The following is a 284839-nucleotide window of genomic DNA, read 5'->3' as shown; positions in this document are numbered from 1 at the left end:
TGATAGCTGATATTAGGATAGCTGATTAGACTCGTACATTCAGTAGTCAATACTTTTGGGATGTCAACTATGCAGACCAGTGGAAAAAACAGCTAAACAGACAGTAATGAAATGCAGGGCAATATCACTTAGTTTTCACTTCGATATCACTTTGTATGAAATGTACTTCACTCATCAGTTTTTGCCTTAACTGTGGAAAAGACACCTAGTAGAGTGTGTTGTTTAGAGTGTGAATTCTAGATAGGGTGAGACTGTTGAGACTGCTGTGGGCTGTTTCAATATTCATTTTTTCTCATTCTCATGGGCTGAAAGAAACGAGGCAGTTAAGTTTAAACATGTAGTAGGCCTATAGATGTTGCACATCTTGGCATTTGCAGATCATAAGTTTCATATATGTTTCTTAGGATTCGTTGAATAAATCAGTTGTTTTCTTCTACTTTCATAGACGTTGTACAATTATTACAGTTTAGCCATTCTTAAAAAGACGTTAAATCCTGCGTTCAAAGGTTTTTCGATTTTTTCACAAAAATCCCAAACAAACAAACAAAAAAACCCCAGATCTTAAAACCACCTCAACTCAAAATGTGTCTATAATTACCTGTAATATTTTTGAAAATGCATCAAATAGCACCGGTTAGCTGAATGAGAAATGGCAATATAATATAATAATCAAAACAAGATGAAATCGTGTTACTGTCCTGTAGACTTGCACTTGTTTGATGAATAAGTACTTACTCTTTTATTGTACAACTGTATCCCCCCCCCCCCCTTTTGTGGCAAGTCAAATGAGGCCTCAAACCCACACTGTCTGCTCCAAACTGTCCAACATTACACTAGCTCTATTGTTAATGAGGAATGTTTTACTTTTCCTCCAGACATTGTTTGGATTTCTGTGATTGCACACTAACTAGAAGAACAGTAGAAATGTTACAGGTCCATCTACATTTTGATATTGCCACTCATTGGTTTAGGCCTTTAGCCACGTTTCAGATTAATATCCAAATTTCACACGTTCTATCCATGTAGTAGAGATGTGTCTTCTGCCTTGACCTGTGATGACCTGCACAAATTCTATCTGAAGATCAGTGTTGACAGTGGATTGGGCTATGAACACTCAGTGCAAGTGGGAGGATGAGTGTGGGACGTCACACAGAGAGGAGAGAGCCATAAACTCAGTCTGTCCCAATCATATTTCCTAACAGTGTTAGCAACAGCAAAGTTGATGAGTTGAATCAGACTACCCACACACGTTTCTATCTTAAGAAGTGCTTTATATTGCAAAGCAACTTTACTCCCTGTGGGAAGCATTCATCAGACGTTTCAGGATAAGAGCGATGACACATAATTAGTAGAGAAAATTTGTGGACCGGACACCATAAATAAACATGGTTCACTGTGCGCGCGCGCGTGTGTGTATGTGTGTGTGTGTGTGTGACAGAGAGAGAGAGAGAAAGAGAGAGAGAGAGAGAGAGAGAGAGAGTGTGTGTGCGTCACACAGAACTAGTGTCTGTGTTTGCCTCAGCACATTGACTGGGAGTGTGTAAGGGGCTTCCAGGAGAGCTGTCTCGGCCAATGGTGATGCGGTATGTGGAGAGGCTCCGCCCACTCACTAACAGCATAAGACTGATAGTTAGTGTGGAGGCCCAGCTGCTGGCAGGGAGACCCACCTACACACACAACACAGACATAGATAAATCAAAAGCACTGCGTATGGCTGTTCAGGTGTATCTCTGACTAGTAAATACACACAGTGTACTCACATTTGCCAGCACATTGCTCAAGGCGATGTGTGCATAGGAAGAGAGGAAGGCTGTAGAGAATGGAGAGAGAGTTTTAATTAACAGGCACAAGTGTCAATAAATAAAAACAAATGTGCATTCTTACCCTGGATCTGCTGTGTTTACTGAAATAAGAATTATTCAATTATTATTTATTTAATTAAGCACTACAGTGTTTAAAACAAAGAACATCATTAACAATACTAATTACAGGAAAGCAAGAAGAGGAAAGGCTGATTATAGAAGGAGAATAGAAAGCAAAAGAGAGTAAATTGGATAGGCAGAGCACAGGGTACGGAAGGTATGGAACAGAGCAGAATTTGGCCTGACTGGGTAATAGGGTAATATTTGAGCATTATCACAGGAGGAGGAGTGTGAGTGTCTCACCACAAATAATGGAGAAGACATGAGTTCTCCAGCTTAATGTGAATAAACGCCCTCCAACAGCCATGCAGCCCAGTGCGCCATTAAAACCAGCCAGCCCTTTGTATAAAACATCCTGCTGCACTGCAACAGAAAGACCTGCAGAGAGACAGACAGAGAGAGATTGACTGAGTGAAAGGCTAATCATATTTCCAATCAATATTGCTATCATTTGAATGTTTTTCATAGTCTCTTCCTCAGAGATTTCTCAGCTATTTTCATTTATTTTCATTTATTTACTAATAGATTCTTATTTTTTGTCTTATGACAAAATGTCTGCATGGAAACACAACAACAACAACAACAACAACAACAACAACAACACAAACACACACACACACACACACACACACACACACACACACACACACACACACTGGAATTGGATGATTAAACATTTATGCATGTTGAATGAGAAAGGAAAGAAGCAGGAAAGGAACGAAGAAACAATAGAGGGGAGGAAGAGGGACAAATAGTAAAAAAGAAAGAAAGAAAGAAGAAGGATGAATGTAAGGAAGGAAGAATAAAAGGAGGGGAGGGAAGAAAGGAGGAAGAAGCAAAGAAATTGAGGGATAAAATAAAGGAAGAGTTGTTATTCTCCTTTCCCAGCTTCAAATGTTTTCATGTTTTCTTCACATTGACACTCTTGATACGCAGTAGCCATGTATCATATGTAAAAATGTAATTGTATTAAAAGGTTTTTTACACATGGCTGCTATCGTGCTGATTGCCTGGAGGAGGCACTGCAGACTTAGGCATGATTTCCTCTCTCTTTACTATTTTCCATTGCTTGTGCTTGTGTCCAAAATGGTTCCCTATTCCCTACTGAGAGCAAACCGTGGGCATTCTTTACTCACCAGAGTACAGAGATTGGACACTAGCCTTTGTGGGATTTCACAAGCCCACTGTGTAGTCTCCACTGTGCCTTTACGTGACTAAAATACCAAAACTCTCAAAATACTATACTATAAAGTGAATAGGGTGTGGTTTCGTACATGCAGAAGATCCTCTTTCTCTCTCTTTCTCCCTCTCTCTCTTCCTTCTGATCACCTCACTCATTTTTGTCTTCTTCCTTTTCTTTTTTTACTCTTTCCTAGTCTGTGTCCTCTGAAGCGCAGTGAAGGTGTGAACGGCGAGAGACTGCCTTCAGTAACCACAGTGTAGCTTTTGAGCATTCACGCTAGATTAGCTCTTATAACTAGACATTAAGCCTGGGGGCTTTTCACTCCACGGTGTCAGACTAGTGTGTGAGAGTGTGAATGCACACTTTGCCCCTTCAGACCAGGGGAAGTGTATGTACTGCTCTCTCTCTCTCTCTCTCTCTCTCTCTCTCTCTCTCACACACACACACACACACACACACACACACACACACACACACACACACACACACACACACACACACACACACACACACACACACACACACGCCTCTCGCACACAGCAGAACATTAGCTCATGTCTACAAAATGCCAAATGACAACACATAGGATATGAAGCCTGTAGCTTTGAACTGCAAACTTCCAGCTCTGGTGTGATTGAAGACCACACGCTGTGTGTCTGTGTAAGTGCATCTTATTCTGTGTAAGTGCATCTTTTTCTGTGTAAGTGCATCTTTTTCTATGCAAGTGCATATTTTGAACACCAGCATGTTTGTTTTTAAAAATGTTGTTTTAAAAAAAAATAAAAATATTATTATTATTTTGCATGGAGAAATACTATGTAGGCCTTAGGCCTCTCTCACCTCAGCCTTGATGACTAGTTACTATGGAAACGGAAATGTGAAAATAAAGTTCTTGCAGGTTATAAGAATAAGCTTCCATATCTTAGAGGTTTTTGATTGTAGAGATTATTTGAGTTACAGAACCTTGGTGCCTGAGGGACACACAATAAGTTAGAAGATGGTTTGGGTCTTGGTGCAAAATTTCAGTAAAATAAACATAATTTCCTTCTCTGCTTTTGTCCCTGTATTTGGTTGGATTTAAAAAAAACAAATCCAAAATCTCATGCAATAATGAGGTGAATTTTTTGACCTGAGATGATTGGAGATGATGATAGAAGGACACGCCCAATCCTTTCTCCCTTTTTCTAGCTCATTATTTCTGTCTTACATGCCCCCCCCCCCCCCCCCCCATTTCTTTCTGTCCTCTTGTGTCTCTTTTTGTCTATACTGCGTTTCTGCCACACCTGACCACAGGACTGCTGCAGTAACACAATGACTTTTCTTTCCTTTTCTTTATCTGACAAAAATGTGGTTAAACCCATTCATATGTTAAAATGTAGTAATGCTCCAGTGTGTAATCATGTTCTGTTTTTCTGTTGCAATCAGTGCTGTATTTTTACTGCCAATACAACCTGCTCTGTCTTTTCACATCATTTATGCATATCTGTAAATGGCATTGAAACTTTTATGGATAGATTATTTGTATGTATCTGTATGGTTAGTATACATATCCTTTTTAAAGCTATTGATCTTGATAGCAACTGTTTATTTACTTGAAACAATGTCATATATCATTACACTAACTAGAAATAAACAAAAATAGAAGAATTTTTTTTTTCATTTTAAATATGTGAACTCTGTTGGGAAGCACAACTGAAACAGTGCTATGATAAATTCAGCCATGCTGTGTATAAGACTTGACTTACTTGCCTGTCCATACAAATTAAGTTATTTTGATATCGAGAGGTCGAGGTGGCTGATTTAATACTGCATGTCTTTCCCCAGCCCCCTGTTTATCATCAACTTGATGAAATCTCTTTATATTCCTTGGCATTCATCATTCCGTTGGTTTTTGGCCAGATGCCCTATATCATTGGTTAAAACTGCACCCCAGACACAGAGAAACCGGTGTCATTATTATTAATAGGTGGAGCTTTGACTTTGGGAACAAATGATCTGCCAGATGCTAAGCAACAATGTCACTGGATTTCTTTCTGTCCCTTAAAGAAATGACCTTTAAGAAGCTGTTTCTTTAATGACCTTTAAAAAGACAGTTGTTTGGGTGTTTCAACACATTTTCTCATGCCCTCAATTACTGTGGAAGAGACCACGCCCATCAGGACAGACATGTCAAGATATAGGTGGTCAGTTTGTATTAATGTACAGTGACCTTTCTCTATAAATGAACCTGTGGATAAACACAACTTTTGTTTTTGTTTTTTTGCTCTCACACAGACACACACACACACACACACACACACACACACACACACACACACACACACACACACACACACACACAGTGCCAGTGGACAGTAATAATGACTCAGCGTGTACCACATCACTTCCCATGCAAATGCTATGACTCATTCATCTCTTATTCTACTAGACTTAATGCCCTCTTCTGCATCTTTTTCATGTTTCACTCAGTCTCTCTCTCTCTCTCTCTCTCTCTCTCTCTCTCTCTCTCTCTCACTCTCTCTCTCTCTCACTCTCTCTCTCTCTCACTCTCTCTCTCTCTCCCCCCGAACCGCTTTACTGTGTACTGCAATATTTCATGGAGTAAAACACTGTAGCAATGGCTGCATTAGAAAAAGCATCCCACATATGTCATATGAAGTCAGTAACCTAAATTCTGCATCTGTGCCTTTATACAGATTGATCCCTTTCCTATTTTCAGCATCACCATGGTGACTGTGCATACGCCTGAGTTTATCTCTTTGCCCTGAAACTGCTTCCAGCGCTAGAGTGTGTTATATTTATTCTAAGCCTAGCACCTCCCGAACTGTCCGACACGGATCTGATTGTGAATCTCTTGCATTTTTAGCTTCAGAGTACTAGACAGTTCAAAATGACTAGTATTTTCTTTTCTTGCCCTTAAGGTGATCGAACATTGTTTTTTATATCATCTCTGTGAAGTCAATCAGCCTGTACTGCATTGTAATCCTGACGGACATGCTCTTCTCAGAGAGGATGATGGTATATGAAGGTGACAGATGATAGCCTCACTCTTGTCCACTGCATTTAGTTTCACATGTCATTCCAAATGTTTGTTATAACTGACACCTGTGTCATTTCACAGCAAAGGAGAAGAAAAGGCGTAAGCTATTTTATAGACAAAAGTGTCCCATCTGCCTTTTAAAGCTTCCATAACATCGTGGTGTCTTGGTAGTGTTATAACACAAAAAGGATAAAGAGTGAAGCTAAAACCTGCAAAATCATTGATAACACCCCCCCCCCCCCCCCCCACCACCACCACCACCACCTTCTGCCCCTGCCCCACAACAGTCTTATAAACCAGCGTAGCAGTCCCAGTAAATGATATGGAAATAAAAGAGCAGCATGGTTCCAGCACTACAGTGGAAGGAAATATATCATTATATGCATTGAGTGTGAATGACACAATGTTGTTGTTTAAGTGTCCGATTTTATCTAGAAAACAGTGATCATCCTGTCACCATTCCCCATTTCATAGTGATTAGTAATTAGTACTTTTCATCCATTGTTTCAGACGCACATATAGATGCACATATATATTAAATCTGCTGTTCAAACAGCATCAAAATGGGCTTTTTATATCATATCTCAGAGTAGATGCTCCTGCTGAGTATGATATTTGACTGGGCTGACTGACAGTGTGGTGTTTCACATTTTTCCCCACATTATTTGACATTTCATTGTTATGAAGGATTTCACTCCCCTGTTAAAACTTATCAGCTACCCTGTCTGAGGTGCATATAATCCTATAATTAGTTACATTTGCTAAGCTAGGATTGGTCAGGTACTGCTTAGAGGAGGTCTGTTAGCAAGATAAGAGCATAATTTAATCCTTTATAAATGTGCACTGGTTTGCATGTAGGTTTTCTCATCGCCTATATGGAGCGTGTTTTTTTTTTTTTCTTTTCAGAAGAAGAATACAGTAGGCCTCTGTTCGGAATATCGGTGACATTATTCTACTTTAGATTTCACTCTGTTTAATGATCACAAGAGCTTTTCTTACAGGAAATGAAACTGAATATCTGAGGAGGGAGTGGAGATAGAGTGCAGAAGGGAAAATGATACAGACTGGTTCTCTTTTCAGAGATGAAATCCTTCTGGCCAGAGCTCTCAGCCTATTGATCCAACTTGCATTTAGCAGAGGCTAAGGCTAATGCTAATCTAGGGAAAAATCTATCTGCCAGTGTATTCATTCTTAAGGTTACAAAATACTGATCCTGGATCAGTACTTTACTCTCTGTTTACACCACTATATGATAGCAAAGACAAGAATCGATGTGGCTAATCGATAAATGTTAGAACTGAGCAGATACTCCGTGGCTCTCTCTCTCTAGGCTGGGCAGCACTCTGTAGCTGGCTTTAGAGGAAAACAGTTTGCATGTTTCTGATTTTGTTAAATTGGCTTTCTAGCTGGCATCAGACACCTACGCCTACGAGGCCAAGCATGCATGGCTGCTGCTTGATGATTAGGCACAGCTTGTGGCTATGCTTTCTGCATCAGCTGTGCTTTATCAAGCCCCTAGAGTGTGTATGAATGACTCTCTCACACACATACACAACCTCAAACAATGTCTTTACATACAAATATATTAGACACACACAAAACACACACACACACACACACACACACACACACACACACACACACACACACACACACACACACACCATTACTGTCTAGTATGACTCATACGGTAACAGATAGAGAGGTGCTATTGAGGTGGGGTTTGTGTGTGTGTGTGTGTGTGTGTGTGTGTTTGTGCATAATGTGGGGTTGAGTGAGTGGGAAGAGAAAAGAGAAGCACACTGTTGGAATATTAACCTCTCTATGTCTCCCCTAAAAGCATCAGGTATATATATGAGCTTGATTCATCTTCAGTGCCTTTATTCAAAGTATAATGTTACACAAAAAACGACTGATTTCTCATGAGAAATCAAACCAACACATACAACTCATGGAATGGAGAATAAGTACGAGTTAACACCCACTGAACTTCCTTGGTGAAGGAAAAACCTCTGGGGGAGGATATTATCTCAGTAATACCATGGCCACTTACCAGCTAGTAAAAATAGATGCTTTGTATATGTGTTGCGTCCTCATAATGCAAACTGCTATGTTTATAGTCTACCATTATACTTTTATTTTTTACCTGTAGGAGGGTGTTATCTCATGCTATTCCTGTCTGATTTAATTAAACCATTTCCATGCACTGTTGCGCATAAATAATTCCTTGCATATACATCACATGAATCATTTTTATTTTCTTTGTTTATCAAAACAATGATGAAAGTAAGAGATGTGTGAGTATAAACCTAGTAAAAGCTATTATTTACGCTTGATGATTACATTCCAATAGGTCTACATCGTATCAGGAGCTTTGTTCTAAAACATTTAATTACATTTTTGAGAAATAATGAACACCTTCCAGCCATCAGTAGTGACTCTGGTATAATAAAGAAAGTCTTCTAGTTCACTAAAAATGTTAATATGGAATAAAATTTTACCTGCCAGTACCCCGAAACTTGATCCCAGCAGTGCATGAAAGGCCTGGACTGGAGAGTATAACAGCACAGCTGCAAGAATGATTAGGGAGGACCCCAGAGCATCACAAGCATAGATCTGCCCCACTCCCAACACTGTACCCTGTGTGAGCTAACAGAAAACACCGATATGCACAGTACATACACCAAAATCTAAACCTAACAAATTTACAACTAACAACTTTAAATAAATAAATAAATAAAAAACCCTACTCATTTTTAGTTCCTGTTCAACAGCATTTGATCGCAAACATGGAGGAAGAACAGCTGTATCATCATTTGCTGAGTTTTATTACAGCAGTAAAATGCTTAAAAAAAGAATAAATCAGTGATATGTATAAATGACACAGTAGATGTTAAAACAGTTGGATGCTACATGTCTACAAGAGACGAACTGCGAGTGACATCATTGCTTACTAGTGTGAATGCAGGGGACGCGTAGAACATCTGTAAGGGGTAATAAAACTGAGCCGCATACTGTATCACATAAGGTGTATTTAATTAGGGTTTCCCAGTTTCTTGCCACCTCCCAGTAGGTGAACTGACCACACCCGTTGGTGTGAATGTGTGTGTGGATGGTGCACTGTGATGGACTGGTATCCCTTCCTGTGTGTATTTGCGTCCTGTACCCGGTGTTCCAGGAATAGGCTCCTGATCCACCAGGACCCGGACCAGGATAAAGCAGTTACTAAACCTGATGATGAAGATGGTGAATATTGTGTTTGCATAGCATTAATTCAAAATATTCTAATGCATTGCTGTATATTCTATTGGCAACACATATTCGCTCCGAACATGTTCAGTGTTCACTGTTGTCATGTCTGATAAACAGCTGATATCAAATATCGTAGTATGGGCTTCTATGCATTATGAGTTTAATCGGCGGTAGAGTTTTCAACTGATACATACATACACACATCCATTTTCCATACTGTTTATCCTACACAGGGTCACAGGGAGCCTGTAGCCTATCCCAGGGAACTCAAGGCACAAGGCAGGGGACACATTCACATAGTATGGACACTTTGGAAATGCCAATCAGCCTACAATGCATGTCTTTGGACTGGGGGAGGAAACCTGAGTACATGGAGGAAAACAGGTACTCAAAGCACGAGGAGAATATATAAAATCCACACACACAGGTTTGAGTCAGTACCCCCAACCATGAAGATGTGAGGCAAACCTGCTAACTATTTAGCTTTTACTGTTGCCCCACTTGAGAACAGTTGATGCATAAATAATGAAGAAGAAGAGGAAGTAGAAGAAGCCTTATTTGTCACTTATACAATACAGCACAGTGAAATTCTTTTTTCTGCATATCCCAGCTTGTTAGGAAGTTGGGGTCAAAGTGCAGGGTCAGCCATGATACCTGGAGCAGATAAGGTCCCTGTACACTGTACAACTACAGTATACAATTTTCATTGAAATCTGTCTGGTAAATAAGTGTAATTATTTTTCTTTTCTTTTCTTTTCTTATTCTTTTTTTCCCCACAGATGTCCCAATATATTATCTATATCTACTAACTCTCTACTAGTCTGAAATGAAAAAATGAAAGAATCTTGCTAAACGAACAGAATGTTGGGACCTTTTTTCATTTACGAGTTTAAACACATTTTCTAACATTGCGCCTTAAAAAAAGAAGTTTTGTGCTAATGTTTTATATATGTTTTGCAAGTCCTAACAGATTAATGAATAATATAGAAAAGAAATAATGTGAGGCCATAGCTGGATTTACAATGTACTTAATGAGAAATGCATTTCACTGCCAGTGAGAGCTCTGGAAATTTCCATTCACCCAGTAGGCTATTCATGACACAGGGCAGTAAAAGAGCTATAGCTGTATAAAACTTACGATTCCTTCTTGCTCCCTCTCTCCTCACACCATTCCTTCACTTCTCGCTCTCTCTTAGCTCAAGCTGTCTCCATGGAGATGTACCGGATGCACTGGATGCTCTTAAGCTGTATATTGATGGGGCCTGAAAGGACCGCCACGGGGTGCAACTGCATTGAGGGGGCAAAAGGCAAATCACAGAGACTTCCTGACACAGCACAGGTTAGCATGGAGGCTATGTGGATATAGATTATCTGAAAGTCAGACTAGCACGGAGGAGGTAGAATACTGGAACACTATGAATTATAAATAGGCTCTCTTTTTTTTCTTTCACACCCATACATGCTGAGACTTGTGCACTTCTGAATAGAGAGAGCAGCAGATAGAAGGTATGAAAAAGTAAAGAGAGGACACTAGCAGTGTGAAAATAGCGGTATGAATATATATTTATGTTACAATATATTATGATTATTGTGCGTATTATAGTTGCAGGCAGCACATGGTACAGTGGGTAGCATTGCTGCTTCACGGCTCCACAATTCCTGGTTTGATCCTGAGTTTGCATTTCTGTGTAGTTTCACCATGTTCTCACCATGTCTGTGTGAGATTCCTCGAGGCTCTCTGGTTTCCCTCCTCCTCCAAAAAACATGCCAGTATGTGGGTTGGTTATTTTAAACTGCACCTAGGTGTGAATGTGTGTGCATAGACCGGAGTCCAGTGTACTCCTGCCTTGCACACAGTGTTCACAGGACAGGCTCTAGATCCACCGTAACTCTGACCAGGACAAAGCAGTGACTGAAGATTTTGGGTACAGAAAATTCCAGATGTCACGTCATCCATCCATTTTCTGTACCGCGTATCTTACACAGTGTCATGAGGAGCCTGGAGCCTATCCCTGGGGACACCCCATGAGGGCACGAGGTGGGGGACACCCTGGACGGGGTGCCAACCCATCACAGGGCACAATCAGTCGTGATACACAAACAGTTTTGTTATGGAGACAAAAGCAGTTCTGCAGACAAATTTCTTACTGTCATCACTGATAGCCATGTTGTTTCAGTTTGTTATCTGCTAAAAGCTGTTCATGGAAAGGTTAGAGTAGAAAAGTGTCCATTGCTCCACACTTGTTTTTGTGGCAAATCCCTAAATAGTGAGTCATCAGTGTCTGCACTACATTTCTGAGCATGAACAACATTATGTATACTCAAAAATGGTCTGAAATAGTACAGAAGCATGCACAGCTCTAGTATCCCCTTATGAGTGCATTGATGTCCTGACCTGAGTTATGTTGAGGTGTGTGCTGTTGATGCTCAGTGTTGTCCCCTGAGGCAGGGTTGGATGGTTGGGGTAGTATGGGTTCTCAATACCGGTGCAGGCCAAATACAGCAGCAAGACAGTGTTGAAGGGGAACACACTTACAGGCAAATCCCATCTGTCAAACACAGCAGCCAGGCCACTGTGTACAAATGTACTGAGAGAGAGAGAGAGAGAGAGAGAGAGAGAGAGAGAGAGAGACAGAGAGAGCGAGAGAGATAGGGTGGTATAGGTCCATCACAAACTCTGTGTATGTGTGTACATATGTGGGCATGTGAGGGTCTTACGTTATGGCTCCAGCAAGACATGCAGGCAGCAATAGCCACCAATACCAGTCCCCTGCGTTGCTGGACACACCGATCAATAAGGCCACCAGCATTCCGTTATAACCGTGTTCACCTTTGGAAACCTCTACTCTGTGGCACATAAACACACCCACACAAAGAAAATGTCCCACTATTGCGTACAGTATACATGAGTACGTGTGTGTGTGTGTGTGTGTGTGTGTGTGTGTGTGTGTGTGTGTGTGTGTGTGTGTGTGTGTGTATGTGTGTGTGTGTAATCTGTGGTTTTCTCTCACCGTTCCTCTCCGATGAGGATTGCCATGACTGTGGAGGAGATTAGTCCCAGGCTTCCCAGTAGGGCCTGCCAGGGACTGGCAATTGACAGAGCAGTAAGAATCAGAGCTCCACTCAAAGGGTTATTCACCATGATCACACCAGAGACACCCCGCAATAACCACTCCAGCAGCTGCAAGAGGAAGGCCTGGTCTGACAGAGAGAGAGAGAGCGAGAGAGAGAGAGAGAGAGAGAGAGAGAGAGAGAGAGAGAGAGAGAGAGAGAGAGAGAGAGAGAAGCAGTTCAGTGGTGGGGAAAATGGAAATGTATATCTATTTTACAATCTACTGTATCTACAGGCATGTTCTCCCCGTGCTGTGGGGGTTTCCTCCGGGTACTCCGGTTTCCTCCCTCAGTCCAAAGACATGCATGGTAGGCGGATTGGCCTTTCCAAAGTGTCCATAGTGTATGAATGGGTGTGTGAATGTGTATGTGATTGTGCCCTGCGATTAATTGGCACCCTGTCCAGGATGTACTGTATCTACAGTATCACTTAAAATTATTCTGAGATGTTAGGGAATAAAAGGTAAGAAAACCTTTCTTGGTTGTGCTATGACATTCTTCATCTCCAAACCTCATATGAAGAAAGCCGGAAAACGGTGGGGACATGCTGTACAATTTATTGGAGAATATTTGCATCACTGACTTTCTATAGTAATATCTTATCATACACTTTTTGACATTTGATTCCTGGAATCAAAGGGCATCTGTGAAACATACAGTAACACACTAAATGTCTGTGTACACCCGCTTTTGGGTCACAAATCACTATTTAATCTGCTCTAACAAAGCAGAAAGGAAGAGTTAGATAGAAAAAGAGACTGCGAGACAGTGGGAGACTCCCTCATCTTGCCCAGTCATCAATATCAAATGTCTTCTCCACATATTTCTTTATATTAATAATATCTTTGTGATATGAAATCTGACATTCTGTTGCTGTTATTGCATTCACCTTTATTGTTTTGGCTGTTACTGCTCATATTTTCCTTATGCTCCAGCTTTTCCAGTAATTTCCCTCATGCAGTTCTGCCAATAAAGTGCCAATCAAATGACTTGAGAGAGAAAGCGCGATATAGAGTGTTTACCGCACTTATAAATACTATGATCCTCAAAGTCTTAGCACATTGGCAAGGCTAAAGCAAACAGTTGAATAACCAGACTAATTAACCCAGTTTCTATCGTATCAGTGAAAGTGTATCATTGTGTTATGGAACCTTCTGTCATGACATTGTTTTTTTTTTTGCTTTTTTTTTTTCAGAGCTAACAGCAAAATCGGGTAATTTTCCTTTATATTTGAGATAAATGTAAACATTTTTAAAGTTAAATTTTTTTCTCCTAGTAAAAACACTTTTGTATTTTTTTTTGTGCTAGCAGTAGCAATCAGCAGTAAACAATGGGTATATCTCAACCACCTCCCTAGTTCAGTAGTCAGGGCATCAGGGATTAGGGAGTCGGCTATTTTAAGTCTTGCAAAATCCTTCCAGTGCACTAAAAAAATCCCACAATGCACAGCAAAATCCATGGGGCATCAGTGCTCACTATGATTCATGACCTAGGGAGCTGATCGAGAAGACAATAAAGAGAAGACAACCTTAACTAACAAATTAGTACCAGCATCACTAAACATAAAAATATTTCAGTGGAAACATATTCAATGTGTTACTTTGTGAACATTTCCTTTAATCTTCGACAGTTTATGTCACAGAACATTTGATATGTATGGGTGTAATGTCGACTCTTACCCTGCATGTACGTGTGGAAGTGCTCCATTTCTCCTGTGCAGTACAGCAGCTTCTGGATCAGGTGCTGCGTGAGGCCCTTTGGCTGCTCACATGTTTTTTTAGTCTTAAACATCACTAACAGAGACCTACAACAATCAAGCAACTGAGTCTTTCTCTCTCTGTCTCGCTTTCCCTCTGTTATGGACAGGTTTACTTTTGTCTCTCACTCTTTCAAACTCACATGCACTCCCTCTCTTTGTCACTCTCTCGCTCTGACGGTCTCCTCTCCACTCTGATGGTTAATGTGAACGCTAAAACTAGTAATCTTTTGCGTAATGTATTGGGCTTTTGAGGACAGTAATGGACAAAGTCCAGTCCAAGGGGACAACAATTAGCTTTCTTCCCTTGCTATCACACACTGTTCTGTTAATCTCTCATCCGGCATCCTGTTTTAGAAAATATTTCTTTTCTCTGTGTACTCCATATTGAGAGACTGTATTTAGATCAAATAACACAAAAGTTTTTACTGGCAAACGTTCAGGAAAAGGAACACTAGTTGATCTGTGAAGTAAATCATGCTAAACATAAAACATGCTTAAATATTTTATAAAATATAAAATATATTCTTATTTGTTAGTTACATCAGTGTTGTCACCTAAAGAAGAAACCTTCTTTAGTGATCAGATTTTTTTTGTTTTGCCTGAACTGGAACAGATTTGCTTTCTGTGCAAATACAGGCACCTGAGGTGAATTGGGATGAACTACATGCTGAGGTCTTGAGGAGACAGCTCACTATGGTACTGTTTATGTAATACACAGTTTGGGGGGGTGCACTTTCTTATATAATGGCAATTACTGGTGTTAGGTCAGAACACAGTGAGAGAGAGAGAGAGAGAGAGAGAGAGAGAGAGAGAGAGAGAGAGAGAGAGAGAGAGAGAGAGAGAGAGAGAGAGAAACAGAGACAGAGAGAGAATCATTAAACATTGGTATTCCCTTGCTGTCACTACCTACAACATTCCAACAGTAGATCTGTTGTTGTGTTCTGGTATTCATTTTAAAAAAGCAGCAGAGATAAATACTTTGTGTTTCTCCATGTCTTGACCTTTTAAATTTTTGTGCTATGAGTTATACATTTCATCTTCATCAATTATAAGCCTGACTGAATGCCTCATGACTAACTCACATGTGACAGAAAATAATTTAATTGAGTAGCAGCCTGCTGTGTGTGTGTGTGTGTGTGTGTGTATTTGTGTGTATTTGTGTGTGTGTGTGTGTGTGTGTGTGTGTGTGTGGACAGCACCAGATGAGTCTGCCTGGTGACAGCTAGGTCATCTGCACTCTGTGCTCAACTAAAGATCTTATAATCAGATCAGCCTCTGGCACCCCCCCCCCCCCTCTCTCTCTCTCTCACTGTGTGATTGTGTGTGTGTGTGTGTGTGTGTGTGTGTGTGTGTGTGTGTGTGTGTGTGTGTGTGAGAGAGAGAGAGATAGCGAGAGATAGCGAGAGAGAGAGAGAGAGAGAGAGAGAGAGAGAGAGAGAGAGAGAGAGAGAGAGAGGGGTGATGTATGAGCGTTGGACGTTTTAGGACAGGGTCTGCATTGATATTCTGTTCTCGGCTTGACCTTAATCAGTAACAAGTTGTAGTCTTGGTCACTTTGGAGCACAAAGCCACTAACATTTAAAGGACACAAACATGAATAAATACATACAAAGAGGTTTATGTGTGAAAGTCTGAGTTAGAGAGGGTTAATGAGAAGGTGATTAAGAAGATGAAGGTGATTATTCAAAAACCACAACTAAAGATTTTTGAAACACCCTTATACACCTTACACACACTGCTGCACTGTATCAGATGTGTGTCTCATGTGTGTGTAAAAGACTAAGAAAACTAAAGTTGTGATCCCTTTATATGTTTGTGCATGTTTTTGTGTTTGATACTCTTGAGATGTATGAATACAGAGATATTCCGACACTGTGTGTGTGTGTGTGTGTGTGTGTGTGTGTGTGTGTGTGTGTGTGTGTGTGTGTGTGTGTGTGTGTGTGTGTGTGTGTGTGTGTGTGCATTGTGTGTACAGTACAGTGGTATGCTAACCAGAAGCATGTTCTCTAAAACATCACCTGTTAGTGTGTCCATATGCACACTGCCACATCCAGATCCACTGCCGATCTGGCTCAGACATCACAACACTCACACTCATCTAATTTCGAACACACCTTTGTCCTGTTTTCCCCAATCACTGTCTACTTAAACAGCTCAGCCATGAACATTATGAGACCAATAATGAACCTGCGTCCTGAATAAACCTTCAGCATTTTAGATGGTCACTACTTGATTTGAATAGATAACGAGTGTATTCTTTAGCCAATGTGAATGTGAACGGGTAACCAATATGATGGTGGATAAAACGTCAGACTTCTTTGTTCTAGTAACGATATTTCATGCTGTGTTTTGTACAAACCTTAAGCTTATTTAGTTTAGTGCTTCATGTGATTAGACAAACACAATAATTCTTTACAGAACTGAATGACAGCCTCCTTGGCTGTACAGAACTGGCTGATAGCTGCTCATTTACACCACCTACACACATATACAGTACATGCAAGCATCCACGTACACATTAATTATGCACAGGCTCTGTTGCTTGTTGCCAATTGTTAGCTCTGCATGTGTCTGGATATAATTACTTGCCTGTTTATTGCTTTTGCTAAACCCTTGGAACAAGGAAATGTCTATCAGCAGTGTGTGTGTGTGTGTGTGTGTGTGTGTGTGTGTGTGCGTGTGTGTGTGTGTGAGAGAGAGAGAGAGAGAGAGAGCGAGAGAAAGAAAAAAGAGAGAGAGAGAGAGGAGTGCGGTGTAGTGCAGTGGGTGCACATGTGTGAATATGTGCACGTGTAGGCACTGATGGTGACACATACCATGAACATTTCTCATCGCTGTCACTTTGCATTGAACAGACTGCACCTCTCAGTGCCACTGATTGTAAAACTAGTGAGTGTGTGAGAGTGTGTGTGTGCATGTGTGTGTGTGTGTGTCTGTGTGTGTGTGTGAGTGTGCGTATGTGTGCATGTGTGTGTGTCTGTCTGTGTGTTTGTGTGTTTCTGTCTGTCTTTAAAGGTTATTCAGATAAATGAGCCAGGAGGCAGTCTGCAGTTTGATTAGTGCTCACTGCTTTTACTGCTTTTCCAATTGAAACATTTCCTCTGCTTCCCACTCTAGCACTAAATCTTCTCCCAGAATGCATCATATCCAACACAGTAATCCACTGCTTTCACCTGATCTGTTTGGCAGTGGATTGCCTCATTTGTCCCTCATCACTTCAAACTAAAATCGAGCTTTCATGTATGATAATTAAGGACAGAAATTCATTCAAGAGATTCATAGTTTTCTGTACAGATGCAAAGTGTGTGGTTTGTGGTAGATAACTGGTGGTTTTTGTAGATGGGTGTTTGTAGGAAGTTGGATGTTGTGGCTGGGTTAAGGATAGACTGTGTATGGATGGAAGCAGGTAATAAGTAGTAATCTGTAATAATATTTTCTTTGGGCAGTTATTGAGTAAGAATTGGATGGGATAGATATTGTATAGTGTTTGTGGTGGATGATAAGGGATAAATGGTGAGAGGTTAATGGATACTCCTGGGTGCTTAGGGTTTAGCATTAAGATTTCCCTTCATTGTAATTAACATGTCCAAACATGTTCCAGCCTGACAGTGCTTCTGGCATAAAATGAGATCCATGAAGACATGGTTTGCCACACGAGGTTGGTGTAGAAGAATGCCCTGCAGAGAGCCCTGACTCCAACCCCACTGAATACCTTTCAAACTATAATGCCAACTGTGCACAAGACCTCCTCACCCAACATCAATGCCTAAACTCAATAATGCTCTTGTGGCTGAATAGGTAGACATTCCCATAGCAACGTTCCAAAATCTAGCGGAAAGCCTTCCCAATGGATGTTATAGCTACACAGGGGACCAGATTAGGGATGTGGCGTTCAACAAGCATTTATGGGCATGGTGGTCAAGTGTCCAAATACCTTTGGCCATATAGTGTATATGGTTGATAATTGGTGGTTGGTGCAAAAAAAAATTGTTGATTGTTAGTTAAATAGTGGGTGGTTGGTGCGTGTGTGTATGTGTGTGTCTTAGACAGAGGGTGTGAGAGAGGGTGCAAATGCATCTCTCTTAGTGGTTGACTAAAGATTCTTTGGTAAGATCTTACAGAATCTTAGCTGATTGAAGGGAAGAGGAAAATAAATTGATGTGGAGAGAGAGAGGGAGAGAGAGAGAGAAAATTAATTTTAGCAGTTAGATGTGTCACCAAAGAAGAACTATTTGAAGAAAGTTCTCTCTCTCTCTCTCTCTATCTTACATACACACCCGTGCAGTTCGTCTGTCGATTTTGACGAAGACCGAAGTTTCCATTTCCGCCTCCATTATGGGGAACAACAACTGGGACTCGACTTGCGCATGAATTGGATTATAGTGAGGAAGACTTGCGCAGCATTGGCCTCACTCTCAGTTCCCAGTGACCACCATGATCCAGTTGCAGGACTGAATCAAGACGACTGAAGATGGCCCCCAGGCGTAGTAACTCATACACCCATTCATACGCTACGGACACTTTTGGAAACGCCAATCCACCTACCATGCATGTCTTTCCACCGGAGTACCCGAAGGAAACCCCCACAGCATGGGGAGAACATCGAACCCCCGACCCTGGAGGTGTGAGGCGAACGTGCTAACCACTAAGACACCGTGCACCCCTCACACACCCACACACGCGCATGCACACACACAACCACACACACACACTCACTCTCAGATATGTGTGTGTGTGCGCTGTATACTGTACACACTCTCTGTGTTTTTACTCTGAGCAGAAAAAAAAACATTTCTGAACAATAGCACTTTTTGATAGTCCACCTATGTGTTGTGTCTGTAGTGAGAAAAGGACACAAAGTGTGTGTGTGTGTGTGTGTGTGTGTGTGTGTGTGTGTGTGTGTGTGTGTTTGTGTGTGTGTGTGTATCTCTGCAGGCTCTCTTAGTCATGCCGAGAGGAGGCATCTGCCATGCTGCACACTGCTAATGGTTCTCCTGGGCAATGGCAAAATTCACAGTAATGCTTGTGCATTCCCATGTGTGTGTCTGTATGTGGTGTGTGTTCAGCGAGATCACATAGCAGAACAGCATAGCAACTCAACTGTGGAGCACAGGCACCTGTCTTTAAGTGAAGTATAAGAAATAAACTTTCTCTCTGTCACAACCTCCATCCTTCTCCATCCTTCCTCTTTCACTCACTTCCCTCCCTCCATCACCATGACAACCAGGACCATCTGAAGGTTGAGTAGGATTGCACATGTCTACTGCACAGTGTAAGATCCATAAGAATCACACATTCCTGCATCTTTACTTTCTCTAGCTCTTCTTTGTTTAAATCAACTACTTAATATAAACACTGTACATTCAACTATGTTTGGATTGGATGGCTGTGATGGAGAGGAAGTGGTGATGTCTGTGATTAAGTGAAGTCAGGCAGCAGTAAACCAGTCCAGACTGGATAAGGCTCTGATGTGTAAAGTATTATGGATATCAGTGAATCAGTTACCTCAACCACAGTGTGCCCTAGAATAAACCAAGCACATTGAAGAAAAAAAAAAACTACCTGAGGAATAGACATGGAATAATATTTGTTCTATGAAGATTGAAGCTAGAACTAAAATGAATTGTGATGATTTTAAGTAGTCAATGAAAACATAATTAACACAAACACAGAAGAACAATTTAACAGATTTCATCCTCTGTACTGTTTTATATGTATGATCCCTTTGAGCATTATACTCAGAAAACAGATGTTTCACTCACAACACAGAAATGTCTGCTTCATTCACTTCGATTCACATGTACTGATGAATGCAGGAAAATTGCTTGCATTGCATATTTTTCCATAAAGCATCACTGTGAGTAGGAAAAAATGATATTATGTTGATATATGTAACATGCAGGTACAGGAGTGAAGCGCCAGGCGCAAAGTGTTTTATGGTTCGTATTGGATACTCCACAGCTTGGGACAAAACACAGTCACTAAGAACTAGAGAACTAATGTAACTAGAGAACTAAAGTAACTAGAGAACCTTAAGTGATAAACAGTTTAGCAGTGTGATAAATACCCATGTTGTATGTCATCAACCAAACAGGGACACAAAGAGATTATAAATATACACACTCACTAGAAACAAGTGATTCCATTTAACAACCTTAGCAACAGAATAAGAAGAACAGGAAGCAATGACCATAAAAGGACAATGAAATTAACGATGTACATAGCACGGATCAGTGGAGACAGAATTGGAGTGGAGGTGAATCTGAAAGTGTCTGCGAAACTGATGTCCGTGGTTAAATTGAACACTTAATGAGCCAAAAGTCTCACTTGTTATTTTGTTCATTAATCTTCAGTAACCTCATTATCCTGATCAGGATCACACTGGATAGGTTGCTTATCCTGGGAACACTTGGCAAGAGGCAAACATGGGACTTTCAGTCCACTGAACTGTGATACAGCATGCTACCCACTGTGCCACTCATGTGCAAGTAAGAGTGATTACCATTCAAAGACTGGAAAAGTATTTTGCTTGAAAACTCATTTATGATGAAATTCTACTGGCAAGTGTTGATCTGTCAACACATTAAAAATACATTACAATCACAGGTAATGTGAATATAAAACTACAATTTAGATCATAGGGCAAAACAGGACCGAAAGAGAGAAAGAGAAAGGAAATAGAGAAAGCTTTACCAAAACTGTTATTGTATATTTTTTATAGACTTTTTTGCAACAATGTGATAAGTAATAAGTAATATTAATAAATAAGTAAATAGTAATAGTAATAAGTAAAGAGTAATAAGTAATTTTGGGTAATCTCAACTTCCTGAAGCTATTGTTGTCCCGAAGTTTTTGTTGTGACCAGACACAGAACCAGGGACGTAACCTGGCCTGGGCATTCAACCTGAAACTCCAAAGATTTTTTCTTTAACCCCGTATAATTCTCCACTTGGAGCCATTTGCCACTACGTGGAATGTCAGTATAAGTAAAAGTAGTGTTGTAATTTTATATCTTCAGTGAATGGTGTGTTGTATTTTATCTTCAGTGAACGGAGACAAGACCAATAAGACAGGGTTTACAGGAAAAAACATGGAAATACTCATGTCTTATTGGCTGACTGCTCTCAATTCTGCCAAACGCTAGTCCGTTAGTGTAAGGGGAAAATGAATATATGCTTTTTAAAATTTTTATTTTTATTTTTATACCAGTAAAAGGGTTTAAACTGAAACATTAACATCCTCTCATGCTGAGCAGGAAAACAAGGTGTGTACATGTCTAGATGAGTGAACAGGATGTGAGCAGAGCAGAGGACAGCTAACGTACTCAACATGGCACTGTAGCAGCTAAACCCATACAACGATAGCTTGGTTGAGACTCCCCGTGGCAAGCGACACCAAACTAGCCTAGTCTTGTGTCAGATTGCCAAAAAGTTCTGTATTTTAATCGTTCTGATAGTCCCACAAACAGTAATAACACCCAGAATAAGCTTTATGATAAATCCAACTTTTTGTCTGATCATGTCATAAAATTATTACACATTGGCAATTAGCCCTAACATGCAAGAAAAACAATGCACGGAAACAGTCCACTTAGGTGTATTTTAAAAAGTTTTTTGATGGAGAGGAATCTGTGTTCATCCTGAATCATTAACAGTCCAGCTAACACCCCTACACACAACTATATTGATAACACATATTCCCATTTTCTTCTCTGTGAAAATATATTCCCATCTCTGAAAAAATAAATAATACAGATTTAGAGTTTGATTTACAAATACCCTTGAGTGTGGAGTTCTACAAAAGTGCATGCCCTGGATAAACATTTATAGAGGCCCAAATTTAGCTATGGCTTCCATTATAACTTAATGTGACCTCCTTTGCCTCAGAGACACAGTGAAAAACAACCCCAGAGGAGCAGAGAAAATGGCCTCCTGACACACAGCTAAGACACATACTGTAATAAAGTCTTGTTATTACAGCTGTGCATTAATAGTTCTCAGCACTTGGGGAGCTCTGCATGGCACCCTGTGGTGCTTTACCTGGACTAGCACACCCGATTCATCTCAACATTTCAGTACAAGACCTTGTGGTGTGAGGCAGCCATAGTAGAATTATGCAGTGCAGAGATATTACTATAGTTTTACTATTTCAACTTTTTTTTACTGTCATGATCTGTCACCTTTAGTATTAACAGAGATATCAAAAATATACAATGCTTCAATCTTATGCTTTCTTGCCTTCTGTACGTGCACTGAAGTACTATACAAAGTACTAAGTACTATACAAATAAAATTTAAATTGACCATAATTATCACACTGGCGGTTTTGTAATAATAATAATAATAACAACAATAATAGCAGTGTAACTGGTGTGAATTTAGTAATCATTTGCAAATATTTCTCCTGAACTTTAGTGTAGTGTGTATCTATTCTGTATATTAGGGGTGGGCGATATGACTTATCACAAATAGCAAAGGCAGTTCCATGATACACAATCTGTATCATGATATAACCAAAACAGTAGTGTTGCATTTTAAATATATATATATATTTCATACCATTTTAAAGATTAAGTAGGAAATGTTAGCATGAAATCAACTCCTTTTGGTCAGTTTTTAATGATTAACATTTGTAGTAAATGTATTCCAATATTTCAGAAAAACATTTATCATGATTATTTATCAATGTATCATGATATCAATATGATTTTGTCATACTGCTCAGCGCTACTATTTATATAGCATATGTCCGAGTGTACAGAATGGGTTCTTTTCAGACATGAGGGAGTGTTTTTCTTTTCCTTTTTTTTGTGTCTGGGACCTTATTTCATCTCACAGTGTTCCTCTTTTTCCCTCCTGAAGTCTAGTCATCTCCATTTATTCAACGTTTTACTATCAAGACAGCCTTTTCTGAATACCAAGTAGTCAAACGTCTCTTGGTCTTTCCTCACCGTCTTCATTCTTTCTCTCTCTCTATTCTCTTTCTAACAGTTTCCTTATCTTTTCTCTCAGTATCCTTTACCTTTTCCTGTCTAATCCCAGCTTCCAACAGAGGCAATGTTTTCTGATATTTTCTCTTTTCTGCATCCCGCTGTACCTCCCTTTGCTGTCCTTTTTATATTTCTCCTCATCTCCAGCCCAGACATTCCCACCATCTGCTTAGGAATCATCCATTGTTATAATTAGAGGTTTCCCCCACCTATTTTTCTATTTCAGCTCATCTCTGGTCTCATAGTCCATGATTTGATTTGTCTCCCCCCACACACTTCATACTCTCTCACTTCTCTTTGTTCTCTCATTCTCTGCATCCTCTCATGGATTACCTCTCATGTGCCCAGTTTATTTCATATATTCCTTTATCATTCTCTCTGATCACGTTTTTTTTGTTTCCTCTCATGCCACACCCAAGTGCTTCATCGTGTCTATGGCCAGCCTCTCTCTCTCTCTCTGTATCTCACTCTTGTCACTGTGCACTATGTTAGCCCCAAGTGAAGTGAGAAATGCCCAGGCTCCACTGGCCATGCTGTAAAATATGGCTTCCTCTAAATTGCATTTGGATGCTCAAGCCATAAAAATCTTTCTCGTTTCCGCTCGCTATATCTTCCCCGTCTCTCTATCGCCCAATAGGTTATTCTCCATGGCATTTGTCTGCAGCACAAATGGGTCCTTGGCTAGATATTCTGAAAACTCAGGAGTACTGCTAAAAATACAATTCTAACAGACACATACACACATGTCCTAAAAAAAGGATGATGTATTTTCTAGCCCTGAAATAAGTATTTAATAATGGTTTATTAAACACTGTCAGGGCCTCGGTCAGGGTCCATTTCTCATTGTTTTTCTTATTTCACTCTCTGTAACATGATCTATGCAGTTATATGAAATGTTTACATCTCCTTTGGTTCTGGATGACAAAAAAGAATCAAATAAATTTTCCTGTTTTTTTCATGATGTTTAAATGTGGTGTTATTATTTGTTTTAATGATTTAATGTGCCCCTGTAAGATGTCTAATAACAAAAAGCCTGTAAGTCTCAACTATGCTTCAAACAAAAAAGACATTTTGAAGTAAAAATATGTATTTGGAGCAAAAAAAAAAAAAAAAGACAGTGGTTTGTGTTTGTAATGTGCACACAACCCCAAACAGAACTCAGAAACACTGCATATATTCTCTGCAACCTACTCTGTTTACACGCATCCACATCCAACAAGATTGTGTCACTGCAAGAACTGTGCATTCTCCACTGTATCCTAACCTTCTTTTTCTTTCATTCTGTTATTTATTTACACTCCATAACCGCGCAGAGACTTAGAAAGACATTGTAAAATATATTTTTGATTGTATGTATAAAAAAACCTCTTTTTTTTCTCTTTCATTGTTTGAAGTACACTATGGTCTTTAAACACATTGTGTAAGCTGTGTGAGCTGCATGCTGCAGTGTTCCTCTCTGGTGAATGCTCATGAATATATCATGTGATGGGAACTTTAAATAAAACAGACTGGGGATAAATTTGGCTGTGTGATAATACGTGTTTGTGAGCTGGCACTTATAAAAGTTTGTGTAGTTGTAAAACCTCATCACACATGAAGGGATGATGAGTAGGATTTTAGCTCCTCTTGGTCTGCAGAACACAACGTGCTAACAGGGCCTGAGTTCTCTCAGATAAACAACTTGGCTACAGAGTCTAAAGAATGAGAGAGAGAGAGAGAGAGAGAGAGAGAGAGAGAGAGAGAGAGAGAGAGAGAGAGCATTGGCAGGCCATCCAGACAGATTACATCATCCCTCGGTAGCCCTCCCTGTCCCTTTCTATCACTGTTAAAAATCGTAAATTCCTTTGCAGTAAATTCAGCAATGTCCATCCATCCATCTTCAACTGCTTACTCCTTTTCAGGGTCACAGGGAACCTGGAGACTATCCCAGGGAGCATCGGGCACAATGCGGGTACACCCTGGTCAGGGTACCAGTCCATCGCAGGGCACAATCACATACACACTCACACACCCATTCATACACTACGGACACTTTAGACACGCCAATCAGCCTGCCATGCATGTCTTTGGACTGGGGGAGGAAACCGGAGCACCCGGAGGAAACCCCCGCAGCACACACAGAGCCGCGGGAATCGAATCCCGACCCAAATACAGCAATGTGTCAAACATTATTATTGTGACATTAATATTTAATAGTAGTCAGTGATTTTTAAGTCAGAACACTTTATTTACTGTTCATTTACAACTTTATCATGTTGCCTCTGAATTCAGAAAGCTTCCTCGCTTGCACTAGCGTTATACTAATTTCCAGCCTAGGCAGTGCATGGAAGGGTTTTGGCAGCTAAACATTAAACAATGGGTCTGTATGTGTTTAGATTTTCAAAACAATTACGGCAACTAACTTCTGACAAAAAATAAAAATACAACAAAAAAACCTGACAATATGTTTACTGTAACAGGTTCATTGTGCTAAGAATGAAATAATAAGGCGGCACAGTGTTTTTCTTTGAACTTGCAACATTTTATATTAAGGTACATGTACATTACATTCTGCCATTGTGCTCACTGTAAAGAGAGCTCTCTCTCCAATCAGAAGTGAATACACACACATATACACACACATACACACACTCACATACATACTGTACACTCACACACACTCACACACATATAGACAGAGGGCTCCCATACAAACAGGTGTCTTTAGTTCATGCAGTCCATCATTCATAAAGGTTGGCCTAATTTAGGCTACCTCCACATAGCTGAAATATGAGATATGACCGGCCACTTTAACTTACAAAAACACAGGCAAAATACCCTGAACCAAAATCAATAAATGGAGTACAAAAAAAGAGAATAATTCTGTTAAAAGAGAATGAAATTTGATCAAATAAAAGGCCTTTACAAAATATAAGGTTCATCCACATATATTTACATATATATTCAGAATGACTGTTTTGTGTTTTTTTTTTTTCACTTTTTTTCCATACATTGATATTGATATTGAGCAGCGAACAGCGATAGAGACATGACAATTGGAACTGCACAATGTGGTGACCAATTAGATATCGTATGAAGTATGAAGAGAAGCATTGTCACAGACTGTCTTTGGAATCATTGATTGGCTGGACACAGTTGGCTCCTCCCCTTTGGAGGAAGCCCCATCTTAATTACATAGCCAACAGACGACATCGCTCATAATAAGTCCCCTAAACCCCTGAAGTCCCACTTCAATTCCTTAGCATTCTGACAGTTCTTGAGCATGTCATGTGTCATGAGCTAGTCTTCGGCCAGCGCATGCCACTTGGCAATCTGTCGCCGTGGGTGATCACAGATCTCACGCCAATGCTCGCCAGCGGTGCCCGGGGAGGACGTGCCCAGGAGGAGGCGGCCGATGACAGGTGTGCGTGCCGTCCTATCAGAATCAAGAAGCAGAAGCTCCACGCTGGTGTCCCGCAATCCCTCTTCTGAAGGCACGTCGAAGACGAAGAGCTCGTTGAAGACAGGATTTGGTGTGCACTTTTTTACATGAGTCTTCTTCTTGCAGACACGTTTCTTGCCCTGGTACAGGTTCACTTTCACGTAGGGGTCTAGAAAGATACAAAGGGTAAGAGAATAAAAGAAAGTGAGGCATGGTTGGATTTTACAGGGCAGAGATCGATAGCTGGGTCGATGGAGAGGAAATACTGAGTGCTGTTGAGAAGCACTGCTTGCTATGACAATAGATTTTTGAGCTATTTTGGTCTAAAGCATGAGCAGGAGTACAAAGATTTACTCAATATACAAATGCAGTCTGGATTTGAGATACACTGAACATGTCAAATGTGATAGTATATAATTAATAAGCTTCTATATTTAGCTCATTTGCTCTTCAGATTTTGGAACATCTAGATAATCAATATGGGTTTCAGTATGCTTTGTATCATAAAGCTCTCTCTAATGAGAATACTGATGATAATTATAGATTTTTTTCTATTTCTGAAATACTCTAAGTTCCTTCTGTTTGATTTCAGATATGTTTCTATCATTTACCAATGAAAATTAAAATATTGTATACTATTAGACACTGCTGTAATGAAACTACGTAGTCTTGATAACTGGCCATACAGTCATGTGCTGACAAAACGTCTTTGATTTTCTCTGAATACCTCTTCTATAATCCTTCTCATTTACTCACCTGAGGGTCCGTTGTGGTCCGTCTTGGGCAGGTGGCGAGCCTTAAGAACCACCACAGTGAGGGTGCTGGTAGTCGACTGATAACATAGAGACAGTAGCAGCTCTCCCCTTCCTGCACTCCTCTACAGAGAAAAGAAGTGGAAAGAAAAACGACACATTCATATTCAATCCACAACACTATTCCAGACATATTTCCCTTAGTCGGTCTGCATTTGCACAACTCAGCACAACTCCTGGCACCTAAATCTACAACTGTTCCAGACACAACGTGACCCAGCATCTCACTGAGTTTTCTTTACATGGCCTATCCAATACAATAAATACTGTCTCTATTCAACGCATACAAAGTGTGAATCTGATTACATATTACCATGGCAACCAACGAGTGGCAATGATTCAGGATGTGTCTCGACATCTGTGTGTGCTTACAGTCAAACAGAGTGGTTACCCCTGACCGCTTTGAGCTGTTTTCATCTGTGGAGGATAATGACTTCTCCTACCGCTCCAAGTTCATTATCCATGCACGATGCTGAAATCATGTTGTTGAAATCATGACATATCTCTGGCAGTGCCAATTGTTTTGTGTTTTGACAAAGTATTACAGGCATCACTGTGTGAGTCAGCCAGACATGGAAATCAGCATGATCTAAATCAGTAGCCAACTGGGCGGTAGGACAGTCCATCAGTTCATAAATCATCCAGCGGTGAAAAGAAAATCATTAATCTTTCCCCCTGGAAAGAAACTTTTGTGTAATTTCATAGATTGTTTGTCTATTGAGAAGAGATAAAGGTGCACTACTGAGCTAACATTACTAAATAAACCACAATCATATTTTGAATGAATGTTTAAAAATCCACAACTTCTAGACTTTGAGTATGTTATAGATTATTCATTCCAACTGTATTTATAAAGATTCTTCAAATAAGTCAAGGGTCACCCTTTAATATATGACACATAGTTTGTTCTATTAGACTTATGATTAAATATTTAGAGCTTGTGGTTCATCATTGCCTCAATATAGAGGACATATAAACCTCTTTATTGATCCTCGCACACAGGCTTAGAGTATTAAGTGTCTTTAGGCTCATGTTATGTAGACTTAATATTGAGCTATTATAATGGTGCATTATTGAATAGCAGAAATGGGAGATCAGATAGACACTCATTCACCTTTGCAATCCATATCAGGCACCATCACAGACGCGCACACTATCAAATCACTCTCGTTCATTTAGAAATTAGATTATTGTATAGATGTATTTATTGTTTTACCATCAGTAATAATATATTAGACAACTTTTTACAAGCTGATACAAATTTCCAAAGATTAAAGAACATTTATGTTTAGTTATTAAGTACTGTGTTTTTCAATAATAAAAAGCCTGTTGTAATTTATAAAAACTTTATAATAATTAGGCCTTACCCTCACATTCCTCTTGATGATGTCACGGCTCATTAGGACCCTCCCCTCGGCGAGGTCAACATCAGCCAATGGAACGAGCGTTTCTCCAATGACCTCATCACGAGAAAACCGGTCAAAGCTCAGTACCATGAAGTGCAAAGCCAGCTGAGGGACACGAGCATATGGAATGCCGTAAAAGCTGAAGGTCTCATCAAATGCCGGATCGAGGGTCTTCCTGAGCACCCGCGTCTTCACCTTGTGCTTCTTCTCAGGGAGCAGAGTGAGCTTGATGTAAGGGTCAGAGGTCAGGGACTGCTCATCAGTGGCAGACAGGCCATGCGCCTCCTTGATATGCACAACAAAGGCCTTCTTCTCAAAGTTGTACTCGAGCGAGAAGGAGAGTGTGCCTACGCCACTATCCTTGTCCTGGGCCTTGTCCACAGCTGGTGTAGGCGTCTGGCTGGAGACATTGCTCTCTGAGGTTTCCTCCTCCTGTTTGAAGCCAGGGTGTGGGGAAGGGATGTCCAAATCTGGGGAGCTTTGCACTTTGGGATGGGCAACAGGTGGTACAAATGTGAAGTTCCCATTCAGGTCTCGTTTTTCCAGGTCGAGGTGAAGTGCTGGGCGCCCGCTGGTGGGACTTGGGCTTGCCTTTCCTTGTGCTGGGTCTGGTGTCTTCTCTCCAGCAAATTTTTTCTTGTCATTTAAGCTCTCGGGGTAGATGTCCACACCCTTGAGCATGTGGACAAATTTGTATGGTGGGGTCTTGGCGCTGCTCTTGTTTGTCTTGCGCTGACAGCAAATCCAGGTGAAGGCAGAAACACTGAAGACAAGACCAAAGACGCTGACTACGGCCACACTCATTGGGACCTCTGCTGGGGGAGACAAGACAGCAAACACACACATTAATGTCAGCTAGTTTATCTTAATAAACTCCTGCCGGCATAAATCGGTATGGTTTAGAAGCATGTTTAATGAAATTACCCTATTGTTCCCACTTTTATTCAGTCAGTATAGTCTGCTTTGTGTCCAATTGAATCCAAAACATTCACATGATGTGAAAAAGACTAGATTTAGGACTGTATGAACGTTTTAAATATATCTTTACAAGGAAGTAAAAAAGATTACTATTATTATTATATGCAAGACATCAAACTTACCATGACCTGATTAATGTAGGCCGGAACTCACCAAAAAATAACGTCTCTGTATTGACTAAATGAAGTCAGACTTCCTCAGTCATGGACCTATGTTGGTGCTCATTTGAAATTGATTACACCTTCTATTTCTCTCTTTCATAATATACGACACATTTAGAACAAACTGTTATGTTGCATCAAAGTCAGCAGATAAATAGAGACACCGTGACTGACGTAGTTGAGCATGACTCAGAAAAACCATAACACTCTGAGAATAACAATCGATTCATACCTAGGCAAAAACCTCTCAAGAGATTTATACTGTTTGTATATTATAGACTGTGCATGACTAAAGTCCACTCTGGTGATCATACTGTAATGTGGGAATCCTCAGCATTAATTACACATAGGCGAGTCGATAATAATAGTGGTCTGGAAATTTCCTACTGCATGGTGGGTGTCTCTCCCAGTGGAATTTCACCTCCACACACACACACACACACACACACACACACACAGAGAGAGAGAGAGAGAGAGAGTATTCTTGCAAATCTAAATGTTCCTATGAAAGTGAGGACATGTGTAACCTACCAAAATATAAAAATGTACCACCCAACACCTCCACCTCCACCCCCACCCCCACACGCGTACACACACACACACACACACACACACACACACACACACACACACACACACGCAAATATACATCCAAATTCACGTATTTTACACCGCAATTAAGTAAGCTCCAACCATTACGTCATTATCTACTTATAGCCATCTCGCGCGTCACAGAAACGCAGCGTTTCATCGGCACATCACAATCACGCACATGAACAGCGCCCCACACCCTGTAATTAACTTACAGTTACACATCATTCAGAAACAAAAAAACTCTCTCTGATTTCCCAGTTTACGCTTCAGATTTACTCAACATCTATAATGAACACATGTATATCTGTTCTTTTTGGGTACTCACCGACGTGCCCTTGTTCCGCGCTTACAGGAGCCATTGTGTGCGCTGTTCGAGGTGCTGAAACGGCCGGTTAAATCTCTAACACGGCCAGATCGAGAGCAGCTGTGCTTAAAATTCTTCTTTTCCCCACAAAAAAACACTTCTGATATTTTTCTCTTCCGCTAGCTACAGGTTTTGTAGCAGCCGCCCTGTGGAGATGCTCACCGAGCTGAGACTGAGGAACGATACACACTCTCTCTGTCTCTCTCTCTCTCACTCTCTCTCTCTCACTCTCTCTCTCTCAGTGTGCGTGTGTGTGTCTCAGCTGAATTGGGCTCTGACGCAGTTCTGACGAACACTAGTACTGAAATCACCTCCTTCTGCACAACAAGGCCAGTCAATCATTAAGATTGCACAAGGTTTCAAAGGTGTGTGTGTGTGTGTGTGTGTGTGTGTGTGTGTGTGTGTGTGTGTGAGTCCGAGTGAAGAGGACACAGGTTTGAGTTGGAGGTTTACTATTATACTGAGACAGATAACATAAGGATGTAATAATTTCCTCCAATAAACATTACTGAAGAACAAAACTGAGATCAGTTTTAGTGAAGGTAATCAGTAATTAAAAAATTATGAATGTGTAGAATTGATCGGATTATTGCACACTTACTTTTTGGATGAAATGATGCTATTATGTATTATTATGCCACGTGATCATTCCACTCTTCACACTCTTGCACTCTTTATAATCTGTAAAATTACAGATTGCAAAATCAGCATAGACAATGGTCATTTTCAATGACAACAGTCTGCAGTACAATTCTAACATCAACTGTACAAGGAATGTTACTGTTTAAAACAAGAAATATTAACTTTTAATTTTTTATGTTGCACAATTTCTAGGTCCCTATTTAAATGTCAGCAAATTTTTTACTTCTTTGCACAAAATTTGTGTTAAATTTTCCACGGATCTTAGCTCTTCAATCAAAGCATGTGTTAAGACAACACTCCGATGGATTTGATTTAACATGGATCATCAGTTTTTACACAAATGTGTGGGGTCCATGCCAACTTGAGTGCACACTGTCATTAAAGCAAAACACGGGAAGTACTCAAGTAGAAAATCCAGATTCAGTTTAATCAAACAGTCTTTGCATCAGCACATCCATCCTCCTGAATACCACTATGATTATCAGATGCTCTGGTGGTGGGTTATAAACACTCTCCACCAACATGGCTCTCAAGCTTAGAGAATTAAACACACCCACTGAAAGCATCTGTCTCTGTATGGGAAACAGCTATAGGCTACTAGGCTTGCCTGAGCACTGCACTTCACTGTGCTGTTGCACTTCCACAAAAAACTCATGCATTTGGCCCATGTGTGCTGCCATCTCCTGTACTCTGTGTGCCAGCATGGCAAAGGCACTTGCTTTTCTTGAGTATGACTGATTAGAGTTTTTTTTCTGCCTGCTTGTGTTCCTGTCACTAACCCTTTTTTAATAAATGATCCTTTGTTTTTCATTGATATGATCGAACAATTTTATAAAGTATTTTTTTGGAGCCGCAATATTAATAAAATTATTAAACAACTAGCCACAGGGTACGTTTATTTAATTAAACAACTTTGTTTCCAAACAAGATCAGTTATTTTGCAGAAGCTATTATATTAGCACATGTCATAACACAAATGTGGAGCAAACACAAAAATCAGATTAGCAATACAGATGAAAGAATTATGCACAGTGGTGTTTTGTATGTTCTTCCAGTGTCTGTGTGGGTTTCCTCCAGGGAAGTGGTGAACTAGTCATGTATATCCAGAATCCAGCACAGTTGATCTAATGCACAGCTGATGAAAGTTTAAGACTGCGTTAGGAATGCAAAAAGAATGGGAACATCCATCCATCTATCTATTTTCTATACTGCTTATCCTATAGGCACACGGGGAACCTGGAGCCTATCCCAGGGGGCATCGTGGACAAGGTGGGGTACACCCTGGACGGGGTGCCAATCCATCACAGGACACAATCACACACCCATTCATACACTATGGACACTTTGGACATGCCAAACAGCCTACTATGCATGTCTTTGGACTGGGGGAGGAAACCGGAGCACCAGGAAGAAACCCCCTTGGAGAACACAGGGAGAACATGCAAACTCCACACACACAGGGCAGTGGCAGGAATCTAACCTCCAACCCTGAAGGTGTGAGGCAAACGTGCTAACCACGATGCCACAGTTAATGATTTAATGGGAGCTGTAAATCAATAAATATTTTCATATAAATTTTGGAATTATCGTTATATTGTAGTTAAATATGAAAGCAGAGTGTAGAAAATTCAATGCACTTACGAAATTTCACAATGTATTGTAATAGGTTATTATCCAAATGTACCATAGAAGGTTAGAAATACCTACAGTAAGCCCATTTGTAGGGTGTTAATATTTCATCAACGTGAACAGTATGCATGTATCAGTGCATTTAAAAGCTAAGACCTGGTCATAATGGACTAACTTAGTATACAGACATTCAGTTTCAAGATTTAGGCTAAAGAACACTTTAGTAGTAACAGAATTTATATTAGTTAGGATTAAATTCTTCTTCTTCTACCTCTTCTTCTTCTTCTTCTTCTTCTTCTTCCTCCTCCTCCTATTATTATTATGGATATTATTATTGAAATGGATCATATTTAAAAAGTAGCCTACACATTAAAACATACTTACTTTGCCTTCCTTAAGAAAATAATGTTCTGGTTGTAATAAAATCTATTTATACAAATGTAAAAATGAGCATGCTTTGCATATAAGGTTCAGATATACTGGGACAGTTTTTGCATTTTCATATTGTACACTTGCCTGCCATTAATAAACAAACTTCCCAACACATGATCCATGGCTGAAATCCACAAGGTGTGGACTACCTACATGTGAAGGAAAAATACCAGGCCTATATCATATTGTGTAGAAACATGGCTAGCTTTACCCTTTTGTCAAGACCACTGAATGACATGTTTGGTAATTTGGGTCACATGTTTTTTATTGTAGGCCTTTATTTTCATCCTCAGTGCATGTTTAAAACCTTATTATGAGTAGCATCTCTGACATCAGTAAAGTAAGTTAAAGGGATTAGAAAAAAAAACAACAAAAAACAACAGGGTTCAGTAAAGGGATTAGAAAACAACAACAACAAATCATCATAAACATATTCTAATATTGTATAAATACAATAGGCTAAGTATATATTAATACATATTAAAATGTTGACCTGAGTAACATTCTGTAATTTCTTACAGCAATAACAATAACCAGGTTTAGAAAATCTATAAATAAATAAATAAATGAATAAATAAATAAATAAATTTGGAAAATACTTTTCCAAATTAATATATTTATTTATTTATTTATTTATCAAATATGATATAAAAAATAAACATCTATGCTATTTATCCTACCTCAAGGTTTTTCTGCTCAACTTTCTATTGATGCCACGCCCTCTTATAATGGTGTCAGATGAATTAAGTCCAGTATTTCCGCTGCAAGGACAGAGTAGCATAGGTTTTGACTTTGTCTTAAGTTATCAGGCAACAAAATAAATGCTGCTAAGTTTAACTGTCCCAGTTAATCTGAATTTATTTTAATATTATAAAAAGGATGGAAATCTCATATCGCCTGTTCAATGCACGCATCCTCGGGATAAGACGGTCGGATTTCGCCCCCTAGTGGCAGCCGTGTTGTATTTACATTTTATTCTCCACTGAAGATAAGAGTGGAATCCTGCAAGCAACCAAAGTGTAATCAATATGGCACCCTGAACTGGTAATTGTATTGGGACCACTTCCTCTTAGTCACGTCAATATGCACATTTATTCTGTCTTTTCTGACATGTTTCTGTGTTTCTGTGTGACTAGTATATGCTATATATATGTTCAATGGGCTCTGTTAAGGATCCATTCATTTCAGCTTAGCATCTAATCATTTAATTTTAGCATCCAAACATTTTCAATAGTACAGAAAAAAATCTAGAATCGTGCCAATATATGTTGAACTTGAGGATCAGCGACTCTGGCCCTATTTCACTAAAATGTTCCAATATGCTGCTGTAACCAAGACTTAACTAAAATGGGGCAGCCTCTTTGCCTCCCTAGAAGGCATGAACTCAATCTAATATATAAAAAAAAAGCATGTTGAGGTAAGGTTAGCTAATTTGCTAACATTAACTGGCTATTTTTAACTAAATTAAACTAAGCCTGTTTCCTTTGCTAATGCCTGCTTAGGCTACCATACATTTCAGCAGCTAACATATAACTGGCTGGGCAGCAAGTCAAATTCTAACAAATGATAAATACTGCAAACTTACAGAGTCATCTTATACAATTATGTGCTTCCAGGTTTATTGAAAAAGTTTGAGGAAGACCCACAAATTGGTGTGGTCAGTTGGCCACATACTTTTGGTCATGTGTATTTTTTTTTCCGCAAAATTACTAGATTGCCTTTTTAAATGCTTTTAACTCAAATTTCCCCATCTGATTGGCTGTCTTAAATAGGAGACTGGGCACAGAGACGGACCTGTTAACGATTGGCAGAGTGACGGTCATGTGATAGCAACTGTGTACTTGCAACTGGGGGAATTCAAAGTATTTTTGTTCAAACAAAATAATATAATAATATGATGCAAATAATGTAATTATTACAGTGTAGTTACAAAGTACATGAGTGTCTTTCGGCTATCAGAGAAAAGCTTCATTCATTGAAAATGGCATAAACCTTTTCACAAATTGCTCTTGTAAGTGATTCACTATGACTATGACATGGTAAGAATAGTGTGATTATAATTGAATATAATACATTATGAATCGTGAATTGTCTGTGCAATTTTTGCGCAGATTTATACTACCAATTTATACAGACCTCACTATGATGATACATGGAACCGCCTCCTTCTCAACTCGGTTCACTAGGAAGTGAACACATGCCATCGCCCTTTTGAAGTGAAAGCGAAAAGCAGTTAACTCCCATCGAGAAGAAACTCTTCTTTTTATAATAAATAATAAAACTGTTTAACTGCAGGATATTCACTGACTCTGAAATATAAATTAAGAAAATTCTCAGTCCCTGAAAAGAGGCAAGTAAAATAAAGGTATGTACTTCAGTGAATGTTTGATAGTTTAGAGCTTTTGTCAGTGTGTGATTTATCAGGATAAACTGGGTTAGTGACCAATGAGACAGCAAAGCTGAAAAACAGGGTCAAAGGTTCCTTTATATTATTAACTGCTCAAAAGTGGAGTGTTGAACTGATTCCAGCATGAAAACTTAAATTAAAATAGTTAAAAGAAGTTAACAGAAGTTAAAATACATTTATACTTTATGCTTAATGACTACATTTGTCCAAATGTGTGAGCTAAACTGAATGACCTGGATGAAAGCTGTAAGTGTGTGTGTGTGTTAGAAGTACAGAGGTGTGCACTGGGTGAAGCATAAACGCATATACAAACATATCAGGAAGTGCAAAAGCTGTGAGAATGATCAGTAAAATGCTGTGTTTATTACAATCTAATGAAGATGAGGAATGTTTACGTGTGTTTTATATCACAGTCTAAATGCTTCCAGTGTCACTGCTCATGTTTAACACTGCAGACAGGCATGCTGAGTCAAACAGACTAATCAGTATCACCTCATACTGTTACATGTGTGAACTGAATCATGTGATTTCTTACCGAAAAGATAAAAAAAATAAAAAGGTACAGGAGACGGTAAATGGCTGAATCTTCATCAACATCAAAAGGCAGAGGAAGGAGGAGCAGCATAGATGGACCACCTTCATGTAAGCTAAAGTTTATGCATGAGTTTTTGTGTATTTATTATTATAAATAAATAATACATTACTACAACATTGTTAAATTCTTGATTCTGATTGGTCAGAAGGTGTTGATTATATTGTCTATAATGGCATGGCTCTAGAGCTGGCTTCAGGTTAGATCACAGGATTATATTAATGTACTACTTACTTAGTTGCTGTTTCTATATTAATAACTAATTCATAAGGGCTTGTGCATTAGCATTTGCTACATCATTTAATGATTATCGTAATTATGATATTTTAACTGACAATTAATTGTTATACAAACAATTTCAATTATTGATTAACTTGTCATTTCGGTTGACTTTATGCCACTCATATCTTAAGAATAACACATAACGCACAACCATCTTTGGAAGAACAGCCATTTATTCATATCGATCATGTAACTATACAGAGAATCACGGGATTTTTTACAGAAGTCTTAAAAGTAGACAAAGAGATCTCAATTAAAAAAGTGAAAAAAAGACATAATATTATACTTGGTCATTTTTTATTGAGGAAATAATCCGATATTAAATATCTGTGAGTAGCAAAAGTATGTGAAACTCTAGGACTAGCAGTTAATTTGGTCACACCAGATCCTGAAAGCAAAGTTTAACATACTTTTGTAACTCACAGATATGTAATATTGGATAATTGTTATCAATAAATAAATATTATAAACCAAGTATAATATTGTTGTCGCATTTGTTAAATTTATCTACTTTAAGGACTTTACTATTTAATAATAGTGTGTAATTCCACAAAACATGACTAGATTATTGATAAAAGCCTTTAATCAAGTAAAAAAATTGATATACGATGGCATGAATGAATCTTGTTTGTGTTTGCCAATATTTTCAACTTGACCAAATAAATGAAATGGAAACATATGATTATGGAATGTAATGGTTAATTCTGATCAGGTTAGTTTAATAATTATGACCGACTTAATTTAATGTAACCTAACAAGATTTGTAAAAATATAGCAAAGAAAGTCTGAGACTGCACTGAAAATCTGGGATTCTGAAAGTTTTAGAATTTTGAAAAATGTAAAACAAAGAAAGCAAATGTTCACTATCTTTAATATTTAACATTCTGCAGTATTTCTAAGCCACTAGTGAAATTTTAGCTAATTTTCATATTGAACATGTTAACTTTGTACAAAAGGTCACATTTTCCTTGAGCTTAAACTCTTTAATTGAAGCACGTGTTTCGATAACTCTCAGATGGATTTGCTGTAATATGGATCAGCTTTTACACAAACCTGCTGAGTCCATGCCATCTCCAGTGTGCTCTTTATAAGTAAACACTGAATATCATGTAATTATTTGAAACAAGAAACAAGAAAGAGGTAATTATTGATGAAGGATTACAGGTTTATAGCTGCTGTAACAGATCTGTTCCACATCATTTTATGTAACTACATAATTGTTTTTCCATCAAACCTAGTTTCTCGTGACTCCAGCAGTCTCCTGTCTGAAGAGCAGCTGCAGTGTTCGATCTGTCTGGATGTGTTCACTGATCCAGTCACCACTCCATGTGGACACAACTTCTGCAAGAGCTGCCTTACACAGTGCTGGGAGAAGAGTCAACACTGTCACTGTCCATTATGTAAAGAGAAATTCGCCAAGAGACCTGAACTGAAGATTAATATAACACTGAGAGAAGTTGCAGATCACTTCAAGAAGAAAAGTGGTCAAGACAAACCTGAGGTTCTTTGTGATGGCTGCATTGGAGAGAAGCTGAAGGCCCTGAAATCCTGTCTGGATTGTTGTGCAAGTTTGTGTGAAACGCATCTAGAGTTTCATAATAACATGCCCAAACTTAAGACACACAAACTAATAAATGCTGTGGAGAACCTGGAGGACTACATATGCCAGAAACATGAGAGAGCTCTGGAGCTGTTCTGTAGAAATGATCAGACGTGTGTTTGTCAGTTATGTGCTGAGACAGACCACAAGAATCACAACACTGTTCCTATTGAGGAGGAGAGCAGAGAGAGGAAGGTAAACATTGATTAACATCAGCTTTGGATATTCATTTTATACTGTAGATGCAAACTAATTAATCTAGTGGTAATTCAAATTCCATTAATAACCACTGTCTTTTACGCTCTACTATTCAGTTACATTCCCCTCCGAAAGTATTAGAACGACAAGGCCCATTCTATTTTTTGCTGAAGACATTTGAGTTTGAGATCAAAAGATGAATATTGTGAAAATTTTGAAGAAATTTTTAATGAAAATTTTGACAAATAAAATTTCAGCTTTCATTTTCTGATATTTACATCTAGATGTGTTAAACAACTTAATACATGGCACCTTCTGTTTAAACCCCTCCAAGTGATCAATAATATTGGAACATGTGACTGATAGTTATTTCTTGTTGCCCAGTTGTGCCCTGTTAAATTGATTGTTTTAATAGGTCTGAATATCTACACTTGGTTTGAGACCTGGGTTTCACCTCTGCAACTGCATTTGTTGTTAAAAAGGGAAAAATCATCATGGCCAGAAAGCTGTCTTTGAGAGAAATGCAAACCACTTTTAAGCTGAGAAAAGAGCTGAAACTGATCAGACCCATTACACAAGCATTGTTAGTGACATCATTAACAATTGCCACAGGACAGGGAAGTAGGTATCACAAGCCACCATTTGAAGAAGACTTCAAGAAAAGATATATAAAGGTCATACGACTCATCAGCAGTAAGAATTAGAAAGACAGATTCGAATTCACAAGGAATTACAAAGATAAGCCACAAAAGTTCTGGAACCAAATTTAACCTGTACAAAAGTATGGAAAAGGCAAAGTGTTGAGAAAGAAAGGCTCTGCTCATGATCCAAAACCTTCCATGCTTATCTGTGAAACATGGTGGAGGTACAGTAGTGTCATAGTTTGGGCTTGTATGGCTGCTTCTGGAAGAGGTTCACTAATCTTTATTGATGATATAACTCATGATGGTATCAGCAGAATGAATATAGAAGTCTACAGAAACATTTGCCAATTTACAGATAAATCCATTCAACTTGGAGGAACTTCTTTATGTAGCAAGGCAATGATCCAAAACACACTGCCAACACAAGAAAGGACTTCATCAGGGGGGAAAAGTGGAAGGTTTTAGACTGGCCAAGTAAATCACCGGATCTTATCCCAAATGAGCAGCATTTCACCTCCTGGAGATGAGACTGAAGGGAGAAACCCCCCAAAACAAACAACAACTGAAAGAGGTTGAAGTAAAAGCATCACAAAAGAAGAATGCAACAGTTTGGTAACATCAATGGATATGCAACCAAATATTAAGTACTGTTTACTTTAATCTACTTCAAGACTATCTGTACCTATACTTTTGCTTACCAAAAATTGGGTAGTCTGCCACCAAAGGTGCCATGCTATAAGCTCTTTAACACATCTAGCTGTACATTTCAGAAAATGAAAGATGAAATTCTGATCTATAATCTCATCTCATATTCGTCTTTTGACATAAAACCCAACTGTCTTCAGTGTATTGCTAAAAGAAAAGAATCGACCTTGCTGTTCCCATACTTTCAGAGGGACGATAATGATTTGTATTCAGCTTCAACTGTGAAAAAAAGATGTTAGTAAATCTTCCTAAAAACAACTATTTTAAAAAAAAATAAATTTGCGTTTTAATTAAACTATTTGTCTTCTGCTCTGTGCTCAGACTCAGCTGGGGAAAACACAGACAGATGTGCAGCAGATGATTCAGGACCGACTGAAGAAGATCCAAGAGATCAAACACTCAGTAGAGCTCAGCAAAGTGTGTACAACATGACATGAGTTTATAGCTGCTACATTCAGTAGCTTTCTTTTTATTTTGTAGACATGAAATTTAAAACAATTGTTTCACTATTCAGTGTTATCTGATGGAAGTGAAAATGTGTTCCTCCTTTAGAGAAGCACAGAGAAAGAGAAAGCAGACAGTGTTGAAGTCTTCACTGCTGTGATTCGCTCCATTGAGAGAAGTCAGGCTGAGCTGCTGGAGGTGATGGAGGAGAAGCAGAAAGCAGCAGAGAGGCAGGCTGAAGGACTCATTAAAGAGCTGGAGCAGGAAATCACTGTGCTAAAGAGGAGAGACACTGAGCTGGAGCAGCTCTCACACACTGAGGAGCATCTCCACCTCCTACAGGTCAGTGTTCCTCTCTCTGCTCACTGGCAATGCAGAACATCACAGAACAACACTCACCATGCTGAGGGATTTCTCCTCTCTCCTGCTCTACTGTAGATTTACTCCTCCATGTGCAGCCCTCCACACACCAAGAACTGGACTGAGATCAGTATTAACACTGATCTGAGTGGGGAGACTGTGAGGACAGCTCTGTCTCAGCTTCAGAAGACTCTGAATGGGAAACTCACTAAAACACTCAATGACAAGTTAAAGGAAACAGGTGAGAAATTTTTAGATTTAACATTTTCTTTCAGACATAAGTCTAAAATGTGTTGCATAAAAATGAAAGTGATGTTTTGTTGTGATTAGTTTCTACAGAACTGAAGAGGATTCAGCAGTATGCAGGTACAGTGAGCTTTCTGATTTCCTCTCATATTAAAATGTACATATCAGCATTACACCACTGCATCATCAGACTGATTTTCATCTGTAGATCTCTCCAGCTAAAAGGAAGTCTTAAAGTGTCTCTCATGATCCTCCTCACTATAGCTCCCTATTACTGCCATGCACTAAAGCCCTTAAACCTTTTTCTACTTTAGAAAGACTTCTTCTTACATTTCAGTCATGCTGGAAACATGTATGTAGAATGTTTTAGAGTTTTTAAAATTCTAAAACACACACAAAAAACTATTCAATATTCAAGAAGTTACACAATTTCTAGGTCCCTTTTTAAATGTAAGCAAATTTGTGATATTGACTGCTAGGGCCAAACGTTCGACACAAACTAGAAAAAAAATAAATTAAATGAAATTTAAATCTAAAATATAATAAAATGCTGTGATAAAAAAATCCAAAATTAATCAAAATTATTTAGTATTTGAACAATTTCAAAGTAGACACCCTTTTTGCCTAGAATTTCCAGAAATGTATTCTTGGCATTTTTTCAGCCAATTTCTTGAGGAATCCCCCTGAGATTCTTTTTAAACAGTATTAAAGGAGTTCCCACCTTTGCTGGTGCTCCAAGTCATCCATTTATATATATTTTATATATTTTTATATATAAAAATATTTATATATATATATATATGTATATATATATATATATATATATATATATATATATATATATATATATATATATATATATATATATTTATATATTTTTTAAAAATAAAATCTTTCAGTGAAAATGAGAGTGGGAGGGGGAGAGGGGGGGGGGAGAGGGGGGGGGAAGTGTGGGGGGGGTATTTTAGTTATCAAACACTGTCTGACAATGAGTCTCTGGAGGTGCACTCCTAAACGAGCGCACAAACACACACCCCTTATTCCCTGAATGCAAGCATTAGTTTACATTCACTGATATGGTGGCAGGCCAAAACGATTTATTAAAAGCATGAACATTTGAATAATTATTAGTGACATTAGGCTACATTTTGCTGACAGGACACGGGCTGAATGGAGATGCATGGTGGCCCATTTGGAGGTAGTTTATAACATCGCAATGCGTTAGCGTCGGTAACAAATAACTGGCTATCGCAAACATTGCATGGAGCATAATGTTAGCTGGTTTCAGGGCTACAATGCCAGCTGCCTCAAACAAACATAATATAGAACCGTCTTTCAGTTGCTTTGCCAAATTCCAGGTGTTTCCTCGCTTTGTTTGAAATGAACAATAGCGTCAGTTTCACAGCAGAAACTGATACTAGCTTTCCTCTCAACAAGTTGGGGCGGAGCTAAACTTGTTAAGCTAAGCTAAACTTCTGTAGTTTTTCCCGAGTGCTTGTAGGCATTCCTCTTCTTCTTCACCACTTGTGGACCGAATAAAACATTTGCTCGTATTTGCTGCCCCATCAGGTCCGGAAGAGTCGCAACCTCGGTACTTTCGGTTCTTTTGTTACAAAGAGTACTAACGCTACTGCAGAAAAACATGTACCGTCACGTTTTAAGAATGTTGGTACTGACTTGGTACTGAAGTATCGGTTCTCGTGACATCCCTTATAGATACTCACATCTCACTCTGTGTGTTTCTCTCAGTGGATGTGACTCTGGATCCTGATACAGCTCATCCCAATATCATCCTGTCTGCTGATCGAAAACAAGTGACAGAAGGGAACAAACAGCAAACACTCCTTGATACACCAGAGAGGTTTAATAAGTTTCTTATAGTTCTGGGAAAGGAGAGTTTCTCCTCAGGGAGATTTTATTATGAGGTGCAGGTCAGAGGAAAAACTGCGTGGGAACTTGGAGTGGCCAAAGAATCTGTTAACAGAAAGGGAGACATTACACTGACTCCCCAGGATGGATTGTGGACTGTGTATCTGAGAAATGAGAATCAGTATACAGCTGGTGATCCCTCTGTCCCCCTCACACTGAGAGAGAAGGTGGAGAAGGTGGGAGTGTTTGTGGATTATGAGGAGGGTCTGGTCTCTTTTTATGATGTGAAGGCCAACTCTCATATCTACTCTTTCACTGGTCAGTCTTTCACTGAGAAGCTCTATCCTTACTTCTGTCCTTGTTCTAATGCAGGAGGTAAAAATTCATCACCACTGATCATCTCTCCTGTGGTTAAGACTGAATGAATTTTGACCTAAATTTTATCATCTATTAAATGATGAGAATAAAAATTAATATTTTACTTTTTTTTGGTGAATTTTAGAAATAGGCCTACATGTTCTGACTTAAAGTGCTGTACAGTTTATTTTAAATACCTGGAGTTTTGTAACAGCAATGGAATCAAACAGAAACTCCACTTCCCAGAACACATTACGGCCTACAATCACTCCACCAACATGTTCAATGTCACCTGAGTTCTAATCGCACACACCTGTTCCCTATCACACCCACACCTACATAAACTGTCCAATAGACTTTGGACCTTCCAATAGATTGGAAGTTCAATAGACTATGGACCTTCAACCCATTGTGCAATAATGCTCGATGTGCCCTAACCTGACTTACCATGCTTTGTAAATTTTAGCTTGCTATTCTTTTTGATCTTGACTTGTTGCCTAGTTTTTGGATTTTGGATTTGCCCACTTTGTACTGTTTGTATATCACCTGACATTCTGCCTGCTCTTGGTTATGGTTATTTTTGCTTCACATTTTGGAACTATTTGCCAGTGTCTTTTAATAAAAACACTAACCTACACTTTCATCTAAGCAAATAATTTTAATCCTACATTCTGTTTTTCACACATTATTATTGTTGAACCTTTGATTTGTCATTACAAATCAAATATCAATAAAATTAATTTACAGTTCACACAGATTTAGACTGTAGAATTTAATGATCAATTAAAAATAAGAGCATCCCCAGGCATCTGTGTAGATCAGTCACACAAAAAATGGGTTTCTCCCCAAAATCTTTGTTGTTTTTAGTAATCAAACAAAAATACAACCAAAAGTTTTGAATCACTTAGAAATTGTTTTTGATAGAAAACCAATATTTTTTAATTTAAACAACATTAGAATGATTAAAAATAAATTAAAATGACTATTATATAGTCATGTGAAAAAATATGTAGATCCCATGGAAATTGTTGGATTTTTTGTTTTTGTTTGACATATTTGGACAAACAAACATTTGATCCTACACATTTGTGCCTATTAATAATGTTGATACACTCTATCAAATGACACTTAAAATTGACATTTTGTAGTAATTTTCGCAATTTAAATTCACAAAAAAAAACAACAACAGATCAGTCACATGGACAAAGTAAGTACACCCCTACATTTATCCCACCTTCAAATCCATAAAATTAGAATCAGGTGTTCAAAATTGGGTGCCAGTGATTAGAGTCTGCTTAGGGAGTACAGGTGGAACCTGTCTTATTTATACCTCTCATATCTAGTGCCTGGTGTTCCCTTTGTTATTGAGGTGTGTGGTGTCATCATGCCAAGATGTAGAGTTCTGTAAAGCCTTCAGAATAAGGTTGTGGATGCCTAAGACTCTAACAAAGGATTTAAAAAAGATCTCTGAATTATTCAAAAAACATCATTCCACTCTAAGGAAAAATTGCAGATCTGAAAGGTGCAGCTTTCAAACAACTGCCAATTTATTCAGGACTGGCCGTCCCAGCAAATTCAGCCCAACAGCAGACCATCTGATGCAAAAAGAAGTCTCCAAGAACCCCAAAAGTTTATCACAAGATCTGCTAGTAAGTTTTGCAACTGTTGGTGTCAAAGTGAATGCTTCTACAATCAGAAAGAAATTGCACAAATTTGACCTGCATGGGAGGTGTGCAAGGAGAAAGCCTTTGCTGTCTAAAAAAAAACCATTAACCCAGCTGATTCTGTAGTCAGCTGGAACACTGTGCTCAATCTCTTGGTGGTCAATGTAGGCACAAAGAAAGGCTGTGTCCTTGTTCCATTACTTTTCAGCATTTTCTTCTCAATGATGCTACTGGTCACCTTCTGAGACTGTGAACTGGGAATCCACTCTGATGGTAACGTATTCAAGTTGCACCAGTTTGAAGCTCAATCAAAGATCTTTTGTTCAAGAACTGCTGTATGCAGATGACTGCACTCTTCTAGCTCACACTCAAACCAATGCCCAGCTGTTGTTTGATAAATTTGTATGGGCAGCAAGCAGATTTGGGCTCACAGTCAGCTTGAAGAAGACTAAAGTGCTATTTAAGTCAGAAAGACTGGACGACCAATCACGGCAGGACATATCAAACTCAAAGCCACAGACAAGTAAAAAATAAAATATTGATGATGTAAGTGCATGCCTGGCTAAGGCAAGTCTTGCTTTTGGCAGTCTATGTAAATGTCTTTGGGATGATCATGGCATTCGGTTAGAAACAAAAATTGCAGTTTACAAGGCAGTGGTTTTGATTACCCTGCTTTATGGCTCAGAAGAACTAGTTGGCTTGACTTTGGACATTTGATATTTGCAAATTAAGGGACTGTCCCTAAAGTTACATACAACGTTGGTATACACGTTTCTAACTTCAATAGCATTTGAAGAGAATGACTTACATTTGGCTTAGTGGTTAGCATGTCTGCCTCACACCTCCAGGGTCCAGGGTTTGAGTCCCATGTGTGGAGTTTGCATGTGCGGTTTCCTTCGGGTACTCCGATTTCCTTCCCCAGTCTAAAGACATGCATGGTAGGCTGATTGGTGTGTCTAAAGTGTCTGTAGTGTATGAATGGGTGTGTGAGTGTATATGTGATTGTGCCCTGCGATGGATTGGCACCCTATCCAGGCTGTACCCTGCCTTGTGCTCCCTGGATAGGCTCCAGGTTCCCTATGACCCTGAAAAGGAGTAAGTGGTAGAAGATGGATGGACTTACAGTCACAAAACCAACTGTTTCAAAAAATTGCACTCAGTTACCAAAAATGATGGTTCATGCAGGTGCATACCTTTTTCGTTCATCATTGTAGGGTTAAATGTCAAAAATCTATAAGGTTGATCCAGTGCATCATACCTGACACCTACATGAACACTTTACAGTTGGTTTTCTGACTGTAAGTCATTCTCTTCAAATGCTATTGAGCTTTACATTATAGTATATTTTGTGTATGAGCCCATTCGGAAGTGTCACAACTTTTTTGGAACTGGCATTGTACATGGCAATATTTACACATGATTTGATAGTTTATTTTATTGAATATCAAAAATCTAAAAAAAAAATTTGCATCATAAGTGACACCTACATGAACACTGTACAGTTGGTTATATGACTGTAAGTCATTCTCTTCAAATGCTATTGAAGTTAGAAACGTGTTTAACAATGTCGTATGTAACTTTAGAGATGGTCCCAACGTCAGCCCAACTTTATGCCGGTAAATAATTTGGCATGCTGGTCATTTTCACATGCTAGTCTGCAGGAGAAATAAATAACATTATAGTTATTTCATGTGCAGTTTGAATGATTATAAATACACATGAGCAGAGGTGAAGCTAGGAAGGTGGAGACAAACTGCATTGTGATCATATGTGGAACTGCCCCTTTATCAATCAGTACAAAGTGAACAAGGAAGTGACTAAAGTGAAAGAGTAAAGCAGTTAGCTCACATCGAGAAGAAACCCTTATGTTCACATTCATTTCTGAAATTAACTGCAGGATATTCACTGACTCTGGAATATAAATGCAGTATACAAATAAAGGTATGTACTTCAGTGAATGTTTTATAGTTCAGAGGTTTTGTCAGTGTGTGATTTATCAGGATAAACTGATAACAATGTCAGAAAACTACACAATTTTATTAACTGCTCAAAAGTGGAGTGTTGAACTGATTCCAGCATGAACAATTAAATACAAGTTAAAATATAATTAAACTTTATGCTTAATGACTACATTTGTCCAAATATGTGAGCTTAACTGAATTACCTGTGTGTGTGTGTGTGTGTGTGTGTGTGTGTGTGTGTGTGTGTGTGTGTGTGTGTGTGTGTGTGTGTGTGTGTTAGAAGTACAGAGGTGAGCACTGGGTGAAACATAAACACTTCTACAAACATATCAGGAAGTGAGAAACTGTGAATGATACAGTTAGTGAGCTGAGAGCTGTGAGAATGATCAGTGAAATTCTGTGTTTATTACAATCTAATGAAGATGAAGAATGTTTACGTGTGTTTTATATCACAGTCTAAATGCTTCCAGTGTCATTGCTCATGTTTAGCTCTGCAGACAGGCATGCTGAGTCAGACAGACTAATCAGTATCACCTCATACTGTTACATGTGTGAACTGAATGATGTGATTTCTTACTGAAAAGATTCAAAACACAGGAGCAAGTAAATAGCTGAATCTTCATCACCAACAAAAGGCGGAAGAAGGAGGAGCATGGAACAACCAGATTCCTGTAAGTTATACAGCTTATATATGATTTATTTGTATTTATTAAATAGTTACAAAGTAGTAAGTTACTATTCTGTACTAACAACTAATTCACAATGACTTGCACTGCATGGTGGATGTGCTACATCATTTATTGAAGGACTGGCACAATATGAAATTTTGGCTGAAATTAATTGTTATCAAAATGATCTCAATGAACGGTTTAATTGTTTTTCTGATGATTTTATGCCTCTGTTTTCAGATAAGAAGAACACTTGTGTGATAATGCACACACATCTCAGAAAGCTATTTATTGACACTGATAGTATAACTATGGAGGAATATTTATTAGTTAAATATTTAAATATATAATGAAATAATTCCATAATTAGATATGTTGTTAAAAATATAGGAATCTGGTCTGCATGTGCTCCACATCATTTAAAGTAACTACAGACTGATAAAAGTGACTTTGTTAAAGAAAAAAGTGTTATTGTTGTCGTGTTGCAGTGATACAGTGTAAGAGAAATAAAGCACTCAACATGTACAGTTTTCTGTGAAAATAATCAGCTCTGGGATGATAACGAAGCTTTGTGTCATCACACCACCCTGTCAGTGATTATTTTTAATGCAGGTACTTGTTTTTTATTTCTTATGTAAGAGCTACATTTGCAAATAATTAAATAACATCAGCAAGAGCCTTTAAAATTCAAGTGTAAGTGAGTTTATATTAGAATAAAAAGCCTTTTTCGTATGAGTACAGGAAAACATATACAGGGTACTTGAATAGCCTGGAAAAGCATTATATTCACTTTCAACAAATTTAAGGGCATGAAAAGTCTTAAATGTCATAAATAGTGGGGAAAACGCTTAAAAATAATTAGCAGAGGTCTTACATTGTGGAGTGTGAACAGAGTTGACATTTGAATAATCAAACGTGTTTTTGATTGGTTTTTGGTTAGTATGGTAACTGATTTGCACGCTAACAGAGCTGCTACAATGGTACGGGATGCGCTGAGGTGGATGTGAAGTAATGGGGAAATGTAAATCTAACAGCAAGTGGCCAGAAAATAATCAGTTCTCGGATTGGTTAAAAGCAGTAGCAGGAAATGATTTGGAAACCCACTGTAGCATTTGTAAGAAATGCTTTAAAATTGGCTCTATGGGTGTTCAGGCCGTGGAATGACACATGCAAGGGGAAAAGCTGAAGCAGTACAGTATGTGCGAGCTATAGCAAAATCCTATTGCTGCCTGTTGCTGTCAGGTAGCCAAGCAGTGCAGTGTTAGTACTGAAACTACTAGCGGACTAGCGTACAAGCGTACAAACTTCCAACCAGTAATCATTCAACATCCGAGTAATATGTGGCTCTAGGCCCACTCTGAAAGCAGAGGTTATCTGGTATAACGGACACTGGAGAATCATCACTCATACACTTCCAATGACAGCAGTCGTTATTGATTCAGTTTTTAAAGCAATGTTTCCCAACTCCGAGCTTGTGAAGACCTTCATATGCGGACGAGACAAGACTGGCTACATCACCAGGTTCACTTTGGCTCGGTACGCTAAAATAAATAAGTAAATAACACTGTGCAGGGCAATAAACAAGGCTGTGTTTGTGGTCAATGTTGATGAGAGTCTAAAGGCAACAACCAAGACCAAGCAAAGAGATATTTTCTTTAAAATTATAAAGATTCATCATAGGGATAAAATTATAGAGATTCATAATCGAGATTATAATAGTGATTCTTCCATTAAAATGTTTAATCCCTACAGTTTTCTGTACAATTGAATTAAGTCTTAGCACTAAATTGTGGTGGTTTACACAGTGCTTTGCATTTTAAGTAGTTCACCTGTATTTTAATGCAGGATATTTGGAATATTAAGCATGTGTCTATATCCATAAAAATGTATTGCATTATTGAAAAAGAAAACACATCGATGTACATTATTATAAAATAAACATGTCCAGAGGCATACAAGTAGCCTTAATGGTCTTGATTTTGCAGTGTTGATTTTTGGTATCTACAGTTTTATAAACCAGCTGATTAATGATTTAAGGTGTTTTTAAACCATTTTTTAATTTGCGAATTTGGTCTTAATTGATCTTTTATTTTGCCCTACAAAATTTTAGAAGGCTTAAATTTCATGATCTCAAACCTGCAGATTCCCTGCATTCTGGTCTGTGATTTTCACACCTTCACTGCAGATGCAGTTTACTGTATAGAGACAAGGTTGAAACTAATTACAGTATTTTTACACTATTTATAAACAATGTGTAACTTTTGTTCTATCAAACCTAGTTTCTTGTGACTCCAGCAGTCTCCTGTCTGAAGATCAGCTGCAGTGTTCGATCTGTCTGGATGTGTTCACTGATCCAGTCACCACTCCATGTGGACACAACTTCTGCAAGAGCTGCCTTACACAGTGCTGGGAGAAGAGTCAACACTGTAACTGTCCATTATGTAAAGAGAAATTCACCAAGAGACCTGAACTGAAGATAAATACAACACTGAGAGAGGTTGCAGATCACTTCAAGAAGAAACGTGGTCAAGACAAACCTGAGCTTCTTTGTGACGCCTGCACTGGAGAGAAGCTGAAGGCCCTGAAATCCTGTCTGGATTGTTGCGCAAGTTTGTGTAAAACTCATCTAGAGCTTCATAATCATGTTCCCAAACTTAAGACGCACAAATTAATAAACCCTGTGGAGAACCTGGAGGACTACATATGCCAGAAACATGAGAGAGCTCTGGAGCTGTTCTGTAGAGATGATCAGACGTGTGTGTGTAAGTTCTGCACTGAAGGAGATCACAAGAATCACAACACTGTTCCTATAGAGGAGGAGAGCAGAGAGAGGAAGGTGAGAAACACTGATTAACACCAGATTTTGAAATTCTTATGGATATTACAATTCAATTTATCCTATGGTAGATAGATTTTGACTTCAGATAGAACAGCTCCAAGAAAATAATTAATTGACAATAATAATAATTTATTATTGAAAATTATTTGTTACACCACGCATAGGGAAAATTATGACAATTCACTTTTAACAAAACAGAAGGACAAATTTAATAAGTATAAAATCAAATATATTTCTTCTGCTTTGTCCTCAGACACAGCTGGGGAAAACACAGACAGATGTGCAGCAGATGATTCAGGACCAAGTGAAGAATATCCAAAAGATCAAACACTCAGTAGAGCTCAGCAAAGTGTGTGGGAATTTTTTTTGCATATTGTTTGCTCTAACTTGTAGAAATGAACAAACTGCATTAAACATTGTTTCTCTATTCAGTGTAATCTGATGGAAGTGAAAATGTGTTCCTCCTTTAGAGAAGCACAGAGAAAGAGAAAGCAGACAGTGTTGAAGTCTTCACTGCTCTGATTCGCTCCATTGAGAGAAGTCAGGCTGAGCTGCTGGTGGTGATGGAGGAGAAGCAGAAAGCAGCAGAGAGGCAGGCTGAAGGACTCATTAAAGAGCTGGAGCAGGAAATCACTGTGCTAAAGAGGAGAGACACTGAGCTGGAGCAGCTCTCACACACTGAGGAGCATCTCCACCTCCTACAGGTCAGTGTTCCTCTCTCTGCTCACTGGCAATGCAGAACACCACAGAACAACACTCACCATGCTGAGGGATTTCTCCTCTCTCCTGCTCTACTGTAGATTTACTCCTCCATGTGCAGCCCTCCACACACCAAGAACTGGACTGAGATCAGTATTAACACTGATCTGAGTGGGGACACTGTGAGGACAGCTCTGTCTCAGCTTCAGAAGACTCTGAATAAGAAACTCACTAAAACACTCAATGACAAGTTAAAGGAAACAGGTGAGGAACTTTCATATTTAACAATTTTTAGGCATAAGTCTAAAATGTGTTGCATTAAAATGATCTTAAATGTAATGAAAGTGATGTTTTGTTGTGATTAGTCTCCACAGAACTGAAGAGGATTCAGCAGTATGCAGGTACAGTGAGGTTTCTGATTTCCTCTCATATTAAAATGTACATATCAGCATTACACCACTGCATCATCAGACTGATTTTCATCTGTAGATCTCTCCAGCTAAAAGGAAGTCTTAAAGTGTCTCTCATGATCCTCCTCACTATAGCTCCATATTACTGCCATGCACTAAAGCCCTTAAACCCTTTTCTACTTTAGAAAGACTGATCTTCTTCTTACATTTCACTAAGAAAGTCATGCAGGAAACATGTATGTTTGGACAGAGATTCACTTTATCCTTTTTTTTTTTATTCATGAGTATTAAACTTTAATTTCTTTGCCTATCAAATGTAAATGTTTTTCTGCAAAAGTCATGTTTTCATGTTTTCGTGTGTGTGTGTGTGTGTGTGTGTGTGTGTGTGTGTGTGTGTGTGTGTGTGTGTGTGTGTTTTTCTCATGTTCTGTGACTCTAAAATATGAAATAAAGTTTCAGAAGGAAAACATTTTATATTTCTCTTCTTTGACAGGCTCCTACCATCAACTGTACAAGTTTTCTCTTTTTACAAGAGATCATTTAAAATGTTTCATTATTTAATCTTCTACAAATCCTCTTATAAATCCTAATGAATCTGATCCACTGATGATGAGTTAATATTTTTTTACCTGCAAACTCACATCTCACTCTGTGTGTTTCTCTCAGTGGATGTGACTCTGGATCCTGATACAGCTCATCCTAAACTCATCCTGTCTGATGATGGAAAACAAGTGACACATGGAGACACAGAACAGGATCTCCCTGATACACCACAGAGGTTTAATAAATGTGCCTGTGTTCTGGGAAAGCAGAGTTTCTCCTCAGGGAGATTTTATTATGAGGTGCAGGTCAGAGGGAAAACTGAGTGGGATCTCGGAGTCGCCAAAGAGTCCATTAACAGGAAGGGGAAAATTACACTGACTCCTCAGAATGGATTCTGGACTGTGATACTGAGGAATGAGAATCGGTATACAGCTTGTGTTGGTCCCCCTGTCCCCCTCACACTGAGAGAGAAGGTGGAGAAGGTGGGGGTGTTTGTGGATTATGAGGAGGGTCTGGTCTCCTTTTATGATGTGAAGTCCAGCTCTCATATCTACTCTTTCACTGGTCAGTCTTTCACTGAGAAACTCTATCCTTACTTCAGTCCTTGTTTTAATGAAGGAGGTAAAAATTCAGCACCACTGATCATCTCTCCTGTATTTAACACTGAATGAATTTTCACCTCAAAGATATAATCGTTTATTAAATGGTGAGAAGAAAAAGAAATATTTTCCTTTTTCTAGTAAATTTTAGAAATACATATTTCCTTTTAAAGTTCTGTACAGTTTACTTTAATACTTGTTTGTTTGTTTGTTTGTTTTGGATAAACAAATAATTTTAATCATTCAATCTGTTTTTTACACATTACGATTATGGATCTTAATACTTGTTTTTTCACATAAACAAATTTATTTTAATCCTACAGCGTGTTTTTTACACGTTATGATTGTGGAACTTTGTCACTACAAATCAAATATGAATATAGATTATTTACAGTTCACACTGAGTTTTACTGCAGAATTTAATATGATGAATAAAATGTATGAAGTTCAGCTGCTGATGTCTGTGTAGATAAAACCGAACACCACTGAGTTTCACCTTCAAACTTCATCAAACACAAACACATACATCTTTTATTTAGAGTAAACATGTCAGGGTTATTGTATTCTTTAAAAAAAGAAATGAGTGAATAAATGAATCCTCTTTCTGCACTGATTTCTGCCATCTGCTGGTAGAAAGGTGAAATTGTGTGGTCTATTTTTATGGGATCAATTTCCCATCAAAAGTATTGCAGGATCGAAAAATAATAAGCGTGAATCAAACATTTAAAAACACATGCAGAATTATATCGCACAAAACTGAACATGAGTTCAAAGGTTTTTGAATGGCGCACAAAATAATATTCCTTGGTTATATTACTGTGTTTTTGTGCTCTCTGACATTTTCTGCTCATGTTTTCTTTTTTTGAACGCTTGTGCTGTTTTTCCTTCTCTCTTGTTTCCACATTCTCCACTTTTCCAAATGTTGCAGTTCGAGTTTCATGTAAATTAGGGCGGGATTTAGCGTCACCATTGGTCCACTACAGCTCCTCCTCTAGCCAATCAATCCAAGAGGGGAGTTGACGTCCTTCCATAATTTATTTATTTATTTATTTAGATTTAAAGCCTATATTTTTAATTAGACGTGTTATTTAGAATTCATTCCTCGGCCATTAAACTTGTATCCATGGTAACGCCATAAATCCCATAGAGCACAATTTTACGTCGCGTGGAGCGTTCACGGTAAAAGGTTCGCGCGCCCCAGAGACGGTAAACTCCGAAATCTACGTAAAGAGGAAGCGCTCTGGCTCTTTCCAAAAATGGCGGCCACCATAGAGAACAGCAGTGCTGCAGCTGCGAATAAGAAAAAACATTTAGGAATTCCTGAAGCAGTGTTTGTAGTGAGTAATTACCTGTCAGAATAATGTGCTTATTATGTGTGGAGTAAACACGGGCTCTTCTGTAAGCGTGTTAATATCTTTAGAGGCCGTGGAGATTAGCCGTTAGCTTAGCCCGCTATGCTAACACGGTTCAGGAGCTGAAGTTCCTCCGTGTCCTTTTAAGGCTGTGGCTCATGCTGGCTAACAGGCTACAGCTAACTCACGCCTTTATTATAAACCAGAGACTTGGTCTTGCGGGTATTTTCAATTCGAGGTCGCTTCTGAAGTCTGTCCGTGAAATAATTCATTATGACTGTTCAACTGTTTTCTGGATTATTATTATTATTATTATTATTATTATTATTATTATTATTATTATTATTATTATTTAGTCCGTTACTGTTCTGCAGAGCTGATCAGTGATGAAATGTGGGATTTGATGAGAGCATGGAACTGATAAAAGGTGACAAAGTGAAATACTGAATCCAACTGAAAGTCAAATTCTTAAAATCTACAGGCAGGATGTGGTGTAAATGAAATATGTGTGAATGTGTATAATGTGCATTTTACATTGACAGCATTATGTGGAGAGAAGTGTTCTGTATTCTCCATTAAAATACAGTATCTCCTCATGCTAGTGTAAATAGATCAGGGTCTAATAATACTATCAAGCTAAAACCCCCGTTAGAGAGGAGTTAATACAGCAAGAAAACAGCATACGCTTGATGCGTGTCTTTTTTGTATTTATTCATTTGATGGATGCTTTTGATCCAAAGCGACTGCTGGATTGAGCGTTGGAGCATCAGGATCCAACAGTGGCAGCTTGACAGTACCGGGATTCAATCTCATAACCTTATGATCAGTAGTCCAGTCCAGTGTAGCTTCCTTCTGTACACAGTCAACTTGAGCTGTACTAGAGATGATAATAATGACTGAAAATGTGTTTTTATCTTTTCTTTGAACACACTTACTTTATTTATTTATTTATTGCACTGGGCTGTGTCCCACACTGCATACTACTGTACTGTATGTCCATATAGAAGTGCTGTCCTCATTAGTCACATTATTTCTGTTATTTGGGACAAAGCCCACATCCTGACGGTTTGCTGAAAGACTGTTGTTCTCTCTTTTGCGCCGCAGGAGGATGTGGATTCCTTTATGAAGAAGCCCGGCAACGACACGGCAGACGTCGTACTGAGGAAACTTGATGAACAGTACCAGAAATATCAATACATGGAAGTCAACCTGGTTCAGAAAAAAATGAGGTTTGGAGAAATGTAATCCTGTCTTGTGAAGTGTTGCTCAATGGTGGAAGGGTCACTTTGTTAAAAATGAAAATTGCATTAAATTTCCATAACTCAGCAGACTGGTGCCAGGGTTAGGCTAGTTTGGCCGCCTGTTATTGGAGGATTGTCTTGGTTATAGAGATGCACCGATATTAAATTTCTCAGCCGATAATAAACTATATAACGGACAGTTGTAGAACATGAATGATGAGAAATGTTTCTGAACACTAGAAGTACTTTGAACAAGAGAACTAGTAATAATGTGGACTGTTTTACATGTAAATACAAGTACATCGCATATGTATGATGTAAATTGGGACGAAGGGCGCATCTCATTATCCATGACATTGTTGAAGCTCCGGCTCTCAGACACTCACTGAACTGAGCAGACGCGGAGAGAGGTGTGAGTGCAGCGGGAAAGCAAGACCTCACTCTTGCAGGAGAGTACTGGCGATATTTGGAAAATTGCTAAGGTTTGTCCAAAAAGTCACTAGATTTGTTGCTAGGTGCTTTTTTTTGGTAGTTGTTTGTTTTTTGGGGGGTTTTTTGAAGGAAAAATAAAAGTCACTAAAGGGGTCTGAAAAGTCGCTAAGTTGGCAACATTGGTCTGCACTGACCGCTAGATTAAAGGCAGCTAAGCTCCGCCTCTTCCCATCAGAAAATGCAGAGGGAGTGGGAATGTGGGTTTTTCATTTATTTGAAAAGACATTCTATTTGAAAAGCAATAAAATTCAGAGTACCCAAATTATGCTGTGTCTGTGTTTTTCTTGAAACCAATTTGCACCCCCCTTCTGATCTCTGTTTGTGTTTTCAGGCCCCAAAACACTGTTGTCGTGTAAATGAACAGCCAATCTGCATACAAAGTTTTCTGTTTTTAGTTGAAAACGTTGTCATGTAAAATTTCCCTCAGTTTGTTGGAGGAGATTGCTCCATGCTTCTGCTGTGAGGAATGTTTGTCTTGTTCCTGTTTATCAGGAGCATTCAGAATTGACATCAAAGATGGAATCACAGATTTTATATTCGTAGAAGAAGGGTGAATCCTGCAAACCATCATTCTCTTTATGACTGAGACTTGGTTAAGTGCTGGGTATCTGAGTAATTTAGCTACAACATTCCCTAGTGATTGTGAATTTATAAGTTCTCAACATTTGATAAATGAATGACCTTTCTTGCTGAAATGTCCGATTGTACAGACATCTCTATGATCCATCCATGCAGGACCATATATAGAGATGATCCAGCCATGCGGGATAATAGAGATAACCAGATAGCACAAAAATCATGGAAAGGTTTTTTAAAATAATGATTTCTATTTGTTTTGTACGTACTGTTGAAAGAATAAAGCCCAAGCTGAAAGTTTTTTTGGGGTGCACCATGTTTTCCTTCATCATTATCTTCACAAACAAACACAGTAACTACACTAAACCTTCAATCAGTGATTACACCTCATTCTTTTGTCTTTATACACAGAGACATTTACACTGATGGGTGAATATAATCACCTGATTTAAATAATCAGGTAAATAACTGCATTGTCAATTGTTTTACCTGTTTTATTATTTTTTATAATAAAATATTTATTTTTATTTAAAATAATGTGTTTTAAATAAAAACATCTGAACAAAGTTCTGTCTCTCTTGTCTGTATATAGGGGAATAAAATTTGAAGTATTTCTACCTAATATATTTTCCAATTATATCTTTTAGTTTGAGTTCAACAAGTATGTGTGTATATATATATATATATATATATATATATATATATATATATATATATATATATATATATATATATATATATATATATATATATAAACATTTTTATAAATGAATCCATTTCATTTGAACTTTATTTGATCAAAAGGAAGTTGGAGCAACTCAATTACATCTCATTGCATGGATGAGGTTTTTTGAGAGCTGGGGAAATATTTATTGGATGGAAATCCTTCCCTCAAAAAAAATTGTGTTCATCAAATCTTTTTTTTTTTTTTTTTTTTTTTTTTTTTTTTTTTTTTAAGTGTAGGCACAACATTGCAATAGTTTAAAACAACAACAATAATAATAAAAAAATCCAGGGCATCTACCAGCACATGAGATATAACACTGACATTTCTACAGTCTGTTTTTTAAAGATTGTGGAACTTTCTCATTACAATTCAAATATTAATAAAGATCATCATTCAGTTCACAATGTTTTTTTTTACTGCAGAATTTAATGTGATCAATAAAATGTATTAAAAGCAGCTGCTGATATCTGTGTAGATACAATTGAACAAAAACCTGTTTCCCCTTAAAACAAAAATACAGTTAATCATTCAAAATAATTTTATTTAGAAGCAAAAATTGCAAAAGAAACAATACAATATGATCAAAAAGTGTTAATCACTAATAAAATAATTCCAGCATGTGATCCATGTGATCATGAGTGAATGAATGAAGGAATCCTCCATTTGCTCCAAATGCTGCCATCTACTGGTACAAAGATGAAATGTCGTGGCCCAGGAGAAAACGATCTTGTCCGATAATCATGATAATCTGCAGAAGAAATAAACAACGTTATTGTTATTTCATGTGCAGTTTGAATGACTATAAATACACATGAGCAGAGGTGAAGCTAGGGAGGTGGAGACAAACTGCATTGTGATCATATGTGGAACTGTCCCTTTAACAACCACTACAAAGTGAACAAGGAAGTGACTAAAATGAAAGTGAAAACCAGTTAGCTCCCATCGATTAATTTCTGAAATTAACTGCAGGATATTCACTGACTCTGGAATATAAATGCAGACAATTCTCAGTCCTGAAAAGACGCAAGTAAAATAAAGGTATGTACTTCAGTGAATGTTTTATAGTTCAGAGGTTTTGTCAGTGTGTGATTTATCAGGATAAACTGCACATGTAAACAATATCAGACAGAGACAGGGTCTCTAACACACTGCTGAAATACTGACTCTGAAATACAAACTGATTATAACTGTGTTTTTTATACTGTGTATTTAATGATCAGTGATCAACCGAGACAGCAAAGCTGAAAAACAGACTCAAAGGTTCCTTTATTTTATTAACTGCTCAAAAGTGGAGTGTTGAACTGATTCCAGCATGAACACTTAAATACAAGTTAAAATACAATTATACTTTATGCTTAATGACTACATTTGTCCACGTGTGAGCTTAACTGAATTAACTGGATTAAAGGTGTAAGTGTGTGTGTGTGTGTGTGTGTGTGTGTGTGTGTGTGTGTGTGTGTGTGTGTTTGTGTGTTAAAAGTACAGAGGTGAGCACTGGGTGAAACATAAACACTTCTACAAACATATCAGGAAGAGAGAAACTGTGAGTGATACAGTTAGTGAGCTGAGAGCTGTGAGAATGATCAGTGAAATTCTGTGTTTATTACAATCTAATGAAGATGAAGAATGTTTACGTGTGTTTTATATCACAGTCTAAATGCTTCCAGTGTCATTGCTTATGTTTAACACTGCAGACAGGCATGCTGAGTCAAACAGACTAATCAGTATCACCTCATACTGTTACATGTGTGAACTGAATCATGTGATTTCTTACTGAAAAGATTCAAAACACAGGAGGAAGTAAATGGCTGAATCTTCATCACCAACAAAAGGCGGAAGAAGGAGCAGCATGGATGAACCAGATTCCTGTAAGTTATACAGCTTATATATGATTTATTTGTATGTATTAAATAGTTACACAGTAGTAAGTTACTGTTTCTATAGTAACAACTAATTCACAATGACTTGCACTGCATGGTGGATGTGCTACATCATTTATTGAAGGACTATCACAATATGAAATTTTGGCTGAAATTAATTGTTATAAAAATGACCTTAATGAATGGTTTAATTGTTTTTCTGATGATTTTATGCCTCTGTTTTCAGATAAGAAGAACACTTGTGTAATAATGCACAAACATCTCAGAAAGCTATTTATTGACACTGATAGTGTAACTATGGAGGAATATTTATTAGTCAAATATTTAAATATATAATGAAATAATTCCATAATTAGATATGTTGTTAAAAATATAGGAATCTGGTCTGCATGTGCTCCACATCATTTAAAGTAACTACAGACTGATAAAAGTGACTTTGTTAAAGAAAAAAGTGTTATTGTTGTCGTGTTGCAGTGATACAGTGTAAGAGAAATAAAGCACTCAAGCACGTACAGTTTTCTGTGAAAATAATCAGCTCTGGGATGATAACGAAGCTTTGTGTCATCACACCACCCTGTCAGTGATTATTTTTAATGCAGGTACTTGTTTTTTATTTCTTATGTAAGAGCTACATTTGCAAATAATTAAATAACATCAACAAGAGCCTTTAAAATTCAAGTGTAAGTTTTGATTAGAATAAAAAGACTTTTTCGTATGAGTACAGGAAAACATGTACAGGGTACTTGAATAGCCTGGAAAAGTATTATATTCACTTTCAACAGATTTAAGGGCATGAAAAGTCTTAAATGTCATAAATAGTGGGGAAAACGCTTAAAAATAATTAGCAGAGGTCTTACATTGTGGAGTGTGAACAGAGTTGACGTTTGAATGATCAAACGTGTTTTTGATTGGTTGGTGGTCACTATGGTAACTGATTTGCACGCTAACAGAGCTGCTGCAGTGGTACGGGATGCGCTGAGGTGGATGTGAAGTAATGGGGAAATGTAAATCTAACAGCAAGTGGCCAGAAAATAATCAGTTCTCGGATTGGTTAAAAGCAGTAGCAGGAAATGATTTGGAAACCCACTGTAGCATTTGTAAGAAATGCTTTAAAGTTGGCTCTACGTGTGTTCAGGCTGTGGAATGACACATGCAAGGGGAAAAGCTGAAGCAGTACAGTATGTGCGAGCTATAGCAAAATCCTATTGCTGCCTGTTGCTGTCAGGTAGCCAAGCAGCGCAGTGTTAGTACTGAAACTACTAGCGGACTAGCGTACAAGCGTACAAACATCCAACCAGTAATCATTCAACATCTGAGCAATCTGCGGCTCTGGGCCTTCTTTGAAAGCAGAGGTTATCTGGTGTAACGGCCATTGGAGAATCATCACTCATTCACTTCCAATGACAGCAGTCGTTATTGATTCAGTTTTTAAAGCAATGTTTCCCAACTCCGAGCTTGTGAAGACCTTCATATGCGGACGAGACAAGACTGGCTACATCACCAGGTTCACTTTGGCTCGGTACGCTAAAATAAATAAGTAAATAACACTGTGCAGGGCAATAAACAAGGCTGTGTTTGTGGTCAATGTTAATGAGAGTCTAAAGAAAACAACCAAGACCAAGCAAAGAGATATTTTCTTTAAAATGATAAAGATTCATCATAGGGATAAAATTATAGAGATTCATTATCGAGATTATAATAGTGATTCTTCCATTAAAATGTTTAATCCCTACAGTTTTCTATACAATTGAATTAAGTCTTAGCACTAAATTGTGGTGGTTTACACAATGCTTTGCATTTTAAGTAGTTCACCTGTATTTTAATGCAGGATATTTGGAATATTAAGCATGTGCTCTTTGTGTATGTCTATATCGCTAAAAATGTATTGCATTATTGAAAAAGAAAATACATCGATGTACATTATTTTAAAATAAACATGTCCAGAGGCATACAAGTAGCCTTAGTGGTCTTGATTTTGCAGTGTTGATTTTTGGTATCTACAGTTTTATAAACCAGCTGATTAATGATTTAATGTGTTTTTAAACCATTTTTTAATTTGCAAATTTGGTCTTAATTGTTCTTTTATTTTGCCCTACAAAATTTTAGAAGGCTTAAATTTCATGATCTCAAACCTGCAGATTCCCTGCATTCTGGTCTGTGATTTTCACACCTTCACTGCAGATGCAGTTTACTGGATAGAGACAAGGTTGAAACTAATTACAGTATTTCTACACTATTTATAAACAATGTGTAACTTTTGTTCTATCAAACCTAGTTTCTTGTGACTCCAGCAGTCTCCTGTCTGAAGATCAGCTGCAGTGTTCGATCTGTCTGGATGTATTCACTGATCCAGTCACCACTCCATGTGGACACAACTTCTGCAAGAGCTGCCTTACACAGTGCTGGGAGAAGAGTCAACACTGTCACTGTCCATTATGCAAAGAGAAATTCACCAAGAGACCTGAACTGAAGATTAATACAACACTGAGAGAGGTTGCAGATCACTTCAAGAAGAAACGTGGTCAAGACAAACCTGAGCTTCTTTGTGATGCCTGCACTGGAGAGAAGCTGAAGGCACTGAAATCCTGTCTGGATTGTTGTGCAAGTTTGTGTGAAACTCATCTTGAGCTTCATAATCATGTTCCCAAACTTAAGACGCACAAACTAATAAACCCAGTGGAGAACCTGGAGGACTACATATGCCAGAAACACGAGAGAGCTCTGGAGCTGTTCTGTAGAGATGATCAGACGTGTGTGTGTAAGTTCTGCACTGAAGGAGATCACAAGAATCACAACACTGTTCCTTTAGAGGAGGAGAGCAGAGAGAGGAAGGTGAGAAACACTGATTAACACCAGATTTTGAAATTCGTATGGATATTACAATTCAATTTATCCAGTGGTAGATAGATTTTGACTTCAGATAGAACAGCTCCAAGAAAATAATTAATTGACAATAATAATAATTTATTATTGAAAATTATTTGTTACACCACACATAAGGAAAATTATGACAATTCACTTTTAACAAAACAGAGGGACAAATTTAATAAGTATAAAATCAAATATATTTCTTCTACTCTGTCCTCAGACACAGCTGGGGAAAACACAGACAGATGTGCAGCAGATGATTCAGGACCGACTGAAGAAGATCCGAGAGATCAAACACTCAGTAGAGCTCAGTAAAGTGTGTGGAAAAATAGTTTGTGTATAGTTTACTTTACTTTGTAGAAATGAACAAACTGCATTAAACATTGTTTCACTATTCAGTGTTATCTGGTGGAAGTGAAAATGTGTTCCTCCTTTAGAGAAGCACAGAGAAAGAGAAAGCAGACAGTGTTGAAGTCTTCACTGCTCTGATTCGCTCCATTGAGAGAAGTCAGTCTGAGCTGCTGGAGGTGATGGAGGAGAAGCAGAAAGCAGCAGAGAGGCAGGCTGAAGGACTCATTAAAGAGCTGGAGCAGGAAATCACTGTGCTAAAGAGGAGAGACACTGAGCTGAAGCAGCTCTCACACACTGAGGAGCATCTCCACCTCCTACAGGTCAGTGTTCCTCTCTCTGCTCACTGGCAATGCAGAACATCACAGAACAACACTCACCATGCTGAGGGATTTCTCCTCTCTCCTGCTCTACTGTAGATTTACTCCTCCATGTGCAGCCCTCCACACACCAAGAACTGGACTGAGATCAGTATTAACACTGATCTGAGTGGGGACACTGTGAGGACAGCTCTGTCTCAGCTTCAGAAGACTGTGAATGAGAAACTCACTAAAACACTCAATGACAAGTTAAAGGAAACAGGTGAGAAACTTCCATATTTAACAATTTTTAGGCATAAGTCTAAAATGTGTTGCATTAAAATGATCTTAAATCTAATGAAAGTGATGTTTTGTTGTGATTAGTCTCCACAGAACTGAAGAGGATTCAGCAGTATGCAGGTACAGTGAGGTTTCTGATTTCCTCTCATATTAAAATGTACATATCAGCATTACACCACTGCATCATCAGACTGATTTTCATCTGTAGATCTCTCCAGCTAAAAGGAAGTCTTAAAGTGTCTCTCATTATCCTCACTATAGCTCCCTATTACTGCCATGCACTAAAGCCCTTAAACCCTTTTCTACTTTAGAAAGACTGATCTTCTTCTTACATTTCACTAAGAAAGTCATGCAGGAAACATGTATGTTTGGACAGAGATTAACTTTATTGTTGTTTTTTTTTAAATTCATGAGTATTAAACTTTAATTTCTTTGCCTATCAAATGTAAATGTTTTTGAGCAAGGCAAACAAAAGTCATGCTTTCTCTTATGTGTGTGTGTGTGTGTGTGTGTGTGTGTGTTTCATGTTCTGTGACTCTAAAATATGAAATAAAGTTTCAGAAGGAAAACATTTTATATTTCTCATCTTTGACAATGATTCATAATTTAATCTTCTACAAATCCTCTTATAAATCCTAATGAATCTGATCCACTGATGATGATTTAATATTTTTACCTGCAAACTCACATCTCACTCTGTGTGTTTCTCTCAGTGGATGTGACTCTGGATCCTGATACACCTCATCCTGAACTCATCCTGTCTGCTGATGGAAAACAAGTGACACATGGAGACACACGACAGGATCTCCCTGATACACCACAGAGGTTTAATTATTGTGTCTCTGTTCTGGGAAAGCAGAGTTTCTCCTCAGGGAGATTTTATTATGAGGTGCAGGTCAGAGGGAAAACTGACTGGGATCTCGGAGTCGCCAAAGAGTCCATTAACAGGAAGGGGGAGATTACACTGACTCCTCAGAATGGATTCTGGACTGTGTGGCTGAGGAATGAGAATCAGTATGAGGCTCTAGCTGGTCCCCCTGTCCCCCTCACACTGAGAGAGAAGGTGGAGAAGGTGGGGGTGTTTGTGGATTATGAGGAGGGTCTGGTCTCCTTTTATGATGTGAAGTCCAGCTCTCATATCTACTCGTTCACTGGTCAGTCTTTCACTGAGAAACTCTATCCTTACTTCAGTCCTTATTTAAATGAAGGAGGTAAAAATTCAGCACCACTGATCATCTCTCCTGTATTTAACACTGAATGATTTTTCACCTCACAGATTTAATCATTTATTAAATGGTGAGAATAAAAATAAATATTTTACATTTTCTGGTAATTTTTAGAAATACATATTACCTTTTAAAGTGCTCTACAGTTTATTTTAATACTTGTTTGTTTTTGTTTGCTTGTTTGTTTTGGATAAACAAATCATTTTAATCCTTCAGACAGTTTTTTTTTTTTTTTTTTACACATTATGATTGTGGAACTTTGTCACTACAAATCAAATATGAATATAGATTATTTACAGTTCACACTGAGTTTTACTGCAGAATTTAATATGATCAATAAAATGTATGAAGTGCAGTTGCTGATGTCTGTGTAGATACAACAGAACACCACTGTGTTTCTTCTTCAAACTTAATCAAACACAAACACAATCACAATCATCTTTTATTTACAAATAAACATGTCAGGGTTATTGTGTTCTTTAAAAAAAAAGAAATGAGTTAATAAATGAATCCTCTCTCTGCATTAATTTCTGCCATCTGCTGGTAGAAAGGTGAAATGGCGTGGTCTATTTTTATGGGATCAATTTCCCATCAAAAGTATTGCGGTCACGGATCGAAAAATAATAAGCGTGAATCAAGCATTAAAAAAAAAAAAAAAAAAAAAAAAAAAACATACAGATTTATATCGCACAAAACTGAAACATGAATTCAAAGTTTTTTGAACCGCGCACAAAATCGTTTTCCTTGGTTATATTACTGTGTTTTTGTGCTCTCTGACATTTTCTGCTGATGTTTTCTGACGTTTTCTTTTTTTGAACGGTGCTGTTTTTCGTTCGCGCTTTTACCCAAAATATAGGATAAATAGAAATAAAAATGCCATCAATCAAATGAAAATATGCAATCAAATATAACAATATGCAACCAAATGAAAGCAATTCAGGCCTGTGCAGAAAAGGCAATAACAGTGTTTACAGGTTTTTGGCAAGAAACACCAGCCTGTCAACATTTTCTGTCTTGAGAGAGGAGCGAAGGCAGGTCACTACATTTCCCCCCGTGCTAAAAACCCTGTCTGAAGGGGAACTTGTGGCCGGAATGCACAAGTACTTTTTTTTGCCAGTTTCAAGAGTCATGGATAGAGTCTCTGGTGTTCCCTCCACCAGTCCAGCGGATCCTCCTCACTGTCAAGGTTGTCTAATTGTAGGTAAGACTGTAGCTCAGAGGCTATAGCTTGTTGTTCGTGGTGGGGTGAGGGTCTTGGTGTGGTTCCCTCAGTGGCTCCTCAGCAGTCTCAACATGGGGATCAGTTGGGCCCATCACCATGAAAAGAGTCTGGTAAATCTAATGATCAATAATCTAATGAAACATATTTAACATCCATATCCAGAAAGTAGATTACAGCACATTACAGCAGCTGATTTTGTAGCACATTTTAATCTACTTCATTTAATTCATTTATACTAAATTCTGTATCTGATTGTATGTAACCACAATAATAGCTTAGTACCATCATGCCTGCAGGGGCAGTCCTCGCCATCTCAGAAGTAAGTCTGGCTTGGACTGGGGCAACATTTTATTCACTGATATATCTGAGCTTGAACCGCGGGTCAAGAGCGGAGGCCATGTCAAGCAGTTCTTGTGTAAGGGGGTCCTTGTATTTTTCATCTAGGTAGCTCAGGATTTTGGTCTCGATGGTGCGTGTTAGGTCTGGATCATCATCCTTCACTTTCAGGATAGAGGAGCTGAAAAGGTGGAGGACTGGTTTTACAAAGGACACACTGACATATTTTTCACTGGAAAGCGCATCAGTAAACTCAGTCAGAGGGCAGAGGGATTTGTTGATGGCCTCCAGGACGTCACTGTCCTGCCTCCTGCCATGTGGGGATGAAGTGTCGGGCCTTTCTGTCAGTGGACAAGACATGAGCAATGGCCTTCTGCTGCTCCAGGACTCTTTCTATCATGGCTTGCCTCGATCCCCACCTTGTGGGGCGCTCGGTCTTCAGAGCATGCTCTGGAAACTTCAGCTCCCTTTGTGCCCCTGATAGCTCCTTTTTACGCCTATTGACGATAGGAATACTGTGATAGTTTTTAAGTTATGGCTCAGACTGGCTAGTCCCTATAATGAAAGTTGCTTTTTGCTTGAAAATAATTTAATACATATTAAGAAAGTAAAGATCAAAATAGCTTTTATTTGAAAAAGTGCCAAAGGATCACCTTTTAAATTTTGAAGTTAAGCTTGTGTAAATGGTGGTGTATTATATACAGTGTCCTCCATTAATATTGGCACCCTGAGTGGGACCTTGAAGTGGCCACAGAGTCCAATAACAGGAAAGGAACATTTAATCTGACCCCTCAGAATGGATTCTTGGCTGTGATACTGAGGAATGAGAATCAGTATACGGCTTGTACTGATCCCCCTGTCCCCCTCACACTGAGAGAGAAGGTGGAGAAGGTGGGGGTGTTTGTGGATTATGAGGAGGGTCTGGTCTCCTTTTATGATGTGAAGTCCAGCTCTCATATCTGCTCTCTCACTGGTCAGTCTTTCACTGACAAACTCTATCCTTACTTCAGTCCTTGTTTAAATGAAGGATGTAAAAAAGAAGGTAAAAAATCATCACCACTAAAGGAGGTAAAAACAAAAAAACAAAAATAAATTCAGCACCGCTGATCATCTCTCCTGTATTTAAGACTAAATAAATTTTCACCTCACATATTTAATGATCTATTAAATGGTGGGAATATAATTTTTTTTTCTGGTAAGATTTAGAAATACATATTCCCTTTTTAAAGTGCTTTACGGTTTATTTTAATACCTGGGATTTGTTGTGCATAAACAAATATGTTTAATTCTAAACATTATTCTTGTGGGAAATAAATAAATAAACTACTTGCGTTGTGATTTTGTTTTTATCTGTTTGTTTAGTTTTTGTTCACAATCGTTAGCACATCGAAATAGATAAAGACAGTCAAGGCTCTTATTGTTAACGAACTCATTACTGATCAGGAATGTAATATAATGTGTTTAACGGAAACTTGGATTAAACCAAACGAGTACATAGCATTAAATGAAGCCAGTCATCCTGGATACAGGTATGCACATCTGCCTCGTTCAACTGGTAGAGGAGGAGGTGTCGCACTTAGTCAAAATCTAGGCAGCACACAAAAACTTAGTTATAAATTTAAATCTTTTGAAATTCTTTATAACAGTATAACTTATGTAGCTACAAAAAATGAGTCAATTCCTCTGATTATTATTTACAGACCCCCAGGGCCACATACTGATTTCCTTAGTGAATTTGCAGACTTTATCTCAAACCTGGTTGTGTCTGTAGATAAAGCATTAATCGTTGGTGATTTTAATATTCATTTTGATAACCTGGAAGACCCACTGAGAATAGCTGATGTGTCCATCTTAGATTCAGTAGGGGTTAATCAGAACGTAATCGGACCTACTCATAATGGTGGTCACACTCTTGACCTCATACTAACATACGGATTAAACGTAGGGGCAGTGGTGGCTTGGCGGTTAAGACTCTGGGTTACTGATCGGAAGGTCGGGAATTCAAGCCCCAGCACTGCAAGCTGCCACTGTTGGGCCATTGAGCAAGGCCCTTAACCCTCTCTGCTCCAGGGATGCTGTATCATGGTTGAACCTGCGCTCTGACCCCAGCTTTCTGACATGCTGGGGTATGCGAAGAAAAGAATTTCATTGTACATATGTATATGTGATCAATAAAGACTCAGTATATAGAAAATATTGTAATTTTTTTGACAGTCTGAAGTTGTCTCAGACCATTATCTTATCTCGTTCATAATACGTATTGATCATAAAATTTCCACCTCGCCTCACTACTGCAGAAAACGTACTTTCACATCAGCTACTGCACCGAGCTTCATAAATAACCTCCCAGAGACATCAGTTAGATTTGGATCACCGTCTGACCTGACAGAACTCGATCAAGCGACAGAATGCTTAGAGTCAAAGCTTTGCTACACGCTAGACAGAGTGGCTCCACTCAAAAGAAAAATAATCGAGAGAAAAACCTATCGCCCTGGTATAACGATCAAACGTATACCTTAGAACAGACCACTCGACAATTAGAATGTAAATGGCGTCAAAACAAGTTGGTGGTATTTCAAACAGCATGGAAGGAGAGTCTACTGAACTATAGACAATCTCTTAGTGCTGCTAGAAAAGTCTATCTCTCCACCTTAATAGGAGATAACAAAAACAATTCGAGATTTCTATTCAACACGGTAGCAAAATTAACTAAGAATAAAACCACTACAGAGAGAAGCATTCAATCATTACATAGCAGCAAAGATTTCATGAAATTTTTCATTGGTAAAGTTGAAGATATTAGATGTGAAATTCAGGTTATTAAATTAAAACCAGACGGTTTTATAACTGACCCTATAGACGATAATATAGCAATATCAGAACAATGTTTAGAATGTTTTACTCCCCTTAGAGAGACCGAACTAGCTTTTTAATCTCTTCAGCGAAATCATCAACTTGCCTACTAGATCCTGTACCTACATGTTTCTGTAAACAGATTTGTCCTGGAGTAATTGAACCGCTTTTAAATAGAATCAATTCTTCCTTTAGCACTGGCTATGTACCTAAATCATTTAAATGAGCAGTTATTAAAACCCTGATTAAAAAACCTGACCTTGACCCCTCTCAACTGTCCAGCTATAGACTTATATCAAATCTCCCCTTTTTCTCCAAGATATTAGAAAAGGTTGTAGCACAGCAGCTATGTTTGTACTTGCATAGGAATAACATTCATGAAATGCATCAGTCAGGATTTACACCTCATCATAGCACAGAGACAGCGCTAGTTAAAGTAGTAAATGACCTGCTACTGGCCTCAGGGTTGTGTCTCATTGCTTGTGTTACTTGATCTTAGTGCAGCTTTTGATATTATTGATCATACTATTGTCCTTGATAGACTAGAAAATGTAGTTGGCATTAAGGGAACAGCCCTCTCCTCGCTCAGGTCTTATTTGACTGATCGTTATCAGTTTGTAGATGTAAATGGCGATTTGTCCACGCATACCGAGGTTAAATTTGGTGTTCCACAAGGTTCTGTTTTAGGCCCACTGCTTTTTACTTTATATATGCTACCTCTAGGTCAAATTATTCGTAAACATGGAATTAACTTCCACTGTCATGCTGATGATACACAGCTGTATGTTTCAACGAAGCCAGAGGACAGACAGCAGCATAATAAAGTTGAGGAATGTGTAAAGGACATTAGACACTGGATGCTTATTAACTTCCTCTTAATTAATTCTGATAAGACAGAAGAACTTCTATTAGGACCATTTGTAGCTAGAAGTAGTCTTTCTGATCTCATAGTAACTCTGGATGGACTTTCTATTTCATCATGTGCAGCAGTAAAAAACCTTGGGGTGATTATTGACTCCAGTCTATCATTTGAGGCTCATGTAGATAATATTACTAGGATAGGCTTCTTTCATCTCAGAAATATTGCTAACATAAGAAATATATTATCACTACATGATGCAGAAATATTAGTTCATGCTTTCGTCACCTCTAGATTAGATTACTGTAATGCCTTACTGTCTGGATGTTCCAGTAGGAGCATAAACAAACTCCAGTTAGTCCAGAATGTAGCTGCTAGAGTCCTAACTAGAACCAGAAGATACGACCACATCACCCCGATCTTATCAACACTGCATTGGCTCCCAGTGAAATCTTGTACTGATTATAAAATACTATTATTAACTTATAAAGCACTAAATGGTCTCGTGCCACAGTATCTAAGAGACCTTTTGGTTTTTGTTGATCAGACACGCCTACATAGATCAAAAGATGCAGGCTATTTGATGGTACCTCGAATAGTGAAGGCTACAGCAGGGGGAAGAGCTTTCTCTTATAGAGCCCCACGGGTATGGAATAGTCTTCCAATTAGTGTTCAGGACTCAGACACAGTCTCAGTGTTTAAGTCTAGACTTAAAACGTATTTGTTTACTCAAGCCTACCATGACTAGATTTTCTGTTACACTAAGCACAGTCCTAACAATCTCTTCTCTCCCTCTCTCCTTCTGCCGAACCGCACACGATTTTATGGAGATACTAGAGATCCTGATCCTTTCTGCTCTCCGGACCTGCCTGATCCATTTCGGATGTCCTACCCCTGTATGGAGCTCTCATCTACTCCAATTCCAGATTGCGGGGACTACGGCTGCTTCTAAGGCCAAACAGACTTCATATAAAACCATAATGAACTTTTTTACACTATCTGGTGTTACCCAGATGAGGATGGGTTCCCTTCTGAGTCTGGTTCCTCTCAAGGTTTTGTCCTCTTTACATCTTAGGGAGTTTTTCTTTGCCACCGTTTTGATCAATTAGGATTAATTCACACACTTAAAATCTGTATACCATGTTTTATATGTTTCTGTAAAGTTGCTTTGAGACAATATGTATTGTAAAAAGTGCTATACAAATAAAATTGAATTGAATTGAATACCTGACACCTAGATGAACACTTTACAGTTGGCTTCATGACTGTACATCATTCCCTTCAAATGCTATTGAGCTTTAAATAATGGTATATTTTGTGTAAGAGCCCATGCAGTAATAAAATACATGGCAATATTTAAATATGATTTAATAGTTTATTTTGTAAAATCTAAAAAGGTGTGCGATATAGCTGACACCTACATGAACACTTTACAGTTGGTTATATGTAAGTCATTCCCTTCAAATGCTATTGAAGTTAGAAATGTGTTTAACAATGTCGTTTGTAACTTTAGAGACGGTCCCTTAATTTCCACATAGCTGCGAATGTCGAACATCCAACGTGAAGCCAACTTTATGCCAGTAGCAATGCTAGTAATGTGTCTTCATCACACGTCACCAACAGAGAATTAGTTTGACTGACTTCACTGAGGAACAGGTTTAACTGGAGCACTGAGAAATGTGGCTCTTCCTGTATTACAGCTAGAGAAGAGTTTAAAGTACAATAATTATGTTCTTCGTGCAGCAACATTTACTCAGCTCGTACACACCTTTAGAGTGGAAACACACAGGTAAGATTTGGTTTGTTTAACAAATGTAACACTAGTGTACAGTGTGCTTCATGGTGGATACATAACCTTTTTTCTTTGTTTAACATGTAAAGGTTTCTCTTGTAAACCCCACCATGTAGATTTTTTTTTTGCTGAAATGGACAATAATAATGGCTTATGACACAATCCTAGAATATTACTCATTATTCGTAATATTATTATTAATGAATATTTGCAGTAAAATTAAGAAATGTTTGAGTGCATATTGAAACCTTTCACTTGCACAGTGTGTGATGTTGAGGTCTCTTCTGAAACGTAAGAGGAGACGAATGCGGGAGACAATGTTTTTTTTCTCAGGAGAAAAATTTGAGAAGCAGGAGAATTAAAGTCTCCGTTTGATGTTCATATAACCTCATTTCTGGCTCGGAGAAACATTTGAGCTGTTAAAGAGATCTCATTTTTATTTTTCTTTCCTCTGGGATGTGACCTACAGGCCGTAAACACAGTAAATGTTTATGTTCATTACATCACAAGCAGAAAAATTAACTCATATGGCTTTCAGGGAAGGATGTCTAGAAAAATGCCCCTTCTCTCTAAAAAATTAAATGAAGCATGATTTAGATTTTCAAAATTGCATCTGAATTAACCACAAAATCCTTTGGACCATGAGACCATGGTGGAGATGTTTGGTCATCATGTACAGCTCCATGTTTCGGGAAAACCAAACAAAGCATATCACCACAACCACCTCAAACCAACTGTCAAGCACGGTTGCTGAAGGGGTGATGATTTTGGTTTGTTTTTCAGCCACAGGACCTGGGAAACTTGCAGTCATTTAGACAACTATGGGCTCAACTTTACACCAGAATATTCATGAGACAGACATTTAATATCTTTTTTTATAAGCTCATGCTTTTAGTATTAATGTATAAATACTGATTATTTCACAAGAAATGTAGTTCACAATGATATAAATATACTTTTATTTAAATATTATGTCTTCTAAAGTCTTAAGTCATGTGACCTAGCTAAACTATGTGCTACTTATAAACCCAAGGCATATAGCATATTAACATCTAGGCACAACATTTCATGTGCAGTTTGAATGACTATAAATACACATGAGCAGAGGTGAAGCTAGGGAGGTGCAGACAAACTGCATTGTGATCATATGTGGAACTGTCCCTTTATCAACCAGTACAAAGTGAACAAGGAAATGACTAAAGTGAAAGAGAAAAGCAGTTAGCTCCCATCGAGAAGAAACCCTTCTTTTCACATTAATTTCTGAAATTAACTGCAGGATATTCAATGACTCTGGAATATAAAAGCAGACAATTCTCACTCCCTGAAAAGAGGAAAGTAAAATAAAGGTATGTACTTCAGTGAATGTTTTATAGTTCAGAGGTTTTGTCAGTGTGTGATTTATCAGGATAAACTGCACAGGTAAACAATATCAGACAGAGACAGGGTTTCTAACACACTGCTGAAACACTGACTCTGAAATGCAAACTGATTATAACTGTGTTTTTTATACTGTGTATTTAATGATCAGTGATCAACCAAGACAGCAAAGCTGAAAAACAGAGTCAAAGGTTCCTTTATTTTATTAACTGCTCAAAAGTGGAGTGTTGAACTGATTCCAGCATGAACACTTAAATACAAGTTAAAATACAATTATACTTTATGCTTAATGACTACATTTGTCCAAATGTGTGAGCTGAACTTAATTACCTGTGTGTTTGTGTGTGTGTGTGTGTGTGTGTGTGTGTGTGTGTGTGTGTGTGTGTGTGTGTGTGTGTGTGTTAGAAGTACAGAGGTGTGCACTGGGTGAAACATAAACACTTCTACAAACATCAGGAAGTGAGAAACTGTGAATGATACAGTTACTGATCTGAGAGCTGTGAGAATGATCAGTGAAATTCTTCCAGTGTCATTGCTCATGTTTAACACTGCTGACAGGCATGCTGAGTCAAACAGACTAATCAGTATCACCTCATACTGTTACATGTGTGAACTTAATGATGTGATTTCTTACTGAAAAGATTCAAAACACAGGAGGAAATAAATAGCTGAATCTTCTTCACCAACAAAAGGCGGAAGAAGGAGGAGCATGGAAGAACAACGTTCATGTAAGTTATACAGCTTATATATGATTTGTATTTGTATTTATTAAATTATTACATAGATGTAAGTTACTGTTTCTATAGTAACAACTAATTCACAAGCGCTTGTGCTGCATGGTGGATGTGCTGCATCATTTAATGAATGATGTAATTCATTCATTAATCACTCCGTCATCAGCCGGCCACGCATAGGAGCTCCTCGCAGGATTTGTGACCAGGGAGTCAGAAGAATAGTCAGAAGAGTAGCCCAATAGCCAAGGACCATTCAGAAAGAGCTCCAGAAACACTTGGAGGCAGCAGGTACCATCCTCACAGAGAAAACAATATTCCATGCACTCCACTGCTCACGCTCACCCCGCAAGTCTCCATTACTAAAGAAAAGGCATGTCGAAGCTTGTTTAAAGTTTGCTACAACTCATCTGGACAAGCCTATGAAATACTGGGAGAGTGTAGTCTGCTCAGACGAGAGCAAAATTTAACATTTTGGCTGTCATACTACACACCATGTTTGGAGAAGAAATGACACTGCACATCATCCTAAAAACACTATTCCAACAGTGAAGTTTGGAGGTGGAAGCATCATGGTGTGGGGCTGTTTTTCATCACATGGTACTGGCAGACTTCATATAATTGAAGGCACGGTGAGTGGAGCCCTTTACCGGGAGATACTTGAGAAGAATCTGCAGCCATTCACCAGGATGATGAGAATGAGACATGGGTGCAGCTTCCAGCAGGAGAACGATCCAAAGCATGCAGTAAAGGAAACTCTCAACTGGATTCAGAGAAAAAAAAAATCAAGGTGTTAGAATGGCCCAGTCAATCACCTGACTTGAATCCAATTGAATGAAATTTAAAGACAATATGTTTAGAAGAATAGGCCAAAATCACACCTGAATACTGATTAATTTCTTCATACAGAAAGCGTCTTGAAGCTGTCATTACAAAACAAAGGCTTGTCCACTAAGTATTAAATACATTTCAGCTAGTGTGTTCAACATTTTTTTCCTGTTTCATTCCTCTTTATTACACATAACTTTATTTATGGACGTTAATGTTGTGAATTCTTTATATTTCCAGATTTCTTGAGTTAATACTGCTGTCTGGTGAAAATTGTCATGTCTCGTGACGTATGGAAGATAGGATGGATGCAAGTGCAGTAGAAACAGTTTTATTTAAGAGTGACACAGGCAGGTTAATCCAAATCGTGATCCAAAAACATAATCCAAAACATGCAAGAGGTCAGGCGATCAGCAAACAGGCATAAACTGGGCAAGGCAGGAAACTATGTCGTGGTCATGGAAAACAAGTCGAGATACAAAACATGAAACATAAACAATGACTATGAACTGGGAGCGGAGAAACCAGCGTGAACCAAACAAACGAATCTTAATAATAATATAATAATTTAATAATATAATAATATAATTAATACATTTCAGGACAACAGACATGACATGTTCATATTTCAGGCACTTGCTGCACAGTGCCTGTTGGTGTATAATGCAGTGCAGAACCTGGACCTGCTTTTTCCTCTTCTAATTTTCTTTGTACCAGCACAACCAGTCCGTTTTTTCTGCCTGTCATAGATGGGGCTCCGTCGGTTGTAATGCCTACCAGTTGGCTCCATGGTAAACGAACACGCTCAAACGCGTCACACAGCTCCTGAAAAATATCTTTGGATGTGGTGCGGCCGTGCATTGGACAAAAACTTAGCAACTCTTCTGTCACTTCGAACTTCTCATTAATACCCCTTATGAAATTGCGAGTTGAGCATTGTCAGTTTTATCTGTGCTTTCATCCAGTGCCACAGAGTATGCAGTGAAAGCTTTAACTTTATCACGTGACTGATCATAAATGTCACTTGATAACTCGCTGATCCGCTCCGCCACCGTGTTAGCCGATAGCGCTATATTGTTGAACACGCTCTTTTTTTCTGGACATAAAATATCCGGCAGGTAGCATTTCTATTAAACTCCACAAAAATACTGGGTAGTCCATCTTTCTTGAAACAGTCTGTGTTCAACATCCACCTTACGTTTTGATTTTGACAGCGACATCTTTGTTCTTCAGCACCTTGCGCGCATTTTGGCCAACTTTGACCTTTGCCATAACAAACGAAATGCATTTTTAAAAAACAGAATTGTGTTTTTATTTTAATTATTTCAAAAGGGTAGGCTGAATTGGCATGAAACTGCTATAAAATATCATTAGATTTGGCAGGCCAGATTATATTATTTTTTTTATTACATCCTGTCGTGGGCCGGACTGAGGGGGAAGGTGGGCCTGAAGTGGTCCGCAGGCCGGGAGTTTGAGACCCCTGATTTAGTGAGAACAATACAGTGGGTTTAGGTGACCGAGCATTCAAGAGTTCTATTATAACTCTTCAATAAGGATGGACTTGAAATATCGAGGACATTGAACTTTTTTATTGTGCTCAGAGTGAAAAACTAGTGAAAGGATCAACTCCACCCCGTCCCCGCACTCTTCTTCTCCACAATACAACTCTCCCCATATTAATTACCCAATATCCTGTCTATGAGGAGACAACAGAAAATAAAAGTCCTTAATGAAATGTGAAAAAATAAAATACAATCAATATAAAACAAAATCAGTTCCACAGGAACATAGAACAAAGTATTATTTAAAAAAAAAGTTAATTATACAGTAAGGTCAAAACATTTGAGAGTACATTCAAATCTGTCATTCTGGAAATGAACATAAAAGTTTTGAATTGTTTTGCATATGTTCCACAACATTTAAAGTAACAACAGATTGATAAAAGTGTGACTTTGTTAAAAAATATGTTATAGTTGGAGCGTTGCAGTAATACTGTATAAGAGAAATAAAACACTCAAGCATGTACAGTTTTATATAAAAATATTCAGCTCTGGGATGAAAATGACTTCACACCATCCTGTCAGTGATTATTTTTAATGCACATTGTTCTGCGTTTTATGTCTTATATAAGAGATACAGTACACTTGTAAATACACTTGACTGTAAAATTCATGAAGGTATTCTACCAAAACGTTTTAACAAAAACATTAAATGAAACTTCAACAAATGCCTCTACACTTCAGTTAGTGCGTTTAGAATAAAAAGCCTTTTTCATATCAGTACTGGAAAACGTGTAGTAATTCTGGTCTGTGATTTTCACACCTTCACTACAGATTCAGTTTACTGTATAGAGACAAGGTTGAAACTAATTACAGTATTTCTACACTATTTATAAACAATGTGTAACCTTTTGTTCTATCAAACCTAGTTTCTCATGACTCCAGCAGTCTCCTGTCTGAAGATCAGCTGCAGTGTTCGGTCTGTCTGAATGTGTTCACTGATCCAGTCACCACTCCATGTGGACACAACTTCTGCAAGAGCTGCCTTACACAGCGCTGGGAGAAGAGTCAACACTGTTACTGTCCATTATGTAAAGAGAAATTCACCAAGAGACCTGAACTGAAGATTAATACAACACTGAGAGGGGTTGCAGATCACTTCAAGAAGAAAAGTGGTCCTGACAAACCAGAGGTTCTTTGTGATGCCTGCACTGGAGAGAAGTTGAAGGCCCTGAAATGCTGTCTGGATTGTTGTGCAAGTTTGTGTGAAACTCATCTAGAGTTTCATAATAATATGCCCAAACATAAGAAACACAAACTAATAAACCCTGTGGAGAACCTGGAGGATTTCATCTGCCAGAAACATGAGAGAGCTCTGGAGCTGTTCTGTAGAGATGATCAGACATGTGTGTGTAAGTTCTGCACTGAGATAGACCACAAGAATCACAACACTGTTCCTATAGAGGAGGAAAACAGAGAGAGGAAGGTGAGAAACACTGATTAACATCAGATTTGGTTATTCTTATGGATATTACATTTTAATTTATCCAGTAGTAGATCAGATTAAAACGTTTTAAATTCAATTTCCGAGACTTCTTTAACCTTCACTGTTCAGCTATATGATTTGATTCAGCTTCACTTGTAAAATGCTAAATTATTTACATTAATAAATCATTATGAGGAAATTATTTACTATAGTAAAACTTATATCTCCACATATATGTGGATAAATTTAGACAAATCACTTTTTTTTAACAAAACTATTTTTCTTTTACTCTGTCCTCAGACACAGCTGGAGAAAACACAGACAGATGTGCAGCAGATGATTCAGGACCGACTGAAGAAGCTCCAAGAGATCAAACACTCAGTAGAGCTCAGCAAAGTGCTTTTTAGTTGCTTTTTTATTTTGTAGAAATTAACAAACTGCATTAAACATTGTTTCACTATTCAGTGTAATCTGATGGAAGTGAAAATGTGTTCCTCCTTTAGAGAAGCACAGAGAAAGAGAAAGCAGACAGTGTTGAAGTCTTCACTGCTCTGATTCGCTCCATTGAGAGAAGTCAGGCTGAGCTACTCAAGGTGATGGAGGAGAAGCAGAAAGCAGCAGAGAGGCAGGCTGAAGGACTCATTAAAGAGCTGGAGCAGGAAATCACTGTGCTAAAGAGGAGAGACACTGAGCTGGAGCAGCTCTCACACACTGAGGAGCATCTCCACCTCCTACAGGTCAGTGTTCCTCTCTCTGCTCACTGGCAATGCAGAACATCACAGAACAACACTCACCATGCTGAGGGATTTCTCCTCTCTCCTGCTCTACTGTAGATTTACTCCTCCGTGTGCAGCCCTCCACACACCAAGAACTGGACTGAGATCAGTATTAACACTGATCTGAGTGGGGACACTGTGAGGACAGCTCTGTCTCAGCTTCAGAAAACTCTGAATGAGAAACTCACTAAAGCACTGGATGACAATTTAAAGGAAACAGGTGAGAAACGTTCATATTTACCATTTTCTTTCAGTTATAAGTCTAAAACGTGTTTCATTGAAATTAACTTAAATCTAATGAAAGTGATATTTTGTTGTAATTAGTTTCCACAGAACTGAAGATGATTCAGCAGTATGCAGGTACAGTGAGGTTTCTGATTTCCTCTCATATTAAAATGTACATATCAGCATTACACCACTGCATCATCAGACTGATTTTCATCTGTAGATTTCTCCAGCTAAAAGGAAGTCTTAAAGTGTCTCTCATTATACTCACTATAGCTCCCTATTACTGTCATGCACTAAAGCCCTTAAACCATTTTCTACTTTAGAAAGACTGATCTTCTTCTTACATTTCACTAAGAAAGTCATGCAGGAAACATGTATGTTTGGACAGAGATGAACTTTATTCTTTTTCTAAACTGCTTGATAAAACTTTGATTTGTGTCTCTACCACTGACTGAGGTAAAACTTGGAGTTTGGAAGAGAACATATGACGTGATAGAGACACTGCATGTTTTAAAAAAAAATATTTAAACTATATTATTAACTACATGAGATTAAAACCCAGAACTTTTTTTTATAACACGAAAACATCATTAACCTTTGATAGGCAGAGAAAGCAAAGTTTTATCATGCAGTTAAACGAAAGAATAATGTTATCAGATATTTATCACTACAGACTCAGTGAATTTATTTTGTCCATCAAAATTTACTCTCAAATGTTTTTCTGCCATGTTCTTTGACTCTTTCTATGTTTTTCCTGAAGAAAAAAATTACAAACACAAATATATAACTAAAGTAAAGTTTCAAAAGGAAAACATTTTATTTTCTCATCTTTGACAGGCTCCTACCATCAACTGTACATGTTTTCCCCTTTTTTCAAGGGATAATTTAAAAATGTTTAATTATTTAATCTTCTACAAATCCTCTTGTAAATCCTAATGAATCTGATCCACTGATGATGATTTAATATTTTTTACCTGCAAACTCACATCTCACTCTGTGTGTTTCTCTCAGTGGATGTGACTCTGGATCCTGATACAGCTCATCCTGATCTCATCCTGTCTGCTGATGGAAAACAAGTGACACTTGGAGACACAGAACAGAATCTCCCTGATACACCACAGAGGTTTAATCCATGTGTCTGTGTTCTGGGAAAGCAGAGTTTCTCCTCAGGGAGATTTTATTATGAGGTGCAGGTCAGAGGGAAAACTGTGTGGGATCTCGGAGTCGCCACAGAGTCCATTAACAGGAAGAGGACGATTATACTGAGACCTCAGTATGGATTATGGACTGTGGGGTTGAGAAATGAGAATGAGTATAGGGCATTTTCTGGTCCCTCTGTCCGCCTCACACTGAGAGAGAAGGTGGAGAAGGTGGGGGTGTTTGTGGATTATGAGAAGGGTCTGGTCTCCTTTTATGATGTGAAGTCCAGCTTTCATATCTACTCTTTCACTGGTCAGTCTTTCACTGAGAAACTCTATCCTTACTTCTGTCCTTATTTAAATGAAAGAGGTAAAAATTCAGCACCACTGATCATCTCTCCTGTAATTGGAACTGAATGAACATTCACCTCATTAATCTAATCAACTAATAAGTGGTGAGAATAAAAATGAATATTTGATTTTTCTTGTAAATTCATATAAAAAATAAATTCAATATATATTTTCATTTAAAGTATTCTTTAAAACTTTTTTTTGCATGAACAAATAATTTTAATCCTACAGTCTGTTTTTTGTTTTTTTTGTTTTGTTGGTTGTTTTTTTTTTTTTTTTTTTTTTTTTTACATATTATGATTGGGGAACTTTGTCACTCCAAATCAAATATAAATAAAGATAATTTACAGTTCACACTGAGTTTTACTGCAGAATTTAATATGATCAATAAAATGTATGAAGTTCAGCTGCCGATGTCTGTGTAGATAAAACCGAACACCTCTGCATTTCTCCTTCAAACTTCATCAAACACAATCAAATTCATCTTTTATTTGAAAATAAACATTTCAGGGTTATTGTGTTCTTAAAAACAAAAGGAATAAATTAATGAATAAATTAATCTTCTCTCTGTGCTAAATTCTGACATCTGGTGGTACAATGGAGAAATCACGTGATACGTTCTTAAGCAGGCTGACAGTGGGAAACTCATTAATATTCAAAAGAGATGTGCTTCCTGATGGGTCAGTGACACGCTTTGGCTCTGATACTTCATGTCTGCATGAGATCGTTTTCTCACTGACGTGAACAGTTATCCTGAGTAGACTACACTGACTAGTGTAATCTCATGGTTAACCACATGGTTAACCAACAGGAAATACACATTTTATTTGATTTTCTGTTTGAAAAGACAGCTAGCTATGCAGTAAAGTTAAAAATATTTTAACAAATATTTCAATCCAGCTGTGTTTTATTTAGTACATTTCCCACACTGAAATGAAAATGTCATTATGTGATAAATGGGTAAATTGCTCAGTGGGACAGTAAGTCTCTGCAACTTTAATCACCAACCTTTAGCCACAATTACCCTTTGTCAACTAAAGAATCCTTTAGCACCACCTCTGGCCATCATGCCTTATGGGCTATCTTCAGCACTTGCAGTATTTCAGTGTTTGATTAATGACATTGTTACATAACAGGACGTAAAGACAAGAAGTAAACGCTGGAGAGCAGTCTTTATTGTGCCACTTAAATAAACACACGAGGAGGCAGGAAACCAGATCTAAACATAATACTCTAACTCAAGCAAGAGCGTGAAACTTAACTCAAACTGTTGTCCTTTATAACCAAGACAGGAAACAATCCTCTAACAATGGCAGGAACACATCTAACTAGAACAGGAACATCTCATTTAACTAGAACAGGAACATCTCATTTAACTATAGTGTGGCATAAGCACACTTATCTTGGGCATGGCATCAACATTCTTATCTATGACAGGACTTAAACTTTCTTGACTTCGACAGGATACAAATACTCAACTACGACAGGGTTTAAACTAAGTAACAGGAAAACAGACAGAGCATGGCAACATCACAACCTGGCACCATTATACATTCCGTCGTCTTCTCTGTTAGTCCTTTCACTTCTTTACTTTACTTGGCTTGGCATTACGTTGCTTTAGGGGATGTGATGTTATGTTACTTCAACACTAATGCCGCATGATGTGCACAGGACCATGAGGGGTTTAAGTAAACAGTCTCTTGATTGCGACAGCTGGCGACACTTAACCCAGCTTTAGTGTCCATGCACACTTCAATCACGTGCACGTGCGCATTCTCAAGCTGCTCGTGCATGTTGTCGCCACAGCGCCATCTGCCGGCGGTACCATAACAGACATCCAGGATGTACAGGATATGCTGGGGAAAATTCATCATCAGTTACAGTTATGCTGAACATAATCCAAAATTATGTACGATTAAAGATTTTGTATAATTAGCTTGAACTGAACAATTTAAGCGATATATGTGCACACACACTAATCATAGGTCCAAATATTGCTAAAGTTGGCTGAATTATAAAAGCCATTAGTCCTACTAAATGAAGAGTTGTTTGGGAGCTTAGTGCTGAGCTGAGTCAAATGAACTGACTCACTAAAAAGAGCTGGAATAACCATAACTAATTTGTGTATCTTTGATTCCTATATGTGTACGTGTCTATACATTTTTATGTGACCTGATGTTGTCATGCCAACTGGTCACTCACGTCACGATTGCAATGAACTCAAAGTGAAATAAATAAATAAATAAATTATATATATATATATATATATATATATATATATATATATATATATATATATATATATATATATATATATATATATATAATAACAATACTGATAATAATAATAATGTAACTCCTGTTCTGCTAAGTCGAGCAGTGTAAGTGTGAGTTCTTTTGGCATGTGGTATTCATGTTGCACAATGATGAATAATTGCTGCATATTTCTCTTTAAATGCTGCTTACGTCCAGTGATGAATAATTAGTACGATTTGATGGTAATAGTAGTCTGCACTTATTTTCAAACTTTCTGTAAGGTGTTTTATGTCTATTACAGATGTGTTATCTGAGTCCTTCACATTAGAAAAAGATGGTGAATAGTTAATGTTGAATTCGGGTTTTGCATGGAGTACGAGTATCTGGAGTAAGCAGCGTTGCATAAAGGTTTCTTTTGCTGACATGTCGTGCTGATGTGGCTCTCACTGCAGTGAGTTTGTGAGTTAGTTTAATTACAGTGTCTTTGCAACAGTGTAGTTTGAAGTGATTTGTTTCTTTTCTGAACCGTAGACTGGTGAATAGAATAAAGTAGTTGTGTGAATATACAAATATATATATTATACGGTGTGCTATGGACATGTCATACAATGTATACGAGTTGCAATATTTAAATAATACAGTGCAGTGGTCACAAACACAAGGACTGGACCGTATACTGCACAATCTGAGTGTGAATTGAAAGTCTTTATACTGTAGCTGTGACTGGCTGTGCTGGATGGGAAATGTAGTTTGTGACATGAGTAGCCTTAACACTACCTTAATATGATCAAATACAGTTTACATGAAATTGATACATTTATAGAGGGAATCTTATGCCTTTCACAAATGGGCACTCAGCAAAGGAAACAAATGGGTGTTAAATTGAAACAAAGCTCACAGATGATACATTTTATGTTAGACTAAGCTAAAGACATTTACGCATTACTCCTAATTAGATATATTTAAAATAAAGTGAACAAAATTAAAGGTGTCATGTATGAAGGGTCTGAGTGATATTTTGAGTGTGGTACAGTTGTAAAGGGACAGAGGGTTAAACTAAACACTATTGTTGTACACATAAAAACAAATTCACTAGGTTGTTTTTAATAAAAATTAGTGGGATAAAAGAGACTAGAGAACTATAAATACATGTCTAGATGTCAACTCAACCTCATTTACTGTATTGTCAGTTCTGTATTATTGGGATTATCACTTGTTAACACAGATGGGATATTAACATGTTAGGTTAGAGTACATCACAAATAGTCCTAGAGTAAAGGAGTTTTGTTTTTAATTCACCGGGATATTGAGAAAGGAACTCAGGAAGGGATATGAATGAATCTTTGCCAATTGGGGTTGTATTTTTAAAGACAGCAGACTGGAGCTATGTGACGGATTTGACGGATTGGCTGGACGTGACAGTGGAGGACCCCTTTGTGAGAGGTGTTGTCCCTTTGATTGGATAAGTTGAGATTACTTCATAAAGCTTTCATACTTGATAAGGCTTTCTAAAAAAATTATGTCCGATTGGACTATAATGATGTAATATAGTGGGATTTTCCTCATTTAATAAAGGAACAACAAGATAAGTTAACGGAGATTAAATAATATCAGCTGCTAAATTCAAAAATACAGAATCAACACAAACAGGGCCTTGTGATTTGTTTATATCGAACAATTTGAGTGCTCTGTAAACATCAGAAGTCTTAATATGTTAAAAACTGAACTCCTCATTTTGAATGGCTTTCTGCATTATTAAAATCAGTGTACAGTAAATCACTTGATAAGTATTCACCTTTTTTAATAGGCCTTGATCTGATGCATAAAATGAACATTTAATGATGGGTTTTGCAGTTGTGTGTTACCAGTTGTCTGTGTCCAGTTTCCAAACTGTACAGTGATGGTGGCATCCCTCATCCTGAACTCGCTAACATACCTGGCACATTATGGGCTACATAAGGTTGAAGCACGGCAAGTAACATGTACACTGTATTAAGCTAAAGTGAAGTATAGTCATCCTGTGTCCTGTAAACAATATCCTCCATCCTCAGAAAAGGATGAAGGGACATGCCCACTTAGTCTAGCATTATTACAGCAAGCTGTGATAACAACTGTGATAAGTTCTGCAATACTGCACCCCCAGTAACAAATGTTTAAGGCTGGAAGAGGATGACATTTTACACAAAAGTTGAAAAATCGATGAACTAGTCATCCCAACAGCTCCATTACTGCCTGATGTCCCTACTGTAACCTATTCCATTCCACATGATATTATTATTTTTCTGTTGTTGAACTGTGATCAGCTCTTTTTCCAGTGTACCTACATGTGAGAGCTCAAGGCCGTTACTCCCCTTAACATTCCAAGATCAGTAGTACACCTGGGAGCATCTCCTTCAGGGGCTTTGGACTCCCCTGTGGTTTACTCCTCTGTGGTTAGAGACTCCCTCGCACGCTCCCAAGGCTGACAGGACATGATTGGTGTCATCCTCCGCCGAAGCTTAACAAATGTTAAGCTTCCTGGACGTTATCAAGTATGGTCTGCAGTGGATCACTGATTGCTCTCTTCATGACAAAATCCTGACATCTGGGTGTTCTTTGGAAAAGCATGACAATGAATGGACTTATGCTCTGCACCTGTACTATGGCTGGCAAACTACAACAAAGACTTTTTCTTACATGTGACTGACTGAGAGAGGGGGCGCCACTGGGGGGGTCCTGGCTCAGGAGTGTGGGGCACTTGCAGGTCTTTAGTTTATTTATTGAAAACATTGGATTTGGTGGCACAAGCCTGTTCGCGTGCCATGGCTGGAGCTGCTCTCGTAGTGCAGATCAAAATAAAAATTGGGAAAATTGCTTTCTCACACACTGATCTTACACTCATCACACCAGGTCATTTCTGTTTTGAAAGATCAGTATATGGGGTTATTCGATGTGCCACCCAAAATGTAACTCTTAAACCTATTAGTGTGTTTAATACACCAACTGTAGTGTTGTATTGCCTAATTAATTCTGTGGAGCCAGTCACTGAGAACACTCATGATTGCCTAGCCAAAATTCATATTTCCTCGAGCTTAAATTTGAAATTTTTAGACGTTCCATCTGAAAGATTTTGTGTCTGAAATTTCACAAATATTATGAGCACCCTGCTCTGCCCAAGTGGCTGAATTAAAAGCCATCAATGCAGAGTGCAAACTGGTTAAGGGTAGAATTGCTAATATTTATAGATAAATGCTGACTCTGCTTATGCCCATGGATTGTGTCATCTGTTTGGAGTTGTTTGAATGCAGTAAGGTTTTAGAATAAAACGTTGGAACGCCACTTTAACATACCGAGCAAATAGTTAATTGAATACTGATTGTACCTACTGCACTTCGCACTGTATGTATTTCAGATGCCCATGGTTTTAACCAGTGTGCGAGGGGGAAGGTAGGGGAAAGATAAAACAGACAACGGTGGATGATAATTTGAGTGTGATATTTGTGCTCAAAACAATGTAAGAAATGGAAAATCAGTATCAAGAGGGCACATATCAATGCCAGAAAGGCCATTTAAGCACTTGGTGATAGACAGGATTAGCAGATGGATGGAGGCAGTGCCATCAGAAGACAGCTGGAACAGTGATTAAATTTTTTCTTTGACCAGAGAGGTAGTTCCTAGATCTGGCATACCATCTCAAGTTTAACGCAATTTGTGCTGACACTAAACATATTTCGGTAGATGCTCTACCTCTTGCACTAATGACCTATCCCATGCAGACTAACAGAAATATGTATCTAACAACGCATGAAATGCTTACGGGTCAACCCATGTCTGTGTATGTTCCTTATGAAGGACTGCCACTGGAGTAATTGCAGTTGGAACCAAGAGCATATATGAGATAACTAACTGTTATGTATGAAGCTATCTATTCACAGGAACAGAGCTGGGTGCATTGTTATGGGTGAGGCGTTACTGCCTCACTCAACGGGGGGTGGTGTTCACCCAGAGATGGGAGACCAGGAGCAGTGAGAGAATGGCTGAAGCAGCAGCTGACTACAAGAACATGCGATCCCCAATCCCTAAGGATGCTCGAGGATCCTCCGATGACGAGGTGGTGGGGAACACGTGAAGGTCCTGTACGAAGCTGTCAATGGGGGGGTCTGCCCTCAAGAGACATTATCGCAGAACTCTCAATTCAATGGCAGACCAGAATGAGAAAACGATGTGATGACCCATGCCCTGGGTGTAAGTGCCAGCCTAACCTCTCCCCAAGGGTGGCCCAAGGGTATGTAAAGTTCCTGTGCCGAAGACAACCAGCATACAGAGAGATGCTGCCAACAGAGACTGTCAGTTTTGGTTGTTATAAAATGTTGGTGATATGACATGTGATGTGCAACAAAGTGTGACGCAATCAGGCACGAGAAAAGTATAATGGTGCCGTCGAGCAGATGGTGCTGGCAGGGTACGTATTTTTCCTGCGTAGAGGTTTTTTCGCCCAGCCCTGAGTGCGAGATTAGATTTTTGGGGAGAAGCAACACACTGCGCGATCCTGACAAATACAAAACTGAGGGCTGATAGGCCCAGTTGAGAAAGATAGGGATGTGTAGATCCAATATTCGTATTAGCCACTCATACTAACACTATTTGGGGGGTACACAGTTAATCAAAATGTAATCAAAGGAATCAGGGTTCAAAACAATATATACGTGTAGTTTGGGAGGCTTTATAACCTCAGAGGGGGAAATGTTGTATATAAAATATACATGAAATAAACACGAGGGAGACCTAGTATGAGTAGTATGTAATTTTATTGAAAATTCACTGGGCTGCCGTTCACCTAAGACACAACACACACAGATAAGCAAGGCACAAACCATACATGTATTTGATTAGTGCGGCAGGCCTCAGAGCGTAGGTGGACGGTCAACTAAGAGACACACACACACACACAGAGGCCTATGCTGCCACGCACACTCATACAGATGGAAAACAGAACATTATAAGAATAATAAAAGGAGTATTAGGATATTATAAGGATAATATAAGGATGATATGGATATTATAATGATATTGTGAAGAATGGAGTACAGAAAAGGGGGTAAAATACTTCCAAGCAGTATAACCATATATAAAACAGAAATGTAGAGCAAATATGAGAAGAAAAAAGCATTATAAAACAGAAATACAGAAAAATGTGAAAGAAACTTACTCATAATGCAATTGAAGGTGTGGAGGATTCTTTTCTCACGAGAAAAAGTCAGGAGTAACACAGACGAAGGCCTTAATTTTTAAGAGAGAACCAAGACCTACAGAACTCACACTTCTCGGCCTTTACATACAGCTGATATTGCAGAAGTAATACTTGCCGGACATGATTGATGTGCTCTTCCAGGGAAGTCAAATATACTAGGATATCATCAATGTAGGCGGTGACGTACCTCCCCAGCATGTCCCTCAGGACGTCATCGATTAAGTTCTGGAACACTGAAGGAGCTTTAGCAAGCACACACGGCATGACTAAGTATTCATAGTGCCTGGAGGTGGTACTAAAGGCCGTCTTCCACTCATCCCCCTTCCTGATGTGGATCAGGTTGTACGCACTACATAGGTCAAGCTTCGTGAAGATGGTCGCGGACCTTAGCAGTTCAAGGGCTGCGGGAACTAGTGGCAGGGGATACCGGTATTTCACTGTCACTTGTTTGAGGCCCCGATAATCAATACATGGTCGAATGCCCCTCCTTTCTTTTCTACTAAGAAGAACCCAGCGAATGCAGGGGGAGGTGGAGGGTTGAATGTAACCCTGTTGGAGGGCCTCCTGAATGTACTCTTCCATGGCCCGATGTTCAGCTTGGGAGAGCGGGTACACTCGACCCCGGGGTGGACTGGCTCTGGGTAGGTCTATAGCGCAGACGTAGGGTCTGTGTGGTGGTAAACCGCTTGCTCTTTCTTTGCTGAACACCTCGCAGAGGTCACGATATTCTGGAGGGACCATGACTGGAACATGAGACATAGGACTCTCCATTGTCGTGGTGATCACAGGGATCGTGGGGCCACTCAGGCAGTGGTGTAGACAGTACGGGGACCATTAGGTAACTTGTTTGTCCGTCCAAGATAGCTGAGGATTGTGACGTTCTAGCCAAGGTAGGCCGAGAATGATGGGGTGCCCGGTAGAGACTGTGATGTACAGGATGATGGCTTTGTGGTGAAGAGCACTGACTTGTAGGTTTATTGGCTGTGTGCAGTGTGATATAACCCCCCTCCTATTGGGGACCCATCGATGGATTGGACCTCTCGAGATTGGAGCAGGGGGCGTATGGAGAGGCTGAGATTCTGCGCTGTCATCTAACAAAGACAAATTACTGTAACATGACGGTGTGAGTGAATCTTGTTTTTGCTGACATCTTCTGTTTGCATGTAATTATATGGAAACAGTTAATTGTGATCATTTTAATGAATTAATTAACCAGTAACCAGCTCACATACTTGCAATTAGGTATGAATTTATTAATTCTCAGTGACATAATTTATTGTAATGTAATAGCATTTGTATATGAAAACGTGAACTTTTTTTTTGTTTGAAAATGAATTTTCAAATGAAAGTGATATAATTTGGCACTTGCAGTCAAATAAACCACTCCGGGGTGTATAGCAGTTTTACGGGGGGAAAAAATCAACACTGGGATGGTCATAGCTACATCAGGGCCACATCTCACCAGCCTGTCACAAATTTTTGTGTTTTTTATTTTTATTTGAGCCTCTAATAATAGACTGCTTTATATAATTATTCTTGCTTTATCTAAATTACATATTCCAATAAAAGACATTAAAAAAATTCAGGATCTCCAAAAAAGTGTAAATCACCAAGTGTAGATCCTCTAGTTTGTATAATAGCACTTTTCGGGTGTCTTTGCTCAGAGTTGTGTAGTTTGGATGGTGAAGGAGCATCAAGTGAAACACTTTTATATTCCTCAGTTCTGTGCTGAACCGCATCAATGCTGTGTGTGTGTGTGTGTGTGTGTGTGTGTGTGTATGAGTGGACCCTGATCAGCGTAGAGCTTACTGAAGCTTGGCCGGTAAAACATTTCAGCTCTGATGTTTCATGTTGCTGTATGCAACTGTTTTACGACTGTTGTTAAAAGTCATCCTGAGAAGATTACACTAGTTCTTCCAGAAAGACATGTAGTGTTAATACATTAACTTTTTTGATTTATTTAAGGAGGTGATTGGCTGCAATTTCATTTATCTTTTTCTTACCAAACAAATATAAACACCACAGCAAAACCTCCCCCAGAATGTTTCTTGGACATTTTGATGATGGAGTTACAACCTTTTCTTTTTTTGCACGTGTTTATATAGTCATGTGAAAAAGAAAGTACACCCTCCTTTAGTTCTATGTTTTTATAGATGTAAATAACACGTGTGTTGTCTTTACCTTGATAAACAAACAAATAACCTCAGGTGACAAAAAAAAATCACTAGAGATTTCAAAATGTATTCTTTTCCCCCCAGCCTTCATGACCATAGGTGAGGGTAGGAATGAAGATTGCCCGGTAGATCTAGATCTTTGCCTTCCGGCTCAGCTCTCTTTTCGTCACAAGGGTGCGGTAAAATGATTGCAATACCGCTCCCGCTGCTCCAATTCTCCGGCCAATGTCCCCTCACTCATGAACAAGACCCCAAGGTACTTGAACTCCTTCACTTGGGTTAAGTACTCATTCCCTACCCAGAGTAGGCACTCCATCGGTTTCCTGCTGAGAACCATGGCCTCAGATTTAGAGGTGCTAATCCTCATCCCAGCTGCTTCACACTCAGCTGCGAACCGATCCGGTTAGTGCTGGAGGTCACGGACCGATGATGCCATCAGGACCACATCATCTGCAAAAAGCAGCGATGAGATCATCAGGTCACCAAAATGCAACCCCTCCCCACCATGACTATACCTTGATTTCCTGTCCATGAATATCACAAACAGGATTGGTGACAAAGCGCTGCCCTGGCGGAGACCAACCCCCACCTGGAACGAGTCTGACTTTTTGCCGAGCATCAGGACACAGCTCTCGCTTTGGGCGTACAGCGATTGTATAGCCCTAAGAAGGGAACTCCTCACCCCATACTCCCTCAGAACCACCCACAGTAAACCGCTGGGGACCCAGTCATACGCCTTCTCCAAATCCACAAAACACATGTAGACTGGATGGACATACTCCCAGGCCCCCTCCAAGATCCTTGCAAGAGTAAAGCGCTGGTCCGTTGTTCCACGACCAGGACAGAATCCACATTGTTCCTCTTCAATCCGAGGCTCGACTGCTGGCCAAACCCTCCATTCCAGCACCCTGGAGTAGACTTTAGCAGGGAGGCTGAGAAGTGTGATACCCCTATAGTTGGCGCACACTCTCTGGTCCCCCTTTTTGAACAGGGGAACCATCACACCGGTCTGCCACTACTTGGGCACTGTCCCCGACATCCACACAATGTTTAAGAGGCGTGTCAACCAAGACAACCCCTCCACACCCAGAGCTTTCAGCATTTCTGGATGGATCTCATCAATCCCCGGGGGCTTGCCACTGTGTAGTTGTTTGACTACCTCAGTGACCTCCACCAGGGAAATTGACGATGATCCCCCATCAGCTTCCACCTCTGCCTCTACCATAGAGGGCGTGGTACACAGCTTGGATGGTTCCCCATTTCCCCCTTCCTGAGGTGGCGGATGGTTTTCCAGAAACGCCTTGGTGCCGACTGAAAGTCCTTCTCCCATGTCCTCTCCAAACTTCTCCCACACTCACTGCTTGGCCTCTTTCACGGCAGAGGCTGCAGCACTTTGGGCCTGTCGGTACCTTGCAAGTGCCTCCAGAATCCTCCGAGATAACACATCACGGAAGGCCTCCTTCATCAGTTGGATGGCTTCCCTGACCACCAGTGTCCACCACAATGTTCTGGGATTACCCCCCTTGAGGCACCTAAGAACTTGAGACCACAGCTCTCCACTGCAGCTTCAGCAATGGAAGCTTTGAACATTGCCCACTCAAGTTCAATGCCCCTAACCACCACAGGGATGCCAGAAAAACTCTACCGGACGTGTGAGTTGAAGATCTCGCGGACAGGGACCTCCTCCAGACGTTCCCAGTTCACCCGCACTACCCGTTTGGGCTTTTCAGGTCTGTCCAGAGTCTTCCCCCACCCCTTGACCCAACTCACCACCAGATGGTGATCAGTTGACAGCTCTGCCCCTCTCTTCACCCAAGTGTCCAGTAAATGCGGCCTCGGATCAGGTGATACGATTACAAAATCAATCATCAAACTTTGGCCTAAGGTGCTCTGGTACCACATACACTTATGAGCCTCCTTATGTTCGAACATGGTATTCGTTATAGACAGTCCATGACTAGCACAGAAGTCCAACAACAAACACCTGCTCGGGTTTAGATCGGGGAGGCCGTTCCTCCCAATCATGCCTCTCCAGGTATCTCCATCATTGCCCACGTGCACATTGAAGTCTACCAGCAGAACTATGGAGTCCCCTACTGGTACCCCATACAGGACTCCATGCAGGGTCTCCAAGAAGCCCGAGTACTCTGAACTGGTGTGCGGTGCATATGCACAGAAAACAGTCAGAGTCCCCTCCCCCCACAACCCTTAGGCGTAAGGAGGCGACCCTCTTGTCCACCGGTCTAAACTCCAACGTAACAGCGCTCAACCGGGGACTTGTGAGTATCCCCACACCTGCCTGGTGCCTCACACCAGATTATATCTCCACACTGGCCTGGGAACACCTGAGGAACCCCCAGTCAGAGCTGGTTAATGTGGCTTGGGAAAGGGAAGTTTGGGGTCCCCTGCTGGAGCTGCTGCCCCTGCGACCCAATAATGGATAAGCGGTTGAGGATGGATGGATGGATGGATGGATGAATAAATATTATACGGTAATTTTAAGAAATTTGAGTTCATATTGAGACCATTGACTTTCACAGTGTGTGATGTTAAGGTCTCTTCTGAAACATAAGAGGAGACGAATGTGGGAGACAATGTTATTTTTCTCAGGAGAAAGATTTGAGAAGCAGGAGAATTAAACAAAAGTTTCCATTTGATGTTCATGTAACCTCATGTCTAGCTTGGAGAAACATTTGCAATCTCATTTTTTTCCCTCTGGTATGTGTCCTACAGGCCATAAACACAGTAAATGTTTATGTACATGACATCGCAATCAGAACAAATAAACACATATGGCTTTCAGGGAAAGGTGGCAAGAAAAAATGGCCCATCTCTGAACAAACCACAATATCTTTTGGACTGATGAGACCAAGGTGGAGATATTTGGTCGTCATGTACAGCTCAATTTATTGCAAAAACCCAAACACAGCATATCACCACAAACACCTCATACCAACTGTCAAGCATGGTTGGTGAAGGGGTGATGATTTGCTCTTGTAGAAAATAATAGATCAACATTCTACAGAGGAAAATGCATTAAAAACGTTAGTTTTTAGCCTTATGGCTTTCCATAGTACCTCAGTGGTACGAGCACAGCATCTCAGGGTGAGTTTTTTGTGTATGCAGGCTTCCTTCCTTGTTTTGTGTGGGGGCGGGGCTGGAAGAAATCTATCCCAGTGGGAAAACAGAGTTCGACACAACATCTGTGTTCCAGTGATTCAGTTCCCCTGTTTCTCAGTCAGTGCACATACGTGATATCATGACATTTTCAGCAAGTTTCATCCGTAGTTCATGCTTTCACACTAGACCACAGAGAGAACTGGGTTACCTGGGGCTTGTAGAAAGGAGGTTTTCCTCCATATATTACAGTATATTACAACTGAAAAGGCTTTGAACTACAACAGTGATGATGGTAATCTATCTCTCTTTCTCCTCTGAACTCTACAAGTTTCATCAACATGCTTTTATAATTAAGAACATAGTATATTCCAACTGGTATATAATTAAAATACTACAGAAATGCGAGTACTGTGTCTGTGTTTATCAACTCAACTCTTCATCACACTTCACCAGAATTAGTTTACACTGACATCACTGGGGAACAGGTTTAACTGGAGCACTGAGAAATGTGGTTCCCCCTGTGTATTACAGCTAGAGAAGTATTTAAAGTACAGTAATTATGTTCTTCATGTAGCAACATTTACTCAACCCCTACACACCTTTAGAGTGGAAACACCCAGGCAAGATTTTCCTGTTGAACAAATGTAAGACTAGTATACAGTGTGCTTCATAGTTGTTGCATAACATTTTTTCTTTGTTTAACATGTAAAGTTTTCCCTTGTAAACCCCACCATGGAGCTTTGTTTGGTAAAATGGACAATGATGATGGCTTATGACACAATCCTAGAATATTGCTGATTAGTAATAAGTATTATTAATTAATATTGTACAGTAATATTAAGAAATGTTTGAATTCATATTGAGACCTTTGACTTGCACAGTGTCTGTAAGAGGAGACAAATGTGGGAGACAATGTTATTTTTCTCACGGGAAAAATTTGAGAAGCAGGAGAATTAAACAAAACTCTCCATTTCATGTTCATGTAACCTCATTTCTGGCTCAGAGAAACATTTGAGTTGGTAAAGAATTTTTTTATTTTTATTTCCTCTGGGATGTGACCTACAGGCTGTAAATACAGTATGTTCATGACATCACAATCAGAAAAAATTAACTCGTATGGCTTTCAGGGAAGGGTGTCTAGAAAAGTAGTATTAAAACTTGATAAAAAGACTAGATAAAAAGCCCCTTCTTTCTAAAAAGTAAATGAAGCATGATTTCAGTTTTCAAAATTGCATCTGAACAAACCACAATATCCTTTGGACTGATGAGACCAAGGTAGAGATGTTTGGTCATCATGCACAGCTCCATGTTTAGCAAAAACCAAACACAGCATATGACCACAAACACCTCAAACCTAGTGTCAAGCACGGTTGTTTTACAGCCACAGGACCTGGGAAACTTGCAGTCATTGAGACAACAATGGATTCCACTTTACACCAGAATATTCATGAGATAGACATTTATTATCTTTTTTATAAACTCAGGCTTTTGGTATTAATGTATAAATACTGATTATTTCACAAGCAACGTAGTTCACAATGATTCAAAATACTTCCATTTAAAGATTATGTCTTCTAAAGTCTTAAAATCATGTGATCTGGCTAAAATGTGTGCTACTTATAAACTCAAGGCATATAGCATATTAACATCTAGGCACAACATTGCAATAGTTTAAAACAATTTGTTTGTTTTTTTTGTTTTTTTAAACAGTTTTCCAAAGACGAAATGACGTGACCCACAAGAAAACGATCTTATCCGATAATCACGATAATCGTCAGGAGAAATAAACAACATTATTGTTATTTCATGTGCAGTTTGAATAACTATAAATACACATGAGCGGAGGTGAAGCTAGAGAGGTGGAGACAAACTGCATTGTGATCATATGTGGAACTGTCCCTTTATCAACCATTAGAAGTGAACAAGGAAGTGACTAAAGTGAAAGAGTAAAGCAGTTAGCTCCCAGCCAGAAGAAACCCTTATTTTCACATTAATTTCTGAAATTAACTGCAGGATATTCACTGACTCTGGAATATAAATGCAGACAATTCTCACTCCCTGAAAAGAGGCAAGTAAAATAAAGGTATGTACTTCAGTGAATGTTTTATAGTTCAGAGGTTTTGTCAGTGTGTGATTTATCAGGATAAACTGCACATGTTAACAATATCAGACAGAGACAGGGTCTCTAACACACTGCTGAAATACAAACTGATTATAACTGTGTGTTTTTAAACTGTCTATTTAATGATCAGTGATCAACCAAGACAGCAAAGCTGAAAAACAGAGTCAAAGGTTCCTTTATTTTATTAACTGCTCAAAAGTGGAGAGTTGAACTGATTCCAGCATGAACACTTAAATACAAGTTAAAATACAATTATACTTTACACTTAATGACTACATTTGTCCAAATGTGTGAGCTAAACTGAATTACCTGTATGAAAAGTGTGTGTGTGTGTGTGTGTGTGTGTGTGTGTGTGTGTGTGTGTGTTAGAAATACAGAGGTGAGCACTGGGTGAAACATAAACACTTCTACAAACATATCAGGAAGTGAGAAACTGTGAATGATACAGTTAGTGAGCTGAGAGCTGTGAGAATGATCAGTGAAATTCTGTGTTTATTACAATCTAATGAAGATGAGGAATGTTTACGTGTGTTTTATATCACAGTCTAAATGCTTCCAGTGTCACTGCTTATGTTTAACACTGCAGACAGGCATGCTGAGTCAAACAGACTAATATCACCTCATACTGTTACATGTGTTAACTGAATCATGTGATTTCTTTCTGAAAATTAAAAACACAGGAGGGAGTAAATGGCTGAATCTTCATCACCAACAAAAGCCAACAGAAGGAGCAGCATGGAACAACCAGGTTCCTGTATGTTATCCAGCTTATACATGATATTTGTATTTATTAAATAGTTATGAAGTAGTAATTTACTGTTTCTATAATAACAATTAATTCACAAGGTGGTGAGATGTGCATGGTGATGTGATAGATAATTTAATGAAGGAATATCACTATTATGAAATTTTGTCTGAAATTAATTGTTATAAAAATGATCTCAATGTACGGTTTAATTGTTGTTTTTTTCTGGTGATTTTATGCTGCTCTTGTCAGGTAAGAATAACACTTGTGTAATAATGCACAAACATGTTAGAAAGTTTATTTATTGACACTGATCATTTAACTATGGAGGAATATTTATTAGTTAAATATTTAAATATATGTTTAAATAATTCAATAATTAGATATGTAGGCTAGTGAAAACTCAAAATAAACAAATACACAAATCTGGAAATGAACATTTTTTTCCATATGCCCCACAACATTTAAAGTAATTAGACTGATAAAAGCAACTTTGTTAAAGAAAAATGTGTTATTGTTGGAGTGTAAGAGAAATTAAGCATGCAATTTTATGTAAAAATAATCAGCTCTGGGATGATAATGACTCTTTGGGTCATCACACCACCCTGTCGGTGATTATTTTTAATGCAGGTGCTTGTGGTTTTTTTCTTATGTAAGAGCTTAGTCTTAACACTTAATGTGGTGGTTTAAACAATGCCGTGCATTTTAAGTAGTTCACCTGTATTTTAATGAAGCATATTTGGAATATTAAGCATGTGCTCTTGGTGTATGTCTATATCTATAATAAATGTATTGCATTATTGACAAAAGAAAATACATAGATGTACTTTATTATAAAATAAAGATGTCCAGAGGCATATAAGTAGCCTTAATGGTCTTGTTTTTGCAGTATTGATTTTTGGTGTCTATAGTTTTATAAAACTGGCTGAATAATTACTTAATATGAGTTTTTTAAATAGCAAATTTTTTCTTAACTGTTCTTTGATTTTGATTTTTAAACAGCCTTAAATTTTATTATCTCAAACCTGCAAATAGCCTGCATGTAGAAATTCTGGTCTGTGATTTTCACAGCTTCACCACAGATGAAGTTTACTGTATAGAGACATGGTTGAAAGAAATTACAGTATTTCTACACTATTTATAAACAATGTGTAACCTTTTGTTCTATCAAACCTAGTTTCTTGTGACTCCAGCAGTCTCCTGTCTGAAGATCAGCTGCAGTGTTTGGTCTGTCTGAATGTGTTCACTGATCCAGTCACCACTCCATGTGGACACAACTTCTGCAAGAGCTGCCTTACACAGCGCTGGGAGAAGAGTCAACACTGTCACTGTCCATTATGTAAAGAGAAATTCACCAAGAGACCTGAACTGAAGATTAATACAACACTGAGAGGGGTTGCAGATCACTTCAAGAAGAAAAGTAGTCCTGACAAACCAGAGGTTCTTTGCGATGCCTGCACTGGAGAGAAGCTGAAGGCCCTGAAATGCTGTCTGGATTGTTGTGCAAGTTTGTGTGAAACTCATCTAGAGTTTCATAATAATATGCCCAAACATAAGAAACACAAACTAATAAACCCTGTGGAGAACATGGAGGCCTACATCTGCCAGAAACATGAGAGAGCTCTGGAGCTGTTCTGTAGAGATGATCAGACGTGTGTGTGTAAGTTCTGCACTGAAGGAGATCACAAGAATCACAACACTGTTCCTATAGAGGAGGAAAACAGAGAGAGGAAGGTGAGAAACACTGATTAATATCAGATTTGGTTATGCTTATGGATGTTACATTTTAATTTATCCAGTAGTAGATCAGATTGGAAGGTTTTGAATTCAATTTCTGGGACTTCTTTAATCTTCACTGTTCAGCTATATGATTTGTTTCGACTTCACTTGCAAAATTATTTACGTTAATAAAACATTATGAGAAAATTATTTACTATACTAAAACTTATATCTTACACCACATATGGGGATAAATTTAGACAAATCACTTTTTTTAATAAAACTATTTTTCTTTTACTCTGTCCTCAGACACAGCTGGAGAAAACACAGACAGATGTGCAGCAGATGATTCAGGACCGACTGAAGAAGCTCCAAGAGATAAAACACTCAGTAGAGCTCAGTAAAGTGTGTTCAATATGACATGAGTTAATAGCTGCTACATTCAGTAGTTTTTTTTTTTTTTTTTTTAATTTTGTAGAAATGAGCAAACTGCATTAAATATTGTTTCACTATTCAGTGTTATCTGATGGAAGTGAAAATGTGTTCCTCCTTTAGAGAAGCACAGAGAAAGAGAAAGCAGACAGTGTTGAAGTCTTCACTGCTCTGATTCGCTCCATTGAGAGAAGTCAGGCTGAGCTGCTCGATGTGATGGAGGAGAAGCAGAAAGCAGCAGAGAGGCAGGCTGAAGGACTCATTAAAGAGCTGGAGCAGGAAATCACTGTGCTAAAGAGGAGAGACACTGAGCTGGAGCAGCTCTCACACACTGAGGAGCATCTCCACCTCCTACAGGTCAGTGTTCCTCTCTCTGCTCACTGGCAATGCAGAACATCACAGAACAACACTCACCATGCTGAGGGATTTCTCCTCTCTCCTGCTCTACTGTAGATTTACTCCTCCATGTGCAGCCCTCCACACACCAAGAACTGGACTGAGATCAGTATTAACACTGATCTGAGTGGGGACACTGTGAGGACAGCTCTGTCTCAGCTTCAGAAGACTCTGAATGAGAAACTCACTAAAACACTGGATGACAATTTGAAGGAAACAGGTCAGAAACTTTCATATTTAACACTCTTTCAGTTATAAGTCTAAAACGTGTTTCATTGAAATGATCTTAAATCTAATGAAAGTGATGTTTTGTGGTAATTAGTTTCCACAGAACTGAAGAGGATTCAGCAGTATGCAGGTACAGTGAGGGTACTGTGTGTGTGTGTGTGTGTGTGTTCTCTTCTTTTACATTTTCCTACCATCAACTGTACAAGTTTTCTCTTTTTACAAGAGATCATTTAAAATGTTTCATTATTTAATCTTCTACAAATCCTCTTATAAATCCTAATGAATCTGATCCACTGATGATGATTTAATATTTTTACCTGCAAACTCACATCTCACTCTGTGTTTCTTGCAGTGGATGTGACTCTGGATCCTGATACAGCTCATCCTGATCTCATCCTGTCTGCTGATGGAAAACAAGTGACACATGGAGACACAGAACAGTATCTCCCTGATACACCAAAGAGGTTTAATACATGTGTTAATGTTCTGGGAAAGCAGAGTTTCTCCTCAGGGAGATTTTATTATGAGGTGCAGGTCAGAGGGAAAACTGCGTGGGATTTGGGAGTAGCCAAAGAGTCCATTAAAAGGAAGGGGATGATTATACAGAGTCCTCAAAATGGATTCTGGACTGTGGTACTGAGGAATGAGAATCAGTATAAGGCTCGTGCTGATCCCTCTGTCCTCCTCACACTGAGAGAGAAGGTGGAGAAGGTGGGGGTGTTTGTGGATTATGAGAAGGGTCTGGTCTCCTTTTATGATGTGAAGTCCAGCTTTCATATCTACTCTTTCACTGCTCAGTCTTTCACTGAGAAACTCTATCCACTCTTCAGTCCTGATTTAAATGAAGAAGGTAAAAATTCAGCACCACTGATCATCTCTCCTGTATTTAACACTGAATGAATTTTCACCTCACAGATTTAATCATCTATTAAATGGCGAGAATAATTTTTTCTTTTTTTTAACTTTTTCTAGTAAATTTTAGAAATAAATATTCCCTTTTAAAATGCTGTACAGATTATTTTAATACTTGTTTGTTTTGGATAAAAAAATTAATTCTTCAATCTGTTTTTTACACATTATGATTGTGGAACTTTATCACTCCAAATCAAATATGAATAAAGATCAATTACAGTTCACACTGAGTTTTACTGCAGAATTTAATATCAATAAAATGAATGAAGTTCAGCTGCTGATGTCTGTAGATACAACCAAACACCACTGATTTATTTGTATTTATTAAATAGTCATGCAGTAGTAAGTTACTGTTTCTATAGTAACAACTAATTAACAATGACTTGCACTGCATGGTGGATGTGCTACATCATTTATTGAAGGACTGGCACCATATGAAATTTTGGCTGAAATTAACTGTTATAAAAATGATCTCAATGAACGGTTTAATTGTTTTTCTGATTTTATGCCACTGATTCCAGATAAGAACACTTTTGTAATAATGCACAGACATCTCAGAAAGCTATGTATTATAACTATAATATTTTAATTGAGTGTTAAAAAGTGTTATTGTTAGGGTGGTGCAGTGATACAGTGTAAGAGAAATAAAGCACTCAAGCATGTACAGTTTTCTGTAAAAAATAATCAGCTCTGGGATGATGGAGCTTTGTGTCATCATTCCACCCTGTCAGTGATTATTTTTAATGCAGGTGCTTGTGTTTTTCTTATGCAAGAGCTACATTTGCAAATAATTTAACAACATCAACAAGAGCCTTTAAAATTCAAGTGTGAGTTTAGATTAGAATAAAAAGCTTTTTCGTATCAGTACAGGAAAACACATACAGGGTACTTGAATAGCCTGGAAAAGCATTATATTCACTTTCAACAAATTTAAGGCCATGAAAAGTCTTAAATAGTGGGGAAAAGGCTTAAAAATAATTTGCAGAGGTCTTACATTGTGGAGTGTGAACAGAGTTGACGTTTGAATGATCAAACGTGTTTTTGATTGGTTGGTGGTTACTATGGTAACTGCTTTGCATGCTAACAGAGCTGCTACAGTGGTACGGGATGCGCTGAGTTGGATGTGAAGTAATGGGGAAATGTAAATCTAACAGCAAGTGGCCAGAAAATAATCAATTCTCGGACTGGTTAAAAGCAGTACCAGGAAATGATTTGGAAACCCACAGAAGCATTTGAGAGAAATGCTTTAAAATTGGCTCCACGGGTGTTCAGGTCGTGGAATGACACATGCAAGGGGAAAAGCTGAAACAGTACAGTATGCGTGAGATATAGCAAAATCCTATTGCTGCCAGGTAGCCAAGCAGTGCAACTACTGAAACTACTAGCATACAAGTGTACAAACTTCCAGCCAGTCATCATTCAACATCTGAGCAATCTTTTGCTCTAGGCCCACTCTGAAAACAGAGGTTATCTGGTATTACGGACACTGGAGAATCATCACTCATACACTTCCACTGACAGCAATTGTTATTGACTCAGTTTTTAAAGCAATGTTTCCCAACTCTGAGCTTGTGAAGACCTTCACATGTGGACGAGACAAGACTGGTTACATCACCAGGTTCACTTTGGCTCTGTACGCTAAAACAAATAACATTGTGCAGGGCAATAAACAAGGCTGTGTTTGTGGTCAATGTTGATGAGAGTCTAAAGAAAACAACCAAGACCAAGCAAAGGGATAATTTAAAATTATAAAGAATCATTAAAGGAATAAAATTATAGAGATTCATTGAGATAATAATAGTGATTGTTATATTAAAATGTTTAATCCCTACAGTTTTTTTATACAATTTAATTAAGTCTTACCACTAAATGTGATGGTTTACACAATGCTTTGTGTGGCAATATTCCAATATGAAGGGAAAATGTCTACCCTGCCGACCACACCAGAATGTGCCAAAATTCCCAATTGGAGGGAGATGTTTATCCCAAATTCAGTATATCCAACTATGCCACCCTGGGGGAGGACCAGGGAAATACTCCCAAACAAAAGGCACACAAGTTTTACCAATCAGGGCAAGGAACACGAGTGAGACATGAGTACGAATATATATATATATATAAAAAAATGACATTTTATTATGACACTTCAGCATCATTTAAAACTTAACATGAAAATATAAAAACACTTTCCCATGAAACACAACATGGGTTTTAAAACTAACAACTTCTCCAGGCCCAGGCTTGGCAGGGACAAGGCAGGCCAGCTACAACTCGGGAGTTCATCCAAACCCACTGCAAGTCATACCAAAAATAAATAAATAAATAAATAAATAAATAAATAAATAAATAATCACACTACCTGCACCATAAGGAAGTTGTGTTGGCACACTGAGAAGCACACCACCGACTAAATGCAGCTAGCCTCCCCTGTACCACCAAGACTCACTGACTCCTGGAGAGAAAGAAGACACCAGCTAACCCAAAGTTACACAGGCACTAAACGACAAATATTACAGACACTGTGGTATGGTAGCTATAACACCCAGGCCCACTGACACCACCCCAAGAAATGGAGGCAGTTGACAACACCCAAGGAGAACCAGAATTATGGTCAATACAAATGACAATTATGGCCACTATAGCATGGAGACAGTAAGGCTCAACATACACCCTCTCAGTAGCAAAGTGGTTAGGTGGAATCACAAACCTGAAACTGGTTAGAGGCTAGGAAACACTAGTTTTACCACTTCTTTTACTATGTGGTTACAAAAACCAGACATACATCCAAAACTAAAGAAAAACAAAATACATAAAACCATAAGACAGAACAGGACATAAAAGCAAACCAATTGTTGAAGCAAAACAGTCATTAAAGCAAAACAGCAGCGGCATCACATGTAGCGTCTTTGGCTAGGAGTTCGTCTTAGAGAAGATTTAGCTCAACTCCCCACTCTCACCTTAACACAAAGATAACCTAAATCTATCAAGCCCCAATGTGAAAAAGGGAGAGGTACACTTACCCTTAGATTGAACAAACACCAGACGCGAAGTTGTATAATTACTCACAGGTACCGCGGCTCGACATACATACTCATCATTCAGCCACCGGCTAAATGTTTACGCGATCTCTGGCGCCAATTCGCCATAATGCACGCGCCATAAGCGTCGCTCTAAAACTATAAAAACACGCAAATTAGCCTTGAGGTATTCATCTCGTTACGCCATGACAAATCCTGAACGTACCTGAATGTAAGCGGGAACCCAGAAATGCCAGGGGAGCGAGGGACTCAGAATCACCAAGACACGCATCTGTTTACCAATATAAGGGTCCTTAAATAATCGGGTAGCTCTCATCCTATTGGTCTACTGAACCCATATCCCCCATTACACTATTTATAAACAATGTTTAACTTTTGTTCTATCAAACCTAGTTTCTCGTGACTCCAGCAGTCTCCTGTCTGAAGATCAGCTGCAGTGTTCGGTCTGTCTGAATGTGTTCACTGATCCAGTCACCACTCCATGTGGACACAACTTCTGCAAGAGCTGCCTTACACAGTGCTGGGAGAAGAGTCAACACTGTTACTGTCCATTATGTAAAGAGAAATTCACCAAGAGACCTGAACTGAAGATTATTACAACACTGAGAGAGGTTGCAGATAACTTCAAGAAGGGAAGTATCCTGACAAACCTGAGGTTCTTTGTGATGCCTGCACTGGAAAGAAGCTGAAGGCCCTGAAATCCTGTCTGGATTGTGTTGGCTCAAATTTAGCCTATTACCCAAAAACATTTAAAATTCAACTTAGAAGCCAATACTCACATCTACCTCTGAGCCCAGTTGGAGATAGAAAAAATACACCAGCCGTGAGTGAGAAGAAGCAAGGGTCCAGCTTTATTGTTCCATTCCACCACACGAGATCCACACCGATGAGAATTCTCAGAGGTGATCCCAATACCCTGAGCTTAAGCTCCAGTATTTATACTGCATTTACACACTAAATAACCCATATGTTTCAAGAAGACTATGATCTCACTACCAATAGGGTTAAAAAAGAGCTAATTTACCTTACTCTTATGTTCCAGAAAAGGGCTATTTCACTTACACATAGAATTGAAACCAGGAGTTTTTAATTTACACATAAAATCAGAACCCAGGCATTTCTAATAACCCAGAAAATAAAAACCCAGAGTTTCTAGTTACTCAGAGGATCAGAATTTTCAGTTACCTAGGGCATCAGAAACCAGAATTCTCAGTTACCTTAGGGCCTCAGAAACTTCACTTTTCAATTACCTAGAGGATAGAAGATGACGTAGACAAGACTAAACAACCGGGAGGGACCTTGGTCTTATCGTTATCTCGAGGGGGGGTCAGTTTGACCCAGCCACCCTTATAACTGGCTCCTCATGGTTCTTTCTTAAAATTAAGGCCTTCCTTGTGAGCCAAGAACCCTGACCATTTGAGTCATGAGTAAGTTTACATTTTCCTGTATTTCTAGTTTATAATTTATTTTCATATTTGCACTATATTTCTTATTTTATATAAATTTATACTACTTGAAAAGCGGTTTACTGTACTTCCAACTTCTTAATATCATTACAGTTCTACTGTCCTGCATATCCTACTATTCTGTTTTTTTTATAGAGTTTCTCTATTACTATAAGATATTATTAAAGTTATTCATGTGTGTATGAGAAAGAGAGAGAGTGTGTGTATGTTGTGTCTACTTGCCCGCCCTTGACTGTACGAGCGTGTGTGTGTGTGTGTGTGTGTGTATTAGCCCTCCTCAGCTCAGCTCGTATACCTCTTTTTGGCTTTTTTGACTACTACTGCTCTTAAAGATCTTTAAAGTGTAATTCCAATTTGTCAATGTCCGCCTAATCCTGCTTCTATGTGTCTAGGTGCCCGTCTTTTCTTCTTTTCCCCTTTGCTGGATGCTAGGTCTCCCTTATGTTTATTGTATATTTATGACATTTTTTATCCACAACAATTGTTGTGCAAGTTTGTGTGAAACTCATCTAGAGTTTCATAATAATATGCCCAAACATAAGACGCACAAACTAATAAACCCTGTGGAGAACCTGGAGGACTACAAATGCCAGAAACATGAGAGAGCTCTGGAGCTGTTCTGTAGAGATGATCAGACGTGTGTGTGTAAGTTCTGCACTGAAGGAGATCACAAGAATCACAACACTGTTCCTATAGAGGAGGAGAGCAGAGAGAGGAAGGTGAGAAACACTGATTAATATGAGATTTTGAAATTCTTATAGATATTGCAATTAAATTTATCCTGTGGTAGATAGATTTTGACTTCAGATAGAACTGATCCAAGAAAATAATTAATTGACAATAATAATAATTTTAATTACTGAAAATTATTTGTTACACCACTCATAGGGAAAATTATGACAATTCACTTTTAACAAAACAGAGGGACAAATTTAATAAGTATAAAATCAAATATATTTCTTCTACTCTGTCCTCAGACACAGCTGGGGAAAACACAGAAACATATGTAGCAGATTCAGGACCGACTGAAGAAGATCCGAGAGATCAATCACTCAGTAGAGCTCAGCAAAGTGTGTGGAAAAATACTTTGTGTATAGTTTACTTTACTTTGTATAAATGAACAAACTGCATTAAACACTGTTTCACTATTCAGTGTAATCTGATGGAAGTGAAAATGTGTTCCTCCTTTAGAGAAGCACAGAGAAAGAGAAAGCAGACAGTGTTGAAGTCTTCACTGCTCTGATTCGCTCCATTGAGAGAAGTCAGGCTGAGCTGCTGGAGGTGATGGAGGAGAAGCAGAAAGCAGCAGAGAGGCAGGCTGAAGGACTCATTAAAGAGCTGGAGCAGGAAATCACTGTGCTAAAGAGGAGAGACACTGAGCTGGAGCAGCTCTCACACACTGAGGAGCATCTCCACCTCCTACAGGTCAGTGGTCCTCTCCCTGCTCACTGGCAATGCAGAACATCACAGAACAACACTCACCATGCTGAGGGAATTCTCCTCTCTCCTGCTCTACTGTAGATTTACTCCTCCGTGTGCAGCCCTCCACACACCAAGAACTGGACTGAGATCAGTTTTAACACTGATCTGAGTGGGGACACTGTGAGGACAGCTCTGTCTCAGCTTCAGAAGACTCTGAATGAGAAACTCACTAAAACACTCAATGACAAGTTAAAGGAAACAGGTGAGAAACTTTCATATATAACACTCTTTCAGTTACAAGTCTAAAACGTGTTTCATTGAAATGATCTTAAATCTAATGAACGTAAAACTTAAATCTTAAAACTAATGAAAGTGATGTTTTGTGGTAATTAGTTTCCACAGAACTGAAGAGGATTCAGCAGTATGCAGGTACAGTGAGGGTACTGTGTGTGTGTGTGTTCTCTTCTTTGACATTTTCCTACCATCAACTGTACAAGTTTTCTCTTTTAAAATGAGATCATTTAAAATGTTTCATTATTTAATCTTCTACAAATCCTCTTATAAATCCTAATGAAATATGTTGCATTAAAATGATCATGATCTTAAATCTAATGAAAGTGATGTTTTGTTGTGATTAGTTTCCACAGAACTGAAGAGGATTCAGCAGTATGCAGGTACAGTGAGCTTTCTGATTTCCTCTCATATTAAAATGTACATATCAGCATTACACCACTGCATCATCAGACTGATTTTCATCTGTAGATCTCTCCAGCTAAAAGGAAGCCTTAAAGTGTCTCTCATTATCCTCCTCACTATAGCTCCCTATTACTGTCATGCACTAAAGCCCTTAAACTCTTTTCTACTTTAGAAAGACTTCTTCTTACATTTCAGTCATGCTGGAAACATGTATGTAGAATGTTTTAGAGTTTTTAAAATTCTAAAACACACACAAAAAACTATTCAATATTCAAGAAGTTGCACAATTTCTAGATCTCTATTTAAATGTAAGCAAATTTATGATATTGACTGCTATGGCCAAACTTTCGACACAAATAATAATAATAAAACAAAGGTTTAATTAGATTTTAAAATAAAATATAATAAAATGTTTTGATAAAAATAATCCAAAATTAATCAAAATTATTTAGTATTTTAACAATTTCAAAGTAAACACCCTTTTTGCCTAGAATTTCTAGAAATGTATTCTTGGCATTTTTTCAGCGGATTTCTTGACGAATCCCCTTGAGATTCTTTTTAAACAGTATTAAAGGAGTTCCCACCTTTGCTGGTGCACCAAGTAATCCATTTAAAAATATATAGGCCTATATATATATATATATATATATATATATATATATATATATATATATATATATATATATATATATATATATATATATTTTTTTTTAATAAAATGTTTCAGTGAAAATGAGAGGGGGAGTGGGAGAGATGTTTTTATGTAAGGCTTCCCTGTAATGCCTCAAGGACTGTTTATCCGGAAAATAGTATCTCGTGTTATACAACTCGATTATCAAAAACTATCAATCTAAAAGGAGAATGGCAAGTCCGGTTAATCGAATTTGAATATCCGCTGTCATGGTACACATTTAATGAGGAAGATGCTACGTTCATTTTCAACTATGGTGAAACAACAAAGACTGAGAATTGGGTCACCGAATATAATATTGAAGGCAGTATATCAAATGCATCTTACAGGTTAAAGACTGGATATTATGACGACGGCGTTTTTTTTTTGATCGGGAGATCAACGTGTCCCTGATACACCGTGCGAGTCTCGGCTATGATCATGTTAAAAATACAAATTTTCTCAAAGGCCCTCAGAAGACATCGCTGACATTTTATGGAAAGGTGGCCAATATTTTAGGATTAAAACCTGGGGTTGCTATTGAAACTACGGACCATGCTCTTGAAAGGTCTGGGATGACTTATGCGCTTTTTCAGGCTGACATTACTGCAGGGTTTTACAGTATGTATATTTATACCGATATCATAGAATACCAGACCGTGGGGGATTTCTACGTGCCGCTACTGAGATGTGTACATATAGAGGGGGAGAACCACAAGAATGTTAGTGTTAGATACGACACCCCACACTACGTATCGGTTAATAAATCGTCCGTGAATGAGATAACCATACAGGTGAAAGACAATCAAAATCGAGATGTGCGCTTCAGTTACGGGAAGTTGTGTGCCAAGCTGCATTTTAGACCTGTGAAACAATTTGTTTTAAAAATAATAATAATAATAATGTCATATTTCAACAATCACCACACAGACCCTCTGCGTTATGTCCAATATGACCAGAATCAAGCGGGGAATGGGCTCCCCGGTTATGCAGGGGGCGGAGTTATGTATGGAGCCACTTTAGGGGGTGTGTTTAAAGGTCTAAAGGGACATGATTATGACCGTGTGTTGAAGATGTATACCGGCGATTTTATTAAAAATGACAAGATGGTGTCAGCATTTATGAAAAAACTAAAACTAAAAAAAGGTCTTTGTAATGAAAATGTTTTCAGATGTATTCGTTGTGTTCAGACAGGTAACATGTTTATGTCTAACACTAGATGTTTTCAATAAAAACAAAGAAAAGAGATTTCTTCTTTTGACTCTTTATTATTATTATTATTAACATTTATATTATTATTGTTATACATACATCACATACAGCAATACAGATAATAACAAGATCATAAACAATAGAAAACTCGTGGATTAAAAATGTAGCCAGTGACTCATGTCAAGAGTGGGTAATTTGAATACAGGGCCATCTGAATCATTTGTTTGTGCTGATGTGTGCTTGGAAGTATTTTCTGTTTTTTACGCTTCTTAGACGAGTTGGTTATAGGCGAAGTCGATTTGGTTTTGAAAGAGTTAATTGCGTGTCTGACAGAATGGCTTGGCACCGTTGAGTATGGTATGTTTAAAGTAGCAAAAACCTCCAGAAATTCGAGCCAGCCGACAGGTCTTCAGGCATAAGATATCTTTTGCAGAGCCATGATGCCTTTAACTAAATCGAGCATATGTGAGCCAGGAATAGTTCTACCGTTAAACACAAACTCCTGAATCGTCCCAAGATGTGACATCTTTCATTAGACATTGTATCTAAAATGTAGTGTGCGTTTTTTACACTCCTCTGCTGAATATTCTTCAAATATCAGCCGCTACGTTATCTAAACCGTCGTGGTTGTTTACGCCGGGCGGCGCAGACGGCTTTTCTTGTTCAGGATGCTCAGTCTGCATAGGCGTCAATGTTAATGTGCTGTTTTCACGGGCCCCTTGTTTAGCGACTGTTAAAAAGCGCTGTAAAACCTTTGTGTACAGCTTCGCTTTTTCATAACTGTCCGAGTCAGAGCGGTGCAAGATATTTCTTATAGTTATGTCCAAATCGTTCTTCACGATTTGCTGAATAGATTCGCGTGCTGTCCCGGGCTGTAGTTTGTCCAACTGGTGCTGCGGGACTAAAAACATTTTCTCTGCATACTCCATTTCCTCTGTTATCTAGATGCAATCAGGCTAGAGATAAAAGAAATAGCACGCTTAAGAGCGGTAGAAGAAAGCCCTCCTGTTGATTTATTACACAGCTCTTTCGTTTAACACCAACAGTCTTATCTGAGACAAATTTGATTACGCTTTTACTTTTTCTGAGCTTCTGGTATTGTTGAGATGTGAGAGGTATATTGCCATAGAGAACATTAAGAGCTACTTCACACAATGTCGCAATGAGCTCGTCTGTGGCAGTTTGTAAAATAATCCGTCTTTGTTTGGGTGATGCTTTTAATAATATTTTTAAAAGCGGCAGGTTTCTACAAAGTCTGGCAGACATTTCGCTATCTTCTTTTCGGGAGATATACCACAGGGTGTGGTGCAAGTAAATCTGTTCTGAGCCGATAGAGTTCAGCGGTTTTTGCTTTATAATCAATCAGCAGATACCCGAAAGGCTTGCTGGTTGCATCTTGATAACATTCCATAAAAAATTTTGTGTTGCCGGGATACATTTGTCTTCCTAGAACACTGACTTGATTAGCATCTCGGGGATTTTTAAACAACATTAGATAATTTGTGTTTAAGCTGATTTAAGATTGTTTAAGCTAATTTATGGAAAGCTACTGGTTTTCCCTTGGCAAAATAAATTCTGTACAATATAAATAGCGCTAAGATTTCTATGATGTACATATTGGGTAAAGACCTTTTCTACCTCGTTGCTCCCGCTGGCCTCTTTCATCAGATCATCGAGGATTAACAAATTAACCGTGTTGGCCGGAAACAGAGCGTCATCATTCAGAGTCTGTGGTAATCCTTCAGCAAATTTTATTTTGTACATTTTCAACAATTCATCATACAACGGTTGCCAACAATCATAAATATACACAATATTTTAAGTTTTTTTAGAAATCAAATGTACAGCATTTTGCAACATTTTTACAAAATATGACTTCCCCGAGTTTGAAGGACCGCTTATCACACATGAAAAAGGGTGATGTAATCTGAAATCAAACCCCTCTGTGTCTTGTACACCCCTATGTCCAAAAAGATTGTCAGAAGCCATATGGGATTGTGAAATATGGGAGCAGCACGCGTTTGTTGTACACAACCTTAAACTTTTTAACAACTGACCTGTTGTGTGTGAATTGTTTATTATTACGTACAATGGTATCTGTGTATGCCAGTATATGATGACTATTATCCTCCCTAGGGTAAATCAGGGTGTTTAATCTAATGGCTTTTGAATGTACTGCGTTGAGCGTGACACCTTTGGCTTTCATGCATACCTTACCCCTCGCAGTGCAGTAGCCATATGTTTTTGGTCCGCCTGAACAAAATTCTACAATATGATCACCAGCTCCAACCTCGTCAGTTAAATTACCGACATAGGGGTCCAACAGAGGTTCCCAGTCGCCTTCTCTAGATGTAAAGATCACACTGTACAACAGCCTGTCACCCAATTTGTCCATTAATTCGTAAAGTTCTAGACGGGCATGAGATGTTGTGAAAGCCCCAAGAAAGATGCTGATGTCGCAAGTCTGCCCCCCTTTCCCATCCGCATAACACCACTGAATTAGAGCCACGCTGTCTGAAACGAAGGAAAAGTGTTTAACATCATAACCATCACCAAATATGTGCTGTGCAAATTGTTCCAGGTCCAAAATTAACTCTGTACACGGCAAGTTTTCACGCATGGAGAAACGACCACAAAGTGAGTTCACCAGAAGCTTCTTAATAGAACGCCGTGCTAGGTTGCGACTTAACTTACCAGCGTCCATCTTAATCCCCTCTTTCTCAAAGTAGTCTGAGATGTAGGATTCCTTGTCTGTGTCTGTCATAACGTGTGCGGGGAAACCGCTGGCCTCTTTTTTATATTGTAAAAATGTTTTAACATAATCACAAAACAAATTTTCTGACCGTTGTGGAAAATGTCACACCTCGTCCACGTTCGTTAAAATATAACCCTTTTCCACACCTTTCAACAGCTCTATGCTGACCCAACACCTGAAATAGCTCTTTCCTCATCAGTATGACCACACGGGTCTGTCTGATTCTGATTTTTGCCGCATGTACGACACAGTGGAAACATAAGCTTACCACCGGTCCTATAGGGAAGGACGGGGTGAAGCAGTTTTTGTGGGGGCAGTACTGTAGCCTTGACAAACCCATAATTTTCAAGAGGTTCAAAATACTTGAAAATTATTTGTGGATGTCCTGTGGGGTAACATTTTTTGGCCTGGAAAAAGGGGTACAAACTTGTAAAGTCGACATATTGTATTTTTTCACTATTGTCGGCTTTGTGATACAATTTGTACGTGTTAGTATGACCACCAAATAGTGCATTGCGCAGTTTCAATCATTCAGGAGGTGTGTAAGTGGACATAAATGCCATTACAGCGACATTGTTCTGTTTAGCGTTATTCCAATCACATTCCCACATCACCTCAACATCGAGACCATACGCCTTTTCCAAAATTTCGACCTTATCATCAAACTGTCTTCTGAGCAAACCGTAGGGCACTTTTGATAACGGCTGTAAATCGTTTGGTTATAACGACATTCATGCCCATGAAACATGCATCTGTTGAACTCAAAACCGTATTTGACACCATCCTTTTCATAATAACCATCGAGATGATATTTTCCAATCACCATCTCCCCATGATTTAAAGCATGCTGAATGTTCAGGCCGTGTGTTGTTTTGACATATTCAAGCCATTCAATGGAAACGGATGAGTATGTCTTGTTCTGATTTGTGTATACATTGTTATGGGTCAGAGCTAGTGTGTCTTTTGGTAGGTAGTGGGTTTTATACACGGCCATGCAGCACGCTGCTAAAGTGGTGTATCTGAATGGGTCGAGTTTGGTACATTGTATGAATTCGTTACAGTACTTCATGCACGCCTCATGTAGCAAAACGACATTGTTCTTGCCGTACATGGCAAGAACAATTTTTTAACATACCATTTTACATTTTTAACATACCACTCATCAAACAGAGCCCTCTCTTTGTCAGACATTGTCAATAACAGCTTCAGATAATCCAAAATTTGGCTCCAAAGGATCAAACGATTGTCTGTCTGACCCCCACCCCACCTGCTGTGAATTGGAATCGCTGTCTAACAACGAATTAGGTATTGGTTCTGTTTGAACCTCAGCCATTGATCTAACACTGTTTAATAAGTCCAACAATAGTCAGATCCTCCATTGTCCCAATTAAACCCTGCAACATCTCTGTAGTACCACGCTGTTCAAAAGTACACAGACCATTGTTGTCGCATCTTCTAAATTTAATTGCTGCTCTCAGATTACATGAGTTTTCATCACGCCGCTTTGACATTTTTACAAATTTTTTAAATTGATACAAAAGCTAGTAAAAAAATCACACACAGTAAAACAGATAGGAACCAACAAATAAACACACACACACACACACACACACACACACACACACACACACACACACACACACACACACAAATACAGACACAGGGGTATAAAATACCTATTGTACAACTCACCAAAGCTTCTTGTTTTTAACCAATTGTACAAGCTGTTTTAACAATTCCGTCATCAGGTATTGGTTGTGATCAACGCGACAAATCTCCCCAGCAAGGAGTTTCTGGGTTGCTATGATTTGTTTGTGTGTGATGGTATGGTTTTGTAATGCTTCCACAACACTTTGATTATAAAGACGTTGATTCTTCTCTATAATGTCCAGACGTTCGGCGACGCTAGCAAAAGTCTTTTCAAATCCTGCAATATGATCTTTGATGGCCTTGAACCCGGTTCGTATCACCTCCAACGAGTCTCTGTTATTGTATATAATAGCATGAGCCTCGCGACCAAAAGCTTCTTGGTTTGAAGGCAGATCATCTCCAGGAACCGGGGTAAATACACAAGTGTCCCACTATTCCAACAAATCCTGATTCCAGTTCAAACCAGAGTCTATAGCGTGCGGTTCATTCACAACTGACACTGTTGGGGAAAAAAACCCCACAAAACATTGCTTAGGATATCGGCACGAATTAGGATGATAAAACACTCTTTTAAAATAAAATTAAAAATACATGCTACATACCGTCTGTCGCTCGTGGGGGAAATCTTGATCGTTTACGTTTAGACGTCGCGACACCCACGCTGTGGACCCGAGCGACTGTTTTACGCTTGGCCTTTCCAGAGCTCATTGGTATACAGCGTTCAGGAGAAACCGCAGCACTATTTTTTAACTCGGGTGCAGCGATCTTGTTTACAAGATCTGACAAGCCTTGAACAGTAAACAAACAAACACAATACATAATGAATCATCTTAACCCGCTTTTAAACATAACAGACAAATATCTAATTATCACAATTCAAACCAAGACAGGGTTTTCCAAGCAAACTCACGGGACTTCTGTGTTCGATCCTTTGTGTAAAATAAAGCAAAATCATTAAACACATACACAACACATTATACATAGGATCGAATACTCATAAAGAATAACAATGTACGTACCGCTTGCCTTGTTCAGAAAATTTATTTAGTCTACGATGTCCAGGATAGACACAATGTCAGCATCACCTGTAGTGTTAGATACTGTACCTGTTTTATCCACCACAATAAACCCATAAATTCGTTTATAAATAAAAACATTCTTAACGATGTGTAATAATAATAATAATAATAATAATAATAATAATAATAATAATAATAATAATAAAACAAAACTGTTACGATAAACAGTATCTCCTCTTTGAAGTATTCTCCAAAATAAAATATAAAATTTTAGCGGTGAGTTAAAACGAGAATTGACGATTCGCCTAAAATTACACAGCTATGTTACACAGCCGAGATCTTAGAGACTTCTGCGTAAGTGACCCTACTATTAAACATAAAGCATACCTATCGTAAGGGTGTGTCATAAAGCCATTAACACCCCCAAAGACACTCATTATCATAAACAATCTGTAGGATCACACCACGACCCACCTGCTCATAAAAAACTCTTGGTCAGGAAGAAACAAAGGGCCATAAATTAAGCACTCCTAGAAAAACGCAGGCCTGAGAAGAACGAGGCCATAAATTAGCCCACTAACTCTACCGCCAAGATTGACATTTTGACAGAACGTACTGGCTACAATGAAAACACTTGTATGGGTGTGTTTAGAGAGAGGGGGGGGGGGGGGCGTGTCTGAAAATACGTGTGTGTGTGCGGGATTTAGCGAGACAGAGGTGTTTCAGTTTAACTTAATTAATGCTTAACACAGCGAATGGAAGACATCTCTGGAAAAAACTTAATATCTTGTTATCTCCTTCCATGTTTTTTCTGCAGTTCAGGAGGCTCTCCTTCCATGTTGTTTGAAATATAAATATTACCAATTTGGTAATATTTATATTTCAAACAACATGGAAGGAGAGCCTCCTGAACTGCAGAAAATCTCTTAGTGCTGCTACAAAAGTCTCTCTCTCCACCTTAATAGGAGATAACAAAGACAACTTGAGATTTTTATTCAATACGGTAGCAAAATTAGCTAGGAATAAAACCACTCCAGAAAGAAGCACTCAATCATTACATAGCAGTGAAGATTTCATGAAATTTTTCATTGGTAAATTTAGATGTGAAATTCAGGCTATTAAATTAATACCAGACAGTTTTATAACTAACCCTATAGATGATAATATAGCAATATCAGATCATTGTTTAGAATGTTTTACTCCCCTTAGAGAGACCGAACTAGCTTCATTAATCTATTCAGCGAAATCATCAACTTGCATATTAGATCCTGTACCTACATGTTTCTGTAAACAGATTTGTCCTGTAATTGAACCGCTTTTAAATATAATCAATTCTTCCTTTAGCACTGGCTATGTACCTAAATCATTTAAATTAGCAGTTATTAAACCCCTGATTAAATAACCTGACCTTGACCTCTCTCAACTGTCCAGCTATAGACCAATATCAAATCTTCCATTTTTCTCCAAGATATTAGAAAAGGTTGTAGCACAGCAGCTATGCTCATACTTGCAAAGGAATAACATTCATGAAATGCATCAGTCAGGATTTAGGCCTTATCATAGCACAGAGACAACGTTATTAAAAGTAGTAAATGACCTACTACTGGCCTCTGATCACGGTTGTTTCTTGTTGCTTGTGTTTCTTGACCTTAGTGCAGCTTTTGATACTATAGATCATACTATTCTCCTTGATAGACTAGAAAATTTTATCGGCATTAAGGAACAACCCTCTCCTCGCTCAAGTCTTATCTGACCAATCGTTATCAGTTTGTAGATGTAAATATTGATTTCTCCACACATACCGAGGTTAAATTTGGTGTTCCACAAGGTTCTGTTTTAGGCCCACTGCTTTTTACTTTATATATCCTACCTCTAGGTCAAATTATTCGCAAACATGGAATTAGCTTCCACTGTTATGGTGATGATACACAGCTGTATGTTTCAGCGAAGCCAGAGGACAGACAGCAACTTAGTAAAGTTGAGGAATGTATAAAGGACATTAGACACTGGATGCTTATTAACTTCCTCTTAATTAATTCTGAAAAGACAGAAGTACTTGTACTATGACCATTTGTAGCTAGAAGTAGTCTTTCTGATCTCATAGTAACTCTGGATGGACTTTCTGTTTCATCATGTGCAACAGTAAAAGACCTTGGTGTAATTATTGACTCCAGTCTATCATTTGATACTCATGTTGATAATATTACTAGGATAGGCTTCTTTCATCTCAGAAATATTTCTAAGATAAGAAATGTATTGTCACTACATGAAGCAGAAATTTTAGTTCATGCTTTCATCACCTCTAGACTAGATTGCGGTAATGCCTTACTGTCTGGATGTTCCAGTAGGAGCATAAACAAACTCCAGTTAGTCCAGAATGTAGCTGCTAGAGTCCTAACTAGAACCAGAAGATACGACCATATCACCCCGATCTTATCAGTACTGCACTGGTTCCCAGTGAAATCTCACATTGACTATAAAATACTATTATCAACTTATAAAGCACTAAATGTTCTCACGCCACAGTATCTAAGCGACCTTTTGGTTTTCTATGATCCGCCATGCCTACTTAGATCTAAAGGTGCAGGCTATTTGACGGTACCTCAAATAGTGAAGACGACAGCAGGGGGAAGAGCTTTCTCTTATAGAGCCCCACAGTTATGGAACAGTCTTTCAATAGTGTTCAGGACTCAGACACAGTCTCAGTGTTTAAGTCTAGGCTTAAAACGTATTTGTGTACTCAAGCCTACCATGACTAGATTTTCTCTTACACTAAACAATCTCTTCTCTCCCTCTCTCCTTCTGTCAAGCCGCACACGATTTTATGGAGATACTAGAGATCCTGATCCTTTCTGCTCTCCGGACCTGCCTGATCCGTTCGTATGCCCTACCTCTGGATGGAGCTCTCATCTACTCCAATTCCAGATTGCGGGGACTATGGCTGCTTCTAGGGCCAAACAGACTTCATATAAAAACGTAAAGAAATTTTTTACACTAACTGTTGTTACCCAGATGAGGATGGGTTCCCTTCTGAATCTGGTTCCTTTCAACGTTTCTTCCTTGGGAGTTTTTCCTTGCCACCGTTTTGCTCAATTAGGATTAATTCACACACTTAAAATCTGCATACCATGTTTTATATGTTTCTGTAAAGTTGCTTTGAGACAATGTTTATTGTAAAAAGCGCTATACAAATAAAATTGAATTGAATTGAATACCTGACACCTAGATGAACACTTTACAGTTGGCTTCATGACTGTTTGTCATTCCCTTCAAATGCTGTTGAGCTTTAAATTATGGTTTTTAAAATTATTATTTTGTGTATGAGCCCATGCACTAATAAAACACATGGCAATTTATATATATGATTTAATAGTTTCTTTTGTTAAATATCAAAAATCTAAAAGGTGTGCATTATAGGTGACACCTACATGAACACTGTACAGTTGGTTATATGACTGTAAGTCCTTCCCTTCAAATGCTATTGAAGTTAGAAATGTGTTTAACAATGTCGTTTGTAACTTTAGAGACGGTCCCTTCATTTCCGCATATCTGCGAATATCGAACGTCTAACGTGAAAGCCAACTTTATGCCAGTAGCAATGCTAGTAATGTGTCGGTGTTTATCAACTCAACTCTTCATCACACGTCACCAACAGAGAATTAGTTTGCACTGACATCACTGGAGAACAGGTTTAACTGGAGCACTGAGAAATGTGGCTCTTCCTGTATTACAGCTAGCGAAGAGTTTAAAGTACAATTATGTTCTTCATGCAGCAACATTTACTCAGCTCGTACACACCTTTAGAGTGGAAACACACAGGTAAGATTTGCTTTCTGGCTAGGAGAAACATTTGAGCTGTTTAAGATCTCTCATAAAAATGAGAGATCTCATTTTTATTTTTCTTTCCTCTGGGATGTGACCTACAGGCCGTAAACACAGTAAATGTTTATGTTCATGACATCACAAGCAGAAAAATGAACTTGTACAGCTTTCAAGGAAGGGTGACTAGATAAAAAGCCCCTTATTTCTAAAAAGTAAATGAAGCACGAGTTAGGTTTTCAAAATTGCACCTGAATTAACCACAAAATCCTTTGGACTGATGAGACCATGGTGGAGATGTTTGGTCTTCATGTACATCTCCATGTTTGGCGAAAACCAAACAAAGCATATCACCACAACCACCTCAAACCAACTGTTAAGCACGGTTGCTGAAAGGGTGATCGTTTAGGCTTGTTTTTCAGCCACAGGACCTGGGAAACTTGCAGTCATTGAGACAACAATGGACTCCACTTTACACCAGAATATTCATGAGACATTTTTTATCTTTTTTATAAGCTCATGCTTTTAATATTAATGTATAAATACTGATTATTTTACAAGAAATGTAGTTCACAATGATGTAAAAATACTTTTATTTAAATATTATGGCTTCTAAAGTCTTAAGTCATGTGACCTGCCTAAAATATGTGCTACTTATAAACCCAAGGCATATAGCATTTTAACATCTTGGCACAACATTGCAATAGTTTAAAGTAACAGGTGTGTTTGTTTTTTTCAAAATCCAAAAGTCAGTTTTCCAAAGATGAAATGACGTGGCCCAGGATGATAATCTGCAGGAGAAGTAAACAACATTATTTTTATTTCATGTGCAGTTTGAATAACTATAAATACACATGAGCAGAGGTGAAGCCAAAGAGGTGGAGACAAACTGCATTGTGATCATATGTGGAACTGCCCCTTTATCAACCATTAGAAGTGAACAACGAAGTGACTGAAGTGAAAGAGAAAAGCAGTTAGCTCACATCGAGAAGAAACCCTTATTTTCACATTAATTTCTGAAATTAACTGCAGGATATTCACTGAATCTGGAATATAAATGCAGACAATTCTCACTCCCTGAAAAGTGGCAAGTAAAATAAAGGTATTTACTTCAATGAATGTTTTATAGTTCAGAGGTTTTGTCAGTGTGTGATTTATCAGGATAAACTGCACATGTTAACAATATCAGACAGAGACAGGGTCTCTAACACACTGCTGAAATACTGACTATGAAATGCAAATTGATTATAACTGTGTTTTTTATACTGTGTATTTAATGATCAGTGATCAACCGAGACAGCAAAGCTGAAAAACAGAGTCAAAGGTTCCTTTATTTTATTAACTGCTCAAAAGTGGAGAGTTGAACTGATTCCAGCATGAACACTTAAATACAAGTTAAAATACAATTATACTTTATGCTTAATGACTACATTTGTCCAAATGTGTGAGCTGAACTTAATTACCTGTGTGTGTGTGTGTGTGTGTGTGTGTGTGTGTGTGTGTGTGTGTGTGTGTGTGTGTGTGTGTGTGTATGTATGTATATGTATGTATGTATACTGTGTTAGAAGTATAGAGATGAGCACTGGGTGAAACATAAACACTTCTACAAACACATCAGGAAGTGAGAAACTGTGAATGATACAGTTAGTGAGCTGAGAGCTGTGAGAATGATCAGTGAAATTCTGTGTTTATTACAATCTAATGAAGATGAAGAATGTTTACGTGTGTTTTATATCACAGTCTAAATGCTTCCAGTGTCATTGCTCATGTTTAACACTGCAGACAGGCATGCTGAGTCAAACAGACTAATCACTATCACCTCATACTGTTACATGTGTGAACTGAATGATGTGATTTCTTACTGAAAAAAATTAAAACACAGGAGGAAGTAAATGACTGAATCTTCATGACCAACAAAAGGTGGATGAAGAAGGAGCATGGAACAGCCACTATCATGTAAGTTATGCAGCTTATATATGATTTGTATTTGTGTTTATTAAATAGTTATGCAGTAGGAAGTCACTGTTTCTATAGTAACAACTAATTAACTATGACTTGTGCTGCATGGTGGAGGTGCTACATCATTTAAAGAAGGACTGTCACTAGTATGGAATTTTATCTGAAATTATACTAAATGATCTCAATGAATGTCTTGTCTTTTCAGATGACTTTATGCGTCTCTTTTCATATAATAATAACACTTGTGCACTAAAACACCAACATCTTAGAAAGCAATCTACTAAGACAGATCATGTGACTATGGAGGAATTTTTAGACTATTGTTGAAATATTTATTGTTAAAATGAAATAATTTAATAATTGGATATGTAGTTAAAAGTGACAATAAATGAATAATACTGAAGTGGAATTGGGGCAAAAATAGTTAAATGTGACTCAAAATGTTTTATTTATTATTTAAATACTTAAATATTGATTTATTTCAGTGATGCTCTGCAGCCATACACAGTGACATTAAATAAATCATAATAATGAGCATCATGAAATACTCGCTGAAATCTGTCACGTTCATCCATAATTAATAAAGTCTGAACAAACCCTCCATATGTAACTCAACTAAATTTCGTTACAAACTGAAAAGAAAAGAAACAAAAATCATAACAATTATATATAGAACCTGTTAATGACATATACACAGACATTACCTAATAATATATAATATTCTTTAGCAAATTCTGCAATTGAATAATGTACTATGGCTAAGCTACAGCTCCACTAAATATTACTGTTTAATTCCACAAATCAAAGTTACAAATAGTTACAATTCTTTTCACATATATTTTATCGATTCTTTTCTCAAAAAAATGCTGTGATTAAATGTTATGTTTGCCAGTAATTTATGAATAACAATATATGTAGCTATATTAAAACATATGATTGTGGAATGTAATTATTAATTGTTATATCATTATATCATAATAAGTAAAACAGTTTTTAATAATTATAATAATTATATCATTGTGCAACACGAATACCACATGCCACAAGAACTTACACTGATTGAATTAGTAAAAAAGGAGTGAATCGCTTTGAGTTCATCGTGACGTCTGAGTGATCAGCGCGGGTGGAGCTGGATGGAGCTCCCATGGAGCTGATCACTCAGACGTCACGATGAACTCAAAGCGATTCACTCCTTTTTTACTAATTCAATCAGTGTAAGTTCTTGTGGCATGTGGTATTCGTGTTGCACAATGATGAATAATTTGCTACATATTTCTTTTTAAAGGAAAGAAATATGAATAATTAGCAAGATTTTATGGAAATATTAGCCAACCCAGAGTCCTGCGCAAAAAAAGAGCTTTTCACTAAAAAACTTTGTTTACACTATTTTATTGCTATTTATGTTACTGATGATATAACATGTTATTGTACTGATATTAGGTCTCCTTACAGTGACACAGGGCTCCGTAATGAGGTAGGGGTGGGGGGAGATTAGGACGATTCTAAGGGCCCTGGTCAGACAGGGGACCCAACAGAACCCTATACTTTCCTGTATGATTTTCATATTTAAATGGCCTCTTGCACAATCTATTAAGAAGCACGCTATAATGAATGCCAGTGCATCTGTGTGTCCAGTTAAGACATTCACAGATTATTCAGAATCACGGCACTTTACAGTTGTGAGTCGTTACATGCGTCAGGGAGAGTGCTATGATTCTGAAGCTAGCCCGTATGAAGCTGTTATAATTAACATCAAATAGAAATTCTATCAGTTACTCACCCTGATGTTTATCCTTGGAAGTTTAAACACAATATTTCCAAGAATCTACAGTGGGGGGAAATAAGTATTGAACCTGTCTACATTTGTTTCAGTAAATATATTTCCAGTGAGGTTATTCACATAAAATTTTCACCAGACAGCAGTATTAACTCAAGAAATCTGGAAATATAAAGAATTCACAACACTAAAGTCCATAAATAAAGTTATGTGTAATAAAGTGGAATGACACAGGAAAAAGTATTGAACACACTAACTGAAATGTATTTAATACTTAGTGGAGAAGCTTTGTTTGTAATGTCAGCTTCAAGACGCTTCCTGCATGAAGAAATTAATCGGCCGCAGTATTCAGGTGTGATTTTGGCCCATTCTTCTAAACATATTGTCTTTAAATCTTGTTCAATAGGATTCTTGTCAGGTGATTGACTGGGCCATTCTTACACCTTGATATAAGGACCAAAATAAGTCCTTAATGAAATGTGAAAAAATAAAATACAATGAATATCAAATAAAAATCAGTGCCACAGTAACCTAGAACAAAGTGTTATTTAAAATAATAATAATAATAATAATAATAATAATAATAATAATAATAATAATAAATTGTATTTATAAAGTAAGGTCAAAACGTCTGAGAGCACATACAATCTGGGATTCTGGAAATGAACATAAAGGTTTTGAATTTTTTGTATATGTTCCACAACCTTTAATGTAACTGCAGAGTGATAAAAGTGTGACTTTGTTAAAAAAAAGTGTTATTGTTGGAGCGTTGCAGTGATACTGTATAAGAGAAATAAAACACTCAAGCATGCACAGTTTTATATAAAAATAATCAGCTCTGGGATGAAAACGACTTCACACCACCCTGTCAGTGATTATTTTTAATGCACATTGTTCTGTGTTTTATGTCTTATATAAGAGATACAGTACACTTGTAAATACACTTGACTGTAAAATTCATGAAGGTATTCTACCAAAAAAGTTTTAACACAAACATTAAATGAAACCCCAACATGTGCCTTTAAACTTCAGTTAGTGCGTTTAGAATAAAAAGTCTTTTTCATATCAGTACTGGAAAATGTAGAAATTCTGGCCTCTGATTTTCACACCTTCACTGCAGATGCAGTTTACTGTATAGAGACAAGGTTGAAACTAATTACAGTATTTCTACACTATTTATAAACAATGTGCAACTTTTGTTCTATCAAACCTAGTTTCTCGTGACTCCAGCAGTCTCCTGTCTGAAGATCAGCTGCAGTGTTCAATCTGTCTGGATGTATTCACTGATCCAGTCACCACTCCATGTGGACACAACTTCTGCAAGAGCTGCCTTACACAGTGCTGGGAGAAGAGTCAACACTGTTACTGTCCATTATGTAAAGAGAAATTCACCAAGAGACCTGAACTGAAGATTAATACAACACTGAGAGAGGTTGCAGATCACTTCAAGAAGAAATGTGGTCCTGACAAACCTGAGGTTCTTTGTGATGCCTGCACTGGAAAGAAGCTGAAGGCCCTGAAATCCTGTCTGGATTGTTGTGCAAGTTTCTGTAAAACTCATTTAGAGCCTCATAATAATATTCCAAAACTTAAGAAGCACAAATTAATAAACCCTGTGGAGAACCTGGAGGACTACATATGCCAGAAACATGAGAGACCTCTTGGGCTGTTCTGTAGAGATGATCAGATGTTTGTGTGTAAGTTCTGCACTGAAGGAGACCACAAGAATCACAACACTGTTCCTATAGAGGAGGAGAGCAGAGAGAGGAAGGTGAGAAACACTGATTAACATCAGATTTTGACATTTTTATGGATATTTCAATTTAATTTATCCAGTAGTAGATCAGACTAAGATTTTTATTTCAAATAGAATAATTCCAAGGAAATAATTTGTTATTTGTTATTTAACTATTTTGTTACACCACGCATAGGGAAAATTATGACATGTCAGTTTTTAAAAAAACAGACGGACGAATATAATAAGCATAAGGTCAATTAATTTTCTTCTACTCTGTCCTCAGACACAGCTGGGGAAAACACAGACAGATGTGCAAAAGATGATTCAGGACCGACAGAAAAAGATCAGAGAGATCAAACACTCAGTAGACCTCAGTAAAGTGTGTACAACATGACATGAGTTTATAGATGCTACATTCAGTAGTTTTCTTTTTATTTTGTATAGATGAACAAACTGCACTAAACATTGTTCATTATTTTACTATTCAGTGTAATCTGATGGAAGTGAAAATGTGTTCCTCCTTTAGAGAAGCACAGAGAAAGAGAAAGCAGACAGTGTTGAAGTCTTCACTGCTCTGATTCGCTCCATTGAGAGAAGTCAGGCTGAGCTGCTGGAGGTGATGGAGGAGAAGCAGAAAGCAGCAGAGAGGCAGGCTGAAGGACTCATTAAAGAGCTGGAGCAGGAAATCACTGTGCTAAAGAGGAGAGACACTGAGCTGGAGCAGCTCTCACACACTGAGGAGCATCTCCACCTCCTACAGGTCAGTGTTCCTCTCTCTGCTCACTGGCAATGCAGAACATCACAGAACAACACTCACCATGCTGAGGGATTTCTCCTCTCTCCTGCTCTACTGTAGATTTACTCCTCCGTGTGCAGCCCTCCACACACCAAGAACTGGACTGAGATCAGTATTAACACTGATCTGAGTGGGGACACTGTGAGGACAGCTCTGTCTCAGCTTCAGAAGACTCTGAATGAGAAACTCACTAAAACACTCAATGACAAGTTAAAGGAAACAGGTGAGGAACTTTCATATTTCATATTCTTCTTACATTTCACTAAGAAAGTCATGCAGGAAACATGTATGTTTGGACAGAGATTAACTTTATTCTTTTTTTTTTATTCATGAGTATTAAACTTTAATTTCTTTGCCTATCAAATGTAAATGTTTTTCTGCAAAAGTCATGTTTTCTCTTATGTCTGTGTGTGTGTGTGTGTGTGTGTGTGTGTGTGTGTGTGTGTGTGTGTGTGTGTGTGTGTTTCATGTTCTGTGACTCTAAAATATGAAATAAAGTTTCAGAAGGAAAACATTTTATATTTCTCATCTTTGACAATGATTCATAATTTAATCTTCTACAAATCCTCTTATAAATCCTAATGAATCTGATCTACTGATGATGGTTTAATATTTTTTACCTGCAAACTCACATCTCACTCTGTGTGTTTCTCTCAGTGGATGTGACTCTGGATCCTGATACAGCTCATCCATATCTCATCCTGTCTGCTGATGGAAAACAAGTGACACATGGAGACACACGACAGGATCTCCCTGATACACCACAGAGGTTTAATCCATGTGTCTGTGTTCTGGGAAAGCAGAGTTTCTCCTCAGGGAGATTTTATTATGAGGTGCAGGTCAGAGGGAAAACTGCGTGGGATCTCGGAGTCGCCAAAGAGTCCATTAACAGGAAGGGGGACATTACACTGACTCCTCAGAATGGATTCTGGACTGTGGGGCTGAGGAATGAGAATCAGTATAAGGCTTGTGCTGGTCCCCCTGTCTCCCTCACACTGAGAGAGAAGGTGGAGAAGATGGGGGTGTTTGTGGATTATGAGGAGGGTCTGGTCTCCTTTTATGATGTGAAGTCCAGCTCTCTTATCTACTCTTTCACTGGTCAGTCTTTCACTGAGAAACTCTATCCTTACTTCTGTCCTTGTTCAAATGCAGGAGGTAAAAATTCAGCACCACTGATCATCTCTCCTGTATTTAACACTGAATGAATTTTCACCTCACAGATATAATCATTTATTAAATGGTGAGAATAAAAATAAATATTACTTTTTTTCTGGTAAATTTTAGAAATACATATTCCCTTTTAAAGTTCTGTACAGTTTATTTTAATACTTGTTTTTTTCACATAAACAAATTTATTTTAATCCTACAGCGTGTTTTTTACACATTATGATTGTGGAACTTTGTCATTACAAATCAAATATGAATATAGATTATTTACAGTTCACACTGAGTTTTACTGCAGAATTTAATATGATGAATAAAATGTATGATGTTCAGCTGCTAATGTCTGTGTAGATAAAACCGAACACCACTGAGTTTCTCCTTCAAACTTCATCAAACACAAACACAATCACAGTCATTTTTTTAAAAACATACAGAATTATATCGCCCAAAACTAAACATGAATTCAAAGGTTTTTGAAGGGCGCACATAATAATTTTCCTTGGTTATATTACTGTGTTTTTGTGCTCTCTGACATTTTCTGCTCATGTTTTCTTTTTTGAACACTTGTGCTGTTTTTCCTTCTCTCTTGTTTCCACATTCTCCACTTTTCCAAATGCTGCAGTTCGAGTTTCATGTAAATGAGGGCGGGATTTAGCGTCACCATTGGTCCACTACAGCTCCTCCTCTAGCCAATCAATCCAAGAGGGGAGTTATTATTTTTTATACTTTTTCAAATATTATTATTTAGATCTGTGATCGTAATACTTTTGATGGGAACTTGATCCCATACATTTTCGGAAAACAAATTTCTTAAACATAGGATGGCAGATGGAACCTCATTAATATTCATGAAGAAAGCGCAACCTGATTGGTCAGTGTAGGGCTGCGTGATTATGGCCAAACTGATAATCACGATTATTTTGATCAATATTGAGATCACGATTATTTATCACGATTATTCACTGATTTTAGGGACAATATATTATTATTGCACTTTCACATTTAAATAAACAGACCGCTGCTTTCAGCTCCATGTTGTACTACATTCCTGCTAATGTACAAATCTTTGCATCAGATTAGACTGATCCTTAAGGGGCATCATCTCGTAGAAGCAAAATCTAAATAAAATTGTACCCAAAATATAGGATAAGTAGAAATAAAAATGCCATCAATCAAGTGAAAATATCTATCAAATATAACAATATGCAAACAAATGAAAGCAATTCAGGCGTATGCAGAAAAGGCAATAACAGTGTTTACAGGTTTTTGGCAAGAAACACCAGCCTGTCAACATTTTCTGTCTTGAGAGAGGAGCGAAGGCAGGTCACTACATTTCCCCCCGTGCTAAAAACCCTGTCTGAAGGGGAACTTGTGGCCCGAATGCACAAGTACTTTTTTGCCAGTTTCAAGAGTCATGGATAGAGTCTCTGGTGTTCCCTCCACCAGTCCAGCGGATCCTCCTCACTGTCAAGGTTGTCTAATTGTAGGTAAGACTGTAGCTCAGAGGCTATAGCTTGTTGTTCGTGGTGGGGTGAGGGTCTTGGTGTGGTTCCCTCAGTGGCTCCTCAGCAGTCTCAAGATGGGGATCAGTTGGGCCCATCTCCATGAAAAGAGTCTGGTAAATCTAATGAGGAATAATCTAATGAAACATATTTAACATCCATATCCAGAAAGTAGATTACAGCACATTACAGCAGCTGATTTTGTAGCACATTTTAATCTACTTCATTTAATTCATTTATACTAAATTCTGTATCTGATTGTGTGTAACCACAATAATAGCTTACTAACATCATGCCTGCAGGGGCAGTCCTCACCATCTCAGAAGTAAGTCTGGCTTGGACTGGGGCAACATTTTCTTCACTGATATATCTGAGCTTGAACCGCGGGTCAAGAGCGGAGGCCATGTCAAGCAGTTCTTGTGTAAGGGGGTCCTTGTATTTTTCATCTAGGTAGCTCAGGATTTTGGTCTCGATGGTGCGTATTAGGTCTCAGTCATCATCCTTCACTTTCAGGATAGAGGAGCTGAAAAGGTGGAGGACTGGTTTTACAAAGGACACACTGACATATTTTTCACTGGAAAGCGCATCAGTAAACTCAGTCAGAGGGCAGAGGGATTTGTTGATGGCCTCCAGGACGTCACTGTGCTGCCTCCTGCCATGTGGGGATGAGTTGTCGGGCCTTTCTGTCAGTGGACAAGACATGAGCAATGGCCCTCTGCTGATCCAGGACTCTTTCTATCATGGCTTGCCTCGATCCACACGTTGTGGGGCACTCGGTCTTCAGAGCATGCTCTGGAAGCTTCAGCTCCCTTTGTGCCCCTGATAGCTCCTTTTTACGCCTATTGACGATAGGAATACTGTGATAGTTTTTAAGTTATGGCTCAGACCGGTTAGTCCCTATAATGAAAGTTGCTTTTTTGTTGAAAATAATTTAATACATATTAAGAAAGTAAAGAACAAAATAGCTTTTATTTGAAAAAGTGCCAAAGGATCACCTTTTAAATTTTGAAGTTAAGCTTGTGTAAATGGTTGTGTATTTTACACAGTGTCCTCCATTAATATTGGCACCCTGAGTGGGATCTTGAAGTGGCCACAGAGTCCAGTAACAGGAAAGGAACATTTAATCTGACCCCTCAGTATGGATTCTGGACTGTGATACTGAGGAATGAGAATCAGTATACGGCTTGTACTGATCCCCCTGTCCCCCTCACACTGAGAGAGAAGGTGGAGAAGGTGGGGGTGTTTGTGGATTATGAGGAGGGTCTGGTCTCCTTTTATGATGTGAAGTCCAGCTCTCATATCTACTCTTTCACTGCTCAGTCTTTCACTGAGAAACTCTATCCTTACTTCAGTCCTTGTTTAAATGAAGGAGGTAAAAAAGAAGGTAAAAAATCATCACCACTAAAGGAGGTAAAAACAAAAAAAGAAAAATAAATTCAGCACCGTTGATCATCTCTCCTGTATTTAAGACTAAATAAATTTTCACCTCACAAATTTAATGATCTATTAAATGGTGAGAATATAATTTTTTTTTCTGGTAAGATTTAGAAATACATATTCCCTTTTTAAAGTGCTTTAAGGTTTATTTTAATACCTGGGGTTTGTTGTGCATAAACAAATATGTTTAAGTCTAAACATTATTCTTGTGGGAAATAAATAAATAAACTACTTGCGTTGTGATTTTGTTTTTATCTGTTTGTTTAGTTTTTGTTCACAATCGTTAGCACATCGAAATAGATAAAGACTGTCAAGGCTCTTATTGTTAACGAACTCATTACTGATCAGGAATGTAATATAATGTGTTTAACGGAAACTTGGATTAAACCAAACGAGTACATAGCATTAAATGAAGCCAGTCCTCCTGGATACAGGTATGTACATCTGCCTCGTTCAAATCTAGGCATCACACAAAAACTCAGTTATAAATTTAAATCTTTTGAAATTCTTTATAACAGTATAACTTATGTAGCTACAAAAAAATGAGTCAGTTCCTCTGATTATTATTTACAGACCCCCAGGGCCATATACTGATTTCCTTAGTGAATTTGCAGACTTTATCTCAAACCTGGTTGTTTCTGTAGATAGAGCATTAATCGTTGGTGATTTTAATATTCATTTTGATAACCTGGAAGACCCACTGAGAACAGCTGATGTGTCCATCTTAGATTCAGTAGGGGTTAATCAGAACGTAATCGGACCTACTCATAATGGTGGTCACACTCTTGACCTCATACTAACATACGGATTAAACGTAGGGGCAGTGGTGGCTTGGCGGTTAAGGCTCTGGGTTACTGATCGGAAGGTCAGGAATTCAAGCCCCAGCACTGCAAGCTGCCACTGTTGGGCCATTGAGCAAGGCCCTTAACCCTCTCTGCTCCAGGGATGCTGTATCATGGTTGAACCTGCGCTCTGACCCCAGCTTTCTGACATGCTGGGGTATGCGAAGAAAAGAATTTCATTGTACATATGTATATGTGATCAATAAAGACTCATTATATAGAAAATATTGTCATTTTTTTGACAGTCTGAAGTTGTCTCAGACCATTATCTTATCTCGTTCATAATACGTACTGATCATAATATTTCCACCTCGCCTCACTACTGCAGAAAACGTACTTTCACATCAGCTACTGCACCGAGCTTCATAAATAACCTCCCAGAGACATCAGTTAGATTTGGATCACCGTCTGATCTGACAGAACTCGATCAAGCGACAGAATGCTTAGAGTCAACGCTCTGCTACATGCTAGATAGAGTGGCTCCACTCAAAAGAAAGATAATCGAGAGAAAAACCTAGCGCCCTGGTATAACGATCAAACGTATACCTTAGAACAGACCACTCGACAATTAGAATGTAAATGGCGTCAAACCAAGTTGGTGGTATTTCAAACAGCATGGAAGGAGAGTCTACTGAACTATAGAAAATCTCTTAGTGCTGCTAGAAAAGTCTATCTCTCCACCTTAATAGGAGATAACAAAAACAATTTGAGATTTCTATTCAACACGGTAGCAAAATTAACTAAGAATAAAACCACTACAGAGAGAAGCATTCAATCATTACATAGCAGCGAAGATTTCATGAAATTTTTCATTGGTAAAGTTGAAGATATTAGATGTGAAATTCAGGCTAATAAATTAAAACCAGACGGTTTTATAACTGACCCTATAGATGATAACATAGCAATATCAGATCAATGTTTAGAATGTTTTACTCTTCTTAGAGAGACCGAACTAGCTTTTTAATCTCTTCAGCGAAATCATCAACTTGCCTACTAGATCCTGTACCTACATGTTTCTGTAAACAGATTTGTCCTGGAGTAATTGAACCGCTTTTAAATAGAATCAATTCTTCCTTTAGCACTGGCTATGTACCTAAATCATTTAAATGAGCAGTTATTAAAACCCTGATTAAAAAACCTAGACCTATATCAAATCTCCTGTTTTTCTCCAAGATATTAGAAAAGGTTGTAGCACAGCAGCTATGTTTGTACTTGCATAGGAATAACATTCATGAAATGCATCAGTCAGGATTTACACCTCATCATAGCACAGAGACAGCGCTAGTTAAAGTAGTAAATGACCTGCTACTGGCCTCAGGGTTGTGTCTCGTTGCTTGTGTTACTTGATCTTAGTGCAGCTTTTGATACTATAGATCACACTATTCTCCTTGATAGACTAGAAAATGTTGCTGGCATTAAGGAACAACCCTCTCCTCGCTCAGGTCTTATCTGACCGATCGTTATCAGTTTGCAGATGTAAATGGCGATTTCTCCACGCATACCGAGGTTAAATTTGGTGTTCCACAAGGTTCTGTTTTAGGCCCACTGCTTTTTACTTTATATATTCTACCTCTACGTCAAATTATTCATAAACATGGAATTAACTTCCACTGTGATGCTGATGATACACAGCTGTATGTTTCAACGAAGGCAGAGGACAGACAGCAGCTTAATAAAGTTGAGGAATGTGTAAAGGACATTAGACACTGGATGCTTATTAACTTCCTCTTAATTAATTCTGATAAGACAGAAGAACTTCTATTAGGACCATTTGTAGCTAGAAGTAGTCTTTCTGATCTCATAGTAACTCTGGATGGACTTTCTATTTCATCATGTGCAGCAGTAAAAGACCTTGCTGTAATTATTGACTCCAGTCTATCATTTGATACTCATGTAGATAATATTACTAGGATAGGCTTCTTTCATCTCAGAAATATTGCTAAAATAAGAAATATATTGTCACTACATGATGCAAAAATATTAGTTCATGCTTTCGTCACCTCTAGACTAGATTACTGTAATGCCTTACTGTCTGGATGTTCCAGTAGGAGCATAAACAAACTCCAGTCAGTCCAGAATGCAGCTACTAGAGTCCTAACTAGAACCAGAAGATACGACCACATCACCCCGATCTTATCAACACTGCATTGGCGCCCAGTGAAATCTCGCATTGATTATAAAATACTATTATTAACTTATAAAGCACTAAATGGTCTCCTGCCACAGTATCTAAGAGACCTTTTGGTTTTTGTTGATCAGACACGCCTACTTAGAGCAAAAGATGCAGGCTATTTGACGGTACCTCGAATAGTGAAGACGACAGCAGGGGGAAGAGCTTTCTCTTATAGAGCCCCACGGGTATGGAATAGTCTTCCAATTAGTGTTCAGGACTCAGACACAGTCTCAGTGTTTAAGTCTAGACTTAAAACGTATTTGTTTACTCAAGCCTAGCATGACTAGATTTTCTGTTACACTAAGCACAGTCCTAACAATCTCTTCTCTCCCTCTCTCCTTCTGCCGAACCGCACACGATTTTATGGAGCTACTAGAGATCCTGATCCTGATGTGTTATTGTAGGAGTGTTGCAGTGATACTGTATAAGAGAAATAAAACACTCAAGCATGTACAGTTTTATATAAAAATATTCAGCTCTGGGATGAAAACAACTTCACACCACCCTGTCAGTGATTATTTTTAATGCACATTGTTGTGTGTTTTATGTCTTATATAAGAGATACAGTACCCGTGAAAATACACTTGACTGTAAAATTCATAAAGGTATTCTACCAAAAAAGTTTTAACACAAACATTAAATGAAACCCCAACAAGTGCCTTTAAACTTCTGGTCTGTGATTTTCACAGCTTCACTACAGATTCAGTTTACTGTATAGAGACTGTATTTCTACACTATTTATAAACAATGTGTAACTTTTGTTCTATCAAATCTAGTTTCTCATGACTCCAGCAGTCTCCTGTCTGAAGATCAGCTGCAGTGTTCGATCTGTCTGGATGTGTTCACTGATCCAGTCACCACTCCATGTGGACACAACTTCTGCAAGAGCTGCATTACACAGTGCTGGGAGAAGAGTCAACACTGTTACTGTCCATTATGTAAAGAGAAATTCACCAAGAGACCTGAACTGAAGATTAATACAACACTGAGAGAGATTGCAGATCACTTCAAGAAGAAAAGTGGTCCTGACAAACCTGAGCTTCTTTGTGATGCCTGCACTGGAAAGATGAAGGCCCTGAAATCCTGTCTGGATTGTGTTCTGAGTTTGTGTGAAACTCATCTAGAACCTCATAATCATGTTCCAAGACTTATGAAACACAAACTAATAAACCCAGTGGAGAACCTGGAGGACTACATATGCCAGAATGTTCCATATGTAGTTCCTATAGAGGAGGAGAGCAGAGAGAGGAAGGTGAGAAACAATGATTAACATCAGCTTTGTATATTCTTATAGATAAAGTGAACTAATTTATCCAGTAGTAGATCAGATTGGAAAGTTTTGAATTCAATTTCCGGGACTTTTTAACCTTCACTGTTCAGCTATATGATCTGATTCGGCTTCACTTGTAAAATGCAAAATTATTTACATTAATTAATCATTATGAGGAAATTATTTACTATACTAAGACTTATATCTTACACCACATATGAGGAGAAATTAACACAAATCACTTTTTTAAACAAACCTATTTGTCATCTGCTCTGTTCTCAGACACAGCTGGAGAAAACACTCAGAGATGTGCAGCAGATGATTCAGGACCGACTGAAGAAGATCCAAGAGATGAAACACTCAGTAGAGCTCAGCAAAGTGTGTAGGATATATTTTGCAAAACTCCCTAAAACACTCAATGACAAGTTAAAGGAAACAGGTGAGGAACTTTCATATTTAACAATTTTTAGGCATAAGTCTAAAATGTGTTGCATTAAAATGATCTTAAATGTAATGAAAGTGATGTTTTGTTGTGATTAGTCTCCACAGAACTGAAGAGGATTCAGCAGTATGCAGGTACAGTGAGGTTTCTGATTTCCTCTCATTAAAATGTACATATCAGCATTACACCACTGCATCATCAGACTGATTTTCATCTATAGATCTCTCCAGCTAAAAGGAAGTCTTAAAGTGTCTCTCATGATCCTCCTCACTATAGCTCCCTATTACTGCCATACACTAAAGCCCTTAAACCCTTTTCTACTTTAGAAAGACTGATCTTCCTCTTACATTTCACTAAGAAAGTAATACATTAAACATGTATGTTTGGACAAAATTAACTTTATTCTTTTTTTTTTAAAACACTGCATGATAAAACTTTAAGTTCATTGCCTGTCAAAGTTAAAAAAAAAAATTTCATGCAGCCAAAAAAAAAAGTCAGAGATTTATTCTTATGCCCTCAATGATTAAAAATTAATTAATAAATAACCCTTGCAGTGCATGTTCTCCCCGTGCTGCGGGGGTTTCCTCCGGGTGCTCCGGTTTCCTCCCCCAGTCCAAAGACATGCATGGTAGGCTGATTTGCATGTTCAAAGTGGCCGTAGTATATGAATGGGTGTGTGAATATATATGTGATTGTGCCCTGTGATGGATTGGCACCCTGTCCAGGGTGTACCCTGCCTTGTGCCCTATGCTCCCTGGATAGGCTCCAGGTTTCCCCGTGACCCTGAAAAGGATAAACAGTAGAGGATGGATGGATGGATGGATGGATGGATGGATGGATAAGCCTTGCAGTGTCTCTATCATTGACTTTAGAGGGGTTTTTTTAAGCTAAAACCTACCAGATATTTATCACTAGAGACACTCGCTGAACTTATTTTGTCCAACAGGATCAAGTTTTTTTTCTTCAAATGTTTTTCTTCTGTGACTCCATGTTTTTCCTGAACAGCAAAACTTACAAACAGAAATAAATGACTAAAGTTTCAGAAGGAAAACATTTTATATTTCTCATCTTTGACAGACTCCTACCATCAACTGTACAAGTTTTCTCTTTTTATAAGAGATCATTTAAAATGTTTCATTCTTTAATCTTCTACAAATCCTCTTATAAATCCTAATGAATCTGATCCACTGATGATGATTTATTATTTTTTATCTGCAAACTCACAAAAGTCTGTGTCACGTATCAGGAAGCTCTGGACTCCACTTCCCATCAGCCACTGCACTACATGTCACATGACCACCTGCATCTGATTCACGGTTTGGTTAATGAGCACTCATGTGTATATATAGCCATTGTCTGCACTGATTCATTGTCTTTTGTTGTCTTAGACTCCCGTTGTTCATGTCTCGATGTTTGTTTCTTGCCACAGTGTGTTTCAAGGTTGTCATAGTGTATTTGTTTCTTAGTGCGTTTCTTTAAATAAATGTCTATCTGCATCTGCATCTGCATCTGCTTCTGGCTCAACCCACGGATGGTGACAGTCTGTGTGTTTCTCTCAGTGGATGTGACTCTGGATCCTGATACAGCTCATCCATATCTCATCCTGTCTGCTGATGGAAAACAAGTGACACATGGAGACACACGACAGGATCTCCCTGATACACCACAGAGGTTTAATACAGGTGTTATGGTTCTGGGAAAGCAGAGTTTCTCCTCAGGGAGATTGTATTATGAGGTGCAGGTCAGAGGGAAAACTGAGTGGACATTAGGAGTCGCGAGAGAGAACATTAACAGGAAGGGGGAGATTACACTGACTCCTCAGGATGGATTCTGGACTGTGATACTGAGGAATGAGAATCAGTATAAGGCTTGTGCTGATCCCGCTGTCCCCCTCACACTGAGAGAGAAGGTGGAGAAGGTGGGGGTGTTTGTGGATTATGAGGAGGGTCTGGTCTGGAGGGTCTGGTCTCCTTTTATGATGTGAAGTCCAGCTCTCATATCTACTCTTTCACTGGTCAGTCTTTCACTGACAAACTCTATCCTTACTATTTTTTTAACAAAGGTTATTGTGTTCTTTAAAAAAAAAAAAAGAAAAATAAATGAATGAATAAATGAATCTCTATCTGCGCTAATTTCTATTCTTCTATCTGTGTCATAATCGTGCAGCCCTACACCGACCAATCAGGTAGCGCTTCCTTCAGGAATATTTATGAGCTTCCTTCTGTCATCCTATGTTTAAGAAATTTGTTTTCTGAAAATGTTTTCCACTCTTTATTTAGAAATAAATGTGTCAGGGTTGTTGTGTTCTTAAAAATACAAAGAAATGATTGAATAAATGAATCTTCTCTCTGCACTAAATTCTGACATCTGCTTGTACAAAGGTGAAATCACGTAGTCCATGAGGAAACTGGGTTACCTGGTGCTTGTAGAAAGGAGGTTTTCCTCCATATATTACAGTATATTACAGCTGAAATTGCTTTGAACTACAACAGTGATGATGGTAATCTGTCTCTCTCTCTCCTCTGAACTCTACAAGTTTCATCCACATGCTTTTATAATTAAGAACACAGTACATGCCAACTGATATATGATTAAAATCCTACAGCAATGCTAGTAATGTGTCTGTGCTTATCAACTCAACTCATCATCACACTTAGTTAGTTTAATTAGTTTAAAGTGGCATCACTGGGGAACAGGTTTAACTGGAGCACTGAGAAATGTGGCTCCCCCTGTGTATTACAGCTAGAGAAGAGTTTAATCTGTTTGGCAGTGAAGTGATATCGAGCTCAGTAAGAGATTGGGAAAGAAAACCGTCTATTCAGACTAAACACACAATGTGACCAGATTTAGTCCATGCTTTCAATAAATATTCGTTGTATTGTTATAATGTATAAGGAAGGACACAATAATGCCAAGAATACATTGTATGTTTTAATTACTTATAGGAATCCTTTGTTTGTTTTGATTAAACATGAAGATAACCGAGTGGACAAGGACATGACAGTGTCTATGCAGTTATGACTTAGTGCACTACGATACAACATGTTTGAAACACGAGGAAACAATTGTGTTGAATGGCATTTCACCATAACATTTCAATTTACTTAATGAACAATCTTTTTTTTTAAATCAAGTTACTGCAATTTTACTGCAGGTTACAGAAATGATCACAAAACAACCTTCAGACAAACTTTTTTGTAACTAAAGGGCCCCCCCAAAGCCTTCCCTTCAGCAGTAGCAGCCTCTATTGCTCATTGAGTGAATATAAGTGTGACCGTGGATTTGGGTTTACCACCAGGAACACATTGAAAGGGTTCTTTAGATTTACATTTATTCGGTGAATGATCTGATAAGTGATTTGACTATAGTGTTGCTAACAAGTTTTACAACTGACAATACAGCAGTGGGCTAATTTTATAAAAGAAAAAGAAAACAAATGAATATGTTCTTCATCTTGCCCACTTATATCATTTGAAACAAATAAAAATGAAATAACACTCACAAAATTATGAACTCCTGCACCGCACAATACCTTCAATTTCCAGGAGTTGAAACTCCCAACATTTTAAATGAACACTGTATAAAACAACAGAAAGTAACAAATCACATAAGAACACATTTTAAATTGAATAACATCGTGAACTAGCAAAGGAAAATAAATAAATAAATAGCCTTGCACCACATGGCGTTGCATCATACCATCGCAGACATTACACGTGATATAACGCTCTTAATATGATACTTTGTTGCCATAAACTAAGAAAACGTACACCCAGAAGTGGTATTTAAACAAAATATTGTCATGAGCACTTTAACCCAGAAGAACCTTGAGGCATGTGCACTGAGAAAGAAATTCTCATGTCTTTGGACAATGACACTTTGATAAACAAAGTTGAAGAGACCAGTGCATTGCTCAGGCATTTATTAATGTTTTAGGGTTGGCCATGTTTCCTTGAAGCTACACTTATGCAGAGGAAAAAGACATGAAGCTGTCATTGGAAAGTTATACTGTGAAAATAATTCTTGCAGAGAACAGTGCAATACTTGTTTTATTCTTTATTTGTGTGTAAGGATTGGATATCTGTGAACAATTTTGCACAGAATATATATTCAGATATAGCAGAAAAGGACATTGTGATGTTTTAAAGAATAGTGCTGGAGATTTACCCTTTAACTAATGTTTGTAATATTTGTGTTGAAGTTGTAAAGCAGCCGTTTCTTTAACTTATGCAAAGGAAAAAGAGATGATGGTGTCATTAAAAAGTGCAATACATTTTATTTAGTTCTTTATTATTTAATTTATTTATTTTTTATTTTATTTTTTTATTTGATATTTTTTCATTTCAAGGTTTAGATATTGTGAGGAATTAGCCCGGGGAAGGGCGGCGTACAGACCCACAGGAGACAGAAGGATGGTTGCAAGCGGTGGTTTATTGTGGCTAGGGTGAGGTGAATGGGTTATAAGTGGATGAGTGCGGGGTTTTGTGAAGGCGTGACGGCCGGCGGAGTCTACTCGTGGCGGAGGCGGGATTCCCGAGGCAGGGCGGGGGTTTTCCCGGGCCGGCGTCCTCCGTGTGTGCGACTCTCACTATCCGGCGGTCTCGTCCGCGCTTGTGCCTCGGAGTCCGTCTTGACGCTACGATATTCTCTTCCGCTTCCCAGCCGGAAGCGCGCCCTTTTATCCTCCTCCGCCGTCGCCTGAGTGGTGGGACTTCCCCGTTGGATCCGCCAATCGCCGGCCGGAGTCGCGTCAGTCCCGCCCTGCTGCGGCGGTCCTTCCGGCTGGCGGAATGTTCGGCAGGAAGCTGCCCACGTCGTGCCGGTGCGGCAGTTGGAGAAGGAGCGTTTTCCCTCTTGTGTGTGCCGGATCTCTGCCCGTCGCGACAGTACCCCCCCCTCAGCTCCGAGCCTACTGCCGCTCGGTGGTGGGCCCAGAGGGCGTCTCGTCGTGAGAGCCCATCCGCGTTACCATGCTGGGCCCCCGCCCGGTGCTTAACCTGAAAGGAGAAGTCTTGTAAGGCGAGGAACCAGCGGGTTACCCGGGCGTTGGTGTCCTTCGCCTTGGCCATCCACTGCAGGGGGGGCGTGGTCTGTTATGAGGATGAAGTGCCTGCCCGCCAGATAGTATCGCAGCTCCTCGATGGCCCATTTTATTGCTAGTGCCTCCCGCTCGACCGCCGCATACTTCCTCTCGGCCGGGGACAGCTTCCGGCTGATGTAGAGGACTGGGTGTTCTTCCCCGTCGAAGGTCTGGGAGAGGACGGCGCCCAGCCCGGTCTCGGAAGCATCAGTATGTACAGTGAACGGGAGGTCAAAGTCCGGGTTGCGGAGTATCGGCGCGCTGGTGAGGGCCTCTTTTAGGGCCTGGAAGGCCCTTTCTGCATCGGCTGTCCACCTCACCTCGTCTGGCTGGCCCTTCTTTGTAAGGTCTGAGAGGGGAGAGGCTACAGCAGAAAAGTTAGGCACGAACCTGCGGTAGTAGCCCGCCAATCCCAAGAAGGCACGTACCTGTTTTTTCGACGTCGGACGTGGGTAGTCCTTCACAGCCTCAATCTTTTTTTGTTGGGGCTTCAGCATTCCCCGTCCGATGCGGTATCCCAGGTACTGGGCTTCCGTCAGCCCTAGGTGGCATTTCTTTGGGTTCGCCGTCAGGCCGGCCTCCCGGAGGGCTTTCAGGACCTCCCTGAGGTGGAACAGGTGGTCAGCCCAGGTGGAGGAGTGTATGACCACGTCGTCCAGGTAGGCCGCGGCAAACTGTCGGTGGGGTCGCAGGAGGATGTCCATTAGCCGCTGGAACGTGGCGGGTGCCCCGTGCAGCCCGAAGGGGAGAACCCGGTACTGCCAGTGGCCGGTGGCCGTGCTAAAGGCTGTCTTGGGCCTTGCCTTCGGTGCGAGCGCCACTTGCCAATAGCCTTTGGTGAGGTCCAGGGTCGATATGAATCGGGCTCTCCCCAGCCTCTCGATCAGGTCGTCCACTCTGGGGAGGGGGTAGCTGTCAAACTCCGACACCTGGTTCAGCCTCCGGAAGTCATTGCATAGCCTCATGCTTCCATCCGGCTTCGGCACGACGACGATGGGGCTGGACCAGGGGCTGCTGGACTCCTCGATGATGTGGTCCCGCAGCATGCGACTGACTTCCTCCTCGATGGCCTGGCGCCGGGCCTCGGGGACACGGTATGGCCTTTGCCTCACCACTACACCGGGAGGAGTCTTGATTTCATGCTGGACCAGCTGAGTCATTCCCGGGGAAGCCGAAAACACATCTGCAAACTGGTCAATCAGCTCGGTAAGCTCCTGTCTTTGGGTGGGGGTGAGGTCCTCCCCGAAGCCGACCAAGGTACCCTTGCCCCGGTCCGAGTCCTGAGCTGCGAACGCCGACACCACCGGGGTTGGTTCCACCCACTTTTTCAGCAGGTTTACATGGTATAGCTTCCCGTCCTTCGGCTTACCGGGCTGCTGTAGGCGGTAGTTGACTGGGCCCCGGCGCTCGAGGACAGTGTATGGACCTTGCCACCGGGCGAGGAACTTGCAGGCGCTGCTGGGCACTAACAGGAGGACCCGGTCCCCCGGCTGGAATTCCCGGGGCTGTGCGGGGTGGTTGTATACCTTCTTCTGCTCCTCCTGCGCCGCCAGCATGTGCTCCCGGACGATGGGGCCCACCCTGTCAATCCTTGCTTGCATGTCCTGCACGTACTCGACGACGGAGCGGAAGGGGGATGGTTGCTCTTCCCAGGCGTCGCGGGCTACATCCAACAATCCCCGCGGCCGCCGCCCGAACAGGAGCTCGAAGGGCGTGAAGCCCGTGGACGCCTGGGGGCACTCCCGAACGGCGAAGAGTACGTAGGGGAGGAGGAGGTCCCAGTTCCTCCCCTCCTCGTCCACCACCCGGCGCAGCATCCGCTTGAGGGTCTGATTGAACCTCTCAACAAGTCCGTCGGTTTGGGGGTGGTAGACGGACGTCCGGAGGTGCTTCACCTATAACATACGACACAAATCCGCCATTAGCTTCGAGACAAAAGGCGTACCTTGGTCGGTCAACACGTCCTTGGGGATCCCCACTCGACTGAAGAGGAGTACCAGCTCCCTGGCGATGTTTTGTGAGGTGGCCTTGCGGAGCGGCACCGCCTCAGGGTACCGAGTGGCGTAGTCGACCAGGACCAGGATGTATTCATGGCCCCGGGCAGACTTGGGTAGGGGCCCCACGAGATCCATGCCCACTCGCTCAAACGGGACGCCGATGATGGGCAGGGGTATCAGGGGCGCCGGCGGGGGCCTCTGCGGGGCCGTGCGTTGGCACTGCGGGCACTGTTGCCTAAAGGCCCGGACCTCCGCGTCCATCCCGGGCCACATGAAGCGGTCCCGCAGTTTCTCCAGGGTATTTCGGGCCCCCAGGTGGCCGCCGAGGGGATGGGTGTGGGCTAGGTGTAATAAGACGGCTGTCTTGGCTCGGGGCACCACCAGTAAGTCCACCTGCTCCCCGCGGCGGCAGGCCCGTTGGTACAGGAGCCCCCCTCGGACGAGGAAGTACGATGTGGGGAGCATCAGGTCTGGGCTCTGGTCGACCCCCTCTATCACCCGTACCTGGGCCCAGCAGTGCTTCAGCCGGTCGTCCTCCTTCTGCTCCCGGCCGAACTTCCCCTCCCGGTTTACCTGGGGAAAGACAGACGACAGAGGGTTAGTAGTTTTGGGGGTCTTACCTTCTGAGGTGGCCTCTCCATCGTCCTGGGCCAGGTAGGCCGGCCAGGTTGGGATCCCCTTCCCCCGCCGCCGCGGTCTCCGGGTCTCGGCTCTCGGTACCACCCGGAATCCTGGCCAGTCTCGTCCCAGGAGGAGGGGCACGGGGAGTTCGGGGATGATTCCGACCTGGAGGGGCCAGGTGCCGGCTTCGCTCCGGATCTGGACCTCAGCTGAGGGGACCTCCCAGGTGTCCCCATGGACGCATGTCACGGTAAGCGTCCCGCTTGGGCGGCGCCCCTCAGGCAGGATGGAGGGTTGGGCAAGGGTCACCGTGCTCCCGGTGTCCAGTAGGGCGGTTACCGGTCTCCCTTCGACCCACACCGTCACGGAGGGCGCCTCCGGCGGTTGCTGCTGATGGAGGGCGCAGCCTGCCAGCCATGGTTTTGTAAGCAGCCGGGCGGCTTCCCTCTCTGGCTCTGTAGGCATGGGCTCGTCTCGGGGGTGTTCACAAGTGGGCGCCCTCTGGGGGTTCCTCCAGATGCGGGGCCGGGTCTGGCGGTCAGACCGGGGGCCCTGGGCACCGAGGGGCCGATCGAGGTGCTGCTGCTCCCCGGAGTCGAGCTCCAGGGTGGCCAAGGTTCGCTCCAGGGCAGTCAGGAGTTCCTGGGGCGTAGTTGGGGCATGGGCCCCCACGGCCTGTCTCTCTGCCCGGGGTAGCGCTCTCAGGAAACGGTCGACCGCCACCTTCTCCGCCACCTCCGAGGCGGTATGCCGATCCGGTCGGAGCCATCGTTTGGTGATCCGGATGAGGGCGTTCATCTGGCAACGTGGTCGGGCACCTGATCGATAAACCCAACGATGGAATTCAGTAGCTGCCTGGCCAGGGGTTCGGCCACACCACGCCAGGACTCCCTCCTTCATTGCCCGGTAGTCCGTGGCCTCCTCCGGCTCGAGGGCATAGTAGGCTGTTCGGGCCTCTCCCGTGAGCAGGGGACCAAGGGCACGGGGCCAGTCGTCACAGTCCCACCCCTCCCGGCGGGCGATACTCTCGAAGGTCTCGAAGTACGCCTCGAGGTCCTCTTCGGGGCCAAGGGGGGGTAGTAGGCGGCGGATCTCGCTGGTTGCGTCGGGGAGAGGCATGGAGGCGGCGGGGGTCTCAGTCCTCATGGCGATCAGTGTCTGTGTGGCGACCTGAAGGCTTTCGGCGAGCTGCTGTGTCACGGCGTGCTGCTGGAGGCTGGTCTCCAGCAGGTGTTGCATTTTTTATTTTTTTTATTTATTATTTTTTTTGTGTGGTAGGCGGGTCTGTACTATGCCCGCATTCTCCACCAGTTGTGAGGAATTAGCCCGGGGAAGGGTGGCGTACAGACCCACAGGAGACAGAAGGATGGTTGCAAGCGGTGGTTTATTGTGGCTAGGGTGAGGTGAATGGGTTATAAGTGGATGAGTGCGGGGTTTTGTGAAGGCGTGACGGCCGGCGGAGTCTACTCGTGGCGGAGGCGGGATTCCCGAGGCAGGGCGGGGGTTTTCCCGGGCCGGCGTCCTCCGTGTGTGCGACTCTCACTATCCGGCGGTCTCGTCCGCGCTTGTGCCTCGGAGTCCGTCTTGACGCTACGATATTCTCTTCCGCTTCCCAGCCGGAAGCGCGCCCTTTTATCCTCCTCCGCCGTCGCCTGAGTGGTGGGACTTCCCCGTTGGATCCGCCAATCGCCGGCCGGAGTCGCGTCAGTCCCGCCCTGCCGCGGCGGTCCTTCCGGCTGGCGGAATGTTCGGCAGGAAGCTGCCCACGTCGTGCCGGTGCGGCAGTTGGAGAAGGAGCGTTTTCCCTCTTGTGTGCGCCGGATCTCTGCCCGTCGCGACAATATTTATTAACACTTTTTTTTTTTTTACAGAAAATAGATTCTGATACTGTTAAACATTACCTTGTGTTGTTGTAAAGAATACTGTTGTTAAATAAATCTTCACTGTGAAGCAACACTTAGGCTACTGTATTGCACTGAATTGGATATGATGATATTTTTGTTTTAATTACATTATTTTAATATAGTCAGTCGTGAACTAAAGTGTCCTGGTCTAAGGCATGAAACTCCAGGGCTGAAAATGAGTCCCACTCCGGCCCTGTTCGTAGGAGAGTGCTGAATCCTGCAAACCATCATTCTCTGGGTTATGTTCCTCTTTTGTCATCTCAACCATGTGGTTTTCCATTGAAGGAATTTACTACCTTGAAGATGGTCTTGATAAACGAAAGATCTCTCCTCAACAGGACTTTTTTAATCAATGATTTTATTTCAGTTAAGGGATTGGACTTTCTCTTTATGACTGAGACTTGGTTAAGTGCTGGGTAGCTGAGTCCTTTAGCATTCCCTAGTGATTGTGACTTTATGAATTCTCAACATTCGAGAAATGAATGACCTTTCTTGCCGAAAGGTCGGATTGTACAGGCATCTCTATGATCTATCCATGCAGGACCATATATAGAGATGATCCATCCATGTGGGACCATAGAGATAGCCAGATGGCACAAAATTCATGGAAAGGTTTTTTAAAAATAGTGATTTCGATTTGCTTTGTACATTCTGAAAGAATGAAACCCAAGCTGAAAGTGAGGTTCACCATGTTTTCATTCATCAGTATCTTCACAAATAAACACAGTAACTACACTAAACCTTCAGACAGTGATTACACCTCATTATCTTTATACATAGAGACGTTTACATTTATGGGTGGCCACACAGAATGATCATTCTGGAATATCTTTCTTTTGTCTCTGTACATTAAAAGAGATTTACATTGATGGGTGAACATAGTAATCACCTGATATTGTAAATGTGAGAAATGACATTTGCAGGAAGCTCCCACTTTTTGCTTATGTCTACAATAATTGCTTTATCTAATATTAATATCTTTTGTCTTTATAGAATCGTTTACATTCATGGGCGGCCATACAGAGTGAACATTCTGTAACAGTGTTCTTCTGTCTCTATGTCACGATACCAAAAATCTAGTAGTCAGTCCCGATACCACCAAAAGTACATGATACTCGACACCAAAGTCAATGCCATGGTGTAGCATAAAAATTAAATTTAAAAAATAAAAGTAAAACTCTCCTGGAGGGCATCGTCCTCTGGCTGATACTGGCAAAGGGGGGTATTTTAGTTATTAAATACTGTCTGACAATGACTAATAAAACAGTGGAGGCTACATGTGCTAAGGTGCACTCCTAAACACACACACACACACACACACACACACACACACACACACACACACACACACACACCTTATACGCTGACTGCAAGCATTAGTTTAAATTCACTGATATGGTGGCAGGCCAAAAAGATTTTTTAAAAGCATTAAAATTTGAATAATTATTAGTGACATTAGGCTACATTTAGCTGACAGGACACGGGCTGAATGGCGATGCATGGTGGCCCATTCGGAGGTAGTTTATAACATTGCAATGCATTAGTGTCGCTAGCAAATAAATAGCTATCGCAAACATTACATGGAGCATAACGTTAGCTGCTTTCACGGCCACAATGCCAGCTGCTTCAAACAAGCATAATATAGGGCTCATCTTTCAGGTGCTTTGCCAAATTCCAGGTGTTTCCTCGCTTTGTGTGAAATGAACGATTGCATCGGTTGCACACTGGCTTCAGAGCATCAATTATATGTTTGCTGTCATCTGCCTGGAATGCGAAGTATTTCCATATTTAACTCCTACCACCTTTCCTCTCAACGAGTCGGGGTGGAGCTAAACTTCGCCATCTTCTGTAGTTTTTCCCGTGTGCTTGTAGGCATTCTTCTTCTTCTTTACCACTTGTGGACCGACTAAAACACTTACGCATATTTGGTACCCCCATCAGTTCCGGAAGAATTGCACCCACGGTACCTTCATTACCAACGGTACCCATGCTACTGCAGAAGAACAAGTACCGTCACATTTTAAAAATGTTGGTACCGACTTGGTGCCGAAGTATCGGTTCTCGTGACATCCCTAGTCGCTATACATAAAGAGATATTTACACTGATGGGTGAATATAATCACCTGATTTTGTAAATGTGAGAAATGACATTTGCAGGAACCCACATTTTGCTTATGTCTGCAAGCACCCACCCATTTGCAAGCACCCACTTTTTCCTTATGTCTACAGTAATTGCTGTTACTAATATTATGGTTGTTTGAAGGTAAATAACTGTAGTGCCAACAGTTTTACCTGTTTTATTTATGTGTTTTAACCCCATAAGGCCGAAAAACCAGCTTGCCCGTCTTTGACCTATTCCTGTAAGGCCGAAAAAACTGCTTGCCCGTCTTTGACCTATTCCTGTAAGGACGATATACTGGCTTGGACGTCAATGCCTAATCCCCGTAAGGCCGATATAGCGGTTTTACAGTGTAAACGTTATCCCCGTAAGGCCGATATACCGGCATTACTCTGCTATGATTCCTTACTTATTTAATTATTATTTTTTGACCCGGAAGGTTGATGACGTCATGACGTCATGACATGATTACGTCATTACGCCGTCATTACGATGAAGATGATCCGAGCGTGAATGTTGTTGATAAACTTATGGGGTAATCGTAGAAGTTAACTAAAAATGCCAAAGCGAAAAGCTTATCGTGTTCCAGCTAAAGTCACACCTACAGTGAACACAGGTACATCTAAAACAGTGGAAAAAAAGAAAACATACACAGTTACACAGGCGAGAGCGAGGATTCTAGATAGTGACAGTTCAGGCAATGTCGAAACCGAAACTGATAGTGACAAATCCTTCTATGGAAAAGAACAACCCCCACAAGGAATCAAAAACTGTTTTTCGTTGTCGGGAATGCGACCAATTTCTGTGCATTCGTGAAAACAGTACCTGCTGGTCTGATTATCCCCAGAAAGTTGACTTTTGGCACTAAAATGCATTTATTCAAAGGCATTGACCACGCTGATGCTCGTATGGTACTTCTAAATGAGTAGAAGGATTTTAGCGGGCATTTTTCATAATTTCTCTAGCTAAGAATTGCGCTCTAAGTGGAGTAAAAGCACTGAACTGCTTCATTTTCAAAGTAATATTACACAAATTCATTATTATAAGTTGTTTCAAGGCCTAAAAATGTTAAAATTAAAATGTTGATTTTGGGGCCAATTTTGGCCCAGAAACTCAGGGTGGGCGTGATGTTTCTATGGGGAATATAGGGTTGTGGGACATAATACTGTGGGAACTAAGGGGTAAAAGGGTTAAATAAAAACATCTGAACAAAGTTCTGTCTCTTGTCTCTATATAGGGGTATAAAATTAGAAGTATTTCTACCTAATAATGTATTTTCCAATTAGATGTTTTAGTTTGAGTTCAACAAGCATAAAAAATCCATCCATCTTCTATACCGCTTTATCCTTTTTTCAGGGTCACGGGGAAACCTGGAGCCTATCCCAGGGAGCATCGGGCACAAGGCAGGGTATACCCAGGGTGCCAGTCCATTGCAGGGCACACTCACATACACATTCACATACACTTCGGACATGCCAATCAGCCTACCATGCATGTCTTTGGACTGGGGGAGGAAACCAGAGTACCGGGAGGAAATCCCCACAGCACAGGGAGACACACTCCGCACACACAGGGCCACAGTGGGAATTGAACCCCCGACCCTGGAGGTGTGAGGCAAACGTGCTAACCACTATGCCACCAGCATAAAAAAATCACTTTATAAATGAATCCATTTCATTTAAACTTTATTTGATCAAAAGTAAGTTGGACTAACTCAGTTACATCTCATTGCATGAATGAGGTTTTTCATGAGTTGGGGCAATATTTATTGGATGGAAATCCTTCCCTCAATTAAAAAATGAGTTTTCCAGGGTGTCTACCAGCACATGAAATATAGCACTGATATTTCTACTGTCTGTTTTTTAACATTATGATTGTGGAAATTTGTCATTACAATTCAAATATTAATAAAGATCATCATTCAGTTCACGCTGTTTTTTACTGTAGAATTTAATGCAATAATAAAATGTATTAAAAGCATCTGCTGATGTCCGTGTAGACATCTGCTGATGTCTGTGTAACAAAAACATGTTTCTCCTTAAAACAAAAATATACTCAAGCATTATAAATTATTTTATTTAGAAGTAAACATTGCAAAAGCAACAACAACAATACAATACAAGATTATCGAAAAGTGTTAATCACCAATAAAATAATTCCAGCATGTGATCCATGTGATCATGAGTGAATGAATGAAGGAATCCTCGATTTGCTCCAAATGCTGCCATCTACTGGTACAAAGATGAAATGACGTGGCCCAGGAGAAAACGATCTTATCCGATAATCACAATAATCTGCAGAAGAAATAAACAACATTATTGTTATTTCATGTGCAATTTGAATGACTCATGAGCAGAGGTGAAGCTAGGGAGGTGGAGACAAACTGCATTGTCATCATATGTGGAACTGCCCCTTTATCAAACACTACGAAGTGAACAAGGAAGTGACTAAAGTGAAAGTGAAAAGCAGTTAGCTCCCATCGAGAAGAAACCCTTATTTTCACATTAATTTCTGAAATTAACTGCAGGATATTCACTGACTCTGGAATATAAATACAGACAATTCTCACTCCCTGAAAAGAGGCAAGTAAAATAAAGGTATGTACTTCAGTGAATGTTTTATAGTTCAGAGGTTTTGTCAGTGTGATTTATCAGGATAAACTGCACATGTTAACAATATCAGACAGAGACAGGGTCTCTAACACACTGCTGAAATACTGACTCTGAAATACAAACTGATTATAACTGTGTTTTTTATACTGTGTATTTAATGATCAGTGATCAACCCAGACAGCAAAGCTGAAAAACAGAGTCAAAGGTTCCTTTATTTTATTAACTGCTCAAAAGTGGAGAGTTGAACTGATTCCAGCATGAACACTTAAATACAAATTAAAATACGATTATACTTTATGCTTAATGACTACATTTGTCCAAATGTGTGAGCTAAACTGAATTACCTGTGTGTGTGTGTGTGTGTGTGTCTGTGTGTGTGTGTGTGTGTGTGTTAGAAGTACAGAGTTGAGCACTGGGTGAAACATATCAGAAACACTTCTACAAACATATCAGGAAGAGAGAAACTGTGAATGATACAGTTAGTGAGCTGAGAGCTGTGAGAATGATCAGTGAAATTCTGTGTTTATTACAATGTAATGAAGATGAAGAATGTTTACGTGTGTTTTATATCACAGTCTAAATGCTTCCAGTGTCATTGCTTATGTTTAACACTGCAGACAGGCATGCTGAGTCAAACAGACTAATCAGTATCACCTCATACTGTTACATGTGTGAACTGAATGATGTGATTTCTTACTGAAAAAATTCAAAACACAGGAGGAAGTCAATGGCTGAATCTTCATCACCAACAAAAGGCGGAAGAAGGAGAAGAATGGATAAATCAGCTTCATGTAAGTTATACAGCGTATATATGATTTGTATTTGAATTTATTAAATTACTACATAGTTGTAAGTTGTAATTACTCTATAGTAACAACTAATTCACAAGCGCTTGTGCTGCATGGTGGATGTGCTGCATCATTTAATGAAGGACTGTCACTAGTATGGAAGTTCATCTGAAATTATGCAAATGATCTCAATAAGTAGTTTCTCTTTTCTGTTGACTTTATGCGTCTCTTTTCATATAAGAATAACACTTGTGCACTAAAACACAAACATCTTAGAAAACAATCTATTGACACAAATCGTGTAACTATGGAGGAATTTTCAGACTTTATTGTTTAAATATTTATTGATATAATTAAATAATTAAATAATTGGATATGCAGTTAAAAGTGACAATAAATGAATAATACAAGAGGAATTGGGGCAAAAATAGTTAAATGTGACTCAAAATGTTTTGTTTGCTATTTAAATACTTAAATATTGATTTATTTCAGTGATGCTCTGCAGCCATACACAGTGACATTAAATAAATCATAATAATGAGCACCATGAAATACTCGCTGAAATCTGTCACGTTCGTCCATAATTAATAAAGTCTGGGGAAAAAAAACTCTCCATATGTAACTCAAGTATATTTCTTTACAAACTGAAAAGAAAAGATACAAATAATAACAATTATATATTGAACCTGTTAATGACATATACACAGAAGTTACCTAATAATATACACTATTCTTTAGCAAAATCTGTAATTGAATAATGTACTATGGCTAAGCTACAGCTCCACTAAAAATTACTGTTTAATTCCACAAATCAAAGTTACAAATACTTTATCAATTCTTTTCACAAAAATTTTATCAATTCTTTTCCCAATGTTTTTTTTGTGATTAAATCTTATATTTGCCAGTAATTTATGCATAACTGAATGTATGTAGCTAAATTAAAACCTATGATTGTGGAATGTAATTATTAATTGTGATCAGCTCCATGGGTGTAAAATCCAGGGACCTGTACTTTTAATAAAATGTCAATTCGAGCAGTGTAGGTTCTTTTGGCATGTGGTATTTGTGTTGCACAATGACAAATAATTTGCTATACTGTATATTTCTTTTTAAAGGCTGACTATTTCCACTGATGAATAATTGGCAAGATTTGATGGTAATATTAGCCGACCCACAGTCCCGCACAAAAAACAGCTTTACACTCAAAAAACTTTGTTTACACTATTTTATTGCTATTTATGTTATTGAAGATATAACATGTTATTGTACTGATATAAAGTCTTCTTACAGTGACACAGGTGTGCCGTAATGCAGGGGGGAGATTAGGACGATTCTAAGGGTCCTGGTCAGACAGGGGGCCCAGCAGAAGACCATACTTTCCTGTATGATTTTGGTATTTAAATGGCCTTTTTGCAGAATCTATTAAGAAGCACGCTATAATGAATGCCCTCAGACTGTGCCAAGTGCATCTGTGTGTCCCGTTAAGATGTTCACAGGTTATTCAGAAACACAGCACTTTACAGTTGTGAGTTGTTACATGCGTCAAGGACAGTGCTGTGATCCTGAAGCTAGCCCGTGTGAAGCTGTTATAATTAACATCAAATAGAAATTCTATCAGTTACTCACCCTGATGTTTATCCTTGGAAGTTTTTTCCAAGAATCTACAGTGGGGGAAATAAGTATTGAATGTGTCAACATTTTTTCAGTAAATATAATTCGAGTGAGGTTATTCACATCAAATTTTCACCAGAGATCAGTATTAACTTAAGAAATCTGGAAATATAAAGAATTCACAACTTTAAAGTCCATAAATAAAGTTATGTGTAATAAAGTGGAATGACACAGGAAAAAAAGTATTGAACACGCTGAGAAAAAGCAGTTCTCCAAGGCAAGGAACCAGCTGATATCCATAAGTAGTTAGAAAGTAATTATACTCCCTATCTGTGCAAATTAATAGCTGGGTTAGTAAATTGATGGTCTGTAAAAAGGCTTTTCATTACCAAGGTTTCACACAAGAAACATCTCATAATGGGTAAAAACAAAGCGCTCTCCCAAGACCTTCGCATCCTTATTGTTGTGAAACATATTGATGGAATCAGATAAAGACGTATTTCAAAACTTGTGAATCCTCCAGTAACACCATTGGGGCCATTATCCACAAGTGGAAGCAACATCACTCCGTCATCAGCCGGCCACGCACAGGAGCTCCTCGCATGATTTCTGAGCAGGGAGTCAGAAGAATAGTCAGAAGAGTAGCCCAAGAGCCAAGGACCACTCAGAAAGAGCTCCAGAAACACTTGGAGGCAGCAGGTAGGATCGTCACAGAGAAAACAATAGGCAATGCACTCCACTGCTCGCGCACCCCGCAAGACTCCATTACTAAAGAAAAGGCATGTCGAAGCTCGTTTAAAGTTTGCGGCATCTCATTTGGACAAGCCTATGAAATACTGGGAGAGTGTAGTCTGCTCAGACGAGACCAAAATTTAACATTTTGGCTGTCATACCATGTTTGGAGAAGAAATGACACTGCACATCACCCTAAAAACACTATACCAACAGTGAAGTTTGGAGATGGAAGCATCATGGTGTGGGGCTGTTTTTCATCACATGGTAGTGGCAGACTTCATATAATTGAAGGCACGGTGATTGGAGCCCTTTACCGGGAGATTCTTGAGAAGAATCTGCTGCCATCCACCAGAATGATGAGAATGAGACGTGGGTGGACCTTCCAGCAGGACAACGATGCAAAGCATACAGCAAAGGAAACTCTCAATTGGTTTCAGAGAAAAAAAATCAAGGTGTTAGAATGGCCCAGTCAATCACCTGACCTGAATCCAATTGAAGAAGATTTAAAGACAATATGTTTAGAAGAATAGGCCAAAATCACACCTGAATACTGATTAATTTCTTCATACAGAAAGCGTCTTGAAGCTGTCATTACAAAACAAAGGCTTGTCCACTAAGTATTAAATACATTTCAGCTAGTGTGTTCATAGTTTTTTCTGGTGTCATTCCTCTTTATTACACAACTTTATTTATGGACTTTAATGTTGTGAATTCTTTATATTTCCAGATTTCTTGAGTTAATACTGCTTTCTGGTGAAAATTGTCACGTCTCATGACGCAAGGAAGATAGGACGGATGCAAGTGCAGTAGAAACAATTTTATTTAAGAGCGACACAGGCAGGTTAATCTAAATCGTGATCCAAAAACGTAATCCAAAACATGCAAGAGGTCAGGCGATCGGCAAACAGGCATAAACTGGGCAAGGCAGGAAACTATGTACTGGTCACGGAAAACAGGTCGAGATACAAAACATGAAACATAAACTATGACTATGAACTGGGAGCGGAGAAACCAGCGTGAACTAAACAAACGAATCTTAACATGAAACGGACTATGACTATGACTAACTGTAGTAAGGAATCAATACTAAGGTTCTCCTCTACTACACTATATCAATCAAAATTTCTTATCTATTCTACTCTAATATTCCACGCCGTGTGCTGGGAGGCGCGCGGTATATATACATACATAATCAGCCTCTTAATGGCTGACGGCCGAGGGCAATTCGGACACACGTGACACAATAGCCGATGACGGAACAGGGAGGAGACATAACAAAACATAACCAATGCACGTGTCCAAATGTCACGAATGTCAACAACGAAAAAGCACCTTGCACGGCAGCGTGCATTCACATGCTCTTTGTCACAAATCGTGACGGAGCAGAGATAAGGCGGATGCAAGTGCAGGATAACAGTTGTTTATTTGTAGAGACAGGCAGGCAGACAAATCCTAAACGTGATCCAAAACGTAATCCATAAACATGCAAGAGGTCAGGCGATTGGCAAACAGGCATACACGGGGCAAGGCAGGAATCTAGGTCGATTAACAAAATGACACACGAACTAGGACGAGGAACTGGAAGCGGATAATCCAGCGCGAACTAACTTTAAACTATGACTATGACTATGACTATGACGCTAAGGTTTTACTTATTAGTAAGTAAAGCAGAGCCAGGAAAGCAGAGCCAGGAAACTGCACAGTGTTCTTGGCGGCGTAGGGAAGCAGAGCGACGACCTCAGCTGGACAGGGAGGCTGAGTGACGACCTGAGCTGGACAGGGAGGCTGAGCGACGACCTCAGCTGGACAAGGAGGCTGAGCGACGACCTCAGCTGGGCATGAGGGCAGAGCGACGTCCTCGGTGGTGCAGGGAAGCAGGGCGACGCCCTCGTCAGAGCAGGAAGGCAGGGCGACGTCCTCGGCGGAGCGTGAAGGCAGGGCGAAGTCCTCGGCGGAGCAGGGAAACAGAGCACTGTACTCGGCGGAGCAAGGAAGCAGGGCGACGCCCTCATCGGAGCATGAAGGCAGAGCGACGTCCTCGTCGTAGCATGAAGGCAGAACGACGTCCTCGTCGGAGCATGAAGGCAGAACGACGTCCTCGGCGGAGCATGAAGGCAGAGCGACGTCTTCGGCAGAGCATGAAGGCAGAGCGACATCCTCGGCGGAGCATGAAGGCAGAGCGACATCCTCGGCAGAGCAGGGAAGCAGGGCGACATCCTCGTCGGAGCATGAAAGCGGAGCGACGTCCCCAGCTGAACTGGAAGGCAGAGCGACGTCCCCAGCTGAACTGAAAGGCAGAGCAAAGTCCCCTGTAAGGCCAGGGAGAGGAGCGCGGGTCTCCGTGCGGCCAGGGAGAGGAACGTGGGTCTCCGTGCGGCCAGGGAGAGGAGCGTGGGTCTCCGTGCGGCCAGGGAGAGGAGCGTGGGTCTCCTCGAAGCAGAAGGGGGGAACGATATTTGCCATGGGCCAGGAAGGCTGAGCGACGTCCACAGCTGAACAGGGAGGCCGAGCGACGTCCACAGCTGAACAGGGAGGCAGAGCGACGTCCACAGCTGAACAGGGAGGCCGAGCGACGTCCACAGCTGAACAGGGAGGCTGAGCGACGTCCACAGCTGAACAGGGAGACTGAGGCTCTGAGGTCACCAGGTGAACCTTGGGCATGGGCGGAGCTTGGCTGTGCGTGTCAGCAGACTGTGGCGTGAGCGGAACTTGGCTGTGCGTGTTGGCAGACTGGGGCATGAGCGGAGCTTGGCTGGGCGTGTCGGCAGACTGGGGTGTGAGCAGAGCTTGGCTGGGCGTGTCGGCAGACTGGGGCATGAGCAGAGCTTGGCTGGGCGTGTCAGCAGACTGGGGCATGAGCAGAACTTGGCTGTGTGTGTCAGTGGGTTGAACTGGGGCGACCGGGTCGGTAGACTTGGGCGTGCGCGGCATTTGGTCATTAGGCTGAGATATTAGCAGAGCTTGGGCAACTGGATCAGCAGGCTTGAACGTGAGCTCAGGGACGTGAGACTTGACTTGGACCTCAGGGACGCGAGGCTTGGCTTGGGCGTCAGAGCCTGGAGGCTTGGCTTGGGCTTCAGAGCCTGGAGGCTTGGCTTGGACCTCAGGGACGTGAGACTTGGCTTGGACCTCAGGGACGTGAGACTTGACTTGGACTTGGACCTTCCTGACTGGAGGCTTGACTTGGATCTCAGGGACTGGAGGCTTGACTTGGATCTCAGGGACTTGAGGCTTGACTTGGATCTCAGGGACGGGAGGCTTGACTTGGACATCAGGGATGGGAGGCTTGACTTGGACATCAGGGACGGGAGGCTTGACTTGGACATCAGGGACGGGAGGCTTGACTTGGACATCAGGGACTGGAGGCTTGACTTGGACATCAGGGACTGGAGGCTTGACTTGGACCTTCCTGACTTGAGGCTTGACTTGGATCTCAGGGTTGAGCTCTGCATGACATTGCCTGTAGTAGTGGGTAAACAGCAGGGCAGGTTCGCCTTCCAGACTTACCCCCCTGAGAACTTGTTCTAGCTCCTCCTTCGCCTCCGGACTCCCGAATCGCATCATGAATTCCCCCACAAACTGTTCTACACTGTCCAGGTTCCTACAGTGCTTATCCAGTTTGAGCTGCACCCATTGACGGGCCGGTCCAAAGAACCGGGACTGTTGAATCGGAGCCAGTGCTTCTACTCTGGCTTAGGGTCTGACAGGCTGGAGAAATAGAATTGACAATCTACCAGGAAATATTCTGGGGCACCGAAAAATCCGTCAAATGGATCAGGAAACTCCATAAATGTCCATTGTGGGAAGTGGACGGAGTCCATAGCGGGGATGGATGGCGTCGACTTCCGGGTTCTGCGTCTCCTCCGTTCTCCTGCTGCATCCATGTTTCGGCGGAAGATTCTGTCACAAATCGTGACGGAGCAGAGATAAGGTGGATGCAAGTGCAGGATAACAGTTGTTTATTTGTAGAGACAGGCAGGCAGACAAATCCTAAACGTGATCCAAAACGTAATCCATAATCATGCAAGAGGTCAGGCAATTGGCAAACAGGCATACACGGGGCAAGGCAGGAATCTAGGTCGATTAACAAAACGACACACGAACTAGGACGAGGAACTGGAAGCGGATAATCCAGCGCGAACTGGACTTGGACTTGGACTAACGCTAAGGTTTTACTTATTACTTACGACTTAATCTTCCGCGTCGTGTGCTGGGAGGCGTGCGGTATTCAAGCGGACATGATCCGCGTCTAAACCGCTTGCAGCTGAGAGCAATTCGGACCCACGTGAATTCCCAGCCAATGACGGAACAGGGAGGAGACATGACAGACATAAACAAAACACACGTGTCCCAATGTCACTATGGTCAACAGCGGAAAAGCAGGTGCTCGCGCATTCACGCTTAGAGCACGCTGCTTCAAGGGGGAATCGTGACACTCTTCAGCATGCTGCTTAAAGGGGAAGTCGTGACAGAACTCCACCCCCCACCCCCCACCCCCCCCCCCCCCCCACCCCCCCCACACACACACACACACAGAACTGGTGATACTGCAAACCCCTGGATCTGATATAATTAATACATTTCAGGACAACAGACATGACATGTTCATATTTCAGGCACTTGCTGCACAGTGCCTGTTGGTGTATAATGCAGTGCAGAACCTGGACCTGCTTTTTCCTCTTCTAATTTTCTTTGTACGAGCGCAACCAGTCCGTTTTTTCTGCCAGTCATAGATGGGCCTCCGTCAGTTGTAATGCCTACCAGTCGGCTCCATGGTAAACAAGCACGCTCAAACGCGTCACACAGCTCCTGAAAAATATCTTTGGATGTGGTGCGGCCGTGCATTGGACACAAACTTAGCAACTCTTCTGTCACTTCGAACTTCTCATTAATACCCCTTATGAAATTGCGAGCTGAGCATTGTCAGTTTTATCTGTGCTTTCATCCAGCGCCACAGAGTATGCAGTGAAAGCTTTAACTTTATCACGTGACTGATCATAAATGTCACTTGATAACTCGCTGATCCGCTCCGCCACCATGTTAGCCGATAGCGCTATATTGTTGAACAAGCTCTTTTTTTCTGGACATAAAATATCTGGCAGGTAGCATTTCTATTAAACTCCACAAAAATACTGGGTAGTCCATCTTTCTTGAAACAGTCTGTGTTCATCATCCACCTTACGTTTTGATTTTGACAGCAACATCTTTGTTCTTCAGCACCTTCGCATTTTGGCCAACTTTGACCTTTGCCATGACAAACGAAATGCATTTTTAAAAAACAGAATTGTGTTTTTATTTTAATTATTTCAAAAGGGTAGGCTGAATTGGCATGAAACTGCTATAAAATATCATTAGATTTGGCAGGCCAGATTATATTATTTTTTTTACATCCTGTCGTGGACCGGACTGAGGGGGAAGGTGGGCCTGAAGTGGTCCGCAGGCCGGGAGTTTGAGACCCCTGATTTAGTGAGAACAGTACAGTAGGTTTAGGTGACCGAGCATTCAAGAGTTCTATTATAACTCTTCAATAATGATGGACTTGAAATATCGAGGACGTTGAACTTTTTTATTGTGCTCAGAGTGAAAAACTAGTGAAAGGATCAACTCCACTCCGTCCCCGCACTCTTCTTCTCCACAATACAACTCTCCCCATATTAATTACCCAATATCCTGTCTATGAGGAGACAACACCAAAATAAAAGTCCTTAATGAAATGTGAAAAAATTAAATACAATCAATATAAAACAAAATCAGTTCCACAGGAACATAGAACAAAGTGTTATTTTAAAAAAAAAAGTTAATTATACAGTAAGGTCAAAAGATTTCAGAGTACATTCAAATCTGTCATTCTGGAAATGAACATAAAGGTTTTGAATTGTTTTGCATATGTTCCACAACATTTAAAGTAACAACAGATTGATAAAAGTGTGACTTTGTTAAAAAATATGTTATAGTTGGAGCGTTGCAGTGATACTGTATAAGAGAAATAAAACACTCAAGCATGTACAGTTTTATATAAAAATATTCAGCTCTGGGATGAAAACGACTTCACACCACCCTGTCAGTGATTATTTTTAATGCACATTGTTCTGTGTTTTATGTCTTATAAAAGAGATGCAGTACACTTGTAAATACACTTGACTGTATAAATCATGAAGGTATTCTACAAAGAAGTTTTAACACAAACATTAAATGAAACTCCAACAAATGCCTCTACACTTCAGTTAGTGTGAATAAAAAGTCTTTTTCATATCAGTACAGGAAAATGTGTAGAGACTCTGGTGTGTGATTTTCACAGCTTCACTACAGATGCAGTTTACTGTATAGAGACAAGGTTGAAACTAATTACAGTATTTCTACACTATTTATAATCAATGTGTAACTTTTTTGTTCTATCAAACTCTAGTTTCTCGTGACTCCAGCAGTCTCCTGTCTGAAGATCAGCTGCAGTGTTCGATCTGTCTGGATGTGTTCACTGATCCAGTCACCACTCCATGTGGACACAACTTCTGCAAGAGCTGCCTTACACAGTGCTGGGAGAAGAGTCAACACTGTCACTGTCCATTATGTAAAGAGAAATTCACCAAGAGACCTGAACTGAAGATTAATACAACACTGAGAGAGGTTACAGATCACTTCAAGAGGAAAAGTGGCCAAGACAAACCTGAGGTTCTTTGTGATGCCTGCACTGGAGAGAAGCTGAAGGCCCTGAAATCCTGTCTGGATTGTGGACTGACTCTCTGTAAAACCCATTTAGAGCCACATAATAATATTCCCAAACTTAAGAAACACAAACTAATAAACCCTGTGAAGAACCTGGAGGACTACATATGCCAGAAACATGAGAGAGCTCTGGAGCTGTTCTGTAGAGATGATCAGACGTGTGTGTGTAAGTTCTGCACTGAAGGAGACCACAAGAATCACAACACTGTTCCTATTGAGGAGGAGAGCAGAGCGAGGAAGGTGAGAAACACTGATTAACGTCCGCTTTTGTACATTCTTATAGATAATGCGAACTAATTTATCAAGAAGTAGATCAGTGGTTAAATATCTGCAGATTATCAGTTTAAATTTTAAAGAACTGTTATTAAGTTGCTGTTAAGCCTTTAGTACTCAGTTATATAGTTGGATTGTACTCTTCCCCACATGAGTCCCTGAAATTAATAAGCACAATCAACCAAAGTTAAGTAAGGAATTTACGACGAGCCATTGAATTATTAGAAAATAATACATACCTCAAGGTGGAAATGCCATTACACCTCAGGTGTGTTCTGTTTCAAAGGGAACTCCACGTTACGTTTGCTGAAGGCTGTGGGAAGCGCCCTCGCGCATAACCAGCATCTGAAGCTTGTGTAACATCATGCCTGTTTATAGGCTGCCGTGATCAGGTGACGTGGCAATTAAGCACGTCTCATGATATATAAATGACACCTATGAACCGCACCGTCAGCCTTATTATCTTCTAGCAAGACTGCATGTCGGTTGTTTGTGTAACGCTCGCAAAAAGACTCATTTCCCTCTATCTTTTCCAAAAAAAAATCTCTTTTCTTTCCTGTCCCTCTAAAAAAAAAGTGAGAAAAGTATGAGTGAGAGAATTCAGGAAGAGTGTCACGCCTTGCTCCCCTTTCATCACGGGGTGGACCGCACACTTTCTGTGTGAAGTATCTAGGGATGGAGAACCCCACGGAAGCCCTCGAGAGGTCTGACTGTGCGCATTGTGAACGCCTTACAATTAGGCAGTTCCGCTCGCAGTTCGCCTTGCGGACCTGGGCCGGCTGCTGCCAAGGTCCTGGGGACCTCATATGGATTTGGAAGAGGAGCTGGAGACGAGCGCTGCTCTATCTCTTGCTCTGTTTTCCAGGTCCGGCTCTCTGCTGGATTTTGGATCTCGCATCGCATCTCCTCCTTCCATTATGGAAAGCCAAAAAAAAAACCCACACACACACAAAATAATAATAATTAGAATAGAGCCCTTAGAGTCAGCCTCTGAGAAGCTTCTGACTCTAAAGGTAGTCTTCTACTGGCCATGACATCTCTCAAGCGAGTAGGAGATCTACAAGCTCTCTGTTGCCCCTTCCTGCCTTGACTTTACCCCTGGATTAGCCAAGGCCTTCCTGTATCCTAGGCCAGATTATGTTCTTAAAGTGCCTACATCTGCTGCCCAGCCAGTAGTGTTGCAGGCTTTCTGCTATCCTCCGTTCATCATACTGGAACAAGAGAAATTGCACCCACTGTGTCCAGTAAGGGCTCTCTGTTCTTACGTCCACTGCTCTGGCCAGCGGGGTAAGTCAGAGGAGCTGCTGGTCGGCATTGGCGGTGACAGTAGAGGTGATGCTGTGTTGAGGCAGCGCATCTCTAATTGGACAGTGGAAGCAATCTCTATCACTTATGAGGCACATGGTCTAGCTACGCCTCTGGGCTCATTCCACTAAGGGGGTCGCCTCCTCGAAGGCTTTGTCCAACGGGGTATCCTTACAGGATGTGTGTGCTGCTGCCGGGTGGTCTACGCCACACGCATTAATTTGATTTTACAGACTGGATATACATTCATTCCCAGGCTCGGATCTTTTTAAACAGGCCATACCCTCAGGATGATGGAGTCGGTAATCTCGTTCCCACAGCGTTCAGCTAACACAACATGGCGTTCCTTTTGAAAGGGAACGTCTGGGTTCCCTGAGCAGGAAACGACACATTGCGTAGCTTTGTCATACTGGAGCATGCCTGTGAATTGCGTCTTCACTAGAGATAATAGAGGCTGACGGCGGTTCACAGATGTCGTTTATATATCACACAACGCACTTAATTGTCACGTCACCTGATCACGACAAGCCTATAAATAGGCATGATGTTACACAAGCCACGAATATGCATTTATTGGAAAGAGAGAGAGAGAGAATGAGAGAGAGGCTACAGGTATTTATTATTATTTTTTCATTTAATGCTGATAATATAAAATAGAATAAATAAATATCCAGAAGATACAGTGATTTTCATTTTTAATAAAACTGCAGAAAATACAACGAATAGATAAATAAATATTGATATTTGTTCATTAGCTTATCACGTGTGCTCTCTCTCTCTCTCTCCCTCTCTCCAGTAACTGCATATCAATGGCTCAAGTCTCCACTTCGCTTTGTGGCTGCATTACCATGCGCATTATTTTTCTAATAATTAAACGGTCCGTCATCAATTATTCCTTACATATGTCTGGAAAATCTCAATTTTCTGTCATTTTGTTTGTTGTTAATTGTGTGTGCTGTGGTGGACAGTAGGCTAACATTTCTGTTAGTTCAGTTAACTTGGCGAAGTTTTATGGAATAGATATGCGGTCAAGACCTGACTACTTTGGCTATGCATTTACTAAAAAAATATTTTCAAACCTCAGAACATCTGTCAGCCAATCAAAATCGAGAATTCAACAGTTATGTGGTATAATTTAACTTAATTATTTTAAAAAAAAATACAAATCATTTCTAAGAATGCATTTGAAACAAAAAGAAATCTATTACTTTACATATTATATTGTCTTCAACTTTGTCCTCAGACACAGCTGGGGAAAACACAGACAGATGTGCAGCAGATGATTCAGGACCGACTGAAGAAGATCCAAGTGATCAAACACTCAGTAGATGTCAGCAAAGTGTGTAGAACATGCCATGACTTTTAACTGCATTAAACACTAATTCACTATTCAGTTTTATCTGATGGAAGAGAAAATGTGTTCCTCCTTTAGAGAAGCACAGAGAAAGAGAAAGCAGACAGTGTTGTAGTCTTCACTGCTCTGATTCGCTCCATTGAGAGAAGTCAGGCTGAGCTGCTCAAGGTGATGGAGGAGAAGCAGAAAGCAGCAGAGAGGCAGGCTGAAGGACTCATTAAAGAGCTGGAGCAGGAAATCACTGTGCTAAAGAGGAGAGACACTGAGCTGGAGCAGCTCTCACACACTGAGGAGCATCTCCACCTCCTTCAGGTCAGTGTTCCTCTCTCTGCTCACTGGCAATGCAGAACATCACAGAACAACACTCACCATGCTGAGGGATTTCTCCTCTCTCCTGCTCTACTGTAGATTTACTCCTCCATGTGCAGCCCTCCACACACCAAGAACTGGACTGAGATCAGTATTAACACTGATCTGAGTGGGGACACTGTGAGGACAGCTCTGTCTCAGCTTCAGAAGACTCTGAATAAGAAACTCACTAAAACACTCAATGACAAGTTAAAGGAAACAGGTGAGAAACTTTCATATTTAACAATTTTTAGGCATAAGTCTAAAATGTGTTGCATTAAAATGATCTTAAATCTAATGAAAGTGATGTTTTGTTGTGATTCGTTTCCACAGAACTGAAGAGGATTCAGCAGTATGCAGGTACAGTGAGGTTTCTGATTTCCTCTCATATTAAAATGTACATATCAGCATTACACCACTGCATCATCAGACTGATTTTCATCTGTAGATCTCTCCAGCTAAAAGGAAGTCTTAAAGTGTCTCTCATGATCCTCCTCACTATAGCTCCCTATTACTGCCATGCACTAAAGCCCTTAAACCCTTTTCTACTTTAGAAAGACTGATCTTCTTCTTACATTTCACTAAGAAAGTCATGCAGGAAACATGTATGTTTGGACAGAGATTCACTTTATCCTTTTTTTTTTTTTTTTAAATTCATGAGTATTAAACTTTAATTTCTTTGCCTATCAAATGTAAATGTTTTTGTGCAAGGCAAACAAAAGTCACGTGCGTGCGTGCGTGTGTGTTTCTCTCATGTTCTGTGACTCTAAAATATGAAATAAAGTTTCAAAGGAAAACATTTTATATTTCTCATCTTTGACAGGCTCCTACCATCAACTGTACAAGTTTTTATCTTTTTACAAGAGATCATTTAAAATGTTTCATTATTTAATCTTCTACAAATCCTCTTATAAATCCTAATGAATCTGATCCACTGATGATGATGATTTCATATTTTTTACCTGCAAACTCACATCTCACTCTGTGTGTTTCTCTCAGTGGATGTGACTCTGGATCCTGATACAGCTCATTCATATCTCATCCTGTCTGCTGATGGAAAACAAGTGACACATGGAGACACAGAACAGGATCTCCCTGATACACCACAGAGGTTTAATTCATGTGTTAATGTTCTGGGAAAGCAGAGTTTCTCCTCAGGGAGATTGTATTATGAGGTGCAGGTCAGAGGAAAAACTAAGTGGACATTAGGAGTCGCAAGAGAGAACATTAACAGGAAGGGGAAGATTACACTGAGACCTCAGAATGGATTCTGGACTGTGCGGCTGAGGAATGAGAATCAGTATACGGCTCTTGCTGGTTCCCCTGTCCCCCTCACACTGAGAGAGAAGGTGGAGAAGGTGGGGGTGTTTGTGGATTATGAGGAGGGTCTGGTCTCCTTTTATGATGTGAAGTCCAGCTCTCATATCTACTCTTTCACTGGTCAGTCTTTCACTGAGAAACTCTATCCTTACTTCAGTCCTTGTTCAAATGCAGGAGGTAAAAATTCAACACCACTGATCATCTGTATTTAACACTGAATGAATTTTCACCTCACAGATATAATCATCTATTAAATGGTGAGAATAAAAATAAATATTACTTTTTTCTGGTAAATTTTAGAAATACATATTCCCTTTTAAAGTTCTGTACAGTTTATTTTAATACTTGTTTTTTTCACATAAACAAATTTATTTTAATCCTACAGTGTGTTTTTACACATTATGATTGTGGAACTTTGTCACTATAAATCAAATATGAATAAAGATCATTTACAGTTCACACTGAGTTTTATTGCAGAATTTAATATGATCAATAAAATGTATGATGTTCAGCTGCTGATGTCTGTGTAGATAAAACCGAACACCACTGAGTTTCTCCTTCAAACTTCATCAAACACAAACATAATCACAGTCATCTTTTATTTAGAAATAAACATGTCAGTGTTATTGTATTCTTTAAAAAAAGAAATGAGTGAATAAATGAATCCTCTCTCTGCACTAATTTCTGCCATCTGCTGGAACAAAGGTGAAATTGTGTGGTCTATTTTTATGGGATCAATTTCCCGTCAAAAGTATTGCGGTCACGGATCGAAAAATAATAAGCGTGAATCAAACATTTTTTTAAAAACATACAGAATTATATCGCAAAAAACTAAACATGAATTCAAAGTTTTTTGAATCGCGCACAAAATCGTTTTCCTTGGTTATATTACTGTGTTTTTGTGCTCTCTGACATTTTCTGCTCATGTTTTCTTTTTTGAACGCTTGTGCTGTTTTTCCTTCTCTCTTGTTTCCACATTCTCCACTTTTCCAAATGTTGCAGTTCGAGTTTCATGTAAATGAGGGCGGGATTTAGCGTCACCATTGGTCCACTACAGCTCCTCCTCTAGCCAATCAATCAAAAAGGGGAGTTATTATTTTTTTAATACTTTTATACATATTATTATTTAGATCTGTGATCGTAATACTTTTGATGGGAACTTGATCCCATACATTTTCGGAAAACAAATTTCTTAAACATAGGATGGCAGATGGAACCTCATTAATATTCATGAAGGAAGCGCTACCTGATTGGTCAGTGTAGGACTGCGTGATTATGACCAATGTGATAATCACGATTATTTTGATCAATATTGAGATCACGATTATTTATCACGATTATTCACTGATTTTAGGGACAATATATTATTATTGCACTTTCACATTTAAATAAACAGACCGCTGCTTTCAGCTCCATGTTGTACTACATTCCTGCTAATGTACAAATCTTTGCATCAGATTAGACGGGTCCTTAAAGTGCATCATCTCGTAGAAGCAAAATCTAAATAAAATTGTACCCAAAATATAGGATAAGTAGAAATAAAAATGCCATCAATCAAATGAAAATATCTATCAAATATAACAATATGCAACCAAATGAAAGCAATTCAGGCCTGTGCAGAAAAGGCAATAACAGTGTTTACAGGTTTTTGGCAAGAAACACCAGCCTGTCAACATTTTCTGGCTTGAGAGAGGAGCGAAGGCAGGTCACTACATTTCCCCCCGTGCTAAAAACCCTGTCTGAAGGGGAACTTGTGGCCCGAATGCACAAGTACTTTTTTGCCAGTTTCAAGAGTCATGGATAGAGTCTCTGGTGTTCCCTCCACCAGTCCAGCGGATCCTCCTCACTGTCAAGGTTGTCTAATTGTAGGTAAGACTGTAGCTCAGAGGCTATAGCTTGTTGTTCGTGGTGGGGTGAGGGTCTTGGTGTGGTTCCCTCAGTGGCTCCTCAGCAGTCTCAACATGGGGATCAGTTGGGCCCATCACCATGAAAAGAGTATAGTAAATCTAATGATCAATAATATAATGTATTTAACATGCATATCCAGAAAGTAGATTACAGCACATTACAGCACCTGATTTTGTAGCACATTTGAATCTACTTCATTTAATTCATTTATAATAAATTCTGTCAATGTCAAGCAGATATTGTGTCAGAGGCTCCTTATATTTTTCATCCAGGTAGCTCAGGATTTTGGTCTTGATGGTGCGTATTAGGTCTGGATCATCATCCTTCACTTTCAGGATAGAGGAGCTGAAAAGGTGGAGGACTGGTTTTACAAAGGACACACTGACATATTTTTCACTGGAAAGCGCATCAGTAAACTCAGTCAGAGGGCAGAGGGAATTGTTGATGGCCTCCAGGACGTCACTGTCCTGCCTCCTGCCATGTGGGGATGAGTTGTCGGGCCTTTCTGTCAGTGGACAAGACATGAGCAATGGCCTTCTGCTGCTCCAGGACTCTTTCTATCATGGCTTGCCTCGATCCCCACCTTGTGGGGCACTCGGTCTTCAGAGCATGCTCTGGAAACTTCAGCTCCCTTTGTGCCCCTGATAGCTCCTTTTTACGCCTATTGACGATAGGAATACTGTGATAGTTTTTAAGTTATGGCTCAGACTGGCTAGTCCCTATAATGAAAGTTGCTTTTTTTGCTGAAAATAATTTAATACATATTAAGAAAGTAAAGAACATAATAGCTTTTATTTGAAAAAGTGCCAAAGGATCACCTTTTAAATTTTGAAGTTAAGCTTGTGTAAATGGTTGTGTATTTTACACAGTGTCCTCCATTAATATTGGCACCCTGCGTGGGATCCAGTAACATCCAGTAACAGGAAAGGAACATTTAATCTGACCCCTCAGAATGGATTCTTGGCTGTGATACTGAGGAATGAGAATAAGTATACGGCTTGTACTGGTCCCTCTGTCCCCCTCACACTGAGAGAGAAGGTGGAGAAGGTCGGGGTGTTTGTGGATTATGAGGAGGGTCTGGTCTCCTTTTATGATGTGAAGTCCAGCTCTCATATCTGCTCTCTCACTGGTCAGTCTTTCACTGACAAACTCTATCCTTACTTCAGTCCTTGTTCAAATGAAGGAGGTAAAAAAGAAGGTAAAAAATCATCACCACTAAAGGAGGTAAAAACAAAAAAACAAAAATAAATTCAGCACAGTTGATCATCTCTCCTGTATTTAAGACTAAATAAATTTTCACCTCACAAATTTAATGATCTATTAAATGGTGAAAATATTTTTTTTTTCTGGTAAGATTTAGAAATACATATTCCCCTTTTAAAGTGCTTTACGGTTTATTTTAATACCTGGGGTTTGTTGTGCATAAACAAATATGTTTAATTCTAAACATTATTCTTGTGGGAAATAAATAAATAAACTACTTGCGTTGTGATTTTGTTTTTATCTGTTTGTTTAGTTTTTGTTCACAATCGTTAGCACATCGAAATAGATAAAGACAGTCAAGGCTCTTATTGTTAACGAACTCATTACTGATCAGGAATGTAATATAATGTGTTTAACGGAAACTTGGATTAAACCAAACGAGTACATAGCATTAAATGAAGCCAGTCCTCCTGGATACAGTTATGTGCATCTGCCTCGTTCAACTGGTAGAGGAGGTGTCGCACTTAGTCAAAATCTAGGCGTCACACAAAAACTTAGTTATGAATTTAAATCTTTTGAAATTCTTTATAACAGTATAACTTATGTAGCTACAAAAAATGAGTCAATTCCTCTGATTATTATTTACAGACCCCCAGGGCCACATACTGATTTCCTTAGTGAATTTGCAGACTTTATCTCAAACCTGGTTGTGTCTGTAGATAAAGCATTAATCGTTGGTGATTTTAATATTCATTTTGATAACCTGGAAGACCCACTGAGAACAGCTGATGTGTCCATCTTAGATTCAGTAGGGGTTAATCAGAACGTAATCGGACCTACTCATAATGGTGGTCACACTCTTGACCTCATACTAACATACGGATTAAACGTAGGGGCAGTGGTGGCTTGGCGGTTAAGGCTCTGGGTTACTGATCGGAAGGTCGGGAATTCAAGCCCCAGCACTGCAAACTGCCACTGTTGGGCCATTGAGCAAGGCCCTTAACCCTCTCTGCTCCAGGGATGCTGTATCATGGTTGAACCTGCGCTCTGACCCCAGCTTTCTGACATGCTGGGGTATGCGAAGAAAATAATTTAATTGTATATGTGATCAATAAAGACTCATTATATAGAAAATATTGTAATTTTTTTGACAGTCCGAAGTTGTCTCAGACCATTATCTTATCTCGTTCATAATACGTATTGATCATAATATTTCCACCTCGCCTCACTACTGCAGAAAACGTACTTTCACATCAGCTACTGCACCGAGCTTCATAAATAACCTCCCAGAGACATCAGTTAGATTTGGATCACCGTCTGATCTGACAGAACTCGATCAAGCGACAGAATGCTTAGAGTCAACGCTCTGCTACATGCTAGATAGAGTGGCTCCACTCAAAAGAAAAATAATCAAGAGAAAAACCTATCGCCCTGGTATAACGATCAAACGTATACCTTAGAACAGACCACTCGACAATTAGAATGTAAATGGCGTCAAACCAAGTTGGTGGTATTTCAAACAGCATGGAAGGAGAGTCTACTGAACTATAGACAATCTCTTAGTGCTGCTAGAAAAGTCTATCTCTCCACCTTAATAGGAGATAACAAAAACAATTCGAGATTTCTATTCAACACGGTAGCAAAATTAACTAAGAATAAAACCACTACAGAGAGAAGCACTCAATCATTACATAGCAGCGAAGATTTCATGAAATTTTTCATTGGTAAAGTTGAAGATATTAGATGTGAAATTCAGGTTATTAAATTAAAACCAGACGGTTTTATAACTGACCCTATAGACGATAATATAGCAATATCAGAACAATGTTTAGAATGTTTTACTCCCCTTAGAGAGACCGAACTAGCTTTTTAATCTCTTCAGCGAAATCATCAACTTGCCTACTAGATCCTGTACCTACATGTTTCTGTAAACAGATTTGTCCTGGAGTAATTGAACCGCTTTTAAATAGAATCAATTCTTCCTTTAGCACTGGCTATGTACCTAAATCATTTAAATGAGCAGTTATTAAAACCCTGATTAAAAAACCTGACCTTGACCCCTCTCAACTGTCCAGCTATAGACCTATATCAAATCTCCCCTTTTTCTCCAAGATATTAGAAAAGGTTGTAGCACAGCAGCTATGTTTGTACTTGCATAGGAATAACATTCATGAAATGCATCAGTCAGGATTTACACCTCATCATAGCACAGAGACAGCGCTAGTTAAAGTAGTAAATGACCTGCTACTGGCCTCAGGGTTGTGTCTCATTGCTTGTGTTACTTGATCTTAGTGCAGCTTTTGATACTATTGATCATACTATTGTCCTTGATAGACTAGAAAATGTTGCTGGCATTAAGGGAACAGCCCTCTCCTCGCTCAGGTCTTATTTGACTGATCGTTATCAGTTTGTAGATGTAAATGGCGATTTGTCCACGCATACCGAGGTTAAATTTGGTGTTCCACAAGGTTCTGTTTTAGGCCCACTGCTTTTTACTTTATATATGCTACCTCTAGGTCAAATTATTCATAAACATGGAATTAACTTCCACTGTCATGCTGATGATACACAGCTGTATGTTTCAACGAAGCCAGAGGACAGACAGCAGCATAATAAAGTTGAGGAATGTGTAAAGGACATTAGACACTGGATGCTTATTAACTTCCTCTTAATTAATTCTGATAAGACAGAAGAACTTCTATTAGGACCATTTGTAGCTAGAAGTAGTCTTTCTGATCTCATAGTAACTCTGGATGGACTTTCTATTTCATCATGTGCAGCAGTAAAAGACCTTGCTGTAATTATTGACTCCAGTCTATCATTTGATACTCATGTTGATAATATTACTAGGATAGGCTTCTTTCATCTCAGAAATATTGCTAAAATAAGAAATATATTATCACAACATGATGCAGAAATATTAGTTCATGCTTTCGTCACCTCTAGATTAGATTACTGTAATGCCTTACTGTCTGGATGTTCCAGTAGGAGCATAAACAAACTCCAGTTAGTCCAGAATGTAGCTGCTAGAGTCCTAACTAGAACCAGAAGATACGACCACATCACCCTGATCTTATCAACACTGCATTGGCTCCCAGTGAAATCTTGTACTGATTATAAAATACTATTATTAACTTATAAAGCACTAAATGGTCTCGTGCCACAGTATCTAAGAGACCTTTTGCTTTTTGTTGATCAGACACGCCTACATAGATCAAAAGATGCAGGCTATTTGATGGTACCTCGAATAGTGAAGGCTACAGCAGGGGGAAGAGCTTTCTCTTATAGAGCCCCACGGGTATGGAATAGTCTTCCAATTAGTGTTCAGGACTCAGACACAGTCTCAGTGTTTAAGTCTAGACTTAAAACGTATTTGTTTACTCAAGCCTACCATGACTAGATTTTCTGTTACACTAAGCACAGTCCTAACAATCTCTTCTCTCCCTCTCTCCTTCTGTCGAGCCGCACACGATTTTATGGAGATACTAGAGATCCTGATCCTTTCTGCTCTCCGGACCTGCCTGATCCATTTCGGATGTCCTACCCCTGTATGGAGCTCTCATCTACTCCAATTCCAGATTGCGGGGACTACGGCTGCTTCTAAGGCCAAACAGACTTCATATAAAACCATAATGAACTTTTTTACACTATCTGGTGTTACCCAGATGAGGATGGGTTCCCTTCTGAGTCTGGTTCCTCTCAAGGTTTTGTCCTCTTTACATCTTAGGGAGTTTTTCCTTGCCACCGTTTTGATCAATTAGGATTAATTCACACACTTAAAATCTGTATACCATGTTTTATATGTTTCTGTAAAGTTGCTTTGAGACAATATGTATTGTAAAAAGTGCTATACAAATAAAATTGAATTGAATTGAATACCTGACACCTAGATGAACACTTTACAGTTGGCTTCATGACTGTCAATCATTCCCTTCAAATGCTATTGAGCTTTAAATAATGGTATATTTTGTGTATTTGCCCATGCAGTAATAAAATACATGGCAATATTTAAATATGATTTAATAGTTTATTTTGTAAAATCTAAAAAGGTGTGCGATATAGCTGACACCTACATGAACACTTTACAGTTGGTTATATGTAAGTCATTCCCTTCAAATGCTATTGAAGTTAGAAATGTGTTTAACAATGTCGTTTGTATCTTTAGAGACGGTCCCTTAATTTCCACATAGCTGCGAATATCGAACATCCAACGTGAAGCCAACTTTATACCAGTAGCAATGCTAGTAATGTGTCTGTGTTTATCAACTCAACTCTTCATCACACGTCACCAACAGAGAATTAGTTTGACTGACTTCACTGAGGAACAGGTTTAACTGTAGCACTGAGAAATGTGGCTCTTCCTGTATTACAGCTAGAGAAGAGTTTAAAGTACAATAATTATGTTCTTCGTGCAGCAACTCAGCTCGTACACACCTTTAGAGGGGAAACACACAGGTAAGATTTGGTTTGTTTAACAAATATAACACTAGTGTACAGTGTGCTTCATGGTGGATACATAACCTTTTTCCTTTGTTTAACATGTAAAGGTAAAACCCACCATGTAGATTTTTTTTGCTGAAATGGACAATAATGATGGCTTATGACACAATCCTAGAATATTACTCATTATTCATAATATTATTATTAATGAATATTTACAGTAAAATTAAGAAATGTTTGAGTGCATATTGAAACCTTTCACTTGCACAGTGTGTGATGTTGAGGTCTCTTCTGAAACGTAAGAGGAGACGAATGTGGGAGACAATGTTTTTTTTCTCAGGAGAAAAATTTGAGAAGCAGGAGAATTAAAGTCTCCATTTGATGTTCATATAACCTAATTTCTGGCTCGGAGAAACATTTGAGCTGTTAAAGAGATCTCATTTTTATTTTTCTTTCCTCTGGGATGTGACCTACAGGCCATAAACACAGTAAATGTTTATGTTCATTACATCACAAGCAGAAAAATTAACTCATATGGCTTTCAGGGAAGGATGTCTAGAAAAATGCCCCTTCTCTCTAAAAAATTAAATGAAGCATGATTTAGGTTTTCAAAATTGCATCTGAATTAACCACAAAATCCTTTGGACGATGAGACCATGGTGGAGAGGTTTGGTCATCATGTACAGCTCCATATTTCGGGAAAACCAAACAAAGCATATCACCACAAACACCTCAAACCAACTGTCAAGCACGGTTGCTGAAGGGGTGATGATTTTAGTTTGTTTTTCAGCCACAGGACATGGGAAACTTGCAGTCATTTAGACAACAATGGGCTCAACTTTACACCAGAATATTCATGAGACAGACATTTAATATCTTTTTTTATAAGCTCATGCTTTTAGTATTAATGTATAAATACTGATTATTTCACAAGAAATGTAGTTCACAATGATGTAAATATACTTTTATTTAAATATTATGTCTTCTAAAGTCTTAAGTCATGTGACCTAGCTAAAATATGTGCTACTTATAAACCCAAGGCATATAGCATATTAACATCTAGGCACAACATTTCATGTGCAGTTTGAATGACTATAAATACACATGAGCAGAGGTGAAGCTAGGGAGGTGCAGACAAACTGCATTGTGATCATATGTGGAACTGTCCCTTTATCAACCAGTACAAAGTGAACAAGGAAGTGACTAAAGTGAAAGAGAAAAGCAGTTAGCTCACATCGAGAAGAAACCCTTATTTTCACATTAATTTCTGAAATTAACTGCAGGATTATTAACTGACTCTGGAATATAAAAGCAGACAATTCTCACTCCCTGAAAAGAGGAAAGTAAAATAAAGGTATGTACTTCAGTGAATGTTTTATAGTTCAGAGGTTTTGTCAGTGTGTGATTTATCAGGATAAACTGCACAGGTAAACAATATCAGACAGAGACAGGGTCTCTAACACACTGCTGAAACACTGACTCTGAAATACAAACTGATTATAACTGTGTTTTTTATACTGTGTATTTAATGATCAGTGATCAACCGAGGCAGCAAAGCTGAAAAACAGAGTCAAAGGTTCCTTTATTTTATTAACTGCTCAAAAGTGGAGTGTTGAACTGATTCCAGCATGAACACTTAAATACAAGTTAAAATACAATTATACTTTATGCTTAATGACTACATTTGTCCAAATGTGTGAGCTGAACTTAATTACCTGTGTGTTTGTGTGTGTGTGTGTGTGTGTGTGTGTGTGTGTTAGAAGTACAGAGGTGAGCACTGGGTGAAACATAAACACTTCTACAATCATCAGGAAGTGAGAAACTGTGAATGATACAGTTACTGATCTGAGAGCTGTGAGATTGATCAGTGAAATTCTTCCAGTGTCATTGCTCATGTTTAACACTGCAGACAAGCATGCTGAGTCAAACAGACTAATCAGTATCACCTCATACTGTTACATGTGTGAACTGAATGATGTGATTTCTTACTGAAAAGATTCAAAACACAGGAGGAAGTAAATAGCTGAATCTTCATCACCAACAAAAGGCGGAAGAAGGAGGAGCATGGAAGAACAACGTTCATGTAAGTTATACAGCTTATATATGATTTGTATTTGTATTTATTAAATTATTACATAGATGTAAGTTACTGTTTCTATAGTAACAACTAATTCACAAGCGCTTGTGCTGCATGGTGGATGTGCTGCATCATTTAATGAATGATGTAATTCATTCATTAATCACTCCGTCATCAGCCGGCCACGCATAGGAGCTCCTCGCAAGATTTCTGACCAGGGAGTCAGAAGAATAGTCAGAAGAGTAGCCCAATAGCCAAGGACCATTCAGAAAGAGCTCCAGAAACACTTGGAGGCAGCAGGTGCCATTGTCACAGAGAAAACAATATTCCATGCACTCCACTGCTCACGCTCACCCCGCAAGTCTCCATTACTAAAGAAAAGGCATGTCGAAGCTCGTTTAAAGTTTGCTACAACTCATTTGGACAAGCCTATGAAATACTGGGAGAGTGTAGTCTGCTCAGACGAGAGCAAAATTTAACATTTTGGCTGTCATACTACACACCATGTTTGGAGAAGAAATGACACTGCACATCATCCTAAAAACACTATTCCAACAGTGAAGTTTGGAGGTGGAAGCATCATGGTGTGGGGCTGTTTTTCATCACATGGTACTGGCAGACTTCATATAATTGAAGGAACGATGAGTGGAGCCCTTTACCGGGAGATACTTGAGAAGAATTTGCAGCCATCCACCAGGATGATGAGAATGAGACATGGGTGCAGCTTCCAGCAGGAGAACGATCCAAAGCATACAGTAAAGGAAACTCTCAACTGGATTCAGAGAAAAAAAAATCAAGGTGTTAGAATGGCCCAGTCAATCACCTGACTTGAATCCAATTGAATGAAATTTAAAGACAATATGTTTAGAAGAATAGGCCAAAATCACACCTGAATACTGATTAATTTCTTCATACAGAAAGCGTCTTGAAGCTGTCATTACAAAACAAAGGCTTGTCCACTAAGTATTAAATACATTTCAGCTAGTGTGTTCAACATTTTTTTCCTGTTTCATTCCTCTTTATTACACATAACTTTATTTATGGACGTTAATGTTGTGAATTCTTTATATTTCCAGATTTCTTGAGTTAATACTGATGTCTGGTGAAAATTGTCACGTCTCGTGACGTATGGAAGATAGGATGGATGCAAGTGCAGTAGAAACAGTTTTATTTAAGAGCGACACAGGCAGGTTAATCCAAATCGTGATCCAAAAACATAATCCAAAATGCAAGAGGTCAGGCGATCGGCAAACAGGCATAAACTGGGCAAGGCAGGAAATATGTCGTGGTCACGGAAAACAAGTCGAGATTCAAAACATGAAACATAAACAATGACTATGAACTGGGAGCGGAGAAACCAGCGTGAACCAAACAAACGAATCTTAACATGAAACGGACTATGACTAACTGTAGAAAGGAATCAATACTAAGGTTCTCCTCTACTACACTATATCAATCTAAATTTCTTATCTATTCCACTCTAATATTCCGCGCCGTGTGCTGGGAGGCGCGCGGTATATATACATACATAATCAGCCTCTTAATGGCTGACGGCCGAGGGCAATTCGGACACACGTGACACAATAGCCAATGACGGAACAGGGAGGAGACATAACAAAACATAACAAATGCATGTGTCCAAATGTCATGAATGTCAACAACAATAAAGCGCCTTGCACGCCAGCCTGCATTCACATGCTCTTCAAGGGGAAGTCGTGACAGAACCCCCCCCCCCCCCCCACACACACACACACACACACACACACACACACACTGAACTGGTGGTACTGGAAACCCCTGGATCTGATATAATTAATACATTTCAGGACAACAGACATGACATGTTCATATTTCAGGCACTTGCTGCACAGTGCCTGTTGGTGTATAATGCAGTGCAGAACCTGGACCTGCTTTTTCCTCTTCTAATTTTCTTTGTACCAGCGCAACCAGTCCGTTTTTTCTGACTGTCATAGATGGGGCTCCGTCGGTTGTAATGCCTACCAGTTGGCTCCATGGTAAACGAACACGCTCAAACGCGTCACACAGCTCCTGAAAAATATCTTTGGATGTGGTGCGGCCGTGCATTGGACAAAAACTTAGCAACTCTTCTGTCACTTCGAACTTCTCATTAATACCCCTTATGAAATTGCGAGCTGAGCATTGTCAGTTTTATCTGTGCTTTCATCCAGTGCCACAGAGTATGCAGTGAAAGCTTTAACTTTATCACGTGACTGATCATAAATGTCACTTGATAACTCGCTGATCCGCTCCGCCACCATGTTAGCCGATAGCGCTATATAGTTGAACACACTCTTTTTTTCTGGACATAAAATATCCGGCAGGTAGCATTTCTATTAAACTCCACAAAAATACTGGGTAGTCCATCTTTCTTGAAACAGTCTGTGTTCATCATCCACCTTACGTTTTGATTTTGACAGCAACATCTTTGTTCTTCAGCACCTTCGCATTTTGGCCAACTTTGACCTTTGCCATGACAAACGAAATGCATTTTTAAAAAACAGAATTGTGTTTTTATTTTAATTATTTCAAAAGGGTAGGCTGAATTGGCATGAAACTGCTATAAAATATCATTAGATTTGGCAGGCCAGATTATATATATATTTTTTTTACATCCTGTCGTGGGCCGGACTGAGGGGGAAGGTGGGCCTGAAGTGGTCCGCAGGCCGGGAGTTTGAGACCCCTGATTTAGTGAGAACAGTACAGTGGGTTTAGGTGACCGAGCATTCAAGAGTTCTATTATAACTCTTCAATAATGATGGACTTGAAATATCGAGGACATTGAACTTTTTTATTGTGCTCAGAGTGAAAAACTAGTGAAAGGATCAACTCCACTCCGTCCCCGCACTCTTCTTCTCCACAATACAACTCTCCCCATATTAATTACCCAATATCCTGCCTATGAGGAGACAACACCAAAATAAAAGTCCTTAATGAAATGTGAAAAAATAAAATACAATCAATATAAAACAAAATCAGTTCCACAGGAACATAGAACAAAGTATTATTTAAAAAAAAAAGTTAATTATACAGTAAGGTCAAAACATTTGAGAGTACATTCAAATCTGTCATTCTGGAAATGAACATAAAGGTTTTGAATTGTTTTGCATATGTTCCACAACATTTAAAGTAACAACAGATTGATAAAAGTGTGACTTTGTTAAAAAATATGTTATAGTTGGAGCGTTGCAGTGATACTGTATAAGAGAAATAAAACACTCAAGCATGTACAGTTTTATATAAAAATATTCAGCTCTGGGATGAAAATGACTTCACACCATCCTGTCAGTGATTATTTTTAATGCACATTGTTCTGTGTTTTATGTCTTATATAAGAGATACAGTACACTTGTAAATACACTTGACTGTATAATTCATGAAGGTATTCTACCAAAACGTTTTAACAAAAACATTAAATGAAACTTCAACAAATGCCTCTACACTTCAGTTAGTGCGTTTAGAATAAAAAGCATTTTTCATATCAGTACTGGAAAACGTGTAGAAATTCTGGTCTGTGATTTTCACACCTTCACTACAGATTCAGTTTACTGTATAGAGACAAGGTTGAAACTAATTACAGTATTTCTACACTATTTATAAACAATGTGTAACCTTTTGTTCTATCAAACCTAGTTTCTCATGACTCCAGCAGTCTCCTGTCTGAAGATCAGCTGCAGTGTTCGGTCTGTCTGAATGTGTTCACTGATCCAGTCACCACTCCATGTGGACACAACTTCTGCAAGAGCTGCCTTACACAACGCTGGGAGAAGAGTCAACATTGTCACTGTCCATTATGTAAAGAGGAATTCACCAAGAGACCTGAACTGAAGATTAATACAACACTGAGAGGGGTTGCAGATCACTTCAAGAAGAAAAGTGGTCCTGACAAACCAGAGGTTCTTTGCGATGCCTGCACTGGAGAGAAGTTGAAGGCCCTGAAATGCTGTCTGGATTGTTGTGCAAGTTTGTGTGAAACTCATCTAGAGTTTCATAATAATATGCCCAAACATAAGAAACACAAACTAATAAACCCTGTGGAGAACCTGGAGGATTTCATCTGCCAGAAACATGAGAGAGCTCTGGAGCTGTTCTGTAGAGATGATCAGACGTGTGTGTGTAAGTTCTGCACTGAAGGAGACCACAAGAATCACAACACTGTTCCTATAGAGGAGGAAAACAGAGAGAGGAAGGTGAGAAACACTGATTAACATCAGATTTGGTTATTCTTATGGATATTACATTTTAATTTATCCAGTAGTAGATCAGATTAAAACGTTTTAAATTCAATTTCCGAGACTTCTTTAACCTTCACTGTTCAGCTATATGATTTGATTCAGCTTCACTTGTAAAATGCTAAATTATTTACATTAATAAATCATTATGAGGAAATTATTTACTATAGTAAAACTTATATCTCCACATATATGTGGATAAATTTAGACAAATCACTTTTTTTTAACAAAACTATTTTTCTTTTACTCTGTCCTCAGACACAGCTGGAGAAAACACAGACAGATGTGCAGCAGATGATTCACGACCGACTGAAGAAGCTCCAAGAGATCAAACACTCAGTAGAGCTCAGCAAAGTGCTTTTTAGTTGCTTTTTTATTTTATAGAAATTAACAAACTGCATTAAACATTGTTTCACTATTCAGTGTAATCTGATGGAAGTGAAAATGTGTTCCTCCTTTAGAGAAGCACAGAGAAAGAGAAAGCAGACAGTGTTGAAGTCTTCACTGCTCTGATTCGCTCCATTGAGAGAAGTCAGGCTGAGCTGCTCAAGGTGATGGAGGAGAAGCAGAAAGCAGCAGAGAGGCAGGCTGAAGAACTCATTAAAGAGCTGGAGCAGGAAATCACTGTGCTAAAGAGGAGAGACACTGAGCTGGAGCAACTCTCAATCACTGAGGAGCATCTCCACCTCCTACAGGTCAGTGGTCCTCTCTCTGCTCACTGGCAATGCAGAACATCACAGAACAACACTCACCATGCTGAGGGATTTCTCCTCTCTCCTGCTCTACTGTAGATTTACTCCTCCGTGTGCAGCCCTCCACACACCAAGAACTGGACTGAGATCAGTATTAACACTGATCTGAGTGGGGACACTGTGAGGACAGCTTTGTCTCAGCTTCAGAAGACTCTGAATGAGAAACTCACTAAAGCACTGGATGACAATTTAAAGGAAACAGGTGAGAAACGTTCATATTTACCATTTTCTTTCAGTTATAAGTCTAAAACGTGTTTCATTGAAATGATCTTAAATCTAATGAAAGTGATATTTTGTTGTAATTAGTTTCCACAGAACTGAAGATGATTCAGCAGTATGCAGGTACAGTGAGGTTTCTGATTTCCTCTCATATTAAAATGTACATATCAGCATTACACCACTGCATCATCAGACTGATTTTCATCTGTAGATCTCTCCAGCTAAAAGGAAGTCTTAAAGTGTCTCTCATGATCCTCCTCACTATAGCTCCCTTTTACTGCCATGCACTAAAGCCCTTAAACCATTTTCTACTTTAGAAAGACTGATCTTCTTTTTACATTTCACTAAGAAAGTCATGCAGGAAACATGTATGTTTGGACAGAGATTAACTTTATTCTTTTTCTAAACTGCTTGATAAAACTTTGATTTGTGTCTCTACCACTGACTGAGGTAAAACTTGGAGTTTGGAAGAGAACATATGACGTGATAGAGACACTGCATGTTTAAAAAAAAATATTTAAACTATATTATTAACTACATGAGATTAAAACCCAGAACTTTTTTTTATAACACGAAAACATCATTAACCTTTGATAGGCAGAGAAAGCAAGGTTTTATCATGCAGTTAAACGAAAGAATAATGTTATCAGATATTTATCACTACAGACTCAGTGAATTTATTTTGTCCATCAAAATTTACTCTCAAATGTTTTTCTCCCATGTTCTTTGACTCTTTCTATGTTTTTCCTGAAGAAAAAAATTACAAACACAAATATATAACTAAAGTAAAGTTTCAAAAGGAAAACATTTTATTTTCTCATCTTTGACAGGCTCCTACCATCAACTGTACATGTTTTCCCCTTTTTTTCAAGGGATAATTTAAAAATGTTTAATTCTTTAATCTTCTACAAATCCTCTTGTAAATCCTAATGAATCTGATCCACTGATGATGATTTAATATTTTTTACCTGCAAACTCATATCTCACTCTGTGTGTTTCTCTCAGTGGATGTGACTCTGGATCCTGATACAGCTCATCCTGATCTCATCCTGTCTGCTGATGGAAAACAAGTGACACATGGAGACACAGAACAGAATCTCCCTGATACACCACAGAGGTTTAATCCATGTGTCTGTGTTCTGGGAAAGCAGAGTTTCTCCTCAGGGAGATTTTATTATGAGGTGCAGGTCAGAGGGAAAACTGTGTGGGATCTCGGAGTCGCCACAGAGTCCATTAACAGGAAGAGGACGATTATACTGAGACCTCAGTATGGATTATGGACTGTGGGGTTGAGAAATGAGAATGAGTATAGGGCATTTGCTGGTCCCTCTGTCCGCCTCACACTGAGAGAGAAGGTGGAGAAGGTGGGGGTGTTTGTGGATTATGAGAAGGGTCTGGTCTCCTTTTATGATGTGAAGTCCAGCTTTCATATCTACTCTTTCACTGGTCAGTCTTTCACTGAGAAACTCTATCCTTACTTCTGTCCTTGTTCAAATGCAGGAGGTAAAAATTCAGCACCACTGATCATCTCTCCTGTAATTGGGACTGAATGAACATTCACCTCATTAATCTAATCAACTAATAAGTGGTGAGAATAAAAATGAATATTTGATTTTTCTTGTAAATTCATATAAAAAATAAATTCAATATATATTTTCATTTAAAGTATTCTTTAAAACTTTTTTTTGCATGAACAAATAATTTTAATCCTACAGTCTGTTTTTTGTTTTTTTTGTTTTGTTGGTTGTTTTTTTTTGTTTGTTTTTTTTTTTTTACATATTATGATTGGGGAACTTTGTCACTCCGAATCAAATATAAATAAAGATAATTTACAGTTCACACTGAGTTTTACTGCAGAATTTAATATGATCAATAAAATGTATGAAGTTCAGCTGCTGATGTCTGTGTAGATAAAACCGAACACCTCTGCATTTCTCCTTCAAACTTCATCAAACACAATCAAATTCATCTTTTATTTGAAAATAAACATTTGAGGGTTATTGTGTTCTTAAAAACAAAAGGAATAAATTAATGAATACATTAATCTTCTCTCTGCGCTAAATTCTGACATCTGGTGGTACAATGGAGAAATCACGTGATACGTTCTTAAGTAGGCTGACAGTGGGAAACTCATTAATATTCAAAAGAGATGTGCTTCCTGATGGGTCAGTGACACGCTTTGGCTCTGATGCTTCATGTCTGCATGAGATCGTTTTCTCACTGACATGAACAGTTATCCTGAGTAGACTACACTGACTAGTGTAATCACATGGTTAACCACATGGTTAACCAACAGGAAATACACATTTTATTTGATTTTCTGTTTGAAAAGACAGCTAGCTATGCAGTAAAGTTAAAAATATTTTAACAAATATTTCAGTCCAGCTGTGTTTTATTTAGTACATTTCCCACACTGAAATGAAAATGTCATTATGTGATAAATGGGTAAATTGCTCAGTGGGACAGTAAGTCTCTGCAACTTTAATCACCAACCTTTAGCCACAATTACCCTTTGTCAACTAAAGAATCCTTTAGCACCACCTCTGGCCATCATGCCTTATGGGCTATCTTCAGCACTTGCAGTATTTCAGTGTTTGATTAATGACATTGTTACATAACAGGACGTAAAGACAGGAAGTAAACGCTGGAGAGCAGTCTTTATTGTGCCACTTAAATAAACACACGAGGAGGCAGGAAACCAGATCTAAACATAAAACTCTAACTCAAGCAAGAGCGTGAAACTTAACTCAAACTGTTGTCCTTTATAACCAAGACAGGAAACAATCCTCTAACAATGGCAGGAACACATCTAACTAGAACAGGAACATCTCATTTAACTAGAACAGGAACATCTCATTTAACTATAGTTTGGGATAAGCACACTTATCTTGGGCATGGCATCAACATTCTTATCTATGACAGGACTTAAACTTTCTTGACTTCGACAGGATACAAATACTCAACTACGACAGGGTTTAAACTAAGTAACAGGAAAACAGACAGAGCATGGCAACATCACAACCTGGCACCATTATACATTCCATCGTCTTCTCTGTTAGTCCTTTCACTTCTTTACTTTACTTGGCTTGGCATTACGTTGCTTTAGGGGATGTGATGTTATGTTACTTCAACACTAATGCCGCATGATGTGCACAGGACCATGAGGGGTTTAAGTAAACAGTCTCTTGATTGCGACAGCTGGCGACACTTAACCCAGCTTTAGTGTCCATGCACACTTCAATCACGTGCACGTGCGCATTCTCAAGCTGCTCGTGCATGTTGTCGCCACAGCGCCATCTGCCGGCGGTACCATAACAGACATCCAGGATGTACAGGATATGCTGGGGAAAATTCATCACCAGTTACAATGACAACATCCTTATACCTGCATAAAGTTGCAAGTATAAAGTTGCAAAAAAATATTTATAGGTCATTCTGGGGTCACTCAGACGCCCCCTCCTCCCCACACACACACATACACATGCTCCAAATTCACTCCAAACAGTCTCGAAATCAAGTTTTCAATCAGAAAACTCATTGCTAATACTAGTATGGCTAATGTAGCTATGAAATGCTAATTACAGCTGTCCATGGTACCCATGTTAGTTTTTTTTAATACATTGTGCATCTAGGGGTCAACATTTCCATATTGGTCCTAATATAATGCATAATATCCTTTGTTTAGTTTTCCCGGGAATTCTGTATCCAGTTTTTAGTCTTCTACCTGCTACTCTGTCATACAACTGATAGAGCTTATAGAATTACTTCCTCTTACCTTCTCAGGAAGTGGAGTCTTTGTGCCGCTGGGCTCGAGAACCCTTGAAGTCCTTTCTCTTTCTCTGAAGAAGTTGGTAACAAAGGAATTCACTCTTGAAGTAAGGTATACAAATCGTCCTTTATATGGACTTCGGTTTATTAAAAAGAACAAAAGGATTACAACTATCTTAACTCAGAATATAAAGAAAAATAAAGAACAACTGTAGACTACGCAGAGTCTGATAATGGTTTTCTTTTAAGAAGAAATTAAAATGAGCAAGTCTTCACCCGAGGAAATCGCCACTTAACACTTGCCTTTCCTCGATATTTATACATTTATTGAGTGTGGTTTTGTGCACTAGGTTCCAGGCTAGCGCATAAAAGACCCATGCCTTCTTTAAGGTTACAAGATGCGGTTACGTGTTCTAGCTTTGAAGTTACCTGTAGAGAAACAGGATGCATGCCCTTATTTGGGTTTAACCGAGAGACACAATGGACAGGAAATTGTGGTATAGAACTCTAGCTTTGAAGTTGTGTGCAGAAAAACAGAATGTATGCTTTCACTTGGTTCATTTCAGTTTTATCTCTAGGTGCCCTAGCGCCTTTTCTAATAAATTTACTTGTTTAGTAAAGGCAGAGGGTCTGGGTTCTTCATTAAAATCACAAGTGGCTCTTTTTATTTCTTCTGTGTACCTTTGCCCATATCTGTGATTTAGTTGCCTTATGCCTTTGGCTCTCCTGTATTTAGCACGTTCCTTCAATCTCTCAACTTCAGCTCTCATTTGATTCCAACATCTAATATGTTATCACATTCTTTCTCTAAACGTTCATTTTTTAATATCAGCTTTTCAGTTCTCTTCACATCCACTATGTCGAGCTGTAATTCTGGCAGGTCTCTCTGGAGGAGCAGAACATCAGGAACAGCTTTCTTAGCGGCCCCCGAACCAGAAGGTTTTCCAGTCCACCTTCGTTGCTGGGTACCTGAGGAACGGCTTGAGCCCTTTCTTTTTCTTGGCACTCTTTTTCTCCTGACACAGTTGTGTTTCCCCAGGCTGTCAAGGTTGAGGTTCTTTACGTAGTTTAATCATAACACAGTTTAATTATAGTCACATAACATAATACATGAGCTTGTATTTTACCCTTAAGCAAGAAATAACAGTATGGCTGAGGCTACATAATACTGAGATCTAAATCTATTACAACACCTTATATATTATTAATATATTATATTTTCCTTGTATTCTGGCAAATACAGTAATACATGAAAACAAGTTTATACCGTATAAGACATTTTTTTGCATCAGGATTATTTCAGTGGGTAATTATGTTTTGCTTATGCCAGATGTCCAAGAAACCAGCAGTCGACATAGATTCCACTTTCACAGTCCTCTGTTCATCAAAAGAGGCCATAGTCCAAAATGACAACATAGCTACTCCTAATCAGTGCATCTGGACAGAGCTTAGTGAGCAGCTAGAAAACAAGATACCTGCAAAGGTTCTATATACTTTTGTTAAATTGAACAGACACAACATGTGGACTGCTTTAGGGTTTATTTATTAAATTGATCATGAAACAAGTGGCAGTACTAAGGCTATCTGATTTTGAGCCAAAGTCCCTTTCCCCCAGACCAAAAGATTGCTGACTTTTGATCTTCAAGTTCCATTTCAGAAATGGATTAAATTCATGCCTGAAACAGTTCAATACAAAAACAAGTTCTCTAAAACACAAAAAAATGGAATATACAATTTTGAAGCATGGCATCTGGAAACGTGATAAATAATCACATTTGCCAAGAAGTGAAAAGCCCCTGCACATTTCCCTTTAAAAGAGCCAAGGTCTATCCAACAGCCATGGAGAAATACATAGAAATCAGAGGCAACTGTAAAGGAACTCATGGCCACATTCACATAAAATGTGACAGACACAAATGTTTATGTACAAGTCATTATCAAAGAAGTCTGCTAACCCCACTGTGAGTTTTGATGCAACTGTCTCACTGGTGATATAACTACAGAGACCAAATGGAATGTCTGGTCATATCTTCTTATATCAAGGTGTTCTGGCAGGGGATGAGAGTTCAAGTGCCCCAGTGGTGCAAATGCTGTCAGTGAGACATGATGTTAATCCAATAACACATTGGCTGACCGAATGGATACGTGCAGGTGCACCAACTGGTGTCTTATTTTTCTTTCTCCAATTGAATATGTGAGTATCTGTTTCTATGTTAAGTGTCTTCAGGTAATTGGCAAAATTTGGACCTACATTTGGCACCCCAGATGGGAGTGGCCTAAGACCCGTACGTCTGTAATCTCTCCCATGGGACCTCACTCTCTAAGGCAACAGATAGGCCATGTAGGAAAAAGGCACTGCAGATGCCTGTTATTTCAAAGCTCTGTCTTAGTGATCTGTTGTCACGAGTGGGAAGCCCCGGGGTGGGAAGAAAGACTAAGTTGGTCTCCAAAAGAACCTTGAGTGAGTGAGAAAAGGTAAGAGAAGTGTGAACCAATATGTGATTGCATAAGGGTTATGTATAAGGTGTATAAGGTTGTTTAATGAAATTGTATATGTGTTGTGTGCGTGAAAGTCAAGCAATACCACTGGTGAAAGATTCCAGGGCTGCAATAGGGGCAAGTGGCAATGAGACCTCAAACCCCAGATACCGGGCACTTATGGTGGCGGCTGCTTTGGTGTGGGACCCCTAATACCGCTGGTGAAAGATTCCAGGGCTTAATAGAGAGGGGTGTAAATCCTGGGCCCAGGTCCGGGTCACGCCACTCAGGGAAAGGACCCGTCAAGAGAAGCATGCCCGGTGTATGAATGTGTATTAACAAATGTGTGTGTGATAATATAAATAGTTGTAACAGTGTGTGAATATAATATGGGTGTGAGTGCTTGTATGCGTCTGTGATAAACTCCAAAAATTAGTTTTGGAGATAAGTGTGAGTGAATGTGTGTTCTTTTCTGTGCAGGCCTGCTTCTGTGTGAAAGGGAGAAAAAAAAAAAGATTGAGATGGGTAACACAAAACTTTGTGAGATATTTCTGCTTTTACATTGAATGTTTTGAATCTGGTACAGACTTTGTGTGAGTCGGGTGGGACTGTTTGTATTATAACTACTTTGGTATCAATAACTGCTGTATGGATGTTTTAAAAATTGGGGAGCAGTCAAGAACATTGTAAATATTTTAAACATCTGCCAGACTGCCCACTGTGTAAATCAGAACTTCTAGACCTGTAATATATAAAAACATATTCCCAGATTGTGTGATCCAGGAAAAAAGGAAGACTGAAGGTGGAAAAAAAAAAGTATGCATTTTCAGGCCCCAGAAGCCATTGTTGAGAAATGAGTGAGTCAGACGCTCCAAATGTGGAGGAGAAAGTCCAGTTGGACCTTTCATTTATATTCCATAAATTAAGTGATAATAAAGGGTCTCTCTTTTATGACTTGTGAGCAGAGAGATAAAAAGGAATAGTTTTCTGTAGGCCTAAAAGCCAAACATGGTTTGGTTTGTCATTCACACATACAGCCTTATAATCTCAATAGCTCAATTGTAGTCAGCTTGCTCTTTTAGCAGCCTTGTGCGCGTTGTGTTCCAAGTTATGGGGGAGGATCTCCGTCCAGCCCGGCTCCTCAGTCTCCTGGCATGACACCAGGAGACTGGATTGAGACTGTGTTAGGCGGATTGTATACAGTTCCATATTTAGATTGTGTACACGGCTGGTCAGAAGCATGCGCGCCGGAGCTCCAAATCATTCTTTTAATTTTTATTTTAATTCCGTGTGTTTCCATGTTTGGAAACTGAATGAAAGTGTTTTAAATTCCATGATGACATTCATCTAAACACAGAGCGCACGAGAGAGGGAGAGAGCGTGTGTGAGAGATTTTTTTTTTTCCTTTTTACAATCCTTTAGTTATCAAAATTCACACCACACATTAAAGTCACGGTGACTCAGTATATAAATAAATATTTAAACATATTTCTGTAAAAGTTAAAATCAATCAGTATTCTTGATTTTGTCAGTCCGGAGAGAACTTTTATGGCAGTTTGTGTTTTGTGCCATGTTGTTTCTTCTGCTCAGGCAGATCGACATTTTTGCCTGACCAATGATAAAATTGATCAGCTAACACTTGAATCTGTTCATTGTGAGTGATGTACTTAATAAATTAATACCAAAGATGAAAAAAAATGAAAAGTAAATCAGACCCAAGGTTACAGTCTCTGCCTAACTCTCTGTGGCCAAATCACAAGGACTGAAGTGGGACATGTGCAATGTGTTCCTTATCAGGTTAAGTCACATTCCCCCTGTTGAGTTAATGTTGAGCCTAAACGTTTGTTTTTAGAGAGTACTGACAACCTTCACAGCTGTATTAGACCTGTAGTCCAGCAGTGTAGTGAGTGCGATTTGTTTGGAATGGGTTGAGTTTTGGATAGATCAAGCTAAATAAAACGCTCAATACCCATGGGTAATAATGTTTGATGTTTTTGTATTAATTATAGTTTTATGCTGAACATAATCCAAAATTATGTACGATTAAAGATTTTGTATAATTAGCTTGAACTGAACAATTTAAGGGATACATGTGCACACACACTAATCATAGGTCCAAATATTGCTAAAGTTGGCTGAATTATAAAAGCCATTAGTCATACTAAATGAAGAGTTGTTTGGGAGCTTAGTGCTGAGCTGAGTCGAGCAGTGTAAGTGTGAGTTCTTTTGGCATGTGGTATTCATGTTGCACAATGATGAATAATTGCTGCATATTTCTCTTTAAATGCTGCTTACGTCCAGTGATGAATAATTTGTACGATTTGATGGTAATAGTAGTCTGCACTTATTTTCAAACTTTCTGTAAGGTGTTTTATGTCTTTTACAGATGTGTTATCTGAGTCCTTCACATTAGAAAAAGATGGTGAATAGTTAATGTTGAATTCGGGTTTTGCATGGAGTACGAGTATCTGGAGTAAGCAGCGTTGCATAAAGGTTTCTTTTGCTGACATGTCGTGCTGATGTGGCTCTCACTGCAGTGAGTTTGTGAGTTAGTTTAATTACAGTGTCTTTGCAACAGTGTAGTTTGAAGTGATTTGTTTCTTTTCTGAACCGTAGACTGGTGAATAGAATAAAGTAGTTGTGTGAATATACAAATATATATATTATACGGTGTGCTATGGACATGTCATACAATGTATACGAGTTGCAATATTTAAATAATACAGTGCAGTGGTCACAAACACAAGGACTGGACCGTATACTGCACAATCTGAGTGTGAATTGAAAGTCTTTATACTGTAGCTGTGACTGGCTGTGCTGGATGGGAAATGTAGTTTGTGACATGAGTAGCCTTAACACTACCTTAATATGATCAAATACAATTTACATGAAATTGATACATTTATAGAGGGAATCTTATGCCTTTCACAAATGGGCACTCAGCAAAGGAAACAAATGGGTGTTAAATTGAAACAAAGCTCACAGATGATACATTTTATGTTAGACTAAGCTAAAGACATTTACGCATTACTCCTAATTAGATATATTTAAAATAAAGTGAACAAAATTAAAGGTGTCATGTATGAAGGGTCTGAGTGATATTTTGAGTGTGGTACAGTTGTAAAGGGACAGAGGGTTAAACTAAACACTATTGTTGTACACATAAAAACAAATTCACTAGGTTGTTTTTAATAAAAATTAGTGGGATAAAAGAGACTAGAGAACTATAAATACATGTCTAGATGTCAACTCAACCTCATTTACTATATTGTCAGTTCTGTATTATTGGGATTATCACTTGTTAACACAGATGGGATATTAACATGTTAGGTTAGAGTACATCACAAATAGTCCTAGAGTAAAGGAGTTTTGTTTTTAATTCACCGGGATATTGAGAAAGGAACTCAGGAAGGGATATGAATGAATCTTTGCCAATTGGGGTTGTATTTTTAAAGACAGCAGACTGGAGCTATGTGACGGATTTGACGGATTGGCTGGACGTGACAGTGGAGGACCCCTTTGTGAGAGGTGTTGTCCCTTTGATTGGATAAGTTGAGATTACTTCATAAAGCTTTCATACTTGATAAGGCTTTCTAAAAAAATTATGTCCGATTGGACTATAATGATGTAATATAGTGGGATTTTCCTCATTTAATAAAGGAACAACAAGATAAGTTAACGGAGATTAAATAATATCAGCTGCTAAATTCAAAAATACAGAATCAACACAAACAGGGCCTTGTGATTTGTTTATATCGAACAATTTGAGTGCTCTGTAAACATCAGAAGTCTTAATATGTTAAAAACTGAACTCCTCATTTTGAATGGCTTTCTGCATTATTAAAATCAGTGTACAGTAAATCACTTGATAAGTATTCACCTTTTTTAATAGGCCTTGATCTGATGCATAAAATGAACATTTAATGATGGGTTTTGCAGTTGTGTGTTACCAGTTGTCTGTGTCCAGTTTCCAAACTGTACAGTGATGGTGGCATCCCTCATCCTGAACTCGCTAACATACCTGGCACATTATGGGCTACATAAGGTTGAAGCACGGCAAGTAACATGTACACTGTATTAAGCTAAAGTGAAGTATAGTCATCCTGTGTCCTGTAAACAATATCCTCCATCCTCAGAAAAGGATGAAGGGACATGCCCACTTAGTCTAGCATTATTACAGCAAGCTGTGATAACAACTGTGATAAGTTCTGCAATACTGCACCCCCAGTAACAAATGTTTAAGGCTGGAAGAGGATGACATTTTACACAAAAGTTGAAAAATCGATGAACTAGTCATCCCAACAGCTCCATTACTGCCTGATGTCCCTACTGTAACCTATTCCATTCCACATGATATTATTATTTTTCTGTTGCTGAACTGTGATCAGCTCTTTTTCCAGTGTACCTACATGTGAGAGCTCAAGGCCGTTACTCCCCTTAACATTCCAAGATCAGTAGTACACCTGGGAGCATCTCCTTCAGGGGCTTTGGACTCCCCTGTGGTTTACTCCTCTGTGGTTAGAGACTCCCTCGCACGCTCCCAAGGCTGACAGGACATGATTGGTGTCATCCTCCGCCGAAGCTTAACAAATGTTAAGCTTCCTGGACGTTATCAAGTATGGTCTGCAGTGGATCACTGATTGCTCTCTTCATGACAAAATCCTGACATCTGGGTGTTCTTTGGAAAAGCATGACAATGAATGGACTTATGCTCTGCACCTGTACTATGGCTGGCAAACTACAACAAAGACTTTTTCTTACATGTGACTGACTGAGAGAGGGGGCGCCACTGGGGGGGTCCTGGCTCAGGAGTGTGGGGCACTTGCAGGTCTTTAGTTTATTTATTGAAAACATTGGATTTGGTGGCACAAGCCTGTTTGCGTGCCATGGCTGGAGCTGCTCTCGTAGTGCAGATCAAAATAAAAATTGGGAAAATTGCTTTCTCACACACTGATCTTACACTCATCACACCAGGTCATTTCTGTTTTGAAAGATCAGTATATGGGGTTATTCGATGTGCCACCCAAAATGTAACTCTTAAACCTATTAGTGTGTTTAATACACCAACTGTAGTGTTGTATTGCCTAATTAATTCTGTGGAGCCAGTCACTGAGAACACTCATGATTGCCTAGCCAAAATTCATATTTCCTCGAGCTTAAATTAGAAATTTTTAGACGTTCCATCTGAAAGATTTTGTGTCTGAAATTTCACAAATATTATGAGCACCCTGCTCTGCCCAAGTGGCTGAATTAAAAGCCATCAATGCAGAGTGCAAACTGGTTAAGGGTAGAATTGCTAATATTTATAGATAAATGCTGACTCTGCTTATGCCCATGGATTGTGTCATCTGTTTGGAGTTGTTTGAATGCAGTAAGGTTTTAGAATAAAACGTTGGAACGCCACTTTAACATACCGAGCAAATAGTTAATTGAATACTGATTGTACCTACTGCACTTCGCACTGTATGTATTTCAGATGCCCATGGTTTTAACCAGTGTGCGAGGGGGAAGGTAGGGGAAAGATAAAACAGACAACGGTGGATGATAATTTGAGTGTGATATTTGTGCTCAAAACAATGTAAGAAATGGAAAATCAGTATCAAGAGGGCACATATCAATGCCAGAAAGGCCATTTAAGCACTTGGTGATAGACAGGATTAGCAGATGGATGGAGGCAGTGCCATCAGAAGACAGCTGGAACAGTGATTAAATTTTTTCTTTGACCAGAGAGGTAGTTCCTAGATCTGGCATACCATCTCAAGTTTAACGCAATTTGTGCTGACACTAAACATATTTCGGTAGATGCTCTACCTCTTGCACTAATGACCTATCCCATGCAGACTAACAGAAATATGTATCTAACAACGCATGAAATGCTTACGGGTCAACCCATGTCTGTGTATGTTCCTTATGAAGGACTGCCACTGGAGTAATTGCAGTTGGAACCAAGAGCATATATGAGATAACTAACTGTTATGTATGAAGCTATCTATTCACAGGAACAGAGCTGGGTGCATTGTTATGGGTGAGGCGTTACTGCCTCACTCAACGGGGGGTGGTGTTCACCCAGAGATGGGAGACCAGGAGCAGCGAGAGAATGGCTGAAGCAGCAGCTGACTACAAGAACATGCGATCCCCAATCCCTAAGGATGCTCGAGGATCCTCCGATGACGAGGTGGTGGGGAACACGTGAAGGTCCTGTACGAAGCTGTCAATGGGGGGGTCTGCCCTCAAGAGACATTATCGCAGAACTCTCAATTCAATGGCAGACAAGCATGAGAAGACGATGAGATGACCCATGCCCTGGGTGTAAGTGCCAGCCTAACCTCTCCCCAAGGGTGGCCCAAGGGTATGTAAAGTTCCTGTGCCGAAGACAACCAGCATACAGAGAGATACTGCCAACAGAGACTGTCAGTTTTGGTTGTTATAAAATGTTGGTGATATGACATGTGATGTGCAACAAAGTGTGACGCAATCAGGCACGAGAAAAGTATAATGGTGCCGTCGAGCAGATGGTGCTGGCAGGGTACGTATTTTTCCTGCGTAGAGGTTTTTTCGCCCAGCCCTGAGTGCGAGATTAGATTTTTGGGGAGAAGCAACACACTGCGCGATCCTGACAAATACAAAACTGAGGGCTGATAGGCCCAGTTGAGAAAGATAGGGATGTGTAGATCCAATATTCGTATTAGCCACTCATACTAACACTATTTGGGGGGTACACAGTTAATCAAAATGTAATCAAAGGAATCAGGGTTCAAAACAATATATACGTGTAGTTTGGGAGGCTTTATAACCTCAGAGGGGGAAATGTTGTATATAAAATATACATGAAATAAACACGAGGGAGACCTAGTATGAGTAGTATGTAATTTTATTGAAAATTCACTGGGCTGCCGTTCACCTAAGACACAACACACACAGATAAGCAAGGCACAAACCATACATGTATTTGATTAGTGCGGCAGGCCTCAGAGCGTAGGTGGACGGTCAACTAAGAGACACACACACACACACAGAGGCCTATGCTGCCACGCACACACATACAGATGGAAAACAGAACATTATAAGAATAATAAAAGGAGTATTAGGATATTATAAGGATAATATAAGGATGATATGGATATTATAATGATATTGTGAAGAATGGAGTACAGAAAAGGGGGTAAAATACTTCCAAGCAGTATAACCATATATAAAACAGAAATGTAGAGCAAATATGAGAAGAAAAAAGCATTATAAAACAGAAATACAGAAAAATGTGAAAGAAACTTACTCATAATGCAATTGAAGGTGTGGAGGATTCTTTTCTCACGAGAAAAAGTCAGGAGTAACACAGACGAAGGCCTTAATTTTTAAGAGAGAACCAAGACCTACAGAACTCACACTTCTCGGCCTTTACATACAGCTGATATTGCAGAAGTAATACTTGCCGGACATGATTGATGTGCTCTTCCAGGGAAGTCAAATATACTAGGATATCATCAATGTAGGCGGTGACGTACCTCCCCAGCATGTCCCTCAGGACGTCATCGATTAAGTTCTGGAACACTGAAGGAGCTTTAGCAAGCACACACGGCATGACTAAGTATTCATAGTGCCTGGAGGTGGTACTAAAGGCCGTCTTCCACTCATCCCCCTTCCTGATGTGGATCAGGTTGTACGCACTACATAGGTCAAGCTTCGTGAAGATGGTCGCGGACCTTAGCAGTTCAAGGGCTGCGGGAACTAGTGGCAGGGGATACCGGTATTTCACTGTCACTTGTTTGAGGCCCCGATAATCAATACATGGTCGAATGCCCCTCCTTTCTTTTCTACTAAGAAGAACCCAGCGAATGCAGGGGGAGGTGGAGGGTTGAATGTAACCCTGTTGGAGGGCCTCCTGAATGTACTCTTCCATGGCCCGATGTTCAGCTTGGGAGAGCGGGTACACTCGACCCCGGGGTGGACTGGCTCTGGGTAGGTCTATAGCGCAGACGTAGGGTCTGTGTGGTGGTAAACCGCTTGCTCTTTCTTTGCTGAACACCTCGCAGAGGTCACGATATTCTGGAGGGACCATGACTGGAACATGAGACATAGGACTCTCCATTGTCGTGGTGATCACAGGGATCGTGGGGCCACTCAGGTAGTGGTGTAGACAGTACGGGGACCATTAGGTAACTTGTTTGTCCGTCCAAGATAGCTGAGGATTGTGACGTTCTAGCCAAGGTAGGCCGAGAATGATGGGGTGCCCGGTAGAGACTGTGATGTACAGGATGATGGCTTTGTGGTGAAGAGCACTGACTTGTAGGTTTATTGGCTGTGTGCAGTGTGATATAACCCCCCTCCTATTGGGGACCCATCGATGGATTGGACCTCTCGAGATTGGAGCAGGGGGCGTATGGAGAGGCTGAGATTCTGCGCTGTCATCTAACAAAGACAAATTACTGTAACATGACGGTGTGAGTGAATCTTGTTTTTGCTGACATCTTCTGTTTGCATGTAATTATATGGAAACAGTTAATTGTGATCATTTTAATGAATTAATTAACCAGTAACCAGCTCACATACTTGCAATTAGGTATGAATTTATTAATTCTCAGTGACATAATTTATTGTAATGTAATAGCATTTGTATATGAAAACGTGAACTTTTTTTTTGTTTGAAAATGAATTTTCAAATGAAAGTGATATAATTTGGCACTTGCAGTCAAATAAACCACTCCGGGGTGTATAGCAGTTTTACGGGGGGAAAAAATCAACACTGGGATGGTCATAGCTACATCAGGGCCACATCTCACCAGCCTGTCACAAATTTTTGTGTTTTTTATTTTTATTTGAGCCTCTAATAATAGACTGCTTTATATAATTATTCTTGCTTTATCTAAATTACATATTCCAATAAAAGACATTAAAAAAATTCAGGATCTCCAAAAAAGTGTAAATCACCAAGTGTAGATCCTCTAGTTTGTATAATAGCACTTTTCGGGTGTCTTTGCTCAGAGTTGTGTAGTTTGGATGGTGAAGGAGCATCAAGTGAAACACTTTTATATTCCTCAGTTCTGTGCTGAACCGCATCAATGCTGTGTGTGTGTGTGTGTGTGTGTGTGTATGAGTGGACCCTGATCAGCGTAGAGCTTACTGAAGCTTGGCCGGTAAAACATTTCAGCTCTGATGTTTCATGTTGCTGTATGCAACTGTTTTACGACTGTTGTTAAAAGTCATCCTGAGAAGATTACACTAGTTCTTCCAGAAAGACATGTAGTGTTAATACATTAACTTTTTTGATTTATTTAAGGAGGTGATTGGCTGCAATTTCATTTATCTTTTTCTTATCAAACAAATATAAACACCACAGCAAAACCTCCCCCAGAATGTTTCTTGGACATTTTGATGATGGAGTTACAACCTTTTCTTTTTTTGCACGTGTTTATATAGTCATGTGAAAAAGAAAGTACACCCTCCTTTAGTTCTATGTTTTTATAGATGTAAATAACACGTGTGTTGTCTTTACCTTGATAAACAAACAAATAACCTCAGGTGACAAAAAAAAATCACTAGAGATTTCAAAATGTATTCTTTTCCCCCCAGCCTTCATGACCATAGGTGAGGGTAGGAATGAAGATTGCCCGGTAGATCTAGATCTTTGCCTTCCGGCTCAGCTCTCTTTTCGTCACAAGGGTGCGGTAAAATGATTGCAATACCGCTCCCGCTGCTCCAATTCTCCGGCCAATGTCCCCTCACTCATGAACAAGACCCCAAGGTACTTGAACTCCTTCACTTGGGTTAAGTACTCATTCCCTACCCAGAGTAGGCACTCCATCGGTTTCCTGCTGAGAACCATGGCCTCAGATTTAGAGGTGCTAATCCTCATCCCAGCTGCTTCACACTCAGCTGCGAACCGATCCGGTTAGTGCTGGAGGTCACGGACCGATGATGCCATCAGGACCACATCATCTGCAAAAAGCAGCGATGAGATCATCAGGTCACCAAAATGCAACCCCTCCCCACCATGACTATACCTTGATTTCCTGTCCATGAATATCACAAACAGGATTGGTGAGAAAGCGCTGCCCTGGCGGAGACCAACCCCCACCTGGAACGAGTCTGACTTTTTGCCGAGCATCAGGACACAGCTCTCGCTTTGGGCGTACAGCGATTGTATAGCCCTAAGAAGGGAACTCCTCACCCCATACTCCCTCAGAACCACCCACAGTAAACCGCTGGGGACCCAGTCATACGCCTTCTCCAAATCCACAAAACACATGTAGACTGGATGGACATACTCCCAGGCCCCCTCCAAGATCCTTGCAAGAGTAAAGCGCTGGTCCGTTGTTCCACGACCAGGACAGAATCCACATTGTTCCTCTTCAATCCGAGGCTCGACTGCTGGCCAAACCCTCCATTCCAGCACCCTGGAGTAGACTTTAGCAGGGAGGCTGAGAAGTGTGATACCCCTATAGTTGGCGCACACTCTCTGGTCCCCCTTTTTGAACAGGGGAACCATCACACCGGTCTGCCACTACTTGGGCACTGTCCCCGACATCCACACAATGTTTAAGAGGCGTGTCAACCAAGACAACCCCTCCACACCCAGAGCTTTCAGCATTTCTGGATGGATCTCATCAATCCCCGGGGGTTTGCCACTGTGTAGTTGTTTGACTACCTCAGTGACCTCCACCAGGGAAATTGACGATGATCCCCCATCAGCCTCCACCTCTGCCTCTACCATAGAGGGCGTGGTACACAGCTTGGATGGTTCCCCATTTCCCCCTTCCTGAGGTGGCGGATGGTTTTCCAGAAACGCCTTGGTGCCGACTGAAAGTCCTTCTCCCATGTCCTCTCCAAACTTCTCCCACACTCACTGCTTGGCCTCTTTCACGGCAGAGGCTGCAGCACTTTGGGCCTGTCGGTACCTTGCAAGTGCCTCCAGAATCCTCCGAGATAACACATCACGGAAGGCCTCCTTCATCAGTTGGATGGCTTCCCTGACCACCAGTGTCCACCACAATGTTCTGGGATTACCCCCCTTGAGGCACCTAAGAACTTGAGACCACAGCTCTCCACTGCAGCTTCAGCAATGGAAGCTTTGAACATTGCCCACTCAAGTTCAATGCCCCTAACCACCACAGGGATGCCAGAAAAACTCTACCGGACGTGTGAGTTGAAGATCTCGCGGACAGGGACCTCCTCCAGACGTTCCCAGTTCACCCGCACTACCCGTTTGGGCTTTTCAGGTCTGTCCAGAGTCTTCCCCCACCCCTTGACCCAACTCACCACCAGATGGTGATCAGTTGACAGCTCTGCCCCTCTCTTCACCCAAGTGTCCAGTAAATGCGGCCTCGGATCAGGTGATACGATTACAAAATCAATCATCAAACTTTGGCCTAAGGTGCTCTGGTACCACATACACTTATGAGCCTCCTTATGTTCGAACATGGTATTCGTTATAGACAGTCCATGACTAGCACAGAAGTCCAACAACAAACACCTGCTCGGGTTTAGATCGGGGAGGCCGTTCCTCCCAATCACGCCTCTCCAGGTATCTCCATCATTGCCCACGTGCACATTGAAGTCTACCAGCAGAACTATGGAGTCCCCTACTGGTACCCCATACAGGACTCCATGCAGGGTCTCCAAGAAGCCCGAGTACTCTGAACTGGTGTGCGGTGCATATGCACAGAAAACAGTCAGAGTCCCCTCCCCCCACAACCCTTAGGCGTAAGGAGGCGACCCTCTTGTCCACCGGTCTAAACTCCAACGTAACAGCGCTCAACCGGGGACTTGTGAGTATCCCCACACCTGCCTGGTGCCTCACACCAGATTATATCTCCACACTGGCCTGGGAACACCTGAGGAACCCCCAGTCAGAGCTGGTTAATGTGGCTTGGGAAAGGGAAGTTTGGGGTCCCCTGCTGGAGCTGCTGCCCCTGCGACCCAATAATGGATAAGCGGTTGAGGATGGATGGATGGATGGATGGATGAATAAATATTATACGGTAATTTTAAGAAATTTGAGTTCATATTGAGACCATTGACTTTCACAGTGTGTGATGTTAAGGTCTCTTCTGAAACATAAGAGGAGACGAATGTGGGAGACAATGTTATTTTTCTCAGGAGAAAGATTTGAGAAGCAGGAGAATTAAACAAAAGTTTCCATTTGATGTTCATGTAACCTCATGTCTAGCTTGGAGAAACATTTGCAATCTCATTTTTTTCCCTCTGGTATGTGTCCTACAGGCCATAAACACAGTAAATGTTTATGTACATGACATCGCAATCAGAACAAATAAACACATATGGCTTTCAGGGAAAGGTGGCAAGAAAAAATGGCCCATCTCTGAACAAACCACAATATCTTTTGGACTGATGAGACCAAGGTGGAGATATTTGGTCGTCATGTACAGCTCAATTTATTGCAAAAACCCAAACACAGCATATCACCACAAACACCTCATACCAACTGTCAAGCATGGTTGGTGAAGGGGTGATGATTTGCTCTTGTAGAAAATAATAGATCAACATTCTACAGAGGAAAATGCATTAAAAACGTTAGTTTTTAGCCTTATGGCTTTCCATAGTACCTCAGTGGTACGAGCACAGCATCTCAGGGTGAGTTTTTTGTGTATGCAGGCTTCCTTCCTTGTTTTGTGTGGGGGCGGGGCTGGAAGAAATCTATCCCAGTGGGAAAACAGAGTTCGACACAACATCTGTGTTCCAGTGATTCAGTTCCCCTGTTTCTCAGTCAGTGCACATACGTGATATCATGACATTTTCAGCAAGTTTCATCCGTAGTTCATGCTTTCACACTAGACCACAGAGAGAACTGGGTTACCTGGGGCTTGTAGAAAGGAGGTTTTCCTCCATATATTACAGTATATTACAACTGAAAAGGCTTTGAACTACAACAGTGATGATGGTAATCTATCTCTCTTTCTCCTCTGAACTCTACAAGTTTCATCAACATGCTTTTATAATTAAGAACATAGTATATTCCAACTGGTATATAATTAAAATACTACAGAAATGCGAGTACTGTGTCTGTGTTTATCAACTCAACTCTTCATCACACTTCACCAGAATTAGTTTACACTGACATCACTGGGGAACAGGTTTAACTGGAGCACTGAGAAATGTGGTTCCCCCTGTGTATTACAGCTAGAGAAGTATTTAAAGTACAGTAATTATGTTCTTCATGTAGCAACATTTACTCAACCCCTACACACCTTTAGAGTGGAAACACCCAGGCAAGATTTTCCTGTTGAACAAATGTAAGACTAGTATACAGTGTGCTTCATAGTTGTTGCATAACATTTTTTCTTTGTTTAACATGTAAAGTTTTCCCTTGTAAACCCCACCATGGAGCTTTGTTTGGTAAAATGGACAATGATGATGGCTTATGACACAATCCTAGAATATTGCTGATTAGTAATAAGTATTATTAATTAATATTGTACAGTAATATTAAGAAATGTTTGAATTCATATTGAGACCTTTGACTTGCACAGTGTCTGTAAGAGGAGACAAATGTGGGAGACAATGTTATTTTTCTCACGGGAAAAATTTGAGAAGCAGGAGAATTAAACAAAACTCTCCATTTCATGTTCATGTAACCTCATTTCTGGCTCAGAGAAACATTTGAGTTGGTAAAGAATTTTTTTATTTTTATTTCCTCTGGGATGTGACCTACAGGCTGTAAATACAGTATGTTCATGACATCACAATCAGAAAAAATTAACTCGTATGGCTTTCAGGGAAGGGTGTCTAGAAAAGTAGTATTAAAACTTGATAAAAAGACTAGATAAAAAGCCCCTTCTTTCTAAAAAGTAAATGAAGCATGATTTCAGTTTTCAAAATTGCATCTGAACAAACCACAATATCCTTTGGACTGATGAGACCAAGGTAGAGATGTTTGGTCATCATGCACAGCTCCATGTTTAGCAAAAACCAAACACAGCATATGACCACAAACACCTCAAACCTAGTGTCAAGCACGGTTGTTTTACAGCCACAGGACCTGGGAAACTTGCAGTCATTGAGACAACAATGGATTCCACTTTACACCAGAATATTCATGAGATAGACATTTATTATCTTTTTTATAAACTCAGGCTTTTGGTATTAATGTATAAATACTGATTATTTCACAAGCAACGTAGTTCACAATGATTCAAAATACTTCCATTTAAAGATTATGTCTTCTAAAGTCTTAAAATCATGTGACCTGGCTAAAATGTGTGCTACTTATAAACTCAAGGCATATAGCATATTAACATCTAGGCACAACATTGCAATAGTTTAAAACAATTTGTTTGTTTTTTTTGTTTTTTTAAACAGTTTTCCAAAGACGAAATGACGTGACCCACAAGAAAACGATCTTATCCGATAATCACGATAATCGTCAGGAGAAATAAACAACATTATTGTTATTTCATGTGCAGTTTGAATAACTATAAATACACATGAGCGGAGGTGAAGCTAGAGAGGTGGAGACAAACTGCATTGTGATCATATGTGGAACTGTCCCTTTATCAACCATTAGAAGTGAACAAGGAAGTGACTAAAGTGAAAGAGTAAAGCAGTTAGCTCCCAGCCAGAAGAAACCCTTATTTTCACATTAATTTCTGAAATTAACTGCAGGATATTCACTGACTCTGGAATATAAATGCAGACAATTCTCACTCCCTGAAAAGAGGCAAGTAAAATAAAGGTATGTACTTCAGTGAATGTTTTATAGTTCAGAGGTTTTGTCAGTGTGTGATTTATCAGGATAAACTGCGCATGTTAACAATATCAGACAGAGACAGGGTCTCTAACACACTGCTGAAATACTGACTCTGAAATACAAACTGATTATAACTGTGTTTTTTATACTGTGTATTTAATGATCAGTGATCAACCAAGACAGCAAAGCTGAAAAACAGAGTCAAAGGTTCCTTTATTTTATTAACTGCTCAAAAGTGGAGTGTTGAACTGATTCCAGCATGAACACTTAAATACAAGTTAAAATACAATTATACTTTACACTTAATGACTACATTTGTCCAAATGTGTGAGCTAAACTGAATTACCTGTATGAAAAGTGTGTGTGTGTGTGTGTGTGTGTGTGTGTGTGTGTGTGTGTGTGTGTGTGTTAGAAATACAGAGGTGAGCACTGGGTGAAACATAAACACTTCTACAAACATATCAGGAAGTGAGAAACTGTGAATGATACAGTTAGTGAGCTGAGAGCTGTGAGAATGATCAGTGAAATTCTGTGTTTATTACAATCTAATGAAGATGAGGAATGTTTACGTGTGTTTTATATCACAGTCTAAATGCTTCCAGTGTCACTGCTTATGTTTAACACTGCAGACAGGCATGCTGAGTCAAACAGACTAATATCACCTCATACTGTTACATGTGTTAACTGAATCATGTGATTTCTTTCTGAAAATTAAAAACACAGGAGGGAGTAAATGGCTGAATCTTCATCACCAACAAAAGCCAACAGAAGGAGCAGCATGGAACAACCAGGTTCCTGTATGTTATCCAGCTTATACATGATATTTGTATTTATTAAATAGTTATGAAGTAGTAATTTACTGTTTCTATAATAACAATTAATTCACAAGGTGGTGAGATGTGCATGGTGATGTGATAGATAATTTAATGAAGGAATATCACTATTATGAAATTTTGTCTGAAATTAATTGTTATAAAAATGATCTCAATGTACGGTTTAATTGTTGTTTTTTTCTGGTGATTTTATGCTGCTCTTGTCAGGTAAGAATAACACTTGTGTAATAATGCACAAACATGTTAGAAAGTTTATTTATTGACACTGATCATTTAACTATGGAGGAATATTTATTAGTTAAATATTTAAATATATGTTTAAATAATTCAATAATTAGATATGTAGGCTAGTGAAAACTCAAAATAAACAAATACACAAATCTGGAAATGAACATTTTTTTCCATATGCCCCACAACATTTAAAGTAATTAGACTGATAAAAGCAACTTTGTTAAAGAAAAATGTGTTATTGTTGGAGTGTAAGAGAAATTAAGCATGCAATTTTATGTAAAAATAATCAGCTCTGGGATGATAATGACTCTTTGTGTCATCACACCACCCTGTCGGTGATTATTTTTAATGCAGGTGCTTGTGGTTTTTTTCTTATGTAAGAGCTTAGTCTTAACACTTAATGTGGTGGTTTAAACAATGCCGTGCATTTTAAGTAGTTCACCTGTATTTTAATGAAGCATATTTGGAATATTAAGCATGTGCTCTTGGTGTATGTCTATATCTATAATAAATGTATTGCATTATTGACAAAAGAAAATACATAGATGTACTTTATTATAAAATAAAGATGTCCAGAGGCATATAAGTAGCCTTAATGGTCTTGTTTTTGCAGTATTGATTTTTGGTGTCTATAGTTTTTAAAACTGGCTGAATAATTACTTAATATGAGTTTTTTAAATAGCAAATTTTTTCTTAACTGTTCTTTGATTTTGATTTTTAAACAGCCTTAAATTTTATTATCTCAAACCTGCAAATAGCCTGCATGTAGAAATTCTGGTCTGTGATTTTCACAGCTTCACCACAGATGAAGTTTACTGTATAGAGACATGGTTGAAAGAAATTACAGTATTTCTACACTATTTATAAACAATGTGTAACCTTTTGTTCTATCAAACCTAGTTTCTTGTGACTCCAGCAGTCTCCTGTCTGAAGATCAGCTGCAGTGTTTGGTCTGTCTGAATGTGTTCACTGATCCAGTAACCACTCCATGTGGACACAACTTCTGCAAGAGCTGCCTTACACAGCGCTGGGAGAAGAGTCAACACTGTCACTGTCCATTATGTAAAGAGAAATTCACCAAGAGACCTGAACTGAAGATTAATACAACACTGAGAGGGGTTGCAGATCACTTCAAGAAGAAAAGTAGTCCTGACAAACCAGAGGTTCTTTGCGATGCCTGCACTGGAGAGAAGCTGAAGGCCCTGAAATGCTGTCTGGATTGTTGTGCAAGTTTGTGTGAAACTCATCTAGAGTTTCATAATAATATGCCCAAACATAAGAAACACAAACTAATAAACCCTGTGGAGAACATGGAGGCCTACATCTGCCAGAAACATGAGAGAGCTCTGGAGCTGTTCTGTAGAGATGATCAGACGTGTGTGTGTAAGTTCTGCACTGAAGGAGATCACAAGAATCACAACACTGTTCCTATAGAGGAGGAAAACAGAGAGAGGAAGGTGAGAAACACTGATTAATATCAGATTTGGTTATGCTTATGGATGTTACATTTTAATTTATCCAGTAGTAGATCAGATTGGAAGGTTTTGAATTCAATTTCTGGGACTTCTTTAATCTTCACTGTTCAGCTATATGATTTGTTTCGACTTCACTTGCAAAATTATTTACGTTAATAAAACATTATGAGAAAATTATTTACTATACTAAAACTTATATCTTACACCACATATGGGGATAAATTTAGACAAATCACTTTTTTTAATAAAACTATTTTTCTTTTACTCTGTCCTCAGACACAGCTGGAGAAAACACAGACAGATGTGCAGCAGATGATTCAGGACCGACTGAAGAAGCTCCAAGAGATCAAACACTCAGTAGAGCTCAGTAAAGTGTGTTCAATATGACATGAGTTAATAGCTGCTACATTCAGTAGTTTTTTTTTTTTTTTTTTTAAATTTTGTAGAAATGAGCAAACTGCATTAAATATTGTTTCACTATTCAGTGTTATCTGATGGAAGTGAAAATGTGTTCCTCCTTTAGAGAAGCACAGAGAAAGAGAAAGCAGACAGTGTTGAAGTCTTCACTGCTCTGATTCGCTCCATTGAGAGAAGTCAGGCTGAGCTGCTCGATGTGATGGAGGAGAAGCAGAAAGCAGCAGAGAGGCAGGCTGAAGGACTCATTAAAGAGCTGGAGCAGGAAATCACTGTGCTAAAGAGGAGAGACACTGAGCTGGAGCAGCTCTCACACACTGAGGAGCATCTCCACCTCCTACAGGTCAGTGTTCCTCTCTCTGCTCACTGGCAATGCAGAACATCACAGAACAACACTCACCATGCTGAGGGATTTCTCCTCTCTCCTGCTCTACTGTAGATTTACTCCTCCGTGTGCAGCCCTCCACACACCAAGAACTGGACTGAGATCAGTATTAACACTGATCTGAGTGGGGACACTGTGAGGACAGCTCTGTCTCAGCTTCAGAAGACTCTGAATGAGAAACTCACTAAAACACTGGATGACAATTTGAAGGAAACAGGTCAGAAACTTTCATATTTAACACTCTTTCAGTTATAAGTCTAAAACGTGTTTCATTGAAATGATCTTAAATCTAATGAAAGTGATGTTTTGTTGTGATTAGTTTCCACAGAACTGAAGAGGATTCAGCAGTATGCAGGTACAGTGAGGGTACTGTGTGTGTGTGTGTGTGTGTGTTCTCTTCTTTTACATTTTCCTACCATCAACTGTACAAGTTTTCTCTTTTTACAAGAGATCATTTAAAATGTTTCATTATTTAATCTTCTACAAATCCTCTTATAAATCCTAATGAATCTGATCCACTGATGATGATTTAATATTTTTACCTGCAAACTCACATCTCACTCTGTGTTTCTTGCAGTGGATGTGACGCTGGATCCTGATACAGCTCATCCTGATCTCATCCTGTCTGCTGATGGAAAACAAGTGACACATGGAGACACAGAACAGTATCTCCCTGATACACCAAAGAGGTTTAATACATGTGTTAATGTTCTGGGAAAGCAGAGTTTCTCCTCAGGGAGATTTTATTATGAGGTGCAGGTCAGAGGGAAAACTGCGTGGGATTTGGGAGTAGCCAAAGAGTCCATTAAAAGGAAGGGGATGATTATACAGAGTCCTCAAAATGGATTCTGGACTGTGGTACTGAGGAATGAGAATCAGTATAAGGCTCGTGCTGATCCCTCTGTCCCCCTCACACTGAGAGAGAAGGTGGAGAAGGTGGGGGTGTTTGTGGATTATGAGAAGGGTCTGGTCTCCTTTTATGATGTGAAGTCCAGCTCTCATATCTACTCTTTCACTGCTCAGTCTTTCACTGAGAAACTCTATCCACTCTTCAGTCCTGATTTAAATGAACAAGGTAAAAATTCAGCACCACTGATCATCTCTCCTGTATTTAACACTGAATGAATTTTCACCTCACAGATTTAATCATCTATTAAATGGCGAGAATAATTTTTTCTTTTTTTAACTTTTTCTAGTAAATTTTAGAAATAAACATTCCCTTTTAAAATGCTGTACAGATTATTTTAATACTTGTTTGTTTTGGATAAAAAATTTAATTCTTCAATCTGTTTTTACACATTATGATTGTGGAACTTTATCACTCCAAATCAAATATGAATAAAGATCAATTACAGTTCACACTGAGTTTTACTGCAGAATTTAATATCAATAAAATGAATGAAGTTCAGCTGCTGATGTCTGTAGATACAACCAAACACCACTGATTTATTTGTATTTATTAAATAGTTATGCAGTAGTAAGTCACTGTTTCTATAGTAACAACTAATTAACAATGACTTGCACTGCATGGTGGATGTGCTACATCATTTATTGAAGGAGTGGCACCATATGAAATTTTGGCTGAAATTAACTGTTATAAAAATGATCTCAATGAACGGTTTAATTGTTTTTCTGATTTTATGCCACTGATTCCAGATAAGAACACTTTTGTAATAATGCACAGACATCTCAGAAAGCTATGTATTATAACTATAATATTTTAATTATGTGTTAAAAAGTGTTATTGTTAGGGTGGTGCAGTGATACAGTGTAAGAGAAATAAAGCACTCAAGCATGTACAGTTTTCTGTAAAAAATAATCAGCTCTGGGATGTTGAAGCTTTGTGTCATCATTCCACCCTGTCAGTGATTATTTTTAATGCAGGTGCTTGTGTTTTTCTTATGCAAGAGCTACATTTGCAAATAATTTAACAACATCAACAAGAGCCTTTAAAATTCAAGTGTGAGTTTAGATTAGAATAAAAAGCTTTTTCCTATCAGTACAGGAAAACACATACAGGGTACTTGAATAGCCTGGAAAAGCATTATATTCACTTTCAACAAATTTAAGGCCATGAAAAGTCTTAAATAGTGGGGAAAAGGCTTAAAAATAATTTGCAGAGGTCTTACATTGTGGAATGTGAACAGAGTTGACGTTTGAATGATTAAACGTGTTTTTGATTGGTTGGTGGTCACTATGGTAACTGCTTTGCATGCTAACAGAGCTGCTACAGTGGTACGGGATGCGCTGAGTTGGATGTGAAGTAATGGGGAAATGTAAATCTAACAGCAAGTGGCCAGAAAATAATCAATTCTCGGACTGGTTAAAAGCAGTACCAGGAAATGATTTGGAAACCCACAGAAGCATTTGAGAGAAATGCTTTAAAATTGGCTCCACGGGTGTTCAGGTCGTGGAATGACACATGCAAGGGGAAAAGCTGAAACAGTACAGTATGCGTGAGATATAGCAAAATCCTATTGCTGCCAGGTAGCCAAGCAGTGCAACTACTAGCATACAAGTGTACAAACTTCCAGCCAGTCATCATTCAACATCTGAGCAATCTTTTGCTCTAGGCCCACTCTGAAAACAGAGGTTATCTGGTATTACGGACACTGGAGAATCATCACTCATACACTTCCACTGACAGCAATTGTTATTGACTCAGTTTTTAAAGCAATGTTTCCCAACTCTGAGCTTGTGAAGACCTTCACATGTGGACGAGACAAGACTGACTAAATCACCAGGTTCACTTTGGCTCTGTACGCTAAAACAAATAACACTGTGCAGGGCAATAAACAAGGCTGTGTTTGTGGTCAATGTTGATGAGAGTCTAAAGAAAACAACCAAGACCAAGCAAAGGGATAATTTAAAATTATAAAGAATCATTAAAGGAATAAAATTATAGAGATTCATTGAGATAATAATAGTGATTGTTATATTAAAATGTTTAATCCCTACAGTTTTTTTTATACAATTTAATTAAGTCTTACCACTAAATGTGATGGTTTACACAATGCTTTGTGTGGCAATATTCCAATATGAAGGGAAAATGTCTACCCTGCCGACCACACCAGAATGTGCCAAAATTCCCAATTGGAGGGAGATGTTTATCCCAAATTCAGTATATCCAACTATGCCACCCTGGGGGAGGACCAGGGAAATACTCCCAAACAAAAGGCACACAAGTTTTACCAATCAGGGCAAGGAACACGAGTGAGACATGAGTACGAATATATATATATATAAAAAAAATTACATTTTATTATGACACTTCAGCATCATTTAAAACTTAACATGAAAATATAAAAACACTTTCCCATGAAACACAACATGGGTTTTAAAACTAAGAACTTCTCCAGGCCCAGGCTTGGCAGGGACAAGGCAGGCCAGCTACAACTCGGGAGTTCATCCAAACCCACTGCAAGTCATACCAAAAATAAATAAATAAATAAATAAATAAATAAATAAATAATCACACTACCTGCACCATAAGGAAGTTGTGTTGGCACACTGAGAAGCACACCACCGACTAAATGCAGCTAGCCTCCCCTGTACCACCAAGACTCACTGACTCCTGGAGAGAAAGAAGACACCAGCTAACCCAAAGTTACACAGGCACTAAACGACAAATATTACAGACACTGTGGTATGGTAGCTATAACACCCAGGCCCACTGACACCACCCCAAGAAATGGAGGCAGTTGACAACACCCAAGGAGAACCAGAATTATGGTCAATACAAATGACAATTATGGCCACTATAGCATGGAGACAGTAAGGCTCAACATACACCCTCTCAGTAGCAAAGTGGTTAGGTGGAATAACAAACCTGAAACAGGTTAGAGGCTAGGAAACACTAGTTTTACCACTTCTTTTACTATGTGGTTACAAAAACCAGACATACATCCAAAACTAAAGAAAAACAAAATACATAAAACCATAAGACAGAACAGGACATAAAAGCAAACCAATTGTTGAAGCAAAACAGTCATTAAAGCAAAACAGCAGCGGCATCACATGTAGCGTCTTTGGCTAGGAGTTCGTCTTAGAGAAGATTTAGCTCAACTCCCCACTCTCACCTTAACACAAAGATAACCTAAATCTATCAAGCCCCAATGTGAAAAAGGGAGAGGTACACTTACCCTTAGATTGAACAAACACCAGACGCGAAGTTGTATAATTACTCACAGGTACCGCGGCTCGACATACATACTCATCATTCAGCCACCGGCTAAATGTTTACGTGATCTCTGGCGCCAATTCGCCATAATGCACGCGCCATAAGCGTCGCTCTAAAACTATAAAAACACGCAAATTAGCCTTGAGGTATTCATCTCGTTACGCCATGACAAATCCTGAACGTACCTGAATGTAAGCGGGAACCCAGAAATGCCAGGGGAGCGAGGGACTCAGAATCACCAAGACACGCATCTGTTTACCAATATAAGGGTCCTTAAATAATCGGGTAGCTCTCATCCTATTGGTCTACTGAACCCATATCCCCCATTACACTATTTATAAACAATGTTTAACTTTTGTTCTATCAAACCTAGTTTCTCATGACTCCAGCAGTCTCCTGTCTGAAGATCAGCTGCAGTGTTCGGTCTGTCTGAATGTGTTCACTGATCCAGTCACCACTCCATGTGGACACAACTTCTGCAAGAGCTGCCTTACACAGTGCTGGGAGAAGAGTCAACACTGTCACTGTCCATTATGTAAAGAGAAATTCACCAAGAGACCTGAACTGAAGATTAATACAACACTGAGAGAGGTTGCAGATAACTTCAAGAAGGGAAGTATCCTGACAAACCTGAGGTTCTTTGTGATGCCTGCACTGGAAAGAAGCTGAAGGCCCTGAAATCCTGTCTGGATTGTGTTGGCTCAAATTTAGCCTATTACCCAAAAACATTTAAAATTCAACTTAGAAGCCAATACTCACATCTACCTCTGAGACCAGTTGGAGATAGAAAAAATACACCAGCCGTGAGTGAGAAGAAGCAAGGGTCCAGCTTTATTGTTCTATTCCACCACACGAGATCCACACCGATGAGAATTCTCAGAGGTGATCCCAATACCCTGAGCTTAAGCTCCAGTATTTATACTGCATTTACACACTAAATAACCCATATGTTTCAAGAAGACTATGATCTCACTACCAATAGGGTTAAAAAAGAGCTCATTTACCTTACTCTTATGTTCCAGAAAAGGGCTATTTCACTTACACATAGAATTGAAACCAGGGGTTTTAATTTACACATAAAATCAGAACCCAGGCATTTCTAATAACCCAGAAAATAAAAACCCAGAGTTTCTAGTTACTCAGAGGATCAGAATTTTCAGTTACCTAGGGCATCAGAAACCAGAATTCTCAGTTACCTTAGGGCCTCAGAAACTCCACTTTTCAATTACCTAGAGGATAGAAGATGACGTAGACAAGACTAAACAACCGGGAGGGACCTTGGTCTTATCGTTATCTCGAGGGGGGATCAGTTTGACCCAGCCACCCTTATAACTGGCTCCTCATGGTTCTTTCTTAAAATTAAGGCCTTCCTTGTGAGCCAAGAACCCTGACCATTTGAGTCATGAGTAAGTTTACATTTTCCTGTATTTCTAGTTTATAATTTATTTTCATATTTGCACTATATTTCTTATTTTATATAAATTTATACTACTTGAAAAGCGGTTTACTGTACTTCCAACTTCTTAATATCATTACAGTTCTACTGTCCTGCATAAACTACTATTCTGTTTTTTTTATAGAGTTTCTCTATTACTATAAGATATTATTAAAGTTATTCATGTGTGTATGAGAAAGAGAGAGAGTGTGTGTATGTTGTGTCTACTTGCCCGCCCTTGACTGTACGAGCGTGTGTGTGTGTGTGTGTATTAGCCCTCCTCAGCTCAGCTCGTATACCTCTTTTTGGCTTTTTTGACTACTACTGCTCTTAAAGATCTTTAAAGTGTAATTCCAATTTGTCAATGTCCGCCTAATCCTGCTTCTATGTGTCTAGGTGCCCGTCTTTTCTTCTTTTCCCCTTTGCTGGATGCTAGGTCTCCCTTATGTTTATTGTATATTTATGACATTTTTTATCCACAACAATTGTTGTGCAAGTTTGTGTGAAACTCATCTAGAGTTTCATAATAACATGCCCAAACATAAGACGCACAAACTAATAAACCCTGTGGAGAACCTGGAGGACTACATATGCCAGAAACATGAGAGAGCTCTGGAGCTGTTCTGTAGAGATGATCAGACGTGTGTGTGTAAGTTCTGCACTGAAGGAGATCACAAGAATCACAACACTGTTCCTATAGAGGAGGAGAGCAGAGAGAGGAAGGTGAGAAACACTGATTAATATGAGATTTTGAAATTCTTATAGATATTGCAATTAAATTTATCCTGTGGTAGATAGATTTTGACTTCAGATAGAACTGATCCAAGAAAATAATTAATTGACAATAATAATAATTTTAATTACTGAAAATTATTTGTTACACCACTCATAGGGAAAATTATGACAATTCACTTTTAACAAAACAGAGGGACAAATTTAATAAATATAAAATCAAATATATTTCTTCTACTCTGTCCTTAGACACAGCTGGGGAAAACACAGAAAGATATGTAGCAGATTCAGGACCGACTGAAGAAGATCCGAGAGATCAATCACTCAGTAGAGCTCAGCAAAGTGTGTGGAAAAATACTTTGTGTATAGTTTACTTTACTTTGTAGAAATGAACAAACTGCATTAAACATTGTTTCACTATTCAGTTTTATCTGATGGAAGTGAAAATGTGTTCCTCCTTTAGAGAAGCACAGAGAAAGAGAAAGCAGACAGTGTTGAAGTCTTCACTGCTCTGATTTGCTCCATTGAGAGAAGTCAGGCTGAGCTGCTGGAGGTGATGGAGGAGAAGCAGAAAGCAGCAGAGAGGCAGGCTGAAGGACTCATTAAAGAGCTGGAGCAGGAAATCACTGTGCTAAAGAGGAGAGACACTGAGCTGGAGCAGCTCTCACACACTGAGGAGCATCTCCACCTCCTTCAGGTCAGTGTTCCTCTCTCTGCTCACTGGCAATGCAGAACATCACAGAACAACACTCACCATGCTGAGGGATTTCTCCTCTCTCCTGCTCTACTGTAGATTTACTCCTCCGTGTGCAGCCCTCCACACACCAAGAACTGGACTGAGATCAGTATTAACACTGATCTGAGTGGGGACACTGTGAGCACAGCTCTGTCTCAGCTTCAGAAGACTCTGAATGAGAAACTCACTAAAACACTCAATGACAAGTTAAAGGAAACAGGTGAGAAACTTTCATATATAACACTCTTTCAGTTACAAGTCTAAAACGTGTTTCATTGAAATTATCTTAAATCTAATGAACTTAAAACTTAAATCTTAAAACTAATGAAAGTGATGTTTTGTGGTAATTAGTTTCCACAGAACTGAAGAGGATTCAGCAGTATGCAGGTACAGTGAGGGTACTGTGTGTGTGTGTGTTCTCTTCTTTGACATTTTCCTACCATCAACTGTACAAGTTTTCTCTTTTAAAATGAGATCATTTAAAATGTTTCATTATTTAATCTTCTACAAATCCTCTTATAAATCCTAATGAAATATGTTGCATTAAAATGATCATGGTCTTAAATCTAATGAAAGTGATGTTTTGTTGTGATTACATTCCACAGAACTGAAGAGGATTCAGCAGTATGCAGGTACAGTGAGGTTTCTGATTTCCTCTCATATTAAAATGTACATATCAGCATTACACCACTGCATCATCAGACTGATTTTCATCTGTAGATCTCTCCAGCTAAAAGGAAGCCTTAAAGTGTCTCTCATTATCCTCCTCACTATAGCTCCCTATTACTGCCATGCACTAAAGCCCTTAAACTCTTTTCTACTTTAGAAAGACTTCTTCTTACATTTCAGTCATGCTGGAAACATGTATGTAGAATGTTTTAGAGTTTTTAAAATTCTAAAACACACACAAAAAAACTATTCAATATTCAAGAAGTTGCACAATTTCTAGATCTCTATTTAAATGTAAGCAAATTTGTGATATTGACTGCTAGGGCCAAACTTTCGACACAAATAATAATAATAAAACAAAGGTTTAATTAGATTTTAAAATAAAATATAATAAAATGTTTTGATAAAAATAATCCAAAATTAATCAAAATTATTTAGTATTTTAACAATTTCAAAGTAAACACCCTTTTTGCCTAGAATTTCTAGAAATGTATTCTTGGCATTTTTTCAGCGGATTTCTTGACGAATCCCCTTGAGATTCTTTTTAAACAGTATTAAAGGAGTTCCCACCTTTGCTGGTGCACCAAGTAATCCATTTAAAAAAAAAAAAAAATATATATATATATATATATATATATATATATATTTTAATAAAATGTTTCAGTGAAAATGAGAGGGGGAGTGGGAGAGATGTTTTTATGTAAGGCTTCCCTGTAATGCCTCAAGGACTGTTTATCCGGAAAATAGTATCTCGTGTTATACAACTCGATTATCAAAAACTATCAATCTAAAAGGAGAATGGCAAGTCCGGTTAATCGAATTTGAATATCCGCTGTCATGATACACATTTAATGAGGAAGATGCTACGTTCATTTTCAACTATGGTGAAACAACGAAGACTGAGAATTGGGTCACCGAATATAATATTGAAGGCAGTATATCAAACGCATCTTACAGGTTAAAGACTGGATATTATGACGACGGCGTTTTTTTTTTGATCGGGAGATCAACGTGTCCCTGATACACCATGCGACTCTCGGCTATGATCATGTTAAAAATACAAATTTTCTCAAAGGCCCTCAGAAGACATCGCTGACATTTTATGGAAAGGTGGCCAGTATTTTAGGATTAAAACCTGGGGTTGCTATTGAAACTACGGACCATGCTCTTGAAAGGTCTGGGATGACTTATGCGCTTTTTCAGGCTGACATTACTGCAGGGTTTTACAGTATGTATATTTATACCGATATCATAGAATACCAGACCGTGGGGGATTTCTACGTGCCGCTACTGAGATGTGTACATATAGAGGGGGAGAACCACAAGAATGTTAGTGTTAGATACGACACCCCACACTACGTATCGGTTAATAAATCGTCCGTGAGTGAGATAACCATACAGGTGAAAGACAATCAAAATCGAGATGTGCGCTTCAGTTACGGGAAGTTGTGTGCCAAGCTGCATTTTAGACCTGTGAAACAATTTGTTTTAAAAATAATAATAATAATAATGTCATATTTCAACAATCACCACACAGACCCTCTGCGTTATGTCCAATATGACCAGAATCAAGCGGGGAATGGGCTCCCCGGTTATGCAGGGGGCGGAGTTATGTATGGAGCCACTTTAGGGGGTGTGTTTAAAGGTCTAAAGGGACATGATTATGACCGTGTGTTGAAGATGTATACCGGCGATTTTATTAAAAATGACAAGATGGTGTCAGCATTTATGAAAAAACTAAAACTAAAAAAAGGTCTTTGTAATGAAAATGTTTTCAGATGTATTCGTTGTGTTCAGACAGGTAACATGTTTATGTCTAACACTAGATGTTTTCAATAAAAACAAAGAAAAGAGATTTCTTCTTTTGACTCTTTATTATTATTATTATTAACATTTATATTATTATTGTTATACATACATCACATACAGCAATACAGATAATAACAAGATCATAAACAATAGAAAACTCGTGGATTAAAAATGTAGCCAGTGACTCGTGTCAAGAGTGGGTAATTTGAATACAGGGCCATCTGAATCATTTGTTTGTGCTGATGTGTGCTTGGAAGTATTTTCTGTTTTTTACGCTTCTTAGACGAGTTGGTTATAGGCGAAGTCGATTTGGTTTTGAAAGAGTTAATTGCGTGTCTGACAGAATGGCTTGGCACCGTTGAGTATGGTGTGTTTAAAGTAGCAAAAACCTCCAGAAATTCGAGCCAGCCGACAGGTCTTCAGGCATAAGATATCTTTTGCAGAGCCATGATGCCTTTAACTAAATCAAGCATATGTGAGCCAGGAATAGTTCTACCGTTAAACACAAACTCCTGAATCGTCCCAAGATGTGACATCTTTCATTAGACATTGTATCTAAAATGTAGTGTGCGTTTTTTACACTCCTCTGCTGAATATTCTTCAAATATCAGCCGCTACGTTATCTAAACCGTCGTGGTTGTTTACGCCGGGCGGCGCAGACGGCTTTTCTTGTTCAGGATGCTCAGTCTGCATAGGCGTCAATGTTAATGTGCTGTTTTCACGGGCCCCTTGTTTAGCGACTGTTAAAAAGCGCTGTAAAACCTTTGTGTACAGCTTCGCTTTTTCATAACTGTCCGAGTCAGAGCGGTGCAAGATATTTCTTATAGTTATGTCCAAATCGTTCTTCACGATTTGCTGAATAGATTCGCGTGCTGTCCCGGGCTGTAGTTTGTCCAACTGGTGCTGCGGGACTAAAAACATTTTCTCTGCATACTCCATTTCCTCTGTTATCTAGATGCAATCAGGCTAGAGATAAAAGAAATAGCACGGTTAAGAGCGGTAGAAGAAAGCCCTCCTGTTGATTTATTACACAACTCTTTCGTTTAACACCAACAGTCTTATCTGAGACAAATTTGATTACGCTTTTACTTTTTCTGAGCTTCTGGTATTGTTGAGATGTGAGAGGTATATTGCCATAGAGAACATTAAGAGCTACTTCACACAATGTCGCAATGAGCTCGTCTGTGGCAGTTTGTAAAATAATCCGTCTTTGTTTGGGTGATGCTTTTAATAATATTTTTAAAAGCGGCAGGTTTCTACAAAGTCTGGCAGACATTTCGCTATCTTCTTTTCGGGAGATATACCACAGGGTGTGGTGCAAGTAAATCTGTTCTGAGCCGATAGAGTTCAGCGGTTTTTGTTTTATAATCAATCAGCAGATACCCGAAAGGCTTGCTGGTTGCGTCTTGATAACATTCCATAAAAAATTTTGTGTTGCCGGGATACATTTGTCTTCCTAGAATACTGACTTGATTAGCATCTCGGGGATTTTTAAACAACATTAGATAATTTGTGTTTAAGCTGATTTAAGATTGTTTAAGCTAATTTATGGAAAGCTACTGGTTTTCCCTTGGCAAAATAAATTCTGTACAATATAAATAGCGCTAAGATTTCTATGATGTACATATTGGGTAAAGACCTTTTCTACCTCGTTGCTCCCGCTGGCCTCTTTCATCAGATCATCGAGGATTAACAAATTAACCGTGTTGGCCGGAAACAGAGCGTCATCATTCAGAGTCTGTGGTAATCCTTCAGCAAATTTTATTTTGTACATTTTCAACAATTCATCATACAACGGTTGCCAACAATCATAAATATACACAATATTTTAAGTTTTTTTAGAAATCAAATGTACAGCATTTTGCAACATTTTTACAAAATATGACTTCCCCGAGTTTGAAGGACCGCTTATCACACATGAAAAAGGGTGATGTAATCTGAAATCAAACCCCTCTGTGTCTTGTACACCCCTATGTCCAAAAAGATTGTCAGAAGCCACATGGGATTGTGAAATATGGGAGCAGCACGCGTTTGTTGTACACAACCTTAAACTTTTTAACAACTGACCTGTTGTGTGTGAATTGTTTATTATTACGTACAATGGTATCTGTGTATGCCAGTATATGATGACTATTATCCTCCCTAGGGTAAATCAGGGTGTTTAATCTAATGGCTTTTGAATTTACTGCGTTGAGCGTGACACCTTTGGCTTTCATGCATACCTTACCCCTCGCAGTGCAGTAGCCATATGTTTTTGGTCCGCCTGAACAAAATTCTACAATATGATCACCAGCTCCAACCTCGTCAGTTAAATTACCGAGATAGGGGTCCAACAGAGGTTCCCAGTCGCCTTCTCTAGATGTAAAGATCACACTGTACAACAGCCTGTCACCCAATTTGTCCATTAATTCGTAAAGTTCTAGACGGGCATGAGATGTTGTGAAAGCCCCAAGAAAGATGCTGATGTCGCAAGTCTGCCCCCCTTTCCCATCCGCATAACACCACTGAATTAGAGCCACGCTGTCTGAAACGAAGGAAAAGTGTTTAACATCATAACCATCACCAAATATGTGCTGTGCAAATTGTTCCAGGTCCAAAATTAACTCTGTACACGGCAAGTTTTCACGCATGGAGAAACGACCACAAAGTGAGTTCACCAGAAGCTTCTTAATAGAACGCCGTGCTAGGTTGCGACTTAACTTACCAGCGTCCATCTTAATCCCCTCTTTCTCAAAGTAGTCTGAGATGTAGGATTCCTTGTCTGTGTCTGTCATAACGTGTGCGGGGAAACCGCTGGCCTCTTTTTTATATTGTAAAAATGTTTTAACATAATCACAAAACAAATTTTCTGACCGTTGTGGAAAATGTCACACCTCGTCCACGTTCGTTAAAATATAACCCTTTTCCACACCTTTCAACAGCTCTATGCTGACCCAACACCTGAAATAGCTCTTTCCTCATCAGTATGACCACACGGGTCTGTCTGATTCTGATTTTTGCCGCATCTACGACACAGTGGAAACATAAGCTTACCACCGGTCCTATAGGGAAGGACGGGGTGAAGCAGTTTTTGTGGGGGCAGTACTGTAGCCTTGACAAACCCATAATTTTCAAGAGGTTCAAAATACTTGAAAATTATTTGTGGATGTCCTGTGGGGTAACATTTTTTGGCCTGGAAAAAGGGGTACAAACTTGTAAAGTCAACATATTGCATTTTTTCACTATTGTCGGCTTTGTGATACAATTTGTACGTGTTAGTATGACCACCAAATAGTGCATTGCGCAGTTTCAATCATTCAGGAGGTGTGTAAGTGGACATAAATGCCATTACAGCGACATTGTTCTGTTTAGCGTTATTCCAATCACATTCCCACATCACCTCAACATCGAGACCATACGCCTTTTCCAAAATTTCGACCTTATCATCAAACTGTCTTCTGAGCAAACCGTAGGGCACTTTTGATAACGGCTGTAAATCGTTTGGTTATAACGACATTCATGCCCATGAAACATGCATCTGTTGAACTCAAAACCGTATTTGACACCATCCTTTTCATAATAACCATCGAGATGATATTTTCCAATCACCATCTCCCCATGATTTAAAGCATGCTGAATGTTCAGGCCGTGTGTTGTTTTGACATATTCAAGCCATTCAATGGAAACGGATGAGTATGTCTTGTTCTGATTTGTGTATACATTGTTATGGGTCAGAGCTAGTGTGTCTTTTGGTAGGTAGTGGGTTTTATACACGGCCATGCAGCACGCTGCTAAAGTGGTGTATCTGAATGGGTCGCGTTTGGTACATTGTATGAATTCGTTACAGTACTTCATGCATGCCTCACGTAGCAAAACGACATTGTTCTTGCCGTACATGGCAAGAACAATTTTTTAACATACCATTTTACATTTTTAACATACCACTCATCAAACAGAGCCCTCTCTTTGTCAGACATTGTCAATAACAGCTTCAGATAATCCAAAATTTGGCTCCAAAGGATCAAACGATTGTCTGTCTGACCCCCACCCCACCTGCTGTGAATTTGAATCGCTGTCTAACAACGAATTAGGTATTGGTTCTGTTTGAACCTCAGCCATTGATCTAACACTGTTTAATAAGTCCAACAATAGTCAGATCCTCCATTGTCCCAATTAAACCCTGCAACATCTCTGTAGTACCACACTGTTCAAAAGTACACAGGCCATTGTTGTCGCATCTTCTAAATTTAATTGCTGCTCTCAGATTACATGAGTTTTCATCACACCGCTTTGACATTTTTACAAATTTTTTAAATTGATACAAAAGCTAGTAAAAAAATCACACACAGTAAAACAGATAGGAACCAACAAATAAACACACACACACACACACACACACACACACACACACACACACACACACACAAATACAGACACAGGGGTATAAAATACCTATTGTACAACTCACCAAAGCTTCTTGTTTTTAACCAATTGTACAAGCTGTTTTAACAATTCCGTTATCAGGTATTGGTTGTGATCAACGCGACAAATCTCCCCAGCAAGGAGTTTCTGGGTTGCTATGATTTGTTTGTGTGTGATGGTATGGTTGTGTAATGCTTCCACAACACTTTGATTATAAAGACGTTGATTCTTCTCTATAATGTCTAGACGTTCGGCGACGCTAGCAAAAGTCTTTTCAAATCCTGCAATATGATCTTTGATGGCCTTGAACCCGGTTCGTATCACCTCCAACGAGTCTCTGTTATTGTCTATAATAGCATGAGCCTCGCGACCAAAAGCTTCTTGGTTTGAAGGCAGATCGTCTCCAGGAACCGGGGTAAATACACAGGTGTCCCACTATTCCAACAAATCCTGATTCCAGTTCAAACCAGAGTCTATAGCGTGCGGTTCATTCACAACTGACACTGTTGGGGAAAAAAAACCCCACAAAACATTGCTTAGGATATCGGCACGAATTAGGATGATAAAACACTCTTTTAAAATAAAATTAAAAATACATGCTACATACCGTCTGTCGATCGTGGGGGAAATCTTGATCGTTTACATTTAGACGTCGCGACACCCACGCTGTGGACCCGAGCGACTGTTTTACGCTTGGCCTTTCCAGAGCTCGTTGGTATACAGCGTTCAGGAGAAACCGCAGCACTATTTTTTAACTCGGGTGCAGCGATCTTGTTTACAAGATCTGACAAGCCTTGAACAGTAAACAAACAAACACAATACATAATAAATCATCTTAACCCGCTTTTAAACATAACAGACAAATATCTAATTATCACAATTCAAACCAAGACAGGGTTTTCCAAGCAAACTCACGGGACTTCTGTGTTCGATCCTTTGTGTAAAATAAAGTAAAATCATTAAACACATACACAACACATTATACATAGGATCGAATACTCATAAAGAATAACAATGTACGTACCGCTTGCCTTGTTCAGAAAATTTATTTAGTCTACGATGTCCAGGATAGACACAATGTCAGCATCACTGTAGCGTTAGATACTGTACCTGTTTTATCCACCACAATAAACCCATAAATTCGTTTATAAATAAAAACATTCTTAACAATGTGTAATAATAATAATAATAATAATAATAATAATAATAATAAAACAAAACACTTACTGTTACGATAAACAGTATCTCCTCTTTGAAGTATTCTCCAAAATAAAATATAAAATTTTAGCGGTGAGTTAAAACGAGAATCGACGATTCGCCTAAAATTACACAGCTATATTACACAGCCGAGATCTTAGAGACTTCTGCGTAAGTGACCCTACTATTAAACATAAAGCATACCTATCGTAAGGGTGTGTCATAAAGCCATTAACACCCCCAAAGACACTCATTATCTGTAGGATCACACCACGACCCACCTGCTCATAAAAAACTCTTGGTCAGGAAGAAACAAAGGGCCATAAATTAAGCACTCGTAGAGAAACGCAGGCCTGAGAAGAACGAGGCCATAAATTAGCCCACTAACTCTACCGCCAAGATTGACATTTTGACAGAACGTACTGGCTACAATGAAAACACTTGTATGGGTGTGTTTAGAGAGGAGGGGGGGGGGGGGGGGGGGGGGCGTGTCTGAAAATACGTATGTGTGTGCGGGGTTTAGCGAGAGCGAGGTGTTTCAGTTTAACTTCATTAATGCTTAACACAGCGAATGGAAGACATCTCTGGAAAAAACTTAATATCTTGTTATCTCCTTCCATGTTTTTTCTGCAGTTCAGGAGGCTCTCCTTCCATGTTGTTTGAAATATAAATATTAATTTGGTAATATTTATATTTCAAACAACATGGAAGGAGAGCCTCCTGAACTGCAGAAAATCTCTTAGTGCTGCTACAAAAGTCTTTCTCTCCACCTTAATAGGAGATAACAAAGACAACTTGAGATTTTTATTCAATACGGTAGCAAAATTAGCTAGGAATAAAACCACTCCAGAAAGAAGCACTCAATAATTTACATAGCAGTGAAGATTTCATGAAATTTTTCATTGGTAAATTTAGATGTGAAATTCAGGCTATTAAATTAATACCAGACAGTTTTATAACTAACCCTATAGATGATAATATAGCAATATCAGATCATTGTTTAGAATGTTTTACTCCCCTTAGAGAGACCGAACTAGCTTCATTAATCTATTCAGCGAAATCATCAACTTGCATATTAGATCCTGTACCTACATGTTTCTTTAAACAGATTTGTCCTGTAATTGAACCACTTTTAAATATAATCAATTCTTCCTTTAGCACTGGCTATGTACCTAAATCATTTAAATTAGCAGTTATTAAACCCCTGATTAAATAACCTGACCTTGACCCCTCTCAACTGTCCAGCTATAGACCAATATCAAATCTTCCATTTTTCTCCAAGATATTAGAAAAGGTTGTAGCACAGCAGCTATGCTCATACTTGCAAAGGAATAACATTCATGAAGTGCATCAGTCAGGATTTAGGCCTTATCATAGCACAGAGACAACGTTATTAAAAGTAGTAAATGACCTACTACTGGCCTCTGATCACGGTTGTTTCTTGTTGCTTGTGTTTCTTGACCTCAGTGCAGCTTTTGATACTATAGATCACTCTATTCTCCTTGATAGACTAGAAAATGTTATCGGCATTAAGGAACAACCCTCTCCTCGCTCAAGTCTTATTTGACCAATCGTTATCAGTTTGTAGATGTAAATATTAATTTCTCCACACATACCGAGGTTAAATTTGGTGTTCCACAAGGTTCTGTTTTAGGCCCACTGCTTTTTACTTTATATATGCTACCTCTAGGTCAAATTATTCGCAAACATGGAATTAGCTTCCACTGTTATGGTGATGATACACAGCTGTATGTTTCAGCGAAGCCAGAGGACAGACAGCAACTTAGTAAAGTTGAGGAATGTATAAAGGACATTAGACACTCGATGCTTATTAACTTCCTATTAATTAATTCTGAAAAGACAGAAGTACTTGTACTATGACCATTTGTAGCTAGAAGTAGTCTTTCTGATCTCATAGTAACTCTGGATGGACTTTCTGTTTCATCATGTGCAACAGTAAAAGACCTTGGTGTAATTATTGACTCCAGTCTATCATTTGATACTCATGTTGATAATATTACTAGGATAGCCTTCTTTCATCTCAGAAATATTTCTAAGATAAGAAATGTATTGTCACTACATGAAGCAGAAATTTTAGTTCATGCTTTCATCACCTCTAGACTAGATTGCGGTAATGCCTTACTGTCTGGATGTTCCAGTAGGTGCATAAACAAACTCCAGTTAGTCCAGAATGTAGCTGCTAGAGTCCTAACTAGAACCAGAAGTAACGACCATATCACCCCGATCTTATCAGTACTGCACTGGTTCCCAGTGAAATCTCACATTGACAATAAAATACTATTATCAACTTATAAAGCACTAAATGTTCTCACGCCACAGTATCTAAGCGACCTTTTGGTTTTCTATGATCCGTCATGCCTACTTAGATCTAAAGGTGCAGGCTATTTGACGGTACTTCAAATAGTGAAGACGACAGCAGGGGGAAGAGCTTTCTCTTATAGAGCCCCACAGTTATGGAACAGTCTTTCAATAGTGTTCGGGACTCAGACACAGTCTCAGTGTTTAAGTCTAGGCTTAAAACGTATTTGTGTACTCAAGCCTACCATGACTAGATTTTCTCTTACACTAAACAATCTCTTCTCTCCCTCTCTCCTTCTGTCGAGCAACACACGATTTTATGGAGATACTAGAGATCCTGATCCTTTCTGCTCTCCGGACCTGCCTGATCCGTTCGTATGCCCTACCTCTGGATGGAGCTCTCATCTGCTGCTTCTAGGGCCAAACAGACTTCATATAAAAACGTAAAGAAATTTTTTACACTAACTGTTGTTACCCAGATGAGGATGGGTTCCCTTCTGAATCTGGTTCCTTTCAACGTTTCTTCCTTGGGAGTTTTTCCTTGCCACCGTTTTGCTCAATTAGGATTAATTCACACACTTAAAATCTGCATACCATGTTTTATATATTTCTGTAAAGTTGCTTTGAGACAATGTTTATTGTAAAAAGCGCTATACTAATAAAATTGAATTGAATTGAATACCTGACACCTAGATGAACACTTTACAGTTGGCTTCATGACTGTTTGTCATTCCCTTCAAATGCTGTTGAGCTTTAAATTATGGTTTTTAAAATTATTATTTTGTGTATGAGCCCATGCAGTAATAAAATACATGGCAATTTATATATATGATTTAATAGTTTCTTTTGTTAAATATCAAAAATCTAAAAGGTGTGCATTATAGGTGACACCTACATGAACACTGTACAGTTGGTTATATGACTGTAAGTCCTTCCCTTCAAATGCTATTGAAGTTAGAAACGTGTTTAACAATGTCGTATGTAACTTTAGAGACGGTCCCTTCATTTCCGCATATCTGCGAATATCGAACGTCTAACGTGAAAGCCAACTTTATGCCAGTAGCAATGCTAGTAATGTGTCGGTTTTTATCAAATCAACTCTTCACCACACTTCACCAACAGACAATTAGTTTGCACTGACATCACTGGAGAACAGGTTTAACTGGAGCACTGAGAAATGTGGCTCTTCCTGTATTACAGCTAGAGAAGAGTTTAAAGTACAATTATGTTCTTCATGCAGCAACATTTACTCAGCTCGTACACACCTTTAGAGTGGAAACACACAGGTAAGATTTGCTTTCTGGCTAGGAGAAACATTTGAGCTGTTTAAGATCTCTCATAAAAATGAGAGATCTCATTTTTATTTTTCTTTCCTCTGGGATGTGACCTACAGGCCGTAAACACAGTAAATGTTTATGTTCATGACATCACAAGCAGAAAAATGAACTTGTATCTAGGGTGACTAGATAAAAAGCCCCTTATTTCTAAAAAGTAAATGAAGCACGAGTTAGGTTTTCAAAATTGCACCTGAATTAACCACAAAATCCTTTGGACTGATGAGACCATGGTGGAGATGTTTGGTCATCATGTACATCTCCATGTTTGGCGAAAACCAAACAAAGCATATCACCACAAACACCTCAAACCAACTGTTAAGCACGGTTGGTGAAAGGGTGATCGTTTAGGCTTGTTTTTCAGCCACAGGACGTGGGAAACTTGCAGTCATTGAGACAACAATGGACTCCACTTTACACCAGAATATTCATGAGACATTTTTTATCTTTTTTATAAGCTCATGCTTTTAGTATTAATGTATAAATACTGATTATTTTACAAGAAATGTAGTTCACAATGATGTAAAAATACTTTTGTTTAAATGTTATGGCTTCTAAAGTCTTAAGTCATGTGACCTGCCTAAAATATGTGCTACTTATAAACCCAAGGCATATAGCATTTTAACATCTTGGCACAACATTGCAATAGTTTAAAGTAACAGGTGTGTTTGTTTTTTTCAAAATCCAAAAGTCAGTTTTCCAAAGATGAAATGACGTGGCCCAGGATGATAATCTGCAGGAGAAGTAAACAACATTATTTTTATTTCATGTGCAGTTTGAATAACTATAAATACACATGAACAGAGGTGAAGCCAAAGAGGTGGAGACAAACTGCATTGTGATCATATGTGGAACTGTCCCTTTATCAACCATTAGAAGTGAACAAGGAAGTGACTGAAGTGAAAGAGAAAAGCAGTTAGCTCACATCGAGCAGAAACCCTTATTTTCACATTCATTTCTGAAATTAACTGCAGGATATTCACTGAATCTGGAATATAAATGCAGACAATTCTCACTCCCTGAAAAGTGGCAAGTAAAATAAAGGTATGTACTTCAGTGAATGTTTTATAGTTCAGAGGTTTTGTCAGTGTGTGATAAACTGCACAGATAAACAATATCAGACAGAGACAGGGTCTCTAACACACTGCTGAAATACTGACTATGAAATGCAAATTGATTATAACTGTGTTTTTTATACTGTGTATTTAATGATCAGTGATCAACCGAGACAGCAAAGCTGAAAAACAGAGTCAAAGGTTCCTTTATTTTATTAACTGCTCAAAAGTGGAGAGTTGAACTGATTCCAGCATGAACACTTAAATACAAGTTAAAATACAATTGTACTTTATGCTTAATGACTACATTTGTCCAAATGTGTGAGCTGAACTTAATTACCTGTGTGTGTGTGTGTGTGTGTGTGTGTGTGTGTGTGTGTGTGTGTGTGTGTGTGTGTGTGTGTGTGTGTGTATGTATGTGTATGTATGTATATGTATGTATGTATACTGTGTTAGAAGTATAGAGATGAGCACTGGGTGAAACATAAACACTTCTACAAACACATCAGGAAGTGAGAAACTGTGAATGATACAGTTAGTGAGCTGAGAGCTGTGAGAATGATCAGTGAAATTCTGTGTTTATTACAATCTAATGAAGATGAAGAATGTTTACGTGTGTTTTATATCACAGTCTAAATGCTTCCAGTGTCATTGCTCATGTTTAACACTGCAGACAAGCATGCTGAGTCAAACAGACTAATCAGTATCACCTCATACTGTTACATGTGTGAACTGAATGATGTGATTTCTTACTGAAAAAAATTAAAACACAGGAGGAAGTAAATGACTGAATCTTCATGACCAACAAAAGGTGGATGAAGAAGGAGCATGGAACAGCCACTATCATGTAAGTTATGCAGCTTATATATGATTTGTATTTGTGTTTATTAAATAGTTATGCAGTAGGAAGTCACTGTTTCTATAGTAACAACTAATTAACTATGACTTGTGCTGCATGGTGGAGGTGCTACATCATTTAAAGAAGGACTGTCACTAGTATGGAATTTTATCTGAAATTATACTAAATGATCTCAATGAATGGTTTGTCTTTTCAGTTGACTTTATGCGTCTCTTTTCATATAATAATAACACTTGTGCACTAAAACACCAACATCTTAGAAAGCAATCTACTAAGACAGATCATGTGACTATGGAGGAATTTTTAGACTATTGTTGAAATATTTATTGTTAAAATGAAATAATTTAATAATTGGATATGTAGTTAAAAGTGACAATAAATGAATAATACTGAAGTGGAATTGGGGCAAAAATAGTTAAATGTGACTCAAAATGTTTTATTTATTATTTAAATACTTAAATATTGATTTATTTCAGTGATGCTCTGCAGCCATACACAGTGACATTAAATAAATCATAATAATGAGCATCATGAAATACTCGCTGAAATCTGTCACGTTCATCCATAATTAATAAAGTCTGAACAAACCCTCCATATGTAACTCAACTAAATTTCGTTACAAACTGAAAAGAAAAGAAACAAAAATCATAACAATTATATATAGAACCTGTTAATGACATATACACAGACATTACCTAATAATATATAATATTCTTTAGCAAATTCTGCAATTGAATAATGTACTATGGCTAAGCTACAGCTCCACTAAATATTACTGTTTAATTCCACAAATCAAAGTTACAAATAGTTACAATTCTTTTCACATATATTTTATCGATTCTTTTCTCAAAAAAATGCTGTGATTAAATGTTATGTTTGCCAGTAATTTATGAATAACAATATATGTAGCTATATTAAAACATATGATTGTGGAATGTAATTATTCATTGTGATCAGCTCCATGGGAGCTCCATCCAGCTCCACCCGCGCTGATCACTCAGACGTCACGATGAACTCAAAGCGATTCACTCCTTTTTTACTAATTCAATCAGTGTAAGTTCTTGTGGCATGTGGTATTCGTGTTGCACAATGATGAATAATTTGCTACATATTTCTTTTTAAAGGAAAGAAATATGAATAATTAGCAAGATTTTATGGAAATATTAGCCAACCCAGAGTCCTGCGCAAAAAAAGAGCTTTTCACTAAAAAACTTTGTTTACACTATTTTATTGCTATTTATGTTACTGATGATATAACATGTTATTGTACTGATATTAGGTCTCCTTACAGTGACACAGGGCTCCGTAATGAGGTAGGGGGTGGGGGGAGATTAGGACGATTCTAAGGGCCCTGGTCAGACAGGGGGCCCAACAGAACCCTATACTTTCCTGTATGATTTTCATATTTAAATGGCCTCTTGCACAATCTATTAAGAAGCACGCTATAATGAATGCCAGTGCATCTGTGTGTCCCGTTAAGACATTCACAGATTATTCAGAATCACGGCACTTTACAGTTGTGAGTCGTTACATGCGTCAGGGAGAGTGCTATGATTCTGAAGCTAGCCCGTATGAAGCTGTTATAATTAACATCAAATAGAAATTCTATCAGTTACTCACCCTGATGTTTATCCTTGGAGGTTTAAACACAATATTTCCAAGAATCTACAGTGGGGGGAAATAAGTATTGAACCTGTCTACATTTGTTTCAGTAAATATATTTACAGTGAGGTTATTCACATAAAATTTTCACCAGAGATCAGTATTAACTCAAGAAATCTGGAAATATAAAGAATTCACAACATTAAAGTCCATAAATAAAGTTATGTGTAATAAAGTGGAATGACACAGGAAAAAGTATTGAACATACTAACTGAAATGTATTTAATACTTAGTGGAGAAGCCTTTGTTTGTAATGACAGGTTCAAGACGCTTCCTGTATGAAGAAATTAATCGGCCGCAGTATTCAGGTGTGATTTTGGCCCATTCTTCTAAACATATTGTCTTTAAATCTTGTTCAGTAGGATTCTTGTCAGGTGATTGACTGGGCCATTCTTACACCTTGATATAAGGACCAAAATAAGTCCTTAATGAAATGTGAAAAAATAAAATACAATGAATATCAAATAAAAATCAGTGCCACAGTAACCTAGAACAAAGTGTTATTTAAAATAATAATAATAATAATAATAATAATAATAATAATAATAATAATAATAATAATAATAATAATAATAATAATAAATTGTATTTATAAAGTAAGGTCAAAACGTCTGAGAGCACATACAATCTGGGATTCTGGAAAAGAACATAAAGGTTTTGAATTTTTTGTATATGTTCCACAACCTTTAATGTAACTGCAGAGTGATAAAAGTGTGACTTTGTTAAAAAAAAGTGTTATTGTTGGAGCGTTGCAGTGATACTGTATAAGAGAAATAAAACACTCAAGCATGCACAGTTTTATATAAAAGTAATCAGCTCTGGGATGAAAACGACTTCACACCACCCTGTCAGTGATTATTTTTAATGCACATTGTTCTGTGTTTTATGTCTTATATAAGAGATACAGTACACTTGTAAATACACCTGACTGTAAAATTCATGAAGGTATTCTACCAAAAAAGTTTTAACACAAACATTAAATAAAACCCCAACAAGTGCCTTTAAACTTCAGTTAGTGCGTTTAGAATAAAAAGTCTTTTTCATATCAGTACTGGAAAATGTAGAAATTCTGGCCTGTGATTTTCACACCTTCACTGCAGATGCAGTTTACTGTATAGAGACAAGGTTGAAACTAATTACAGTATTTCTACACTATTTATAAACAATGTGCAACTTTTGTTCTATCAAACCTAGTTTCTCGTGACTCCAGCAGTCTCCTGTCTGAAGATCAGCTGCAGTGTTCGATCTGTCTGGATGTGTTCACTGATCCAGTCACCACTCCATGTGGACACAACTTCTGCAAGAGCTGCCTTACACAGTGCTGGGAGAAGAGTCAACACTGTTACTGTCCATTATGTAAAGAGAAATTCACCAAGAGACCTGAACTGAAGATTAATACAACACTGAGAGAGGTTGCAGATCACTTCAAGAAGAAATGTGGTCCTGACAAACCTGAGGTTCTTTGTGATGGCTGCACTGGAAAGAAGCTGAAGGCCCTGAAATCCTGTCTGGATTGTTGTGCAAGTTTCTGTAAAACTCATTTAGAGCCTCATAATAATATTCCAAAACTTAAGAAGCACAAATTAATAAACCCTGTGGAGAACCTGGAGGACTACATATGCCAGAAACATGAGAGACCTCTTGGGCTGTTCTGTAGAGATGATCAGACGTATGTGTGTAAGTTCTGCACTGAAGGAGACCACAAGAATCACAACACTGTTCCTATAGAGGAGGAGAGCAGAGAGAGGAAGGTGAGAAACACTGATTAACATCAGATTTTGACATTTTTATGGATATTTCAATTTAATTTATCCAGTAGTAGATCAGACTAAGATTTTTATTTCAAATAGAATAATTCCAAGGAAATAATTTGTTATTTGTTATTTAACTATTTTGTTACACCACGCATAGGGAAAATTATGACATGTCAGTTTTTAAAAAAACAGAGGACGAATATAATAAGCATAAGGTCAATTAATTTTCTTCTACTCTGTCCTCAGACACAGCTGGGGAAAACACAGGCAGATGTGCAAAAGATGATTCAGGACCGACAGAAAAAGATCAGAGAGATCAAACACTCAGTAGACCTCAGTAAAGTGTGTACAACATGACATGAGTTTATAGCTGCTACATTCAGTGGTTTTCTTTTTATTTTGTATAAATGAACAAACTGCATTAAACATTGTTCATTGTTTCACTATTCAGTGTAATCTGATGGAAGTGAAAATGTGTTCCTCCTTTAGAGAAGCACAGAGAAAGAGAAAGCAGACAGTGTTGAAGTCTTCACTGCTCTGATTCGCTCCATTGAGAGAAGTCAGGCTGAGCTGCTGGAGGTGATGGAGGAGAAGCAGAAAGCAGCAGAGAGGCAGGCTGAAGGTCTCATTAAAGAGCTGGAGCAGGAAATCACTGTGCTAAAGAGGAGAGACACTGAGCTGGAGCAGCTCTCACACACTGAGGAGCATCTCCACCTCCTACAGGTCAGTGTTCCTCTCTCTGCTCACTGGCAATGCAGAACATCACAGAACAACACTCACCATGCTGAGGGATTTCTCCTCTCTCCTGCTCTACTGTAGATTTACTCCTCCATGTGCAGCCCTCCACACACCAAGAACTGGACTGAGATCAGTATTAACACTGATCTGAGTGGGGACACTGTGAGGACAGCTCTGTCTCAGCTTCAGAAGACTCTGAATGAGAAACTCCCTAAAACAGTGGATGGCAGATTCAAGGAAACAGGTGAGAAATTTTTAGATTTAACATTTTCTTTCAGACTTAAGTCTAAAATGTGTTGCATTAAAATGATCTTAAATCTAATGAAAATGACGTTTTGCTGTGATTAGTCTCCACAGAACTGAAGAGGATTCAGCAGTATGCAGGTACAGTGAGGTTTCTGATTTCCTCTCATATTAAAATGTACATATCAGCATTACACCACTGCATCATCAGACTGATTTTCATCTGTAGATCTCTCCAGCTAAAAGGAAGTCTTAAAGTGTCTCTCATGATCCTCCTCACTATAGCTCCCTATTACTGCCATGCACTAAAGCCCTTAAACCCTTTTCTACATTAGAAAGACTGATCTTCCTCTTACATGTCACTAAGAGACATGCAGGAAACATGTATGTTTGGACAGAGATGAACTTTCTTCTTTTTTTTTAATGCATGAGTATTAAACTTTAATTTCTTTGCCTATCAAATGTAAATGTTGTTGTGCAATGCAAAAAAAGAGTTTTATTCTCATGCAGTTAAATATATATATATATATATATATATATATATATATATATATATATATATATATATATATATATATATATATATATATATACATATATATATATATATATATATATGTATATTTTAAATTTCAGTGTCACAATCATTGACTGTCTCAGTCATGTTTTCTTGTGTGTGTGTGTGTGTGTGTGTGTGTGTGTGTGTGTGTGTGTGTGTGTGTGTGTGTGTGTGTGTGTGTGTGTGTTTCTCGTGATTTGTGACTCTACAAAATATAAAGTAAAGTTTCAGATGGAAAACATTTTATATTTCTCATCTTTGACAGGCTCCTACTATCAACTGTACATGTTTATCTTTTTTTTCCAAGGGATAATTTAAAAATGTTTAATTATTTAATCTTCTACAAATCCTCTTATAAATCCTAATGAATTTCATCCACTGATGATGGTTTAATATTTTTTACCTGCAAACTCACATCTCACTCTGTGTGTTTCTCTCAGTGGATGTGACTCTGGATCCTGATACAGCAAATCCATATCTCATCCTGTCTGCTGATGGAAAACAAGTGACGCTTGGAGACACAGAACAGGATCTCCCTGATACACCACAGAGGTTTAATAAATGTGTTAATGTTCTGGGAAAGCAGAGTTTCTCCTCAGGGAGATTTTATTATGAGGTGCAGGTCAGAGGGAAAACTGAGTGGACATTAGGAGTCGTGAGAGAGAACATTAAAAGGAAGGGGAAGATTACACTGAGACCTCAGAATGGATTCTGGACTGTGGGGCTGAGGAATGAGAATGAGTATACGGCTGGTACTAGTCCCTCTGTCCCCCTCACACTGAGAGAGAAGGTGGAGAAGGTGGGGGTGTTTGTGGATTATGAGGAGGGTCTGGTCTCCTTTTATGATGTGAAGTCCAGCTCTCATATCTACTCTTTCACTGGTCAGTCTTTCACTGAGAAGCTCCATCCTTACTTCAGTCCTTGTTTTAAAGAAGGAGGTAAAAATTCAGCACCACTGATCATCACTCTTGTACATGATGAGAATAAGAAGAAACATTTTACTTTTTCTAGTAAATTTTAGAAATACATATTCCCTTTTAAAATGTTGGACAATTTATTTTAATTCCTGTTTGTTTCTTTGTTTGTTTGGGTTTTTTTGTTTGTTTGTTTGTTTGTTTGTTGTTTTTTTTGCATAAACAAATCATTTTAATCCTTCAGTCTGTCTTTTACACATTATGAATATGGAACTTTGTCATTTCATATCAAAAATGAATAAAGATTATTTACAGTTCACACTGAGTTTTACTGCAGAATTTAATATCATCTATAAAATGTATGAAAGTGTAGATAAAACCGAACACCACTGTGTTTCTCCTTCAAACTTCATCAAACACAAACACAATCACAGTCATCTTTTATTTAGAAATAAAAGTCAGGGTTATTGTGTCCTTTAGAAAAGAAAAAAGAAGAAATGAATGAATGAATATTTGAATCCTCTATCTGCACTAATTTCTGCCATCTGCTGGTAGAAAGGTGAAATCACGTGGTCCATTTTCAGAAAACAAATGTCTTAAACATAGGATGACAGAGGAAACATCATTAATATTCATAAAGGAAACGCTACCTGATTGGTCCGCATAGGGTTGCACGATTATGGATAAACTGATAATCACGATTATTTTGATCACTATTGAAATCATGATTATTTATCACGATTATTCACTGATTTTAGGGACAACATATTTATATTACACTTCCACATTTAAAAAAAAAACAGACCACTGCTTTCAGCTCCATGTTGTGCTACATTCCTGCTAATGTTCAAATCTTTGCATCAAATTAGACAGGTCCTTAAAGTGCATCATATCGTAGAAGCAAAATCTAAATAAAATTGTACCCAAAATACAGAATAAGTAGAAATAAAATGCCATCAACCAAATGAAAATATGCAATCAAATATAACAATATGCAACCAAATGAAAACAATTCAGACCTGTGCAGAAAAGGCAATAACATAGTGTTTACAGGTTTTTGGCAAGAAACACTAGTCTTTCAACATTTTCTGTCTTGAGAGACAAGCGAAGGCAGGTCACTACATTTCCCCCCGTACTAAAAACCCTGCCTGAAGGGGAACTTGTGGCCCGAATGCACAAGTACTTTTTTGCCAGTTTCAAGAGTCATGGATAGAGTCTCTGGTGTTCCCTCCACCAGTCCAGCGGATCCTCCTCACTGTCAAGGTTGTCTAATTGTAGGTAAGACTGTAGCTCAGAGGCTATAGCTTGTTGTTCGTGGTGGGGTGAGGGTCTTGGTGTGGTTCCCTCAGTGGCTCCTCAGCAGTCTCAACATGGGGATCAGTTGGGCCCATCACCATGAAAAGAGTCTGGTAAATCTAATGATCAATAATCTAATGTATTTAACATGCATATCCAGAAAGTAGATTACAGCACATTACAGCACCTGATTTTGTAGCACATTTGAATCTACTTCATTTAATTCATTTATAATAAATTCTGTCAATGTCAAGCATATCTTGTGTCAGAGGCTCCTTATATTTTTCATCCAGGTAGCTCAGGATTTTGGTCTTGATGGTGCGTATTAGGTCTGGATCATCATCCTTCACTTTCAGGATAGAGGAGCTGAAAAGGTGGAGGACTGGTTTTACAAAGGACACACTGACATATTTTTCACTGGAAAGCGCATCAGTAAACTCAGTCAGAGGGCAGAGGGATTTGTTGATGGCCTCCAGGACGTCACTGTCCTGCCTCCTGCCATGTGGGGATGAGTTGTCGGTCCTTTCTGTCAGTGAACAATACATGAGCAATGGTGCTCCAGGACTCTTTCTATCATGGCTTGCCTCGATCCACACGTTGTGGGGCACTCGGTCTTCAGAGCATGCTCTGGAAGCTTCAGCTTCCTTTGTGCCCCTGATAGCTCCTTTTTACGCCTATTGACGATAGGAATACTGTGATAGTTTTTAAGTTATGGCTCAGACCGGCTAGTCCCTATAATGAAAGTTGCTTTTTGCTTGAAAATAATAAAGATAAAAATAGCTTTTATTTGAAAATGTGCCAAAGGATCACCTTTTAAATTTTGAAGTTAAGCTTCTGTAAATGGTTGTGTATTGTACACAGTGTCCTCCATTAATATTGGCACCCTGAATCCAGTAACAATAAAGGAACATTTAATCTGACCCCTCAGAATGGATTGTGGACTGTGTGGCTATGGAATGAGAATCTGTATATGGCTAATGCTGGTCCCTCTGTCCCCCTCACACTGAGAGAGAAGGTGGAGAAGGTGGGGGTGTTTGTGGATAATGAGGAGGGTCTGGTCTCCTTTTATGATGTGAAGTCCAGCTCTTATATCTACTCTTTCACTGGTCAGTCTTTCACTGACAAACTCTATCCATTCTTCAGTCCTTGTTTTAATGAAGGAGGTAAAAAAAGAAGGTAAAAAAAAATCAGCACCACTAAAGAAGGTTAACAAAAACAAAAAACAAAACCCCAAAACAGCACCACTGACCATCTCTCCTGTATTTAAGACTAAATAAATTTTCACCTCATGAATTTAATGATCTATTAAATGGAGAGAATAAAAATATTTTTTTTCTGGTAAGATTTAGAAATACATATTCCCTTTTTAAAGTGCTTTACAGTTCATTTTAATACCTGGGGTTTGTTGTGCATAAACAAATATGTTTAATTCTAAACATTATTCTTGTGGGAAATAAATAAATAAACTACTTTCGCTGTGATTTTTTAAAATCTGTTTTGGTTTTTGTTCACAATCGTTAGCACATCGAAATAGATAAAGACAGTCAAGGTTCTTATTGTTAACGAACTCATTACTGATCTGGAATGTAATGTAATGTGTTTGCCGGAAACTTGGATTAAACCAAACAACATCAGCCTCGTTCTACTGGTCTAGGAGGAGGTGCTGCACTTATCCATAGTCAATATCTAGACATCACACAAAAACTTTATAAATTTTTAAAAACTAAATAAAGTTATACATTTAATTCTTTTGAAATTCTTTATACCAGTATAATTTATGTAGCCACAAAAAATGAGTCAATTCCTCTGATTATTATTTACAGACCCCCAGGGCCACATACTGATTTCCTTAGTGAATTTTCAGACTTTACCTCAAACCTGGTTGTTTCTGTAGATAAAGCATTAATCATCTGTGATTTTAATATTCATTTTGATAACCTGGAAGACCCACTGAGAACAGCTGATGTGTCCATCTTAGATTCAGTAGGGGTTAATCAGACCGTAATCGGACCTACTCATAATGGTGGTCACACTCTTGACCTCATACTAACAAATGGATTAAATACAGAAAATATTGTAATTTTTCCGCAGTCTGAAGTTGCCTGAGACCATTATCTTATCTCGTTCATAATACGTATTGATCATAATATTTCCACCTCGCCTCGCTACCGTGTAAAACATACTTTCACATCAGCTACTGCACCGAGCTTCATCAATAACCTCCCAGAGACATCAGTTAGATTCTACTGTGTAAATACAGTATAAATACTGGAGCTTAAGCTCCAGGTATCAGATCACTTCTGAGAATTCTCATCGGTGTGGCTTTCATGTGGTGGAATGGAATAAATCTGGACCCTTGCTTCTTCTCACTCACGGCTGGTATCTTTTTTTCTATCTCCATCTGGGTTCACAGATGTGAATATTTGCTTCTATGTTGAATTTTAAGTGTTTTTGGGTAATAGGTTAAATTTGGGCCAGCACTACTTATCCTTGGTCTACCTCGTGTTTATTTAATGTGTTTTTTATATACAACAGAACATAATCACCTGATTTTGTAAATGTGAGAAATGACATTTGCAGGAAGCTCCCACATTTTGCTTATGTCTACAATAATTGCTTTATCTAATATTATTAATAATATTAGATAATAATATTAATATCATGAGTTGGGGCAATATTTATTGGATGGAAATCCTTCCCTCAATTAAAAAATGACTTTTCCAGGGTGTCTACCAGCACATGAAATATAGCACTGATATTTCTACTGTCTGTTTTTTAACATTATGATTGTGGAAATTTGTCATTACAATTCAAATATTAATAAAGATCATCATTCAGTTCACGCTGTTTTTTACTGTAGAATTTAATGCAATAATAAAATGTATTAAAAGCATCTGCTGATGTCCGTGTAGGTATGATTGAACAAAAACATGTTTATCCTTAAAACAAAAATATACTCAAGCATTATAAATTATTTTATTTAGTAGTAAACATTGCAAAAGCAACAACAACAATACAATACAAGATTATCGAAAAGTGTTAATCACCAATAAAATAATTCCAGCATATGATCCATGTGATCATGAGTGAATGAATGAAGGAATCCTCCATTTGCTCCAAATGCTGCCATCTACTGGTACAAAGATGAAATGACGTGGCCCAGGAGAAAACGATCTTATCCGATAATCACAATAATCTGCAGAAGAAATAATCAACATTATTGTTATTTCACGTGCAATTTGAATGACTCATGATCAGAGGTGAAGCTAGGGAGGTGGAGACAAACTGCATTGTGATCATATGTGGAACTGCCCCTTTGTCAAACACTACGAAGTGAACAAGGAAATTACTAAAGTGAAAGTGAAAAGCAGTTAGCTCCCATCGAGAAGAAACCATTATTTTCACATTAATTTCTGAAATTAACTGCAGGATATTCACTGACTCTGGAATATAAATGCAGACAATTCTCACTCCCTGAAAAGAGGCAAGTAAAATAAAGGTATGTACTTCAGTGAATGTTTTATAGTTCAGAGGTTTTGTCAGTGTGTGATTTATCAGGATAAACTGCACAGGTAAACAATATCAGACAGAGACATAATTTTATTAACTGCTCAAAAGTGGAGAGTTGAACTGATTCCAGCATGAACACTTAAATACAAGTTAAAATACAATTATACTTTATGCTTAATGACTACATTTGTCAAAATGTGTGAGCTAAACTGAATTAACTGGATTAAAAGTGTAAGTGTGTGTGTGTGTGTGTGTGTGTGTGTGTGTGTGTGTGTGTGTGTTAGAAGTACAGAGGTGAGCACTGGGTGAAACATAAACATTTCTACAAACATATCAGGAAGTGAGAAACTGTGAATGATACAGTTAGTGAGCTGAGAGCTGTGAGAATGATCAGTGAAATTCTGTGTTTATTACAATCTAATGAAGATGAGGAATGTTTACGTGTGTTTTATATCACAGTCTAAATGCTTCCAGTGTCATTGCTCATGTTTAACACTGCAGACAGGCATGCTGAGTCAAACAGACTAATCAGTATCACCTCATACTGTTACATGTGTGAACTGAATGATGTGATTTCTTACTGAAAAGATTCAAAACACAGGAGGAAGTAAATAGCTGAATCTTCATCACCAACAAAAGGCGGAAGAAGGAGCAGCATGGATGAACCAGACTCGTGTAAGTTATACAGCTTATATATGATTTATTTGTATTTATTAAATAGTTACACAATAGTAAGTTACTGTTTCTATAGTAACAACTAATTCACAATGACTTGCACTGCATGGTGGATGTGCTACATCATTTATTGAAGGACTGGCACTATATGAAATTTTGGCTGAAATTAATTGTTATAAAAATGATCTCAATGAACAGTTTAATTGTTTTTCTGATGATTTTATGCCTCTGTTTTCAGATAAGAAGAACACTTGTGTAATAACGCACACACATCTCAGAAAGCTATTTATTGACACTGATAGTGTAACTATGGAGGAATATTTATTAGTTAAATATTTAAATATATAATGAAATAATTCCATAATTAGATATGTTGTTAAAAATATAGGAATCTGGTCTGCATGTGCTCCACATCATTTAAAGTAACTACAGACTGATAAAAGTGACTTTGTTAAAGAAAAAAGTGTTATTGTTGGCGTGTTGCAGTGATACAGTGTAAGAGAAATAAAGCACTCAAGCACGTACGTACAAATAATCAGCTCTGGGATGATAACGAAGCTTTGTGTCATCACACCACCCTGTCAGTGATTATTTTTAATGCAGGTACTTGTTTTTTATTTCTTATGTAAGAGCTACATTTGCAAATAATTAAATAACATCAGCAAGAGCCTTTAAACTTCAAGTGTCGGTTTATATTAGAATAAAAAGCCTTTTTCGTATGAGTACAGGAAAACATGTACAGGATACTTGAATAGCCTGGAAAAGCATTATATTCACTTTCAACAAATTTAAGGGCATGAAAAGTCTTAAACGTCATAAATAGTGGGGAAAAGGCTTAAAAATAATTAGCAGAGGTCTTACATTGTGGAGTGTGAACAGAGTTGACGTTTGAATGATCAAACGTGTTTTTGATTGGTTGGTGGTTACTATGGTAACTGATTTGCACGCTAACAGAGCTGCTGCAGTGGTACGGGATGCGCTGAGGTGGATGTGAAGTAATGGGGAAATGTAAATCTAACAGCAAGTGGCCAGAAAATAATCAGTTCTCGGATTGGTTAAAAGCAGTAGCAGGAAATGATTTGGAAACCCACTGTAGCATTTGTAAGAAATGCTTTAAAGTTGGCTCTACGTGTGTTCAGGCTGTGGAATGACACATGCAAGGGGAAAAGCTGAAGCAGTACAGTATGTGCGAGCTATAGCAAAATCCTATTGCTGCCTGTTGCTGTCAGGTAGCCAAGCAGTGCAGTGTTAGTACTGAAACTACTAGCGGACTAGCGTACAAGCGTACAAACATCCGGCCAGTAATCATTCAACATCTGAGCAATCTGCGGCTCTAGGCCCACTCTGAAAGCAGAGGTTATCTGGTGTAACGGCCATTGGAGAATCATCACTCATACACTTCCAATGACAGCAGTCGTTATTGATTCAGTTTTTAAAGCAATGTTTCCCAACTCCGAGCTTGTGAAGACCTTCATATGCGGACGAGACAAGACTGGCTACATCACCAGGTTCACTTTGGCTCTGTACGCTAAAATAAATAAGTAAATAACACTGTGCAGGGCAATAAACAAGGATGTGTTTGTGGTCAATGTTGATGAGAGTCTAAAGAAAACAACCAAGACCAAGCAAAGAGATATTTTCTTTAAAATGATAAAGATTCATCATAGGGATAAAATTATAGAGATTCATTATCGAGATTATAATAGTGATTCTTCCATTAAAATGTTTAATCCCTGCGTTTTTTTTATACAGTTGAATTAAGTCTTAGCACTAAATTGTGGTGGTTTACACAGTGCTTTGCATTTTAAGTAGTTCACCTGTATTTTAATGCAGGATATTTGGAATATTAAGCATGTGTCTATATCCCTAAAAATGTATTGCATTATTGAAAAAGAAAACACATCGATGTACATTATTATAAAATAAACATCCAGAGGCATACAAGTAGCCTTAGTGGTCTTGATTTTGCAGTGTTGATTTTTGGTATCTACAGTTTTATAAACCAGCTGATTAATGATTTAATGTGTTTTTAAACCATTTTTTAATTTGCTAATTTGGTCTTAATTGTTCTTTTATTTTGCCCTACAAAATTTTAGAAGGCTTAAATTTCATGATCTCAAACCTGCAGATTCCCTGCATTCTGGTCTGTGATTTTCACACCTTCACTGCAGATTCAGTTTACTGTATAGAGACAAGGTTGAAACTAATTACAGTATTTCTACACTATTTATAAACAATGTGTAACTTTTGTTCTATCAAACCTAGTTTCTCGTGACTCCAGCAGTCTCCTGTCTGAAGATCAGCTGCAGTGTTCGATCTGTCTGGATGTGTTCACTGATCCAGTCACCACTCCATGTGGACACAACTTCTGCAAGAGCTGCCTTACACAGTGCTGGGAGAAGAGTCAACACTGTCACTGTCCATTATGTAAAGAGAAATTCACCAAGAGACCTGAACTGAAGATTAATACAACACTGAGAGAGGTTGCAGATCACTTCAAGAAGAAAAGTGGTCCTGACAAACCTGAGGTTCTTTGTGATGCCTGCACTGGAGAGAAGCTGAAGGCCCTGAAATCCTGTCTGGATTGTTGCGCAAGTTTGTGTGAAACTCATCTTGAGCTTCATAATCATGTTCCCAAACTTAAGAAACACAAACTAATAAACCCTGTGGAGAACCTGGAGGACTACATATGCCAGAAACATGAGAGAGCTTTGGAGCTGTTCTGTAGAGATGATCAGACGTGTGTGTGTAAGTTCTGCACTGAGACAGACCACAAGAATCACAACACTGTTCCTATAGAGGAGGAGAGCAGAGAGAAGAAGGTGAGAAACAATGAATAATATCAGATTTCGTAATTCTTATGGATATTGCAATTAAATTTATCCAGTGGTAGATGGATTTTGCCTTCAGATAGAACAGCTCCAAGAAAATAATTAATTGACAATAATAATAATTTATTACTGAAAATTATTTGTTACACCACACATAGGGAAAATTATGAAAAGTCACTTTTAACAAAATAGATGGACAAATTTAGTAAGTATAAAATCAAATAAATTTATTCTACTCTGTCCTCAGTCACAGCTGGGGAAAACAGAGACAGATGTGCAGCTGATGATTCAGGACCGACTGAAGAAGATCCAAGAGATCAAACACTCAGTAGAGCTCAGTAAAGTGTGTGGAAAAATAGTTTGTGTATAGTTTACTTTACTTTTTATAAATGAACAAACTGCATTAAGCATTGTTTCTCTATTCAGTTTTATCTGATGGAAGTGAAAATGTGTTCCTCCTTTAGAGAAGCACAGAGAAAGAGAAAGCAGACAGTGTTGAAGTCTTCACTGCTCTGATTCGCTCCATTGAGAGAAGTCAGGCTGAGCTGCTGGAGGTGATGGAGGAGAAGCAGAAAGCAGCAGAGAGGCAGGCTGAAGGACTCATTAAAGAGCTGGAGCAGGAAATCACTGTGCTAAAGAGGAGAGACACTGAGCTGGAGCAGCTCTCACACACTGAGGAGCATCTCCACCTCCTACAGGTCAGTGTTCCTCTCTCTGCTCACTGGCAATGCAGAACATCACAGAACAACACTCACCATGCTGAGGGATTTCTCCTCTCTCCTGCTCTACTGTAGATTTACTCCTCTATGTGCAGCCCTCCACACACCAAGAACTGGACTGAGATCAGTATTAACACTGATCTGAGTGGGGACACTGTGAGGACAGCTCTGTCTCAGCTTCAGAAGACTCTGAATAAGAAACTCACTAAAACACTCAATGACAAGTTAAAGGAAACAGGTGAGAAATTTTTAGATTTAACATTTTCTTTCAGACATAAGTCTAAAATGTGTTGCATAAAAGTGAAAGTGATGTTTTGTTGTGATTAGTCTCCACAGAACTGAAGAGGATTCAGCAGTATGCAGGTACAGTGAGGGTTCTGATTTCCTCTCATATTAAAATGTACATATCAGCATTACACCACTGCATCATCAGACTGATTTTCATCTGTAGATCTCTCCAGCTAAAAGGAAGTCTTAAAGTGTCTCTCATGATCCTCCTCACTATAGCTCCCTATTACTGCCATGCACTAAAGCCCTTAAACCCTTTTCTACTTTAGAAAGACTGATCTTCTTCTTACATTTCACTAAGAAAGTCATGCAGGAAACATGTATGTTTGGACAGAGATTCACTTTATCCTTTTTTTTTTTTTTTTTAATTCATGAGTATTAAACTTTAATTTCTTTGTCTATCAAATGTAAATGTTTTTTTGCAAGGCAAACAAAAGTCACGTGCGTGCGTGTGTGTGTGTTTCTCTCATGTTCTGTGACTCTAAAATATGAAATAAAGTTTCAGAAGGAAAACATTTTATATTTCTCATCTTTGACAGGCTCCTACCATCAACTGTACATGTTTTATCTTTTTACAAGAGATCATTTAAAATATTTAATTATTTAATCTTCTACAAATCCTCTTATAAATCTTAATGAATCTGATCCACTGGTGATGATTTAATATTTTTACCTGCAAACTCACATCTCACTCTGTGTGTTTCTCTCAGTGGATGTGACTCTGGATCCTGATACAGCTCATCCCAAACTCATCCTGTCTGCTGATGGAAAACAAGTGACACATGGAGACACACGACAGGATCTCCCTGATACACCACAGAGGTTTAATACAGGTGTTAATGTTCTGGGAAAGCAGAGTTTCTCCTCAGGGAGATTATATTATGAGGTGCAGGTCAGAGGAAAAACTAAGTGGACATTAGGAGTCGCGAGAGAGAACATTAACAGGAAGGGGAAGATTACACTGACTCCTCAGAATGGATTCTGGACTGTGTGGCTGAGGAATGAGAATCAGTATACGGCTAATGCTAGTCCCCCTGTCCCCCTCACACTGAGAGAGAAGGTGGAGAAGGTGGGGGTGTTTGTGGATTATGAGGAGGGTCTGGTCTCCTTTTATGATGTGAAGGCCAGCTCTCATATCTACTCTTTCACTGGTCAGTCTTTCACTGAGAAACTCTATCCATTCTTCAGTCCTTGTTTTAATGAAGGAGGTAAAAATTCAGCACCACTGATCATCTCTCCTGTATTTAACACTGAATGAATTTTCACCTCACAGATTTAATCATTTATTAAATGGTGAGAATAAAAATAAATATTTTACGTTTTCTGGTAATTTTTAGAAATACATATTACCTTTTAAAGTTCTGTACAGTTTATTTTAGTACTTGTTTGTTTTTGTTTGCTTGTTTGTTTTGGATAAACAAATCATTTTAATCCTTCAGACTGTTTTTTTTTTTACACGTTATGATTGTGGAACTTTGTCACTATAAATCAAATATGAATAAAGATCATTTACAGTTCACACTGAGTTTTACTGCAGAATTTAATATGATCAATAAAATGTATGATGTTCAGCTGCTGATGACTGTGTAGATAAAACCGAACACCACTGAGTTTCTCCTTCAAACTTCATCAAACACAAACACAATCAGTCATCTTTTATTTAGAAATAAACATGTCAGTGTTATTGTATTCTTTAAAAAAAGAAATGAGTGAATAATGAATCCTCTTTCTGCACTAATTTCTGCCATCTGCTGGTAGAAAGGTGAAATTGTGTGGTCTATTTTTATGGGATCAATTTCCCATCAAAAGTATTGCGGTCACGGATCAAAAAATAATAAGTGTGAATCAAACATTAAAAAAAAAACATACAGAGTTATATTGCACAAAACTAAACATGAATTCAAAGTTTTTTGAATTGCGCACAAAATAATATTCCTTGGTTATATTACTGTGTTTTTGTGCTCTCTGACATTTTCTGCTCATGTTTTCTTTTTTGAACGCTTGTGCTGTTTTTCCTTCTCTCTTGTTTCCACATTCTCCACTTTTCCAAATATTGCAGTTCGAGTTTCATGTAAATGAGGGCGGGATTTAGCATCACCATTGGTCCACTACAGCTGCTCCTCTAGCCAATCAATCAAAAAGGGGAGTTTTTTTTTTTTTTTTTATACTTTTATGCATATTATTATTTAGATCTGTGACAGCAATACTTTTGATGGGAAATTGATCCCATACATTTTCGGAAAACAAATTTCTTAAACATAGGATGGCAGATGGAACCTCATTAATATTCATGAAGGAAGCACTACTTGATTGGTGTAGGGCTGCGTGATTATGGCCAAACTGATAATCACGATTATTTTGATTAATATTGAGATCACGATTATTTATCACGATTATTCAGTGATTTTAGGGACAATATATTATTATTGCACTTTCACATTTAAATAAACAGACCGCTGCTTTCAGCTCCATGCTGTACTACATTCCTGCTAATGTTCAAATCTTTGCATCAAATTAGACGGGTCCTTAAAGTGCATCATATCGTAGAAGCAAAAGCTAAATAAAATTGTACCCAAAATACAGGATAAGTAGAAATAAAATGCCATCAACCAAATGAAAATATGCAATCAAATATAACAATATGCAACCAAATGAAAACAATTCAGACCTGTACAGAAAAGGCAATAACAGTGTTTACAGGTTTTTGGCAAGAAACACCAGCCTGTCAACATTTTCTGGCTTGAGAGAGGAGCGAAGGCAGGTCACTACATTTCCCCCCGTACTAAAAACCCTGTCTGAAGGGGAACTTGTGGCCCGAATGCACAAGTACTTTTTTGCCAGTTTCAAGAGTCATGGATAGAGTCTCTGGTGTTCCCTCCACCAGTCCAGTGGATCCTCCTCACTGTCACGGTTGTCTAATTGTAGGTAAGACTGTAGCTCAGAGGCTATAGCTTGTTGTTCGTGGTGGGGTGAGGGTCTTGGTGTGGTTCCCTCAGTGGCTCCTCAGCAGTCTCAAGATGGGGATCAGTTGGGCCCATCTCCATGAAAAGAGTCTGGTAAATCTAATGATCAATAATCTAATGTATTTAACATGCATATCCAGAAAGTAGATTACAGCACATTACAGCAGCTGATTTTGTAGCACATTTGAATCTACTTCATTTAATTCATTTATAATAAATTCTGTCAATGTCAAGCAGATATTGTGTCAGAGGCTCCTTTTATTTTTCATCCAGTTAGCTCAGGATTTTGGTCTTGATGGTGCGTATTAGGTCTGGATCATCATCCTTCACTTTCAGGATAGAGGAGCTGAAAAGGTGGAGGACTGGTTTTACAAAGGACACACTGACATATTTTTCACTGGAAAGCGCATCAGTAAACTCAGTCAGAGGGCAGAGGGATTTGTTGATGGCCTCCAGGACGTCACTGTCCTGCCTCCTGCCATGTGGGGATGAGTTGTGGGGCCTTTCAGTCAGTGGACAAGACATGAGCAATGGCCCTCTGCTGATCCAGGACTCTTTCTATCATGGCTTGCCTCGATCCCCACCTTGTGCGGCACTCGGTCTTCAGAGCATGCTCTGGAAGCTTCAGCTCCCTTTGTGCCCCTGATAGCTCCTTTTTACACCTATTGACGATAGGAATACTGTGATAGTTTTTAAGTTATGGCTCAGACCGGCTAGTCCCTATAATGAAAGTTGCTTTTTTGTTGAAAATAATTTAATACATATTAAGAAAGTAAAGATCAAAATAGCTTTTATTTGAAAAAGTGCCAAAGGATCACCTTTTAAATTTTGAAGTTAAGCTTGTGTAAATGTCCTCCTGGATACAGGTATGTACATCTGCCTCGTTCAACTGGTAGAGGAGGAGGTGTCGCACTTAGTCAAAATCTAGGCGTCACACAAAAACTTAGTTATAAATTTAAATCTTTTGAAATTCTTTATAACAGTATAACTTATGTAGCTACAAAAAATGAGTCAATTCCTCGGATTATTATTTACAGACCCCCAGGGCCATAAAGCATTAATCGTCGGTGATTTTAATATTCATTTTGATAACCTGGAAGACCCACTGAGAATAGCTGATGTGTCCATCTTAGATTCAGTAGGGGTTAATCAGAATGTAATCGGACCTACTCATAATGGTGGTCACACTCTTGACCTCATACTAACATACGGATTAAACGTAGGGGCAGTGGTGGCTTGGCGGTTAAGGCTCTGTGTTACTGATCAGAAGGACGGGAATTCAAGCCCCAGCACTGCAAGCTGCCACTGTTGGGCCATTGAGCAAGGCCCTTAACCCTCTCTGCTCCAGGGATGCTGTATCATGGCTGAACCTGCGCTCTGACTCCAGCTTTCTGACATGCTGGGGTATGCGAAGAAAAGAATTTCATTGTACATATGTATATGTGATCAGTAAAGACTCAGTATATAGTAAATATTGTCATTTTTTTGACAGTCTGAAGTTGTCTCAGACCATTATCTTATCTCGTTCGTAATACGTATTGATCATAATATTTCCACCTCGCCTCACTACTGCAGAAAACGTACTTTCACATCAGCTACTGCACCGAGCTTCATAAATAACCTCCCAGAGACATCAGTTAGATTTGGATCACCGTCTGCTCTGACAGAACTCGATCAAGCGACAGAATGCTTAGAGTCAACGCTCTGCTACATGCTAGATAGAGTGGCTCCACTCAAAAGAAAAATAATCGAGAGAAAAACCTAGCTCCCTGGTATAACGATCAAACGTATACTTTAGAACAGACCACTCGACAATTAGAATGTAAATGGCGTCAAACCAAGTTGGTGGTATTTCAAACAGCATGGAAGGAGAGCCTCCTGAACTATAGAAAATCTCTTAGTGCTGCTAGAAAAGTCTATCTCCCCACCATAATAGGAGATAACAAAAACAATTCGAGATTTCTATTCAACACGGTAGCAAAATTAACTAAGAATAAAACCACTACAGAGAGAAGCACTCAATCATTACATAGCAGCGAAGATTTCATGCAATTTTTCATTGGTAAAGTTGAAGATATTAGATGTGAAATTCAGGCTATTAAATTAAAACCAGACGGTTTTATAACTGACCCTATAGACGATAATATAGCAATATCAGAACAATGTTTAGAATGTTTTTCTCTTCTTAGAGAGACCGAACTAGCTTTTTAATCTCTTCAGCGAAATCATCAACTTGCCTACTAGATCCTGTACCTACATGTTTCTGTAAACAGATTTGTTCTGGAGTAATTGAACCGCTTTTAAATAGAATCAATTCTTCCTTTAGCACTGGCTATGTACCTAAATCATTTAAATGAGCAGTTATTAAAACCCTGATTAAAAAACCTGACCTTGACCCCTCTCAACTGTCCAGCTATAGACCTATATCAAATCTCCCCTTTTTCTCCAAGATATTAGAAAAGGTTGTAGCACAGCAGCTATGTTCGTACTTGCATAGGAATAACATTCATGAAATGCATCAGTCAGGATTTACACCTCATCATAGCACAGAGACAGCGCTAGTTAAAGTAGTAAATGACCTGCTACTGGCCTCAGGGTTGTGTCTCGTTGCTTGTGTTACTTGATCTTAGTGCAGCTTTTGATACTATTGATCACACTGTTCTCCTTGATAGACTAGAAAATGTTGCTGGCATTAAGGGAACAGCCCTCTCCTGGCTCAGGTCTTATCTGACCGATCGTTATTAGTTTGTAGATGTAAATGGTGATTTCTCCACGCATACCGAGGTTAAATTTGGTGTTCCACAAGGTTCTGTTTTAGGCCCACTGCTTTTTACTTTATATACGCTACCTCTACGTCAAATTATTCATAAACATGGAATTAACTTCCACTGTCATGCTGATGATACATAGCTATATGATTCAACGAAGCCAGAGGACAGACAGCAGCTTAATAAAGTTGAGGAATGTGTAAAGGACATTAGACACTGGATGCTTATTAACTTCCTCTTAATTAATTCTGATAAGACAGAAGAACTTCTATTAGGACCATTTGTAGCTAGAAGTAGTCTTTCTGATCTCATAGTAACTCTGGATGGACTTTCTCTTTCATCATGTGCAGTAGTAAAAGACCTTGCTGTAATTATTGACTCCAGTCTATCATTTGATGCTCATGTAGATAATATTACTAGGATAGGCTTCTTTCATCTCAGAAATATTGCTAAAATAAGAAATATATTATCACTACATGATGCAAAAATATTAGTTCATGTTTTCGTCACCTCTAGATTAGATTAATGCCTTACTGTCTGGATGTTCCAGTAGGAGCATAAACAAACTCCAGTCAGTCCAGAATGCAGCTGCTAGAGTCCTAACTAGAACCAGAAGATACGACCACATCACCCCGATCTTATCAACACTGCATTGGCTCCCAGTGAAATCTCGCATTGATTATAAAATACTATTATTAACTTATAAAGCACTAAATGGTCTCCTGCCACAGTATCTAAGAGACCTTTTGGTTTTTGTTGATCAGACAAGCCTACTTAGAGCAAAAGATGCAGGCTATTTGACGGTACCTCGAATAGTGAAGACGACAGCAGGGGGAAGAGCTTTCTCTTATAGAGCCCCACGGGTATGGAATAGTCTTCCAATTAGTGTTCAGGACTCAGACACAGTCTCAGTGTTTAAGTCTAGACTTAAAACGTATTTGTTTACTCAAGCCTACCATGACTAGATTTTCTGTTACACTAAGCACAGTCCTAACAATCTCTTCTCTCCCTCTCTCCTTCTGTCGAGCCGCACACGATTTTATGGAGCTACTAGAGATCCTGATCCTGATGTGTTATTGTAGGAGTGTTGCAGTGATACTGTATAAGAGAAATAAAACACTCAAGCATGTACAGTTTTATATAAAAATATTCAGCTCTGGGATGAAAACAACTTCACACCACCCTGTCAGTGATTATTTTTAATGCACATTGTTGTGTGTTTTATGTCTTATATAAGAGATACAGTACCCGTGAAAATACACTTGACTGTAAAATTCATAAAGGTATTCTACCAAAAAAGTTTTAACACAAACATTAAATGAAACCCCAACAAGTGCCTTTAAACTTCTGGTCTGTGATTTTCACAGCTTCACTACAGATTCAGTTTACTGTATAGAGACTGTATTTCTACACTATTTATAAACAATGTGTAACTTTTGTTCTATCAAATCTAGTTTCTCGTGACTCCAGCAGTCTCCTGTCTGAAGATCAGCTGCAGTGTTCGATCTGTCTGGATGTGTTCACTGATCCAGTCACCACTCCATGTGGACACAACTTCTGCAAGAGCTGCCTTACACAGTGCTGGGAGAAGAGTCAACACTGTTACTGTCCATTATGTAAAGAGAAATTCACCAAGAGACCTGAACTGAAGATAAATACAACACTGAGAGAGGTTGCAGATCACTTCAAGAAGAAAAGTGGTCCTGACAAACCTGAGCTTCTTTGTGATGCCTGCACTGGAAAGATGAAGGCCCTGAAATCCTGTCTGGATTGTGTTCTGAGTTTGTGTGAAACTCATCTAGAACCTCATAATCATGTTCCAAGACTTATGAAACACAAACTAATAAACCCCGTGGAGAACCTGGAGGACTACATATGCCAGAATGTTCCATATGTAGTTCCTATAGAGGAGGAGAGCAGAGAGAGGAAGGTGAGAAACAATGATTAACATCAGCTTTGTATATTCTTATAGATAAAGTGAACTAATTTATCCAGTAGTAGATCAGATTGGAAAGTTTTGAATTCAATTTCCGGGACTTTTTAACCTTCACTGTTCAGCTATATGTTCTGATTCGGCTTCACTTCTAAAATGCAAAATTATTTACATTAATTAATCATTATGAGGAAATTATTTACTATACTAAGACTTATATCTTACACCACATATGAGGAGAAATTAACACAAATCACTTTTTTAAACAAAACTATTTGTCTTCTGCTCTGTCCTCAGACACAGCTGGAGAAAACACTCAGAGATGTGCAGCAGATGATTCAGGACCGACTGAAGAAGATCCAAGAGATGAAACACTCAGTAGAGCTCAGCAAAGTGTGTAGGATATATTTTGCAAAACTCCCTAAAACACTCAATGACAAGTTAAAGGAAACAGGTGAGAAACTTTCATATTTAACAATTTTTAGACATAAGTCTAAAACGTGTTGCATTGAAATGATCTTAAATCTAATGAAAGTGATGTTTTGTTGTGATTAGTCTCCACAGAACTGAAGAGGATTCAGCAGTATGCAGGTACAGTGAGGTTTCTGATTTCCTCTCATATTAAAATGTACATATCAGCATTACACCACTGCATCATCAGACTGATTTTCATCTGTAGATCTCTCCAGCTAAAAGGAAGTCTTAAAGTGTCTCTCATGATCCTCCTCACTATAGCTCCCTATTACTGCCATGCACTAAAGCCCTTAAACCCTTTTCTACTTTAGAAAGACTGATCTTCTTCTTACATTTCACTAAGAAAGTAATACATTAAACGTGTATGTTTGGACGAAATTAACTTTATTCTTTTTTTTTAAAAAACACTGCATGATAAAACTTTAAGTTCTTTGCCTGTCAAAGTTAAAAAAAAAAAAAAAATTCATGCAGCCAAAAAAAAAAGTCAGAGATTTATTCTTATGCCCTCAATGATTAAAAATGAATTAATAAATAACCCTTGCAGTGCATGTTCTCCCCGTGCTGCGGGGGTTTCCTCCGGGTGCTCCGGTTTCCTCCCCCAGTCCAAAGACATGCATGGTAGGCTGATTGGCGTGTCTAAAGTGTCCGTAGTATATGAATGGGTGTGTGAGTGTGTATGTGATTGTGCCCTGCGATGGATTGGCACCCTGTCCAGGGTGTACCCCGCCTTGTGCCCTATGCTCCTTGGATAGGCTCCAGGTTTCCCCATGACCCTGAAAAGGATAAACAGTAGAGGATGGATGGATGGATGGATGGATGGATGGATGGATGGATGGATGGATAACCCTTGCAGTGTCTCTATCATTGACTTTAGAGGGTTTTTTTTAAGCTAAAACCTACCAGATATTTATCACTAGAGACACTCGCTGAACTTATTTTGTCCAACAGGATCAAGTTTTTTTTCTTCAAATGTTTTTCTTCTGTGACTCCATGTTTTTCCTGAACAGCAAAACTTACAAACAGAAATAAATGACTAAAGTTTCAGAAGGAAAACATTTTATATTTCTCATCTTTGACAGACTCCTACCATCAACTGTACAAGTTTTCTCTTTTTATAAGAGATCATTTTAAATGTTTCATTCTTTAATCTTCTACAAATCCTCTTATAAATCCTAATGAATCTGATCCACTGATGATGGTTTAATATTTTTTATCTGCAAACTCACAAAAGTCTGTGTCACGTATCAGGAAGCTCTGGACTCCACTTCCCATCAACCACTGCACTACATGTCACATGACCACCTGCACCTGATTCACGTTTTGGTTAATGAGCACTCATGTGTATATATAGCCATTGTCTGCACTGATTCACTGTCTTTTGTTGTCTTAGACTCCTGTTGTTCATGTCTTGATGTTTGTTTCTTGCCACAGTGTGTTTGTTTCTTAGTACGTTTCTTTAAATAAATGTCTTTATCTGCATCTGCTTCTGGCTCAATCCATGGATGGTGACAGTCTGTGTGTTTCTCTCAGTGGATGTGACTCTGGATCCTGATACAGCTCATCCATATCTCATCCTGTCTGCTGATGGAAAACAAGTGACACATGGAGACACACGACAGGATCTCCCTGATACACCACAGAGGTTTAATAAATGTGTCTGTGTTCTGGGAAAGCAGAGTTTCTCCTCAGGGAAATTTTATTATGAGGTGCAGGTCAGAGGGAAAACTAAGTGGACATTAGGAGTCACGAGAGAGAACATTAACAGGAAGGGGGAGATTACAGGAACTCACCAGGATGGATTCTGGACTGTGATACTGATTAATGAGAATCAGTATACGGCTTGTGCTGATCCCCCTGTCCCCCTCACACTGAGAGAGAAGGTGGAGACGGTGGGGGTGTTTGTGGATTATGAGGAGGGTCTGGTCTCCTTTTATGATGTGAAGTCCAGCTCTCATATCTACTCTTTCACTGGTCAGTCTTTCACTGACAAACTCTATCCATGCTTCAGTCCTTGTTTAAATGAAGGAGGTAAAAATTCAGCACCACTGATCATCTCTCCTGTACTTAACACTGAATGAATTTTCACCTCACAGATTTAATCATTTATTAAATGGTGAGAATAAAAATAAATATTTTCCTTTTTCTAGGAAATTTTAGAAATAAATATTCTCTTTTAAAGTGCTGTACAGTTTATTTTAATACTTGTTTGTTTGTTTGTTTTGGATAAACAAATAATTTTAATCATTCAATCTGTTTTTTACACGTTATGATTGTGGAACTTTGTCACTATACATATCAAATATGAATAAAGATTATTTACAGTTCACGCTGAGTTTTACTGCAGAATTTAATATGATGAATAAAATGTATGAAGTTCAGCTTCTGATGTCTGTGTAGATAAAACCCAACAGCTGAGTTTCTCCTTCAAACTTCATCAAACACAAACACAAACACATTCATCTTTTATTTAGAAATAAGAAAAAAATTCAGGGTTATTGTGTTCTTTTAAAAAAAAGAAAAATAAATGAATGAATAAATGAATCTTCTATCTGCGCTAATTTCTATTCTTCTATCTGTGTCATAATCGTGCAGCCCTACACTGACCAATCAGGTAGCGCTTCCTTCAGGAATATTTATGAGGTTCCCTCTGTCATCCTATGTTTAAGAAATTTGTTTTCTGAAAATGTATGGGATCAATTTCCCATCAAAAGTATTGCTGTCCCAGATCGAAAAATAATAAGCGTGAATCAAGCATTTAAAAACACACGCAGAATTATATCGCACAAAACTGAAACACGAATTCAAAAATTTCTGAATCGCACACAAAATCGTTTTCCGCCCTTTATTTAGAAATAAATGTGTCAGGGTTGTTGTGTTCTTAAAAATACAAAGAAATGATTGAATAAATGGATCTTCTCTCTGCACTAAATTCTGACATCTGCTTGTACAAAGGTGAAATCACGTGGTCCATGAGGAAACTGGGTTACCTGGTGCTTGTAGAAAGGAGGTTTTCCTCCATATATTACAGTATATTACAGCTGAAATTGCTTTGAACTTCAACAGTGATGATGGTAATCTGTCTCTCTCTCTCCTCTGAACTCTACAAGTTTCATCCACATGCTTTTATAATTAAGAACACAGTACACGCCAACTGATATACGATTAAAATCCTACAGCAATGCTAGTAATGTGTCTGTTTATCAACTCAACTCTTCATCACACTTCACCAGCAGAGAATTAGTTTACTGGGGAACAGGTTTAACTGGAGCACTGAGAAATGTGGCTCCCCCTGTGTATTACAGCTAGAGAAGAGTTTAATCTGTTTTGTAGTGAAGTGATATCGAGCTCAGTAAGAGATTGGGAAAGAAAACCGTCCATTCAGACTAAACACACAATGTGACCAGATTTAGTCCATGCTTTCAATAAATATTCGTTGTATTGTTATAATGTATAAGGAAGGACACAATAATGCCAAGAATACATTGTATGTTTTAATTACTTATAGGAATCCTTTGTTTGTTTTGATTAAACATGAAGATAACCGAGTGGACAAGGACATGACAGTGTCTATGCAGTTGTGACTTAGTGCACTACGATACAACATGTTTGAAACACGAGGAAACAATTGTGTTGAATGGCATTTCACTATAACATTTCAATTTACTTAATGAACAATCTTTTTTTTTTTTTTTAATAAAGTTACTGCAGTTTTACTGCAGGTTACAGAAATGATCACAAAACAACCTTCAGACAAACTTTTTTGTAACTAAAGGGCCCCCCCAAAGCCTTCCCTTCAGCAGTAGCAGCCTCTATTGCTCATTGAGTGAATATAAGTGTGACCGTGGATTTGGGTTTACCACCAGGAACACACTGAAAGGGTTCTTTAGATTTACATTTATTCGGTGAATGATCTGATAAGTGATTTGACTATAGTGCTGCTAACAAGTTTTACAACTGACAATACAGCAGTGGGCTAATTTTATAAAAAAAGAAAACGAATATTATAGAAAAAGAAAACAAATGAATATGTTCTTCATCTTGCCCAATTACATCATTTGAAACAAATAAAAATGAAATAACACTCACAAAATTATGAACTCCGGCACCGCACAATACCTTCAATTTCCAGGAGTTGAAACTCCCAACATTTTAAATGAACACTGTATAAAACAACGAAAAGTAACAAATCACATAAGAACACAATTTAAATTGAATAACATTGTGAACTAGCAAGGGAAACTAAATAAATAAATAGCCTTGCACCACATGGCATTGCATCATACCATCGCAGACATTATACGTGATATAACTCTCTTAATATGATACTTTGTTGCCATAAACTAAGAAAACGTACACCCAGAAGTGGTATTTAACCAAAATATTGTCATGAGCACTTTAACCCAGAAGAACCTTGAGGCATGTGCACTGAGAAAGAAATTCTCATGTCTTTGGACAATGACACTTTGATAAACAAAGTTGAAGAGACCAGTGCATTGCTCAGGCATTTATTAATGTTTTAGGGTTGGCCATGTTTCCTTGAAGCTACACTTATGCAGAGGAAAAAGAGATGAAGCTGTCATTGGAAAGTTATACTGTGAAAATAATTCTTGCAGGAACAGTGCAATACTTGTTTTATTCTTTATTTGTGTGTAAGGATTGGATATCTGTGAACAATTTTGCACAGAATATATATTCAGATATAGCAGAAAAGGACATTGTGATGTTTTAAAGAATAGTGCTGGAGATTTACCCTTTAACTAATGTTGATGTTTTTAATGGTGTCATTAAAAAGTGCAATACATTTTATTTAGTTCTTTATTATTTAATTTTTTTATTTTTTATTTTATTTTTTTATTTGATATTTTTTCATTTCAAGGTTTAGATATTTATTAACACTTTTTTTTTTTTTTTTTACAGAAAATAGATTCTGATACTGTTAAACATTACATTGTGTTGTTGTAAAGAATACTGTTGTTAAATAAATCTTCACTGTGAAGCAACACTTCAATACAGGCTACTGTATTGCACTGCATTGGATATGATGATATTTTTGTTTTAATTACATTATTTTAATATAGTCAGTCGTGAACTAAAGTGGGCTGGTCTAAGGCATGAAACTCCAGGGCTGAAAATGAGTCCCACTCTGTTTGTAGGAGAGTGGTGAATCCTGCAAACCATCATTCTCTGGGTTATGTTCCTCTTTTGTCATCTCAACCATGTGGTTTTCCATTGAAGGAATTTACTACCTTGAAGATGGTCTCGATAAACGAAAGATCTCTCCTCAACAGGACTTTTCAATTAATTAATCAATGATTTTATTTCAGTTAATGGATTGGACTTTCTCTTTATGACTGAGACTTGGGGAAGTGCTGGGTAGCTGAGTCCTTTAGCTGAAGCATTCCCTAGTGATTGTGACTTTATGAATTCTCAACATTCGAGAAATGAATGACCTTTCTTGCCGAAAGGTCCGATTGTACAGACATCTCTATGATCTATCCATGCAGGACCATATATAGAGATGATCCATCCATGTGGGACCATAGAGATAGCCAGATGGCACAAAATTCAGGGAAAGGTTTTTTTAAAAATAGTGATTTCGATTTGCTTTGTACATTCTGTTGAAAGAATGAAACCCAAGCTGAAAGTGAGGTTCACCATGTTTTCATTCATCAGTATCTTCACAAATAAACACAGTAACTACACTACACCTTCAGACAGTGATTACACCTCATTATCTTTATACATAGAGACGTTTACATTTATGGGTGGCCACACAGAATGATCATTCTGGAATATCTTTCTTTTGTCTCTGTACATTAAAAGAGATTTACATTGATGGGTGAACATAGTAATCACCTGATATTGTAAATGTGAGAAATGACATTTGCAGGAAGCTCCCACTTTTTGCTTATGTCTACAATAATTGCTTTATCTAATATTAATATCTTTTGTCTTTATAGAATCGTTTACATTCATGGGCGGCCATACAGAGAGAACATTCTGTAACAGTGTTCTTCTGTCTCTATGTCACGATACCAAAAATCTAGTAGTCAGTCCCGATACCACCAAAAGTACATGATACTCGACACCAAAGTCCATGCCATGGTGTAGCATAAAAATTAAATTTAAAAAATAAAAGTAAAACTCTCCTGGAGGGCATCGTCCTCTGGCTGATACTGGCAAAGGGGGGTATTTTAGTTATTAAACACTGTCTGACAATGACTAATAATACAGTGGAGGCTACATGTGCTAAGGTGCACTCCTAAACACACACACACACACACACACACACACCTTATATGCTGACTGCAAGCATTAGTTTAAATTCACTGATATGGTGGCAGGCCAAAAAGATTTTTTAAAAGCATTAAAATTTGAATAATTATTAGTGACATTAGGCTACATTTAGCTGACAGGACACGGGCTGAATGGCGATGCATGGTGGCCCATTCGAAGGTAGTTTATAACATTGCAATGCATTAGTGTCGCTAACAAATAAATAGCTATCGCAAACATTACATGGAGCGTAACGTTAGCTGGTTTCACGGCCACAATGCCAGCTGCTTCAAACAAGCATAATATAGGGCTCATCTTTCAGGTGCTTTGCCAAATTCCAGGTGTTTCCTCGCTTTGTGTGAAATGAACGATTGCATCGGTTGCACACTGGCTTCAGAGCATCAATTATATGTTTGCTGTCATCTGCCTCGAATGCGAAGTATTTCCATATTTAACTCCTACCACCTTTCCTCTCAACGAGTCGGGGTGGAGCTAAACTTCGCCATCTTCTGTAGTTTTTCCCGTGTGCTTTTAGGCATTCTTCTTCTTCTTTACCACTTGTGGACCGACTAAAACACTTACGCATATTTGGTACCCCCATCAGTTCCGGAAGAATTGCAACACCGGTACCTTCATTACCAACGGTACCCATGCTACTGCAGAAGAACAAGTACCGTCACATTTTAAAAATGTTGATACCGACTTGGTGCCGAAGTATCGGTTCTCGTGACATCCCTAGTCGCTATACATAAAGAGATATTTACACTGATGGGTGAATATAATCACCTGATTTTGTAAATGTGAGAAATGACATTTGCAGGAACCCACTTTTTGCTTATCTCTGCAAGCACCCACCCATTTGCAAGCACCCACTTTTTCCTAATGTCTACAGTAATTGCTGTTTCTAATATTATGGTTGTTTGAAGGTAAATAACTGTAGTGCCAACAGTTTTACCTGTTTTATTTATGTGTTTTAACCCCATAAGGCCGAAAAACCAGCTTGCCCGTCTTTGACCTATTCCTGTAAGGCCGAAAAAACGGCTTGCCCGTCTTTAACCTATTCCTGTAAGGACGATATACTGGCTTGGACGTCTATGCCTAATCCCCGTAAGGCCGATATAGCGGTTTTACAGTGTAAACGTTATCCCCGTAAGGCCGATATACCGGCATTACTCTGCTATGATTCCTTACTTATTTAATTATTATTTTTTGACCCGGAAGGTTGATGACGTCATGACGTCATGACATGATTACGTCATTACGCCGTCATTACGATGAAGATGATCCGAGCGTAAATGTTGTTGATAAACTTATGGTATAATTGTAGAAGTTAACTAAAAATGCCAAAGCGAAAAGCTTATCGTGTTCCAGCTAAAGTCACACCTACAGTGAACACAGGTACATCTAAAACAGTGGAAAAAAAGAAAACATACACAGTTACACAGGCGAGAGCGAGGATTCTAGATAGTAGCAGCAGTGAAAGTTCAGGCGATGTCGAAACCGAAACTGATAGTGACAAATCCTTCTATGGAAAAGAAGAACAACCCCCACAAGGAATCAAAAACTGTTTTTCGTTGTCGGGAATGCGACCAATTTCTGTGCATTCGTGAAAACAGTACCTGCTGGTCTGATTATCCCCAGAAAGTTGACTTTTGGCACTAAAATGCATTTATTCAAAGGCATTGACCACGCTGATGCTCGTATGGTACTTCTAAATGAGTAGAAGGATTTTAGCGGGCATTTTTCATAATTTCTCTAGTTAAGAATTGTGCTCTAAGTGGAGTAAAAGCACTGAACTGCTTCATTTTCAAAGTAATATTACACAAATACATTATTATAAGTTGTTTCAAGGCCTAAAAATGTTAAAATTAAAATGTTGATTTTGGGGCCAATTTTGGCCCGGAAACTCAGGGTGGGCGTGATGTTTCTATGGGGAATATAGGGTTGTGGGACATAATACTGTGGGAACTAAGGGGTAAGAGGGTTAAATAAAAACATCTGAACAAAGTTCTGTCTCTCGTCTCTATATAGGGGTATAAAATTAGAAGTATTTCTACCTAATAATGTATTTTCCAATTAGATGTTTTAGTTTGAGTTCAACAAGCATAAAAAATCCATCCATCTTCTAAACCGCTTTATCCTTTTTTCAGGGTCACGGGGAAAGCTGGAGCCTATCCCAGGGAGCATCGGGCACAAGGCAGGGTATACCCAGGGTGCCAGTCCATTGCAGGGCACACTCACATACACATTCACATACACTTCGGACTTGCCAATCAGCCTACCATGCATGTCTTTGGACTGGGGGAGGAGCCAGAGTACCCAGAGGAAATCCCCACAGCACAGGGAGACACACTCCGCACACACAGGGCCACAGTGGGAATTGAACCCCCGACCCTGGAGGTGTGAGGCAAACGTGCTAACCACTAAGCCACCAGCATAAAAAAATCACTTTATAAATGAATCCATTTCATTTAAACTTTATTTGATCAAAAGTAAGTTGGACTAACTCAGTTACATCTCATTGCATGAATGAGGTTTTTCATGAGTTGGGGCAATATTTATTGGATGGAAATACTTCCCTCAATTAAAAAATGACTTTTCCAGGTTGTCTACCAGCACATGAAATATAGCACTGATATTTCTACTGTCTGTTTTTTAACATTATGATTGTGGAAATTTGTCATTACAATTCAAATATTAATAAACATCATCATTCAGTTCACACTGTTTTTTACTGTAGAATTTAATGCAATAATAAAATGTATTAAAAGCATCTGCTGATGTCCGTGTAGGTATGATTGAACAAAAACATGTTTATCCTTAAAACAAAAATATACTCAAGCATTATAAATTATTTTATTTACAAGTAAACATTGCAAAAGCAACAACAACAATACAATACAAGATTATCGAAAAGTGTTAATCACCAATAAAATAATTCCAGCATGTGATCCATGTGATCATGAGTGAATGAATGAAGGAATCCTCCATTTGCTGCAAATGCTGCCATCTACTGGTACAAAGATGAAATGACGTGGCCCAGGAGAAAACGATCTTATCCGATAATCACAATAATCTGCAGAAGAAATAAACAACATTATTGTTATTTCACGTGCAATTTGAATGACTCATGAGCAGAGGTGAAGCTAGGGAGGTGGAGACAAACTGCATTGTGATCATATGTGGAACTGCCCCTTTATCAAACACTACGAAGTGAACAAGGAAGTGACTAAAGTGAAAGAGAAAAGCAGTTAGCTCCCATCGAGAAGAAACCCTTATTTTCACATTAATTTCTGAAATTAACTGCAGGATATTCACTGACTCTGGAATATAAATGCAGACAATTCTCACTCCCTGAAAAGTGGCAAGTAAAATAAAGGTATGTACTTCAGTGAATGTTTTATAGTTCAGAGGTTTTGTCAGTGTGTGATTTATCAGGATAAACTGCGCATGTTAACAATATCAGACAGAGACAGGGTCTCTAACACACTGCTGAAATACTGACTCTGAAATACAAACTGATTATAACTGTGTTTTTTATACTGTGTATTTAATGATCAGTGATCAACCGAGACAGCAAAGCTGAAAAACAGACTCAAAGGTTCCTTTATTTTATTAACTGCTCAAAAGTGGAGAGTTGAACTGATTCCAGCATGAACACTTAAATACAAGTTAAAATACAATTATACTTTATGCTTAATGACTACATTTGTCCAAATGTGTGGGCTGAACTTAATTACTTAATTGTGTGTGTGTGTGTGTGTGTGTGTGTGTGTGTGTGTGTGTGTGTGTGTGTGTGTGTTAGAAGTACAGAGGTGAGCACTGGGTGAAACATAAAAACTTCTACAAACATATCAGGAAGAGAGAAACTGTGAATGATACAGTTAGTGAGCTGAGAGCTGTGAGAATGATCAGTGAAATTCTGTGTTTATTACAATCTAATGAAGATGAAGAATGTTTACGTGTGTTTTATATCACAGTCTAAATGCTTCCAGTGTCATTGCTCATGTTTAACACTGCAGACAGACATGCTGAGTCAAACAGACTAATATCACCTCATACTGTTACATGTGTGAACTGAATGATGTGATTTCTTACTGAAAAGATTCAAAACACAGGAGGAAGGAAATGGCTGAATCTTCATCACCAACAAAAGGCGGAAGAAGGAGCAGCATGGATGCACCACACTCCTGTAAGTTATACAGCTTATATATGATTTATTTGTATTTATTAAATAGTTACACAATAGTAAGTTACTGTTTCTATAGTAACAACTAATTCACAATGACTTGCACTGCATGGTGGATGTGCTACATCATTTATTGAAGGACTGGCACAATATGAAATTTTGTCTGAAATTAATTGTTATAAAAATGATCTCAATGAACGGTTTAATTGTTTTTCTGATGATTTTATGAAACTGTTTTCAGATAAGAAGAACACTTGTGTAATAATGCACAAACATCTCAGAAAGCTATTTATTGACAATGATAGTGTAACTATGGAGGAATATTTATTAGTTAAATATTTAAATATATAATGAAATAATTCCATAATTAGATATGTTGTTAAAAATATAGGAATCTGGTCTGCATGTGCTCCACATCATTTAAAGTAACTACAGACTGATAAAAGTGTTTTTGTTAAAGAAAAAAAGTGTTATTGTTGGCGTGTTGCAGTGATACAGTGTAAGAGAAATAAAGCACTCAAGCACGTACAGTTTTCTGTGAAAATAATCAGCTCTGGGATGATAACGAAGCTTTGTGTCATCACACCACCCTGTCATGATTATTTTTAATGCAGGTACTTGTTTTTTATTTCTTATGTAAGAGCTACATTTGCAAATAATTAAATAACATCAGCAAGAGCCTTTAAACTTCAAGTGTCGGTTTATATTAGAATAAAAAGCCTTTTTCGTATGAGTACAGGAAAACATGTACAGGGTACTTGAATAGCCTGGAAAAGCATTATATTCACTTTCAACAAATTTAAGGGCATGAAAAGTCTTAAATGTCATAAATAGTGGGGAAAAGGCTTAAAAATAATTAGCAGAGGTCTTACATTGTGGAGAGTGAACAGAGTTGACGTTTGAATGATCAAACGTGTTTTTGATTGGTTGGTGGTTACTATGGTAACTGATTTGCACGCTAACAGAGCTGCTGCAGTGGTACGGGATGCGCTGAGGTGGATGTGAAGTAATGGGGAAATGTAAATCTAACAGCAAGTGGCCAGAAAATAATCAGTTCTCGGATTGGTTAAAAGCAGTAGCAGGAAATGATTTGGAAACCCACAGAAGCATTTGTAAGAAATGCTTCAAAGTTGGCTCTACGGGTGTTCAGGCCGTGGAATGACACATGCAAGGGGAAAAGTTGAAGCAGTACAGTATGTGCGAGCTATAGCAAAATCCTATTGCTGCCTGTTGCTGTCAGGTAGCCAAGCAGTGCAGTGTTAGTACTGAAACTACTAGCGGACTAGCGTACAAGCGTACAAACGTCCAACCAGTAATCATTCAACATCGGAGTAATATGTGGCTCTAGGCCCACTCTGAAAGCAGAGGTTATCTGGTGTAACGGCCATTGGAGAATCATCACTCATACACTTCCAATGACAGCAGTCGTTATTGATTCAGTTTTTAAAGCAATGTTTCCCAACTCCGAGCTTGTGAAGACCTTCATATGCGGACGAGACAAGACTGGCTACATCACCAGGTTCACTTTGGCTCTGTACGCTAAAATAAATAAGTAAATAACACTGTGCAGGGCAATAAACAAGACTGTGTTTGTGGTCAGTGTTGATGAGAGTCTAAAAAAAACAACCAAGACCAAGCAAAGAGATATTTTCTTTAAAATTATAAAGATTCATCATAGGGATAAAATTATAGAGATTCATTATCGAGATTATAATAGTGATTCTTCCATTAAAATGTTTAATCCCTGCGTTTTTTTATACAGTTGAATTAAGTCTTAGCACTAAATTGTGGTGGTTTACACAGTGCTTTGCATTTTAAGTAGTTCACCTGTATTTTAATGCAGGATATTTGGAATATTAAGCATGTGTCTATATCCCTAAAAATGTATTACATTATTGAAAAAGAAAACACATAAATGTACATTATTATAAAATAAACATCCAGAGGCATACAAGTAGCCTTAGTGGTCTTGATTTTGCAGTGTTGATTTTTGGTATCTACAACTTTATAAACCAGCTGATTAATGATTTAATGTGTTTTTAAACCATTTTTAATTTGCGAATTTGGTCTTAATTGTTCTTTTATTTTACCCTACAAAATTTTAGAAGGCTTAAATTTCATGATCTCAAACCTGCAGATTCCCTGCATTCTGGTCTGTGATTTTCACACCTTCACTGCAGATGCAGTTTACTGTATAGAGACAAGGTTGAAAGAAATTACAGTATTTCTACACTATTTATAAACAATGCGTAACTTTTGTTCTATCAAACCTAGTTTCTCGTGACTCCAGCAGTCTCCTGTCTGAAGATCAGCTGCAGTGTTCGATCTGTCTGGATGTGTTCACTGATCCAGTCACCACTCCATGTGGGCACAACTTCTGCAAGAGCTGCCTTACACAGTGCTGGGAGAAGAGTCAACACTGTCACTGTCCATTATGTAAAGAGAAATTCACCAAGAAACCTGAACTGAAGATTAATACAACACTGAGAGAGGTTGCAGATCACTTCAAGAAGAAAAGTGGTCCTGACAAACCTGAGGTTCTTTGTAATGCCTGCACTGGAGAGAAGCTGAAGGCCCTGAAATCCTGTCTGGATTGTTGCGCAAGTTTGTGTAAAACTCATCTAGAGCTTCATAATCATGTTCCCAAACTTAAGACACACAAACTAATAAACCCTGTGGAGAACCTGGAGGACTACATATGCCAGAAACATGAGAGAGCTCTGGAGCTGTTCTGTAGAGATGATCAGACGTGTGTGTGTAAGTTCTGCACTGAAGGAGATCACAAGAATCACAACACTGTTCCTATAGAGGAGGAGAGCAGAGAGAGGAAGGTGAGAAACACTGATTAACATCAGATTTTGACATTCTTATGGATATTACAATTCAATTTATCCTGTGGTAGATAGATTTTGCCTTCAGATAGAACAGCTCCAAGAAAATAATTAATTGACAATAATAATAATTTATTACTGAAAATTATTTGTTACACCACGCATAGGGAAAATTATGAAAAGTCACTTAACAAAACAGAGGGACAAATTTAATACGCATGAAGTCAATTATGTTTCTTCTACTCTGTCCTCAGACACAGCTGGGGAAAACACAGACAGATGTGCAGCAGATGATTCAGGACCGACTGAAGAAGATCCGAGAGATCAAACACTCAGTAGAGCTCAGCAAAGTGTGTGGGAAATATTTTGTGTATTGTTTGCTCTAATTTGTAGAAATGAACAAACTGCATTAAACATTGTTTCACTATTCAGTGTTATCTGATGGAAGTGAAAATGTGTTCCTCCTTTAGAGAAGCACAGAGAAAGAGAAAGCAGACAGTGTTGAAGTCTTCACTGCTCTGATTCACTCCATTGAGAGAAGTCAGGCTGAGCTGCTCGAGGTGATGGAGGAGAAGCAGAAAGCAGCAGAGAGGCAGGCTGAAGGACTCATTAAAGAGCTGGAGCAGGAAATCACTGTGCTAAAGAGGAGAGACACTGAGCTGGAGCAGCTCTCACACACTGAGGAGCATCTCCACCTCCTACAGGTCAGTGTTCCTCTCTCTGCTCACTGGCAATGCAGAACATCACAGAACAACACTCACCATGCTGAGGGATTTCTCCTCTCTCCTGCTCTACTGTAGATTTACTCCTCTATGTGCAGCCCTCCACACACCAAGAACTGGACTGAGATCAGTATTAACACTGATCTGAGTGGGGACACTGTGAGGACAGCTCTGTCTCAGCTTCAGAAGACTCTGAATGAGAAACTCACTAAAACACTCAATGACAAGTTAAAGGAAACAGGTGAGGAACTTTCATATTTAACAAGTTTTAGGCATAAGTCTAAAATGTGTTTTATTAAAATGATCTTAAATCTAATGAAAGTGATGTTTTGTTGTGATTAGTCTCCACAGAACTGAAGAGGATTCAGCAGTATGCAGGTACAGTGAGGGTTCTGATTTCCTCTCGTATTAAAATGTACATATCAGCATTACACCACTGCATCATCAGACTGATTTTCATCTGTAGATCTCTCCAGCTAAAAGGAAGTCTTAAAGTGTCTCTCATGATCCTCCTCACTATAGCTCCCTATTACTGCCATGCACTAAAGCCCTTAAACCCTTTTCTACTTTAGAAAGTCTGATCTTCTTCTTACATTTCACTAAGAAAGTCATGCAGGAAAGATGTATGTTTGGACAGAGGTTCACTTTATCCTTTAAAAAAAAAAATCATGAGTATTAAACTTTAATTTCTTTGCCTATCAAATGTCAATGTTTTTGTGCAAAAGTCATGTTTTCTCTTGTGTGTGTGTGTGTGTGTGTGTGTGTGTGTGTGTGTGTGTGTGTATGTGTGTGTGTGTGTGTGTGTGTGTGTGTGTGTGTGTGTGTGTGTGTGTGTGTGTGTGTGTGTGTGTGTTTCATGTTCTGTGACTCTAAAATATGAAATAAAGTTTCAGAAGGAAAACATTTTATATTTCTCATCTTTGACAGGCTCCTACCATCAACTGTACAAGTTTTAATTTTTTACAAGAGATCATTTAAAATGTTTCATTATTTAATCTTCTACAAATCCTCTTATAAATCCTAATGAATCTGATCCACTGATGATGATGATTTCATATTTTTTACCTGCAAACTCTCATCTCACTCTGTGTGTTTCTCTCAGTGGATGTGACTCTGGATCCTGATACAGCTCATCCTAAACTCATCCTGTCTGCTGATGGAAAACAAGTGACACTTGGAGACACACGACAGGATCTCCCTGATACACCACAGAGGTTTAATAAATGTGCCTGTGTTCTGGGAAAGCAGAGTTTCTCGTCAGGGAGATTTTATTATGAGGTGCAGGTCAGAGGGAAAACTGCGTGGGATCTCGGAGTCGCCAAAGAGTCCATTAACAGAAAGGGGGGGATTACACTGAGACCTCAGAATGGATTCTTGGCTGTGATACTAAGGAATGAGAATCAGTATACGTATACGGCTTGTGCTGATCCCTCTGTCCCCCTCACACTGAGAGAGAAGGTGGAGACGGTGGGGGTGTTTGTGGATTATGAGGAGGGTCTGGTCTCCTTTTATGATGTGAAGTCCAGCTCTCATATCTACTCTTTCACTGCTCAGTCTTTCACTGACAAACTCTATCCTTACTTCAGTCCTTATTTAAATGAAGGAGATAAAAATTCAGCACCACTGATCATCTCTCCTGTATTTAACACTGAATGAATTTTCACCTCACAGATATAATCGTTTATTAAATGGTGAGAATAAAAATAAATATTTTACTTTTTCTGGTAAATTTTAGAAATACATATTCCCTTTTAAAGTGCTGTACAGTTTATTTTAATACTTGTTTGTTTATTTGTTTGTTTTGGATAAACAAATAATTTTAATCATTCAATCTGTTTTTTACACGTTATGATTATGGAACTTTGTCACTATACATATCAAATATGAATAAAGATCATTTACAGTTCACACTGAGTTTTACTGCAGAATTTAATATGATCAATAAAATGTATGAAGTTCAGCTGCTGATTTCTGTGTAGATACAACAGTACACCTTTCTCCTTCTGCTTCAAACTTCATCAAACACAAACACATTCATCTTTTATTTAGAAATAAGAAAAAAATTCAGGGTTATTGTGTTCTTTTAAAAAAAAGAAAAATAAATGAATGAATAAATGAATCCTCTATCTGCGCTAATTTCTATTCTTCTATCTGTGTCATAATCGTGCAGCCCTACACTGACCAATCAGGTAGCGCTTCCTTCATGAATATTTATGAGGTTCCCTCTGTCATCCTATGTTTAAGAAATTTGTTTTCCGAAAATGTATGGGATCAATTTCCCATCAAAAGTATTGCTGTCCCAGATGGAAAAATAATAAGCGTGAATCAAGCATTTAAAAACACACGCAGAATTATATCGCACAAAACTGAAACATGAATTCAAAGATTTCTGAATCGCACACAAAATCGTTTTCCGCCCTTTATTTAGAAATAAATGTTTCAGGGTTGTTGTGTTCTTACAAATAAAAAGAAATGATTGAATAAATGGATCTTCTCTCTGCACTAAATTCTGACATCTGCTTGTACAAAGGTGAAATCACGTGGTCCATGAGGAAACTGGGTTACCTGGTGCTTGTAGAAAGGAGGTTTTCCTCCATATATTACAGTATATTACAGCTGAAATTGCTTTGAACTTCAACAGTGATGATGGTAATCTGTCTCTCTTTCTCCTCTGAACTCTACAAGTTTCATCCACATGCTTTTATAATTAAGAACACAGTACACGCCAACTGATATATGATTAAAATCCTACAGCAATGCTAGTAATGTGTCTGTTTATCAACTCAACTCTTCATCACACTTCACCACCAGAGAATTAGTTTACTGGGGAACAGGTTTAACTGGAGCACTGAGAAATGTGGCTCCCCCTGTGTATTACAGCTAGAGAAGAGTTTAATCTGTTTTGTAGTGAAGTGATATCGAGCTCAGTAAGAGATTGGGAAAGAAAACCGTCCATTCAGACTAAACACACAATGTGACCAGATTTAGTCCATGCTTTCAATAATTATTCGTTGTATTGTTATAATGTATAAGGAAGGACACAATAATGCCAAGAATACATTGTATGTTTTAATTACTTATAGGAATCCTTTGTTTGTTTTGATTAAACATGAAGATAACCGAGTGGACAAGGACATGACAGTGTCTATGCAGTTGTGACTTAGTGCACTACGATACAACATGTTTGAAACACGAGGAAACAATTGTGTTGAATGGCATTTCACCATAACATTTCAATTTACTTAATGAACAATCTTTTTTTTTTTTTAATAAAGTTACTGCAGTTTTACTGCAGGTTACAGAAATGATCACAAAACAACCTTCAGACAAACTTTTTTGTAACTAAAGGGCCCCCCCAGAGCCTTCCCTTCAGCAGTAGCAGCCTCTATTGCTCATTGAGTGAATATAAGTGTGACCGTGGATTTGGGTTTACCACCAGGAACACACTGAAAGGGTTCTTTAGATTTAAATTTATTCGGTGAATGATCTGATAAGTGATTTGACTATAGTGTTGCTAACAAGTTTTACAACTGACAATACAGCAGTGGGCTAATTTTATAAAAGAAAAAGAAAACAAATGAATATGTTCTTCATCTTGCCCACTTATATCATTTGAAACAAATAAAAATGAAATAACACTCACAAAATGATGAACTCCGGCACCGCACAATACCTTCAATTTCCAGGAGTTGAAACTCCCAACATTTTAAATGAACACTGTATAAAACAACGAAAAGTAACAAATCACATAAGAACACAATTTAAATTGAATAACATTGTGAACTAGCAAGGGAAAATAAATAAATAAATAGCCTTGCACCACATGGCGTTGCATCATACCATCGCAGACATTACACGTGATATAACTCTCTTAATATGATACTTTGTTGCCATAAACTAAGAAAACGTACATCCAGAAGTGGTATTTAAACAAAATATTGTCATGAGCACTTTAACCCAGAAGAACCTTGAGGCATGTGCACTGAGAAAGAAATTCTCATGTCTTTGGACAATGACACTTTGATAAACAAAGTTGAAGAGACCAGTGCATTGCTCAGGCATTTATTAATGTTTTAGGGTTGGCCATGTTTCCTTGAAGCTACGCTTATGCAGAGGAAAAAGAGATGAAGCTGTCATTGGAAAGTTATACTGTGAAAATAATTCTTGCAGGAACAGTGCAATACTTGTTTTATTCTTTATTTGTGTGTAAGGATTGGATATCTGTGAACAATTTTGCACAGAATATATATTCAGATATAGCAGAAAAGGACATTGTGATGTTTTAAAGAATAGTGCTGGAGATTTACCCTTTAACTAATGTTTGTAATATTTGTGTTGAAGTTGTAAAGCAGCCGTTTCTTTAACTTATGCAAAGGAAAAAGAGATGATGGTGTCATTAAAAAGTGCAATACATTTTATTTAGTTCTTTATTATTTAATTTATTTATTTTTTATTTTATTTTTTTATTTGATATTTTTTCATTTCAAGGTTTAGATATTTATTAACACTTTTTTTTTTTTACAGAAAATAGATTCTGATACTGTTAAACATTACATTGTGTTGTTGTAAAGAATACTGTTGTTAAATAAATCTTCACTGTGAAGCAACACTTAGGCTACTGTATTGCACTGAATTGGATATGATGATATTTTTGTTTTAATTACATTATTTTAATATAGTCAGTCGTGAACTAAAGTGGGCTGGTCTAAGGCATGAAACTCCAGGGCTGAAAATGATTCCCACTCCGGCCCTGTTCGTAGGAGAGTGCTGAATCCTGCAAACCATCATTCTCTGGGTTATGTTCCTCTTTTGTCATCTCAACCATGTGGTTTTCCATTGAAGGAATTTACTACCTTGAAGATGGCCTTGATAAACGAAAGATCTCTCCTCAACAGGACTTTTTTAATCAATGATTTTATTTCAGTTAATGGATTGGACTTTCTCTTTATGACTGAGACTTGGGGAAGTGCTGGGTAGCTGAGTCCTTTAGCTGAAGCATTCCCTAGTGATTGTGACTTTATGAATTCTCAACATTCGAGAAATGAATGATCTTTCTTGCCGAAAGGTCCGATTGTACAGGCATCTCTATGATCTATCCATGCAGGACCATATATAGAGATGATCCATCCATGTGGGACCATAGAGATAGCCAGATGGCACAAAATTCATGGAAAGGTTTTTTTTAAATAGTGATTTCGATTTGCTTTGTACATTCTGTTGAAAGAATGAAACCCAAGCTGAAAGTGAGGTTCACCATGTTTTCATTCATCAGTATCTTCACAAATAAACACAGTAACTACACTACACCTTCAGACAGTGATTACACCTCATTATCTTTATACATAGAGACGTTTACATTTATGGGTGGCCACACAGAATGATCATTCTGGAATATCTTTCTTTTGTCTCTGTAACATTAAAAGAGATTTACATTGATGGGTGAACATAGTAATCACCTGATATTGTAAATGTGAGAAATGACATTTGCAGGAAGCTCCCACTTTTTGCTTATGTCTACAATAATTGCTTTATCTAATATTAATATCTTTTGTCTTTATAGAATCGTTTACATTCATGGGCGGCCATACAGAGAGAACATTCTGTAACAGTGTTCTTCTGTCTCTATGTCACGATACCAAAAATCTAGTAGTCAGTCCCGATACCACCAAAAGTACATGATACTCGACACCAAAGTCCATGCCATGGTGTAGCATAAAAATTAAATTTAAAAAATAAAAGTAAAACTCTCCTGGAGGGCATCGTCCTCTGGCTGATACTGGCAAAGGGGGGTATTTTAGTTATTAAACACTGTCTGACAATGACTAATAATACAGTGGAGGCTACATGTGCTAAGGTGCACTCCTAAACACACACACACACACACACACACACACACACACACACACACACACACACACACACACACACCTTATATGCTGACTGCAAGCATTAGTTTAAATTCACTGATATGGTGGCAGGCCAAAACGATTTATTAAAAGCATGAACATTTGAATAATTATTAGTGACATTAGGCTACATTTAGCTGACAGGACACGGGCTGAATGGCGATGCATGGTGGCCCATTCGGAGGTAGTTTATAACATTGCAATGCATTAGTGTCGCTAACAAATAAATAGCTATCGCAAACATTACATGGAGCATAACGTTAGCTGGTTTCACGGCCACAATGCCAGCTGCTTCAAACAAGCATAATATAGGGCTCATCTTTCAGGTGCTTTGCCAAATTCCAGGTGTTTCCTCGCTTTGTGTGAAATGAACGATTGCATCGGTTGCACACTGGCTTCAGAGCATCAATTATATGTTTGCTGTCATCTGCCTCGAATGCGAAGTATTTCCATATTTAACTCCTACCACCTTTCCTCTCAACGAGTCGGGGTGGAGCTAAACTTCGCCATCTTCTGTAGTTTTTCCCGTGTGCTTTTAGGCATTCTTCTTCTTCTTTACCACTTGTGGACCGACTAAAACACTTACGCATATTTGGTACCCCCATCAGTTCCGGAAGAATTGCAACACCGGTACCTTCATTACCAACGGTACCCATGCTACTGCAGAAGAACAAGTACCGTCACGTTTTAAAAATGTTGGTACCGACTTGGTGCCGAAGTATCGGTTCTCGTGACATCCCTAGTCGCTATACATAAAGAGATATTTACACTGATGGGTGAATATAATCACCTGATTTTGTAAATGCGAGAAATGACATTTGCAGGAACCCACATTTTGCTTATGTCTGCAAGCACCCACCCATTTGCAAGCACCCACTTTTTCCTAATGTCTACAGTAATTGCTGTTTCTAATATTATGGTTGTTTGAAGGTAAATAACTGTAGTGCCAACAGTTTTACCTGTTTTATTTATGTGTTTTAACCCCATAAGGCCGAAAAACCAGCTTGCCCGTCATTGACCTATTCCTGTAAGGACGATATACTGGCTTGGACGTCTTTGACCTATTCCTGTAAGGACGATATACTGGCTTGGACGTCAATGCCTAATCCCCGTAAGGCCGATGTAGCGGTTTTACAGTGTAAACGTTATCCCTGTAAGGCCGATATACCGGCATTACTCTGCTATGATTCCTTACTTATTTAATTATTATTTTTTGACCCGGAAGGTTGATGACGTCATGACGTCATGACATGATTACGTCATTACGCCGTCATTACGATGAAGATGATCCGAGCGTGAATGTTGTTGATAAACTTATGGTGTAATCGTAGAAGTTAACTAAAAATGCCAAAGCGAAAAGCTTATCGTGTTCCAGCTAAAGTCACACCTACAGTGAACACAGGTACATCTAAAACAGTGGAAAAAAAGAAAACATACACAGTTACACAGGCGAGAGTGAGGATTCTAGATAGTAGCAGCAGTGAAAGTTCAGGCGATGTCGAAACCGAAACTGATAGTGACAAATCCTTCTATGGAAAAGAAGAACAACCCCCACAAGGAATCAAAAACTGTTTTTCGTTGTTGGGAATGCGACCAATTTCTGTGCATTCGTGAAAACAGTACCTGCTGGTCTGATTATCCCCAGAAAGTTGACTTTTGGCACTAAAATGCATTTATTCAAAGGCATTGACCACGCTGATGCTCGTATGGTACTTCTAAATGAGTAGAAGGATTTTAGCGGGCATTTTTCATAATTTCTCTAGTTAAGAATTGTGCTCTAAGTGGAGTAAAAGCACTGAACTGCTTCATTTTCAAAGTAATATTACACAAATACATTATTATAAGTTGTTTCAAGGCCTAAAAATGTTAAAATTAAAATGTTGATTTTGGGGCCAATTTTGGCCCGGAAACTCAGGGTGGGCGTGATGTTTCTATGGGGAATATAGGGTTGTGGGACATAATACTGTGGGAACTAAGGGGTAAGAGGGTTAAATAAAAACATCTGAACAAAGTTCTGTCTCTCGTCTCTATATAGGGGTATAAAATTAGAAGTATTTCTACCTAATAATGTATTTTCCAATTAGATGTTTTAGTTTGAGTTCAACAAGCATAAAAAATCCATCCATCTTCTAAACCGCTTTATCCTTTTTTCAGGGTCACGGGGAAAGCTGGAGCCTATCCCAGGGAGCATCGTGCACAAGGCAGGGTATACCCAGGGTGCCAGTCCATTGCAGGGCACACTCACATACACTTCGGACATGCCAACCAGCCTACCATGCATGTCTTTGGACTGGGGGAGGAAACCAGAGTACCCGGAGGAAATCCCCACAGCACAGGGAGACACACTCCGCACACACAGGGTCACAGTGGGAATTGAACCCCCAATCCTGGAGGTGTGAGGCAAACGTGCTAACCACTAAGCCACCATGTGCCCCAGCATTAAAAAATCACTTTATAAATGAATCCATTTCATTTAAACTTTATTTGATCAAAAGTAAGTCGGACTAACTCAAATACATCTCATTGCATGAATGAGGTTTTTCATGAGTTGGGGCAATATTTATTGGATGGAAATACTTCCCTCAATTAAAAAATGAGTTTTCCAGGGTGCCTACCAGCACATGAAATATAGCACTGATATTTCTACTGTCTGTTTTTTAACATTATGATTATGGAAATTTGTCATTACAATTCAAATATTAATAAAGATCATCATTCAGTTCACGCTGTTTTTTACTGTAGAATTTAATGCAATAATAAAATGTATTAAAAGCATCTGCTGATGTCCGTGTAGGTATGATTGAACAAAAACATGTTTCTCCTTAAAACAAAAATATACTCAAGCATTATAAATTATTTTATTTAGAAGTAAACATTGCAAAAGCAACAACAACAATACAATACAAGATTATCGAAAAGTGTTAATCACCAATAAAATTATTCCAGCATGTAATCCATGTGATCATGAGTGAATGAATGAAGGAATCCTCCATTTGCTCCAAATGCTGCCATCTACTGGTACAAAGATGAAATGACGTGGCCCAGGAGAAAAGGATCTTATCCGATAATCACAATAATCTGCAGAAGAAATAAACAACATTATTGTTATTTCATGTGCAATTTGAATGACTCATGAGCAGAGGTGAAGCTAAGGTGGAGACAAACTGCATTGTGATCATATGTGGAACTGTCCCTTTATCAAACACTACGAAGTGAACAAGGAAGTGACTAAAGTGAAAGAGAAAAACAGTTAGCTCCCATCGAGAAGAAACCCTTATTTTCACATTAATTTCTGAAATTAACTGCAGGATATTCACTGACTCTGGAATATAAATGCAGACAATTCTCACTCCCTGAAAAGAGGAAAGTAAAATAAAGGTATGTACTTCAGTGAATGTTTTATAGTTCAGAGGTTTTGTCAGTGTGTGATTTATCAGGATAAACTGCACATGTTAACAATATCAGACAGAGACACAATTTTATTAACTGCTCAAAAGTGGAGAGTTGAACTGATTCCAGCATGAACACTTAAATTCAAATTAAAATACAATTATACTTTATGCTTAATGACTACATTTGTCCACATGTGTGAGTTAAACTGAATTAACTGGATTAAAAGTGTGTGTGTGTGTGTGTGTGTGTGTGTGTGTGTGTGTGTGTGTGTGTGTGTTTGTGTGTGTGTGTTAGAAGTACAGAGGTGAGCACTGGGTGAAACATAAACACTTCTACAAACATATCAGGAAGAGAGAAACTGTGAATGATACAGTTAGTGAGCTGAGAGCTGTGAGAATGATCAGTGAAATTCTGTGTTTATTACAATCTAATGAAGATGAAGAATGTTTACGTGTGTTTTATATCACAGTCTAAATGCTTCCAGTGTCATTGCTCATGTTTAACACTGCAGACAGGCATGCTGAGTCAAACAGACTAATCAGTATCACCTCATACTGTTACATGTGTGAACTGAATGATGTGATTTCTTACTGAAAAGATTCAAAACACAGGAGGAAGTCAATGGCTGAATCCTCATCACTAACTAAAAGCGGAAGAAGGAGCAGCATGGATGAACAACGTTCATGTAAGTTATACAGCGTATATATGATTTATTTGTATTTATTAAATAGTTACACAGTAGTAAGTTACTGTTTTTATAGTAACAACTAATTCACAATGGCTTGCACTGCATGGTGGATGTGCTACATCATTTATTGAAGGATTGGCACAATATGAAATTTTGTCTGAAATTAATTGTTATAAAAATGATCTCAATGAACGGTTTAATTGTTTTTCTGATGATTTTATGCCACTGTTTTCAGATAAGAAGAACACTTGTGTAATAATGCACAAACATCTCAGAAAGCTATTTATTGACAATGATAGTGTAACTATGGAGGAATATTTATTAGTTAAATATTTAAATATATAATGAAATAATTCCATAATTAGATATGTTGTTAAAAATATAGGAATCTGGTCTGCATGTGCTCCACATCATTTAAAGTAACTACAGACTGATAAAAGTGACTTTGTTAAAGAAAAAAGTGTTATTGTTGGCGTGTTGCAGTGATACAGTGTAAGAGAAATAAAGCACTCAAGCACGTACAGTTTTCTGTGAAAATAATCACCTCTGGGATGATAACGAAGCTTTGTGTCATCACACCACCCTGTCATGATTATTTTTAATGCAGGTACTTGTTTTTTTTTTCTTATGTAAGAGCTACATTTGCAAATAATTAAATAACATCAACAAGAGCCTTTAAACTTCAAGTGTGAGTTTTGATTAGAATAAAAAGCCTTTTTCGTATGAGTACAGGAAAACATGTACAGGGTACTTGAGTAGTCTGGAAAAGCATTATATTCACTTTCAACAAATTTAATGAAAAGTCTTCAATGTCATAAATAGTGGGGAAAAGGCTTTAAAATAATTAGCAGAGGTCTTACATTGTGGAGTGTGAACAGAGTTGACGTTTGAATGATCAAACGTGTTTTTGATTGGTTGGTGGTTACTATGGTAACTGATTTGCACGCTAACAGAGCTGCTGCAGTGGTACGGGATGCGCTGAGGTGGATGTGAAGTAATGGGGAAATGTAAATCTAACAGCAAGTGGCCAGAAAATAATCAGTTCTCGGATTGGTTAAAAGCAGTAGCAGGAAATGATTTGGAAACCCACTGTAGCATTTGAAAGAAATGCTTCAAAGTTGGCTCTACGGGTGTTCAGGCCGTGGAATGACACATGCAAGGGGAAAAGCTGAAGCAGTACAGTATGTGCGAGCTATAGCAAAATCCTATTGCTGCCTGTTGCTGTCAGGTAGCCAAGCAGTGCAGTGTTAGTACTGAAACTACTAGCGGACTAGCGTACAAACACCCAACCAGTAATCATTCAACATCGGAGTAATATGTGGCTCTAGGCCCACTCTGAAAGCAGAGGTTATCTGGTGTAACGGCCATTGGAGAATCATCACTCATACACTTCCAATGACAGCAGTCTTTATCGATTCAGTTTTTAAAGCAATGTTTAGCAACTCCGAGCTTGTGAAGACCTTCATATGCGGACGAGACAAGACTGGCTACATCACCAGGTTCACTTTGGCTCGGTACGCTAAAATAAATAAGTAAATAACACTGTGCAGGGCAATAAACAAGGCTGTGTTTGTGGTCAATGTTGATGAGAGTCTAAAGGAAAAAACCAAGACCAAGCAAAGAGATATTTTCTTTAAAATGATAAAGATTCATCATAGGGATAAAATTATAGAGATTAATTATCGAGATTATAATAGTGATTCTTCCATTAAAATGTTTAATCCCTGCAGTTTTTTTATACAGTTGAATTAAGTCTTAGCACTAAATTGTGGTGGTTTAAACAGTGCTTTGCATTTTAAGTAGTTCACCTGTATTTTAATGCAGGATATTTGGAATATTAAGCATGTGTCTATATCCATAAAAATGAATTACATTATTGAAAAAGAAAACACATCGATGTACATTATTATAAAATAAACATGTCCAGAGGCATACAAGTAGCCTTAGTGGTCTTGATTTTGCAGTGTTGATTTTTGGTATCTACAGTTTTATAAACCAGCTGATTAATGATTTAAGGTGTTTTTAAACTATTTTTTAATTTGCGTATTTGGTCTTAATTGATCTTTTATTTTGCCCGACAAAATTTTAGAAGGCTTAAATTTCATGATCTCAAACCTGCAGATTCCCTGCATTCTGGTCTGTGATTTTCACACCTTCACTACAGATGCAGTTTACTGTATAGAGACAAGGTTGAAACTAATTACAGTATTTCTACACTATTTATAAACAATGTGTAACTTTTTTGTTCTATAAAATCTAGTTTCTCGTGACTCCAGCAGTCTCCTGTCTGAAGATCAGCTGCAGTGTTCGATCTGTCTGGATGTGTTCACTGATCCAGTCACCACTCCATGTGGACACAACTTCTGCAAGAGCTGCCTTACACAGTGCTGGGAGAAGAGTCAACACTGTCACTGTCCATTATGCAAAGAGAAATTCACCAAGAGACCTGAACTGAAGATTAATACAACACTGAGAGAGGTTGCAGATCACTTCAAGAAGAAAAGTGGTCCTGACATACCTGAGGTTCTTTGTGACGCCTGCACTGGAGAGAAGCTGAAGGCCCTGAAATCCTGTCTGGATTGTGTTCTGAGTTTGTGTGAAACTCATCTAGAACCTCATAATCATGTTCCAAGACTTATGAAACACAAACTAATAAACCCTGTGGAGAACCTGGAGGACTACACATGCCAGAAACATGAGAGAGCTCTGGAGCTGTTCTGTAGAGATGATCAGACGTGTGTGTGTAAGTTCTGCACTGAAGGAGATCACAAGAATCACAACACTGTTCCTATAGAGGAGGAGAGCAGAGAGAGGAAGGTGAGAAACACTGATTAATATCAGATTTCGTCATTCTTATGGATATTGCAATTAAATGTATCCTGTGGTAGATAGATTTTGACTTTAGATTAAACAGCTCCAAGAAAATAATTAATTGACAATAATAATAATTTATTACTGAAAATTATTTGTTACACCACGCATAGGGAAAATTATGAAAAGTCACTTAACAAAACAGAGGGACAAATTTAATAAGTATAAAATCAAATATATTTTTTCTGCTCTGTCCTCAGACACAGCTGGGGAAAACACAGACAGATGTGCAGCAGATGATTCAGGACCGACTGAAGAAGATCCGAGAGATCAAACACTCAGTAGAGCTCAGCAAAGTGTGTGGGAAATTTTTTGCGTATTGTTTGCTCTAATTTGTAGAAATGAACAAACTGCATTAAACATTGTTTCACTATTCAGCGTAATCTGATGGAAGTGAAAATGTGTTCCTCCTTTAGAGAAGCACAGAGAAAGAGAAAGCAGACAGTGTTGAAGTCTTCACTGCTCTGATTCGCTCCATTGAGAGAAGTCAGGCTGAGCTGCTGGAGGTGATGGAGGAGAAGCAGAAAGCAGCAGAGAGGCAGGCTGAAGGACTCATTAAAGAGCTGGAGCAGGAAATCACTGTGCTAAAGAGGAGAGACACTGAGCTGGAGCAGCTCTCACACACTGAGGAGCATCTCCACCTCCTGCAGGTCAGTGTTCCTCTCTCTGCTCACTGGCAATGCAGAACATCACAGAACAACTCACACCATGCTGAGGGATTTCTCCTCTCTCCTGCTCTACTGTAGATTTACTCCTCCGTGTGCAGCCCTCCACACACCAAGAACTGGACTGAGATCAGTATTAACACTGATCTGAGTGGGGACACTGTGAGGACAGCTCTGTCTCAGCTTCAGAAGACTCTGAATAAGAAACTCACTAAAACACTCAATGACAAGTTAAAGGAAACAGGTGAGAAACTTTCATATTTAACAATTTTTAGGCATAAGTCTAAAATGTGTTGCATTAAAATGATCTTAAATCTAATGAAAGTGATGTTTTGTTGTGATTAGTCTCCACAGAACTGAAGAGGATTCAGCAGTATGCAGGTACAGTGAGGTTTCTGATTTCCTCTCATATTAAAATGTACATATCAGCATTACACCACTGCATCATCAGACTGATTTTCATCTGTAGATCTCTCCAGCTAAAAGGAAGTCTTAAAGTGTCTCTCATTATCCTCCTCACTATAGCTCCCTATTACTGCCATGCACTAAAGACCTTAAACCCTTTTCTACTTTAGAAAGACTGATCTTCTTCTTACATTTCACTAAGAAAGTCATGCAGGAAACATGTATGTTTGGACAGAGATTCACTTTATCCTTTTTTTTTTAATTCATGAGTATTAAACTTTAATTTCTTTGCCTATCAAATGTAAATGTTTTTCTGCAAAAGTCATGTTTTCTCTTATGTGTGTGTGTGTGTGTGTGTGTGTGTGTGTGTGTGTGTGTGTGTGTGTGTGTGTGTGTGTGTGTGTGTGTTTCTCATGTTCTGTGACTCCAAAATATGAAATAAAGTTTCAGAAGGAAAACATTTTATATTTCTCATCTTTGACAGGCTCCTACCATCAACTGTACAAGTTTTAATTTTTTACAAGAGATCGTTTAAAATGTTTCATTATTTAATCTTCTACAAATCCTCTTATAAATCCTAATGAATCTGATCCACTGATGATGGTTTAATATTTTTTACCTGCAAACTCACATCTCACTCTGTGTGTTTCTCTCAGTGGATGTGACTCTGGATCCTGATACAGCTCATCCATATCTCATCCTGTCTGCTGATGGAAAACAAGTGACACATGGAGACACAGAACAGGATCTCCCTGATACACCACAGAGGTTTAATCCATGTGTCTGTGTTCTGGGAAAGCAGAGTTTCTCGTCAGGGAGATTTTATTATGAGGTGCAGGTCAGAGGGAAAACTGAGTGGGATCTCGGAGTCGCCAAAGAGTCCATTAACAGGAAGGGGAACATTACACTGACTCCTCAGAATGGATTCTGGACTGTGATACTGAGGAATGAGAATCAGTATACGGCTTGTACTGATTCCTCTGTCCCCCTCACACTGAGAGAGAAGGTGGAGAAGGTGGGGGTGTTTGTGGATTATGAGGAGGGTCTGGTCTCCTTTTATGATGTGAAGTCCAGCTCTCATATCTACTCTTTCACTGGTCAGTCTTTCACTGAGAAACTCTATCCTTACTTCTGTCCTTATTTAAATGCAGGAGGTAAAAATTCAGCACCACTGATCATCTCTCCTGTATTTAACACTGAATGAATTTTCATCACACAGATTTAATCATTTATTAAATGGTGAATAAAAATAAATATATTACTTTTTCTGGTAAATTTTAGAAATACATATTCCCCTTTTAAAGTTCTGTACAGTTTATTTTAATACTTGTTTGTTTGTTTGTTTTGGATAAACAAATAATTTTAATCATTCAATCTGTTTTTTACACGTTACGATTATGGAACTTAATACTTGTTTTTTCACATAAACAAATTTATTTTAATCCTACAGCGTGTTTTTACACGTTATGATTGTGGAACTTTATCACTACAAATCAAATATGAATAAAGATCATTTACAGTTCACGCTGAGTTTTATTGCAGAATTTAATATGATGAATAAAATGTATGATGTTCAGCTGCTGATGTCTGTGTAGATAAAACCGAACACCACTGAGTTTCTCCTGCAAACTTCATCAAACACAAACACATACATCTTTTATTTAGAAATAAACATGTCAGGGTTATTGTATTCTTTAAAAAAAAAAAAAAAAAAAAAAAAAAAAAAAAAGAAATGAGTGAATAAATGAATTCTCTTTCTGAACTAATTTCTGCCATCTGCTGGTAGAAAGGTGAAATTGTGTGGTCTATTTTTATGGGATCAATTTCCCATCAAAAGTATTGCGGGATCGAAAAATAATAAGTGTGAATCAAACATTTAAAAACACATGCAGAATTATATCGCACAAAACTGTACATGAGTTCAAAGTTTTTTGAATCGCGCACATAATAATTTTCCTTGGTTATATTACTGTGTTTTTGTGCTCTATGACATTTTCTGCTCATGTTTTCTTTTTTTGAACGCTTGTGCTGTTTTTCCTTCTCTCTTGTTTCCACATTCTCCACTTTTCCAAATGTTGCAGTTCGAGTTTCATGTAAATGAGGGCGGGATTTAGCGTCACCATTGGTCCACTGCAGCTCCTCCTCTAGCCAATCAATCCAAGAGGGGAGGTGACGTCCTTCCATAATTTATTTATTTATTTATTTATTTAGATTTAAAGCCTATATTTTTTACTTAGACGTGTTATTTAGAATTCATTCCTCAGCCATTAAACTCGTCTCCATGGTAACGCCATAAATCCCATAGAGCACAATTTTACGTCGCGTGGAGCGTTCACGGTAAAAGGTTCGCGCGCCCCAGAGACGGTAAACTCCGAAATCTACGTAAAGAGGAAGCGCTTTGGCTCTTTCCAAAATGGCGGCCACCATAGAGAACAATAGCGCTGCAGCTGCGAATAAGAAAAAACATTTAGGAATTCCTGAAGCAGTGTTTGTAGTGAGTAATCACCTGTCAGAATAATGTGCTTATTATGTGTGGAGTAAACACGGGCTCTTCTGTAAGCGTGTTAATATCTTTAGAGTAGGGGCCGTGGAGATTAGCCGTTAGCTTAGCCCGCTATGCTAACACGGTTCAGGAGCTGAAGTTCCTCCGTGTCCTTTTAAGGCTGTGGCTCATGCTGGCTAACAGGCTACAGCTAACTCACGCCTTTATTATAAACCAGAGACTTGGTCTTGCGGGTATTTTCAATTCGAGGTCGCTTCTGAAGTCTGTCCGTGAAATAATTCATTATGAATGTTCAACTGTTTTCTGGATTATTATTATTATTATTATTATTATTATTATTATTTAGTCCGTTACTGTTCTGCAGAGCTGATCAGTGATGAAATGTGGGATTTGATGAGAGCATGCAACTGATAAAAGGTGAAAAAGTGAAATACTGAATCCAAGTGAAGGTCTAATTCCTAAAACCTACAGGCAGGATGTGGTGTAAATTAAATATGTGAAATATGAAAGTGTGAATGTGATTAATGTGCATTTTACATTGACAGCATTACGTGGAGAGAAGTGTTCTGTATTCTCCATTAAAATACAGTATCTCCTCATGCTAGTGTAAATAGATCAGGGTCTAATAATACTATCAAGCTAAAACCCCTGTTAGAGAGGAGTTAATACAGCAAGAAAACAGCACACGCTTGATGCGTGTCTTTCTTGTATTTATTCATTTGATGGATGCTTTTGATCCAAAGCGACTGCTGGGTTGAACGTCAGAGCATCAGGATCCAACAGTGGCAGCTTGACATTACCGGGATTCAATCTCATAACCTTCTGATCAGTAGTAGCGCTTTAACCGCTGAATCAGCTCTGCCACACAGTGTAGCTTCCTTCTGTACATGTTGAGGAACAGCTGGTCAACTTGAGCTGTACTAGAGATGTGAAGGGAATGATTGTGTGATAAATATGACCAAAAATGTTTTTTTATCTTTTCTTTAAACACACTTTATTTATTTATTTATTTATTTATTTATTTTCAGTTTTTGTTTATTTATTTATTGATAAGATGCACTGGGCTGTGTCCCACACTGCATGCTACTGAACTGTATGTCCATATAGAAGTGCTGTACTCATTAGACACATTATTTCTGTTATTTGGGACAAAGCCCACATCCTGACGGTTTGCTGAAAGACTGTTGTTCTCTTCGTCTTGCGCCACAGGAGGATGTGGATTCGTTTATGAAGAAGCCCGGCAACGACACGGCGGACGTCGTACTGAGGAAGCTTGATGAACAGTACCAGAAATATAAATACATGGAAGTCAACCTGGTTCAGAAAAAAATGAGGTTTGGAGAAATGTAATCCTGTCTTGTGAAGTGTTGCTCAATGGTGGAAGGGTCACTTTGTTAAAAATGAAAATTGCATGAAATTTCCATAACTCAGCAGACTGGTGCCAGGGTTAGGCTAGTTTGGCCGCCTGTTATTGGAGGATTGTCTTGGTTATAGAGATGCACCGATATTAAATTTCTCAGCCGATAATAAACTATATAACGGACAGTTGTAGAACATGAATGATGAGAAATGTTTCTGAACACTAGAAGTACTTTGAACAAGAGAACTAGGCTGTAATAATGTGGACTGTTTTACATGTAAATACAAGTACATCGCATATGTATGATGTAAATTGGGACGAAGGGCGCATCTCATTATCCATGACATTGTTGAAGCTCCGGCTCTCAGACACTCACTGAACTGAGCAGACGCGGAGAGAGGTGTGAGTGCAGCGGGAAAGCAAGACCTCACTCTTGCAGGAGAGTACTGGCGATATTTGGAAAATTGCTAAGGTTTGTCCAAAAAGTCACAAGATTTGTTGCTAGGTGCTTTTTTTTTTTTTTTTTTTTTGGTGTTTTTTTATTTTATTTTATTAATTAATTTATTTATTTATTTATTTTAAGTCACTAAAGGTGTCTGAAAAGTCACTAAATTGGCAACATTGGTCTGCACTGACAGCTAGATTAAAGGCAGCTAAGCTCTGCCTCTCCCCATCAGAAAATGCAGAGGGAGTGGGAATGTGGGTTTTTTCATTTATGCACATTCTATCTGAAAAGCAATAAAATTCAGAGTACCCAAATGATGCTGTCTATGTTTTTCTTGAAACCAATTTGCACCCCCCTTCCGCTCTCTGTTTGTGTTTTCAGGCCCCAAAACACTGTCGTCGTGTAAATGAACAGCTAAACCGCATACAAAGTTTTCCGTTTTTAATTGAAAACGTTGTTATGTAAAATTTCCCTCAGTTTGTTGGAGGAGATTGCTCCATGCTTCTGCTGTGAGGAATGTTTGTCTTGTTCCTGTTTATCAGGAGCATTCAGAATTGACATCAAAGATGGAATCACAGATTTTATATTCGTAGAAGAAGGGTGAATCCTGCAAACCATCATTCTCTTTATGACTGAGACTTGGTTAAGTGCTGGGTATCTGAGTAATTTAGCTACAACATTCCCTAGTGATTGTGAATTTATAAGTTCTCAACATTTGTTAAATGAATGACCTTTCTTGCTGAAATGTCCGATTGCACAGACATCTCTATGATCCATCCATGCAGGACCATATATAGAGATGATCCAGCCATGCAGGATAATAGAGATAACCAGATAGCACTAAAATCATGGAAAGGTTTTTTAAAAATAATGATTTCTATTTGTTTTGTACATACTGTTGAAAGAATAAAGCCCAAGCTGAAAGTTTTTTGGGGGTGCACCATGTTTTCCTTCATCATTATCTTCACAAATAAACACAGTAACTACACTAAACCTTCAGACAGTGATTACACCTCATTCTTTTGTCTTTATACACAGAGACATTTACACTGATGTGTGAATATAATCACCTGATTTTGTAAATGTGAGAAATGGCATTTGCAGGAAGCTCCCACTTTTTGCTTATGTATACAGTAATTACTTTTTCTAATATTATGGGTGTTTGACAGTAAATAATTATGTTGTAAACTGTTTTACCTGTTTTATAATTTTTTTTTTTTTTATAATGTGTTTTAAATAAAAACATCTGAACAAAGTTCTGTCTCTCTTCTCTCTATATAGGGGGAATAAAATTTGAAGTATTTCTACCTAATAATATATTTTCCAATTATATGTTTTAGTTTGAGTTCAACAAGCATAAAAAAATAACTTTATAAATGAATCCATTTCATTTAAACTTTATTTGATCAAAAGGAAGTTGGAGCAACTCAATTACATCACATTGCATGAATGAGGTTTTTTGAGAGTTGGAGAAGTATTCATTGGATGGAAATCCTTCCCTCAAAAAAATTGTGTTCAAATCTGTTTTTTTTTTTTTTTTTGAGTGTAGGCACAACATTGCAATAGTTTAAAACAATAATTAAAAAAAAATTTTCCAGGGTGTCTACCAGCACATGAGATATAACACTGACATTTCTACAGTCTGTTTTTTTTTAAATATTGTGGAACTTGTAATTGGAACTCATTACAATTCAAATATTAATAAAGATCATCATTCAGTTCACAATGTTTTTTACTGCAGAATTTAATGTGATCAATAAAATGTGTTAAAAGCAGCTGCTGATATCTGTGTAGAAACAATTGAACAAAAACATTTCCCCTTAAAACAAAAATACAATTAATCATTATAAATAATTTTATTTAGAAGCAAAAATTGCAAAAGCAACAACAATACAAGATCATCAAAAAGTGTTAATTACTAATAAAATAATTCCAACATGTGATCCATGTGATCATGAGTGAATGAATGAATGAATGAATCCTCCATTTGCCCCAAATGCTGCCATCTGCTGGTACAAAGATGACGTGGCTCAGGAGAAAACGATCTTGTCCGATAATCACGATAATCTGCAGGAGAAATAAACAACATTATTGTTATTTCATGTGCAGTTTGAATGACTATAAATACACATGAGCAGAGGTGAAGCTAGGGAGGTGGAGACAAACTGCATTGTGATCATATGTGGAACTGCCCCTTTATCAACCAGTACAAAGTGAACAAGGAAGTGACTAAAGTGAAAGAGAAAAACAGTTAGCTCCCATCGAGAAGAAACCCTTATTTTCACATTAATTTCTGAAATTAACTGCAGGATATTCACTGACTCTGGAATATAAATGCAGTATACAAATAAAGGTATGTACTTCAGTGAATGTTTTATAGTTCAGAGGTTTTGTCAGTGTGTGATTTATCAGGATAAACTGCACATGTTAACAATATCAGACAGAGACAGGGTCTCTAACACACTGCTGAAATACTGACTCTGAAATACAAACTGATTATAACTGTGTTTTTTATACTGTGTATTTAATGATCAGTGATCAACCGAGACAGCAAAGCTGAAAAACAAAGGTTCCTTTATTTTATTAACTGCTCAAAAGTGGAGAGTTGAACTGATTCCAGCATGAACACTTAAATACAAGTTAAAATACAATTATACTGTATGCTTAATGACTACATTTGTCCAAATGTGTGGGCTGAACTGAATTACCTGGATGAAAGGTGTGTGTGTGTGTGTGTGTGTGTGTGTGTGTGTGTGTGTGTGTGTGTGTGTGTGTGTGTGTGTGTGTGTGTGTGTGTTAGAAGTACAGAGGTGAGCACTGGGTGAAACATAAACACTTCTACAAACATATCAGGAAGTGAGAAACTGTGAATGATACAGTTAGTGAGCTGAGAGCTGTGAGAATGATCAGTGAAATTCTGTGTTTATTACAATCTAATGAAGATGAGGAATGTTTACGTGTGTTTTATATCACAGTCTAAATGCTTCCAGTGTCATTGCTTATGTTTAACACTGCAGACAGGCATGCTGAGTCAAACAGACTGATCAGTATCACCTCATACTGTTACATGTGTGAACTGAATGATGTGATTTCTTACTGAAAAGATTCAAAACACAGGAGGAAGTAAATGGCTGAATCTTCATGACCAACAAAAGCCAGAAGAAGGAGCAGCATAGATAAATCACCTTCATGTAAGTTATACAGCGTATATATGATTTGTATTTGAATTTATTAAATTATTACACAGATGTAAGTTACTGTTTCTATAGTAACAACTAAGTCACAAGCGCTTGTGCTGCATGGTGGATGTGCTGCATCATTTAATGAAGGACTGTCACTAGTATGGAATTTTATCTGAAGTTATACAAATGATCTCAATAAGTAGTTTCTCTTTTCTGTTGACTTTATGCATCTCTTTTCATAAAAGAATAACTCTTGTGCACTAAAACACAAACATCTTAGAAAGCAATCTACTGACACAGATCGTGTAACTATGGAGGAATATTCAGACTTTATTGTTTAAATATTTATTGATATAATTAAATAATTAAATAATTGGATATGTAGTTAAAAGTGACAATAAATGAATAATACTGAAGTGGAATTGGGGCAAAAATAATTGAAGGTGACTCAAAATGTTTTGTTTGTTATTTAAATACTTAAATATTTATTTATTTCAGTGATGCTCTGCAGCCATACACAGTGACATGAAATAAATCATAATAATGAGCACCATGAAATACTCGCTGAAATCTGCCACATTCGTCCATAATTAATAAAGTCTGAACAAACCCTCTTTATGTAACTCAACTAAATTTCTTTACAAACTGAAAAGAAAAGATACAAATAATAACAATTATATATAGAACCTGTTAATGACATATACACAGAAGTTACCTAATAATATACACTATTCTTTAGCAAAGTCTGTAATTGAATAATGTACTATGGCTAAGCTACAGCGCCACTAAATATTACTGTTTAATTCCACAAATCAAAGTTACAAATAGTTTATCAATTCTTTTCACAAAAATTTTATCGATTCTTTTCCCAATTTTTTTTGTGATTAAATCTTATATTTGCCAGTAATTTATGCATAACTGAATGTATGTAGCTAAATTAAAACCTATGATTGTGGAATGTAATTATTAATTGTGATCAGCTCCATGGGCGTAGAATCCAGGGACCTGTCCCCTGCACTTTTAATAAAATGTAAATTCGAGCAGTGTAAGTACTTTTGGTGTTTGTGTTGCACAATGACGAATAATTTGCTATACTACATGTGTCTTTTTAAAGGCTGACTATTTCCACTGATGAATAATTGGCAAGATTTGATGGTAATATTAGCCGACCCGCAGTCCCGCACAAGCTGTAGTGTAAACAGCTTTACACTAAAAAAACCTTTGTTTACACTATTTTATTGCTATTTATGTTATTGAAGATATAACATGTTATTGTACTGATATAAAGTCTTCTTACAGTGACACAGGTGTGCCGTAATGCAGGGGGGAGATTAGGACGATTCTAAGGGCCCTGGTCAGACAGGGGGCCCAGCAGAAGACCATACTTTCCTGTATGATTTTGGTATTTAAATGGCCTCTTTGCAGAATCTATTAAGAAGCACGCTATAATGAATGCCCTCAGACTGTGCCAAGTGCATCTGTGTGTCCCGTTAAGACGTTCACAGGTTATTCCGAAACACGGCACTTTACAGTTGTAAGTTGTTAAATGTGTCAGGGAGAGTGCTATGATCCTGAAGCTAGCCCATATGAAGCTGTTATAATTAACATCAAATAGAAATTCTATCAGTTACTCACCCTGATGTTTATCCTTGGAAGTTTTTTCCAAGAATCTACAGTGGGGGAAATAAGTATTGAATGTGTCAACATTTTTTCAGTAAATATAATTTGTGTGAGGTTATTCACATCAAATTTTCACCAGACATCAGTATTAACTTAAGAAATCTGGAAATATAAAGAATTCACAACATTAAAGTCCATAAATAAAGTTATGTGTAATAAAGTGGAATGACACAGGAAAAAAAGTATTGAACACGCTGAGAAAAAGCAGTTCTCCAAGGCAGGGTAAGGCAAGGAACCAGCTGAAATCTGTAAGTAATTATACCCCCTATCAGTGCAAATTAATATCAGCTGGGTTAGTAAATTGATGGTCTATAAAAAGGTGCGATCTTTGTTTCCTGTGCGCTGGCTACCGGCCTGGCGCCACAACATGTATAATATAATTTAAGGCGTGGGTGTTCTGCCTCTGTATAGTTTATTATGGACATTTGCATTTATACATATTATATTTTTGTATTTGTTTAATATTCTGTACAAGTTCTGTTTTACCTGCCGTCATTCTGAAAAAACAAAAACACACAAACAAACTATATATATATATATATATATATATATATATATATATATATATATATATATATATATATATATATATATATATATATATAAAACTCAAAGAATCTCTTCAGGACATTTCCCCTGCTGAGCCAGCGCACCTCAGTATGCATCATATGCTGACTCAATTTCTTGCAGAAAGGTTGGTGGTACTGGAAACCCCTGGATCTGATATAATTAATACATTTCAGGACAACAGACATGACATGTTCATATTTCAGGCACTTGCTGCACAGTGCCTGTTGGTGTATAATGCAGTGCAGAACCTGGACCTGCTTTTTCCTCTTCTAATTTTCTTTGTACCAGCACAACCAGTCCGTTTTTTCTGCCTGTCATAGATGGGGCTCCGTCGGTTGTAATGCCTACCAGTCGGCTCCTTGGTAAACGAACACGCTCAAACGCGTCACACAGCTCCTGAAAAATATCTTTGAATGTGATGCGGCCGTGCATTGGACACAAACTTAGCAACTCTTCTGTCACTTCGAACTTCTCATTAATACCCCTTATGAAATTGCGAGCTGAGCATTGTCAGTTTTATCTGTGCTTTCATCCAGTGCCACAGAGTATGCAGTGAAAGATTTATCTTTATCACGTGACTGATCATAAATGTCACTTGATAACTCGCTGATCCGCTCCGCCACCGTGTTAGCCGATAGCGCTATATTGTTTAACACGCTCTTTTTTCTGGACATAAAATATCCGGCAGGTAGCATTTCTATTAAACTCCACAAAAATACTGGGTAGTCCATCTTTCTTGAAACAGTCTGTGTTCATCATCCACCTTACGTTTTGATTTTGACAGCAACATCTTTGTTCTTCAGCACCTTCGCATTTTGGCCAACTTTGACCTTTGCCATAACAAACGAAATGCATTTTTAAAAAACAGAATTGTGTTTTTATTTTAATTATTTCAAAAGGGTAGGCTAAATTGGCATGAAACTGCTATAAAATATCATTAGATTTGGCAGGCCAGATTATTTTAATGTTTTTTACATCCTCTCGTGGGCCGGACTGAGGGGGAAGGTGGGCCTGAAGTGGTCCGCAGGCCAGGAGTTTGAGACCCCTGATTTAGTGAGAACAGTACAGTGGGTTTAGGTGACCGAGCATTCAAGAGTTCTGTTATAACTCTACAATAATGATGGACTTGAAGTATCGAGGACATTGAACTTTTTTATTGTGCTCAGAGTGAAAAACTAGTGAAAGGATCAACTCCACTCCGTCCCCACACTCTTCTTCTCCACAATACAACTCTCCCCATATTAATTACCCAATATCCTGTCTATGAGGAGACAACACCAAAATAAAAGTCCTTAATGAAATGTGAAAAAATAAAATACAATGAATATAAAACAAAATCAGTTCCACAGTAACATAGAACAAAGTGTTATTTAAAAAAAAGTTAATTATACAGTGAGGTCAAAACATTTGAGAGTACATTCAAATCTGTCGTTCTGGAAATGAACATAAAGGTTTTGAATTGTTTTGCATATGTTCCACAACATTTAAAGTAACAACAGATTGATAAAAGTGTGACTTTGTTAAAAATATGTTATAGTTGCAGCGTTGCAGTGATACTGTATAAGAGAAATAAAACACTCAAGCATGTACAGTTTTATATAAAAATATTCAGCTCTGGGATGAAAATGACTTCACACCACCCTGTCAGTGATTATTTTTAATGCACATTGTTCTGTGTTTTATGTCTTATATAAGAGATACAGTACACTTGTAAATACACTTGACTGTAAAATTCATGAAGGTATTCTACCAAGAAGTTTTAACACAAACATTAAATGAAACTTCAACAAATGCCTTTAATCTTCAGTTAGTGCGTTTAGAATAAAAAGTCTTTTTCATATCAGTACAGGAAAACGTGTAGAAATTCTGGTCTGTGATTTTCACACCTTCACTGCAGATTCAGTTTACTGTATAGAGACAAGGTTGAAACTAATTACAGTATTTCTACACTATTTATAAACAATGTGTAACTCTTTTTGTTCTATCAAATCTAGTTTCTCGTGACTCCAGCAGTCTCCTGTCTGAAGATCAGCTGCAGTGTTCGATCTGTCTGGATGTGTTCACTGATCCAGTCACCACTCCATGTGGACACAACTTCTGCAAGAGCTGCCTTACACAACGCTGGGAGAAGAGTCAACACTGTCACTGTCCATTATGTAAAGAGAAATTCACCAATAGACCTGAACTGAAGATAAATATAACACTGAGAGAGGTTGCAGATCACTTCAAGAAGAAAAGTGGTCCTGACAAACCTGAGGTTCTTTGTGACGCCTGCACTGGAGAGAAGCTGAAGGCCCTGAAATCCTGTCTGGATTGTGTTCTGAGTTTGTGTGAAACTCATCTAGAACCTCATAATCATGTTCCAAGACTTATGAAACATAAATTAATAAACCCTGTGGAGAACCTGGAGGACTACATCTGCCAGAAACATGAGAGAGCTCTGGAGCTGTTCTGTAGAGATGATCAGACGTGTATGTGTAAGTTCTGCACTGAAGGAGATCACAAGAATCACAACACTGTTCCTATAGAGGAGGAGAGCAGAGAGAGGAAGGTGAGAAACACTGATTAATATCAGATTTTTAAATTCTTATGGATATTGCAATTAAATTTATCTAGTGGTCGATAGATTTTGACTTTAGATTAAACAGCTCCAAGAAAATAATTTGTTGACAATAATAATAATTTATTACTGAAAATTATTTATTACACCATGCATAGGGAGAATTATGAAAAGTCACTTAACAAAACAGAGGGACAAATTTAATAAGCATGAAGTCAATTATGTTTCTTCTACTCTGTCCTCAGACACAGCTGGGGAAAACACAGACAGATGTGCAGCAGATGATTCAGGACCGACTGAAGAAGGTCCAAGAGATCAAACACTCAGCAGAGCTCAGCAAAGTGTGTGGGAAATATTTTGTGTATTGTTTGCTCTAATTTGTAGAAATGAACAAACTGCATTAAACATTGTTTCACTATTCAGTGTTATCTGATGGAAGTGAAAATGTGTTCCTCCTTTAGAGAAGCACAGAGAAAGAGAAAGCAGACAGTGTTGAAGTCTTCACTGCTCTGATTCGCTCCATTGAGAGAAGTCAGGCTGAGCTGCTCGAGGTGATGGAGGAGAAGCAGAAAGCAGCAGAGAGGCAGGCTGAAGGTCTCATTAAAGAGCTGGAGCAGGAAATCACTGTGCTAAAGAGGAGAGACACTGAGCTGGAGCAGCTCTCACACACTGAGGAGCATCTCCACCTCCTACAGGTCAGTGTTCCTCTCTCTGCTCACTGGCAATGCAGAACATCACAGAACAACACTCATCATGCTGAGGGATTTCTCCTCTCTCCTGCTCTACTGTAGATTTACTCCTCCGTGTGCAGCCCTCCACACACCAAGAACTGGACTGAGATCAGTATTAACACTGATCTGAGTGGGG

General features: G+C 38.7%; 16 protein-coding genes and 3 long non-coding RNA genes across 42 annotated transcripts in view; 16 read left to right on the top strand and 3 right to left on the bottom strand.

Annotated features, from left to right (window-relative positions):
* Nucleotides 1-1250: 1250 nt before the first annotated feature.
* si:dkey-183c6.7 (urea transporter 1) lies at nucleotides 1251-14482 on the bottom strand. 4 transcript variants are annotated; one of them, XM_017472536.3, is made up of 9 exons: nucleotides 14188-14478; nucleotides 12409-12598; nucleotides 12116-12244; nucleotides 11793-11985; nucleotides 8647-8794; nucleotides 2166-2300; nucleotides 1885-1903; nucleotides 1761-1810; nucleotides 1251-1667 (listed from the first exon to the last, which is right to left on the bottom strand). In XM_017472536.3, exons 1-9 carry the CDS (start codon nucleotides 14297-14299, stop codon nucleotides 1519-1521), a joined length of 1125 nt encoding a protein of 374 aa, XP_017328025.1. In that variant the 5' UTR covers nucleotides 14300-14478; the 3' UTR covers nucleotides 1251-1518. The 4 variants fall into 4 exon arrangements, with proteins under 4 accessions (XP_017328025.1, XP_017328028.1, XP_017328024.1 ...); XM_017472539.3 differs by lacking the exon at nucleotides 1885-1903 and having other exon boundaries at nucleotides 12409-12593; nucleotides 14408-14482; XM_017472535.3 differs by lacking the exon at nucleotides 1885-1903.
* Nucleotides 14483-25755: 11273 nt separating this feature from the next.
* On the bottom strand, nucleotides 25756-31232 carry syt4 (synaptotagmin IV). 2 transcript variants are annotated; one of them, XM_017472531.2, is made up of 4 exons: nucleotides 30954-31232; nucleotides 28857-29710; nucleotides 27434-27554; nucleotides 25756-26846 (listed from the first exon to the last, which is right to left on the bottom strand). In XM_017472531.2, the coding sequence occupies exons 1-4, from the start codon at nucleotides 30985-30987 to the stop codon at nucleotides 26536-26538; spliced, it is 1320 nt and encodes a 439-aa protein (XP_017328020.1). In that variant the 5' UTR covers nucleotides 30988-31232; the 3' UTR covers nucleotides 25756-26535. The 2 variants fall into 2 exon arrangements, with proteins under 2 accessions (XP_017328020.1, XP_017328021.1); XM_017472532.2 differs by having other exon boundaries at nucleotides 28857-29707.
* A 4610-nt stretch (nucleotides 31233-35842) lies between these two features.
* On the top strand, nucleotides 35843-44042 carry LOC108267933 (E3 ubiquitin-protein ligase TRIM39). Its single transcript, XM_053681949.1, has 8 exons — nucleotides 35843-36060; nucleotides 36645-36744; nucleotides 38215-38771; nucleotides 40445-40540; nucleotides 40676-40909; nucleotides 41006-41147; nucleotides 41270-41293; nucleotides 42923-44042. Exons 2-8 carry the CDS (start codon nucleotides 36678-36680, stop codon nucleotides 43465-43467), a joined length of 1665 nt encoding a protein of 554 aa, XP_053537924.1. The 5' UTR covers nucleotides 35843-36060; nucleotides 36645-36677; the 3' UTR covers nucleotides 43468-44042.
* Nucleotides 44043-46857: 2815 nt separating this feature from the next.
* On the top strand, nucleotides 46858-53232 carry LOC108267937 (E3 ubiquitin-protein ligase TRIM39). Its single transcript, XM_017472525.3, has 8 exons — nucleotides 46858-47004; nucleotides 47609-47695; nucleotides 49972-50528; nucleotides 50785-50880; nucleotides 51002-51235; nucleotides 51332-51494; nucleotides 51596-51631; nucleotides 52307-53232. Exons 2-8 carry the CDS (start codon nucleotides 47677-47679, stop codon nucleotides 52852-52854), a joined length of 1653 nt encoding a protein of 550 aa, XP_017328014.1. The 5' UTR covers nucleotides 46858-47004; nucleotides 47609-47676; the 3' UTR covers nucleotides 52855-53232.
* A 396-nt stretch (nucleotides 53233-53628) lies between these two features.
* LOC128633125 (uncharacterized) lies at nucleotides 53629-56129 on the top strand. The gene is made up of 2 exons (XR_008396775.1): nucleotides 53629-54119; nucleotides 55239-56129. It is a non-coding gene; the product is annotated as an uncharacterized LOC128633125 (long non-coding RNA).
* Nucleotides 56130-58057: 1928 nt separating this feature from the next.
* On the top strand, nucleotides 58058-80003 carry LOC108262038 (E3 ubiquitin-protein ligase TRIM39). 9 transcript variants are annotated; one of them, XM_053681910.1, is made up of 9 exons: nucleotides 71069-71150; nucleotides 72430-72499; nucleotides 73172-73258; nucleotides 76518-77074; nucleotides 77375-77470; nucleotides 77578-77811; nucleotides 77908-78070; nucleotides 78175-78210; nucleotides 79090-79996. In XM_053681910.1, exons 3-9 carry the CDS (start codon nucleotides 73240-73242, stop codon nucleotides 79635-79637), a joined length of 1653 nt encoding a protein of 550 aa, XP_053537885.1. In that variant the 5' UTR covers nucleotides 71069-71150; nucleotides 72430-72499; nucleotides 73172-73239; the 3' UTR covers nucleotides 79638-79996. The 9 variants fall into 9 exon arrangements, with proteins under 9 accessions (XP_053537879.1, XP_053537877.1, XP_053537878.1 ...); XM_053681907.1 differs by having other exon boundaries at nucleotides 72936-73258; XM_053681909.1 differs by lacking the exon at nucleotides 71069-71150 and adding an exon at nucleotides 72936-72989 and having other exon boundaries at nucleotides 71166-72499.
* Nucleotides 80004-94247: 14244 nt separating this feature from the next.
* LOC108261879 (zinc-binding protein A33) lies at nucleotides 94248-99527 on the top strand. Of its 3 annotated transcripts, none has more exons than XM_053681913.1 (8): nucleotides 94248-94431; nucleotides 95151-95218; nucleotides 96393-96949; nucleotides 97244-97339; nucleotides 97490-97723; nucleotides 97820-97982; nucleotides 98085-98120; nucleotides 98343-99527. In XM_053681913.1, exons 2-8 carry the CDS (start codon nucleotides 95161-95163, stop codon nucleotides 98888-98890), a joined length of 1692 nt encoding a protein of 563 aa, XP_053537888.1. In that variant the 5' UTR covers nucleotides 94248-94431; nucleotides 95151-95160; the 3' UTR covers nucleotides 98891-99527. The 3 variants fall into 3 exon arrangements, with proteins under 3 accessions (XP_053537888.1, XP_053537887.1, XP_053537886.1); XM_053681912.1 differs by having other exon boundaries at nucleotides 94249-94416; nucleotides 95151-95224; XM_053681911.1 differs by having other exon boundaries at nucleotides 94249-94431; nucleotides 95151-95224; nucleotides 98343-99526.
* Nucleotides 94445-161050, top strand: LOC108267935 (E3 ubiquitin-protein ligase TRIM39). Its single transcript, XM_053681950.1, has 8 exons — nucleotides 94445-94504; nucleotides 146800-146873; nucleotides 155623-156179; nucleotides 158761-158856; nucleotides 158950-159183; nucleotides 159280-159442; nucleotides 159553-159579; nucleotides 160219-161050. Coding segments are annotated over exons 1-8 (1686 nt in total). The 5' UTR covers nucleotides 94445-94502; the 3' UTR covers nucleotides 160752-161050.
* Nucleotides 116585-226588, top strand: LOC108267932 (E3 ubiquitin-protein ligase TRIM39). Of its 6 annotated transcripts, XM_053681920.1 has the most exons (9): nucleotides 116603-116649; nucleotides 168106-169444; nucleotides 170087-170173; nucleotides 223256-223812; nucleotides 224062-224157; nucleotides 224305-224538; nucleotides 224635-224797; nucleotides 224902-224937; nucleotides 225796-226588. In XM_053681920.1, the coding sequence occupies exons 3-9, from the start codon at nucleotides 170155-170157 to the stop codon at nucleotides 226374-226376; spliced, it is 1686 nt and encodes a 561-aa protein (XP_053537895.1). In that variant the 5' UTR covers nucleotides 116603-116649; nucleotides 168106-169444; nucleotides 170087-170154; the 3' UTR covers nucleotides 226377-226588. The 6 variants fall into 6 exon arrangements, with proteins under 6 accessions (XP_053537896.1, XP_053537895.1, XP_053537897.1 ...); XM_053681921.1 differs by lacking the exon at nucleotides 168106-169444 and having other exon boundaries at nucleotides 116585-116649; XM_053681922.1 differs by lacking the exons at nucleotides 116603-116649; nucleotides 168106-169444 and adding an exon at nucleotides 145887-146067.
* Nucleotides 117471-124163, top strand: LOC128633124 (E3 ubiquitin-protein ligase TRIM39). The gene is made up of 7 exons (XM_053681948.1): nucleotides 117471-117751; nucleotides 118532-118605; nucleotides 121600-122156; nucleotides 122407-122502; nucleotides 122650-122883; nucleotides 122980-123149; nucleotides 123572-124163. Exons 2-7 carry the CDS (start codon nucleotides 118587-118589, stop codon nucleotides 124122-124124), a joined length of 1629 nt encoding a protein of 542 aa, XP_053537923.1. The 5' UTR covers nucleotides 117471-117751; nucleotides 118532-118586; the 3' UTR covers nucleotides 124125-124163.
* On the bottom strand, nucleotides 136161-137143 carry LOC128633127 (uncharacterized). The gene is made up of 2 exons (XR_008396778.1): nucleotides 136640-137143; nucleotides 136161-136317 (listed from the first exon to the last, which is right to left on the bottom strand). It is a non-coding gene; the product is annotated as an uncharacterized LOC128633127 (long non-coding RNA).
* On the top strand, nucleotides 168033-177154 carry LOC108267936 (E3 ubiquitin-protein ligase TRIM39). The gene is made up of 8 exons (XM_053681925.1): nucleotides 168033-168105; nucleotides 170087-170173; nucleotides 173819-174375; nucleotides 174676-174771; nucleotides 174879-175112; nucleotides 175209-175371; nucleotides 175476-175511; nucleotides 176394-177154. The coding sequence occupies exons 2-8, from the start codon at nucleotides 170155-170157 to the stop codon at nucleotides 176939-176941; spliced, it is 1653 nt and encodes a 550-aa protein (XP_053537900.1). The 5' UTR covers nucleotides 168033-168105; nucleotides 170087-170154; the 3' UTR covers nucleotides 176942-177154.
* Nucleotides 170089-201032, top strand: LOC128628785 (E3 ubiquitin-protein ligase TRIM39). Of its 5 annotated transcripts, none has more exons than XM_053681915.1 (8): nucleotides 196133-196305; nucleotides 197059-197132; nucleotides 198300-198856; nucleotides 199151-199246; nucleotides 199398-199631; nucleotides 199728-199890; nucleotides 199993-200028; nucleotides 200251-201032. In XM_053681915.1, exons 2-8 carry the CDS (start codon nucleotides 197069-197071, stop codon nucleotides 200796-200798), a joined length of 1698 nt encoding a protein of 565 aa, XP_053537890.1. In that variant the 5' UTR covers nucleotides 196133-196305; nucleotides 197059-197068; the 3' UTR covers nucleotides 200799-201032. The 5 variants fall into 5 exon arrangements, with proteins under 5 accessions (XP_053537893.1, XP_053537890.1, XP_053537891.1 ...); XM_053681916.1 differs by having other exon boundaries at nucleotides 196133-196320; nucleotides 197059-197126; XM_053681917.1 differs by having other exon boundaries at nucleotides 196133-196320; nucleotides 199151-199231.
* Nucleotides 226589-231141: 4553 nt separating the features above from the next.
* On the top strand, nucleotides 231142-237109 carry LOC108267740 (E3 ubiquitin-protein ligase TRIM39). Its single transcript, XM_017472113.3, has 7 exons — nucleotides 231142-231750; nucleotides 234016-234572; nucleotides 234829-234924; nucleotides 235046-235279; nucleotides 235376-235538; nucleotides 235628-235663; nucleotides 236299-237109. The coding sequence occupies exons 1-7, from the start codon at nucleotides 231732-231734 to the stop codon at nucleotides 236844-236846; spliced, it is 1653 nt and encodes a 550-aa protein (XP_017327602.1). The 5' UTR covers nucleotides 231142-231731; the 3' UTR covers nucleotides 236847-237109.
* An 8119-nt stretch (nucleotides 237110-245228) lies between these two features.
* LOC108267741 (E3 ubiquitin-protein ligase TRIM39-like) lies at nucleotides 245229-246254 on the top strand. Its single transcript, XM_053681822.1, has one exon. The coding sequence runs from the start codon at nucleotides 245229-245231 to the stop codon at nucleotides 245802-245804; it is 576 nt and encodes a 191-aa protein (XP_053537797.1). The 3' UTR covers nucleotides 245805-246254.
* A 6793-nt stretch (nucleotides 246255-253047) lies between these two features.
* LOC128633012 (E3 ubiquitin-protein ligase TRIM39-like) lies at nucleotides 253048-259724 on the top strand. The gene is made up of 8 exons (XM_053681484.1): nucleotides 253048-253381; nucleotides 254108-254194; nucleotides 256466-257022; nucleotides 257277-257372; nucleotides 257493-257726; nucleotides 257823-257985; nucleotides 258087-258122; nucleotides 258847-259724. The coding sequence occupies exons 2-8, from the start codon at nucleotides 254131-254133 to the stop codon at nucleotides 259398-259400; spliced, it is 1704 nt and encodes a 567-aa protein (XP_053537459.1). The 5' UTR covers nucleotides 253048-253381; nucleotides 254108-254130; the 3' UTR covers nucleotides 259401-259724.
* Nucleotides 259725-266873: 7149 nt separating this feature from the next.
* LOC108267739 (E3 ubiquitin-protein ligase TRIM39) lies at nucleotides 266874-273383 on the top strand. The gene is made up of 8 exons (XM_053681485.1): nucleotides 266874-267028; nucleotides 267642-267728; nucleotides 269992-270548; nucleotides 270803-270898; nucleotides 271019-271252; nucleotides 271349-271511; nucleotides 271613-271648; nucleotides 272329-273383. Exons 2-8 carry the CDS (start codon nucleotides 267665-267667, stop codon nucleotides 272874-272876), a joined length of 1698 nt encoding a protein of 565 aa, XP_053537460.1. The 5' UTR covers nucleotides 266874-267028; nucleotides 267642-267664; the 3' UTR covers nucleotides 272877-273383.
* Nucleotides 273384-273868: 485 nt separating this feature from the next.
* On the top strand, nucleotides 273869-275474 carry LOC128633013 (uncharacterized). The gene is made up of 2 exons (XR_008396698.1): nucleotides 273869-274166; nucleotides 275385-275474. It is a non-coding gene; the product is annotated as an uncharacterized LOC128633013 (long non-coding RNA).
* A 3633-nt stretch (nucleotides 275475-279107) lies between these two features.
* The window catches only part of LOC108261673 (E3 ubiquitin-protein ligase TRIM39), a 7433-nt gene continuing 1701 nt past the window's right edge, over nucleotides 279108-284839 (top strand). Inside the window, 5 exon segments of the mRNA XM_053681821.1 lie at nucleotides 279108-279185; nucleotides 283352-283963; nucleotides 284218-284313; nucleotides 284434-284667; nucleotides 284764-284839. The exon segment at nucleotides 284764-284839 is cut by the window's right edge and continues 87 nt beyond it. Coding sequence (XP_053537796.1) covers nucleotides 279108-279185; nucleotides 283352-283963; nucleotides 284218-284313; nucleotides 284434-284667; nucleotides 284764-284839 — 1096 coding nt within the window.

Source organism: Ictalurus punctatus, chromosome 7, assembly GCF_001660625.3.
Source record: "Ictalurus punctatus breed USDA103 chromosome 7, Coco_2.0, whole genome shotgun sequence".
NCBI classification, from domain to species: domain Eukaryota; kingdom Metazoa; phylum Chordata; class Actinopteri; order Siluriformes; family Ictaluridae; genus Ictalurus; species Ictalurus punctatus.
The sequence above is the reverse complement of the archived record's forward strand: the minus strand, read 5'-3'. Positions and strand labels throughout refer to the sequence as shown.

Coding starts and splice junctions, on each gene's coding strand:
- LOC128633012 (XM_053681484.1), top strand. CDS start 254,131: ATGGCTGAATCTTCATCACCAACAAAAGGCGGAAGAAGGAGCAGCATG. Junction 254,195..256,465: donor CATGGATGCACCACACTCCT/GTAAGTTATACA, acceptor TATCAAACCTAG/TTTCTCGTGACTCCAGCAGT. Junction 258,123..258,846: donor GAGGATTCAGCAGTATGCAG/GTACAGTGAGGG, acceptor TGTTTCTCTCAG/TGGATGTGACTCTGGATCCT.
- LOC108267935 (XM_053681950.1), top strand. Junction 159,184..159,279: donor AGCATCTCCACCTCCTTCAG/GTCAGTGTTCCT, acceptor GCTCTACTGTAG/ATTTACTCCTCCATGTGCAG. Junction 159,580..160,218: donor GAGGATTCAGCAGTATGCAG/GTACAGTGAGGT, acceptor TGTTTCTCTCAG/TGGATGTGACTCTGGATCCT.
- LOC108267739 (XM_053681485.1), top strand. CDS start 267,665: ATGGCTGAATCCTCATCACTAACTAAAAGCGGAAGAAGGAGCAGCATG. Junction 271,512..271,612: donor TGACAAGTTAAAGGAAACAG/GTGAGAAACTTT, acceptor TGTTGTGATTAG/TCTCCACAGAACTGAAGAGG. Junction 271,649..272,328: donor GAGGATTCAGCAGTATGCAG/GTACAGTGAGGT, acceptor TGTTTCTCTCAG/TGGATGTGACTCTGGATCCT.
- LOC108267740 (XM_017472113.3), top strand. Junction 235,280..235,375: donor AGCATCTCCACCTCCTACAG/GTCAGTGTTCCT, acceptor GCTCTACTGTAG/ATTTACTCCTCTATGTGCAG. Junction 235,539..235,627: donor TGACAAGTTAAAGGAAACAG/GTGAGAAATTTT, acceptor TGTTGTGATTAG/TCTCCACAGAACTGAAGAGG.
- LOC108261879 (XM_053681912.1), top strand. CDS start 95,161: ATGGCTGAATCTTCATCACCAACAAAAGCCAACAGAAGGAGCAGCATG. Junction 96,950..97,243: donor AGGAAAACAGAGAGAGGAAG/GTGAGAAACACT, acceptor CTCTGTCCTCAG/ACACAGCTGGAGAAAACACA. Junction 97,340..97,489: donor ACTCAGTAGAGCTCAGTAAA/GTGTGTTCAATA, acceptor TTCCTCCTTTAG/AGAAGCACAGAGAAAGAGAA.
- LOC108267932 (XM_053681921.1), top strand. Junction 223,813..224,061: donor AGGAGAGCAGAGAGAGGAAG/GTGAGAAACACT, acceptor CTCTGTCCTCAG/ACACAGCTGGGGAAAACACA. Junction 224,798..224,901: donor TGGCAGATTCAAGGAAACAG/GTGAGAAATTTT, acceptor TGCTGTGATTAG/TCTCCACAGAACTGAAGAGG.
- syt4 (XM_017472531.2), bottom strand. CDS start 30,987: ATGGCTCCTGTAAGCGCGGAACAAGGGCACGTCG. Junction 29,711..30,953: donor CGCGGAACAAGGGCACGTCG/GTGAGTACCCAA, acceptor TGTCTCCCCCAG/CAGAGGTCCCAATGAGTGTG. Junction 27,555..28,856: donor TCATCAAGAGGAATGTGAGG/GTAAGGCCTAAT, acceptor TTTTCTCTGTAG/AGGAGTGCAGGAAGGGGAGA.
- LOC128633124 (XM_053681948.1), top strand. Junction 122,157..122,406: donor AGGAGAGCAGAGAGAGGAAG/GTGAGAAACACT, acceptor CTCTGTCCTCAG/ACACAGCTGGGGAAAACACA. Junction 123,150..123,571: donor TTAAAGGAAACAGGTGAGGA/ACTTTCATATTT, acceptor CTGTGTGTTTCT/CTCAGTGGATGTGACTCTGG.
- si:dkey-183c6.7 (XM_017472535.3), bottom strand. CDS start 14,299: ATGTTTAAGACTAAAAAAACATGTGAGCAGCCAAAGGGCCTCACGCAG. Junction 12,599..14,187: donor CTTCCACACGTACATGCAGG/GTAAGAGTCGAC, acceptor TCTCTCTGTCAG/ACCAGGCCTTCCTCTTGCAG. Junction 8,795..11,792: donor CACACCTCAACATAACTCAG/GTCAGGACATCA, acceptor GTTTTCTGTTAG/CTCACACAGGGTACAGTGTT.
- LOC108267933 (XM_053681949.1), top strand. CDS start 36,678: ATGGCTGAATCTTCATCAACATCAAAAGGCAGAGGAAGGAGGAGCAGC. Junction 40,541..40,675: donor ACTCAGTAGAGCTCAGCAAA/GTGTGTACAACA, acceptor TTCCTCCTTTAG/AGAAGCACAGAGAAAGAGAA. Junction 41,148..41,269: donor GAAACTCACTAAAACACTCA/ATGACAAGTTAA, acceptor TTTCTACAGAAC/TGAAGAGGATTCAGCAGTAT.
- LOC108267741 (XM_053681822.1), top strand. CDS start 245,229: ATGGTGACAGTCTGTGTGTTTCTCTCAGTGGATGTGACTCTGGATCCT.
- LOC108262038 (XM_053681902.1), top strand. CDS start 58,975: ATGGCTGAATCTTCATCACCAACAAAAGGCGGAAGAAGGAGCAGCATG. Junction 77,812..77,907: donor AGCATCTCCACCTCCTACAG/GTCAGTGTTCCT, acceptor GCTCTACTGTAG/ATTTACTCCTCCGTGTGCAG. Junction 78,211..79,089: donor GATGATTCAGCAGTATGCAG/GTACAGTGAGGT, acceptor TGTTTCTCTCAG/TGGATGTGACTCTGGATCCT.
- LOC108267937 (XM_017472525.3), top strand. Junction 50,881..51,001: donor ACTCAGTAGAGCTCAGCAAA/GTGTGTGGGAAT, acceptor TTCCTCCTTTAG/AGAAGCACAGAGAAAGAGAA. Junction 51,236..51,331: donor AGCATCTCCACCTCCTACAG/GTCAGTGTTCCT, acceptor GCTCTACTGTAG/ATTTACTCCTCCATGTGCAG.
- LOC108267936 (XM_053681925.1), top strand. Junction 174,376..174,675: donor AGGAAAACAGAGAGAGGAAG/GTGAGAAACACT, acceptor CTCTGTCCTCAG/ACACAGCTGGAGAAAACACA. Junction 175,372..175,475: donor TGACAATTTAAAGGAAACAG/GTGAGAAACGTT, acceptor TGTTGTAATTAG/TTTCCACAGAACTGAAGATG.
- LOC128628785 (XM_053681915.1), top strand. CDS start 197,069: ATGGCTGAATCTTCATCACCAACAAAAGCCAACAGAAGGAGCAGCATG. Junction 199,247..199,397: donor ACTCAGTAGAGCTCAGTAAA/GTGTGTTCAATA, acceptor TTCCTCCTTTAG/AGAAGCACAGAGAAAGAGAA. Junction 200,029..200,250: donor GAGGATTCAGCAGTATGCAG/GTACAGTGAGGG, acceptor TGTTTCTTGCAG/TGGATGTGACGCTGGATCCT.